This window comes from Rhinoraja longicauda, chromosome 3 (assembly GCF_053455715.1).
Source record: "Rhinoraja longicauda isolate Sanriku21f chromosome 3, sRhiLon1.1, whole genome shotgun sequence".
NCBI classification, from domain to species: Eukaryota; Metazoa; Chordata; class Chondrichthyes; order Rajiformes; family Arhynchobatidae; genus Rhinoraja; species Rhinoraja longicauda.
Window position 1 is genome coordinate 47,771,606 of NC_135955.1, and position 288,358 is coordinate 48,059,963.

At 41.5% G+C, this 288,358-nt stretch overlaps 4 protein-coding genes across 6 annotated transcripts; 2 read left to right on the top strand and 2 right to left on the bottom strand.

Moving 5' to 3' along the window:
- Positions 1 to 2,523: 2,523 nt before the first annotated feature.
- dock8 (dedicator of cytokinesis 8) lies at positions 2,524 to 183,869 on the bottom strand. 2 transcript variants are annotated; one of them, XM_078396081.1, is made up of 48 exons: positions 183,802 to 183,869; positions 157,031 to 157,136; positions 120,064 to 120,239; positions 118,225 to 118,296; positions 116,788 to 116,914; positions 114,313 to 114,525; positions 113,978 to 114,063; positions 113,356 to 113,422; positions 111,670 to 111,816; positions 110,094 to 110,174; positions 107,541 to 107,697; positions 107,292 to 107,428; positions 105,220 to 105,313; positions 99,131 to 99,293; positions 79,026 to 79,143; positions 75,812 to 75,882; positions 71,978 to 72,122; positions 69,707 to 69,808; positions 67,772 to 67,867; positions 64,340 to 64,574; positions 57,738 to 57,902; positions 55,752 to 55,927; positions 51,704 to 51,799; positions 48,241 to 48,336; positions 46,146 to 46,295; positions 44,706 to 44,819; positions 43,117 to 43,272; positions 41,659 to 41,798; positions 38,895 to 39,064; positions 37,875 to 38,017; positions 35,769 to 35,951; positions 33,576 to 33,708; positions 31,241 to 31,328; positions 30,072 to 30,168; positions 28,020 to 28,154; positions 27,083 to 27,235; positions 25,151 to 25,309; positions 22,630 to 22,730; positions 19,910 to 20,102; positions 19,669 to 19,812; positions 17,991 to 18,122; positions 17,313 to 17,447; positions 15,543 to 15,632; positions 13,753 to 13,989; positions 11,117 to 11,260; positions 9,026 to 9,132; positions 7,250 to 7,420; positions 2,524 to 3,875 (listed from the first exon to the last, which is right to left on the bottom strand). In XM_078396081.1, the coding sequence occupies exons 1-48, from the start codon at positions 183,849 to 183,851 to the stop codon at positions 3,809 to 3,811; spliced, it is 6,318 nt and encodes a 2,105-aa protein (XP_078252207.1). In that variant the 5' UTR covers positions 183,852 to 183,869; the 3' UTR covers positions 2,524 to 3,808. The 2 variants fall into 2 exon arrangements, with proteins under 2 accessions (XP_078252207.1, XP_078252208.1); XM_078396082.1 differs by lacking the exon at positions 51,704 to 51,799.
- On the top strand, positions 85,849 to 96,839 carry LOC144611286 (angiopoietin-related protein 3-like). Its single transcript, XM_078430328.1, has 7 exons — positions 85,849 to 86,337; positions 88,821 to 88,931; positions 90,772 to 90,877; positions 92,577 to 92,681; positions 92,862 to 92,957; positions 93,959 to 94,234; positions 96,673 to 96,839. The coding sequence occupies exons 1-7, from the start codon at positions 85,849 to 85,851 to the stop codon at positions 96,837 to 96,839; spliced, it is 1,350 nt and encodes a 449-aa protein (XP_078286454.1).
- Positions 183,870 to 201,966: 18,097 nt separating the features above from the next.
- cbwd (COBW domain containing) lies at positions 201,967 to 253,979 on the top strand. Of its 2 annotated transcripts, none has more exons than XM_078396083.1 (16): positions 201,967 to 202,052; positions 208,456 to 208,578; positions 208,830 to 208,916; positions 209,333 to 209,429; positions 211,825 to 211,916; positions 217,263 to 217,322; positions 219,770 to 219,807; positions 226,097 to 226,143; positions 226,430 to 226,516; positions 228,567 to 228,611; positions 240,544 to 240,600; positions 241,697 to 241,748; positions 243,574 to 243,642; positions 245,178 to 245,243; positions 247,009 to 247,138; positions 250,886 to 253,979. In XM_078396083.1, exons 2-16 carry the CDS (start codon positions 208,461 to 208,463, stop codon positions 250,984 to 250,986), a joined length of 1,146 nt encoding a protein of 381 aa, XP_078252209.1. In that variant the 5' UTR covers positions 201,967 to 202,052; positions 208,456 to 208,460; the 3' UTR covers positions 250,987 to 253,979. The 2 variants fall into 2 exon arrangements, with proteins under 2 accessions (XP_078252209.1, XP_078252211.1); XM_078396085.1 differs by having other exon boundaries at positions 251,054 to 253,979.
- Positions 253,980 to 258,783: 4,804 nt separating this feature from the next.
- Positions 258,784 to 259,878, bottom strand: LOC144592251 (forkhead box protein D3-like). Its single transcript, XM_078396783.1, has one exon. It carries the CDS (start codon positions 259,876 to 259,878, stop codon positions 258,784 to 258,786), a length of 1,095 nt encoding a protein of 364 aa, XP_078252909.1.
- Between the last annotated feature and the right edge of the window lie 28,480 nt (positions 259,879 to 288,358).

Below are 288,358 nucleotides of genomic sequence, written 5' to 3' on the forward strand. Positions count from 1 at the left end.
TGCACTAATGTACTCAGCAATCATGACTGGTGGTGAAGTGAGGATCCAATGACATTTCACTCATCAATGAACTCAGATCTATTCTGATTCAGTTATATGTTAATTTGACTGTTATCTACTGTTTGCCTAAGTATGGTCCTTCGACCACATGGAGTCATAAATCACAGTGATTCTCATTTGGTGAAAGAATTCCAGAGTCGCCTCTACAGCTGTGTATATCCGTTCACAGGAGATGATTCCTGAGCTCCAGAATTGAGATTGACTGTTGTACTCTTCCGGCAGTGCAAGACAATTTAAATCCTTCTCTACATACTCTGGCCTATGATCCATTTTGTCAAGCAGTCAATACTGGAAATAAACCAATATATTTAATCCTTTGACCACCCAGAAAGTGTATGCAATTGGAATAAACAGAATCACAGAATAACCTGGAATTGCATTCCCCGATCTCCTATTATAGTTCCTGTCTTCACCATGATTGAAAAATATGCATGCCAAGGGAACAGTGGTGTGACCATAATTTTGGTTTGATTTAAGGCTAGTATTATTAGGTGGCATTCTGTCTCCCATGTGTGTTCAAAAGATCGAAATTAGAAACTTAAACAGAGAAAGGGGAAATGCAGAGTTGATCCATCCACTTCTGCAAGAAACAAACAAAATAGCATTTGTCAAGTCACTGATGAACACATGAAATGCTAATGTATATTTTCTGAGATTCCAGATACTTGTGTTTTAATTTAATTTTCACTGTGTTTTCTCAGCTGTGGTTTGAATCAGAATTCTCAGACTGTCATTTTCAACAGAAGCAGCATTTTGTGGAATGCAATCCTGAGGTCTTTTTTTCCGGCATCGGTATGACTGAGGTTAGTCTATAGCTAATACATTTCATGCTGTATTATATTAATGTGAAGATGCCAGTCACCTCCATGGCTGGTCTTTGCACTCTGACTAGACAGTCATTTTACTGATAAATGTTTGCCCACCCAGTTAAAATGATGCCTATTTGTTTCAACTCAACAATTACTTACTGGCAGTCCCCAGGCTACAACAGTGTTCTGGTCCTGAGAACTGTCATCAATCGGAAAGGATTATAAACAAAGTGTGTGGGAGGATCATAGAAACAGCTGTGATGGGAGGACAAGCAGGGACGGGAAAAGTGACCACCAGCCAGACTCATTGACTCAGTGAATGAGTGAGTGAATCTGCTGAATGTTCCCAGCTCTGCTTGGCTCGATCCAGCCGTGATTGTTGTGGCTTGGTGGTGGGGGCATGTGGAGGGAGCATGCGGAAATGTCCTGTTACCGTGTGTCAGGAGTTGCCTGTGTCTCTGCAGCAGCCAGCAATGTCATCCCCATTCATCCTGTTGGCCTCCCAAATACTCATTCATATGTAGGAGTTGTCCATTGGATGGGCAGTTGTAACTCGGGGAGGACCCATAGCCCTTTCTTCATTTCAGTTGGGGAGGGTGTTTGCCAACAGTGTTTCCATTGTATAATACATTGTACAGAAGATGAGGTCCATGTAATACTCCTTGAGGTGTAAATGTTTGGACTTTAAGTATGAAGTTGTTGGATGTAATGTACCAAATTCTGGCAGGGTAGATGTAACATTGATGTTTCTCCTGTCCAGGTGATGGAATCACAAAATAATGGGTTGCCATTCAGGATAGAGGCACAAGGAGCTTCTACACCTGGGGTTGATATTCACTACCCAAGAGAGCTGTGGAGGCTAGTTCACTAAGTATATTCAAGATAGAGACCAATATATTTTTAGGGAATCAAAGGAAATAAGATTAAATCAGGAAAATGGAACAGAGGCAAGCAACTATCAACCATGATCTCACTGAATGGAGGAACAGACATGTAGCCCACTCCTGTATCTCATGTTCTTATGTTGAGTGGAGCACAGACTGGAACTTGATTGTTACATTCTATCTCTAGGTTAGAAATATTAACGCTCTGAATGCCGAGCGTCATGGAAAGCATGTAGACCCATTAATTTGTTTTTATATTTACGATTCAGCTTCAGGATTTTCGTGTTTGTCATTGTTCGCCAATAAAAAAAAAGGTCAATGCATCACCTTTGGCTTTCCATAATAAATTGTAACTAAATTGGTCATGATGATAGCAGCATTTAAGAGGCTTTTAGATATTATAATGTTTGAGGATTTTAGATAGGTCCATGAATATGCAGGGAATGGAGGTGTATGGATCACATGCAGGCAGAGGAGACTAGTTTAATTTGGCATCATGTTCTAGAATGTCCACCAATGTACTGACCACTGGGTCGGGAGTGGTCCTGAATCATCCTGGGACCAGATGCACTCCAAATAAAGGCATGTTTTTCCTCCAGTTAGAGGTTATTGGATGAGAACAAAAGGCAATTTCAATATTGACAAGTTCCAGACATCTCTTTTATTTGATTAGCAATTTAGTCTGAATGTTGGGGAAATTTAGCTCTATGACTGGGAGAATGAAAGGGGAAATTCAATATGTGAATATGTATTGAGCAGTGTAATAGAATGTGGAAATCAAATAAAAACATTGCAGATGGTGGAAACCTGAAATTAAAAAGAGAAAATGATGGAAAAGCTCAGCAGGTCAGGCAGAATCTCTGGAAAGAGAAACAGTTAATGTTTTGAGTTCGGGACCCTTTATCAGAACTGGGAACAATAGAAACAATTTTTATGTCCCAGTAATCATTCAGCTAGGAACTGCAACATTGAATGAATCAAACCGATGTCAGCAATAATATGAAAAGAAAGGGGAAAAAGACAGGGAAAAGGGCTGAGAACTAAATAGCTCCACTTCTATCTGCTTTGATTTTCAAAGATTCTAGAATGTCAAGAGCAAGTAATTCAATGATACATTTACATCAATATTTCAATTTTTTTAGAAAAGCATTTTACTTTTACAAAGAAATCTCATCTATACATACAATATACATTATTTAGAATCCTAATAAAAAACAAAAGGAATGCTTAATATAGAAGAATATTTGAAGCATTAGCATTAGGTAGCGCCACCTTCACTTGGCAGATACTGAGTTGCATGATTGAAAGTTTCTGTACATTAGATACAGTAATTTACAATCAATGAGGAATTAAGGCAGTCTGCAATGTTGCCTCCATTTCTAGTTCGATTCTGGTGATACTGTGTTGCAAATATGCTTAATACGTAGGTCCTATCGATAAAATAGCTGAACTTCAATTAATTTAACAATGGAGGTATACGAGTTGCAGAACACATTATTGACATCTGACGGTACTAAAGGAACCTGATTGATTCAATGCAAATGTTACACTTATAAAACAGGATTACATCAATAACAATAAAGAGCCTATCTTTAAAAAAATTAATGACAATGAAAGATAACGATCCATATACAGCACCAGCGGAGAGCATATGTAATTTGACATATTTGCTGTACTTTAAATTAGAAGATGCAACAGGAGTTTATGTAAACGTCATGGCACACATATTGATGAGTTGGGAAACAAAGTAAATACAAACCATGTATGTATTACTATTGTTAGGAAAAGGTGCAAAATAACAAGTCATCAGTGCCCCATTGGCAAGTTGGATTAACTAACAGCCAGTTGAGACAGCTTCATCTATCCATGGAGTAAATTATATCAGTGTCCATCCATGAGTTATTTCTGAAGTGTTTCTTAATTGAAGAAGCTAACTGATTGTAGTTTTCAGATTTCTTATACAGTTGTTTTGATGGATGTTAAAACATGATGAATTGCCCTTAGTTGAAATGAACGTGAGAAAATTGGATCCTGGGGTCTCTTTGACAGATTCCATCAGCTGCTCTGCGAGTTGGATAGTGACGATTCATATTTCTTAAAACTTGATCGTTTGAAGGATTCCCTTATAGTAGAAAAAAAATAAGTTACCAATAATGATTGGATATAGCATTAAACTCAAATATATTTGTCACATCAGATATTCTTGCGTTTGAAATAATGCTAATAAGTCATCCAGAACCCTTCCCTTTCCTGTTTTGGAAGCACTGGCTCTGTCTGCACAGGTTCTACCCTCCATTAATTTATCCATGTGCCTGTACAGATCCAGAGGTTGATAGGATACTTAACAGCAAAGTGGAAAATTGTGGCTTTGTTAATGGTACTCTCGGACATGTTAGAAGCTGGTGAATTCAAGACTCACCTCAGCCACTTAACACAGAGCATTGAACAGTACAGCATGGGAACAAGCCCTTTGGCCCACAATGTCTGTGCCAAATGTGATACCAAATTAAACTAATCTCAACTGCCTGCACATGATCCTTATCCAGTCTGAAGAAAGGTCTCGACCTGAAACATCACCTATCCATGTTCGAGAGAGAGAGAGAGAGAGAGATGCTGCCTGACCTGCTGAGTTAGTCTACCACTTTGTGTCCTTTTGTGTATTAACCAGCATCTGCAGTTGTTTGTTTCTACATCCAGTCCCTGCAAATGTATGTACCTATCTAAAAGCCTCTTAAATGCAATTATCATATCTGCTTCAACCCCTGGCAGACCATTTTGGCTAACATTCTAGTGCCACCATGACAGTGCTGCAAAGGATGTGCAGTCTTCTGCACGAGGAATTAAATTGAAGTCTTGCCTGCTCTTGATTTAGAAATACAGCGCGGAAACAGGCCCTTTCGACCCACCGGGTCTGCGCTGACCAGCGATCCCCACACATTAACACTATCTTATAGCCACAATTTTTACATTTTACCAAGCCAATTAACACACAAACCTGTGGATTGTGCTAAAAACTACAAAACAGAATAGATTTTTTTAAAAAGACACAACACAAAAAAATAAATTAATACAGTAAATTAGTCCCTGGTGATATAAAAGTTAACAGTCCTGATGGCCTGTGGGAAGAAACTCCGTCTCATCCTCTCTGTTTTCACAGCGTGACAGCGGAGGCGTTTGCCTGACCGTAGCAGCTGGAACAGTCGGTTGCTGGGGTGATAGGGGTCCCCCATAATGTTGCTGGCTCTGGATCTGCACCTCCTGATGTATAGGTTCTGCAGGGGGGCGAGTGTAGTTCCCATAGTGCGTTCAGCTGAACGCACTACTCTCCGCAGAGCCTTCCTGTCCTGGGCAGAGCTGTTCCCAAACCAGATTGAGATGTTGCCGGACAAGATGCTTTCTACAACCCCAGAGTAGAAGCACTGAAGGATCCTCAGAGAGACTATGAATTTCCTCAGCTGCCTGAGGTGGCAAAGGCGCTGCCTTGCCTTACTCACCAGTGCGGCAATGTGTGTTGTCCATGTCAGATCCTCTGTGATATGGACTCCCAGGTATTTAAAGCTGCTCACCCTATCCACAGTAATCCCATTTATGTCCAGTGGCGTGTACGTCCTCGGATGTTGAGCCCTTCTAAAGTCCACAATCAGCTCCTTAGTTTTTGTGACATTCAAGAGGAGGCTGCTGTCCTGACACCAGAATGCCAGATCAGCCACCTCCTCCCGGTAGGCCTTCTCATCGTTACCGGAGATCAGGCCCACCACCACAGTGTCATCAACAAACTTGATGATGGAGTTGGAGCTGAACCTAGCCACACAGTCATGTGTGTATAGGGAGTACAGTAGGGGGCTAAGGACACAACTCTGGGGGGGATCCTGTGTTCAGGGTGAGGGGGTTAGATGTATGTATCCACATCTTGACCACTTGGGGCCTGGCGGTGAGAAAGTCCAGGACCCAGGCACACAGGGGAGTGTTAAGCCCCAGTTTCAGCAGCTTCTCAGCAAGTATTGTATTGAAAGCTGAACTAAAATCAATGAACAGCATCCTCACATAGCCCCCCTTCTGGCTGTCAAGATGAGAGAGAACGGTGTGCAGAACCTGGGAGACTGCATCATCCGTGGATCTTTTCGGATGGTATGCGAACTGCAGCGGGTCCATATTTCGAGGGAGGAAGGCACAGATGTATGTCTTTGGATTTCAAGGAAATCAGTGGATTTTATTATCCTTACTTTCCAGGTGTACACTCATCTCTCAAACAGCAACAGAGGAAGAAAAATGCTTGAGATAGACACAAAAAGCTGGAGTAATGCAGTGTGTCGGACAGCATCTCTGGAGAAAAGGAATAGGTGACTTTTGGATCAAGACCCTTCGTCAGACTGAGAGTCAGGGGAAAATTGCCTGATTGGGCCATTATCATGTTGCTGTTCGTGGGAATCAACCTTTGGATGTGCATGGTATTTACGTCCAACAATTACATCATACATTGCACTTCATTATTCAATTACTTGGGAGTTCGAAACTTAAGTTTACAGATAACAGAAGCCCCTATCATAATCTTCTTGTGACAGGATTCATGCAGGAGAACAGCTTGCACCTTTGTCGCCGAACCCAATGCCATCCCATGAATGCACCCATTTAAGGTCTGCACCCCAACAGGACTCGGGGTCAATGAACTGTGCAATTACCCAGTATGTCCCCTTCAGCAATTATGAACTGTGCAATTACCCAGTATGCCCCCTTCAGCAATTCTTGCACTTGCTGGCATGTATTTTGATCAACTGATCAGGTATGCAGCAGGGTGGCAGGTACTGCAAGCAAACAAGTGAGTCAGGCAAACCCTTATCCCAATGCATGTCCAAGTACAGAATTAATATCTACATTTCTTTCCCTTCAAACAGTGACTATGGCCTTTTTGCTATGAACTTATCTCGCCAGGGTGATGTAAGTTACATATCAGTATCTCATCTGTCTGTTTAAACAAAATTAATTAAACTACTGCATGCCCTGAATGTGCTAATGCTCTAAACAAAATACATTAAAAAATGTATTTGCAGAAACTCTATCAATATACTGACTGCTCTCCCACAATTTGCACAGCATTATGAATGAACTTTGAGGCTTACACTTCTTTAAATAGTTCTCAGCGTGTCAGCATTATTATATTCCACCAATCATTGTAGCGTCATAGCGATTTTTTTTTTGTTGCCCAATTCTTCCGTCTCCCTTCTGTGACAGAATAATTTTTTGCATGCCCCATAAAATGAAAGTAGGCTCATGATATGTTCTAGTCAACTTTGGGTTGGAAAAGCAATCAATCTAATCCCCACTAAAATAAATATCAATTATAAAAAACTTGCAAATTCCAGAAAAAAAACCTAACAGGTTGTTCAATATGGTAAAGTTCTATGTGTAATCCAAACTGAGATATAATGTTAATATATTTCTCCCTTTGCGACGCTAAGCAACAAAAGAGTTAATAATTTTGGACTTGTGGCATCTTACTTGGATGCGCGTTGAATTTTTATTACTGGTTTGTACAGGTCTGGGATCTTTCTCCCAATCATCGGTCTCAGATTCTCTTTTAATTTGTTGTAATTCTTTTTCAGCTCTTGTTGATATTCTTTTTGGTCAGGAGTAATCAGGTGCTTATTTTTCTCTACAGCATCTCCACATCTGCAAGGGAAGCATGCATGAGTAAAGACTTGGTTAGTAAAAAACAATAAAGCATCACTGGAATAAGAAGGATTATTTAAATTCCTTTTAAAGTTTGTCCATTTAATATTGCTGTGGAATATACTGATATTGTACAATATCTCCATTTATGTAGATAAAATATGGTCTGCTAGGAATGCACTCCCCCCTATATTGGACTGAAAAAGTTGTACAGAGCCCGAGTGAGACCGCATCTGGAGTACTGGTCTCCAAATTTGAGGAAGGATATTCTTGCTATTGAGGGCGTGCGGCGTTGGTTTACTAGGTTAATTCCCGGAATGGCGGGACTGTCATATGTTGAAAGACTGGAGCGAATAGGCTTGTATATGCTGGGATTTAGAAGGATGAGAGGGGGTCTTATCGAAACGTATAAGATTATTAAGGGATTGGACACGTCAGAGGCAGGAAACATATTCCCAATGTTGGGGGAGTCCAGAACAAGGGGCCACAGTTTAAGAATAAGGGGTAGGCCATTTAGAACGGAGATGAGGAAAAACTTTTTCAGTCAGAGAGTTGTGAATCTGTGGAATTCTCTGCCTCAGAAGGCAGTGGAGGCCAATTCTCTGAATGCTTTCAAGAAAGAGCTAGATAGAGCTCTTAAGGATAGCGGAGTCAGGGGGTATGGGGAGAAGGCAAGAACGGGGTACTGATTGAGAATGATCAGCCATGATCACATTGAATGGTGGTGCTGGCTCAAAGGGCTGAATGGCCTCCTCCTGCACTATTGTCTATTGTCTATAAACTGCAAACCCGCATATCTTTGGGATCTGGGAGGAAATTGGAGAACCCACAGGAAACCCACGTGGTTACAGGGAGAATGTGCAAACTCCACATGGTCCGCACCCAAGATCAGGATCAAACCAGGGTCTCTGGCATTGTGAACAGCAACTCTACCAGCAGCACCATTATGCCACTCTAATTTTTCATTCTAAATTAGCACACTGTTAATATATTCCCAACAAATAAAGGCTTGTTCAAATCTTCATTTGTGCTCATCCATTTGTTTTAAATTGTTTATTTTGAACTTTTACCCAAAGAGAGATGCAGTGATCGATGCACTAATGCAGAAGAAATTAATTCTGAAGTTGTGACCATACGGTTTTCGAAGACAAGTTTTGATCATAGGGCATTGCCAAAGAAAACTGTCATCTTTTGCTTATATTTTATTCATTGTTCTGATCAAAGATTCCCCTCACCTTTTTCCCAGAACTTCTTGCAAGGATAATGGTTAGAAAGGCACCGGTTATTTTTATGAACCTTATCCATTATTGGCAGACTAACTCATAAACTTACTCATCACGTTTGTCAATGTCAGACTCTTCTCTGCCTGAGATGAGCATTTCCAGCACAAGTTACTAGACAGCAATTATTAATGGGGATCCAATCTTCCTTCAGTCATTTAAGGTTATTGTTATTCTTCACCCCATCTAAATTGAATGAACCCGATTATGTAATGACATCTTCTCATCTACACCACTCAGTTACTAGCTGAAAAAATCTGTGGTGCCACTGACCTTATGCACATTCCATTTGGAGTTTCAACATCTAGCACAAGATTCAACTCACCGCATAATAAATTCTTTGAAACATAATCTCAGTTTATTGTGATGTCGGAAGAGGTTTGAATTCTCTGGAATTTCAGCCAGAAACACTTGAGCTACTTCTAATGGACCCTGTTACAAGCAGAACAAGGTGGTGTGAGAAACATTTAGAAATAAGGCTGTTGCTTTGTTTTTTTTTGTAGAGAACAAAACCATAAACAATACAAGTTAGAGAAATTAAAACAAAATGAGAGACTGGTCTTAATGCACACAGTTGCTAAATATTAAAACATTATTAGAACATTATGAGAAGATGAGTTATTTTGGTGTTATTTTATGAAGTAGAGATTGCACAAGTGAACTCGATTTGACTATGAGATTGCTGTTAACTGATTAAGAGATTGCTTGGCTCTTGGAAACCTCTTATGAATTATCAGTGAGAAGTTTAAATTTGTCAATCTGCATTTGGATCAGAATAATCAATATCCAAACCAAATTCCAGGACTGCTTCATACCCACTACAATTCTAAATCCCACAATTTAGGTTGTTGTCTAGTTGTTGTTTAACGCTGACAAAGGAGCCAGAGCTGCCTGACCCAATTACTTTCTGGAAAAAGTAAACTACTCCAATAAAGGGAGGCAGGAGCTCATAATAACGTATACTAAGGTATTCCAAATTGCTTATTTTTTACTAGTGAACCACAAAGGCATTAAAAAGTTAATTAGTTTAGTTGAGAGACACAGGCTCTTCGCCCACCGAGTGCTTGCCGACCAACGACCGCGGCATATTAACACGACACTACACACACACAAGGGACAATTTACAATTTTACCAAAGCCAATTAACCTACAAACCCCAGTCTTTGGAGTGTGGGAGGAAACTGGAGCAAACCCACACAGGTCACGGGGAGAACGTACAGACTCCGTACAGTTAATACCCTCTATAATCTATGATCTTTCCAACTTTCTGACATTATCTGTTCCAGCTTCCACAAGGCAAGAAATATTGTCTGAAATTCATTGATCTCAGAAGTTCCCCGAAAGTCTAAACGGTCTCGGAAGGAGTGTTCTAATGAATTTTCCCGTCTCTCTTCAGCAAATAGGACATCTGAGATTCTAGCCACATGTTGCACAGAGCAGGGGATGCAAGTGAATCCAGCCTCTGACATCCTGATCAAATGTAATCTTCGTTTCTCCCATTCAAGAAAACTTACAGCCTTTTGTGCAGCTTAACCCAAAAGAAATAAAGCAAGGCCTACTCAGGCAGACTGGAGTCACATATTCATGCCATGGAATAATTGCACATGTGAAATATGATGGCTGGATTAATTCTTTTCAATTTTTTTAATATAGAATAAATTGCTTATCTATTTCTAAAATTGTTTTATTATGCTATCCAAATACAAACCAAAGAAAATATATTTAAATGAATTTTCACAGTGCGTTGAACACTGTTCCATAAAATTCGATAAATCTTTGTTGGATTGATTTTTAATGGAGTTTACATTTTTGATAAATTCTCGACATCTTAATTAGAAATATTGAAGAATGCTTTCCATGCATTACACTTCAGTGACTGGGCTTGTATTCTCTGGAATTTAGAAGGATGAGAGGGGATCGTATAGAAACATAAAAATCCTTAAAGGATTGGACAGGCTAGGTGCAGGGAAAATGTTCACGATGTTGGGGGAGTCCAGAACCAGGGGTCACAGTTTAAGAATGTGGGATAGGCCATTTAGGACTGAGATGAGGAAAAAACTCCACCCAGAGAGCTGTGAATCTGTGGAATTCTTTGCCACAGAAGGCAGTGGAGGCCAATGAACGGGATGTTTTCAAGAGAGAGTTAGATTTAGCTCTTAGGGCTAAAGGAATCAAGGGATATGGGGAAAAAGCAGGATCGGGGTACTGATTTTGGATGATCAGCCATGATTATATTGAATGGCGGTGCTGGCTCGAAGGGCTGAATGGCCTACTCCTGCACCTATATTTCTATCAAATGGAGACCCTTTCATATAGTAAATGCAAGTGCAGTTATTAAAGGCTTTTCGGTACAAAGCCATCCGGGATAAAACATGCAACTTAACAGAAAGATGACACAGAATAGTTGGTGTGCTACCTGGTTTACAGTAGTTCCCACAGAGCCCTGCAGAACCATCTGAAGCATCTTGGCATCTGGAGGTTCCTGGTGAGTTGCAACTGCCAATTCAAGCGTTTTCTTCTGCATGTCCTCAATAGCTACCTCAATAGGCGTGAGGATAAACTGCACAACAAAATAAACACATTATTCCCTTCCCACCTGCTATAATTGAAAACAGATTTGAAATCTATTCCCACAAGAAATACTCTTGTTCTGTATTTATGACATTGGGTGGCATCAGATATCAGCAATTAAAATCCAAAAGATACTGAAACTTTCTATTCATTGATCCTGCTGTTTGTGCACAGTGAAAAGCTTTCAGCTATACCCAGTGAAACCAAACCTAGTAATATCACACCTATCTTAATTGTAAAACAGCTCTTGGGACCAGATCTTCCAGGTTTTGTGTGCATTTCAATGAGAGTCACAATTCAGTGTCTAACTCACAACCCGAAACTAAATGGACTAGGAAGAGATATGAGCTAAGGCCACTGCATTAAAATAGAGATAGTAAACAGAGAGCTGGGAAAGAGGGGAATTTGGCAGAACAATTTGTAATTTAACTCGCTTCAATTATGACATCTCTCTGTGCTGCTTATCAGGTTTTATCTTCTGTCTTTCTGATGCAGCCATCCTTTCAGATTATGAAAGCCTTGGAGAACCAGCCATTTAAATTCAACCAGTAAAAGATACTGCGTGGCTCATACATAATTTACAGTCGATATTTGCATTTCAAGGACAATGGTTGCTACTCTGATTGCTGTTTTTCATTCCATACCAAAGTACTTCCCAAGTTACCATTGTGAAACCTTGTTTTTACTCACATATACAACAGTCAAATTGGCTTCTGTAAATGAACGGAAAAACATTTTGGGATAAAGTTTGAGCCTCAATGGGGCGTCGAGTATGGGAGTCAGGAAGTCAAGATGCAGCTCCGCAAGACTTTGGTTAGGCCACATTTGGAGTATTTTGTGCAGTTCTGGTCACGACATTGTAGGAAGGGTGTTGAGGCTTTCGAAAGGGAGCTGATGATTTTATCAGAATGTTGCCTGGTTTAGCGGCTACAAGGAGAGGTTGGACAAACTTTTCTTTAGAATGGCAGAGGCTGGGGGGAGACCAGATAGAAGCATAACATTATGAGAGGCATACATTGGGTAGATGGTGAGAACATTTTTCATAGGGTGGAAATGTCAAAGACTAGAGTGCATAGCTTGAAGGTAAGATGGGCAAGAGAGGTAAGTTTAAAGGTGATGCGCGTGGCAAATTCTTTGACACAGAGGGTGGTGGATATCTGAAACGAGCTGCCAGGTTGGTGGCAGAGGCAGGTAAGATTGTGGCGTTTAAGAGGCTTATGGATAGGCAAGGCATAAAGGAATATGGAATTTGTGTTGGCAAATGAGATTATTTTAACTTGACATTATGTTTGGCACAGACATTGTGGATCAAAGAACCTATTCATGTGCTGTACCTTTCTATGTTCTAGGTTTACCCATTCTCTTGAGCTTGTTTTTATTCTTTCATTATTTCCTCTCATTAAAGTATGTTTTAATGAGCAGCCCAATTAGAAACTGAAATACTTTCTGACAGTCGTACAATTTTGTTAAGTGGATGCCACGAAGATCCTGAATTTCTTAAGAACAGATTGCTTAAGAATGGGGTAGTTGCATCTTTTTTCTGTAACGAGAAGATTTCACGGATAATGAAGATGGTTGTGAAAAATTGCAGCAGGATCTTGATCAATTGGCCAATTGAGCTGAGGAATAGTTGATGGAATTTAATGCAGAAAAATATGAGATGTCACATTTTGGGACGTTTGCAAGGACATCCTTGGGCAGAATCTACACAGAGAATGGTAGTTGTAGAGCAGAGGGATCAAGGAGTGCAGGTGCAAAGTTCCCTGAAGGTGGAGTCGCAGGTAGATCGGATGGTCATAAAGGGTTTTGGCACTTTGGCCTTCATCAGCCAGAGTATTGAGTATAGGAGTTGGGAGGTCATGTGGCAGTTATATAAGACGTTGATGAGGCCGCATTTAGAGTATTGTGTTCAATTTTGGGTACCGTGTTATAGGAAAGATGGAGTCAAGCTGGAAAGGGTACAGAGAACATATACGAGGATGTTGGCAGGACTAGAGGTTGAGTAAGCTGGGACTCCATTCCTTGGGGCACAGGAGGATGAGGGGTGATCTTATAGAGGTGTATAAAATCATGAGAAGAATAGATCGGATAGATGCACAAAGTCTCTTGCCCAGAGTAGGTGAATCGAGGACCAGAGGACATACTGTAGATTTAAGGTGAAGGGGAAAAGATTTACTAGGAATCTGAGCGATAACGTTTTCACACAAAGGATGGTGGTTGCATGGAACAAGCTGCCAGAGGAGGTAGTTGAGGCAGGGACTATCCCAACATTTAAGAAACAGTTAGACAGGTACATGTATAGGACAGGTATGGAGGGATATGGACCAAATGCTGGCAGTTAGGACTAGTGAGCCGGGACATGTTTCCCAGTGTGGGCAAGTTGGGCCGAAGGGCCTGTTTCCCCACTGCATCACTCTTTGACTCTGTGATTCCCATGCATCTTTCAATTAGCTGTCACGCCATTTAATTAACTTTTTTTACCTCTTCTTTTTGAATGACATTAATCCTAGTTTTAACATAAGGGAACGCATGTAGAGTTGTCAGGATGGTTTTTCTCTTGTACTGCTCGCTGAGGTCCCCGCGGGGGCGTCCATCCTTGGTAAACGGAGTGGTGTACATGAAGCGCCGAAGGTTGAAATTCTTTTCAAAGTAGGTGATTCTGTCTTTCATTTCATAATCGTCAAAGAACGGCTCAACAAAGGTTATTTGTATGTAGGCCTGGAAACATAAATGTGAGGGATCTTATTCAAAAGTGCTAGAGACACTCAGTGAGATAGACAGCATCAACAGAAGGAATGGACCGACATCGTTTCGTGTAGGGACCATTTGTCAGACTGATTTATGAGAGGGATTTTATTTTTTGCTGTTTAAATTTCCTACAGTGCAGATATGCTGTATCTCTCTCACACCGTACTGTGTGAAAACCTGCATCCAAAGCAGCAAGTTTGGTCATAGAATTTGAGGCAGTCACCAGTGTTACTCCACAGCAACAGCAAGGATGCATCCAATAATGTTGCTATAGACAGTACCCAAAAGACTTTCACTCTGCCTTGGAGGAAAATACCAGTCTGTCATTCAGAAGCTCTGCTATGTTGGACCTTCATTACCAAGATGTTTACAAGTTTCTGGGCACTCACATTTCAGAGGACCTAACATGGTCCAATAACACTGCTGCGCTGGTCAAGAAGGCACGGCAATGACTGTTCTACCTAAGAACACTGAAGAAGTCTGGTCTACCCCAACAACTGCTGATGACATTCTACCGCTGCACCACAGAGAGCATCCTAACACATGGCATCCCTGTGTGGTACCTCAGCTGCACGGAGGCAGAGAGGAAAGCTCTTCAGCGGGTAGTCCATAGAGCTCAGAGGACCATCGGAACACAGCTACCAGCCTTGTAGGGCATCTACAACGCACGATTCCTCAGAAAAGCCACCAGCATCCACATAGACTCTTCACACCCCCGCAACAGTCTGTTCGAACTCCTTCCATCGGGCAGACGATACAAGGCCTTCTACGCCCGCACCTCCAGACTCAGGAACAGCTTCATCCCCAGGGCCAAAGCTGCTATGAACCGGTCCTGCTGAGCCGGATGGTCACATCGCACAGTGATCCGGCACAGATCTACTTGCACTTTATTCTGTTTTAAAACTGTTACAATTTGTTTCATTGGGTTGTTTAAATTAATACTGACTAGCTAATTAAATTATTGCATCATATGGGAGGCGCATTCCCAATCTCGTTGTACCCCTGCACAATGACAATAAAGATGTATTGTATTGTATTGTATTGTATTATTGTATTATATTATTGTATTGTATACTTTTATCATTACTCGTTCATGGGAAGTGCTGGCCCGTCCACCCACAATTGTCCGAAATAATAGCTAACTACAATCTGAGCCAACTACAATGATGGGCCTAGAGTCAGTTATATAGTTGGCAGAGTAGATATGATAGATTAATCATCCAGGTGGGTTTTTGAAGGTCTAGTAGTTTCAAGGTTACTGTTAATATTATATTCCAAATTTGTTTAATTTCTTGAATTTGAATTCTCCAACTACTCTTTTGGTCTCAAGTTCATTAATCCAGGTATTTAGATACTAGTCCAGAAACGTAACCGTTATCCGACCTTATCCATTTATGCTAGTGTGTTGCAGAAGACAAAATTCAAAACAGGATATAGGGGCAAAATGATTGTTACAAAGGTTTCAAAATTAAAAAAAACAAACATTGATGAGGAATGGGTCCTCACTGTAATTTTCAACTGACCTTGTTGGGATCCAGCTTTGCCTTCTCCACAGGACTGGAGTCTTTAATTACTTCCATCTTACCTTCACCAAAACACTGGCTGTAAAATGCCTGTTTGGAAAATAACGTAGGATCCCAAGTTTCAACTGAATTTGATAAGTAGACAGACTTTTCAAAATGGACAGAGTTTGGTAAATTGCTAAGCAGATTTTAATTGTTGGTCTCACTTTTGAAATACAAGTCCACTACTGATTTTCCGGCAACTGGTGATCACCCCGAAAATGTGGCGCTTAAACCAGGTGAGACAGTGGATCTCAACCCCATCGGGACTTCCGCGCCCATCGATGGGTCGAATTTGCTCCCTGGGCCACGGTTTGGAACTCCAACCTGGCTGGAGCCGGCAGATCCGTTCCTATAACCGATTTCCGCGGCCGATCGGTGAGTCAATTTTGCCACCGGCCGGGGCTCTGGAACTCTGGATGCATTCCCATAGCCGACCTCCGAGACTGACTTTGTGGGCCCATATCTCGGCTCCTGGGTAGCCTAGGCTATGACCGAGACTGTTCTGGTGCCATTGAACTCTTAGAGGCGTGACCTCTGTTGGTCCAGCAAAAAAGATAATCCGGAAAGGCTCTGGAACCAAGGGTGCCAGAAAATCAGTGGTGGACATGTATATAAAAACCTTAGGTTTAAATACACTTCAATTGCTTTTCAGTGTCATCAGCAGGAACCACACTTTGGTTGAGAATCTTCTTCCCAGGGCAGTATCTTTTGGAATTCAAGGCTGCCGAAATGGTGAAATGTAATTTTCATAAAGAAACATGGCATGATAAAACAGCAAATGCAGAGAAAGGCTTGCTCAAAACGATCTACTGTTGCTTTTATGTTTAACATATTATGTTTTTGCTTTTAAAACTGTACAATGAGAATTACCAGAGACAATTGCAAGGGAAGAGAGAAGGCAGGACCAAGCAGTTAGAAGCCATGTATTAATGTCATTCCAACTTCAAAAGTACAAGGTACATCAACTGGAACACTCACATGCAAAATATTACAGTCCAACAGCCACACAGAATTAGTACAGCCTGGAACAAAAACAACCATCTCCAAACTTACTCAGCTACTGCAATTCTATCCGTTGTATCAGTGGATAGAGTAAACATTTGGGAAGAATAGCACCAAGCTATCTCCCACAAAAGCAAGAGAAAGAGGTCAGGACGATGTGACAGATTAATTTTTAAACAGACCATCCAGAATGTTGCTCATTGGCAAATTCCCCTATGCTGACAAACCCACAACGTTTATGTAGTCTTTCAAGTGCAGTAGGACTGACAGTGCAGTGAAGATGCTAAGAGTCTCAGTTCAATGCCGCATCTGAAAAAAACATCAGCTCTAATTGTGAAGCCCCTCCTCAACTACGTGTGGGATTATAAGGCTAGTTTATGTGCTCATGGCTGTTGTAATTGCTGGATTTTGTTTACAAAATGCAAACACCTCTCAGGTGTATGATGCAAAAAGCAAACTGCTGAAGGAACTCAGTGGGTCGAGCAGCTAGTGGAGGGGAATGAAATTGTTGATGTTTCAGGTTAAGACCCTGCTTCAGGACTGAGAATGGAGAAGGAGGATAGTCTATGTAAGAAAGAGAGGGGAGGATGAACCAGAGCCGAGGAGGGGTGAAGGATGACTGACAGATACTCTGAGGTATGATGTTTTCTAGATACCAACTTTAATGATAATTAAAAGAATTGACCAATGCTGCCAGCTGACTACATCAATGATAGATTGGTTTACCTCCAGTCGATGAGAAATTTCTGGCAGCTTCGTGATGGCAGGCTCTTTGTAAATAAATTCTTGTTCATCCAAATCACCAAATTTAGCTCCATAGAATGCCACACGGAAGTATGTTCCAAACATTCGTTTAGCACCCTTGAAAAATAAAAACATTTTTAATGTTTATAATAACAAGTGTGGTGTTAAAATGTTGCTGCAGAGGTTTAGTACATTTACCCTTTACATAATGTGGATATATTATAATGATAGGCATATTAACATGAGGCTGTTATGTAGCATGATGGTTTATAAGAATATTTTGAATATGTTACAAATCATTAGAAAGTGTTGCCATGGTAACAAAGGAGAAAAGATTTTGATTAATTAAATTCATTTAAAGGACAGGGTGTCAATTTTTTTCTGTATGGCATTTGTATAAAGAGGACTTTGTGTTAGACGGAAACACAGAAATTAATTGACTTTTTTCCATCAATTGCTGGATATCTTATTACTTCAGTATGTGCGTGAAAGGAAAGGAAAAAAATTGACTTTACGGCACCACCAACAAAGGTGACATCACTTCCATCCGTACACATCACTTCCATCCGTACGCATCACTTCCATCCGTATCCATAGACTAACGCTGAAGAAAATGCACAATTGTAGAAAGTTATGTTGACAGTAATAATGATAACTTACCTTTAGGGTAATGCTGTCAAATGCTTTTTTCAGCTTCTCGTGTATATAAGCCAGTTTGTTCACATCTCTGTGGGCTTCTTGGATTGGAATAACAACTTTGTAAACTTCGTTCACAGTTTCAAACATTGAACCCTAAAGAAAGAAAGATTAAATCAACAGAGTAATGATTTGTCAGAAAATAATTAACTGTTTCATCTGATTAATTGTTTATTAATTTATTATTATCAGATATTTCTTTCTTCCATTTTGTAAATTGTTAAGATTACTTCGTTCTATAGACTAGTTATTCATTTGTTCAAGTTCCTTGCAATTGCTTATTTGCATCTTTCTTAAAATTTGGTCTTCTGTGGAGGAACAATACAAATCTCACTCTGTAAATTCCATTTGGTGATAGATCACATGTATTTTGATTGTGAAATTGTTAAATTGGGCAAAAATTAGTTGAAACTCAATAGTAAAATGAACTGGTAGTAAGTGGAAAAATGCCAGAAAGAGGGTTGATTTGATATTGCTGCTCCTCCTGCCTAACAGATACAGCTTCCCAACAATCCCCACCTCCTCGATAGGCAGTTTAAAATGGAAGAAAATGTGATGTTTGTAGCCTTATTTTATTATATAATCAACCTGGTTTATGAAAATCCATTTGCCAACTGGGCGGCACGGTGGCGCAGCGGTAGAGTTGCTGCCTTACAGCGAATGCGGCGCCGGAGACTCAGGTTCGATCCTGACTACAGGCGCCGTCTGTACGGTTTTTTGTACATTCTCCCCGTGACCTGTGTGGGTTTTCTCCGAGATCTTCGGTTTCCTCCCATACTCCAAAGACGTACAGGTATGTAGGTTAATTGACTGGGCAAATGTAAAAATTGTCCCTATGGTGTAGGATAGTGTTAATGTGCGGGGATCGCTGGGCGGCGCGGACCCGGTGGGCCGAAGGGCCTGTTTCCGCGCTGTATCACTAAATCTAAATCTGTTGCTGATCGACTTCTGTTGAAACTTGAAGGGACCGGGTTTGACATGTGTTAGGTTCAGCTGCATGAATTTTAACATTTTAGCATCCCTCCTGATCCAAACATATGTAATCTTTGGTAGTTATTTTTGCTTCCCCCCCCCCCCCCCCCCCCCATTATTTTGTCATTATTATATGTAATTATTTTGACATACTTTATTATATTTTATCATTATTTTGTAGGATTTAAATGAACCAACCATTGTCCTTAGAAATGTGATTTCTTCATTTCCAATGCAAAAGGACATATTTTAAATTGTTGGTGGTGAAATTATTTGAAAAACATGTCAAGATGAATATCAGTGATTTGTTTTTTAATTTGTTCATGGATTGTGGCATCAGTTGCAAGACCACTATGTAATGACCGTGATAACGTTAGTTGCCTATGTAGTGATGGAGCTGTATCCATGAAGCACTATAGTCCTTGCGGTGAAGGTAGATTTGCACAATCTGATAGACAGGCAATGCAGGATTTTGCATTGGAGGAGGTCTAATCTTTGCCAAACGCAACCTGCTTGTGCCAAGGACAAAATCTACTGTGAGCGAGTCCTTTAGATCTCCAGTATGGTGTACTGATGAGATGCCGCTGATAGTCACATCATCTGCCTTCACATGGTACACGGTGAAGGAGAACTGAAAAAAAATAAAGGTGAGTACCAAAAGTCCACCTACTGTGTTGAAGAGCTCAGCAGTTTGTTCAAGTAAACCCACAAGACCATTTTCGCTGAAATATCTTCCACTACAGATCCCATCTTCATCAGGGGACAAAATATCATCTGAAACAGCAGATTCTTCCAGCACATTGGGTGATATATTCTGGAAATGAGGACAGAAGAATGATATGGGTTTACAGATGCCTATTACGTACAGTGATATCTGCTTGGACAAAAGCATGTTGAGTGAACGTACAAACCTGAAAGCTAACACAGCCTACTGGAAGGTACTTGTGGTCCTCTAACATGCTGAGGTACTCCGCTACAAGTGCCGCTGCATGGACCAAGCACATGGCGGCCTCCGTGTAGCACTTGCGTTTAGTGTGCTTTTCTGCCATGTTTTGAAGCCAGGTCAACCTGAGGTCGGGCGAAGTCTGATATCCTTTTGCTAGTCTGAAATATTTCATAATACAAGCAATGTACAAAAATTAAATGGTAAAATGAATATCCAATATTTGTTCTTCACTGACTGAACCAAGATAACTGCCTCTTGTTGAGATATCAAACATGCTGACTTAGCCATATCTTCAATGGTCACTTTAAAAGGGAACCATTTGTATCTGAAAAAGGCAGCTCAATAAGCGTTCTGAAGAACTTTTCGACGTCTCGACCTGAAACGTCAGTCTGAAGAAGGGCCACGACCCTAAATGACACCCATTCCTTCTCTCCAGAGCTGCTGCCTGTCCCACTGAGTACTCCAGTGTTTTGTGTCTCTCTTTGGTGTAAACCAATATCCTTCCTATACAGCTCAATAATATGTTCATTAAATACTGAAACCAGGACTCATGGGCTCCCTCTCTCTTATCCAATCTCTTCTCTTTTCAAATGTTGAGCAATTTCCTGTGCATGCCTAATTTATTTTAGTAAAACACAAAGTGCTGGAGTAACTCAGCAGATCAGACAGTATCTGTGGAAGGAATAGGCAGGCAACATCTCAAGTTGGAACCCTTCTTCAAACTCCAGTCTGAAGACCTTAAACATCATCTGTCCATTCCCTCCACGGATGCTGCCTGACACACTGAGTTCCTCCAGCCCTGTGTATTTTGCTGAATATTCCAGCATCTGCAGTCTCTTGGGCCTTGATTACTTTTCCAATAAACCAATCGTTTCCTTTTATCCTAAACTGGTTAGAATTTGTTGAGATTTAATTGCAGTTTTAAAATAAAACTTTCTTTGTGATCGATCAGATACCCTTTCTCATTATTTTTCATGGCATTTGGAGAAATCTGAAGGCTCATTTGGAGAAATCTGAAGGCTCATTTGGAGAAATGCATTTAGTACCTTCGCAACCAAACAATTTTTCAGCAGACAATTCTGACAGTTATTATGATGGTTAATGGCTTTTCTAGGAATATTGACCAATTTTGTAGTCAGATTTGTAAACAAATGTAATTGCCACATTTGCAAACATGTCACAGATGGTAATTGCCACATTTGCAAACATTTTGCCTACAAATATCTCAGTTGCGTGAAGTTTACCTTTCCTACATTGGTTGCTGTTAGGTGTCAGTTTAATGGGATCTCCAGCATTCAAGTACAAAGCTGTCATCAAGTGGCCAAACACTAAAGAATTCTTACAGATAGCAGCGCAGGGAGTTCAGTGTTTCCAGCAGTAAATTCTGCAGAGCAGAAGGCAGATTTTGCAACCTTGAGCTAGTGCAGCTGGTAATGGCGAGCTGGCTGAAAGGCTGACCATCTGCAGTTTTCAGGGTCAATTTATTTGTACAGTTAACATGAGCTCTCAGCACAGCTTTTGGCCTTGTGCTGAAAGGTTAAAAAGATGGAGGATATGTAAAATCTGTTTGGGAGCATAAATCTAAATGGCATTCACCTAATTTGGACGTAAATGTGGGATACAGAGTTAAATTTGGCATCATGATTGTCATAGATATTGTGGGGTGAAGGGCCCTGTGCTGTGCTAAGTTCTAAATACTACTTTCGCCCTTACGAAGACCCAAGGGCCAGTTCAACGGTTGCTGAAGTGGATATAAAGAGAGCTAAACTGTGTGGTTGTTAGAGCACCCACCTCAGTGGACAGCAGTGCACCGTGCCTGTTAGAGGTAGCTGCCATGTTCTATTTTCTGAGTCAAAGCTAATACTCGTTTGTTACTCACAAAATGCTGGAGTAACTCAGCAGGTCAGGCAGCATCTCGGGAGAGAAGGAATGGGTGACATTTCGGGTCGAGACCCTTCTTCAGACTGATGGTCTGAACATGAGCCCTTAGACTCATTTGTTACTGCTGGTTTAGTGCTACAATTGGGGACCAGGATTTTAATCTTGACCCTTTTTCTGAACCTGTAAACCCAGCACAGCAACCCACAAGTGACTCAGGGAAAGGTAGTAACGCAAAATATCCTACACAATTCTCACTGAAGCCCAGCACAGTGGCACTAATACAGGAAGAAACAGGGATGATCATTGTGAGTTAATTGTAGGCCTTCACTTACCTATCTGAAACAAGATTAGCAGTTGTGAGATTGAGAGATTGAAATAGAAAATGCTGGAAACACTCAGGCAGCATTTGTAGGATGAGGGAAAAAAGGTAATAATTTCAGGTTGAAGACCCCTCCTCAGAACTGGAAGGAGAGAAAACAAGTTTGTTTCAAGTTGCAGAGGGATGGATGGGGTAAAAGGAACATCTATGATAGGGGTGAGGCCTGGGTTCTCTTTGTTCTCTCTGTCCCATCCCGATCCTCTCTGCAAAACTTTTATCTTCATTTTTTTTCCAGTTCTGACAAAAGGGTTTAAATCTGAGACATTAATTATTTTTCTCATCCACAGATGCTGCCTGACCTGCTGAATATTTCTAGCATCTTCTGTTTTTGTTTCAGATCCGCATTTTTAAAAAAATTCATTACCAGTGGAGAGACATTTAGAAAAAAAACGAATGTGATTATATTTTTGCATGTGTTTAGATACCTGTACATCAGGTCCATAAGCATCTCAGGATCCTTTTGGAACTCTCTCATTTTTACTGTGTCAGACAATATACTGTTGAGGTTTGACAACAGTTCCTCCACCTGAAAAGCAATAAAATACTCATACAATTTGTTAACTAGAAAGGCTAATGTATCCAATCATCAATGCATTACAGTGCATTGCAATGTTTACAGAGGTTTTCAGATCATGATATGAAGTTAGGGAATATCATTTTAAATAAATTCTCTCACCAATTTTCTCCTTACTTTGATAACATAGTTTCATGGGAGATGGAGGAGGTGTTAAGTGAATATTTCACATCTATATTTACCATGGATATGGATGCTAGGGAACTCGGGGATGTTAATAGTGAATAGTAGAACTACTTGGCTTAAAGAGAGTCCACATTACAGAAGAGGAAGTGCCTGCCACTAGTTTTAAAATGCACAAGGATGGTTAAATCACCAGGACCTGATCAAGTGTGTCCTGGGACATTGTGGGAAGCAGAGGGGGTCCCTGGCAAAGATATTTGCTTCACAGATCGCCACAGGTCCCAAAAGACCGGAGAGCGGCTAATGTGCTGCTCTTTGAGAAAGACTGCAACATAAAGCTTGGAAACTTCAGGCTGGTGAGCCTAATATCAGTGGTAGGTAAGTTATTGGAGGAAATTTTGAGCCTCCGAATCTACACACATTTGGAAAGGCAAAGCCTGATTATGGATGGTCAACGTGGCTTTATGCGCGGGAAACTGGGTCTTACAAATTTGATTGAGCTTTCTGAAGTGAAGAAGATTGATGTTGGCAAGGCGGTAAGCATTGTCTAGTAGATTTTGATAAGGCTTTTGACAAGGTACCACATGGTATGCTAGTGTGGAAGTTTTGATCACATGGAATCCAGGATGAGTGAGCCAACAGGATACAAAATTGGCTTGAAGGTAGAAGACAGAGGGTGGTGGTAGAAGGTTGTTTATCAGACCAAAGACGTGTAGCAAGTGGCGTGCCTCAGATCTCACTGCTGGGCCACTGCCGCTGTAATTTATATTACGATTTGGATATGAATATATGTAATAGAAACATAGAAAATAGGTGCAGGAGACCATTCGGCCCCATTTGAGTCAGCACCGCCATTCATTGTGATCATGGCTGATCATCCACAATCAGTAACCCATGCCTGCCTTCTCCCCATATCCCTTGATTCCACTAGCCCCTAGAATATCTAATAAAGTTAGTAAGTTTGCAGATGACATTAAAATTAGTGGTACATTACAATGGTATCTCGATGGACTGGGCCAATGGCAGATGGAGTTTAATTCCGTTAAATATGAAATGATACATTTTGGTAAGACAAAGCAGGGCAGGACTTCCACAGTAAATGGTAGGGCACTACGGAGTGTTATAAAGATCTAAGGTGCTTAGTTCCGTGAAAGTGATGAGGCAGGTAGACACGACGATGAAGAAAGCATTCGGCATGCTTCATCAGTCAGTATAATCAGTATAGAACCTGGGATATCACATTACAGCCCTACAAGACATTGGTAAGGCCATATTTGGAGTACTTTGTACAGTTTGGTTGTCTTGCAATAGGAATAATGTTATTAAGCTGGAAAAGATTACCAGGGACAGGTTACTGGGTCTGGATGGTTTGAGTTACAAGGAGAGACTGGATAGGGGGATCTCTTTTCGCTAGAGTATAGGTGGTTGAGGGGAATCTGGGTGCAAGTTGGTAAGATCATGAGGAGCACAGATAAAGTGAAATGATACAATCTTTTTCCCAAGGAAGGAGAATCTAAAATGAAAGAGCAAAGGTGAGAGGGGAAAAAGATTTAAAAGGGACCTGAGAGGCAACTTTATCACGCAGACTGCGATACCTGTATGAGGTGGGTATAATTAGGCTTTGAAAAGACACTTGGACAGGTACATGGATAGGAAGGATTTGGAACAATATGTGCCAGGGGCAGGCAAGTTGGAATAGCTCGGTTGGGCAACTTGTTTGGCATGTAGGAGTGGGGCCAAAGGGTCTCTTTCCATGCTGTACAGCTCTATGACATAGGCCCATCTTACCACCACTCACATGTAAACTTCTAAATGGGCTGATGGCAGATTATAAAAAACAACAAACTCTGTTTGGAGCTCAGCTTCTGGACATTTCCTGGAGGTAATTTCCTGGAGGTCATTTTACATACAAACAAGATTTAATCAAGCCTCTCAGTCTGAAGAAGGGTCTCGACCCGAAAGGTCATCTATTCCTTTTCTCCAGAGATGCTGTCTGACCCACTGAGTTACTCCAGCATATTGTGTTTATCTTCGCTTTAACCAGCATCTGCAGTTTCTTCCTACACCCTAATATTTATTTCTGGATAGACAAGGAATAACATTAATGAGGGGGTGACATTTATGAAGGTTATTAGAATGGAATATGTACTTGAAGATGCTAGCGGCATGTGGAATCAAGCAAAGTTACACACATTACAAAAATGTACAAAAGCTAATTATTACATCTACTTATTGCAAGGATGCTCTACCTGAATTGGAAACATTGTTGGCTGCATTTCCTCATCTTCCTCTGCATAAGCCAAAACACTTCGCAAAGATCGCCTCAAGTATTCTTCATTAAAATCGGACGACTTACCAACTAGAGACGCTAAAGACATGGTGACCTGCATTTTAACTCTGGCAAAATTCTGTAAGTGTAAAATATCAAATCTGTGTATTAGCAATACTACAGCACACTTTTTAATAATTTTGTTAATGGACAATGAACATTATATTACGTGCATGTGGTATAATTCAACATTGCTAGTAAATTAGCCGATTCATTGTTTTGTGTATTGACCTGGTAAACCTTTGGAATTATTTTGCCATTGTGAATAAACTGCGCAATTGGATCAAATGACAACTTACTGCATTTATAGTTTAAATACCACACCTTGTGAAGACAATGGCCATTTGATAACCAGGAGGTGTCACATCTGTGTGAAAAACTTCTCTGTGAAGTTAAACAGTGAAGCCAAACTCTTCTCTGAACAGCTGTCACATAGAGGACAGCTCTGAGTCAGTAATGCACATTGTCTGATGTAACACCTTGCTTGGAATGGGAATTTATTGAATGTTTCCACTGAAAGTGGTAGATCACTTTCTGAGGGAATAATATATTTTAATTAACATTAAATGTGAATTGGATTGATTAGTTAAGCTAAATAACTAAATACCGCAGTGGAGTATTTAAATAAATCTTGGAACAGCAGTTGCTCTTCTGTTTATTAAAATGTGAATTAGATGAATCGGTGACAGTAAAAAGTTAGATATTTGAATGGAATATTTTGCGTGAAATTTTTTTTTGTTGTGAATATCTGAGCAGGCTAGGAATATTAGCAGAGAATTGTAATATCTATGCTCTGACGATTGAAATAGTGAGATCATTTTGCAGATGGACTGTCAAATGAGAAAATTCAGGCGATTAATTTAATGCTTGATGAGTGTATAGAATAGCTACCAGCAAAGATATTGCATTTAAAAATGCCGGCCTATGTTGTACAGAGCACGATTCAGAGGTTCAAGTAGGGATCAAGCTCACAGAATGATAATGTTAGTGGGGTTCCTTCTTCACAACCCGGTCATGCAGACACCGCCAGTGGTTTAGGAGGGAAGACTGTCAGTTACATGAATGCCAATAGTGGGGAAGGTTGCATGTTATAGGCTACAGAAAACAGGTGGTCTTGTCTTGAATGCAGCAGAGGGCACTCAGCCTCAGCATGCCTGATCAAGATACCTGGTTCTATAATTGTCAGGGCATGTACAAGAGGGTGCAAGCCCTGAAGAAAGACACAGCTTATAAATACAGTGGATCCCATTTTCCTGGGACCTATTATAGACCCAAATGATTAACTTACATTGCTTTCCTGACCCGTGATGACTATGTGGAAGTGTAGTTTTAAGAACTGTGTGCAGCATTATGCATGCCTTTTAAGGCAATGTACCACCAAATTTCTATTCATCAAGAGTTTGCTGCTTTCAAAGGATGTTCTATTGATAGCTCGACATCAATTGCTTTGCTTTGTAAGCCACAACAAAAAGTTGATCCTACATGACCCATGCCCAAAATAAACATTGGGAACAAAGATTGGTCTCTGACACCACAATTTACATCTGCAATACACAGGGGAAGTACCTGAGGTAGAAGAAAACGAGCCATAATCTTGCATTTACCTGTTGCCAGCATTCTTTTGCAGGTGCCAGTACTGTAAAATAAATGTGACCGGTGTTTCAACCTGGGGAGGCCTATTTACCTATCAGTCCTGAGACAGTGGTTAGTCCTAATGGAAATGGCAATAGTTTGTGATAGTACCAACACAGAATGGCAGTGAATTTCCACACCAGGACGTGATTTTTATTTATGGCTTACAATCACTCCACAGATGGTATTATATTTACTCGATTGGAATAAAGAAGCTTACACTGATTATGTTGAAGCTTTGCCTCATAAGGAGATAGAGTGTGGCACAGGCATGAGTACGGGTGCTGTCAATACTGCTGCTGCAGTGGTGTAAGATTCTTTGACACATGTCGGAACACTGCTCTGCCTCCTCCTCAAACAGCAGATCCGCATACTGATGGAACAAGGAAACAAGTGAAAGAGTCAATATTACCATTGAATCGTAGATGTACACAGCATGGAAAGAGATCCTTTGCCAACTCAGCCCATACCAACAATATGATTATATTCTTTCCATATTCTAATCAACTCCCCCAGCTTCTTCCACACAATTAATTCCTTGGCCCCTCCTCAGACAATTAATGATCTCTCTCATGACTACAGGTAATCCAGAGGTTAGTATGACATATCTTATTTGATACGACAGACATCTGATATTTGAAAGTTCCGTGGGAACCTAAACATTTATGCACAGTGTCGGCAGTGTGTACCATCTACTGCAGTTACATGCCTGGGCTACTACGATGCGATGTAACTTTATTTATCCCAGGAGGGAAATTGGTCTGCCAACAGTTATAAAACCCATGATTTCTAACAAAGACAGAAGATGCTTAGGAATACGGCACCTGCTAGTTTCCTGTAAGTGTAAATATAATAAAAACCACAAAGGATTTTAATGTAAAAATATATATTCAATCCCTGAATGATATTGCCATTTGTTGTTGGGTTAGGCCAATTTCCCCCCACATTGTGGCTAAACTGAAGTTGTCTGTGATTATCTCAGAGAATTCTTCAGATCTCAGCTTCAGGTGGAGATGTAGCAATGAACTAATGAATTAAAAAAAAATTGACCTCTAAAACCAGAGATGATGGATCGACCCATTAAAACATCAAAGATTATTCTTAGCAAAATATTTGCATGCTGTGATTAGAGAAGATTTAAAACAGTTTTGGTTTACCTTGGTTATGAGAGCTCTCAGTGTGCTGAAGCAATGTGTTAGGTAGTAAGAACTTTGATTACAACCCAGACTATGAAGGAGAACTCTGAGAACACTTCCCAATACATTGTCCTTGCAGTCGGACATTGAAATTGCCTGCAGAATGGAAAAAAATAAGATTTCTAGATAATTTTAGATTACGCAAATCCATTGAATATCATTCACAACAATATATTACAAATTAGCACCTTCAATGTCAAGACCAGGAACTGGTCCAAGAATAATTTCCTCAGCTGTTTTGTTAACAAGCCCACCAAGAACTAAACCAGAGAAATAGACTATTTCATTCCTTTCAGAAAAGATGTTTAAAATATTCATCTGCTACATTGCAAACATAGCAGAACATCTGAATTGTATTAGAATTTTACACATGGAGTTTCAATTAAGATTAGTAGCCAGTATTCTCAAGGTATAAAGAAAATGTGAGCAATGTAGATAATGAATATTTTGAGAAATAAAACAAAAATTGGCATTGCTTTATCATTGTCATATGTGCCAAGAAACAGTGAAAAACTTTATTTGTGTGGTATCTCGCCAAATCATACTATACACAAAAACAATTAGGTCATATCCAAGTACACCGGTAGTGCACAGAGAAGTGTTACAGCATTGCAGATACAGAGAAAGTGTGGATAAAAAAATGCAAGGGCTGCAATGAGGTAGGTTGGGAGATTAAGTCTACATCTTTAGTTTATGAGAGGCCCGTTCAGTCGTCTGAAAACAGTGGGGAAGGATCTGTTCTTGATTCTGGTGGCACATACTTTCAACCTTTTGTTGGAAATGGTCAGGCAGCAATTGTAGAGTGAAAAAATACTGAATGATTTGGATTGATGGCCTTTCATCACACGTTTTGAATATCATTAGAAGTCAGACAAGAAAGATTTATGTTTTTATGATCACTACACCTCAAATCAAGTTAGTTTGGAAGCAATTCACCATCAATGCTTTTCTGTAACCACAATGGGAGAAAGTGACTCGCAGAAGCTCTCTTACTAACTTTCCCACCGCAACAAAATATCTAGCAATGAAAAAGGAACCAGTACTTTCAAAGAATATGTAAGGCTGGTAATAAATGGAACTAGCCTGAGACCTTTTCTGGGCAGTACAGCATTCTTTGTTTTTGAAGTGGACAATTCTAAATACATACATATATAGGGCAGCACAGTGGCGCAGAAGTAGAGCTGCTGCCTCAGAGCGCCAGAGGCCTGGGTTCGATCCTGATTATGGGTGATGGCATAGAGTTTGTATGTTCTCTCTGTGACTATGTGGGTTTTCCCCACATGCTCCAGTTTCCTCCCACATTCCAAAGACCTACATGTTTACAGGTTAATTGGCTTCTACAAATTCCCCCTAATGTGCAGGATGGAAAAGTGGGATAACATAGAACAAGTGTACAGGTGATCGATGGTCGGCATGGACTAGGTGGACTGAAGGGCCTTTTTTTCCACGCTGTATCACTAAACTAAACATGTTATGTTGGTACATTTACTTTATTTGCCTCAACACTAAAGAATAGCACAACAGACGGTACGGTGGTGCAGCGGTAGAGTTTCTGCCTTACAGCGCTTGCAGTGCCAGAGACCCGGGTTCGATCCTGACCACGGTTGCTTGACTGTACATAGTTTGTACGTTCTCCCCGTGACCTGCCTGGGTTTTCTCTGAGAATGGTTTCCTCACACGTTCCAAAGACGTACAGGTCTGTAGGTTAATTGGTTTGGTATAAATGTAAAACAAAGTGTCCCCATTGTAGGATTGTGTTAATGTGCGGGGATTGCTGGTCGGTGTGGACTCGATGGGCTGAAGGGCCTATTTCTGCGCTGTATCTCAAACAAAACTAAACAGAGTTATTCTTAAATCCTGGTGAAGGATATAGCCAGACTTACTTGAAGCAGTCAGGTGCAAATTTATAAAAAATATTTATCTTTCAGGATGAAAGTTAAATAATAAAATAACATTATTTATTTATGGATGCATCTATAATGGAGGATAGTAATGTCCAGATACTAATGTTACCTGTATAATTATTTCCAAGGTATCTAAAATAATCAGATTAGCCTCAGTAACAAGATTCCCTGAGATCAGAGCTTCCTGATCCAGGTCTGCTTTGGTCCTGTGTAAAAGAAAACAAATGAATTAGTTATGACTTCATTATACATGCCATAAATGATACTAACTTTATAGCTAGTTAAAATATTTGTGACAAAAAGATGGGATATTAAAAAAATATTATTATTACTCATAACTGCAATCTTTTCTATTGACATATTGCTTTTGATATACAAGAAAGATGGATGAAACATGAGAAGCCTGATCCTAAAGATAGTTCATGTGTAATTATTTAGCAGGTGGGGAGAAATATAGGGGCAGAGGCTTTGGGGAAAAAACTGCACAGTGTAAGGTCTTGGCAGCTCATAAGCTTTGACACTATTAGTGAGGCAAAGGTGTTGGGAGATACATGTACAGGAAAGGTTTTGAGGGATATCGGCCAAATGCGGGCAAATGGGACTCGCTTAGCTGGGGCATCTTGGTCAGCATGGACAAGTTGGTTCTGTATGACTCACATCCCTTGCCTGTAATTCCTGTCGCTCATGTCAACCCCAGCACAAAGTGTAGACTGGATAATCACGTGTGCAGGAAGTACCTTTATTTACTAAAAATCAAGTTCAGACACTGAGTTTGTGTTCCATTCTGGGGCCTGCACTCTGAAATGATAGAGACTTTGGAAAAGGTGCAGAATATATTTCTGAGAATGGTTGAGGATGAGTGACTTCATTTATGAGAATGGAATGGTGAACTCAACTCATCCCCTGAGATGAAAGAAGATAAGGAGGAGAGATGTTCAAAGCCGTTAATTGTTTGTTAAAGGTAAGGACTGTTTCCAGTGCAGAAGTGCAAATTAAGCTAATTGCCAATGGAACAGCTATAACACAAGAATATTTTTTACCCAGTGACTTGTTATATGTAATGTGATAAAAGGACATTGAAAATAGATTCAATTGGAAAATTCACCAGGCAATTGGGAAAAAAAACATTTGAAGGAATAGAACTTTGAGGGTTATCTAAAAAGAGAAAGGCTAAATAACTAATTCCGTCAGACCAGTGATTATGAACCAACTGGAATCCTTCTTCTCTGTGTTATTGCATGATTCTACATTGAAAAGTTATTAATTTTGTCGACATACTTTTCATGCCTCTCATTGCCTTGTCGCCATTGTGTTTGATCTTTTCTCCATCGCAGGTTTTCATTTACTCCAAAGTTTCTTTCGTTTCCTGAAACAAGTATTTGGAAGATTTGGAAACATATCTCTGCTAATTTTTTCAAAGGCTGCATGGTGCATCATTCACGAATCATGATAAAATTGAACTCAAATTCAAATTTTATTTTAAGCTTTGAATAAAAGGTGCAAATTCTGTGGTCTTGTACTGCTAATGCTCAACTCCCGATCTTTGAATTGCCTATCAGTATATATGTTATAAATGACATTAAATTTATGGCCATTTGAATTCCTGATCTTGCTATTTATGTCGTGACCTTTGAACTTTTTTAAACATGCATTTCCCTGCAGCTTTAATACTAAATTCTGATGCCATTCCTTATTCTCATAGTCTCTGTTTCTGCTGTCTCTGCCCCTAAGATGAAACATCCAAAATGTCTTCTTTTGCTTTAGTAAATGTGGCTTCCCCTCTGTTGTTGTGGATAGAGCCCTTACACATATCTCCTCTGTATCTTGAAGTTCTGCTTTCGCTCGCCTTTCCCCCAAATGGAACAAGTCTAGAGTTCCCCTGGTGCTCACATTTCACCACCAGCCTACGCATACAACACAGCATTCGCCAATGATTCTGCCACCTTCAACGTGATTCCACCACCAGAAACATCTTCCCATCCTCACCTCATTCTGCTTTCTGCAGAGGCCACTCCCTCAACTCCTTGGTTCACTCTTCCATCCCACCCAACCTGCCATTCGCGACGCTGTGGTAGTGTTGTTGCCTTATCGTGCCTGAGACCTGGGTTCAATCCTGACCACAGGTGCTGTCTGTACGGAGTTTGTACGTTCTCCCTGTGACAGTGTGTGTTTGCTTCATGTGCTCCAGTTTCCTCCCACATTCCAAAGACGCGCAGGAATATAGATTAATTGGCTTCTGTAAATTGTTCCTAGCATGTAAGATAGAACTAGTATATGGATGATCGTTGGTTGATGTGGATAGTGGGCTGAAGAGCCTGTTTCCACGCTGTATCTCCAAACTAAACTAAAACGAAATTGTCTCCTACCCGGGTACTGTACCCTACAACCACAGGAGATATAACACCTATCTCTACACCTCCTCTCTCACAACCAACCACGGACTTCAGCAGTCCTTCCAGATGAGACAAAGGTTCAGATGTACTTCTTCCAACCTCATCTACTGCAACCTGTGCTTCCTATGTGGTCATTATATCAGTAAAAATAAGTATAGACTAAGTGACCAATTCGCTAAACACTTGCACTCTGTCTGCAAGGTCTGCTGGATCTACTGGTTATTAACCATTTTAACTCCCCTTCCCATTCCCACACTGACATTTCTGTCCATGATCTCCTCCATTGCCCGAATGAGGCCACACACAAGCTGGAGGAATAGCACCTCTTATTCTGCTTGGAAAGTTTACAACCTAATGGTACAAACACTGAATTCTCCAATTTCAAATAATACCATCGCACTGCCCCCATTTTTTTCCTTTCCCCCAGTGCGCATACATTTCTCTCATTTCCAATAAGACTAACCACCCTGCTCCTTTCCCCTCTCTCTCATCTCCCATCCATGAGTCCCACATTTCCTCTTTATCCCCCCGATTTTCCCCTCACCCCTATCTCCCTCCACCCATATCCCTCCCTCCAGCTTTACATTTCACTCCTCCATTCCGTTCCATATCTGTCACCCTTTTGTCTCCTTTTTACCATTAGGCTTCGTCACTTACTTTACCCATCTGCCAATTAACCCCTCCCTCACCTGTATCCACACACCCTTTGTCCCGAGCATTGTCCCACTCCACCTCCATTTTCCACCGTTCTCTCCCCTGCTCTCCGCTCCAATTAGTCTGAAGATCCAAAATGCTGTCTGTTCATTCCATCCACAGTTCCTGCCTGACCCGCTGGGATCCCCCTGCACTTTCTTGTGCTCACGACTCCAGCACTTTCTTTTGCACTACCTGATGTGCTCATGTATTGTCTGATTTCCCTGGATAGCACATGAAAGAATGTTTTTCACCATTTCTCCGTAAACCGGTACCAATTCCATATTTAGAGACTGTGTTAGAGAGAAGTGGGGTATAATATTATAGTGCTGTGGCCCTTGCTAAGCGTATAAAATTAACCCTTTTGTTTTAGGGATTAGATAACTGTTATTACACTCATCATTATTGGTTGTTCTCATGAATCCTGTTCCCCACTTATTGTCATTGTCATTATTCTCATTGTGACAGTGAATATCTGAAATTAAGGCAATTGGTTTACTTATGCGTATCAAGAATAAGTATCCTACCTGGTCCACGGCATCGCTTCATCATTTCTCCACGGGCTCCTGCATTTCCCAGAAGCACTTCTTCCAGACGTGCTTTGGTATGTTTGCTCTTTTGCAGAGCTTGTGTACTTACTTTATCTGAAGTTGCTTTGCCCTGAAACAAAGTGATACAGATTACTGCTTTCTCCCAGTGATTGATTGAAAAACGCAGCATGGAAACAGGTCCTACAGTCCACACCATCCATTCATACTAGTTCTACAGTGCCCTCCATAATGTTTGGGACAAAGACTCATCATTTATTTATTTGCCTCTGTACTCCACAATTTGAGATTTGTAATAGAAAAAATCAAATGTGGTTAAAGTGCACATTGTCAGATTTTATTAAAGGGTATTTTTATACATTTTGATTTCACCATGTAGAAATTACAGCTGTGTGTATACATGGTCCCCCCGTTTCAGGTTTGGGACAAGTGGCTTCACAGACGTTTGTAATTGCTCAGGTGTGTTTAATTGCCCCCTTAATGCAGGTATAAGAGAGCTCTCAGCACCTAGTCTTTCCTCCAGTCTTTCTATCACCTTTGGAAACTTTTATTGGTGTTTATTAACATGAGGACCAAAGTTGTGCCAATGAAAGTCAAAGAAGCAATTATGAGACTGAGGAACAAGAATAAAACTATTAGAGATATCAGCCAAACCTTAGGCTTACCAAAATCAACTGTTTGGAACATCATTAAGAAGAAAGAGAGCACTGATGAGCTTACTAATCACAAAGGGACTGGCAGGCCAAGGAAGACCTCCACAGCTGATGATAGAAGAATTCTCTCTATAATAAAGAAAAATCCCCAAACACCTGTCCGACAGATTAGAAACACTCTTCAGGAGTCAGGTATGGATTTGTCAATGACCACTGTCCGCAGAAGACCATGAACAGAAATACAGAGGCTACACTGCAAGATGCAAACCACTGGTTAGCCGCAAAAATAGGATGGCCAGGTTGCAGTTTGCCAAGAAGTACTTAAAAGAGCAACCACAAGTTCTGGAAAAAAGGTCTTGTGGACAGATGAGACAAAGATTAATTTATATCAAAGTGATGGCAAGAGCAAAGTAGGGAGGAGAGAAGGAACTGCCCAAGATCCAAAGCATACCACCACATCTGTGAAACACAGTGGTGGGGGTTTTATGGCGTGGGTATGTATGGCTGCTGATGGTAGTAGCATAATGAATTCTGAAGTGTATAGACACATCCTATCTGCTCAAGTTCAAACAAATGCCTCAAAACTCATTGGGCGGCGGTTCATTCTACAAGAAGACAATGATCCTAAACATACTGCTAAAGCAACAAAGGAGTTTTTCAAAGCTAAAAAATGGTTAATTCTTGAGTGGCTAAGTTAATCACCCGATCTGAACCCAATTGAGCATGCCTTTTCTATGCTGAAGAAAAACATGAAGGGGACTAGCCCCCAAAACAAGCATAAGCTAAAGATGGCTGCAATACAGGCTTGGCAGAGCATCACCAGAGAAGACTGGTGATGTCCATGAATCGCAGCAACTGGTGATGTCCATGAATCGCAGACTTCAAGCAGACATTGGAATTTCTTTCCTGTAAGCCTTTCCACTCCATAAAATTCTAATGACAAAATATTATCAAGTTATCAAGTCAAGTTATAAAAATATTAGTTTGGAATACTCACAACTTTTCCAGAGGTTTAAAAGATAATATGCTGGAAATCTGAATTCATATTAAAAATTGCAACAGATGCACAACTGTCAACATGGGCGGCACGGTAGCGCAGCGGTAGAGTTGCTGCTTTACAGCGAATGCAGCGCCGGAGACTCAGGTTCGATCCTGACTACAGGTGCTGCACTGTAAGGAGTTTGTACGTTCTCCCCGTGACCTGCGTGGGTTTACTCCGAGATCTTCGGTTTCTTCCCACACTCCAAAGACGTACAGGTATGTAGGTTAATTGGCTGGGTAAATGTAAAATATGTCCCTAGTGGGTGTAGGATGGTGTTGGTGTGCGGGGATCACTGGGCGGCACGGACTTGGAGGGCCGAAAAGGCCTGTTTCCGGCTGTATATATATGATATGATATGATATGATAATGAAGCTGAAATTACTGACAAAATTCTGTACTTTCTGAAATTCAGTAATTTCAGGTTGGTACTCTGGAAATCTTTGAGCTTTCATCTACATCTAGATGCAGTGTACTTACCCTATACTCAAAGCAGGAAACACAAAGGTAGAGCAGGTCTAAGATCTTGTTGAGTTGTGATACAGGAAGATCTGAAGCCCAGTTTGTCAGTAGAGTTTGATCAGCATTCTTCAAAATCCATAAGAAAGAAATCAGCAATGTCCGGCTTGCATCAGCAGCCAGTGGGTTAGCTTGTTTGCTTTGCTGCAGAGAAATGAAATGAAACACTTATTGAGCATGCAAAATCCTAATTTCATACCACTGAAGCCAAATTGCTTTAAAATGGGTGAAGTTTATTTTTCTGATGCTTCAACTGAGTGTATGCTGTTAATTTAAATTAAGTGGACATGATGTATCCACTCGATGCTATGACAAATGAATCGAGTGTACCGAGCATAGCACACGATGGTTCAATCATGTGTACTTGAGATTCTCAGACAAACATCAAGGACAAAAAAAACTGGAAACATTAGGATGAAGAAATTCTTCCAGTCCTTCCGTTTGCCTGGTATAACATTGGAATTTGCGAGAGGCTCAGAAGCAATGGTGGGGATGTGCACATTTACACTATGTACATGGGATGGATCAGGAAATGAAATTGCACGTGAGTGATTTATCTTTCACTGCTGGTGACTGACTGAACCGTTGCAAGACTTTATGCTTCAAATATATTCTGGCTATCCGGGCATTACCATAATTTTTCAAGTACAGGTAGTTATTCTATAAGGTGTGTTTCCACAACACAAAGTGGATGTAATGTGATTGATGATGTACATTTCTACCACATCATAATAGAACTGTATGTACAGAACTTTTTAGTTTACTTGCAATATTCTGCTGCATTTGTTACAAAGTGGGGAAAAGAATTAGAACTGCTGGAATGGGATGATTTTCTGTGCATATCTAACATTTTGTCATAGAGCAAATTTCATTGCAGTCCTGTGGTTGACTGCTGAACAGAACTGCAGTTGGAACAGAGACAAACTAAATTCAGACTACATCGTCTTTGCACCAGGGCAGGAACCATGAAGCTCATCGCTGGTGCATTCCACAAAGAGATACGAGTTTGTCAAAATTCCTCTATGTACTATTTTTATCACACTAGTTAAAATGTAGTAAGTGCTGGCAGCTCTTATTTTAACGCAGTTAATCAGTGCCTAAAAATAGGGTGGAAGGATACCAAACTAATTTGGAATTTAAAAAGTCACATTAGTTCCCATCAATAAAACTATAACAGATTAAAAAGAAAACCACAGTAGAATGGTGAGGTGCATGCTCTGCCTTGAGTTTCCATACTTCAAGAGAAGTTGTCAAGCAAAGATATGATAAAACATTGGGAAATTTAACTTGTAAAAATCATTCTTGGGGTATGGATGTTGATTGGAAGGCCAACATTTTATTCCTAACTGTAAATTGTAAATGATTTAATTGCAGACAAATTACCCTGGAGAAAGATGCTGTAGAAGAAATGAGAAATGACAGAAAAAAACATGCAATGAAATGAACAAACATATATGGAGTTATAACATCATCGATATTCTCTTCCCATTTGCTTCCATGATTATAGGAGGCACAGGATTATGTAGACAACAAACATCTCACCAGATTAGACAATTACAGGAGAACACATGAAGAATGGCTACTAATTTGTTCCTGCCTGTTGTCGTACAGTTGAGTCCTATTCATGTTGATGGGGATGAATATTGGAAGCTGGGCACAACGTGCAGCTCCTATCTTACTGCACATTCACCACATTTGCTGAGGTTGAACATCATCTCTTTGAATCATATAATAATGGTATTTCAAACTGATGGATCGATAATCACAGTGCAGCGATTACCATATGACCAGTCCTTGATAAATCTTTTGGATATGACCAGGTAAAATCATATGATATTAGCACACAACATTTATATTTTAAAATATATATAAAATTGATATTGATCTAAAAAAACGAGTTCACTCCATGCGACATGTTTTGCAATAAGATGTACTGGAGAATCACATAAAGGCCATTGTGTTGCTTGTGACACTCATCATTGTGATGAAGTTACCACCTGGCTAATCAAATGTTTTCTTTTAGGATCTAAATCATAAACAAATGCTTCGGAAGGACTCTCAGCATACCAGTGATGAATATGATATTCCAGTATTTCTCAGCATTGTGTTTACAGGATTTCCAGCTATCATCAAAGCAACTGAATGATTGATGGGGTTCACATTTATGTCACCATCTGAACCACCTGGGCGAGCCTTCTTGGAGTGAGCATCTGAAAGACAAATATATTGATTAACGTGCTTTGATGGTGAAGTTTAACCTATTGGTACCAGTGACGACAATCATTTCCCAAAGTTAAGTTGTAAAGAAAACATTCATGTGAAAATACAAAACAGCAGCAAATATTTTTCCTCCCATTTCTTTCTTCAGATCATTACCACAATGTCTTGTCCTGGAGCCAAGTCCAAATTTCTCTTTTGGGTGGAGTTCAGCAGAAATTATAATATATATTAAAGAGCTGTATCGGTCAGAATTTGTTTTGTAATAGTTACAGTTTATCTGCACAGTGGTGCAGATTTAAAACAATTAATAAGTAAGCATTAACAAGATTTACACTGGTGCTTAATTCTGCTGGACCTATTTTAACATTATACAGGAGGGAAGTTGAAGGTGGTCTGGATTTGATTTTGATGGTTTTCATTATCAGGCAACCTTTTATTGCCAGATTGTACCTGTGAAGGGCAAGTGCTTATCTGAAGTACTGGGGAGCAGCTATAAAATCTGATCTCAGTATGAATCTCTGCTTGTGGGAAGGGAGATAATTTGCAGGAACTAATTTTCAGGTTTTCTCACCTATGGAATCCAATTCCTGAATTTCTGCAGAGTCAACATGCTTTTCTTTGTTACTGGACAGAATGACATTTCTTGAAATACAAGATTAAAATAACCAACTCTGAACACCACTGGGAGATTGGGCTCAGAAGCATCATAGGTCAGAGACAGGGTGGTGAAAAGCAGCCACATTTCCATGTACGCATTTCCTCCTTTGAATTTCCAGTAATCCATGAATACATAAAATGTTACCATAGCTACTCATGGCATATTATACTCTCACTCTAACAGATTTTAATCAGAAGGAAGTCTTGTACCTGTGAAGTCATAGATCTGTGGCAGTGCATCCATGATGATCCCAATCAGAGGAAGGTATAAGGCAGCTATTTTAGTTTTAATCTTTGGTTTTGAATAGCGGGAGTCTAGATCATGTGAACACAGGAGATTGAGTACTGCATTGACAGCCTTCTTCTGTACTTTAGTGATCCTGCAGGAATAAGCAGATGTCATTTAGTTAATCATTTTTGTTCCATGCTGCTTCTCCATTTGTCATCAATAAAGAACAACTAGACAACTCCCTTTCTTTCTTTACTATTTTTTTGGGCATTAACTAAAAATACTAATTATGATCAGATATTACATGTATTATGACTGACACTTATTAAGAAGACTGAGCTCCAAGCACATATTAAAGCAAATTAATTGTGCTGGGTCAGGAATTCATTATATGGGGCTGCACAACGTAAGGTAGATCAGAGTTGAATAGTTGGAACAATGGGTCTTCCCACTGTAGAAAAAACTTAGCATGGGTGAGGTGCCGGAAGACTGGAGGGTGACCAGTGTTATGTCTCTATTTAAGAAAAACCTGTGAACTGTAAACCAAACCTCCATGGTAGGGATGTTGCTGGAGAGGACTTCTGAGGGATAAGATTTACATGGATTTGAAAGTCAGGGGTTGATTAGGGATGGTCAGCATGGTTTTGTGCATGTCAGATTGTGTTTCATGAATTTGATTGCGATTTTGAGGAAGTAACCAAGAAGGTTGATGACATAACCTCTATGGACTTCAGCAAAGCGTTTGATAAGGATCCCTATCATCGGCTGCTCTGGAGGATGATAGGATCTGGGGAGAGCTAGCTATCTGGATACACAGTTGGCTTCATGGTAGCAAGTAGAGTGGAGGTGGAAGGTTGTTTTCTGACTTGAGGCCTGTGACGAGTGGAATGCCTCAGGGATTGCTGCTGAGCCCATTGTTCTTTATCATCTTTATCAATGATTTTGATGAGAATGCATAAGGCATGATAAAGTAAATATGCAGATGACACTTAAATAGGTTGTAGCATTGCCCGTGAAGATGGTTATCAAAAATTACAGTGGGATATTGATCAGCTAGGCAGGTGTGCTAAAAAATGGCATCTAATTCAGATAGGCATAAGTTAGAGTTTAATTCATATAATGAGCTTAAATCGGTTATGTGTGAAATGCTGTGTTTTGGGAAGTCAAACTACGCTGGACTTTCACAGTGAATGTAGGATAGGGGAGTGCTGTACAACAGAGAGATCAAAAGTGGCATCACATGTGAATAGGGTGAAGAAGGCTTTTGGCATTTTGGCCTTCATCATTCAGGGAACTAACTATAGAAGTAGAGATGTCATGTGTAGGAAGGAACTGCAGATGCTGGTTTAGACCGAAGATAGACAAAAGAAGCTGGAGTAACTCAGTGGGTCAGCCAGCATCTCTGGAGAAAAGGCCAATTACCTTTCTCCAGAGATTCTATCTGACCTGCTGAGTTACTTCAGCTTTTTGTGTCTACCTAGAGATGTCATGTTATAGTTGTACAATACACTGGAGAGGCTGCACTTGGAGTATTGGGTTCAGTTTTGGTCACTGTGCTATAGGAAAGATTCAATTCAGCTGGAAGGAGTGCAGAGTAGATTTACAAAGATTTTGCCAGGACTCAAAGGCTTGAGCTATCGGGAGCAATTGGGCAGGGTAGGACTATTCCTTGTAGTGCAGGAGGCTGAGCGGTGATCATGTAGCGGTGTATAAAATCAAGAGCAGAACAGGGTGAATCCCAGGGTAGAGGAATCAGGAACTCATGGGCATTGTTTTAAGGTGAGAGGAAAAGGATTTCACAGGAATTGAGGGCCGATTTTCATACAAAGGATGGGAGGTATATAGAACGAGTTGCTTAGAAAAGATCAAAGGTTTAGAGAGATATGGGCCAAATGTAGGCAAATGGGAGTAGTTTAGATGGGGCATCGGTCATCACGGACAAGTAAGGCCAAATGGCCCGTTTCCAAGCTAATTTATTCTCCGAAAACCAGCAACACTTTTCCGATCACAGAATATTTTCATCTCCATAGTTGATTTTTCGTCTCTTTTCTTAGTCTCCCTTTGGTGCTCACTAATCTCCACTGCTCCAGGACCTCTGCCAAGATTAAACCGCACTAGATCACCTGAGAGACACAGAACTATCAGCGGGACTCCTTACATTCCTTTCTCCTGTTGCATCTAGCCTTGACTCCACACATGGTATTAACTGTAAGGAGACATTGGATAAACGTGGAATGTTTTCTCTGAAAGGTCGGTGGCTGAGGGGAGATTTGGTAGAAGCATACAAAATTATGAGAGGTATAGACAGGGTAGACAGTCAGAATCTTTTGCCCAGGCTGGAAATGTCAGACTAGAGGGCAAAAGGGGCAAAAAGGGTCCAAAGTTTAAAGGAGAAATGCCAGGCAATTATTTTTGTTTTACACTGGAGGGTGCCTTGATCCCACTGCCAGGGGCGGTGGTGAGGCAGATATGAGAGTGGTATTTTAAATTGGCATAGGGATTTGCAGGGAATAGAGGGATAAAGAAGATGTGCTGACAGAGGAGATAATTTTAACTTGGCATCATGTTCGGAATGAACATCTAGTGCTGTACTGTTCTATGTTCTATTACACTATCCCAACTTGGAACTCACTGCAGGACTGAAGTCAGATTTTGATTTTTCCATGATACATTCCAACCATCGCATAAAGTTATTTTGTTCCAGAGATTCCTGCCACAAAATCCAAACAGAGGTGCAAGACATACCCTTCTGTTTCAGCATCCAGGGCTGCAGCAAGCTCAGTGAACAGAAGCCCAATCAGAAAATGTTGCTGACGATAATCAGCTGAGAGCTCAAACATGTTGGCAATTTTTTGGTCTTGAACACTTGAACATGAACTAGAATTCTGTTGATTTAAAAGTAATCAAAAGTAATTAAATATTAATGTACGTATTGAGGGGAAATGCTCATCTAACATCAAAGTTTTAAAAATTTATTTGAATGGAATTATTCATCATAAGAAATCACTTAAGATCACATAAAGAAAAAAATCTGCAAACTGCACATCAACATGTATGTCGCATATTAAGGTCGCATAATGAAAGGGAAGTATTTTCAGTCAGATTTTTCCAATAATATAGTCAAAAGACGATAATATAAATTCATCAACATCAGTGGGTTAAATTTTAATTTTAGACAGTAAAATCTTTTTCCCATGATAGGGGTATTAAAAAAACAAGATTTAAGGTGACAGGATGGAGTTGTAAAGGAGATTTGAAGAGAACGTTTTTTTTTTACACAGAGTGTGGTTGATACCTGGAATGTACTACCAGAGAAAGTGGTGGAATCATTCACAATTACATTTAAGAGGCCCTTTTAGACAGATATTTAAATAGGCAAGGCATGGGAAGATACAATTCTAATGTGGGCAAATGGGATTAGTGCAGATGGGCAAAAAAGGTCAGTATAAGACCATAACCATAAGACATGGGAGCAGAATTAAGCCATTCAGTCCATCGAGTCTCCTCTGCCATTTGATCACGGTTGATCTATTTTTCCATCTCAATCCCATTCTCGCATAACCTTTGATAAGCCAAGGGGCCCATTTCTGTACTGTTCAGGTTTCTGAGGTAGAGGTACAGCGTGGAAACAGGCACTTTGGCCTGCCAACCATCAATCACCCAAACACTAGGTCTATTCTATCCCATCCTACACACTAGGGGCAATTTACAGCAGACCATTAACCTACAAACCTGCATGTCTCTGGAACGTGGCGGAAACCAGAGCACCTAGAGAAAACCCATGCAGTCACAGGGAGAACATACAAACTCTGCACAGTCAGCACCTGTAGTCAGTATTGAACCCGTTCTCTGGTGCTGTGAGGTAGCAGGTCGGCCATTATGCCACTGTGCACTTGGAGTTGAGTTTATGGTTCTGAAGGATCAGAATAGTCCCAGGGACAAGTTGGGCAGGCATCACATTAAAGATGTTTAACTTCCAATGTTGGAAAAACAAGAAGTAACACTTCGGGTAAATTAAGAGAAAATTAAGAGCCATATCTTGACCTTCAAAGCAACTACAACTAGCTGTCTGTCCATTTGCTATGTATAGTGAAACATGTTGCACAGAGGTGCATAAGAAACTTAACATGCACATGTAGTCTAAGCAAATACATAATATTTATAGCACTAACATGATTGGAGTTGCTGCATCAAACTCTTTACCTGTGAAGATATTGAGGGACACGGAGACGCAGGTGCAGATAGGTTAGTGATGAAGAAAAGGTTCAGGCTGAGGAAGTGTTCATGGCTGCAGAGAATCCTCAGGGACTCCAGGCGCATGGAGATGAGGGTGGGCATTGACTGCAGTTTGGTGGAGAGCTGCAATGGAATGGGTTAGAAAGAACACTCATGACACAATTTAATTACCATAATGTTCCAACACTACAGTTGGTTGTATTTTGTGTCTTCCCACCTGAAGCTGCTATCTCTCTTTTAGCAGTCATTCAGCCTTTCATCTGTAACCATTCATGTCCAATGCTAGACCGTGATATTATGTGATTCATCTCCAGGGACATCACAGTCAAGGTGCTCCTGCCCCTTACTGCATACACACAGTCATGCATGCATGCACACAGTCATGCATGCATGCACACATGCACGCATAGCGGCATAGATGAACCATGGCAGAGATGAACAGGTTCAACATCATTAAGAATCAAACTCTGACAACCTCCTGATCCTTATGTTTCAGGAGCAAAACAAAGCAAATTAAATGGGGAGGCTGCCTGCACTGACCCCATTGGAAGCAGAGCAATCTTCCTTCCCCTGACTGCCTCATGATTGTTATGTGCTGAGGCAGGCAAGTGGTACATAAGGTTGATAATCTGATCCATCTCCCACTACTACGCTGGTTAATTTCTCTGGCCAGCAAGAGCAGGTGCCAACAAAGGATCTTTCTTGCAGAACAAATTAACTCTATCCTGGGAGAGCAGTTTGTGGTAAGGGCGAGGTCAACAGGATGGGGAAGATACTTATTTTCACCCAGAATAAACAGCTCGTGTTGAAAATCCATCCTCGGGTGTACACCCTAAACAGGCAGCAAATTTTCATTTGGATTCACTCAAAAGAATGCAACTATGCTTTCTTAACTTGCCACATGTTAACTTCCTCAGCCCTATCCAGGTCAGCCAGGGTAGGGTCTCAGTAGAATTGGGAAGAAACTAGAGTATTCTGGTGCACTGCTCAACTGAGCGAGTTTAGGTAGGTACACCAGAAGTAGGATCCCATCAGCTCCCTTAATTGGAAGTGTTGGCCTCATGATAAACATTGTATATATATATATCTAATACATATTAGGTTTTAAGCTGAACACATGTAATCATAAGCTAAAAATATAATATGTGTAAGACCAAAATCATCAGCAGACAAGAACAAAGGTCTAAAGTTATATCATGGAATACTGATGAAACTCTTTTTTCCATTGTTTTAGCAGAATCATTCCCATTTAAAATATATTGCCAAATGCACCACTAAACTAGTCAAGAAGGAAATTTAAATACACCATTGAACTAGCAGAGAGTTCAGATCAAATATTTAGCATATTTAGATAAATATTTATCGATATTCCATGATTTCAAGATATATGGAATGTTAATGAATAATTTAATCATTTTCAACCCACTTTCCCAAACTATCCTTTGTAAAAAATGTAATATGATGCTTGAATAATTGCTGAATGAATGATATACTCGGTTTGCTCAGTGGCTCTGGAATTCTATATCAGAAATGCAACATGAAAACTTGTACTTTACCTGGCAACAATAATTTCTAATCAGATTGAACACAAAGCCACGGTCCATGAGGGAAAGTAGATCATACAGGAAGAATGCCAAGCTTACGTTGATTTTTTCAGCCTGTTCAACTTCCTATAATTAAGAAAATGCAAAATCAATGCATCACCAACAGAGAAAATTGCTCCAAGGATGTGGAAAGTTTTAGTAATTTATTGGTATGAATTATTATGGATTTAGACCTCAATTATAAGAAACTATCAAGGAGATTACTGGGGAATCCAATCGCAGATGGGGAATTTGGAAGGGCTTGGACGTCTGACTAAGTTATTAGGAAAGCCTCATTTGAATTACTTGGGATAAACTCGTGCCACTTCTTCGGGGACTCGCCCGCCGCGGGCAGAAGACTCACCCGTTAGGCCCGACTCGCCCGCTGCTGACAGAGGACCCGCGCCGAAGACCATAACCCGCTGGAAGGCCCGGCTCACCCGCCTAGAGTGGAAGGAGTCGGACGGAGGGCCGGCAAGCGGACCGGCCGCGGGAGGGAGTGAACTGACTCAACAGTGGAGTGGGCCGCAGGAGGCCCCGGAAAAGCCTGGGGCTTGTCTGGACCGGGCACCACTCTAAGAAGCTGAGTGCATGGACTGGATGCGGCCTACAGCGGTGGGGCAGCAGTGGAGGACACCATGGCTATGCTTGACCAGGCCAACCCTGCAACACCACCAGGACAACGGGCCTTCATGGTCAAGCCAGGAACCCTGCACTCACAACAACAGGGACATGAAAATGGCACCAAACTGGCGACTCTGTATACTGTCTCAGTGTACCACTGCTATACACTTGTACTGTATCTGAGATGCTTATTTAAGATGTATTTAAGTGCCTATGTATAACGATACTTGTACTGAACTGTATACAAAAATAAATTTCACTGTACTTCGGTACATGTGGCAAATAAAGTACCATTTAGGCAGGAAGACACAGGCAGGTTCTCCGGCTGACTGAAGGGTGGGAAAGCTTGGACAATCATCAGCTCTGGGATGGACAGAAGCTCCCTTATGTGGCCTGGCGAGAGCACTTCTGTTCCTCCTGGCCCACTGCTGAATTTCAGTGCTTGGTTGAGGTTGTCAGCTCAGTGCTACTGGCAGGCAGGCAACTGCTCAGTCCTTCCTCATGATGTAATCTGGTCTTAACTACTGAAGGCTATATAGGGCACCACTTGGCTTCTGGAAAAGTTTCGTCATTGGCCTGATGTAAATGTGTAAGCATTTATTTATTTTCTTTTTTTGAGATACAGCATGGGATCAGGCCCTTCGGCCCACCGAGTCCGTGCCAACCAGTGATCACCCCATACACTAGCACTATCCTGCACATTAGGAACATTTTTTTTTTACAAAAGCCAATTAACCTACAAACCTGGAGTGTGGGAGGAAACCTGAGCACGCAGAGTAAAGTACCTACCTTCTGCTGCTTCACGAGAATTGTGGCAATCTCAGACGTCACAACATTGACAATAGTGGAAACATCGTCCTTGAAGCGATCAGAGAAGCGTAGTTTTCGAGAAGAATCCTGATTGTCTATCTGGCAGATGTACTGGGCCATGCTTTTAATCTTTCAAGTGTGATAAAAATATTTATGAAATTAGATCCAAAGAGGCCACAAAGAAAGAACAAATTCACTTGCATTGATACATCACATATTAAACCTCAGGACATCACATAGCAATGAGATAATGACCAGATATAACCTTTATAACACTCCCTTTCTTCTTTTAAATAATGACACAGGATCTCTGATCTTTGCCAAGAAGGTTTTGAATTTTGAATTCTTGACTCATCTAAAAGGCAGAGTCTTCTATAGTGCAGCATTCCCTCAGTATTTACCAGCCCTGATTCTGCACAGTAAACCCTCGTTATAATGGAACATGTCTGTTATTGCCGTTGCCCGCCATAATCAAGTCAGGTATGATCATTCTCTAAGTAGTAGAAGCAAACAACTGCAGTTGCTGGTTCATACACAAAAGAACACAAAGTGCTGGAGTAACTCAGCAGGTCAGGCAGGATCTCTGGAGAACATGGATAGGTAACATTGGGGACCCTTTTACAGGTTGACTCGGTCTGCTGAGTTACTCCAGCACTTTGTGTTGTTAACCTTAAAACTGGGTGTCAATGCTGCTGGTCTGCACCAGTGAGCCCTTCTTCATCAGCTACCACATGGTCCGGTTGACGCAGCTGTGGACGCGGTTCACATTGTAGCTGCTGGCTGTCAGATCGTTCTTCAGGCCGCTCCAACGACAAAACATGCTCGGTCACCGTGAGGCTCCCTCCCCTCACAACAGCTGCCATTTCTTCCTGCCAGTCGTCCTGTCTTCTTCCGTTGCTTTGTCTACTCCCCGCTCCACTGCCACCTCCTCCTCCATTCCCCCCGGAGTCGCTGACACCTTCCAAGGTGGAGTATGTCGGTGACTCCATGGGAGTAGGAGCAGGATGCAATGGTGTAGAGGGGGAGGGGGAAAGGCCAAGTAGAGAGCGATGGGAGAAGGAGACAGCAGTAATGGGGGGAGCGGACAAAGCGATGGCCAACAGGAAGATGTGACAGCTGGTGAGAGGGGAGGAAGTCCCATGGTGACCAAGTTTGCCTGTCGGTGGCGCAGCGGCCTGAAGAGTGCGCTGTTCCCAGGGGCTACAACATGACCCGCAACAATAGCCACATCAAACAGACCACGAGGTGGGTGAAGAATCTGGGCATTGCTCGCAAAGAGAACGACATGTTTTAAAAAGGGAAGGAGTCTGGTAAACTAGACTGTGACGCAGTCCAGCAGCTTCAAGTTACACCCGTGTGAAATGTTATACAGTGATACAAGTTCGTTTCTACAGGAAAACAAACTGCACATTTGGTAATTTAAAAGTTACCTCGCAAAATCTCAAAGAAGAATGGGCATACTTGAAGACATTTTCTCTCACTGTGGCCTATCCTAGTCTGCGACTTTTAATTAGCTTGCAGAGCCATTTAACAGTCAACCCTATTCGCCAGTCTGGCATCACATAAAACCAAACTGATTAAGGATCTGCTTAGTCTGAAGAAGGGTCTCGACCCGAAACATCACCCATTCCCTCTCTCCTAGATGCTGTCTGATCTGCTGAGTTACTCCAGCATTTTGTGATACCTTCGATTTGTACCAGCATCTGCCCACACAAGGATCTGCTTAAGGACTCGCATGTTTTTTTTACAATAATCCTGTAGTTTCGTTATATTTCTTAAAACTGCAGATCGTGAAATCAATTTAAATTTCACAGATTCCATGATGGGATATGAACTTTGGTCTCACAATTGTTGGTTTAGGTCTCTCGATTACCATTACCAGTATCATACGCAACTGGGAATCCCACAAAAGACAAAAAAGATAAGTACATGTTTAGAAAGAGGATAGACCTCAGTAAAGTAGTCTATGGTACATCTCAGCAGGTTCAATTACATCTGTGTGAAAGGAGTTATAGTGATACTAAATGATTTCTGCAAATAAGCTATGTGCACTTGGTATGTTAAAGGTACCTACCAAAAGCTCGAAGAAGAACCAGGCATACTTGAAGACATTTTCTCTCACCATGCCAGTGCTCACCACCATTTGCAGTGCCAGTTCTTCATGAAATTGCTGAATAATAATTGGACAAAACACATTTTAAGAATCTTTCTTAGATTTGCCATTTCTCAATCCTTCTCGTACTTGAATGGTGCAAAAGTAAAAGAATGCTATTGAACATTATGAATAGTGTAGGATTTGTATTAGTTTATACAACAACGTGATAGATATGTGAAGAAGTTGATTTTGCGATTCATTTCCTAATCCAATTTGTCCTTAGCCTGGAAGAGTGATTGACAAATAATGTTATGTAATCTTAAAGTATTCTTACATTTCCCACAGCCCTCAGAACATTGTTCAACCTGATCTATGAAACAGAAATAAAAACAGAAAATGCTTGAAACACTCCGGTCAGGCAGCATCTGTGGAGCATTTTCCATTTTTATTTCAGATTTCCAGCATTTGATTTGATGATTGCCATTTCCTAATGCAAACAATTTAATCCAAACCAGAGTAAAGTTCTAGGTCACTTGCTGAAACCCGATTCAAGGAATCGTTACATAATTGTTTTTTTTCCAACCAAATAAACCGAAAACAAGTACAGTACAAACTGGAATAAAACTTACATTGTTCAGTAATGCCTGAGGTTCTAATTTGAAGGTCTGGCCAGAAAATCAGTACAGAATCAGTGAGCCTCACCTGACAACTAATCTAATGACAGAGCAAAACACCACATGCTGGAGGAACTCGGCGGATCAGGCAGCATCTGGGGAGGGGTCGGGAATTCAACATGAAACATCGCTGTCTGAAGAAGAGTCCCGACCCAAAACATCTTCTGTCCATTGCCTCCCCTGATATTGCATGACCCCTCTAACAGAGTTCCTCCGACATTTTGTGTTTTGCTCAAGATTCCTGCATTTGCAGTTCCTTGTATCTCTAATCTAATGATAGAGTTCTGGACCCCACAAGTTTTTTTTGTAGGAATCTTTAGAATAACTCTTTGCAGTTTAACCACTCCACATGAGAGACCAATAACCATATCTGTTAATATTTACACTAAAATAGGAACACCAAATCTAAAATAATACATGAGTCATGTATCCTCTATGAATTTGGATCAGCCATCAAATGCAAGTGACAGATACTTACCGTACAAAATAAGACGGGACATATCCAAACTAACATGTAGGAACTTTATGGATGGATAGCTGTTTTGATAATTAAGACGGTGTGATAATGTGTGGCAACTTGGCCTTAACTGGACACTTGGCCGTTTCTCTTTGGTATTCCAGAATAAATTAACTAATGCATAAGTCACATCTTAAACCATACATTTCAGTCCACAAACAACAGGTGGTAATGATTAATATTTAACACATGCCTTCAGCAGAGGGTGTACATACAGAGGAGAAAACATATCTGCTCTGGGGAAAGAGAACATTATTAAAGCAAAAAAACCCAATTTAGAATCCATAAAAAAGGAAGACTGCCACACAAACAACAATTACTGAATTACCAGTACCAGTCATTATTGAATTAGTGATTTTAATGCATGTGCACAGACAGGACTGCAGCAAACATTAGTTCCCTCCACAGAATACAAAGCTGTTAAAGTCAGGAAGCATTGTTAAAAATGCACCCTCTCATCTTCTGTTGGACTGTGAGCGTAAGGAGCAATTAAACCTTTGAGTACTGAATGGGGAGCTCAGTCACTATCCAGCCAAAGGTCACTGCATCATGAAGTGGAAAATCAATTTAAAATCAAGCCATTCCCTCAGATGATTTCAGGAAGAGGTTTGTTCAAGTACAGCAATCTTTAACAATGCTGAAACCAAGAGGACTAAACATTCTTCATTCATCCCTGAACTCTTGTCATTTCATAGAACAAGTCTTCATTTAATAACATTTGCTCGACGGGGCATCAAACCAAGTTTGTGAAAAAGGTCACTAGAAAGTGACATTGAGTAACCACCACAAGAACAACTTGAATTTAGAACTGCCGGTATCATAGATTTTCCATTCTTTCTTCATAGATCTGCAGATGATTCTGTCCTGTGCCTATCTGATTCTTTATCAAAGCTGTTGATATGTTAATTTCCACCACTCTAAGAGGCAATTAATTCTAAATCCTTGGCGCAGAGTAGATGGAATGTGGTTTATCAGCAAACACTGGTTGCAGGGAAATTAGTTGGGGGGATTGATTTGATGGATCAAATGGCCTTCATCCATGTTGTAAAGAATTTTTATTCTACACATAGAAAAGAAAATGTGCACCATAGGGAGTTTTAAAAATTAGTATAAATAAACCAAAACAATTAATTTTAGTCTGTTAAATACAAACTATTTTGAGGAAACATTCAATTAAAATCTGATAACAGGACCTACTGAAGAAGTGTTACTTATTTTAGGTATTTATTCACAAAATGCTGGAGTAACTCAGCAGGTCAGGCAGCATCTCAGGAGAGAAGGAATGGGTGACCCGAAACGTCACCCATTCCTTCTCTCCTGAGATGCTGCCTGACCTGCTGAGTTACTCCAGTATTTTGTGAATAAATACCTTTGATTTGTACCAGCATCTGCAGTTATTTTCTTACGTTACTTATTTTAGGGATGCGTGTGCACATGTTGGCAACAAAACAAACTGGATTTGCTGTAGAAACCATTGTAAAGGTTGGAATACAGAATCTGTATGCTATGGGATAGCTGCAGGGGTTTGGTGCTTTCTGAACTCCTTGGTGTTGGGTTGCAATCTGAAGCACAAGGCCACATGGAACGTCAGGCAATGCCTTCACATGGATGAAGAGCCAGCTCAATGATGGAGGTTTTTTGCTGGTTACTATTGAGTATCCTCACATGGCTGTCTCAGAACAAAGTCAAATTTCCTCCATTCTAATCTGCAAATGATTATTGTTGAAATGGGGAAATAAATTAAAAATTGTGCTCTATATACCCTAAATAAAAACTGATTACATTTTGGCCATGCACAATTTTATCCCAAAATCTTAAAGGGATTATTTGGTAGAATAAAATCCTGGAGTCAATGCAAGTATTCCATCAATAATGCTTATATTTATATTATTTTGAGCTATTATTATTTGTATGATTTTACAGTTTCTCTGGTTCATTTCTTTTTGAGAATGAAATAAGATCTGCTTAATTGTAGATCATTAAAAGTGAAACAAAATGCTAAGACTATTCATTTAACATGAATCATGATGTTACACTCACTAAGTGCTTAGAACCAAAGCCCAACAAAAGATGCAAGAGGTCTAAACAAAAGAAATATAATGTTCACAGAAGTCTGAATGTGCAGAATGTGTTGATATTGCACACAGTTTGTGAGTAAATGGAGCAGGACATTCACAAGACTTGCATTTGGTTTGAACAAGCAATGTTGTCAGGTACAACGCCCATCTCTTTGTGCTATGTGGCAGTCTACCTTTCTGTTTGAAGATCGTCCAACAGAACCAGCGTTGTTGAAGTAGCTGCTTACTTCTACATAGGAAGACATCCGAACACCACTTCGATCCATTCCCTGGAGTAAAGGTCCAGGAAGAAGCAATTGAGCAGGTAAGACGAAGGTAACAAGGTCAATACATGGTGTAGCTATTGACTTTGAATTCCAAATAATAGTTCCAGGCATGGGATTAACTTCATTGTCATAAACAACTCATTTATGTAGCACCACAAATCTGGAAAAAAATCCCTTCAAGTTCCCATATCATTGAAAAATAAAAAAGCAAACCCAGACAAAGAGGGAAATGCTTGGAAGGATGTTGTTAAAAGTTCTAATGGAAACGAGGGAGGAGGAGAGAGGCAAAGGTTAAGAAAGGGAATCGCTATGTGCAACGCTCACCAGCAAAAGGGGGAAAATGCACAAGAGCCAAGCCGTTGGGTGTCTGGGTAGGCATGAAGATATGGAGCCATGGGCAAGAAGTTTGAATTTTAGCAACTATGTAGTTGAGCCACAGAAAGTCCAAAGACAGAGCTGAGTGTCACCAGGCTCTGATACCCACTCATCTGTTAGGTTTTGTCCTGGGGCTTGGTTCATTCAGCCTTCCCAGATTGACCTGTTTATTGGAAGCACAGATTGTCGATCTTAGTCAAATTACAAACTTCCCTCATACAGGTCTGTCAATTAAGGTATTTTTGCCAGAATCTGATCTACCTAGAAAAAGCAGTCAGTGAAAAATATGGTTGTCTGTCCCCCAAATAGTTTAGAAGTATGTTCTTCATGTATTGTTCCTATAATATAATTTCATTCCTACAATGTAAGTTTTGAATTATTAAGCAGAGTTGTGGTTTAATTTAAGACATGTTCACATTCCATTGTAAATATATATATGTAACTTAATCCAACAACCAAGGTTTCAAGGTCAGTTTATTGTCACATGTACCAATTAAGGTACAGTGAAATTCAAATTACCATGATCTAAGTACAGAGACCTTATGCAATGCAAAAGATTGTAATTTATTTTTCTGCCTTGAAGCAGTAGGTTTAGAAGTGAAGTACTATTTAGGCTTGTTCTCCAGTTTCACACTGTTTCTTTTATATTGCCTGTACTGTAAATTTAACTGTTGGGTGAGGATTAGTTCAGACTGTGTCGAAATGTGTTCACAGAAAATTAGCCTCTGACACAATGTCCTGCTTCATAGCCAGAAAGGAAATATCTCAAACAAATACCATAAGGACGTTTAAAACCATAATTTGGAGGGATAAAGGAAGACAAGGGGGCAAGACACAACTGGGACAGAAAGAACAGCAGGGTAGAGGGCAGGTACTGAATCGGTGAATAAAGAGCAACGAAACATCTCAAGTCAGAGATTTCTTAAACATGCAACAAAGAATCTCCCGCTTGATGAAGTGGATAACTGGAGGTTCTGTGACATATCGCTGAGGAGAAACGATCATTTTATTAACCATGATCTCTAAGGCCCAGTCAGATAATAATCATCAGCTTATGTATATGTACCTCCTGAGATTCAGTGAATCATTTACAGCTGTTTGTTCTGTTATTTCAAATAAGGTCGATCTCACAAGGTTTTAAGTCACTTGGGGACAATCAGTACTGTTTCATATCCCAAATCAGACATGTAAATTGCGAAGGCAGGCCATTTAGCTTTCGGGCCTTCTCCACCATTCAGTACAATCATGGCTGATCATCTAGCTCGTTACCAATTTCCTGCTCTCTCACTGCGTCCATTGATGCCTTTTACATCTATCTCCTTAACTACATTCAGTGAAGTGGTTGTGAATTTCATAAGTTCATCTTCCTCTGAGTGATGACATTTCTAGTCATCTTAGTTTTAAATCGCTTGCTCTTTAACCTGAAACGGTGGACCCTCGCTTTCAACACCACAGCCAGGGAAATACAATATGCTGAACAGGCAGATCTGTGTAAGTTTTAATTAAATTACTGTTCATTCTTTGAATCACTTAATGAATACAATATGTAATTGCTCTAATCCCTCCTTATACGACAGTACCACCATCCCAGGAATAAGTCTCCAGGTGTACTTCCTCCATGCCACAGCTAAGGAGACCAAAACTACATGCAATTCTCCAAATGTGTTTCATCAACATCCTGTTTAATTGTAACAAGACATTAAATGTGAAAATACCTAACTATGACAGAAAATGTACTACTTCCTTTTTAAAAACTTTTTGCTGCATCTTACAGTTTCCTTTCAACTACTGGTGTGCAAGAAGTCCCCAAGGTGATGTTAGCATGAACGGAATGGCAGGTGGGAGAATGGAAGCTTGGATGACAAATTAAATTGAGGCTATGGTCGGGAAAAAAGAATCATGAACCAGAAGACATAGGTTTAAGGTGAGAGAGGAAAGATTTAATAGGATAATGATGGACAACTTTTTCACAGTTGGTGGGTGGGGGTACGTGGAATGAGCTGCAAGAAGAGGTAGTTGAGACAGGTGCTATAACAACATTTAAAATACATTTAGACAGGTATATGGATAGGAAAGGCTTAGAGGGATGTGGACCAAATGCAGGCAGGTGAGACTAGCGTAGATTGGGCATCTTGGTCGTCATGAGGCAAATTGAGCCGAAGGGCCTATTTCTGTGCCACACGGCTCTACAACTCAATGGCACGATTGTCCTTGCACTTATTCACATTATATTGCAACTGTCAAGGTGTTGTCTACTTGCTCAATTTACTGAAGATACCTTGGAAACATTGCATCCTCCCCAGAATTCCTCATCCCACTCAGAATATTGTAAGAGGCAAAGTTTGAAATTATGTTCCTTCAGTCAGATCATTGTGAGCTGCTGAGATGCAAGCATCAATCCTTGTAATATCCCACCAGTTGCTGCCTGCCACACAAAAAAGACACCTTCATTCACGTTTTCTGTATCCTGATTCAAATCTATTTATCAATTTATTCTGATATTATAATTGGAAAACCATATGCTTTAATATTATACACCAGCCAAATATGCAGGTGCTAATCAAAGGTTACCTAAACACCACATCCTTTTGTTTTCCCATATTGACTCTACCAATCTTTAAAAATTCCAGTAGTTTTGTTGAATGCAATTTCCAGAAATCCTTGTTGCTTTTAATCCACTGATATTCTCCAAGTGTTTAGCTATCTCTTCCTTTATAGTAGTCACTTGCATTTCCAGGGACCCCAACAGTCCTTTCAGGTTAGGGAGAGGTTCACTTGCACCTCCTCCAACCTCAACTACTGTATCTGTTGTTCAAGATGTGGACTCTCATACATCGGCGAGACCAAACGCAGACTGGGCGATCGTTTCGCGGAACACCTTCGCTCAGCCCGTGTAAACCAACCTGATCTCCCGGTTGCTGGACACTTTAATTCTCCTTCCCATTTCTACACAGACCTTTCTGTCCTCAGTCTCCTCCGTTGTCAGAGTGAAGCTAAATGCAAATTGGAGGCACAGCAGCTCATATTTCGCTTGGGCACCTTACAGCCCAGTGGTATGAATATTGATTTCTCTCACTTCAGGTAGCCCCTCTCTCTTTATCCCTCCCCCACCCAAGTCGCACTAGCTTTACATTCTCACCCTACAAATGGCTTCCTTTATCATCGTTATATTTTTGCATATCTTTAATTTTTCCTTATCTGTTCTTTATATCTCTTGTTTCCCTTATCCCTAACCAGTCTGAAGAAGGATCTCAACCCAAAACATCACCCATTCCTTCTCTCCAGAGATGCTACCTGTCCCGCTGAGTTACTCCACCTTTTTATGTTCCCTCTGCTGAAGTTCAGCTAACTTGGTCTGTAGTTCCTTATTTTCACTTTCTCTCCTGAAATAGAATTGTAAAACAGTGTGCAAATCACAAGGCGATAGAAGTGAATGGTCAGGTTGACCTAGAGTTGCACGCGAACACGATTTAATGGTCTGAAATAATAATGATCAGATTAGTTTGTCACCATTTCTCTTATAGCATTTGGCAAAGCAAAATATTTAGATAAAAGTGCATTTCTAATGTTAGCACCATACCTTGGAAGAGGTAATATTCTTTGCATCTTCCTCTGCTAAAGCCTGTGTGCCTGCAATGTCAGGATTACTGCTGCTCAGCATACGAGACTGCATGAGTCTGGATCCAACAAAGGCAGCGCTGGATCGCCCCACGGTATAGTAACGACTCTCTGGAAACACGGGAAGTGTTGCTGAGCCTAAAGAATGCAGTATGTATGAGTATAAAGGTCAAATACTGGTCAATCATAGCTGAGTGAAGAGAAAGAGCTGAAATAGGTTTAGATATTCCACACACATTTTCCTAAGGAGTTTGAAAATAATAAAAGGTTCTTCATTAGATATTATGAGGAATGTGTTATCAAATCAAGCAATCCTTTCAAAACATAATTTCAGGACCAATTGGTATACCTTACACCTGCCAGCAGAAAGAGAATTTTTGCTCACTACTTTGTTAATCCTATTTAAAACCCTTACCTGTATAAACAAAGTGATGTGGAGTGAATAGAAACTGTTGATAGAGCATTATTTATTAATTGTGTTAAAAAAACATCAAATGTGAAAATCTGCTTTAAACTATATTTTTTAGCCTTTTCTTGCAGGCACAATATAGAATGAAACGCACCAATGATAGACTTTCAATTCTTATACTGTTTTAACAGAGCAGCAAAAGAAACAGCACTGAACACATGTGAGGCAGCCTGTTTTCTTTTCTTTTCTGTATAAATTTTAATTTATATGCTGTAATTGTAATTTTTTCTGCACAATCCGCAGGCATTGCCACTTTCATTTCACTGCACATCGCGTATGTGTATGTGACAAATAAACTTGACTTGACTCCGTACTATTCATCTTCTTCCCTCCAAGTTAGCCTCGACCAGCTTTCACCCTGCAGCATGACATAGTTGCAGAATGAAATGAGTTGATAAACCTGAGCACCTCCTAGTGGTGGTTATGCTGATTCCAGCTGGAATTTATCAGCTTCAGCCTGGGAAGCTCAGAATCAACATTAACAATTCCAGTTAAGATAGTTCACATTTCTGAAGTGATGTGGGAAAAATAGCTGAAACATGTTAAGCATCAACAAAATGAAAAATAATTATCTGATAATACTGGATCCATATCTAATAAGCAAGCTGATAGTCTCATACTTCCACTGGTTTTTGAGCAAGTTGGCTACCAGATGGTGAAGTTGCCGAGGTTATTTATATGAAGCAATTTAATTCCAAAGGCTGTGATATAGGAGGATGGAGGGGATGAATGGGAAGGGTGGAGTGGGGTGAGAATTTATGAATGCAAATAGGCGAACTTAAAAATGAATACTTTCAGTGTCAGGTAAAGCAGGAGCCAATGCAGACATGTGAGGACAAGAGCAATGGCACAAAGGCCTGGGCATAGGAAAGGGTATAGATGGCAGAGTTTTAAAATAACAATGTCAGGGTAGCCAGCCAGCCAGCAGGCTGATAATACAACCAAGTCATTTCAAACCTTGGGCATCAGTGGCAGTTGGATTAGAGTGGATCTAGGCAATAGAAAAGAGGGAGAAGTAGGTGAAGGGGTTGTATCAGGATTTAAACATGGTCACAAGGTTGCACAAATTACTGGTAAGGGAACTCTGTTTGTGCAAAGGCTGGTCTTCCCAAAATACAACTGAAATCATGGTTCCATGATTCCAAATGTTGGATAAACAATAATGCTCCTTCTGACCAAAATTATTTAAAACTATATTTGAGCAGTCCAGAGGAATAGATGGCTTAGGCCACATAGAAATGAAAAGAGCAATGTGCGCATCCACTGAAAATTCAAAGTTGTTTCATGGCCCTGCTGATGCCATTGAACATGATTTTCATGGCTGATGGGGCAGCCTGGTGGGACTGGCTAGAGCCTGGGCATCTTGTTTGTGAGTCTTCTCCTGAATGGCAGATACCAGACATCAGTGGTGGTTTCGATTTTAATACATTGTAACCTGTTTACTGACTGCTCGTGTTGGAGTAATGAATCAACACTTACCACCTTTGGCCATCTCTTTCAGAGAATCCGGCAGGCGAAACACGTAGTACACATAAGACATCAGTAAGCAATTGCGTCCGTGTTGATCCTTGCTGAGGTCGGGGCTGTTGTGAAGGCTGTTCACGATCGACACGACCGACTCAAACGTGAACTGTGCAAGATTGGCTACAAATGAACAGTGAAGATTGTTTGAATGAAAAGGATAATAATATAATATAAAAGGATTGCACCAAATATGAATGCAATAATCTCCCGTTCTTACAGAACAAGGTACAAGATCAAATATGGAATATTGTGAATCGAGTCATAAACATGTACAGAACGATAACAGGCCCTTCGGCCCACCTTTACCATACCGACCAAGATGACATATTAGGCTAATCCCATTTGTGTGTATTTAATCGAACACCCTCTAAACCCTTTCCATCCATATATCAGACCAATAGTCTTTTAAAACTCATAATAGTATCCACTTCTATAGCTTCCTCAGGCAGCTCATTCCAGATTTGGACTGTGCTCTGAATTAAAAGGTTGCCCTTGAGATCCCTCTTAAATTTCTCCCCGCTCGCGTTAAGCCTATGCCTTCTGTTTTAGAATTCTATGCCATGCTAATAGAAGACATTATTTCAGGAGAGGACAGAGCCTTAGGCTCAGGCCGCGTGGATGCCGACATCGGGAGCTCCGGCAGCGGCAGCGTGTTCGCCCGCCCCGGAGCGCGGGGCTTGGGTCGCGGACATTTCACCGTCCGGCGCGGCCTAAAATAGGCCGTGGGATTTTTCTCTGCTGGGCAGGGGCTTCAATGTCGGGAGCCACGACCGCCCCGACGTGCAGAAGGACTTGGACAGGTTGGAAGAGTGGGGCAAAGAAGTGGCAAATGGAATACACCATAGCAAAGTGTATGGTCCTGCACTTTGGTAGAAGGAATTAAAGTGTACACTACTTTCTAAATGAGGAGAAGATTCAAAATTCAGTGGTTCAAACAGACCCGGGAGTGCTGGTGCAGGATTCTCAAAAGGTTAATTTACAGATTGAGTTGTTGGTAAGGGAGGCAAATGCAATGTTAGCATTCATTTCAAGGGGACTAGAATATAAAAGTAAGAATGTAATGCAGCGGCTTTATAAGGCACCGGTGAAGCCACATTTGGAATATTGTGAGCAGTTTTGGGCCCCATAATCTGTGAAAATTGTGGCATTGGAGGCATTGCTGACATTGGAGAGGGTCCAGAGGAGGTTTATATGAATGAGTCCAGTTGATTGGGTTATTGTATGAAGAGCGTTTGATGGATCTGGGCCCGTACTCACTGGAGTTTAGAAGCATGATGGGGGATCTTATTGAAATCCAGCAAATAATGAAAGGATTAGATAATGGATGTTGAAAGGATGTTTCTAGTAATGGGAGAGTCTCAAACCAAAGTGCACAGCTTCAAAATGGAAATGAGGAGGAGTTTCTTTAGCCAGAGGTGGGTGAATCTGTGGAATTCATTGCCAAAGATAGCTGAGGAGGCTAAGTAACTGGGTATTTTCAAAGCGGAGATTGATAGGTTCTTGATTAGTAAGGACATCAAAGATTGGGGAGAAGGCAGGAGAATCGGGTTGAGCGAAAAATAGATCAGCCATATTCGAATGGCAGAGTAGACTCGATGGGCCATGTTCGAATGGCAGAGTAGACTCGATGATCATCTACCACAGGCAATGATGGTTCAGTTTTATACTGCCATCATAGAGTCGGTCCTCGCCTTCCCCATCATGGTCTGGTTTGGCTCAGCCACCAAGCATCACATCCAGAGGCTGCTCAACAACAACCAAAAGTCTGTAGCCTCCTTTTGCACTGGTATTTTATTCCATTCTTCACATGTTTAAATTATAATGTTTTATTCTTAATTGTTTACTGTAGGTCGTGTTGTTACTTGCGAGCAAAGCACCAAGGCAAATTTCTTGTATGTATAATAAAATTTATTCAATTCAATTCAATTCAATTGGCCGAATGGCCTAATTCCGCTCCTATGTGTGATGGTCTTATTATGGTTAAGAGGAGTTTTCAAGGAAACAAAATCTTGGTGAACAATTTGAACTGATGTATTCTGATATGATTTAAATATTTAAAGAAACGCTGTGTTAGCCCCTACGTACAGACATTTCCAACAATATCTGACTAACATAACAGATATTGGCTCCTGGATAAATTTAAAGGGAACACGAAAATGTCTATGAAAATAAAAGCAATGTTAAATGGAAAATCTGACTGCATAATTCCTTCATTTGTGACAAATGTACCCGATGTCATTCGTCAATGCCACTGGACTCAATTTCGATAAATCTTTACTCTCTCTTCTTTGTACTAAAGGCGAGAAGTCAGCTTTTTCATATGCTAACCATTAGCAAACACAACATTAATAAATCATCTTTACATACTGCCTTTAATGTATCAACATTGAAGACATATTTGGGATAGAGAACTAAAAGATCAGGAAGCATTTCAGAGGGAAATCTTTAAAAGTAGAAAATAATTTCAAAAACTGGAAAGCCTTATGGAAGTAATTCCAGAGGTGTGGGTGTTGACGGCTGGAAGTATGGGCACCCATGGAGAAGCCATAGAATTTGGTGAGATATTAAAGATCCGGATTGCAGAAGCACAGGAACTACGTTCGTGGCTGGAGATCTTACACAAATATCAATGAGTAGGACCATGTTCATTAAAAACAAAGATTAGAGTCATAGAGTTATATTGCATGGAAATGGGCCCATCAGTCCAATTTGACCATGCCGACCAAAATGCCAAATCCAAACTAGTCACATTTGCCCCATTTGGTCCATATGTCTCTAAAACCTGTACCTGTCCAATTGCCTTTTAAATATTGTTATTGTACCTGTCACAACAACTTCTTCTGGCAGCTCGTTCCATATACCCACCCCTGTGTGTGTGAAATGTTTGCCCTTCAGGTTCCTTTTAAATCTTTTCCCTCTCATCCTAAACCTATGCCCTCTAGTTTGATTCCCCGATCCTGGGGAAAAGACTGTACATTCACCCTACGTCATCCCCTCAGCGGGATGATTTTATACACTTCTACAAGTTCACCTCTCAGCCTCCTGCGTTCTAAGGAATAAAGTCCTAGCCTGCCCAATCTCTTGCTATAGCTCAGGGACTCGAGTCCTGACAATATCCTCAGCAATCTTCTCTGCGCCCTTTACGGCTAAATGGCATCATTACTGTAGCAGGGTTACCAAAACTGAACGCAATACTTCAAGTACGGCCTCACCAATGTCTTGTATGACTGCAACATAACGCACAAACTTCCATACTCAATTCCATGACTGATGAAGGCCAGTATACCAAGAGCCTTCTTCACCACTCTATTTATCTTCAACATCACTTTTAGATACAGTATCTTCACTGTTCACAATACCACCTATTTTAGTGTCATCTGCAGACTTACTAGTCATACAATGTACATTCACATCCAAACTATTGACAAACAGCAATGGGCCCAGCACCCTGAGGCACACCACCAGTCAGCCACAGGCTTTCAGTCCGAGAAACAACCTTTCACCATACCTTCTGCTTCCTTCCTTGAAAATAAATATGTATCCAGTCAGCTAGCTCTCCCTGGATCTCATGTGATTTAACCTTCTAGTAACCAATCATGCAGAATCTTATCAAAGGTCCTGCTGTAGTCCCTGCAGACTATGCCTAGAGCCTTGCCCCCATCAACCTTCTTACCTACTTCTTCAAAAAACGCAATCAAATTTGTGAGCTCTCCCACACATAAAAACATGCCTAATCGACCCCAGGTCCAATTACATGTATATTATATCCCACAGAATCATCTCCAGTAACTTTCCTATCACAAATGTTCAGTTTTTCGGTCCTGTATTCCCAGGTTTTATCTTTGTAGCCCTTCTTAAATAGAAGCAAAACATTAGTCACCCTCCAGTCTTCTGGCACATCACTGTGTCCAACAATAACAGTTTCCTTGGATATATTTGTTATGGCTTGGGAGATTTATCTAACTTCATATTTGTGTGGACGTCCAGTAACTCCTCGTCTTTAATACAGATTGTCCTCAAGACATCTCCACTAACTTTCCCAAGTTCCCTAGTCTTCCTGTCTTTCTTTGTGGTAAAAGCAGTAGAGAAATATACATTGAGGACCCTGCCCATCTCCTGCTGTTCCATACATAGATGACCACTTTGATTTCTGAGGGCCCCCATTCTCTTTCTAGTTATCATTTTTCCATTCCAATATTTATTAAATATTTTTGGATTCTCCTTATCCTTATCTTGTAGCGCGTCGAGAGAGGCCCGAAATAAAGGCAAGGAGCCGGGTATTTTGGGACGTTTGATTTATTACTCAGTTATCAGACGGGTCGAGTCTGCTGGGATGGCTTTGCGCCCAAAACCTTGTCCTTATATACCTAGTACCGGACCGCCCCCCTGGACTGGTCCATTCCCGTGCCGAGGGGTTGGTAGTGGTATGGCCCGACCCTTGGGAGCCGCCACAGGACCCCCCCCCAGAACCGGAGACACGAACCGCACTGGTAGTCGTACGACCCGACCGGACCGCGTACGGAAATCGGTCGACAGAGGGGCCGGCGGAGGCACAGTTGGAGGGACAGGTGGTGGGACCCGCAAAGGGGGGCGACCTCGTGGCCGAGGCTGGGCAACCCGCACCGGTTGGTCAATGTCTAAGTGGGCCGGCTTCAGGCGGTCAATTGACACGGCCTCCGGCCGGCCCCCCATGTCCAAGACAAAGGTTGTCTGTCCGTGCTCCAGCACCCGGTACGGGCCCTCATACGGCCTCTGGAGTGGCGTCCGTTGGGCGTCACGGCGCAGGAACACAAAGGCGCAGTCCCAGAGGGCCGATGGCACGTAAGGGCGGAATGGCCCATGGCGGGACATCGGCACCGGTGCGAGCTTGCCAACTCGCTCTCGAAGGCGCTGTAGGGTGGATGAGGGCGGTTCCTCTCGCCCCGTCAACGAGGGAACGAACTCCACGGGCACCGTGAGCGGGGACCCGTATACGAGCTCCGTTGATGATGAAGCCAGGTCCTCCTTGGGCGCAGTCCGGATGCCCAGCAAGACCCATGGTAGCTCGTCCATCCAGTCGGGGCCGCGCCTTCAGCGCTGTCTTCAGCTGCCGGTGGAACCTCTCCACCAAGCCGTTTGCCTGCGGGTGATAGGCCGTGGTGTGGTGCAGCCACATGCCCAACAGGTGGGCCATGGCCGCCCACAGCTCAGAGGTGAACTGTGGCCCCCGGTCCGATGAGATGACCACCGGCACCCCAAAGCGAGCAATCCAGTGCGCGGCCAACGCACGAGCGCATGTGGCTGTGGCTGTGTCGGCCAGCGGTATGGCCTCCGGCCACCGTGTGAAGCGGTCCACCACCGTGAGGAGGTGTGTGATGCCCTGGGACGGCGGGAGAGGGCCCACAATGTCCACGTGCAGGTGGTCGAAACGCCGGCAGGGTAGACCGATCTCCTGGAGTGGCGCCCGGATGTGGCGCTGAATCTTCGCCGTCTGGCACGGAATGCAGGTGCGGGCCCAATGGCCAACCTGCTTGCGCAGACCGTGCCACATGAACCGCGCAGCTACCAGTGCGGTCGTGTTGGGCATCCGGACTGCGCCCAAGGAGGATCTGGCTTCATCATCAGCGGAGCTCGTATATGGGTCCCCGATCACGGTGCCCGGGGAGTTCGTGCCCTCGTTGCCGGGGCGAGAGGAACCGCCCTCATCCACCCTACAGCGCCTTCGAGAGCGAGTTGGGAAGCTCGCACCGGTGCCGACGTCCCGCCATGGGACATTCCGCCCTTACGTGCCATCGGCCCTCCGGGACTGCGCCTTTGTGTTCCTGCGCCGTGACGCCCACCGGACGCCACTCCAGAGGCCACTCCAGACGCCACTCCAGCGCCACAATCTCATTAATCCCCTATACACCGCCAGCGATACACTGCATTCAATTGCCTCGGTCTGTCCCACATCCCCTTCCTTTGCTGATCAGAGCTTCAATTTCTCTTGACATCCAGGTTCCTTACTCCTACCTGTCTTGCTCTTTACTCTAACAGGAACATGCATACCTTGACTCTCAGTATCCCACCCTCCAGATGTCCATTTGCCTTGCAAACACCCTACTCATATCAACTTTTAAAAGAATAGTCTAATAACATCAAGCTTGGCCTTACTCCAAATTAGAACTTTAGTTTGTGAACCAACATTGTTCTCATCCATAACTATTTTAAAGCTAAAAAAACTGTGGATGCTGGTCCCATAAAGGCTCGCCCACTGACAGATCCATGACTTTCCCTCCCCAGTTCTCTTGGAGTAGGTAAAGCTTTGCTCTCTCCCCTGTAAGGCCCTCTTGGAACCTCTCCTGAACACACTGGCTAAATTACAAACCATCTAAGCCCTTGGCAATCCTAGTCTATATTGGGAAAGTTAAAATAAAAAATAAAGATCAAATCCTGGTAAAAGCAATACAAATACTTGTTATCATGGTGTTAACGACGTCTACCTTTGTAACACAAAACAAATTTCAAACAATCAGATAAGAAATGGTTGCTTCAGCAGTACTTCACTTAACATTAGTGAATCAAATCGATGTGCATACCTGTCTGGCCTGCAACGACCATTGGCTGTATCATCAATTGGAAAAGCTTATCCAGGACCTGGTGCAGAAACAGTACCAGCGGTTCAAGCCGAGCTGAAGGCAGTGAGATTATGCTCAACTTCAACTCGTGCTCCAGGTCATGTTCCATTATCTTCTGGTCGAGAATCCGAATTGGGAATGTCACCCGGCCTTCCAGGGCATGACACAAGGCAAAGAACTTATCCAGGTGGTTGTCCTGTTGCAAGGAAATAGAAGTTCAACTGATACGATCGATCATGGCACATCTTTGATCTCACACTGTTTAATTCAAAGCTATTTAGATCAAAATTGTCTTGATTTTTGTTACTTTCAATTCTATGGGTAAAAAAATACTTGGGTGTGATGATAGGCCATCTGCTATCCTGGAAAGACCACATTGAATCTGTCTGCAAAAGGACAAAAAACAAAGAATTTGTTTTCTCCACCACCTTAGGTCCTTTGGTGCGAGTAGACAAATTCTTCTTTTGTTCCTTACTTCTATGATTTTGTGTTCTTCAGTATTGTAATACTACATGGTACAAGTGTTTGTCCACCACTTTAAAGTCAAAACTGCTCCACCAAATGAAAATCTGCTCAAAGATCATCGGTCAACCCCTTGAGAAACTCTATGAATCAGCCTACCACAATAACATGCTAAGGTTGGCCAACAACATTGTCTCTGACCCTGACCATGTCCTGAACAGTGAATACGGATTGTTACCATCAAATCGGTGGTACTGGGTACCAAGATTTAATAAGGTTAGACCTAAGCACTCTTTTGTGCACCAGTCAATCCTGAAACTAAACATTGAACGTAATCCCAGATCAAATGTACGTTGAAGGCTCTTGAATGTGTCATCATTTGTGATTGTAATGTTATGGTGAATATATGTATCCTCATTTCTTGTCTTACATTCTTTGTCATTGTGATGTTGCAAGTGGAGCTGCTGAGAGGCAAGAAAAATTTTAGACTTGATCTGACAATAAAGTATTATCGTATCGTATACAACAGCAGCATGTCATTTATTTGTAGGCAACGATTTAAGATCAGGCAATGATTAATTCTGCAAACTTGACTCCAAGTTGTTAACTGAAGAACAACAGGCATATTACAAAATGGGAACCTTGAAATGAGCCTCTCGACATCCACCTCTCATGACCCTCAGGCAATTTCAGGGATCAGTGTTAAACCATCATATGACTGAAACTTGAGCCCAATACTTTATGGGTAAGCAAATTGCTGATTTATGGAAGCAGCCACTATTTCATGAGTGTCTGTCATGCAAAGGATGAACATATTGTTAACAAATTTAAATCGGTCTCCCTCATTTCAGCTTGGAGCCTGATTGAAGATTGATCCGTGCTGTGCGGGCTTACCAGGTGTCAGTGAGTGTAAAGCTGCTAACTCCATCAGCTGGCAGTTTCTCCATCAGCACTCCTCTGGGCCGGTGGAGTAGGACTTCTGCCCTCAACCTTTCAGCCTCTTCCCTGGTGATGGCCTTTGTTTTCTTCTTTCTGATCATTAACCTTACCCTTCACCTCACATTGCCCCCATTGCCTGCCAACATGAGATCCTTTTTTACCTTTGCAGCAGATATGTTTAGTTTAGTTTAGAGATACAGAGCGAAAACAGGTCCTTCAGCCAACCAAGTCTACGCCGACCAGCGATCCCCGCACATTAACACTATACTACACGCACTAGGGACAATTTACAATTTTACCAAGCAGATTAACCTACCACCTTGTACATCTTTGAAGTGTGGACAGAAACCAGAGCACCCGGGGAAAACCCTCGCAGGTCATCGGGAGAACGAACATTTCCGTACACATAAGCACCCAGAGTCAAGATCGAACCTGGGTCTCTGGTGCTGCAAGGCAACTCTACCACTGCGCCACCCGATGGTTATATCAATTACTCCCAATGGTGGCAATGTCAAACTCTTTCCCCTCCCAATAGTTCCATGTGTGCTTAGTGGGTTTCCATTTCAGATGTTGGACAGCCTAAACAGTTGGCCAGCCACTGCACAGGAAATGGGTCCAACACTGTTCATCTTGGCACGACCTTAACATCCCTGGCTGAAAGAGTCCTCATCTGGATCTCATGTTGACTGTCCATTCCCCCCCACAGATGCTGCCTGACCAACTCAGTTCCACCAGTAACTTTTTTTTTTGCTCAGGGAAGACTTAGCAGGAATCTCACACAGCAGAATCAATACTGCTAATTTTCTATTGAAATATTGGCAGAAAGTTGATTGGAAACAAAACTGAAATGCTGTACATCACCATTGTTGGTGTGCCAGTTATTGATACGAGTAACACTGCAACAAGGCTTTGAATTATTTATGGACAATAGGTTACTTTGTTAAAATAGTTTTAATGCTGCTTCCATATTTACATATATTTAAATCTATGAGGTATACTCCTGTTTATTGTAGAGCCGCAAAGAATGTTTATGTATTTTTGTCATGATTATGAAAATTTCATTTCATGTACATGTGAAAACAAATATTTTAAAGGCACAATGACGTCAAGAAGAAGTATGGGCCACGAACAAGTCAACAAAAATAAATGAAGACAAACTTTTGATGTTTGATTAAGCAACACTGCATGGGCAAAAAGTGAAGATGGACACGTTGGTCATTATCTGGGATTTGTGCATAGTCCTGTTGCTCTAATGTATTCACTATGCAGCTGATAAAACAATACATGAGTGAACATAGAACACTGAACAGTATAACACAGCAACAGTCCCTTCAGCTCACAATGTCCGTGTTGAACATGATATCAGGTTAAACTCATCTCCTCTGCCTGCACGTGGTCCATATCCCTCCATTCCTTGCATATCAATGTGCCTATCTAAAAGCCTCTTAAATGCCCTGAGCGCATTGCCTCCACCACCACCCCCAGCAGTGCATTCCAGGCATCCAGAGCTCATTATGTAAAAAACTTGCCCCGCGCATCTCCTTGAAACTCTGCTCCTCTCACTTAAAATGCTGCCATTTCATCTTTGACATATCCACCCTGGGAAAAAGGTTCTGACTGTCTACACTATCAATGCCTCTTATAATTTTATATACTTCTGCCAGGGATCTAATTAACTTATATCAATGACTTTACAGTAACAAACAGAAATCTTTATTTTTAAATGGAGTGATCATAAATCTTCTCTATTCTCTTGCATAAGCTGCATAGTTAATCCTGAAATGAAAGGCTAAATAAAAGGCATTACTCAAAGGATTACGTTCACACTGACAAGATTCTGAGGTTTCCTTTAACCGCGTGTGACCCTGAGGTCAATGTCACTGTTAAGGGTTGCATCAAGGGTGAAAGAGAAGTTCTTCCAGCCCAAATCATTTCAAAGCCCATCTGTAAATTAGAAAATAATAATGCAGCCCAGCTTTACAGGAAACTTACCTGGGTATGCACCGAGGAAACAGCTTGTATCTCCACATTGAATGCACCCTTGTGGCCATCTACCCATTTGATTGGTGGAGACTGGTTTGGAATTTTCTGTATTGAACAAAAATGGACATTTATATTACTTGGATCTCTCCAGCATAATGCAGGAGACTCGTAAAACAGGATCACAGCAGTTTGGCAAACACATGATAACAATGACAGCAGTACAGGAACTGTTACAGAGTAAAGAGCTCAGCAGAGATTTCAGTATTCTAGGCAAGGCCTCAAAAATGATTTATGGATGTTCCTTAATGATGATTTAAGGAAGCTTTCAATAGTTGCCAATAATCTATGCTGTAAATTCATAAGTTCATGTCATAGGAGCAGATGTAGGCCATTTGGCCCATCGTCTACTCCGCCATCTATCTTTCCCTCACAACACCATTCTCCTGCCTTCTCCCCATAACCCCGACACCTTTACTAATCACGTATCTGTCAATCTAATTGTCAATTTAAAAATACCCAATGACTTGGCCTCCACAGCCTTCTGTTGCAATGAATTTCACAGATCCACCACCCTGACTAAAGAAATTCCTCCTCATCTCCTTTCTCAAGGTACGTCCTTTTATTCTGAGGCTATGCCCTCTGGTTCTAGACTCTCCCACTAGTGGAAACATCCTCTGCACATTCACTCTATTCAGGCTACACCTGACGCTGTTTCCTTTATATCCTTGGGAGTTTTGTCCTACTTAAACAAACTGCTCCTTCTCCACCCCAGAGCAAAATGAATAGACACCTCTTGTGCCAAGTATTCTTGAGGCCCTGGTGAAAGACTGAATTATATAATTTTGCTATTAACACGGCATTGCACAAGTTGTGTAAAATAGCAGAAAGATTGTCAGTCAGTAAACAGTCTTGGAAATCTGGGAAGTGACAAAGATAGCAGGGAAGGGCAGTGGTACAACTCCCAAAAATATTTCTATTTCCATCAGCAGGAAAGAGGCAATGCATTCTGAGCAGTACACCAGTATCATGTGGACCTCTGCTGATAAAAAAAAAACTGATATTGTTCTCTGTATGATGTCGGTACAGATTCAGAGCTCTGTGCAAGTTGTACCTGCACTTTGCAGACTGGTTAGTCACTCGGTTATAGTTGGATCAACGATTGTAGGTTAACGACTGGATGCTGAGCCTCAAGAATTCAAAGCCTCGAACTCTTTATCACAACCAGTAACCTCAGCTGCAAATGGATGTTAGAGACTAGTGCACAGGGATAATATTGACAGACTAGACTTGTGCACTATGGCCTGTCAACACTCACCATCAAGGCACAAATAAAAAGAACCGGCAACAGTGGAGCTCAGACCCTCACTACATCTTCCAGCAGAGGGGAGGAGATTAAAGAAAATTCAGATTATAATCTAAAAAAAGGAAATGCTTTTAAAATTGACTTGTGTGGAGATACACAGGGCAGAAAACACACCTTCCTCAAATCATCCCAAAAATAAAAGCTGTGAGAATGTGACATTAACTTGGAGAGTGGTTTAAACAAGGAGTGGTTGAAGCAAGTAAAGTTTTTTTTTTAATTGGCAAACCAAATAACTGTGTCAGGGAGATAAAAATAGACAACCTTGTTACGAGGATTACACCAAGGAAGACTAGTAGGCTGCCCAGTATAGCACAATTACTGGGCAAAAGGACAGTTTCTGTGCTACATAATTCTATGCATGCATTATGCAGGGCTTCTTTCACGTGCCCTTCTTTGGCATGGGACATAAATACTTTGGTATTCTGCAGCACCTGAGATTTCAACTCTCCACATGAAGAGGAGACTAGTCAAACAGCTAGTCAGAATTTTATAACATCTTCACCCATAACATGGTCCTGATAAGGGCAGATCGTCCACTGTGAAACTCAATCACAAGAGCACTGTACAAATAAAACTCTTACCTCTGGAGAGTGCATTGAGTATTTGTTGGGAAGTTTGTCCAAAGCAACTGGCAGACAGTAATGACCAGTCTGAAGACGTTCATTCATAAGAATCGGCAGCCACTAGAGATTAAAGATGGAACATGTTAAATATTTATTGAACCTGGTAGTTGGAATAACGCCATTTCCCTTCCTTCTTTCTCAGGCAGTCCCCCGGGATCAAGAATGATTCATTTCTACTTTGTTTCTGTGGGTTCTGAGGTGTGAACCAGTGAGCGGGAACTGCAGACCTGTCCACAGGAGGTGGCTGATGGGATGGCAAGTGGATAGATTGTGAGGTGCTGGAGTTCTTGTGCACACAAGAGCTTTGTGTGCTCTCACTGGTTGACTTGCAGTTATCAGTGACATCCCAAATTGTCCTTCCCCACTTTGGGTAATCATGGGGCAGAAACTTCTACGAATCAGTGGGGTTGTTGCATTGGTCCACGGAGATTTTGCCAACATCCTTAAAACCTTTCCTCTGTCCTTCTGATAATCTCTTCTTGTGACTGAACTTGGAACAGACTATCTATTTTGAGAAGGTAGACACAAAATGTTGGAGTAACTCAGTGGGACAGACAGCATCTCTGGAGAGAAGGAATGGGTGACGTTTCAGGTCAAGACCCTTTTTCAGACTGAGAGACGTCACCTATACTTTTTCTCCAGAGACGCTGCCTGACCCGCTGAGTTACTCCAGCATTTTGTGTTGATCCGGTGTCTACCAGCATCTGCAGTTCCTTCCTACACATATCTATTTTGACAGTCTGGTGCTGGAAGGGTAAACCAGGCATTCTGCCAAATGTAATGGACTATGTAAATTTGACCCTCTGTGCTAGGGGCAATTGCCTGGGAAAGGACACTGCCATTAGTTAACTTATCTAATCAATGAATTTGGAGGGTTGCAGAAATAGTGCACTGGTATCTTTCCAGTATCTTGAGGTCTTGCTGCAGATAGTCCGGGTCTCAGAAGCATACAGGTGTTAAACACAACTTTTCTTGCTGCAACATGGCCCTGCACCTCACCTCCAACAAATTTCCCACAGGAGTGGAGCTAATGGGAAGCAATTCAACCTAGTGCACCTACTGTCCAGCACCAAGATCACCTGAACCTCAGCAGTCGAGATTGTGATTGTGCATGCCCACAGGCTGAGCTACAAGCCATCAGTACTTTCACATAAGCAAGTGAGAGGATGGCTCTTGCCTCCAATTTCTGCAAGTCAAAAGTCATTGGCCAACTTATCCTCCCTGCACCACATCCCCTCCAATATTTGAAGACTTTCGGACCTCAGTGACCAAGCGCCAAAACATACATCTTTCCATTCCTTCTCCTTGTCATGCTTCACCAAGCATATGACTTTGTCCTACCATTTACCTTACCTGGCACAGTGTCAATTATTGCTTGTTAATACTGTAAAATACCTCATGATTCTTTTTGTTGCAATAGAGATGGTAAATAAATGGAAATGTTATTTATGCTGATTATTGGCATTTATTTATTATTGGCACCAGTATCTTGACTGATAGTGACCCTGCCTATTCACTTGTGATTTGTTCGCATCTAAGGAACATGGGACACGAGCTGGTGTTAAATAGAAAACTGCGCATTAATGTGAATAATATTCCCACGTTCTCTTAACACTTTTCTTTCCAGGATTCTGTTTGAGAGCCATTAGCTGGTTCTGATTATCAAGTGAAAGGACGGGTTTCGAGTGATATTGGCCAAAACCAGGCAGGTGGGACTAGTGTAGATGGGCATGTTGGTCAGCGTGGGCAAGGTGGGCCGATGGACCTGTTTCCACACTATGGTATGACTCTATGACCATTTTTCATGTGGGAGCAAAGGAAGCAAGTGCTAGACATTATTTTATCAAAGGGAATATTATAGCTGAGCGTGACCTTGTTTTTACCTTATGTCTACAAATATAAATTGTACTTTAAGAGTCATTGGCTGATGAAAGTCACAGATCTGAAAATATATTTCTATTAACAAATGCTGCCTGACTTGCTGAGTACTTCTATCATTTTTGGTTTTCGTGTCATTGCCTGTAAAATTAATTTTTTGAATTTCCCCTTTATTTGCCAAGAGTTGCCAACGTTACTTCCTCAAGTCATTACTACAACAAGGAGATCACATTATATAGAACAAACATGAGATTGAAACTGGAACCTTAACCAAAGACAAACAAGTGGAAATCACCATTGGAACCTCTGGGCTGTACATATTCAGTACAGACAGGACCTGGCACAGCTTACCGAATACCCAATTAGAGTCTCTGGTGATCCTCCTTGATTCTGTTTCTGCTGGCAGCTGATATGGTAGAATGTAAACAGCAGGTGGTGCCTTTCTGTAATTTTAGCAGGAAGTTTAAGTTTTACTTCCTCGTAGAAATCCGGAGACCTGCAATTCAAGAAAACGTTAATAATCAATTCTTCTTTTGATTTGCACATAAGGAGGTTGCAACCTTAAACCATAGTGCAGATTTTGTTGAGGTATGACAATTCCTGTCAACACATTTGGTGATAAGTTTTAGGATACCCACCTATGACTGTTCAGCTGTGTTGTGATTCACCAACTATTTCACTGGGAACTCTGCTCTCTGACCCAATTGCAAATGAAACTTTCAGCAGCAACCGTGAGCCCATTCATTAGAAAGAGGATGGTAGAGGAGCTTGATATAAATCAGTCATCAATATCAGTCTTTGATATTGAATAAGTCAAAACTTTTAAAATATTATCTGTTTTGCCCAATGTATTCAGGATCAAAGCCGGGACTCTAGCGCTGTAAGGGAGCAAGTCCACCACTGCGCCACAGTGGGGGAAATTAATGAGAACATTTTTGCCAAGTTAATGCAGTGCTTTGGAAGGATTGACTGAACACTGACCAGAGCGAGAGTTATTCCTCCATTATTTTAGCTCTGCTAAAGATTATATTTATATTAGAACAGCATGAACCTAAAGATCATCCATATTTGTAAATTAACTGGTTTAGCAAAGACCATGTTTCAACAAGGTGATTGATTAATTGATTTAAAGATACAGCATAGAAACAGGCCCTTTCTCCCAACGAGGCCACACTGACTATCGATCACCTGTTTACATTAGTTCTATGTTATCCCACTTCCCCATCCACTCCCTACACAACTGCTTCAGGAGTGAACTGGGTTGGCTCCTGACCCAATGTAAATATTGCCTTACACAGTGGGTGAAATACTGGAGGAGTTCTACCACTGTAATTCTGGTAAGAGATCAGTCAATCCCACCAAAGAATAACAGCAAGGCAGCTGTGACAAAATTGCTCTCATTGGTTTTCCTTACTATTCAAATGGCAAGGAATGGAGACTCCCTAAGTAAGGATTTCCCATTGCTAGACAGGGAGTGGATCAGACGCAATGCCAGTGGTTACAGGTGGTGATTAAAGGCTGAATTCCTGGGAGTGCTTCAACTAATCTGCCAGACCATTAACAGCGAGGTTTGGGTTTTACTTGTGATGAAGCTGGTGTTGGTGATGAAGCTGGTGATTATTAAGGGATTGGACACATTAGAAGCAGGAAACATGTTCCCAATGTTGGGGGAGTCCAGAACAAGGGGCCATAGTTTAAGAATAAGGCCATTTAGAACGGAGATGAGGAAAAACTTTTTCAGTCAGAGAGTTGTAAATTTGTGGAATTCTCTGCCTCAGAAGGCAGTGGAGGCCAATTCTCTGGAAGCTAGATAGAGCTCTTAAAGATAGCGGAGTCAGGAGGTATGGGGAGATGGCAGGAATGGGGTTACTGATTGTGAATGATCAGCCATGATCACATTGAATGGCGGTGCTGGCTCGAAGGGCCGAATGGCCAACTCCTGCACCTATTGTCTATTGCCAGAGATTGCATCAAATAGAAAGTATCACTTTGTCTTAAGATCTCGTGAGGTTTGGTCACTAGTGGGGCCAGAGGGGAATTTTAAAAACAATTTCCTTTCACTTTTTTGACCCTTTAAAAAAAATTCTGTTGCTTCTAAGAGATGACAGAAGAGATGAGATGCAAGGGGAGGTGTGAGGAGTGGAGTGGGTAGGGGCTGGAATGAGGGAAGGTGTACATTGTTATATTTGTTGAATAATTATGGTATGTTGCAGGCTTCACCAAATGCTTGCCCTTTCCTGCCCCTCAGTTTTGTTAATGTGTGGTCTTTACAAACATACTGCAATAACAGATATTTTATATAATTTTGACCCTCGTTAATTTTTTCTCTCTCTTTTCTCTTCTATTTTTTTCTCCCATTGAAGTAAATGAGCAGGAATTTCTGCTAAATTCCTTTGGTTATTTTTATTACAAAATATTGTATCAGAAATCAGCCAAACAAAGGAAAATTGTTTTAAAAATTCCCTCTCTGCCCCCACTAGTGATCAAGCCTTACATGGAATCAGCCAAACAAGCGAAAAGATTACAGAATTTAGATGCAAGTAATAATTCATTAAGTTTCCGCAGTGTATTGAACTCAATTACAATTATATCGCACTAGACATATACTGGCCTGAAAATGTCTAGCCTCCTTCCTCTCCACCCCCTATTTTCACTAATTGTGTATGTTTGAAGATGTCACAAATTAAAGTTTATTTTGGAGCAAGGACACAAATAGACACATTTTAATATCTTTGAACAGATATTTTAATTCAGTGAGGCAAAGACCACTGTGCACCAACGTAACTTGCAAGTAATTCCAGATTGTTTTCTTTCATGGTCATTTTGAATTATTTGAGTTTATTCTCCTCACAGACACAGATTAATGATACTAAACAATGTTTTTTTTACGTCAAGCCATTTCCAGATAAAAAAGCTGCACATCCCAAAGATATGCGGGTTTGGTAGGCTAATTGGCCTCTGTGTCTGTGCCCTTAATGTGTAGGGAATAGATGGGGAAAATGGGATAACATGGAAATAACGTGAATAGATGATCAATGGTTGGCATGGACTCAATGGGCCGATGGGCCTATTTCCATTCTGTATGTCCAAACTAAGCTAAATCAGGTTGTCATTTTTTAATAAACCAAGGAAGAATTTTTAATCCAAAAGTTTCAATGCTGTTCTGCGAGATGCCGTCTTTGGCAACATGCTCACGAGTTTGAGCATACACTTTAGCAAAACTAATGCAATTTGCATTGGATCACTGATTGTATGGATCATGATACCCACCTCAAAAAAAAAAATGAGACCAGACCAAAATCCAAATCTACCACGAAAACAGCGGTTAATGATCCTCTTTTTAACGACCAATTATATCAATATTATTCAGATTGCAAACTCTTGAACTCATAATGACAATAATGTTGGCTGATAGTACTACTGAATTACAGTTTCTGTGTCTAGAAGATTGCTGCCCCTTGGTATGTCTGGTCTATTTAGGAAATGTAAGATTATGGTGCGAAGGATAGCCTGTCCCATTTGTTATATACTTATCTCTCACATGTCTTTGTTGTTTCAAAAAGTTAATTTAAAGTGATGCCACTTATACCCCTTGCTATTTCTATCTTTCTAATTTGGCGGTGTGTAAACAGTTAATATTAGAGCACCAGCCAATTCTTGCATTTAGTTTTATTTTCGTTAAAAGATGCTAACTGCAATTCCGACTGGCTGCCCGCAATTTAAGGGCGGTCACAGTGGCGTGGCGGTGGAGTTGGTGCCTTACAGCAAATGCAGCGCCAGAGACCCGGGTTCGATCCCGACTACGGGTGCTGTCTATACGGAGTTTGTACTTTCTCCCCGTGACCTGCGTGGATTTTCTCAGAGATCTTCGGTTTCCTCCCACACTCCAAAGATGTACAGGTTTGTAGGTTAATTGGCTTGGTAAATGTAAAAATTGTCCCGTGTGTGTGTGGAATAGTGTTGATGTACGGGGAACGCAGGTCGGCGCGGTCCCGGTGGGCCGAAGGGCCTGTTTCCGCGCTGTATCTCTAAACTAAAGTAAACAAGCAAAGAATATGGAAGCGGAGATCTCCCAAAACCACACGCATCTGCAGGAATGTTAATGGAACAATAATAATCAAGTATAATTGTTTGTGTGCACTATTTACATAACTTGTTCCATGATTCCAGCTACATGTTACTTACTTATTATGGTAAGTTACTGCAGAATATGTCTCTGAGACAAATTCTGCGGTGCTTGATTTTCCAAAAAGAACCTGAAACATAAACCAAAAATTATTTAAGAATCATAGCAATTAATATTCTGACCAAAACACTTCATCTATATACTAAAACTCCCGTTTGTTTGTTTGTTCCTGAACTACAGCCAAAACGGTACACTATACCGCAACAATTTTAGGCCCACCTTACTCACCGTCGTCCCTCTGGTGCTAATGGAAGAAGTTTCATTGAAATCGGTGTTATATCTTTAAAGTTATTCACATTTAAAATCTATCTCCTAGGGAGGGAGGGGGGGAGGATGAGAGGGGGAGGGAGGGAGGGGGGAGGGAGGATGAGAGGGGTTGAGGGGGATGAGAGAGGTTGAGGGGGATAGAGTGAGGAGGGGGGAGCAGGGTGGAGGGGGGGAGCGGGGTGGAGGGGGGGAGCGGGGTGGAGGGGGGGAGCGGGGTGGAGGGGGGGGAGGAGAGGGTGCTGCACCAATGCAGGAGAGGTTTGGGCCCAATGGGTCCACTTGGTCTAGTTATTCATTATTACTTTTCAATGATATAGTCTAAATAGTTTTTACATAACTCTTCACATTTTAATTGCATTCTATGTATATAACTAAATACTTCTTTCATCGCTTTCTGTAAAAAGTTGTTTCCATACAACGGTGAGATCCACTCAAAAACAAAGGAGGGAATCTGTGCCTGGAATCAGAGGAGCTGGGCAAGGTCCTAAATAAATACTTCACATGGATATTCCCCAAGAAGGAGGACATTGACAATGCAAATTAGGGAATGGTATGTTGATGTTCTGAGGCATGTATTATTATGGTGGTGGTATTGGGTCTCTTGAAAAACAGTGAGTTGAATACGTCCTCAGGGCTTGGTGAAGTCTGTCAAAAGGTTACTGAGGGAAGCAAAGGGGGAGATTGCTGGGCTTGACTGAGATCTTTACATCCACTTTTACCAGAGGAATGTTCCCAGATGATGAAAGAATAGCCTTTTTTTTAGTTTTGTTTAATAAGAGCAACAGGGACAAACCAGGAACTCATAGGTCAATGAGCCTTTCATCAGTGGTAGAGAAATTACAGGAGAAGATTCTTAGGGACATGATTTACTCGCATTTGGGAAAAGCATGGACTTATTGGAGAAAGTTAACTTAGCTTTGTGCAAATGAAGTCCTATCTCACAAATTTGATTGAAATGTTTCACGAAGTGAAGAAGATGATTGCCAAATGGATGTTGTCTACATGGACCAGTAAAGCATTTGACAAGGTCCTTTATAGTACAGTGGTCAAGAAAATTAATTCACACGGGGTCTTTGGTGAGTTGATAAGTTGGATACAAATTTGGTTTGGCCATAGAAGACAGAGAGTAATGGTGGAGGGTCTTTCTCTGGTCTATGTGACCGGTGGCATTCGGCAAGAGTCAATGCTAGACATGATATTTGTGATATATAGAAGTCATCTGGATCTAAATGAAGATGGTTTGTATTGGAAATTTAGGATTCGAAAAAAAATGATGGAGTGGTGGAAAGCGAGGATGGTCAAGAGAAATGGCAGATGGATTTTAACACAGACAAATGTGTGTTTATGCACTTTGGAAGATCAAATGCAAGAGCAAAGTATACAGTGGATGACTGGACTCTTGGGAGCATTGATACAGTGGGATTTTGAGTTGCAAGTCTATAGCTCCCTGAGAGTGGCTACACAAGTGGATGGGATGATAAAGAAGACAAACAGCATTGTTGCCTTCATTGGTCAGGCATTGAGTATAAAAGATAGGAGATCATGTTGCAGCTGTAGAAAGGTTTAGTTCGGTCTTATTTCAAGTATTGCATGCCGTTCTTGTCACCACATTTTTCGGAGGTTTGTGGAGACTTTGGAAAGGGTGTTGTCTGGATTCGAGAGTATTAACTTTGGGAGTGTTGGTGCAGGATTCCTAAAAAGTTAATTTGCAAGTCAAATTGGTAGTCAGGAAGGCAAATTCAATGCTAGCATTTATATCAAGAGGACTGGAATACAAAAATAGAGATGTAATGCTGAGGCTCTATAAGGTGCTGGTCAGGCCACATTTGGAGTATTGTGAGCAAATTACGCCCCATACCTGAGGAAGGATGTGTTGGTTCTGGAGAGGGTTCAGAGGAGGTTTACTGGAATGATTCCAGGAATGAGTGGGTTAGCATATGATGAGTGTTTGACAACACTGGGCCTCTACTCGCTGGAGTTTAGAAAGTTGAGGGGGGACCTCATTGAAACTTACAGAATAATGAAAGGCAAAGATAGAGTGGATGTGGAAAGGATGTTTCCACTGGTGGGCGAGTCTAGGATCAGAGGTCATAGCCTCAGAATTAAAGGGCGCTCTTTTCGAAAGGATGTGAGGAGGAACTTCTTTAATCAGAGGGTAGTTAATCTGTGGAACTCATTGCCACAGAGGGCAGTGAAGGCCAAGTCAACAGATATTTTTAAAGCAGAGATACACAAATTCTTGTTTAGAACGGATGTCAAGGGTTGTGGGGAGAAGGCAGGAAAATGGGATTTGGAGGCACAAATCTGCCATGATTGAATGGCAGAGTAGACTCGATGGGCTGAATGGCCTAATTCTACTTCTATAACTTGTGAACTGGAAGGAGAAGCTGTTCAAACTGGTATTGTTTTGCTGGAGCATTGGAGGCTGAGGGAGTGACCTGATAGAAGAATATGCAATTATGAGATGGTGTAGATGGTCAGAATCTTTTTTCTAGGATGGAAATATCAAACACAAGAGTCCATAAACTTAAGATGGTAAAGGGAAAGTTCAAAGGAGATGTATGAGGCAAAGCATTTACTGGGAACACTGCCAGGGGATATGGTATAAGCAACTATGACAGCAATGTTTAAGAAACAGTTAGGTAGGCAGGGGATAGAAGGATGCAGATCATGTGCAGGCAAGTGGGAGTGGTTATGTTAACATCATGGTCAGTGCAGGCATGGTGGGCCCAAGGGCCTGCTCCTGTGGTGTTTTATGTTTTTTATGTATCAGGAATTGCAAGCTACACTAAAATAAAATTGCTGTTTCCAGGATATTACGTCTCCAGTAAGTGAAATGTTTCAAAATTGTTCTTGGATTGTAATTGGAGTCCCAATTCCAAGTTGCAACAGGAGGAATGTTTCTAAAAAAATTTGCAAATGAGATTGATTATTTCACTGATTTACCTGCATGGCATTGCTCAGGTCCTCCCCCGACATGAACTGGATTTTGATCGTAATATTTCGAGCAGAAGCTAACCGATTGGCAAAATTAAGTCGTTGTGGGTAGACATAGAGCAGATTCCTGGAAATAGAGGAGAAAAAATAACAAATTGGTCACCAAATAACAAATGTATTCAGCAAAGATCAAAACACAAAGAAATAAATATTGCATTTTTGTGTAAAGTTTAGAACCAGTTAACCCAAAACTGGACAGCGGGCTGGATGAGCAGATGAAGAAATGAATGGTCCAAAAACCATTGGTGATGTTTGATTGGGAGGTACATCACCTTTACCACTTCGGTTAAATAGTACACTTGTACTGTGTGTTCACCACCTTCACTTGATTACACAGTCGGATCATTGTGGATTCACACCAGCACCAGTCCTGCAGCAAAGGAATAATTTGAGTAGCTGATGTGCACCGATCAGCCAAAACATTATGACCACCTGCCTAATATGCTGTTGGTCCTCCGTGTGCCGCTTAAACAGCGCCGACCCACCGAGGTATGGGCTCTACAAGACCCCTGAAGGTGTCCTGTGATATCTGGCACTACAACATTAGCAGCGGATCCTTCAAGTCCTATAAGTTGCGAGGTGGAGCCACCGTGGATCGGACTTGTCGATCCAGCACATCCCACAGATGCTCAATCGGATTGAGATCTGGAAAATTTGGAGGCCAGGGCAACACCGTGAACCACTTCATTGTGTTCCTCAAAACATTCCGGAACAATGTGTGCAGTGTGGCAGGGCGCATTATCCTGCTGAAAGAGGCCACTGCCATCAGGGAATACCATTGCCATGAAGGGGTGTACCTGGTCTGTAACGATGTTTAGGTAGGTGACACGTGTCAAATTGACGTCCACATGAATGGCCGGACCCACGGTTTCCCAGCAGAACATTGCCCAGAGCATCACACTCCCTCCACCGGCTCAGTTCGGACCAGACAGGATAGCCTTCATTGCCCTCGTGCATTGATGAGCCTTGGTTTGTGGTTTGTCCCTCCTCGGACCACTGTCGGTAGGTACTCACCACTGCTGACCGGAGCACCCCACAAGCCTTGCCGTTTCAGAGTTGCTCTGACCCAGTCGTCTGGCCATAACAATTTGGCCCTTGTCAAAGTCGCTCAGGTCTTTACTCCTGCCCATTTCTCCTGCATCGAACACATCAACTTCAAGAACTGACTGTTCACTTACTGCCTCATATATCCCACCCCTTGACAGGTGCCATTGTAACAAGGTAACCAATGTTATTCACTTCACCTGTCAGTGGTCATAATGTTTTGGCTGATCGGTGTATAACTTACCTTGTTGGCAGTCACTTAGTATGTAGATAAATGGAGAGAATGACATAATTTAGAACAAAGAATGGTATTTTAATGGAAAGGAAAGGTAACAACTGACTTATGCTTTTATTAAAGTCAGTGTTCTACTATTTTATGTTAAACAATTGAGTCTTATTGCATCAGGTGATTTGTTCAGATGCCAAGTGCATTCTTTGCATGGCCCAGAATATCCAAATTAGTTGTGTTGTGGCTCTGCAGAACAGAATTAGCTGAAAAAATTGTTTTAAAAATGAATAGTTCATTTACACAGAGCATTGCAGTTTGTTCAGTGAATTTGAACAGATCAGACAAACTGGTTGTTGAAGGCATTTAGAAACATAGACAATAGGTGCAGTAGTAGCCCAGCCGACCCATTCTTTCATCACACGTCAGTCCCGCCATCCCGGGAATTAATCTGGTGAGCCTACGGTGCACTCCCTCAATAGCAATAATGTCCTTCCTCAAATTAGACCAAAAATTACACACAATACTCCAAGTGCAGTCTCACCAGGGCCTTGTACAACTGCAATAGGACCTCCTTGCTCCTAAACTCAAATCCTCTCCCAACGAAGGCCAACATGCCATTGGCTTTCTTCACTGCCTGCTGTACCTGCATGCTTACTTTCAGTGACTGATGTACAAGCACACCCAGGTCTCGTTGCACCTCCCCTTCTCCTAATCCCATACCATTCAGATAATAATCTGCCTTTCTGTTCTTGCCACCAAAGTGGATAACCTCACATTTATCCACATTGTACTGCATCTGCCATGCTTCTGCCCACTCACCTAACCTATCCAAGTCTCACAGCATCCCCCCCGCAGCTCACACTGCCACCCAGCTTTGTGTCATCCACAAATTTGGAGATGTTACATTTAATTCCCTCGTCTTAATCGTTAATATATATTGTAAACAACTGGGGTCCCAGCACCGAGCCTTGCGGCACCCCACTAGTCACTGCCTGCCATTCTGAAAAGGACCCTTCCCTTTGGACCCTTTTCTTTGTTTCCTGTCTGCCAACCAGTTCTCTATCCATGTCAATGCCCTACCCCCAATACCATGTGCTCTAATTTTGCACACTAATCTCTTCTGTGGGACTTTGTCAAAGGCTTTTTGAAAGTCCAGATACACCATATCCACTGGCTCTCCCTTATCCATTCTACTTGTTACATCCTCAAAAATGTTCATAAGATTAGTCAAGCATGATTTCTCCTTCATAAATTCATGCTGACTTTGACAGATCTCGTCACTGCTTTCCAAATGCACTACTATAACATCTTTAATAATCGACTCCAGCATCTCCCCACTGCCGATGTAAGGCTAACTGGTCTATAATTCCCTGTTTTCTCTCTCCCTCCTTTCTTAAAAAGTGGAGTTACATTGGCTACCTTTCAGTCCACAGGAACTGATCCAGAGTCGAGAGAACATTGGAAAATGATCACCATTGCATCCACGATTTCTAGGGCCACCTCCTTGAGTACTCTGGGATGCAGACCATCTGGCCCAGGGGATTTATCTGCCTTCAGTCCCAATGGTTTACCTAACACCATTTTCTGACTAATGTGCATTCCCTTCAGTTCCTCCCCCCCACTCGATTCTCGGTCCCTAGTATTTCCGGGAGTTTGTTTGTGTCTTCCTTAGTGAAGACAGAACCAAAGTACTAATTTAACTGTTCTGCCATTTCCTTGTTTCCCATTATAAATTCACCTGTCTCTGATTGTAAGGGACCTACTTTCGTCTTCACTAATATTTTCATTTTTACATATCTATAGAAACCTTTACAGTCAGTTTTATATTTCCCGCAAGCTTCCTTTCGTGCTCTTTTTTCCCCCTCTTAATTTATCCCTTTGTCCTCATGTTGAGTTCTAAATTTCTCCCGGTCCTCTGGTTTGCCAATTCTTCTGGCCAATTTATATGCCTCTTCCTTGGCTTTAACAATTAGTGGACATTAGCCATTTCATTCTTTCATGTGTTTGTTTACAGGTGCTCCTCAACATACAATGGGGTTACGTTCCAATAAACCCATCGCAAACCCAAAATATCGGGCGTCGAAATACATTTAATACACCTGGTCACATGGCCGGAAGCGAGCTACCGGTCGCTGCCGTTGCCCAGTGTTTGCACCATTGTAAAGTCAAAATATCGTAAGTCAAAGCATCGTTAGTCGGGGAGCATCTGTATTGGGAGGAGGCTAATAGCAACAGAAATTTGCATTGAAAAGGCATGTTTTAAAATAGAATAAATCATTGCCAGATGTTAGGTTGCAGAGGATGCAGGTATGTGGGGTGTAGAGATGAAAGTGGGGGTGGGAGGGAGGGGGGAGGGGGAGGGCGGAAGGTTGGTTGGAGATTGAGGGAGAATTGTAAATGGCCCAGCAGGCTTTTATAAATGGAAAATACTCAGTAACAGGAAAAATGTTCCCAATGTTGGGGGAATTCGAGAACCAGGGATCACAGTTTAAGAATAAGGGGTAGGCCATTTAGGACTGAGATGAGAAAAAACATATTCACCCAGAGAGTTGTGAATCTGGGGAATTCTCTGCTACAGAAAGCAATGGAGGCCAATTCACTGGGTGTTTTCAAGAGAGAGTTAGATTTAGCTCTTAGGACTAAAAAGAATCAAGGGATATGGGGAAAAAGCAGGAACGGGGTACTGATTTTAGATGATCAGCCATGATCATATTGAATGGTAGTGCTGTCTTGAAGGGCCGAATGGCTTACGCCTGCACCTATTTTTTATGCTTTACATGTTTTATGTTTCTATATCATACATTTGTTAAATGCAGACTATTTCTCATAGCTGGACTCATAACCTCTATGCTCTCAGTTTACCCAGACAGATATTGGCATTAGAAGAAATGCTAAAATGAGGAACTGCAGACACTGGTGTACAACAAAAGACAACAAAGTGATCCATGTCCTCCAGCGATGCTGCCTGAACCACTGACGTACTCCAGCAGTTTGTGTCTTTATTTATTGACATTAGTTGAGTTTAGTGCGATATAGAACATTCTACGTTTTCTTACTCGGAAGGAATATAGAAACAGATCAATTTTTAAGTTAATGTGGAAAATGACTGAAACTCTGAGTTGCACCTTGGTCCAAATTGCGTGTTCATCCTTCCATAATTTCCTCTTCCTGGTAATTCACTACAATGTATTACAATGCAGTTGAGACCGAGAAATGATGAGGAACCCATCTTGTGAAATACTGAAAGCAATCTTTCCTTTCAAATGACTCAACAGCTCATTGCACAAGTGAGGTCCCAGTTTTAGAGTTTCCACCCATCCCCCATTTGTCACAAGAAGAGGACCGCAACAATGTCTTTCTTTAATTGGGTCTTGAGGTTGGATAGCATTACAGAAAGGACTGCCTAACTGGTTTAATCTCCAGGATTTATATTCTTAGATATAGTGTAACTTTACTGATTAAAAAAACCCAACTTCTGGCATCACTTTACATGTAATGGATTTTTGAAATTGTAAAAAAAATGTAAGGGAAGATGCAGGTCACTGAAACAGAACCATGACTTTAGTTGGCATTCTGGACTCTAGCCTTCCAAGAAACATGGCCACTTATGAAGCTTTGCCTCTGTTTATATCATCACTTACTTAGATTGTGTTGACTGCCTATATCATTTTTGGAATGCTAAGGTGTTGTGAAAAGCACACGAATGGAAATTAATATTCCAAGAGAAATACAACCAACAGAAGAAAATCCAGATATAAAACAAAAAATAAGGAAGTGTTTGTAGTTTAGCCTTTAAGCTTTGATAACTGAAATCCTGATAGGCACCTCTGCTGGCTGCTGGCTAACAAGTATTCTGCAATAATAGCTGAAGGGCTTGTCACTACTATATAAAGAAGGTGAAGGGCACTGAGTAAGAAGTTTAAAAAATGTTTAGATTTATTGATTTAAAATAGTATTTTTACAAAGTATATCTAAAATATTTTTAATATACAATTGTTTATTAGTGTGGGAATACTAACTTAAACTCTGAAGTGTCCATGTATGATATTAGCTTTATCATTAGCATTTTCCAACTCAACCAGCATCCCTGGCATATGTTATGCTGGTATTGAGTTGTCTCAGGCCTTTGATTCAGACTTAGTACTAAAGGGAGTGTGGTGAAATGGTGCAGTCTTTTTTTCATCTAAACAGAAATGTAACATACATAAATGAAAAAAACAACTCAATTTGTAATACCTTGCAAGCACCAAAATAAATGTGGATTTACTACAAAACAGACATAAAAAATAAAAGTTGAGAGTATTTTTAAAGTGCATATGGTATCCTTCTACAAACTTTATTCAAAGTAGATTAATTTGAAGGAACCTGTTTCACTTGCATTGCTTATATAAACTGAAGGAAAATCTTTCACTCAGGTTGAATGTAGGTGGATCCCTTTAAAACTGTTCATTATATATTGTCTACATGCAATTTGTTGTGGACAGAACCATACTTAACAATCTGAAGCACCTTTGAGGGCCACTTGCCTTAATGGGCAAATCTCAAACTTTCCAGGAGATGTCGGTCTAACTGCACTCTGTTAATCAATTCCTTATTGGAGTTCAATGGCAGAATACTAAAATCCTATCATCTGTTTTTATCATCTGTTAAACTAGGAAACCTGGATGATGAATGTGTGCTAGTTATGTCCTCTCACTTGGCAAAGCAAGAACACCCTTCCTTGGATCAGGAGACACCCAAAACCACAAATGGCTCTCATTGTGGATTGTGCAACAAGACCCCCTTGTCCTTTGATCAAATCGTCTTACAATGAAAACCACTGGGCCACAAATCATTTGCTGCACTGAACTCTTGCTTTCAGTAACTGGTGTACAAGGACATCCAAGTCTCATTGTACACTTCACTTTCTCAGTCTATCACCATTCAGGTTGAACTGATAACAAACTAAAGGGGAGCATAGTGGAAGAACCAGTAGAGCTGCCGCCTCACTGTTCCAGCGACCCAAATTCAATCCTGACCTCGAGTGCTGTCTGAGTGGCATTTACATGTTCTCCCTGTGACTTTGTAAATGTTCCTCATGCTCCGGTTTCCTTCTACATCCCAAAGATGTGCTGGTCGGTAGATTAATTGTCCATTGTAAATGCCCCTAGTGCATAGGTGAGTGATATAACCCTGGAGGGTGTTGTGAGAAATGTAGAGTAAAATGGGATTAGTATAAATTGGTCAGAATGGACTGGATGGGCTGAAAGGCCTGCTCCCATGCTATTGACTTTAAATGCAGATGCATTTTTGGAGATAGTCCCTAAAGAGTAGCCTACGTTGAATTGCGGTTTTAATTATGGTTCTCTCGTTTCCACTGAGTTTAATTATTTATTATTTAAATGACTGGGAGGACTCTAACTGAAAGCAGAGGAGTGTAGGGTCTGCATTCTGGTTCATGTGAATTGACAGTTTCTGCACCAACAGTAAGCAAAATACTAAGGAAAATACTAATAGAAAATGAACTGCCTGCATTTTGTAACAAAGGCACTTTGTTTCTCTGTGCTCATTTGTTTTCCTTGTTCCACGTCGTGTCTGCAAAGGAACATTCAGAAAGGACAAAATGCTCAGTTTGCCTCGACGGATGATATCAAGATCCTCACATATGGGCTTCTCCAGCTCGGACAAGGGCTGAAGCAGCACATGGACAGAACAAGGGAAGAAATGAAGGCCGTCTTAGAGCAGCTGAACGCTTACAATATTTCCATCCACAACCTGAGAGGAATAGCAAAAAATGATGAAAAGACTCTGAAAGAGACAACTATGAAGCTGGAAATTCAGAATGAGGAGCTTCACAAGAGATCTGTGGAGCTTGGAACTGAGCTAATGAAGGCACTGCAGGAACGACAATTAGTCGTCAGCAAGGTCGATTCCCTGGAAAGGAAGCTGGAGAACATTCTGGTGAATGATACAGGGAAGAACAGGTCTGTCAACCTCCCCTCTTGCAGGGTAAGCAGAGATTCACCTGGAAGTATGAGTAAACATAGAAAGATTTGGATGTTCTTAACACTGTTAAATGTGATATAGTTATAGATTTACAACAAGAATTTGTATTCATATATTTCAAAACCCCTCTCTCATTTTATAATTAGTTGCTGGAAAATTCACAGAAGACTCCTCTCCCAAAGCTATCTGGATTTGCAAATGGCCATCTCAGGCTTGTCCAGGAAAAATAACCCGGAATGGATTGAAATTTGTAGTTTTCAAGTAAATATAGTCAAATGGTTTTTTTATGGCTTAAAATGATTTCTAAACATTTGCTATATTTATTATTCCAAAAGGATCTGCATCCAGGATTATTAGAATGGTGCAACACAGATAATTGAGTAGACTTGAGCCTTGTCTATATTGTCTATAAGGGAATCATTGTTATGGAAGGATATTTTTAAGTGTTCATTTTCAGGCACATACTGAAACTTTGCTAGTTTTCTGACCTACAGTATCTTCAGAGATTGTAACACACCTGAGCACAGATCTAAAAAATGGCACTATTTATTTCTCAGTCTCTGAAGCATTCAGAATTTAGCCTGCCTATTTAAACTATCAAAATTCACAATTTATGGAAGTGGTCCAGTGGCGCTGAGGTACAGTTGCTGCCTTACAGTGCCTGAGACCCGGGTTCAATCCTGACCACGAGTGCTGTCTGTACAGAGTTTGTACTTTTTCCACGTGGGTTTTCTCCGAGTGCTACGGTTTCCTCCCGCATTCCAAAGACATGCAGGTTTGTCGGTTAATTGGCTTTGGTAAACTGTTCTTACTGTGTAAGATAGAACTAGTGTATGAGTGATTGATGGTTGGCACGGACTCGAGTGGGTCCAAAAGGCCTGTTCCTCAAATTATTCCCTAAACAAGACTGCCATCTAAAAAAGTCACTTTACTATAACTACCAACGATCTGTCAATGGGAAGTAATTAACTCACTCCTCTTGTCAATGCTGAAGTATCCTGACTTTTCAGTTGTTTGTATCCCTTTCAGCAATAATCCATTTATAAATCACCACCTGCAGTTCCTTGTGTCTATATCATTTTCATTCTTGGCTGTCCTCTCGACACACCTTTCATGATCCAACACAGAATCACACCTTTGGCCTTTCCTTTGCTACTTCATCCTTCATCATCAATTGGCACCATTCCAATATTTAACAGTTCGGGAGATCTCTTGTCTCCCCACACTCCCTTTTTTAGATACAGAGCGGAAACAGGCCCTTCGGCCCACCGAATTCGCGCCGACCAGCGATCCCTGTACACATTATCTCTATCCAACACACACTAGGGACAATTTGCACACACACACCAAGCCAATTAACCTACAAACCTATATGTCTTTGGAGTGTGGGAGGAAACCGGAGATCTCGGAGAAAACCCACGTAGGTTATGAACAAACTCCGTATAGCTGGTGGTCAGGATAGAATCCGGGTCTCCGGCCTGCAAGCGCTGTAAGGCAGCAACTCTACTGCTGCGCCAATGTGAGAGGAAGAATGACCCACAGGTTCATAGTAGGCATTTATTTAGGTAACCGTTTGCCAAATCAAGGACATTAAGAATGCCAAGGCTGAAAATGTATGCAGATATTCTACAAGGGCACAGGATTTTCCTAGAAGTCTAGAATGGTGTATTGTTATGATTATGAATCTAACAATAGATTACAAGGGATTTTTCCTTGGTTCCCATTCCAGCCAGTATGCCTCCCACAGGACATACCCCATCACTGCATCTTCCGAATTAAATATGTGTTGGTTTTCATAAAACACGGATCTACCAAACCTGCCTTGAAAGGTTTTATGAAAATGTGCCTAAATAAAGTTGATATAATCTGAAAAAACCTTGGTGAGAGATCTGCAGGGGAACACAAGGTCAGGAATCAGTGAAACTGCGTACAGGTCTTGTGGCAGATTTCACGCTCTCTTACAACATAAAAGGAGCCATTTGGCTCGTCGAGCCAGCACTATTCTCAGAGCATTCCCATCAATCTCATTACCCCACTTATTTTTCTGCAATCTATTCTCTCTCACATAACCATTAACTCCCCCCGATTCACCACCTCCCACCTACATTAAGGGTTATATACAGAAGCCGGTTAATCTACTACTGATAAATCTGCAGGCCTGGTTTAGCCAGCTATCAAAGATTTTTCAGCTGTTTCAAGGGCTGGGCTTGTTGTGGCTTCTCATCCCTCCAAAGTGACAGCTTTATGTAGCGCAAGCCTCTCCCATGATGGTGGGCCCCGACCTTTAGCATTGGGACAGCATTTACCAGCCGGTCAACGTCAGCGTGATTTGTCCCCATCTATCCTTATGTCATGCTCTGGGTTTAAAACTGATTAGAATTATCCTGAAAATGTGAGCTGCTTCTGAACTTGCCAAACATTACCAAGAGTGAACGTGGTGTCAAGTTATATTACAGTTACTTAAACAGGCCAATTTCTCTCCTCAGTCTGTAGCAGAGGTCCAAAACCAGCTTGCCAATGAAGTATTGGTGCTGATAAAAGCTCAGCAACTGCAGATCAATGAACAGAACCATCAGATTCAACTGCTGGAGGACAAGGTCTGTGAAATATCTGACTATACTTGTGGTCCCTCATGAGTAGTAATTATGACTACTGTACCTCATACAATAAATAATTTCCACTAAAGCACTGTGCAAAGTCATAATTATAAAGTCTAAAGAAGGGTCCCAACACAAAATGCCACCTATCCATTCTCTCTTTTGTTGCTGCTTGATCACTTGTATTTTGCTCATAACTGTCAAGACTTGTATTATGTAAAAGAAAATGTAACTTGAGACATGTTTTGAACTTATTTGTTTATATTACTATAAATTGAGAAATAAATTCTGGTCTTTTAAAATTTAGTTGTTTCCAACCCTAAAGTTCAGCCATTTTTAAATGGTTATTAATTGGTCCCGGGCAAGGACTAAAGATAGAAGTTAAAAAATGCAGAAAAATACTCTTCCAACCCATCAGCCTCTTCACAGTGATGAATCTTTGCAATTCTCTGTCCCAGAGTTGCGAGGATAAGTTCACTGGAAGCATTTGACGTGAAGTGAAAGATTATAGATGATGTTGAGGCCTGGGGTAGATCATATTGAATGGCAAGGCGGACTTGAAGGGCTCGATAACCAACTCCTGCTCCTATTTGTGTTCTAGGAAGATAATATAAGTTTGAAGTATATAATATTATGAGAGGCATGGATAAGATAGACAGTCAGAACCTTTTTTTCCAGGGTGGAAATGTCACAAGATTAGAAGGCATTCATTTAAGGTGAGAGGGGCAACACTTATAGGAGATATGTGGGACGTCTTTTTTATGCAGAGTGGTGGGTGTCTGGAACATGCTGCCAGGGGATAGAGGAAGATACAATAGTGACATTCAATAGGTTTTTAGATAGGCACATCGATATGCAGGGAATGGAATGGAAGAACATGGATCATGTTTCTGCAGAAGAGATTAATTTAACTTGGCATCATGTTCAGCATGGACATTGTGAGTCAAAGCTCCTGTTCCTGTGCTGTACTGTTCTATGTTTTATGTACATGAGACTCTGGACCAGCTAAGATATTTGACTCCCCTTTGAAATGGCTTTGCAAGCCACTTAGTTGAAGAATGGGATGGTAATAAATGGTAATAATCAATTCCTGCAAAAATAATTTAAATAAAAAACATTTGTGGCCACAATGTTCTTTAAAGTGATAATAAAACATTTTAAAAACATTTTGATAAGCTCAGTCCTCAATTTGTACAATTATACTTTCTTCAGATTAGTTTTGAAAACAAAACTCAGCACCAACTCGTTAGTTTGGAGGTCAGCTGATATCTATTATGTTCAGAAAGGAATCTTAAAAAGACAGCATGTATTTGAAATATTCACTGTTATTTATTGAGGAACTTTACATCACCAGGACAGCTGGACAATCTATTTAGGTAATATTCTTCGGTTATGTTAATGATGACAGTTTTACAACTGAGGTATAGGAGTTCCTAACAAATCATTGAAATATTACAATTGTAAATGTATCGGACAGAAAAGATCAATGATAATCAAAAAATAACACTCCTAAGATACCACAATTCACTTTTAATTGCACTTTTAATTGCATCTGTGATTCTTTTAAACAATTATATTTAATTAATCTAAACCAATTTGTTTTTTTGTAAACCGGCATTTGCAGTTCCTTTGTCCTCTGTAGCTTTAGACAGTGACTTGAACATAATGTCAGTTCTTGTGATAAAGAAACCCTTATCCTATGCCAACTACCACTAACAACACACTAATCAGGAAAATTCACAAAAGTACAGGCAAATTGTATAATGATGGATTGTCAGGTTAAATGTTTTTTAAGAAAATGTTTCATTATTTCTAACCCCCACCCTCTGCCAATATGAAGGTGCTGAATAGAGGCTTTGAATCCAAGGAGTATTACAACTTCAGGAAAAGGATAGGAAACAACTCTGCCAATGAACAGAATGGCCACGTGTCAGTCTCACCTAACAGTGAGTATATCCTCACAACATTACTCTGCAAGAAACTTCTGAAACATGAATAGTCCCAAAAAACAGAGGATAGTGTTTGGGATGTTGACATAACTCTTTGCTGCTCTAACATGGGCTGACCACAGTTTTAGATCACAGATGATTGGTTCTAAGTTGTATTCTACCTTGGTACCCGAGATCTCAGACTAATAAAGAATGTCCTCTGCTGCGGCATTCTGAACTGGTGCCAATTGGGAGGCATGGGTGAAGCTTAGGTATTGACTCATGTATCAAACAAAGTCATTAACAAAGAATGTGCAGGAAAGAACTGCAAATGCTGGTTTAATCGAAGGTAGCCACAAAATGCTGGAGTAACTCAGCGGGACAGGCAGCATCTCTGGAGAGAATGAATGGGTGACGTTTCAGGTTGGGACCCTTCAAGGGTCTCAACCCAAAACGCCATCCATTCCTATTCTCCAGAGATGCTACCTGTCCCGCTGAGTTACTCCAGCTTTCTGTGTCTACCTTCAGTTTAAACCAGCATTTGCAGTTCCTTCTTACTCATTAACAAAGAAGTTCATCACCGGATACCTACATTGGCTTGAAAAATATAGAAACCAGCTCAGCATCCTAATTCAATTTGTGTTTGGAGAATATTCTGTTTCAACCAACAAAGTCCTGACTAATTCAGTGTTTTCAGAACTGAGTAATGCTCTTCAGTGTGGTTACCTTATGCAGTTAGCTTAGAATCAGGTCATCACAAGCAAGGCAATGGAATATAACTAAAAGCGTTTTCAGATGATAGTGAAACTCCTATAATCTCATGTACTGCATCCGGTGTTCACGATATGGCCTCACATAAATCAGCGAGACCAAGTGTAGATTTGGCGACCACTTCGCTGAACACGTGCTCGGTTCGTCAAGGGCTACTGGATCTCCTGGTTCCTAGCCATTTTAATTCCCCTTCCCACTCCCATTCTGATCTTTCTCATACTCATCACCTCATACTTTGCAGCCCAATCGTTTGAACATTGATTTCTCCAATTTTAGGTCACCTCGAACACCAGCCCCATCAACTTTTAAATCCTTTTGACTCACACCCGTGTTTTTTTTAATCTCTGGCCTTTGCCCAACCATCTGCCTACCAGCGGTGCTGCCTCGAAGAGCCGAATGGCCTACTCCTGCACCTATTTTTCTATTTTTTCTATGTTTATAACCCTCCCCACCTGTATCAACCTATTACTGCCATGATTTGTCCTGCCCTCCACTCCTCCATCTCCCCCACCCTCCCCCCCATTCAATTAAGTCTGAAGAAGCAACTCAACCCCAAATGTCACATCCATGTTCTCCAGAGATGCTGCCTGGCCCACTGAGTTACCCCAGCACTTTTGTGGGCTTTTTTTGTCAAGCAGTGCCTTGTTTCTAGATGCTGAAAGTCATGTGTGCTAGATGGTAATTTCTTTCTTGTTTCTGTCACTATTTGAACTTTATAATTAAACAGTAACCTCTCGTCACAAACATTCCATCCCTTTAATGGTCACAGTCTATCTCACTGCAATGTAACTCTGTTCACAAATCTTAATGCAGTGAAGTATTGGCTTCATTCGCAGGATACAGGCAGTATGGAATTTCTTGATACTGTGTAAAGAATGATGCATGTAAAGTATATCTTATTTCCTGATGTCATAGTGATTCAGCCCTTTCATTTCTTATCTTCCAGGTGATTGTTATCAAATTTTCAAGAGGGGTGAGCGAACTAGTGGCGTTTATAGAATCCAGCCAGAAGGATCTCAGCCATTTCAAACATACTGTCAAATGACTGCAGGTCAGTACTCAAAACCTCTGAACTTCATTGTGTTTTATGATTTGCAAACAAAAAAAAAGATTTCAATGTAAGTATGCAGAATATTTACTTTTTTTTTCAAAGTCTATACTGTATTAACAAGCATTATCTTCAAAGAGCTGCTGTAAACTATTAACTGGTCTCGCCTGTCCTCTCAAACAGAATCTGGTTGGACAGTGATTCAGCAGCGATTTAATGGCTCTGTGAACTTTGATCACCTGTGGGTGGATTATAAAACTGGATTTGGGGAACCTCAGGGTAAGAATTTATCACTATTTACTTGTTATTTCATCTGCATCAATTGGATTATTAATGAACAGGCAGAGGAAAAACATTTTTAACATCCTTCTATTCTTTTTAAAATGCTGTAAAACAAGCATTTGTAAATCAAATGTAAATTTGACTCTCACTTAACCAACTATATTGTTTGTGATGTTGCTTGCTTCTGACATTCTTTATCATTAATGAATGTAATAAAAGATTCATCTGTCTTGCAGATTTTTAGCTTTAGGTGTCCACAGAACCAAATTCTGAATATTGACTTGATAGAAATTTGTGAATTGCAAAACATCAGGAGATACAAATAACTTGTGGCATTGAAGGAAAATATTGTCATAGAGAGAAGATTGACCTAAAAAAGGTTGGAATGAATGGGTTATTTTCAGATTATGTCCCAGTAGAAGCATCTAAACCCAGAGAATAATGGTCCATTTAATAGAGAGACAAGGAGGAATATCTTCTCTCTGAGGGTTACAAATCTTGGGAACCATGTCAGGCATGATTTTATTGAATGATAGACCCAGCTCAAAGTGCCAAATAACCTCGTCCAGATTCTTACATTCTTGTTCAAAACCATTTGCAGCAAATTAACAATTTTTGAATTGTTGTGATATAGGAAACATTGCAACCAATTTATGCAGGTTTCCACAACCGTATACTGATAAAGAACAGATAAATTCTTTATCCGTGATTTTGAATGTCAAGCAGCAGAGATAACTCCCAATCTTTTCTTAAAATAGCATCATATGATCTTTCACATTCATACGAGACAAGCAGCACCTATGTTTAACTTTGTAAATGAGAAGAAAATCTGACAGAATGGCACTCCCTTAGTATAGCACTGTGTCACCAACTTGAATTTTAGTGTTCAAGATTTGAACTTAAAACCTATGGCAAGAAGGCAACATTAAAACCATGAAAAACATAAAAGCCTGCATATTAGCAAGGTTTTTCTAAAAAACTGATTTATTTCTATTCAGGTGAATTCTGGTTGGGCTTGGAAAACTTCTATCAAATTACTCGTCAGGCCGAATATGTTTTGAGAATCGAACTGGAGGACTGGAAGAAAAAGTCACGACACATTGATTATGCATTTAGGCTCGGCAACGAGAACAACAGCTACAGCTTGCAAATCAGTCAAGTTTTGTCTGGAGATCTCTCTTCAACCATGAGTGCCTGTAAAGCAATTCCATTCTCAACCAGTGATCGAGACAGTGACCTTCACTCCATGATAAACTGTGCTGAGCAACATTCAGGTATGATGCTGTTAATTATCAAGAGCAGCAACATTGTCTTGTAATCCAGAAAAATACAGGATAGCAGGGACCACAACAATACAATTTCCATTATAACAGTGACTACAATTCAAAAAGCCTTTAACTTAGTCTATCCTAGCATTTAACTTAGCTTACTTAGCCTTTAACAAGCATGATGGAGCACCATGAAGTCACGTGTTCAATGATCTTTATCTTAGTCATAGGCAGATGCTTCAATTAATTTCAAGACTCCAAAATGAAAAGAGAAATTAATGCAGGTTAATGTGTCTCAAAATCTATCTAGTTCCTTCTTAACGTTTTCATTAACTTGGGCTCCGTAGCCTTCCATGGTAAAGAATTCCACAGGTTAACTAGCCTCTGAGTGAAGAAACTTCTCCTCACCTAATTCCTATTTTTTTTTCTTCCTGAAACAATGCAACTTTATTACAGATCTGCAAACCCAGCTGGCAGTCTCTCATTGTATGAGTCCCGCCATTCTAGGAATCAGTCTGTTGACATTCTCTGTGAAATAGGAACATCTCTTATATTTACCTATTTAAAATTTAGAGATGCAGGGTACGCGCCAACCAGTCATCCCCCCATATTAACACTTTCCTACACACACTAGGGACAATTTTTACGTCTATACCAAACCAATTTACCGCTGCGCCACCGTGCCACCCTTAGACAAGGAGCCCAAGACTGCACATATACTCAAGAAGGGATCTCAGCAAGGTCCTGAATAATTATAACAAGACATCCAAGTTCCAAAACACAGAACCTCTTGCAACAAAGGCCAACATACTATTTGTTTTCTCATCGGCTTGCTGCAAATTCATGTTTATTTTCTGTGACTGGTATTCATGGACTCCCAGGTCCTTTAATATGTCAGAATCTCCCTTCTATCACTGCTTTTTGTTTTTTCCAACCAAAATTGATAACTTCACATTTATCCGTGTTATAATGTCATATATTTGCACATTCATTCAACTTTGCATCTTTTAACTAAATTACCTCATATTTCAACATATTAAAATGTAATTATGTGTTGTTATAATGAGGCCCAATGCAAGGTTGTGGGACAACACTTCATCTTCTATTTGGGCACAGAGCAATACAGTGTGGAAACAGGCCCTTCGGCCCAACTTGCCCACACCGACCAACATGTCCCAGTTACACTAGTCCCACCTGCCCACGTTTGGTCCATATCCCTCCAAACCTGTCCTATCCATGTACCTGTCCAACTGTTTCTTAAATGTTGGGATAGTCCCTGCCTCAACTACCTCCTCTGGCAGCTTGTTCCATACACCAATCACCCTTTGTGTAACTAAGTTACGCCTCAGATTCCAATTAAATCTTTTCCCCTTCACCTTAAACCTATGCCCTCTGGTCCTCAATTCACCTAGTCTGGGCAAGAGACTATGTGCATCTACACGATCTATTCCTCATATTCCACATGGCAGATTTCTAGACTCAATCTTGAATTCACCCAAATTTAGATAACACACATTTCCTTTAAAAAAAAAAAAGGTTAAATTATTATGTCTGCCTCTTGTCATTTTAACTAGGCTTCTTGTTAATATAGTCTAGCCTACTGGGCACATTGCACAGCCATGTTATTACAATACATTACATTGAATAATTGCTATTTCAAGAGCCCCTATCAATCCATTTGGTGTCATCCTGAGAGAAATGCCCTTGGTTCTACCCATTCCTTCCCTTCCCTTTCTCCCACTGAAAACTAACTCATTTTTTCTTTCTTTCCCAATTCTGACGAAAGGTCTCGTTAACTCTGCTGCTCTATCCATAGATGCATCTTGGCCTATTGAGTGTTTCCAACATTTTCAGTTTTTATTTAAAATGCTATATTTATGCTGATTCAATTTCATTATTCCCTTGCTTTCCAACGATTAAATAAAATCCGTAAGATTAGCCACAGTGATAAGCAGCGAGAGATTAAGTGAGAGTCAAATTTACCCTTTGTTTGGCAGATGACTGGACAAAGGCCAGTGATGAAAAGACAAAAAGTATGAGATAAGGAGGTAATGAGGAGAGGTATAGAGAGGTGTGAAGCCAGAGGAAGTAATATGGATAAGGGGGGGGGGGGGGGGGGGGGGAGGTGCGCATCTAGGTGTGGCACAGGGAAGAGAGGAGGAAAAAGTTGGAGAGAAGGGGGAGGGTATTTGTAGGTTAGTTACCTAAAATAGTATCATTCGATGTTCATAGCACTAGGCTGTAAGCTGCCCAAGTGGAATATGAGGCGCTGTTGCATTGTTACATTGTGTCACCTGTTCACATTGCTTGTGGGATACATACATTGCTCAAAACTGGGGATTATGCCTACATTGTTTGATTTGCAGGAAATGATATTTGTACAATGATGATCTCACAGAGTTTGTTACAAGCTTGAAATCACAACAGAATTTTTCTGCTCACAGGTGGTTGGTGGTTCAGTGGATGTGGAGAATCAAATCTGAATGGGAAATACTTAAGAAGCAGAATCAACAGACGACCAGATCGGAAGAAAGGAATTTTCTGGAAGTCCTGGAAAGGCAATTATTACTCATTTAAATCCACACGACTGATGATCCGGCCATTGGGATAATAAACTAATAAAATACTCTTCACTTTTACAAATTTGAGACCAACGAGCACAAGGAGTGGCATTAAAATTTATATTTCCATGTTTATTTATAGACCTCAGTATGATAAATTATGTCACATGCTTTAACAACAATATAATGGCAACACCCAGCAGGTCAAACAATATCTGCAGCAAGGGAGACTTAACGTTTCAGGTCAATGTTCTTTCGTCAGAACTAAAAAGGAAATAATTGTGCTTGAAGTTGCAGAGAGGGTGGGGTGAAGAGCAGAGGGAATTTCTGCAATAAATTCTGTGAAGACCAAGGTGACACAATTACTTTTGATATTAACAATGGGAAATGAATACTTCTCCTAAAATCAATGGTGATGTGTCCAGAAGAATGCATACAGAGAAAGTGATCGAGGAAAAGTGGAAACCAAAATAATGCAAGTGACACTAAGCTCCTAGTGCCATGGGTGGACAGTTGTGGTCCCTTTATTCTATTCACAATTTCCTTTTCACCTTTTTAGTCAGGACTAGTGAGTTCTGATGTAATATTGACACAGTTTTACTTATCTACATTGGTTACCAGATTTACTAAATATTCCTCTTTTACTTCAGATTTCTGCATCTCACAGCCAGCAGAGTTATTTTTTTCAGAAATGGGAGCTTTCACCTATATATATATATTCTATATATATTCTCAATAGATACCGCCTGGCCCACCGATTTACACCTGCACGTTTCTTTGTTTTTTTTCTCTCTAACTGGTTTGATTCACTTTCCCCTATTTACATTCCTTTACTGATCAGCTTTGATTAAAATGCATTCATTTCTTTCATGCATTCATTTCACTTTATTCTTATCAAAAACATCAGCATTATCAGGGAGACGCTTGTGAGTAGCAAATCCCAGACTTTCCCTCTGTTCTCTCCCTGCATAGTTCCTTTTCACAACTTAAACTAGAGAGGCTCCTCACTTTCTTTCACTTTCAACGATAGACCGATGGCCTTTGTTTCTGTTCACAGTTGCTGCTTGATTTGTTTTCCCCAGCGTTTTCTATTTTTACTTTAGATTCCCTGCAACTGCAGTCCATTGGATCGAGAGTATGCAATGTTAACTCCAACAAATTCCATCCTGTTCTGGGACTCAGAACCCTAAGTAGATCCAGGGGGTGAGAGCCAGAGCTGATTGCTGATTCATCTGGCCAATGGTAAACCGCTACTGAATATAGGTGTGGGCAGATCACATGCCGTGAAGCCACTACTATCAAGTTCAGCAACCCCCATATTATTCGAATATTCAAAGGGCATATTTGACAAAAACCTTACGTTGCACAAGCTTGAAAACCAAATTTTCAATTGACTTGAAAAGCCTAGTTTGAACTTAATTCACATAAAGGAACACCCTTCACGGAACTGTCAAATCTTAGCTTCACACATCAAAGGTAAGATCAAGCAGTAGGGAAATTCTAATGGCTTTAGGGTTCCTTGGTGGAAGGAGCAGCATAGGATTCAGGGATAAGTGAACTGAAGAGGAAGTAACTCATCAACAATCACAAAAGCCGCCGAAGAAGAAATCAATTGCAAGGTCGCCCAGAAAAATTCAGCTTGTTAAAATGGTCGCGATTATAACCATAAAATACACAATAATAACTCTGAAAATAATAACCTGCATTATAAAACAAAGCTATAAATTCACTTTTGTAATAAATATAAATGAAGTACATGTAGCTAAAGCCATTATTTATTCCTCTATATAATATTCTGATGGATTTTATTGGTGTGGCTGAATAAGAACATGGAGAGATATTTCATTCTTGTCAGGCTTATTCAATGGCCGAGGTCAGTTAAATGAATCACTTTTCTGGATTAATGGTTTCTCAAGTTTGTTTGTGTTTTATAAACGACTTCTTACTACAATGAAATCATGGATCAAGATTCTGCAAAATAAAACCAAACACTCCAACCCTGGGACAAGCTTTCAAAGTGCAAATACCAAACAGATCTGAAATTGAAGGACACTGGTGCTAAAATGTTCCTATATTCATATTCAAACAGATTTAGATTTTAAATTTATGTGCAACACGGTAAAGGTTCATAACGCTATTCCTGTACATCTCTGCTCTATAGTGCATTCTAATTAATGGCTTCTCTGAATTCTCACACCAATACCTTCATCCTCAGATAAGAGAAAATGGGTGACAGAAAATTCAGAGCAGAAATTTTTGGAAGTAATTTGAAAATCACAATATCTTTGCAAGAGGTTTGGCGATTTACATTTTACATAGGCATTTCACAGTGGTCCCCTACCTGTAAGTGGTATGCGGAACATAGACTTCACGAGATGGGAATTCTAGAATTTCTTTGATTGGTCGACCACGGTTTTCAGGATATGGCTTCACTGGCAACAGCTCAGGAGTAATGCAGAACGTAGGGCTCTCTCCGACAGCCAAGATCTCTGTTTTGATTTGACCTGAAACATCAACAAATATGCATTGGATCAAATTTAAAGCACTCCACAACTACATTAAAAAATATCTCCAAGCACTTCCCAGGTGGGTGGCTTTGATGGCACGTTTTGGTGTCAATTTTATAACATAAATTGATCCTACGAACAGTTGTTGTTCAATTGTTCCATATTTGTTAATATTGGTTGAGGAAATAATGTTGATCTTATCAAATGATAAATGTTTTTCTGTGCTGCTCATTGATGAGCAAACCACATGATCAATATGCAGTGAGCAAACTGACAGGGTCTCTGTTCAACTTTACATCTGGAAGAAATGATTTTGAGCAATGCAGGATTGATTTAGCGTTGCATTGCACAATTCTTAATTGTCAATTATCCAAACCAACTATTGTATTCTCCCAACCTTTAGATGTGATACTTTTTACAATAGCACCAACTGTATCAGATTGAACTTAGTCTTTGTAAATCTTAATATACATGCAGAGAAATGATAATGAATTGATATTATTTTAATTTCACATTTGTTTTAGGCTATTGTATTTATATATTAGCTTTGATCAGTTATATTAAAATACATATTTAATGAATAGCTTTCTATACCACTTTTCTGAGCTGAATGTCATCTACATTCTAGATCCTATTCTATAGCACCTGTTGGGGAATATTTGCCATTAGCAAGGAGGGAAATGGTTCCCAATATTCTGTTTCTGATATTCCGATAGTGCTGGCCCCAATGCGGTGAGTCCATCAGAATGAGTGATTGAAATTAGTAAGTTAATAGCACCATCAAAGGCTTGAACCTGGAGCATGGTATGTCAGGGCCTGATGGGATCTAACTAATATTATTGAGAAGGGCAAGAGAGAAGATTGCGCAAACCTTGACAAAAAAAGGTGTCTTCTGAATGAATGAATGTTTATTGGCCAAGTATGCATATACAAGGAATGTGCCTTGGTGCTCCGCTCACAAATGACAACACAAACATACAGTTAACAATTAAGAATAAAGCATAAACACATCAAAACAATAAGGATACACCATTATGGTCTAAACATGTCGGTGAAAATAAACCAGAGCAAAAAAGAGACTACAGACTTTGGTTATTGAGTAGAACTATCACTCGTGGAAAAAAGTTGTTTTTATGTCTGGCTGTGGCTGCTTTGACAGTCCGGAGTCGCCTTCCAGAGGGAAGTGCTTCGAAGAGTTGGTGGCCACGGTGAGAGGGGTCAGAGATGATCTTGGCCGCTCGCTTCCTGGCCCTTGCAGTGTACAGTTCATCAATGGGGGGAAGGTTGCAGCCAACAACCTTCTCAGCTGGGCGAACGATCCGTTGCAGCCTCCGGATGTCGTGCTTGGTGGCTGAGCCAAACCAGACCATGATGGAGAAGGTGAGGATGGACTCAATGATAGCAGTATAGAATTGGACCATCATTGCCTGTGGCAGATTGTGTTTCTGCAGTTGCCGCAGGAAGTACATCCTCTGTTGGGCCTTTTTGACTGTGGAGTCGATGGTGGCCCCCCATTTAAAGTCCCTGAAGATGATGGTTCCAAGGAACTTAAATGACTCCACAGATGTGACTATGGTGTTGTTGATGGTGAGTGGGGGGAGGGGGATCTCTTCAAAAGTCTACAATTAGTTCCACTGTCTTGAGAGCATTGAGCTCCAGGTTGTTGCAATGGCACCAGGACGCCAGCTGTGTCACTTCCCCTCCGTAGGCAGATTCCTCCCCATCCTGGATCAGTCCAATCAGGGTAGTGTCATCCGCAAACTTGAGGAGCTTGACAGAGGAGTCTGTGGAGGTACAGTCGTTGGTGTCGAGAGAGTGAAGGAGAGGGGAGAGTACGCAGCCTTGCGGAGCTCCTATGCTGAGGGTCCGTGGGTCCGAGATGTGCTTTCCCAACCTCACAAGCTGCTTCCTGTCCGTCAGGAAGTTGATGATCCACTGACAGAGGGGTTCAGGCACAGTCAGTTGGGAGAGTTTGTAGTGTAGTAGCTCTGGCACAATGGTGTTAAAAGCAGAGCTAAAATCCACAAACAGAATCGTGGCATAGGTCCCCTTGTGGTCTAGGTGCTGGAGGATGAAGTGCAGGCCGAGATTGACTGCTTCGTCCACCGATCTATTGGCCCTATATGCAAACTGCAGGGGGTCCAGCAGGGGGTTTGTGATGTTTTTCAGCTGGGCCAGCACGTCTTTCAAAGGACTTCATGACGACAGAGGTAAGTGCGACAGGCCTGTAGTCATTAAAACCAGTGATCCTTGTCTTTTTGGGTACAGGGACAATAGTGGAGACCTTGAATCAGGCAGGGACAGTGCAGGTTTGCAGGGACTGGTTGAAAATGTCTGTGTAGATCGGTGCCAGTTGTTCGGCACAGAGCTTGAGGGTAGAGGGGGAAACATTGACCGGTTCTGGAGATTTCCGGCTTTTCTGTTTTCTGAACAGTCTCCCCGCCTCTGCAATTTCTATTGTTAAACTGGAGTCATTCTGTGAGGATGTGCAAATTGGTGATTGCAGAGGGGTGGTGGTGGTGGTGGGGTGGGGTTGGGGGGAAAGGGCCAATCTTTGCAAACTCCAGCCAGTCTCCGAGTAGGTGTGAATTGCTGCTTGGGGAGGAGTGGGTGGGGACGGATCCAGTCTTTGCAAACTGGAGTCAGTCTTTGAGTACGTGTGAAGTGGTGAGTGGGGGTGTGGGGAGGGGGTCCCAGGGTTATGTTTCTGTTTCTCGAACCTGCAGTAAAACTCGTTCAGGTCGTTGGTCAGCTGACGATTGTCCAAGGAGCGTGGGGTTTTCCTCTTGTTCCTCAAGTCAAGTCAAGTTTATTTGTCTCAAACACATACACGATGTGCAGTGAAATGAAAGTGGCAATGCCTGCGGATTGTGCAAAAAAAAGTTACAATTACAGCATATAAATTAAAATTAATACCTCAAAGAAAATTTAGTCCCTGGAGTTATAATAGTTAACAGTCCTGATGGCCTGTGGGAAGAAACTCCGTCTCATCCTTTCTGTTTTCACAGCGTGACAGCGGAGGCGTTTGCCTGATCGTAGCAGCTGGAACAGTCTGTTGCTGGGGTGGCAGGGGTCCCTCATGATCTTGCTTGCTCTTGATCTGCACCTCCTGATGTATAGGTCCTGCAGGGGGGCGAGTGTAGTTCCCATTGTGCGTTCTGCCGAACACACTACTCTCTGCAGGGCCTTCCTGTCCTGGGCAGAGCTGTTCCCAAACCAGACTGTGATGTTGCCGGACAGGATGCTCTCTACAGCCCCAGAGTAGAAGCAATGAAGGATCCTCAGAGACACTCTGAATTTCCTCAGCTGTCTAAGGTGGTAAAGGCGCTGCTTTGCCTTACCCATCAGTGCGGCAATGTGTGTTGTCCATGTCAGATCCTCTTTGATGTGGACTCCCAGGTGTTTAAAACTGCTCACCCTATCCACAGTAGACCCATTTACTTCCAGTGGCGTGTACGTCCTTGGATGTTGAGCCCTTCTAAAGCCCACAATCAGCTTCTCAGTTTTTTTGACATTCAAGAGGAGGCTGCTGTCCCGACACCAGAGTGCCAGATCAGGCACCTCCTCCCGGTAGGCCTTCTCATCGTTGTTGGAGATCCGGCCCACCACCAGTGTCATCAGCAAACTTGATGATGGAGTTTGAGCTGAACCTGGCCACACAGTCATGTGTGTACAGAGAGTACAGTAGGGGGCTAAGGACGCAACCCTGGGGGAATCCTATGTTCAGGGTGAGGGGGCTAGATGTGTGTTCCCCCATCCTGACCACTTTGGGCCTGGCGGTGAGAAAGTCCAGGACCCAGGCACACAGGGGAGTGTTAAGCTCCAGTTCCAGCAGCTTCTCAACCAGTCTGGTGGGGACTATGGTATTGAAAGCTGAACTAAAGTCAATGAACAGCATCCTCACATAGCCCCCCTTCTGGCTGTCTAGATGAGAGAGAGCGGTGTGCAGAACCTGGGAGACCGCATCATCCATGGACCTGTTCAGACGGTATGCGAACTGTAGTGGGTCCATGTTGCGAGGAAGGAGGGCACAGATGTGGTTCTTGATTAGTCTCTCGAAGCATTTCATGACAACCGAGGTGATGGCCACCGGTCGTTAGTCATTCAAACAAGCTGGAGAGGCATTCTTTGGCACCGGTACAATAATGGATCTTTTGAAGCATGCAGGGACCACGGACTCGGCCAAGGAGAGGTTAAATATTGTGGTGAGCACTGGAGCAAGCTGAGTAGCACAAGACTTTAGTACTCGCCCAGATATAGCATCTGGGCCTCCAGCTTTCCTCGTGTTCACAAGCGTCAGAGTCCTCCTCACGTCTTGTTCGGACACCAACAATGTGTGCACATCCCCAGCGGTGGATCCCCCTCCAGCATCGCTAGCCAGCGCGCCCGTCGGTGTTGTTTTTAGACGGCGAGCTAGGGCTGATGTTACCTGTCTCGAATCGTGTGTAAAAAGAGTTCAGGTCATCAGCTAAGGAGGTGCCGGCACTTCCGGTTGAGGGGGGGGGCTGCTCCGGTAGTTAGTTATAGTCCGTAGCCCCTGCCAAAGGCGCCTGGTGTCCTGCTGTTCCATCTGCGACTCCACCCTGTCCCTGTACCTCCTGTTTGCATCCTTCACCACCCTTCGCAGTCGGTAAGACTCTACCTTGTAGTCGTCCATATTGCCGGATACCAGGCCGGAGTTGTAAGCAGCGGTCGGTGCGAGCATTCAAGGCAGCGCGAATAGACCTGTCCACCCAGGGGTTTTGATTAGGAACGATACTAACCCTTACCCTGGTGATTTGTCTAACCACAAGCGAGGTCCTGGAGGACTGGAGGGCAGCTAACACTGTTCCTTTATTTAAGAAGGAGAGTACAGAGAATTCAGGGAATTATAAACCGGGTGTGCCTCATCTCAGAGGTAGGGAACCTATCGAAGACGATTCTTTGGGATAAGATATAATCCCATTTGGAAGATAATTGGTCAATTGGGGACAGTCAGCATGACTTTGTTCTTGGCAGGTTCCATCTTATTAATTTAATTGAGTTTTTTGTAAAGATGACAAAGGTGATTGATGAGGGGAGGGCATGGGATGTTGTCTATGTGGATTTTAATAAGACATTTGATAATGTCCCCCATGGTAGACTGATCCAGAAGATTAAGGTGGAAGGGATTAACAGTGATTTGGTTGTACGGGTTCAGAACTGGCTTACTGATAGCAGAAGGTTGTAATGGAACAACAATATTTAGGCTGGATGTCTGTGACCAGTGGTGTTCCATAGGGATCTGTGCTAGGATCTCTCCTGTGTGCAATATATATAAATGACTTGGATGTAGGTGCATGGGATTAACAGTGATTTGGCCATATAGATTCAGAACTGGTTTGCTGAGAGAAGACAGAGGGTTGTAGTGGAAGGACTAGATTTGTGGCCGGCCTTGTTTAAAGGGAGAGGGTCAACATTTTCACACTGAAAGTGGTGCATATATAGAATGAGCTACGAGAAGAAGTGGTTGGGGCAGGCACAATAACATCATATTAAAGACATTTGGACAGGTATATGGATAGGAAAGATTTACAAGGACACAGAGACATAGAAAATAAGTACGCCATTCGACCCTTTGACCCAGCACTGCCATTCAATATGATCATGGCTGATCATCCAAAAGCAGTACCCCATTCCTGCTTCCCCCCCCCATAATCCTTCATTCTGTTAGCCCGAAGAGCTATATCTAACTCTCTCTTGAATACATCCAGTGAATTGGCCTCCACTGTCTTCTGTGGCAGAGAATTCCACAGATTCACATCTCTCTGGGTGAAAAAGTTTTCCTCATCTCAATCCTGGGTATAACATGGGCAAATAAGCCTAGCTTAGATGGACATCTTGTTTGCGATGGACGTGGGCCTATTTCCGTAGTGTAAGACTCTATATAACATTGAATCACTACCTGTTATGGACCGCAGTCTTCTCAGGGGTGCCGATGACCTTTTTATCTCAGCCAAAAACTTCAGCAAATCTTCATCACTTAGCTTATCACCTTCCTATTAATGACACAACACAAAAAAAACTCAGCATTTAAAGATTTTCATATGATGGAGCAAAAAAAGGTGGTAATCCCCTGATTTCAAAATCAAAATGAATAATATTGACCTAGTTTTACCTGCAGGTTGGCCCCCAATGTTTCTTGTGTTTGTTTCATATGAAAATTGAACAAAGATGAAGATTTAAAGGTCTGACTGAGGACACTTAAAAGAATGTGAAGAGATTCATTTCATCCTTGAAATTTGGAGAAATGTTTCATCTTTCAGAGGCATGCTGGTACTGATTCAGTTTTCAAGATTTAGATTTTACTTGAAAATGCTTTGTTTTTAAAGCCACATTACAAGAAAATGTGAAATAGATATATCCAAGAAACTCTCACAACAAACTAGTCAGAGGTAATATTATGAATGACCAACTGGATGATTTCAGGTAGTTTACTGATGAATATGAAACCAAATACTTGCACATGTCAGTGGATTCGAAAAGGACGAGCAAAAGAAACAAATACATTTCTGTTCAGTTCTGATTTGGTCACTATCTCTTAATCTATCCCTAATCAGTCCATGCCGATCCAAATGATGGATCTGTCCCTAAGAATCCCCTCCAACAACTTTCCCACCACTGGTGTCAGACTCATCAGTCTGCAGTTCCCTGACTTGTCCTTGTTGCACTTCTTACATAACAGTACATTAGCCACCCTCCAGTCTTCCAGAACAGTGGCCAAAGATGTCAACATCTCTGCGGGCACCTCTGCTATTTCCCCCCTAGCTTCTTCCAAGGATTTCCTTTAAACTTCCCCCCAATCATCTTAAACCTACTATTTGACATTTCCATCACGTGAAAACGACTCCAACTATTTATCTACATCTTTCATAATTTTATACACTTCTATCAGGTTATTCCCTCAGCCTCCAATGCTGCAGAGAAAACAACCCAAGTTTGTTCAACTTCTTGTAGCTAATACACTCCAATCTAGGCAACACCGATGAAGTCCTCTTTTGAAGCCTCTCCGATCCCTCCACATCCTTCCTATAATGTGGTGACCAGAACTGCATTCAATACTTTAAATGTGGCCTAACTAAGGTTTCATAAGGTTGCAGCAAGATGTCCCAATTTTTATACTCAATGCCCTGACCGATGAACGCAAGCATGCCATATACCTTCTACACCACCCTATCCACTTGTGTTGCCACTTTCAGGGAGCTATGGACTAGCACTCCGAGATCCCTCTGTACATCAATGTTCCTTTAGGTTCTGTCATTTATTATATACTTCCTTCTAGCACTTGACCTCCCAAAATTCATCCCCTTATACTTGTCTGGATTAAACTCCATCTGCCATTTCTCTGCTCAAATTTCCAACTGACCTATTCCTGTTGCATCCTTTGGCAACCCTCCTCACTATCCGCAACTCTACCAATGGTGCATCTGATGAGTTGGACAAACTTATATTGTTTCCTTTCCAGCATGAGAGGTTGAGGTACAACCAGATAGTAGAATATAAAATTACAAGAGGCATAAACGGTATTTTTCCTAGAATGGAAATGTCAAATATTAGAGGGCCTAAGTTTAACATTAATCAGATAATTATTTCAACGACTGCACTGGAATCTTTAGGCCCCATAGAACATATCTAACAACTAAAAATAACCACTCGACAAGGTTTATTATTCAATTTGCAGGTGTGTTAACAAAGGATTGGCAAGCTGCTAGGCAAAGTTAGACAAGGCTGGAAATCCAAGAACACCAACCCTCACATGTCCTTCCTTTGATTTGTGCTTTTATTTTGCTTGTTTGTTGGCTTAAAAGTATTTGAGTTCTGTTGTCCTGGTAATTGCTTTAAAGCACTGTGGTCTCTTTGGTCTATACATACATGGCAATTACCCCACAAAGAAAACTAGTTTCAACAACACTGCTCCAAATGTAACAAGGATCTCAACTACTGAAAGACCACAAAATAAGAAAGACAATAAAGTACCTGTTTAAAGAAGCTGGAGACTGTAACTGAGGCAGTTTTGAAATTGGTTAAATTGCACTGTTCCTCCAAAAGAGCCGACTTTTCGGAAAGTCTTCTTTGATGTGTGTAAACCTTTTTGTCTCCACTGTTCACCTTAGCTTTATTAGAGCACATCGGAAAAATAAAGTTAATTTATTGTATTTTGAAGCACATCTAGAATAGATTATAATAATGATCGATCAGAGTGAGCATTTATTTTTGCTATATTACCACTGGTGTTTTCAACCTCCATTGGATCTTTCTCAGCGAGAGTGGAGACTATATTCATGATATTCACATAAGCCCAGGCAAAAGGCATTCGGTATTTTCCCAGCCGCTGGCAAAAGGACTCTGCTTGAGTTTTCAACTTTTCTATTTTATCTTTATTCTGGAGAAAAGAAAACTTAATTCAGTTGCCTGAAAGATGCACAGGTTATATTCATGATTATATTCACGATGAATTGGAAAAACAGGAGAACTAGAGGGATATGGGCCATTAAGGCTGGCATTAATAGACATTGTGGTCCACATGGATCAGGTGGGCTGAAAGGACCCATTTCCGTGCTTTATGACTCTTTCCCCTTAAAATAGGCCACTCATCTCCTGAAGTGGTACACCCCTTAGTTTTCTACAATAGAACAATAATAATCCATTGGCTGTAAAGCACTCTGAGATCCCAGAGTTCATGCAAAATAGTTAATAAGTTACATTTTGACTGATTTGCATTACATAATTTATCCATCCTTTTTCTCTTTGAACATGGTCTGGGCATGAAAGTGACATAACACATGAAGTACAGTGCCTTCCATAATGTTTGGGACAAAGACCCATCATTTATTTATTTGCCTTTCTACTCCACAATTTGAGATTTGTAATAGAACAAATCATGTGGTTAAAGTGCACTTTGTCAGATAAAGGCCATTTTTATACATTTTGGTTTCACCATGTAGAAATTACAGCAGTGTTTATACATAGTCCCCCCATTTCAGGGCACCATAATGTTTGGGACACAGCAATGTCATGTAAATGAAAGTAGTCATGTTTAGTATTTTGTTGCATATCCTTTGCATGCGATGACTGTTTGAAGTCTGCGATTCATAGACATCACCAGTTGCTGGGTATCTTCTCTGGTGATACTCTGCCAGGCCTGTATTGCAGCCATCTATGGCTTATGCTTGTTTTGAGGGCTAGTCCCCATCAGTTTTCTCTTCAGCATCTAAAAGGCATGCTCAATTGGGTTCAGATCGGGTGATTGACTTGGCCAGTCAAGAATTGACCATTTTTTAGCTTTGAAAAACTCCTTTGTTGCTTTAGCAGTATGTTTGGGATCATTGTCCTGCTGTAGAATGAACAGCAATGGCCAACTCATTTGGCCAATGAGTTTTGAGGCATTTGTTTGAACTTGAGCAGATAGGATGTGTCTATACACTTCAAATTCATTATGCTATTACCATCAGCAGTTGTGTCATCAATGAAGATAAGTGAGCCAGTACCTTCAGCAGCCATACATGCCCAGGCCATAACACCCCCACCACCGTGTTTCACAGATGAGGTGGTATGCTTTGGATCTTGGGGAGTTCCTTCTCTCCTCCATACTTTGCTCTTGCCATCACTCTGATATAGGTTAATCTTCATCTCATCTGTCCACAAGACCTTTTTCCAGAACTGTGGTTGCTCTTTTAAGTACTTCTTGGCAAACTGTAAACTGGCCGTCCTATTTTTGCGACTAACCAATGGTTTGCATCTTGCAGTGTAGCCTCTGTATTTCTGTTCATGAGGTCTTCTGTGGACAGTGGTCATTGACAAATCCACACCTGACTCCTGAAGAGTGTTTCTGATCTGTTGGACTGGTGTTTTGGGGATTTTTCTTTATTACAGAGAGAATTCTTCAGTCATCAGCTGTGGAGGTCTTCCTTGGGCTGCCAGTCCCTTTGCGATTAGTAAGCTCACCAGTGCTCTCTTTATTCTTAATGATGTTCCAAACAGTCGATTTTGGTAAGCCTAAGGTTTGGCTGATGTTTCTACAGTTTTATTCGTGTTTCTCAGTCTCATAATGGCTTCTTTGACTTTCATTGGCACAACTTTGGTCCTCATATTGATAAACAGCAATAAAAGTTTCCAAAGGTGATGGAAAGACTGGAGGAAAGACTGGGTGCTGAGAGCTCTCTTATACCTGCATTAAGGAGGCAATTAAACACACCTGAGCAATTACAAACACCTGTGAAGCCATGTGTCCCAAACATTATGGTGCACTGAAATGGGGGGGGGGGGGACGGGGGACGGGGGGGGGACGGGGACGGGACTATGTATAAACACTGCAGTAATTTCTACATGGTGAAACCAAAATGTATAAAAATACCCTTTTAATAAAATCTGACAATGTGCACTTTAACCACGTCATTTTTTTCTATCACAAATCTCAAATTGTGGAGTATAGAGGCAAATAAATAAATGATGGGTCTTTGTCCCAAACGGTATGTCGGTGCAGGAAATGGGTGTTGGGGTGAGGAAGGGCAGCAAAGCTGGTCTGTATAGCCTCACAGCAAGATCAAAGGATAGCACATGTTCTTGGTTGCCAGCAACATATTGCATTGGCATCTTGCTGAGAGGAGTGAGGTGATCTATTTGTCCACTTCCTCCCGAGTAGAAGGTAACAGTGAGATCATTCTCTGCTCCTCTGCCTTGTAACAAGGAGAGTTGCCACAAGACACCCGAAGAGAGATCAGAACTTAAATTGTGGAGATGAATAAAATATTTGCAAATATTTGAAAAAACATCAAGTACCTTTGCTGAGTCAATCTCTTTCATGACAAGGTATGGTTCAGCACATTCGGCAATATCTCCTTGCTGAAGAACTTTTTCAATCTAAAAACGGCAAAGGAATTTTGATAAGTGATCTCTGAATGCACAGTAATTTGGATTGATACAAATGTAAGGTTTTAGGCAACAGGGTCCTTCTTGGGACCATATCTTTATCCTATTTAATTAATGTGATTGTTTTCTCCAAGTATTATTCTAAAGAACAAAGTCAAGGTACTGGGTTCTGATGAAGTGCAACAATGGACAATAGCTGCATCCATTACCTAGTCATTTCTTTCACTTTCACTACACAATCTAATGCACTTGAGTTGGGTAGTGAGATCTGAGCATTCCAGAGTTATCGGAGTTCTAGCAGACGCCCCTGTTTCAGTACGGCTGCGACTGCTTTGACAGAAGGCGAAGCTGCCTTGGAATTGCATATTATTTGGCAATGAAGGTTAATAAAAGACACATAAATGTAAATAAAAATCATTAAAAACATTAAATGAAAGAAAAACAATTTAAACGGCTCTTCCTCCATTTTGTCATTTACAAGCTGATAATTCCCATTAAAGTGGATGACAACTCAGATTCTGTGCCACATTTCATCTGGCGTGGTAATGGACAGATGATTCTCATTGCAGAGGAAACCTAGAAGAGCAGAGTCTAATGAAAGGGACGATGTGGAGTCCGGAACATTGGAGTGAGACAAGGGGCAGAAGTGCTCCCCCATTAAGTTGCAGACTGTCAGCACATGCACTCACTTCCCTCTTGACAAATGGCCTAATACTCGTGGTTACATTTAAAGTGGATCACCATAACCAGAAAGAATTAGCTCAATCCTCAAATGCTTCCGTTCCAACATATTTTGGTTCATATGTCAACCAATTGCTTCGATTTTAAACTTGACCTCAACATTGATACATTGAAATGAATTTGGTCATGTTTGACCTGCACCTCCCACCCCCTACTTGCCCATCAATCCTTTAACTATTTTATTACTTTTCAAACTTTTATGCTGAGTAAGACCAAGCTTAGTATTCAATGAGACACTGGGATCCTTTGTAGCGACTTTGGGGCCACAAGATATCCATTTTGTTTCCAATCACAAAACCTCATTGATTTCACATTACCTGCCAAAAAGTAATTGCACAACTGTGTTGTTCATTGTATTTTGAAAATAAAGTTTATCGGGGTTTTGAGAATTAATACAAAACAAAATAATAAAGTCAATAAAGATTGTGATAGGCTTTTGCTATTGATTACTTAGCAATTAATTCCTGGCACCAAAGTTGGTCTGTGGAGTTTATTTTTTAAGTTTACCTCCCACCTCATACTAAACTTTGAAAATCGTCAACACAACTTACATGACAGACAAAGCACACCCTTGTCAGGATAAACATAATGCATGTGCCCTTTCCCTTTTGGTGGGAAATCCCAGGAGCTGTTGGATTTGAAAATGTGGCTTCTGCTGCACTCTGCTGGGAAATGCCAGTCTACTTTCCACGGCAGACAAGTAATTGCTTTGCACAGAATTCTAGGATCAATGGAAACACCTCACCTTGATAACCAGGTAGATGTCTGGAGAAGGGTACGTAATGGAGAAGATTGCCGCGCGACTCAGGCTGGAGGGAGCTATTTGATTTGGATTACGAAGAAAAGCCTTTATTTGATCGCTGTTCAAGTCACAGTAAAAGTTCTCTGAAATCTGTAACAGTAAATTATATTCAGCTATCGATGAAATACATCAAGATCATTATTCATAATTCAGAAAACATTCAAACACATTACAGTAAGGCAAATGGGTTAAAATACAGGGCAGCCATGACACAAGTGAATGGCGGAAAAGGTGTTTTGTGGCCTTAATTCCACTAATATTTCAGTCAAATCCATTTTCTCCAACTGGATATGTTTTCTGGGATAATGTTATAGGCCTGCCCTAATTTTGTTTTGCCCTCCTAAAAGCATGCTGACTTTTTTGTTCAATGGCCATCAGAGGCCCTCTCGTATATTGGCCATGCCAATCCCTAGGACAAGTCTAGACATTGCTTATTTATAAGATATTCAACTGCATGAAAGCACCGTAGCGCAGCTCAATTCCTTGAACATCTGAAGACTGGCATGGAGACGCACTACTGAAGCTCTACTCCAGGAGATATTGCTGCAAGATGTAATAATAATTCCAAGATGGAATAGGTTATTATCTGATCAACATTCTTACTTTGTCTGGGTATTATTGATGGAGTGGCACAAAAAAACAGAAATGACAAGAGGAATTTGTTTTTTGCTATTTGGAAAATTCAACCTGAAGCAGAGGTGAACAGGTTCAATAGCATTGTTCAAAAGAGAGATGAATAAATAATTAAGGGGAAAAAATTATAGGGTTTTGGGAAATAAAACTGGGATGAATTGTTTCACAACACAATGGGGTGATTGTAATCTCCTTTACTATATTGTTCTCTGATAATATAACCCAGCATCACCATGAAAAATCAATCGTCTCTAGTTTGTGGGCCTTGCGACAAACAAATTAGCTTCTTAGTTTAGAATAGATTAATGACAGAAAATGGACTGCAGAATGCATAAGAATTTGAACAATTTCATGAGGATGTATAAAATTCAATTTCTTTCATTACACAGAGACAGTTGCCATTATTTGGCAACTGGAAGATAGAACCTTGACTAATGTTTTCTTCCCCTAACCATGGTTTCACTCCCTAACCCACCCAATTCCAAAACTCCAAGTACTTCCCTGTTTGAAACATGATCAATATTGCTGAATCTTGGATCTTGCTGATTTTGTCCAGCCTGTTCTTTCGATACTTCTGCTTAAGCTTCCCTTCACTGAAAGCTATTCATTTAGTTTAGGAAAATAACTGCAGATGCTGGTACAAATTGAAGGTATCACAAAATGCTGGAGTAACTCAGCAGGTCAGGCAGCATCTAGGAGAGAGGGAATGGGTGACGTTTCGGGTCGAGACCCTTCTTCAGACTGATGTCAGGGGGGCGGGACAAAGCATTTAGTTTAGGAAATCAATTCATACATTAAAAGATTTTGTGGCAAATGAATATGCAATATATTTAATGCCAATTTTTAATCATTTTTTGAAGTGGACAGAGAACTGAAGGAAATTAGATTATTTTTTATCATAATAAGGTCAATTTATGTAATAGACTACAGCTGCATAGTAATTTGTTCAGATAGATTACATAGCTATTTGGAGAAGTAGATATATATCGTATTTACCTTTTTCTTCTCTTTTAAGTCGTACAAGGCTAAACTGGCAAACATTGGCTCTACTTCAATTTCAAACCTGTAAAGGAATGAATAGGAACATGCATGAAGAATTTGGACTCAATGTACAACCGTATCACGAGTTTCAAAGCTACTTCCTTCGAAAAGCATTTATTTGACCTGTTAAGACAAAATCTGACTACAACAACTTATATTAAACCAATAACACACCATTGTGGGTTTTAAGATAAATGAATCTATTGACATCTAGCAATATTGCTAGAACCACAAGACAAGCTCATTATTTATCAAAAATGAAAATGACAAATACATAATAGTGAACATCACAAAAAACTGAAAGGGAAAGTATTTTGATGGACAAGATAGATCTGAATAATTAACATAATAACATCAGCAATGAAAAGGTTTCGTAACAAGGCGATTGAGATTTTACTCAAGCACCCTAAAATACTGAATAATTCACTGGTATGTACTCTTTGTAAAATAACGAATGATCATTCTGAACAATCTTAGAATGCTATTAACTGAAGCATGTTGCAATATGATATTTATACTTCACATCAATACATCAGATAAGTTAAGGTGTAAAATGTGAATATAATATAAAAATTACTTTAAGATTTGGCATTTTATTAGGATTCTGTGGCCTGTATGTTCTTTTGGACAATCAGGAGCTGGACGAATTTCGATGGCATCCTCCTGTCAACAAAAGGGAAAATGTTTATCAAATGTTTTGTAATGAATTGAGATTCATTTCAACAACCAACTTTCAATTCAATTAAAAGGAAAACATCTATTAGTGATAAATCCAAATTTATCCCATTGACCGATACATGTTGATTATTTTCTTGAAAGATAATTATATATTTTAAATAATATCATCTTCTATGTGCAAGCAATGTATTCAGATAAAGAATTTCTATTTCATTAAAAAAAAAGAATTGTCACCTCATCTGCTGGTGGACAGAGAGCAAACAGATCTGCTGGTCTGCTGGCTCTTCTCGTTTCTTCATTATGTCTATCAAGCTCCTCTGGTGTGATGGGCTGAAGTATACTTTCTAAACGGGTGTCTGGCTGCAGGCTTCGAAGGTCAAAGTCACATGATGTCAAAGTTGCCGCCTCAGGTACTGTACACAGAGTTGGTTGAGGCCTTGATTCATCCTGTAGAGAAAGGCATTGCTGATTTATATGACTGGACAAAGGCAAGCTGCATGCAACCATAATGTTGACCAGATCAGCTTAGACCTATTCTACTTCAACACCATAAACCATTAACTTTGTTATCAACTAACATCAGTTTGCAAGCTTGGCAGGGCTTGAGGAGGGATTAGTAATCCAACTCCAAAAAGAGAAGTTCTGAAAATTCATGTTCTGAAAAAGGGGGACAAACAGATTGATGGTCCTTCATGCATTCAGAAATAACTATTAGATAAACATTTTGTCCGAAGAGACATCAGCAACATAAATCTAGCTTGAGTTTATAATAGGTACTCACTGGTCATCATTTTGAGGGATTTACAAATATCGCATTTCAGACAACACGCAAAAAAGTTCCCAAATTAAAACAGGATGATGCATTAGAGAGAAAGACATTACAGATTCAGAGGATAATGTGAAAAATGGTTCTAATTAACACATTATTCCTTCACACATTATTTCCTCCCATTTTGAATGATACAGTTTTCAGAAGTAGTTTTATTGGTTAAATTAACATTAGGCATCTGCCCTGATATATAGTTTGAAGTAATAAAAACATAGTGGGCAAATTGTTATTTGCCACATAACTATGGAAATGGCTGGTCCATTTTAAAACAGAGAAAAATACACAAGGCTGCATCGAAAGAATCAGTGATCTCTTTAGATGGTGAATTTCTACATTACCACGAGTACCAGACTCACCACCAGTGCGCTCACTACGTATATTTATTTAGCATTGTACAAACGTACTGCTATGGCAATATCAAACAAAATTTGATAACAAGCCATGTAAGGTTTAGGTTTAATTTATTATAGTCACGTGTTCCTAGGAAAAGGTGAAATGCTTTTGTTTGCTTGCTATCCAATCAAATCTAATAATATTATACATGAATACAATCAACCCAAACATAAGTACAAAAGGTTGAGTGATTAAAAAAAAGATACAAGAGTGCAGAAAACAGCTGGAAATAGTAATATATGTACAAGATGAAAAGAGTGGGGCGATTGTTTCAGATGATAGTAGATCTTCCTCTTGAACCAGCAAGTGAAGGGCCACCACGCTCAGTGCCATTTTGCCTGAGTAAGGGATATTAGTGCAGAATACCAGAAAACACAGTCAAAGAGGTGTATCTTATCAAGCATTTTTAAAGAGTAATGGGAAATAGACAACTGGAGAGGTCTATAGAGGAGATAGACACAAAAAGCTTGGAATAACTCAGTGGGACAAAGGAGATTGATTCAGTGTTATGGAGATACAGGTGATAGCATAGTCGCAAATGTGGTTTTCATTAAGGATTACTGGTCCCTGTTCAGGCTATTTCTTTTAATCTCAAAATGTATAAAGGCTAGAGAACAAGCAACATATATTAAATATCTAGACAATTTGAACATTCTTGTTTTCAGTGGCAACAATACTTTCGAATGAATGAAGAGCAGTAAAGTAAGGAAAGAAAAATAAATTTAAAAAGAAAATATTGAAAACACTCAATAGGTCAGGCAGCATCTGTGAAAAAGAAACAGCAGGAATGTTTTAGTCTCGATTGGAATTGGGAAAGAGAGAAATCGATTTAGTTTTTAGTTACAGAAGGAGCAGGTACGGAATGGTTCAGGCAAAACGAGTGTTTCTGATATGGTGAGAGCAGGTTGACATGGAAATAAGTCTTTTCTGAAGTAAGTTAGTTGCTTAATTAATGAGGACCAGGGTCTCATCTTCAGTTGGAATATATTTCATCTTTTCAGACTCGATAGCTTCAGGTAACTTGCATTCCTTATTATAGCGATCATTTTTGCTCGGTCACTTTTCTGTAACATTACTCCATTTTTCTCTCTCTGTTCACATGGCCTGACCTGCTGGGCATTCCCTTTAATTCTACATCGTACCGTTTTTACATTCCTTTGTCTGTGTCATCCAACTACCTTTATTTCTCAGCTTTTAAGTTTCTTTGTGCATATTATCACTGTGCATCAGCCCTCATTAATCCACAACCAGGTTCTTCAATCAACAGTTTATTCCCATGCCAACCCTGTCCTTCCTCTATCCGACATATTCCCCTTTCCCCATCGATACCTTTCTCATCCTTTCTGCAACTTAAAATTAACTTGTTCCCCATTCTGACAAAAGGTCTTTAATCTGAAACATTAATTCTGCTTCCTTTTCCATAGATGGTGCGAGATCTTCTGTGTGCCATAGAGGAGATAGTTGCAGTGAAACAGGTGAAGAGATACCTGGAATTCTTGGCTGGACGAGTCACAATTTTCTTCTGATTCAAATATCTGCTTTGAAAGAGCCTTGCACAGATCACGCTTTGATCCGAGTGCACTTGATCCAAAGGCCCCAGAGTCTCCTTGGTTCCTAAAAGCACATATTAAAATGAACACAAGTTATTAGATTTATAGGACTAAGCCAAGGAGAGTGTTAATGCCCTACAGACACCTTGGTTGGCATGGATAAGTGAGGCCGAAGAGCCTGTTTCCATGTTGCATAACTTTATAACTTCATAAAAATCATTTCACTAAATCACAAAAAAGTGCTAGATACTGATAGCTAGTTAACAGGGCTAGTTAATATTAACTAGTTAATATGAAAAACTGTCCTCATACTAATGCTTCTTGTTTTAATAATGAAATGGGGATGATTGGTGGACCATTGGAGAAAATGGCTTTCTCCACTCCAAGTGCCATTTTATTTTGCTGGAGGTCAAATTTATTTAATTTCCTCAGTGGTCTGAAAGGATCCTTATTGCTACTGGCCTGGAATATTGCACACCGAGGTACTTCCATTTCTTGTGTTTTGGAGCAATATATTTCAGATAGATTCATAAGCTCAAGCAGATAAAATTGGCCCATGAATGGTCAGATCTCCACTTCATTACCATTGATATCTGTTGATTTAGTTTAGTTTAGAGATACAGCGCGGAAACAGGCTCTTCGGCCCAGCGAGTACGCATTGACCAGCGATCCCCGCACATTAACACTATCCTACACAATTTGCAGTTATACCAAGCCAATTAACCTACAAATCTGTATGTCTTTGGCCTGTGGGAGGAAAACAAAAATCTTGGAACAAACCCACGCGGTCACGGGAAGAACGTACAAACTCCGCACATACAGCACCTGTAGTCGGGATTGAACCCGGGCCTCCGGCGCTGCAAGTGCTTTATGACAGCAACTCTGTTACGCCACCGTGCCGCCCTTGCTACCCGTCTATTGTAGGTTAACAGCTTTGATTCATTCCCAGCACTGCAAGAACATAGTTTGTGAAGTGACTTCCCAAAGCCACCATGAACATTGGTGATGAAATCTGTGGAAGTCCTGGATGGGCACGTCATTGAACTTATCCCAGGATGCAAATAATTCTGGCCACCATCGTGATTGTTTCAGTACCAATATGTCTAGTGGGCTTATCTTATTATTCCTTTTTTTTTTCTACATCTTATGTACACAGAGTAAAGGGTTGAAGTCGTAATTGTAAAATAAACATACTGGAAAGTCTCAGACAGTTACACACATGAATAATGCAGTCTGACTCACAGTACAATACAATGTCAAAATTCCAAGTAGTGAATTAGAGCAGCTGTAAAAATTCCATGAGTTGTGCATATGTTTTAACTTGTTAAACCTTCAAATCATCGGGTATGCTTCCTCTTGCTGTAATCAACTTACCTTTTGTTGACAATAAGCCAATCTTGAGTATAGGTCTGGACACAGTCACGCACGTGTGGATCTAAATCAACCCTTAAAAAATAATTAAAATATCGTTAGTTCCATCAAACATATTGAGTTGCAAACAGTTTCTCATAATAAAACAGATGAGTAAATTATACTCAAAATGCATAAATGCAGAAGCTTCATTTTGTACTTAAACAAAAAAAAAGGTTTCTTTTATATATTAGAACTGCAGTAGCAATTGCAGTTGTATCTTGGCACATTTTTGTTTTCCCTGGATTACATTGTTTTGGATTTAATTTATATTGCAGGCCTTCAGCACCTGATCGGGGATTGCAATATAGTGCAATAATAAGGGAGCACCGTACTCTCTCAACTCAAATTGTCAAAGATAACAGTTCATCACTTGGCATCTGAATAATAGTCAGAGAGTTGAGGAAATTGAGGGGCACTAATTTTTCAGAACAAAAGCACCCTAAATTAATAACATAACACCTTCTTCAGCAGCACCAACAGCTCTTAAACTACTGAAAATTTCTGCAAAACTCTGGCCTATCTATACATTTATTGATTAACCATAGGGTGAACTGCATGCCTTCCCTAGTTAGGTTTTTTTCTTGAGTGCAGTGCAAGTTTCAATCAATAAAACATCTTATCTCTTTTCCAGCCTCTGCTGCTTAATGAGGAAAGCTCAGTATTGTGGTGCTTTAATTGGAAGTGATATAGTATTTAAACTACTGCCGTCACTTTCTACCAAATCCCCCAACTATTGTTCATAACTTCATACATCGTAGGAGCAAATTTTGGCCATTGGGCCCAGTGAGTCTACTCTGTCATTCAATCATGGCTGGTCTATCTTTCCGTCTCAACCCCATTCTCTTGCCTTTCCCCCCATAACCTCTGACAACCTTACTAATTAGGAATCTGTCAATCTCCGCCTTAAAATGCCCATATTCCTGAAATCTCTTAGCTCGGGGTTTTCTCAGAGTTGATAGGGCTTTTCAATGGCAATTCTTGAATTTGTTTTTGCCTCACTTCTCAAGCTGCAGCCATAATCAAGTAAGAGCAGCAAGGAAACTTTTCATGGCTAAGGTAATTTTTAAATAAGGTAATTTCAGCTCCTTGTCTTTGGTACAATAATACATGCTATGTTGATTTTAGAGTGCCATGTTTTTCTTTGAACAAAAATTCTTAAATTGGATATAAACACAAAAGTGCTGGAGGAACTCAACGGGTCAGAAGCATCTGTGAAAGGAGCGGACAGGCAACCTTTTGGGTGGGAACCCATCGTCTGAAGAAAGGCCCCAACCCAAAACGTTAGTTCCCACCACAAATGCTGCCTGACGCACTGAATTCCTCCAGCACTTTGTGTTTTGGTCAAGATTTCAGCTTCTGCAGTTCCTTGCATCTCCTCTTTATTAAATTGGAATTTATTGCGGCTGTTTCAATGTCGGAGTCCAGGATGAAGAAAATACTTCAAACTATTTCACCCTCTCGAAGCTACAATTAAGACTTTAAAAAGTACAATTGTCCACTTGCATCTTTATTGCGATGATGACAAATGTTTCTTTATGAAATTAAAACACATTATAAAGGAGAACAATCCAGTGTTACTTTTTTTTCTAATCTAACCACAGAAACGGATTTCCACAGCCATATTTACATTGTTGTAAATCTCCCAGGTGGCCTCTTTGAGTTTTTGACATCCTCATACCATTGAAGCTTCTGGGCAGAAAGAAAATTGCCTGATACATTATCAATGTGGCATTTTTATTTTTTATGGTTTATAAATATACAGAGTAAAACTAGATCAAAACCAGAATAAAGATGTTTTACCCATCTTCAGGAACAGAAGGCTGAATGGTCCTACACTCTCTTGGAACAAAAGTAATGTCCAGGTCATCATCAGGGAAGTCGCCCAGGTCCTGCTGAAGATCGGAATCTGCAATGTTGAATTGCGACATCAGGAACTCTTCAAAATCCACGGGCACCACAGGGTTATAGTATGGAGGCTAAATGGAAGCAAGCCAAACATGGAAATTAACAATGGAGATGACAAAAAAGTACCATCTCAAGTTCAATAACTTGCTTGAAATTAAACAAAATAGTTTGGATAACACAAACCAAACTCAGTAATTATAAAGATACTTTGGATATATTTTTTCACTTGCATACTTTCCGTGATGCAGAAGGAGGCCATTCAACTTGTCAAGTCTATGACAGCTTTAATTTCAATTTAGAGATACAACATTTGGCTCACCGAGTCCATGCTGACCATTGATCTCCCGTTCATACTATTTCTTTATTATCCCATTTTTGCATTCATTCCTACATACGAGGGGCAATTTTATGGAGGACAATTAAACTACAAACCCGCAAGTCATTAGAATGTGGGAGGAAACCAGAGCATCTGAAGGAAGCCCACGCGGTCACAAGGAGAATGTGCAAACACTACACAGCCAGCCCTAGGGTCAGGACTGAACCGGGGTGTCTGGCGCTGTGAGGCAGCAGCTCCACAAGCTGCACCACTCTGACGCCCTTTTCAGAGCAAACTCAATTCATCATCTATTCCCCTGTTATCTATACTTTCGCTTATCAAGCTGATTCCCCTGCAATCTACCCACACCATGGGTAACACAGCAACCAATTAACCTACAAGCACACCCGTGGAATATGCAAGGAAACTGGAGCACTTGGGAGAAGTCCACAGGAAGGAATACCTCCCAGACAGCACCAAAGGGCTAGATTGAGCCCCAGGATTACAATTGAAATCCTTCTCACTCTATAGAAAATAAAATTACATAGGGACGAGAAATCTAAAGGACAGAAAGAGGCTGTTTGATTTTCTGAGCCCATACTAAAGTTGATTGTTGGGTTATTGGTGGGAAACCTGATTTTTCCCCAGAGTGATGTCAAGAATTAGAAGGCATTGCTTAAAATTGAGAGGAGAAAAGATTAAAGGAGATGTACCATGCAAGTTTTTTTAAAAACAGAAAGTGGTAGGTGCCTAGAACTCGCTGCAGAAATGTTACTTTGTAGTAAAGTGAAGAGAAATTTCTTCATGCAGAGTGTGATGATTCTTTGGGATTCTTCACCCTGGTGGTCATGAGAAGCCAAGTCATTCATTTCATTCAAAACAGACTGATAGATTTACAGCCATTGAGGGAAGTGAATGATATAGTTTAGTTTAGAGATACAACGTGGAAACAGGCCCATCAAATCCTCACTGACCAAAGATCCCTGCACACGAACACTATTCTACCCACACTAGGGACAAGTTACAATTTTACCAAGCCACTTAGCCTACAAACCTGTACGTCATTGGAGTGTTGGAGGAAACCGGAGAAAACCCATGCAGGTCACGGGGAGAATGTACAAACTGTGTACAGATCACACCTGTAATCCGGATCGAACCTGCATCTCTAGTGCTGTAAGGCAGCAACTCTACCACTGCACCACAATGCCGAATGCCCCCTCGATTCCATCCAAGGACCCAAACAGTTTTTCAAGGTGAGACAGAGGTTCACCTGCACCTCCTCCAACCTCATCTATTATATCCGCTGTTCCAGATGTCAACGTCTCTACATCGGCGAGACCAAACGCAGGGTCGACGATCGTTTCGCTCAACACCTTCGCTCAGTCCGTCTTAACCAACCTGATCTCCCAGTGGCTGAGCACTTCAACTCCCCCTCCCACTCCCAGTCTGACCTCTCTATCATGGGCCTCCTCCAATGCCATGGTGAGGCCCACCGGAAATTGGAGGAACAGCACCTCATATTTCGCTCGGGCAGCTTACAGCCCAGTGGTATGAACATTGACTTCTCTAACTTTAGATAGTTCCTCTGTCCCTCTCTTCCCCGCCCCCTTCCCAGTTCTCCCACTGTCTTCCTGTCTCCACCTATATCCTTTCTCTGTCCCGCCCTCTCCCCTGACATCAGTCTGAAAAAGGGTCTCGACCCGAAACGTCACCCATTCCCTCTCTCCTAGATGCTGCCTGACCTGCTGAGTTACTCCAGCATTTTGTGATGCCGAATGATGCGATAGACAAGGAAAATAATCTTCGAGGCAAAATATTATTTATGGTTTATGTTGAAGGAAGCAGCAGGCTTGAAGGTCTGAAAGGCATAATCGTGCTCTATTTCTTACACTCTTATCAATGCCAACAGCATAATACCTGTAAATTGACTACAGTGCAGGAAAAATATATAATGATCAAACCAGAATTAACAACACAAGATCATCGCATCGCCCCCTACTCTATTCAGCAAAACGGCAGATTAATTAAGAACAATTGGAAACCTTCTATATTCATTCACAAATTTCTCCTTCCACGACAAAGCACAGTATAATATTCCTATCTGTCTAACCGACATAATTAATAACATTTGTATTTACTTGAAGGTCTAGCAAATGCTTGGTGGTCTGATGCAAAAGATTTTTAATGAACTCATAAGCTAAATCACGAAAGTTATCTAGGTTGATTGACTGAAATTCATCAGTTTTCCTTATAAAGATAAATAGGTGGGAGATGGAGAGAGTAGCCTGAGCACAGTAAAGGGAAATGAAGGATGGGAAATCAACCATAAGAACAAATATGTAAACCACGGCATGGTGGTGCAGCGGTAGAGTTGCTGTCTCACAGCGTTTACAGTGTTGGAGATTCGGTTCGATCCCGACTAGGGGTGCTTTCTGTACGGTTTTTACGTTCTCCCCATGATCGTGTGGGGTTTCTCTGATCTTCGGTTTCCTCCCACACTCCAAAGACAAACAGGTATGTAGGTTAATTGGATTGGTATAATTGTAAATTGTCCCTAGTTTGTGTAGGATAATGTTAATGTGTGGGGATCGCTGGTCGGCGCGGATTCGGTGGGCCAAAGGGCCTGTTTCCGCACTGTATCTCTAAACTAAACTAAACTAAACTAATTCATAAGTAAATATTACAGGTACATTTGAGCTTACTATTAAGTGTTTTGGAAAAAGGACTGTGGAAATGTACAGAACATGATAAAATTACACAAGCTTTTTATTCAAAAAATTAGAGGCTGATATTGTTGGATTTTTAAAGAGTTCACATCAGCACCAAAAATATAAAGAGATTTCTACGTTCCAAATTAGCCATTAGATAAATGGCAAACAAAATTTTGGTTGTGAAGAATGGTTAAATTATTTTGCTTTCAGCACAATAAAATGTCTTGCAGAAATTCCTCTATAACAAATTGATATGTTTAATAACTAACGTCAAGCAAGGAACAGGCAGTAACAGAATTTTAGATTGAATGAAATTAAACTTAAAAATGTAGACTGCACTCCCCTGCATCTTTCATTAAAGTAAGAGACCTCTGAAACTTCAGACAACATTGAGCTTCCAAAGCATGTAGCAGCAAGTCCATGCTTCTCTGAGCATAAACAAACAACAAGCTCATTCATGCCCAAATAATATTGCTTCGGTACCTCAGGCAATAACAAATATATGAAGAATTCCTACAAGTCCTAACAGCAAACTATTAAATATCATTCAGGGAGCTGGTTACAAATACTAAAATAGATTACCCAATTGAACATGATGCTCCTCAAAGCCTCATTTCTGACCAGGCTCAGAGTTAATAAATTATCTAGACTGTAATTTTCTCACAAACAGAATTTCATAAAATCTCAATTCAAGTTTGCAGTTATCTGGAGAGTTTTAATTTTAATCCAGTACTCCTGAGTTCATACCAGTGTTGTCATGACTGACCCGCTTTGCTCTGTGAACATCTCAGTTTCCAGCGCTAATGACTTCTTCTTAAGCCATCCTTCAAGATTGAGTATGATTTGCTTCCACTTTAATTTTGTGAGCAGTGTGATGGCTGATGAGACCAGTTTGAAGTCTGTTGAAGCTGCTACAGGCAGGGTAGAAGGTGCTGAACGAGGTGGATGGGGAGGCTATGTGGTAACTTTTGCACTTCCACCTGTTTTACTGGACCTCTGTATTCCCAAAGACATCCAATGTTGCCAGTACCAGTCTTGTTGCTCTTTTTTTCATTCTGAATGGTCATGGACCAAGGATTCATGAGTCAATGAGAAGGCTATATTGTTTCTTGGAGGTTTTGAGATTACCCTTGAATTCTGTGCTCTGCTCACCAGATATTGTCTGGTCTTATCAGCCATCACACTGCTCACAAAATTAAAGTGGAAGCAAATCATACTCAATCTTAGTGTGCGGGGATCGCTGGACGGCGCGGACCCGGTGGGCCGAAGGGCCTGTTTCTGAGCTGTATCTCTAAATCTAAAATCTAAATCTTGCCATGGCAGAGTTCAGAGTAGTGAACCTGATGTCAGCAAAGCAAATGAGGTGACTCACTGTCGGAACTGCACAATTGCAATTGGAGCTACGTTACAAGAATGTTGGTCTGGGTGAACATGCTACTATTCTTCTGAAGAAGAGTCCCAACCCGAAATGTCACTTATCGTTATTTTGTTTTTAGTTTAGAGATGCAGCGCGGAAACAGGCCCTTTGGCCCACCGAGTCCATACCAACCAGCGGTCCCCGCACATTAACACCATCCTACACACACTAGGGACAATTTACACATACACCAAGCCAATTAACCTCTATACCTGTACTTCTTTTGGAGTGTGGGAGGAAACCAAAGATCTCGGAGAAAGCCCACGCTCTCATGGGGAGAATGTACAAACTCCGTAAGGACAGCACCCGCAGTCAGGATCGAACCCAGTTCTCCGGCACTGCAAGCACTGTAAGGCAGCAACTCTACTGCTGCGCCACCGTGGTATATTCTTCAGGAATGTTGCCTGGCCCGCTGAGTTACTCCAGCACTTTGTGTCTATCTTTGTGTTTCAACCAGGATCTGCAGTTCTTTGTTTCTAGTATTCTTCTGCTTATCTGGTTGATTTGTAAGATTTTGTGGATAGTGTTAATGGTATCTCTTCAATGCCGCAGTTCCACACTGATCATAGCAACCATCTCAGTATCTACAAATCGGAGGGGAAGCCTCATCCTTGATCACACAGGACTGCACAAGGGAAAAATACTTTAAGGAATAGTTGTAGGTTTATTACTGTCACATGTACCGAAGTACAGTTTTTGTGTGCTATCTAAACAGATCAGACATACCATATGTAGATACAATCAAGTCAAACTCAAGTATAAAGAATACAAGTACAGAAGGGAAGATACAGAGTGCAGAACATGGTTCTCAGCATTGCAGCACATTTTAGCGCATCAGTTCCATAGACAAAGTCCAATGTCCTCAATGAGGTAGAGGTGAATCAGATTACACCCCAGCTTACGGAAGGACCATTCAGAAGCCTGATAACAGAGGGGAAGAAGCTGAGTCTGTTGGTGCATGCTTCTCCCTGCTCCCATCCAATACCTTCTGCCGGACGGGAGCAGGGGGAAAAAAGACCGAGCGGGGTGGGACAAATCTGATTAAGTTGGCTGCTTTTCTCAAGGCAGTCTGAAATGTAGATGGAGTCCATGGTGGAAAGTCTGGCTTTTGCGATGGACTGGGCTACATCTACAATTCTCTGTAATTTCTTGCAGTCTTGGCAGAGCTTGGCCCAAATCAAGCTGTGATACTTTCCATGGTGCACCTGTAGAAGTTTATAGTCATGATGTTGCAGAAAATCTCTCCTGAGCAGAAGAAACAATGATATGGACCCTGGGTGCAATTTAGTAAAGATTGCAAATTAGAGAAAACAATCGAAATAAGCTGTAGAGGAGAAAATGGTAATGAAGTAAACCAAATGATCAATGAGGCCAGTTCAACAACTTTTGTGGCCAGTCATAATTATTTGCAAGAACAAGTTTTATTGTTACTAAAAATAAAAATCATGACTTTGCAATTGTGATTCTTTCTGTTTTGAGCATCACTAATGTCTTTCAAGCCATTTCTCAGAAAGTAATAGGCACTCAAATTTATTGACCACTGGTGCTAATTGTCTAGAGTTTGCATATTTTTCCTGAGACGTGTGGGTTTTCCCCAGGTCTCTTGTTTCCACCCATGCCCCAAAGATGTGCAGTTTGGGAGGTTATATGGTCATTGTAAATTGCCCTGAAATGAGTAGACGTGTTATAGAATCTTGGGGTGGTGAAGAGAATTTGCGCAGAAAAAATTGGCAGAGACATGACAAGCTAAAATGTCCTCCATCTACGATGCAAGGTAATATGCAGGTCTCCCTCATTCAATTTTGGATTCAATTAGATATTTTTCCCTGTTCTGCTGTTTCATGGATTGATTCTGTTTCTTCTATTAGCAGACGTGAGAGCTTAATCTAAGCAACCTTTCGCAATAATTATGCCTTTTAATCATGTTTCTCTTTAATCTATTCCTCAACCCCAAGGAACAGGAAAAGAAAGGAATTTATTCACAAAATACTGGAGTAACTCAGCAGGTCAGGCAGCATCTCAGGAGAGAAGGAATGGGTGACGATTCGGGTCGAGACCCTTCTTCAGACTGAAGAAGGGTCTCGACCCGAAATGTCACCCATTCCTTCTCTCCTGAGATGCTGCCTGACCTGCTGAGTTACTCCAGCATTTTGTGAATAAATACCTTCGATTTGTACCAGCATCTACAGTTATTTTCTTACACGGAAAATAAAGGAAGATCTCTAATCCGTGTAGTAAAAGACTGAATTGACATGAAATCACTATTATGGTAAATCATTTTAAGCAACTTCAACTGAATTGTGCAAACCTCGACCGTAGAGCATGATGAATGAAGCCATGAACTCAAAGGATACGAATTTAAAGGAAAAGGTATTGCCTAACCAGAAAATAATTGATGTGGAGTTTGCATATTCTCCCTGTGGTGGTATAGGTTTCTTCCGAGTGCTCATTTTCTCCCATATCCCAATGATGTGGGAGAAGTTGCTAGATTAAGCTGCCAGTGTAAGTTGTCTCTAGTATGTGGGCAAGCGGTAGAATTTAGGAGATGTTAATGGGAATATGGGGCAAATATAATCAGATTCGTACCATATTGGTGTGAAGACATGCTCGGTGGCTGGTGTGAACATGATAGGCTACAGGATATACTTCCGTGCTGTATATCTGGGACTCATTGCAGAGCAGCAAGTACAGTATCGATGGAAGTGCAGGAATGGGTGCTGGTTAGAATGCAGAACAGCAGTTGCTTGGGTAGGCTTGGGTCTATGTACAGTGGAAGGTGAAAGATTGACAGAACGTCCCTGTGGCTATAAGACTGTACAACTCCTCCCCCTTCTGTCATGGGGTATACTGAGACTGAGACTGATACTGACTCCCCCCCGCCTTCCCACCCCTCCTCTTCCCCCCTTCCCCCCCCCCCGCCATACTTTGCACATCCCCAAGCCTTTCCACTCATCACTTTAATTTCATTTATTTTGTGTTTTTATGACTGTTGGCATATCTATTTCCCTCCTGGGATAAATAAAGTTCTGTCGTATCGTATCATAGGAGAGCTCTAGATTTGACAATCGTACATGTCATAAGGCACATGTAAACATTTTGGCTACAGATGAGCAGAGACAAGAGAGTAGGCAGGTAAACTATGAAGATGTGTCTAAGTGCTGGAAAGATCAAGGGGCTAGAAACCAAGCTTCATGGTGGCAAACTATTTGTTCCCCAAGGAAAGCAATGGAGTCAGCGGATTTTATGGCAGATATTGAATTGCTTTAGTCTTCTCAAATATACCTTGGAGGAACTTTTTGCACTTTAATGGATGTCAAGAAGAGCAAAGATGCAGTGGAAAGTTCTGAAAGGCCAGTCCTGATGTGGAATTGGGTGGCCTTGGTATGCTTGACTTCAGACTTTAGAGATACAGCGTGGAACAGGCCCTTTAGCCCACCGAATGTGCGCTCACCAGCGATCACCCCGTACATTAGCACTATCCCACACACCAGGGACAATTTACAATTTGCAGAAGCCAATTAATCTACAAACCTGTATTTCTTCGGAGTGTGGGATGAAACCAGAGCAACCGGAGAAACTCTACACAATCACAGGGAGAACGTACAAACTCCATACAGACAGCACCTGTACTCAGGATCGAACCCAGGTCTCTGGCACTGTAAGGTAGCAACTCAAAGCTGTGCCACTGTGCGGCCCGTGAAACCGGTGTACAAGTGAAATCTGATGTGCTTTTGTTTGGATGACTGTATTGCGTTATAACTGAGAAGCACAAGGATACAGTATAACTCTGGATTCTTCAGGAGATGGAAACAAATGGAAAAAAAAGACAAAGAATGCATATGGTATGCTTGCCTTCATTGGTTGGAGCATTGAGTATAATAGTCAGGAAGTCATGATGTAGCTCTACGAGAGTTTGGTTAGACCGCATTTAAAGTATTGCGTGCAGTTCTGGTCGCCCCATTACACGAAGGATGTGGAGGCTTTGGAGGGGACGCAGAAGAGGCTTACTGGAATGCTGCCTGGATTAGAGGATATTAGCTCTTAGGAAATGTTGGACAAAGTTGGACTGTTTTCTCTGGAGTGTCAGAGGCTGAAGGGAGACCTGATAACAGAACTTTATTGTCATTCGGTATAAATACCGAACAAAATTTCAGCAGTCACAAGACACAGCAAAAAAGAAAAGAACACAGGACACACGACCCCAACACAAACATCCATCACAGTGACTCCAAACACCCCCTCACTGATTGCAGTATATAAAATTCTGAGATGTCTAGATAAGCAGATTGTCAGAACCTTTTATCCAGGGTTGATTTAAGGCTGGAGGGCAAGCATTAAGATAAGAGGAGCAAAGTTTAAAGTGCGGGACATTTTGTTTTACAGAGGGTGGCGGATGGCTGACACACATCGCCTGGGGTAGTGATGGAATCAGAAACTATAGTGGCATTTAAGAGGCTTTTAAATACGAACATGGATATGCAGGGAATGGAGGAATATGAATCATGTGCAGAAAGATGAGATTAGTTTATCTCGCATCATGCTTAGTGCAGACACTGCGGGCCGAAAAGCCTGCTCCTGTGCCGTACTATTCTAAGTTCTATGTTCTATATTCTCTTTAACAGGCTGTTAGATAGGCACATGCAGGGATATGGATCACACACTGGCAGAGGAAATTAATTTAACCCAACATCATGTTTGGCACGGGCATTGTGGGCCGAAGGGCCTACTACTGTGCTGTACTGTTTTATGTTCCAAGTTCTTAAGTGTACAACAGCAGAAATTGAATCACCACCTTAAGCTTAATGAATACTGCCCTCACAGGTGCCAATTCAAACTGGATTAGTACCATCCAGTTCTTTTTTGTAAACAAAAAGGTGTTGGGTCGCATATCATCCCTTTTTGTTGGTGTCTACGGTGGATTGCCATCCCATAAGTGCTTAAGCTCCTGACAACTTATTTTAATAAATACATTTTAATTTTTAACAGCGTATCGCCATGTATTATCACACACAAAAAACACTGGTGCTATCATTCATCTGCACCTATTCCAATAAATTCTATTTGGAACAAGGAATCTTTGTTGCAACTGTTAAATACATCATGAATGCCTTCATAAGTGGTAAGTAACATTCATGCTAAAAAAGTGCCAGGCAACAAGTAGGTTGAACAAGAGAGAGTCTAGCCACCTACTCTTGACATTTATTGGGCATCATCATCACTGAGTTACTCACTATCAACATTCTGGAGGCACACTGACTCGAAGTTCAAATGAACCGGCCATTGCTTCGATTGCAACATCTGCACCCCTTTCTGCCTCTCTCATCCTTCTAAATTTCAGTGAATACAAGCCCAGTTGACCCATTCTTTCATCATATGTCAGTCCTGCCATCCCGGGAATTAACCTGGTGAACCTATGCTGCATTCCCTCAACAGCAGTAATGTCCTTCCTCAAATTAGGAGACCGAAACTGCACACAATACTCTAGGTGAGGTCTCACCAGGGCCCTGTACATCTGCAGTAGGACCTCCTTGCTCCTAAACTCAAATCCTCTCGCAATGAAGGCCAACATGCCATTAGCTTTTTTCACTGCCTGCTGGACCTGCATGCTTACTTTCAGTAGGAAAGAACTGCAGATGCTGATTTAAATCAAAGGTAGACATAAAATGCTGGAGTAACTAGTGGGACAGGTAGCATCTCTGGAGAGAAGGAATGGGTGACGTTTCAGTCTGAAGAAGGGTCTTGACCCGAAACATCACCCATTCCTTCTCTCCAGAGTTGCTGCCTGTCCCGCTGAGTTACTCCGGCATTTTGTGTGCTTACTTTCAGTGACTGATGTACAAGGGCACCCAGGTCTCGTTGAACCTCCTCTTTTCCTAATCTGACCACAGATAATAATCTGCCTTCCTGTTCTTGATACCAAAGTGGATAACCTCACATTTATCCATATTATATACTGCATCTGCCATGCATCTGCCTACTCACCCAACCTATACAAGCCACCCTGCAGCCTCATAGCTTCCTCCTCGCAGCTCACTCTGTCACCCAGCTTTGTGTCATACGTAAACTTGGAGATGTTACATTTAATTCCCTATATATTTGACTATAATATATAATAATTTATATATTGTAAATAATTGGGGTCCCAGCACTGAGCCTTGAGGCACCCCACTAGTCGCTGCTAGGTCCAACTCCTGGAATTCCTTACCCAACAGAATAGTGGGAAGGACATTAAGGTTTCTAAAAGATAGTTACTTAAACTGCACAGAAAAAAATACCATCAAACTAGGTTGCTTATGGTAAGCACGTTGAGAGATTTTAAGATTAAATCTTATGAAGAATTGGCCCCTAAATATGTGCAATTTTCTTCTTGCAGCAAAGTTATCCAATGAAGTGTGATCTGGAAAGCTGATTCATTTGTATTTCGTGGTTTGACAGAACCACATCGAGACTGAAACCTCCTGCAGGACAGGGTCGGCCTCAACATGTTATCAAAACCCGAGCGCCACCCATGCAGCGTGCATCTGGTGGCAACTGGATCGCAGGTTTCAGTGTACATTACCATATAACCATATAACCATATAACAACTACAGCACGGAAACAGGCCCGTTCGGCCCTACCAGTCCACGCCGACCACTCTCCCTGACCTAGTCTCATCTACCTGCACTCAGACCATAACCCTCTAATCCCCTCTTATCCATATACCTATCCAATTTACTCTTAAATAATAAAATCGAGCCAGCCTCCACCACTTCCACCGGAAGCCCATTCCATACAGCCACCACCCTCTGAGTAAAGAAGTTACCCCTCATGTTACCCCTAAACTTTTGTCCCTCAATTCTGAAGCTATGTCCCCTTGTTGGAATCTTCCCCAGCAATGCATGACATGATCTTCCCCAACAATGCATGACATGATGCCTGATGCATTGCAGTGCATGTGGGAATGTTTCACAGATTCAGTTTTTTATTTCAGTTCTATTCATTGTACCGAGATTTGGACCAAAGATTTGTTTCACCCATATCAGTGATTTAAAATAAATGGCACTGGCCTTTTTTTTGGAGTACTCCTATTTTACCTTGTTTAGTTCAGTTTAGAGATACAACATTGAAACAGCCCTTTCAGCCATGTTGACCACCTGTTCATACTAGTTCAATATTATCCCACTTTCTTATCCACTTTCTACATATTAGGGACAATGTTTACAGAGGCCATTTGACCTGCAAACCTGCACATCTTTGGGATGTGTGAGGAAACTAGAACACCTGGAGTAAACCCACACAGTCACAGTGCAAACTCCACACAGACAGAACCCAAGGTCAGAATCGAACCCCAGATCTCTGGCACTGTGAGGCAGCGACTCAACCAGCTATGTCACTGTGCTGCCGTCTTCATTTGAAGTAGCAGCACCTTTTATTCACTGTTTTATCTACTAAACCAGTGCCCAAATGTGAAGCCAGAACCTTCATCACATTTGAAATTAGCTCAAATGTATATAAAGTCATGGAGACATACTGCGTGGAAACAGATCCTTCGGTCCAACTTGTCCACACTGACCAACAGGTCCCTTTACACGAGTCCCACTTGCCTGCATGTGGCCCATATTCCTCTAAACCTGTCATATCCATGTACTTGTCAAAATATTTCTTAAACGTTTCTTAAACCTGCCTCAACTACCTCCTCTGGCAGCTCGTTCCACACACCCACCAACCTTTGTGCTAAAAAAGTTACCCCTCCGGTTCCTATTTAATCTTTCCCCACTCATTTTAAACCTATGTCCTCTAATTCACGAATCCCCTACTCTGGGCAAGAGACTCTGTGCGTTTACCCAATCTAGTCCTCTCATGATTTTGTATACCTCTCCAAGATTACCCCACATCCTCCTGCACTCCAAGGAGTAGAGTCCTAGCCTGCTTAACCTCTACCTATAGCTCAGGCCCTAGAGTCCTGGCAACATTCATGTAAATCTTCTCTGCACCCTTTCCAGCATGACAACATCTTTCCTATAAAATGGAGCCCCAAAACTGAACACAATACTCCAAATGTGGCCTCGCCAACATCTTACATAACTGCAACATGACCTCCCAACTTCTATGCTCAATACTCTGAGTGATGAAGCCGAATGTGCAAAAAACCTTTTAGACTACCCTATCTACCCGTGGACCCACTTTCAAGGATCTATGTTCTGCAGTCCTCGATCCCTCTGCTCTGCAACACTTCTCAGAGCCTTCCCATTCACTGTGTAGATCCTGCCCATGTTAGACCTCCAAAAATGCAGCACCTCTCATTTCTCGGCTTTAAATTCCAGCAACCATTCCTCAGCTCACCTGCCCAACCGATCAAGATCCTGCTACAATTTTTGACAACCATCTTCACCAATGACAATACACCCACTTTAGACCTGCAAACTTGCTAAACATGCCATGTATGTTCTCAACAAAAGCTGCATGTTGTTAAGCATCTACATTCAGCTTGGTGTAATGTAAATGCTTAAAAGCATGCAGCTTTAGTTGAGAAGTCTTTTAGGACCGAGATGAGAAAACATTTCTTCACACAGAGAGTGGTGAGTCTGTGGAATTCTCTGCCATATAAGGTAGTTGAGGCCAGTTCATTGGCTATATTTAAGAGGGAGTTAGATGTGGCCCTTGTGGCTAAAGGGATCGGGGGTATGGAGAGAAGGCAGGTACAGGTTACTGAGCTGGATGATCAGCCATGATCATATTGAATGGCGGTGCAGGCTCGAAGGGCCGAATGGCCTACTCCTGCACCTATTTTCTATGTTTCTATGTTTCTATGAGAACTAGGGTAGGTCAGTCCCCAAGGGAAATATAGATTATACAACTGTATTAATAAAGTACTATGCACATTACATCATGGTAGATTTAAGGTTATCTGATTTTTGTTTACCTTGCACAGATACCGCTGCACTAATTATCTTGAGGGTCCCAATGTGATAAATTGATTGTGACCTCATCATGGCAGTGCTTTTGTTTTAATTGTATTATAATATTTTAATTTAATTTTGAGTGAGTGTGTGGTCAGCCTCATACTAGGTGATCATTTCTGGTACTGATGCCAGAGCAGCTTGACTTTGAAGAGCGTCTGAAACTATTATAATTTTGACACAAGGTAAATATTCTCAGTGTGCACCAATGATATGTCGTGTCACCAGGCAAATCAGAAATAATTAACCTAATTCTTTAAAATATTGTTTTACTTATTTTCTTTCAAAGCTGACATATCTCTCCTGGACAACAGTTTCCAAATAGTGACCACAGAATATTATCTAATATTGCTTAGAATTTCTTCAATCTGCCACAGGCGCCTGGTTCAAATATGCAAACATCTTGCTCAAATGAAAAAAAGTACAGCAAACTGCCTCAGTTACAAAAATAAATAATTATAAAAATACTCAGGAGATCAGGCTGCATCTGCACAGAGAGAAATTGCATTAAAATTACAAGAAAATGTTATCAAACCTCTCATCTATTTCTCTTCCCACAGCTGCTGCCTGCTTTGCCGAGTACTTCTACTGTTTTCTGTTTTTACTTCAGATATCTAGCATCTGGAATATTTTGCAATAAAAGTGATCAAATGTTAATCTCTGTATCCAGGTCTGTTGCTTGGTCTAAGCCAGTGGCAGCTTCTTTGAGCCTGCAGCTATTGGCTGCATTTGCTCTGGAACTCCTTAAGGGGCAGCAGAGTCTTCCACAATCTTCCCAGCTCTCAGGCCAGCAACTTGCCCACTGTGCCCATGCCCAATCTTGGTGCAAATGTGACAGTCCCTAATCAATCATGGGAGAAATCAGCTACTGGAAAAAGTCACTTTCAAGGAAGATCTGCCCCAGGTCACCAAGCTGAATGTAAATGCTTAAAAGCATACAGTTTTAGCAATTTTATGCTTATACTGAGAGAAGAACTGTCAGTGTCATACCTCTAAGCACACCCCATCTCTGTCAGACTATAACAGCAACAATTGTTGATCTGCCATTAAGTATAATCTATCTAACAGCCATTGAGTCACAGAGAAATAGGCCTTTCTGCCCATCATGTCAATGCAGACCATCAAGCACTCATCTAAACTAATCCATTGACCAGTAATAAATCCATAATCTTCTACGCCTCGGTGTTTCAAGTGTTAGACCATATACTTCTTAAAAGCTCTGAGAGTTTCAGCCTCCACCACTCTCTTCAGTTCAGTTTATTGTCACATATACCGAGGTACAGTGAAAAGCTTTTGTTGTGTGCTAACCAGCCAGCGGAAAGACAATACATAATTACAATCAAGCCATTCGTAGTGTACAGATACACGATAAGGGAATAACGTTTAGTGCAAAGTAAAGCCAGTAAAGTCCAATCAAAGATAGTCCGAGGGTCACCAATGAGGTAGATAGTAGTTCAGGACGGTTCTCTGGTTGTGGTACGATGATTCAGTTGCCTGATAACTGCTGGGAAGAAACAGTCACTGAATCAGGAGTTGTGCATTTACACACTTCTATACTTTTTGCCCAATGGGAGAAGAGGGAGTGGCTAGGGTGTGAAGTCCTTGATTATGCTGCTGTCCATGGCCAGGCAGCGCGAGGTATAAATGGAGCCAATGGAGTCTTAAGGGCCTGTCCCACTTTGGTGATTTTTAAGGCGACTGTCAAAGTCGTAGCAGATCGCCGAGAAACCTTCGATTTTTTTAACCCTACGACAATGTCTACGACAATGCCTACGACAAGCTACAACAACCTATCACCTAGGCGACGGCAAGCTACCGACAACCGGTGACCCAGTCATCGCGACCTAGGACGTCCACCTACGACAGCGACTGCGACAAGCTACAACAACTGAAGTCAACCTACCTCCACCCTCAACAAGCTACGACCATGTCAGGTCACAACTGATGACAACGGGGGTAGCCATTTCACATATTTTTGGCGCCAAAATCGGTTTGGGTCGGGTCTCCAATCATTCAGCAACATGACTGCCAGGAAGCAATATATGATGGCATTGCTCTTACATCAAATGCAAGCCCTGCTGCTTGCAGCTGCCCTCATGCTTAAAATTCTGCAAGATAGAAGCACAAGAATGGGGAAGCAGAAGCCCAAGAAGAGGTCTGTGTGGTTGATGCCCTGAAGAGACCCAACGCAGTGCAATGTCAAAATAAATGAAAAGAGTTCGCTTTTCAATGCAGTGCAATGCTTGGGTTTGTGTTTGTTTTACTGGTCAAAATAAATGAAATTAAAATATTTGAAAGAGATGCCATGCGAAACTACTCTGAAATACAATAACTTCAAACATCAATCTTTGGTCAAAATGTCCAAAATTTACTTTATTCAAACAAACAAAATTCTCATAAAAGGTGGATCAGCACCGGCAACAACCAAAGTCACCTGGCGACAACCTTGCCCTTCGACAGCGCCCAGACAGGATACGACAAGCTACGATCATTGGCGTCAAGCCAGCAGTTGCCGAAAATTTTCAAGCAGGGAGAAAATTCCGCGGCGACCCGAAAAAAGCTACGACTCATTGGAGACTACTCATGACCATGCCTGCGACATCCCACGACACACCAGCGACCGTGCGATGACAGCCTAGTCACCAGCAGTCACCTTAAAAATCGCCAAAGTGGGACAGGCCCTTTAGGCACTATGTTCCAAACTCCAACCATCCTTTGCATGAAAGTCTTCCTTACATCCCTTCTAAATCTCTTACTCTTCATCTTAATCCTGTGTGAAAAAGTTACCCCTCAGATTCCTATTAAATCTTTCCCCCTTCACCTTAAACCTATGTCCGCTGGTCCTCAGTTCACCTACTTTGGGCAAGAGACTCTATGCATCTATCCCATCTATTCCTCTCATGATTTTATACACCTCTATAACATCACCCCTCATCCTCCTTCACTCCAAGGAACAGAGTCCCAGCTCCTAGACTGTGGAACATCATCCCTCTCCCCATCAGAACTGCCCCCTCCATCGACTCCTTTAAGTCCAGGCTCAAAACCTATTTCTACTCCCTAGCATTTGAGGCCCTCTGAGGGGGCACTGTGAACTGTTTATGTATGTGCTGTTATGTTTGTGTGCCATTGTATGTTCGTTCTTAGGACCTGAACTGATGTACAGCACTTTGGTCAACGTGGGTTGTTTTTAAATGTGCTATACATATAAAATTGATTTGACTTGATTTGACTTACTCATCATCTAGTGTGACCCTCTAGTCCTGGTAGCATCCTCGTAAATTTTCTCTGTACCATTTCCAGCTTGACAACATCTTTCCTATAACATGGTGCCCAGAACTGAACACACTACTCTAAATGCAGTCTCACCAATGTTTTATCCAACTGCAACATGACCTCCCAACTTCTATACTCAATACTCTGAATGATGAAGGTGAATGTGCCAAAAGCCTTTTTGACCACCCTATCTACCTACCTGTGACTCCACCTTCAAGGAACTATGCACCTGCACTCCTAGAACCCTCTGCTCTATAACACTCCCCAGAGCCCCACCATTCACTGTGTAGGTCCTGCTCATGTTAGACTTCCCAAAATGCAACACCGCACATTTCTCTGTACTAAATTCCATCAACCATTCCTCAGCCCACCTGGCAAATCGATCCAGATCCTGCTGCAATTTTTCAGAACCATCTTCACTATCTGAAAAACCACCCACTTTTGTATCATCAACAAACTTGCTAATCTTGCCCTGTATGTTCTCATCCATGTCATTGATGTAGATGACAAACAGTAACGGGTCCAGCACTGAACCCTGAGGCACACCACGAGTCACAGGCCTCCAGTCCGAGAAGCAAACTTCCACCTTCATATTGCTTCCTTCCATTCAGCTATCTCTCCTTGCAACCCATGCAATCTAACCTGCCAGAGCAGCCTACCATGTGGAACCTTGTCGAACACTTTGCTGAAGTCCAGATATACAACATCTACAGCTCTGCCCTCATCAACTTTCTTAGTCTTGTCTTCAAAAATCTCAATAGATTTGTGAGACACAACCTCCTACATACAAAACCATGCTGACTATCCCTAATCAGCCCTTGTCCATCTAAATGCATATCCTATCCCACAGAACACTCTCTAGTAATGTTCCGACTACAGATGTTAAGCTCACTGGCCTATGGTTCCCAGCATTTTCCCTGCAGCCCTTCTTGAATAGAGGCACAATATTTGCACCCTGCAGTCTTCTAGCACCTTTCCTGTATTTAAAGACGACTGAATGGCAAATCAAAGTTCTCGTATGTTGCAAAACATACCTGGCTAAAGTATGATTATGATTATGAAATTTCAACCAGGGCAGCCACAATTTCCTCTCTAGTTTCCCACAATGTCCTTGGAAATATCTGATCAGGCCCTGGAGATTTGTCTACCTTCATAGATGATAATACCTTCAGCACCTCTTTGATGGTAACACTGACTGCCCTCCTGACACTTCTATTGATTGCCCCAAGTTCCTCCGTCCTATTGTCTGGAAGTTGGATGTTGCCAAACCAACATAAATGAATTCAGAATTTACAACATAAATTGCATCCTGTGCAAATTATTTAACCCACCTTTAGTCACAGTCATAAAGCTGCACAGCACAGAAACAAGCTGAAAAAGGGTCTCGACCTGAAACGTCACCCATTCCTTCTCTCCAGGGATGCTGCCTGTCCCGCTGAGTTACTCCAGCTTTTTGTGTCTATCTTCGGTTTAAACCTGCATTGCAGTTCCCTCCTACACAGAAACAAGCTCTTCGGCCCAACCTGCTATCCAACCAGGTTACCTACCTGAGCTAGTCCCATTTGCCTGCATTCGACATAAAGCCCTCTAAACCTTTTCTATCCTATAACTGTCGAATTGTTTTTTAAATGTCGTAATTGCACAGTTGCACAAACTGACAGTTTGTCCCACATATTCACCACCCTCTTTGGGAAAAAATCCCCCTCACATCCTTTTAAAATCTTTTCCCTCACCTTAAAACTATGCCCTCTACTCAGCATCCTATGCTCCAGGGAAAACTATCCCCAGCCTGTCCAGTCGGTCCTTATATTCAAACTGTTCAGTCCCAGCATCTTCCTAGTGAATCTTGGGGTTTTTTCAGATCAATAACATCCTTCCCATAACCAAGGGATCAGAACTATATACAATACTGCAAGTGTGTAAGAAGGAACTGCAGATGCTGGTTTAAACCAAAGATAGACACAAAAAGCTGGAGTAACTCAGCGGGACAGGCAGCATTTCTGGAGAGAAGGAATGGGTGACATTTCGGGTCGAGACCCTTCTTCAGACTCTGAAGTCTCGACCTGAAGAGTCACACATTCCATCTCTCCAGAGATGCTGCCTCTCCCGCTGAGTTACTCCAGCTTTTTGTGTCTATCTACAAGACTGCAAGGATGGTTTCACCAATGTCTTGCACAGTTGTAACGTGATAACCCAACTCTTATACATTGCCTGACCAATGAAAGCAAGCATATCAAACATCTTTTTCACCATTCTGTGTCATCATTCTCATGTAACTATGTACTTGTATACTTGACTGCACTACTATGCACAGTCCCTCTTTTCTACAGCATTCCCTAGGGTCCTGTCATTTACTGGGTTTAACTTACCAAATGCAGTTGTCCACTATGGCATAAATTCTGGTGTCATTCCGCAAACTTACTAATCATGCCACCAACATTTTCATTCAACTCATTAAACAGAATGCAAACAATAATGGAATCAGCACTGATCTCTGTAGCATACTGCTGGTCACAGGCCTCCAATCTGTAAAGTAACCCACCACTACCGCCAAGTCAATTTTGTACTCCATTTGCTAGCTCACGTTGGATCCCTTGTGATGTAACCTTCTGGAGCAGCTTACAATGCAAGACCATGTTGAAGGCCTTGGTAAATTCCACCATGCTGCTCTCGTCAGACCAATAATTATTAAATGAAATCAAACAGAACACCACATAACAGATATCCAGTGAGAAGCTGAATTGAATTGCATTGAATTAAATTGAATTGAATAAATTTTATTAGCCAAGTATGTATACATACAAGGAATTTGCCTTGGCGCTTTGCTTGCAAGCAACAACACGATATCCAGTAAACAGTTAAGAATAAAACATTATAATTTAAACATGTGAATAATGAAATAAAATACCAGAGCAAAAGGAGGCGACGGACTTTTGGTTGTTGAGTAGAGCTACTGCTCGTGGAAAAAGCTGTTTTTATGTCTGGCTGTGGCGGCTTTGACAGTCCGGAGTCACCTTCCAGAGGGAAGTGCTTCAAAGAGTTTATGGCCGGGGTGAGAGGGGTCAGGGGTGAATACAACTATACCCTCATTTACTGTGAAAAATCATTGATTCAAAATGTAATTTTGTTTTTTTCTCCACATATATGCTGCTTAACCTGCTGAGTATTTCCAGCATTTTCTGTTTTAATTTCAGATTTCCAGCATCCGCTGCTAATTTTGCCATCTTGTTTACCATTGTCTTTTAATGCATAGTCCTAGATTATCAATGGCATCAGTCACTCGCTCAAGTAATACAAGTCTTTCTACCTTTGAAGTTGGCTCAGACAATGCTGCATGGTAGCTTAAACTATGAATACAACAAATGCTCTCCCTTGTAATTTAGCTTGAACATCTAAAATGTAGCTTGAGTTGCAAATTTTTCATTTTACATTTAATGGAGACATACAGTCAGTCAATAAGGCATGGAATCAGGCCATTGAGCTCACCACATACATACTGACCCGTGGGCTCTTCTCCATATTAATCCCATCATCCAGTACCTGGCAATTCAAATGCTCATGTCAATATCTCTTAAATGCCATTAATGACTCTGCCTCCACCACTTTCTCTCGTGATCAATGCCAGGTTCACACCACTCTCTGGGTGAAGGAGATAGACAATAGACAATAGGAGCAGGAGGAGGCCATTCGGCCCTTCGAGCCAGCACCGCCATTCAATGCGATCATGGCTGATCATTCTCAATCAGTACCCCGTTCCTGCTTTCTCCCCATATCCCCTGACTCCGCTATCCTTAAGAGCTCTATCCAGCTCTCTCTTGAATGTATTCAGAGAATTGGCCTCCACTGCCCTCTGAGGCAGAGAATTCCACAGATTCACAACTCTCTGACTAAAAAAGTTTTTCCTCATCTCTGTTCTAAATGGCCTACCCCTTATTCTTAAACTGTGGCCCCTGGTTCTGGACTCTCCCAACATTGGGAACATGTTTCCTGCCTCTAACATGTCCAACCCCTTAATAATCTTATATGTTTCGATAAGATCCCCTCTCATCCTTCTAAATTCCAGTGTATACAAACCTAGTCGCTCCAGTCTTTCAACATATGACAGTCCCGCCATTCCGGGAATTAACCTAGTAAACCTACGCTGCACGCCCTCAATGGCAAGAATATCCTTCCTCAAATTTGGAGACCAAAACTGCACACAGTACTCCAGGTGCGGTCTCACTAGGGCCCTGTACAACTGCAGAAGGACCTCTTTGCTCCTATACACAACTCCTCTTGTTATGAAGGCCAACATTCCATTGGCTTTCTTCACTGCCTGCTGTACCTGCATGCTTCCTTTCAGTGACTGATGCACTAGGACACCCAGATCACGTTGTAAGTCCCCTTTTCCTAACTTGACATCCTCTTCAAATCCCCACAAAATCTCATATCCTTTACCCTGAATCCATGTCGTCTCTTTTCTTTCGCCTCTGATAAGGGAAAAGGTTCCTGCAGTCAATCTACACCCATATAATGTGAAATGTAAAATACGAGATATAATCACAGATGTTTTATATAATTACTTAAATGTATATATTTGTAATAAAAGCAAAACAGCAACATACAATATTAGCTTCAATTCAGCCAGTCATATAACAGGATAATCTTTCCCCAAACTTTTCATCTTCTAAATCAAACTGACAAGTCCTGTCCCATCTCATCCCTCTCACCCCTGCCCCCCACCCTCCTCCCAAGAATGCACTTCCAGACTAACTTGGCAAAACTCTGTTCAAATTAAAGATTTAAATAATAATTTAGCTTATTTAGCTTTCTCTCTCTCTCTCTCTCTCTCTTTCGTACGTTTCCACCAACTATTCAACAATGGTGATTAATAAATTAAACCATAGTGGGTGGAGGAGGGATAACTCTGATATAATTTCCAAAATGAACTGAGGGATAGAGTGAGGTTGATGTTTGGGGACACTGTTTCTCCCTTCTTTAGATCTTTGCTTCCATCAACTCTTCCTTTGATCATTAACAAGTTGCATCCATTCTAAAGCTGGAGCAGCAACATGCACGTTGTGTTGGCACATACCAACAGGATATATTCTCAACATCTTGATAAATCTTGTTTACAGACATTTAATTCTGCTCAAATAATTCAGAATTATTAGATAGATCATGGGATTCAAATTGTTTTAAAAATAAATTTATCTCAAGCGATGGAAAAAGTAACCAATTTAATATTGGGACTTTTATTACAATAATATCTAAAATACCTATGCAGTTTGAATTTCAAGGACTACAATTTTAACCATAATCTGGAAGCAGCATCTAAATTGGTGATCTTAAAAAGAAATGTGCCTGTAAGGCTGCAGCAAATAAGAATTTCACTGTTCCGGTTCATATTTGGTGCATATACCAAATAAACACCCTTGACTCTTGAAACCGCAAACATCCATATATCACGAGCAAATCAATTGATTTCTAACTGTGAATGGTCATTTTATTCAGCCCAAACCGTGAAGCACATAACAATGTAACTTGCCTCAACACAGTTAATAAGCTCAAAGAATGATGAGAGATCAAGTCCTATGGTAACCCTTTCTGCAACACCGGTTTCATAATGCAAAGGAAGAATACATTTTAGACCATCATTGGGATATAGTTTAGTTTATTATCATTGTCACGTGTACCGACGTACAATGAAAAGGTTTTGTTTGCCTGCTATACAGTTAAAAAGACAAAACACGAATTACAATCTAGCTGTCCACCGATAAAGGGTATAAAACCAATGCAGAAGGTAGTTTGCATATAGTGTCAAAGCATTCAAGCACCTCTGCCCACTACATCTGAAATACTGCTTAAATTTTTTATAACATTAATTGTCTAGTATTGGCAGAATATTTCATACCTGATATGTGAGTGGAAATGTCAACCTTCATAAAATGGCGTCTTCCAGCTAATAAATGAAACCTACGTAGTGAAGTCTCCTCAAGAAGAAGTGGTGGTTACAAAACCATTCTTCCTGCCTCATGCAAAACCACACACACTTCTGCAAGTAAATCAACATGTATCTGAGATAAGCAGCTGCAAACTCAGGAAGTGATGTCACCAATAGTTGTACTAAATGTAGGAAGTCAGTCTTATTTCACCTTAAATATTCCGGTCCTAGACATTGCAACAACACTGTAGATCGTGGTTTGATTGAATGCTACAAGACTATGTTAATGTCGTGCCTACGTTATATCATAACCAAGTGGCAGCTAATGGGTATTGGAAAAGAAGAATACTGTCCCACAATGTGCTATCGGGCCACCTTAAATCCACTTCAAGGCAGAAAACTGAAAACTGGAATCAAGTCTCGTGTTTTGCAAGTGATAATGTTGCGTACTCTTGAGTCTTGTGATTATATCTGCATGTCTGAAGGGTTTGGTTAGCAAAGCTTTTGCTTTCTTCACTGCCTTGCAGGCCACTGCCTCATGTGGATATCATTCAATGCACAGTTGATAAACACATGCTAAACTGGCATGCACACAACCAAGATGATGGGCTGGTTTGGTTCATCCTAGCAACTTATGCACATCCCTTATATTGCTTAATTAGTATACAGTAAGAACAGCTAAATCCTTCATTGAAGTTGCTTGCAGACAACATTTTACCATTGTTGAAGACGTGGTATTCAAGTTATTCAAGAAAAACAAAGCATAAAGATTACATTATATTGTATTGTAAAAATAAGGGTTAAGAGACTACTGATGAAAGTTAGTTCTTACTTTTTCCTCCAAATAATGGCATGGATCCAAGTCAACTTCAAACCTCATTTATAAGCTCTTTGCCACCTGACACATCAAGTGCCTCTTCAATACTCAGTGCAACCATTGGTGACTCTAGCTCTGATATATATATTTTTTTAAGCCCAGTACAAAGTTCTGGAACAATCATCCAACAATTCTCTGTGGAATTTGTAGCCTTAGGATTCAAACCTTTATTTTAATTGGTATCTCCTTATTTGCTTAACTTTTTCACACATTCATATTGTGCTTGATTGTGTTCCATTTCATTGCTGATCAAAGCAGGTTTGGCTTTTTTGATTCTTCACATGCTGAATTAAATTTTTCATATTAATGTCTTCCTGCTTTTTAAAACTGTCACCAGTTTAAAAAAAACTTTCAGTATATTTTAGTAATTATAAGTATTTCTACATCCTTGTAGCTGTACTTCCTGTTCTCTTTTTCACTTTATTTTGGTCCAATGTTGAGTTTTTCTACTTTGCTTCATGTTTGCAACTCAAAACACTACCTATCTTTACTAGTTATAGATGCTGCCAGCCCTGGTCCACTTTCTGCTGTATTTGGGATTTTCACCATCTACAGTTTTATCTCCACAGCAATTCTATTCACTTTGATATTTATTGCAACAAATGTGAGGAACTGATAGCTCTTGAAAATGTCATGGAAGTGACCGCAGAAAGCAAACAGAAATGAAAGAAACATTCTGGGGAGCAACAGTTTGTTAAGGGGGCTAAATGACAGCCAGAGTTGGAGAGGGCATCGTCAAATTTGCAAAAGAGGGTGGGCCTGAAGGAGGAGCGAAAGCTAAAAAGAGAAACAAAGAGAGACGATGCATGAGGCTGACAAGGAGAGGAAGAAGGCCATTCAGGCATCGTCAGCAACACCATTCAAATGTGATTGAGGCGAGGAAGAAGAGGGAAATAGAAAGCAAAGGAAAGAGGGAGAGGCAGAGGAAGAATAATAAAGATGGAATGACAGGGATAAAGGGTGGAAGAGAGATAGGGTGTGGAAAAAATAAAAGAATTGGTCTCTGACTTTAGAGTAGGGTGTCAGACAAGTGGGCAAGCAATGTAGACATAGGGAAATCCAGATGCTGGTTTACACAAAAGGACACAAAATGCTGGAGTAACACAGCAGGTCAGGCAAGCTCATTGGTGGAAAGAGTGGACGTTTCCATAGGCCTTGAAAGCTGGCATCATTAGTTTCAGACTATTTCAAAGAGCTAGGGGCGCGGCACGGTGGCGTAGTGGCGGAGCCACTGCCTTACAGTGTCAGAGACCCGGGTTCGATCCTGACTACGGGTGCTGTCTGTACGGAGTTTGAACATTCTCCCCGTGACCTGCGTGGGTTTTCTCCAAGATCTTCGGTTTCCTCTCACACTCCAAAGATGTACAGGTTTGCAGGTTAATTGGCTTGGTATAAATGTAAAATTGTCCCTACTGTGTGTAGGATAGTGTTAATGTTGGGGAATCTCCGATCGGTGCGGACTCGGTGGGCAGAAGGGCAGTTTCCGCGTTCTATCTCTAAACTAAACTAAACCTTGTCTGGAAGGCCACAGAATGACAAATGCTATGTTTAATGTGATCAACCAGTCAGAGGTCCGGGCTGGAATAAAGATTTTCTAACAAATTCCTTTTGTGAGCACTTCTCTCTGCTTGTGGGTTATTTTTGCTCCTAGGTGTTTTGCAAACTTTCCAGTCTCACAAGAGGGGAAACACTGTGGGCATCTCCAACCTATGAAAGTCATACAGGGCAGCACCTCATTCTGTGTCAGTGAATGTGGGTATGGATTCAGCCACAGGGGGGCGGCCACAGACAAACATCAGTCTTCAGCTAGAGACCTCACAGTGAGAGCAAGAGCAAGTAGCCAAGATGATCATTAAGGAGACAACAGCTGAGCAACAGTTAGGAGTCAGCCCATGACAAAACTTAATGCAAACGTAAAGTGTCATGGCAGCTTGCATTTCAGCAGCATTTTATTTCAATGAATAGAGAGCACAAAAAAAAAGCTTTGAGCAAACCAATTCAATGTTTGGAGATGATGAGACAATAGATGCGAGAATCTAGAGCAAAAAGCAAACTGCTGATGGATCGGTGGGCCGAGCAATATTTCTGGGGGAGTGGAATCATTAATATTTCGGGTTGAGACTTTGCATCGGTCTGAAGATAGGTTAAGGGACTTTTGTAAAATTTAAATCAATGGCCAGGTTACAGGTAGATTTGTAAACAAGGATCAGATGGAATGGTCCATAAAATAGCAGAGTGAAGCGGCAACTGGAGTTTTAAGTCTTGCACTAACTGGGCCTATAAAATGTAGCAACTTTGTTAAGTTTTACAGTCCCCTGTCAAGAACCACAGAATCAGCTGTGTCTGAGCCAGCTCTTTGAACGATCCATAAATTTAGTCACAGGTTCCCACTCTTCTCCCAGATACCTAATGTCTCCCCTCTCAAGTGCCCTTTTGAAAGTTCCCATGAAATCTACTTCTCCCACCTCTTTCACCAGCACAGCCAGACAATATCAGCAAAGGGTAGTTTCACCAGCACCAGACAACACACCACATTTGGAAAATCAAAAACAAATTGCAGATGATCGGAAGCCAAAATTTTAAAAAAATTGACAATGTTTAAGAAGCATTTAGACAGGTTTGCTGGGAGGACTTTGAGACTAAAGAGAACTTTGCTGGGAGGGGTGGGGCATAGCCTGCTGGGTGGTGAGACAACACTTGGAGCATTGTGTGCAGCTCTGGTCACCATGGTTTAAGAAGGATGTGATTAAGCTGGAGAAGGTACAGAAAAGATGCACGAGTATGTTGCCGAGACGGGAGGACTTGAATAACATGAAGAGGTTGCAACTGTTTTCCCTAAGTGAGGGAGGCTGAGGGGTGACCATGAGAGATATAAATAAGATGGATGGTCACATTCTTTTTTCCCAGGGGAGGGAAGTCTAAAACTATGTGGCATAGATTTAAAGTGAGAGGAAAAAGATTTAAAAGTAATCTGAGGGGCAAGATTTTTTTTTTAACCAGAGTCTCAGATACATGGAATGAGCCGCCAGAGGAGCTGACAGAGACATACAATTACAACGTTTAAACAAGGTTAATGTATAGAAACATGACAGGTTCACATATAGAAAAGGTTTAGAGGGATGTGGGCGACAAGCAGGCAAGTGGGACTAGCCCCAAAAGACAGCATGGTTGACATGGGCTAAAGGCCCTGTTTCTGTGCCTTAACTCTATGACCAAATCTCTATTTTTACCTGGCACATTAATGGAAAGCATTGCCAATTGTTCCCCCAAGCAGTTAAATTTATTGGAGGAACAGCTCCTCATATTTCGCTTGGGCAACTTACCAGTGATATGAATATTGATTTCTGTAACCTGAAGTAACCCCTGCACTCCGACTCCCTCGCCCTCCGTCCCCTACCCCTCCCCACCCCAGTTCTCAGGCTAGTTTCACTGTCCTCCTGCTTAATTTTACTGATTGAATGCCTCATTGTCACCTTCCCCTCAGCTAACGATGAACCATTCTACTTTTCCTTGATCACCATCTGCTTTGATCTGTCGTTTTCACACCTTACCCTTCCATATCTCCAATCTCCCTCTCCCCTGACTTTCAGTCTGAAGAAAGGTCTCGACCCGAAATGTCACCCATTCTTTTTCTCCAGAGATGAGTTAGTCCAGCATTTTGTGTCTATTTCTGTGGATTTTGCTCACGGCTAAAAGCCTTTGCTTAGCACATTGAAATTTGATTCCAGCTGCCAAATGCTGTCCAAATTGTCAAACTGTAGTGTTAAGAATTTGTTTGCAGCTCACTCTAATTTACATTTTCTAGTGGATGCCAAACTCTATAAATTATGAATTTTCCAATATCAAGTAACTCACACTTCTAAGGTGTTCTTTCCCACTCCTACTGGTCCACTTGGCCACTCTCAATCTTTGTTCACTTTCACCATTACCCGGCCTCCCTCTCCCCACCCATTACCCTCCCAAACCTGGTTCCATCTGGCTGTCATCAACACCCACACCTATTCATGTGGGTTTCTCCCTTGTCTATCCTCTCCCCCATCTGGTTCCATCTGCACATTACCGTCGGAAGATCACGTGCTAGTTTTCATTGGTAGGTCAATAATCAAGAGAGTTGGCAGCTTCAAATTCCTGGACGTTAACACCGCGGGTGACCTGTCCTGGGTCCAGCGCAGAGATATAATCACAAAGAAAGCATGCCAGCACCAATATTTCCTTAGAAATTTTAAAAGATTCAGCATGTCACCAAATATTCTAACAAAACTGATGTACTTAGTGTACAGAGTACCCTGACGAGTTGCAACTGAAGGTCACCGTACCTGTGCATAAGACAATAAACTTAAATCGACTTGATCTTCCAGGCTCTATCTCTACTTTCCCCTATCCCTCCTCATCTGGTTCCAAATCACCATTTTTTTCCTTATCGGTTTTCACCTATCCCTTAGCAGCCTATCTCATAGCTTACCCTCCCTCGCCCCTACCTGGCTCCATCTGCTTCTCAATCCCCACCTCGCCTGGCTCCACCTTTCGGGCTATCAGGCTCTGTCTCACCTCTCCCTCTCACCTCTTTACACTGGCTATCTTCCCTCTACACTCTCAGTCCTGATGCAGGGTCATGACCCGAAGCCTCAACCATCCCTTTACCTTCATAAATGCTGCTCAGCCTGTTGTGTTCCTCCAGCAGTTTGTTATTTGCTCTGGATTCCATCTTCCACAATCTCTTATGTCTCTATACCTAACCGCTTTACAATTGCCATATGATAGAGAGACAATGACTGGATCATGCTTCACAAGACCGACTGACCCCTTGCCCCACTTATGTGGGCAACTCTGTGGCATTTAGCTTTGGCAATGGCAAAAGGGATCCTGATGCTTTTTACTAAAACGTCACAGATTTTCTGTGGAACCAAATATATTTTGGAGTGCAGCCCATTGTGAGAGACTGTTGGACCTGCAAGGCCTCATAGAGGAGACTCGGGTATATTTAAAAAAAGGTAGTATGGGAAGTCTGACGAAGGGTCTTGACCCGAAATGTCACCCATTCCTTCTCTCCAGAGATGCTGCCTGTCCCGCTGAGTTACTCCAGTTTTTTATGTCTATCTTTCATTTCTATACAATGCTCACTTTTCTTCCAAGTACTCAGCACAATGTTATTTTCATTCTCATGCACAAAAGAGGCAAGCCAAGTCCTCTTTCATGTATGCCACCTGCTGTACTGCACTAAAGAAACGGTGCCAAAGGTGATATTTATTTTCCTACCTAATCAACCTTGCTCTAGTTGAGCAAAATCCTATTGCATTGATAAGCTAACAACACCCGAACAACACCCCTGAATAATCTTTGTTTATTTAAATACCCAAGGCTTACAATGACTCTCTAATGATGCAGTGGTGATCCATAATAGGCTCATTGTGCTCCAGCATGCTAGGTTGCTAAATGAATATTTTGAAGAGTTTTCACTCTGTTCACCTGCTGATAGTGAAAAGCATTATTTAAACAGCCAGTGTCCTTCAAAACAAAAAGGAGGACTAACTTAGGTAATTAATTTAAAATAAATTAAGACACAAACGGCTGGAGTAATTCAGTGGGTCAGGCAATATCTCTAGAGAACACGGATAAGGGATGTTTTGGGGTCAGGACCCTTCTTCAGACTTAATTATAAAAATAAATTATTTTTCCCTCTAGGATGCTGCTTTGTGGAATTATTTCTGTTTGAAGTGAATCCAGAAATAATCACAGGTAAAGTCAAAGAGCCAATTCCATCCTCCCCTTTTCCCTTCCTCCCCCCAACCTCTCCCCTGCCCGCCACCCCTCCAGTCATTGCATTTCCCTCACTCGGGCAATCTACTAATCTTTTTTCTGTACCTTTGCAGAATATGTATGCATGTTGTGTACTTGTGAGTATGTATGTATATACACACTGAACTTTTTTTTTCTCTCTCACGTTTATTATATTATTTACAGTGTACTATGTTTACATATTCTGTTGTGCTGCAGCAAGTAAGAATTTCATTGTTCTATCTGGGACACAGCACAATAAAACACTCCTGACTCCTTGATATTATAGAGTACTAGACCAAGTGGACCTGTTGGGCCCATTCCTCATAGGGTTTCCATTGTGACTTGGGAAAATCACGTTTTTTCTTTAAAATAAATTGTTAAAAATAAATAAATAAATCTCAGCCAGAGCGAGCCGTGGAGCCCAAGCCTCTCCTGCATCGTAGCACCCTCCCCTCCCCCACTCCCCCCACATCCCCCTCCACTCCCCTACCCCCCATCCATCCCCCTCCACTACCACCCACCCCCCCCTCCCACCCTCCTCCCCTCCCCCACTCACTCTCTCCCCCCACCCCACATGCCCCCCTCCCCCCCGCACTACCCCTTCCCCCCTCCCCTCCCCGTCCCCCCTCACCCCCCTCTCCTTCCCCCCCACCCCCTCCCCTTCCCCCCCACCCCCTCCCCTCCCTTCTCCCCCACCCCCTCCCATCCCTTCTCCCCACCCCCTCCCCTCCCTTCTCCCCACCCCCTCCCCTCCCCCTCCCCCCTATCCTGTCCAACGTCTTTCTGTATCTCGGGCCTGAGGTACAGAGTAAATCTTTTCTGCACCCTTTCTAGTTAAATTGCAGGATGACCAAAACTGAACCCAATGTTCCAAGGGCAGCCTCAGCGACGTTGTTTATAACTAGGCCCTGCAACAGTCTGGGGTTCGGCTGGTCCGGGCGCCGATCTGAGAGGCCAAGCGTGTGGACCAGACACGGCCTGCAGCGGCAGAAAACACCGAGGCTACGCTTGGCCAGGCCAATCCTGCAATGCCGCAAGGACAATGGGCCTTCATGGTCAGATCATTGAAAGTGGCAACAAAAACTGGCGATTCTGTATACTGTCTCAATGTATTACTGCTCTACACTTGTACTGTATCTGACATGTTTATCTTAGTGTCTAAGTGTTTATGTACAGTGATACATATCGAACTTTAAACCAAAATTAATTTCATTGTACCTCAGTACATGTGACAAAGTACCACTGAACCATTGAAATGTAACATCCCAACATCTACATTGTATAAATATGGGACATCATGATGCAGATGTACACATTGTTGGTGAGACCACACTTGAAATACTGTGCACAGTTTTAGTAGCACATTTACAGGAAGGAACTTATTAAGTTGGAAAGGTTTTAAAGGATCCGGTAAAACAGTCAGCACCTTTTTCCCAGGATGGAAGTTTCAAATATTAGCAGGCATAGCTTTGAGATGAGAGGGGCAAAGTTTAAAGGAGATGTGTGGGGCAAGTTTGTTGTTTTTACACAATGGGTGGAGAGTGCCTGAAATGCACTACTGGGGTTGGTAGTTGAGGCAGATACGATAGCGGCATTTAAGAGGCTTTGCACATGGAGATGCAGGGAATGGAGGGGAATATTCCATATCTGAAATAAGATGCCAGAGGAAGCAATTGAGGCAGGTCCAACAAGAACATTATTTTAAAATAGAGAAATATATGGGCTGGAAGGGCTTGGAGAGCAATGGGCCAAATGCAGGGATATGGGACTAGCCCAGTATGCCAACTTAGTCTGCATGGACAAGGTGGGCCAAAGGGTCTGTTTTTGGGTGCTGCAGAGCTCTGTGACTCTATAGTGTATCCTCTGAATTCTCTCCAGTAACTTACCTACCATAGACATTAGGCTTACTGAGTTTTCAGAGTTTCCAGAGTTTTCTTTGCAGTCCCTCTTAAATCAAGGCACAACATTATCCACCCCCCACCTCACCCGTGCCTAATTCATGCATCTCAGCCATGGCTACTGCAATTTCTTCTCTTATATATACCTGATCAGGTTCGGAACATTTATCCATCTCCACACTTTTTAACAAGTACAGCATCTCCTATGCTGTAATGCGACATCCCCATGAACTTTCCCAAGTTCTTTGGACAATATGTCTCTCTCAGCATTAAAAACAGAGGAGAAACATTCATTGAGGACCTTGCCACTCCACACATAAATGTTAACTTTGGTTTCTGAGGTTCCAATTCTCTCTCTGGTTACCCTTGTTCCCTTTATATACTTAGACAATCGATTTGGATCCTGCTTAATCTTATCTGTCAGAGCTATCTCCTGCCCCTTTTTCCCCTCCTGATTTCTTTCTTACGCATGTCCCTCAATCCTCTATTCTCCTGCATGGATGTCTTTGATTCCAGCTGCCTATACCTGACCAATGCTCCTTCTTTTTCCTGACCAAAGCCTTAATATCTCTCTTTATCCAGGGTGCCTTCCTCCTACCTACCCTGCCCTTCACTCAAACAGGAACAGGCATGCTTTGGACTACCACTGTCGCACTTTCAAATATCTTGACTCAGATTGCAACAGAGCATGTATCTCACCCAGGTGAACACAGTAAAAGTGTAAATCTGTATGATGAATGTCTGCATAATTGTTATCATGGGCTAAGTCACATTCACACCTGATTTCCATCCACACTAATTTTCCCACAGGTTCACTCAAATGTCATCCCATTCATTTTCCTTTTCTTCAGATAGGGGTATCGTCAACATTTATAGTTACCGCATTGCCTGTTGCTTTGAAGCAGCTAACGACAATCAGGGTGCCTTTATTTAAAGTTAATTTATCTACATTTATTAATCAGATATGCACACGGTTATCATATGTATCAAGGACAAATGGAACAACTGTCTACACCTCCTCCAGAACCAGCATAAAGCTAAATTCATTAGTTGTTAAACTGATATTGAGGAGAAACAAGAATTTACCCTTGATTGCTCGTGGACATGGTCTGAAGCAGGGTCCCAACCCAAAACAGATTTGTCCATTCCTTCAACAGATGCTGCCTAATTCGCTAAGTTCCTCCAGCACATCATTTTATGTCCATGGGCATGTCCAGTTTACCCTAGTACATGCAATATGTAATTGATGGTAAATAGAAATAGAGGCAGAGAGAATCAAAAGACAAAAGAAACAGAATGAAAGAAAGATGGAGAGCAAGGTAGAAGGTATTCCAGGCAGAGACAGAAAGTAAGATTGATGCAAAGAATATTGATTTAAAGAAAACATTAAGCTGTGGACAACATTTGAAAGGCTTCTCTTAATCCTGAGGTGTGGTTTAGAATGTGTTAGACTTTTTTCATTGTTGAATGTCTTAACATGGTAGGGAGGCTTGTGTTGCACAATGAATCGGAGTGCAATGCTGCCCAGAGTCATTCATCAGGTCAGTAAGTCAAAAGGGAGTACTGGACCGACTGGAATAATGAAGGGGGTAGATGAAGAGGGTCCATGTTTCAGTGGCTCTGAAAATGATAAAGGTTGCAGTAGGGTGACCAATCAACAATTGGCAAAGGCAGACCGTTGCCATCAGATTCAGATTCATTTTCTACCAATAGCTCTCCCAAGCAGAAAAAAAGTCACTGAGGCCAGTTCATTGGCTATATTTAAGAGGGAGTTAGATGTGGCCCTTGTGGCTAAATGAATCAGGGGTATGGAGAGAAGGCAGGTATGGGATACTGAGTTGGATGATCAACCATGATCATATTGAATGGCGGTGCAGGCTTGAAGGGCCGAATGGCCTACTCCTGCATCTATTTTCTATGTTTCTATTCTGTCTGCCCAGTGTGCATTTCCAGGATTTTGATTAAATAAAAAAGAAAGAACAGTGATCAATGCCCAAGTCAGGATAATGAGTTGTGAAGTCTGGAATTTGGAGATAATGACAACCTTGTTTTAATGGCCATGAAAATGCTCCAGAAATACAGCCAGATCAACGAGTTACTACAGTGTACCTTGGACTACAGTGAAGGGGTTGTTGCCAAGAACATCTGCTCCCTCAGCTTCTCAATAATATCTGTGTTCCACCACTGGTTTCACTGCTGAGCACAGCAGCAGAGGGGAGCTTAGACACATTGATATCAGACTCTCAGCTCATGTTCATGCTGTCTCAATGCACAAATGTGGAGCTTGGACCTAAGCTGACCTACAGGAGGAATATAACCAACATTTACATCCAAAGCCCCTAGCCTGAAGTGAGCACCAGCCATGAATTGTATTCTTGACTTGAACATAAAAGTTGACATAAATGTTTTGAGAGGACAGAGGACAGACAAGGCTCTGACAGGCTCTGTGGCAGTTCTGGTTGATGGACCAAAATAGCTAGTTCAATATATCCTCTGGTCAAAGGACACCCACCTGCCCCTGCCTAACTGTATCTCTTCCCCGCAATAATATGGTGATTGCAGATAAGGTGGCTGGACCTTTTCATGAGATGACCATTCCTTGGTTTAAAATGATATCAGTTTTACATGCAATACATTAATCTATCTTTTCTGAATCATGGTGGGGGTACCACAGCACCCGAAGTCAGGATAGAAACAGAGTCTCTGACATTGTGAGGCAGCAGCTCTACCAGCTGCGTACCTTGCTGCCCATTGGCTGCTGCTAACTCAGTGCTAAACCAAAAGAAAGTGATTTTGTGTCTACATGCTCTGGTTAAATTACATGGAGTAAAATTTAATATATCATCCAATGAACAATAAACCTCAACCAACCCTACCATTCATTCCATTCCACTCATTGCATTTGTATAATACCATTACATAACTAAGGCTCCCCGCGTCCTTTCACCGCAACGAAGATCAAACAAAATCTAACAGCAGGTCAGATGAAGGAACAATATGAAAAGCAATATGAAAAGGTGAGGAAAAACTTTTTCACTCAGAGTTGTAAATCTGTGGAATTCTCTGCCTCGGAAGGCAGTGGAGGCCAATTCTCTGGATGCTTTCAAGAGAGTTAGATAGAGCTCTTAATGATTGCGGAGTTAGGGGTATGGGGAGAGGGCAGGAACGGAGTACTGATTGTGAATGATCAGCCATGATCACATTGAATGGCGGTGCTGGCTCAAAGGGCCGAATAGCCTACTCCTGCACCTATTGTCTGTTGTCCATTGTCTATTAACACATTCTCCCTGTGGCCATGTTGGTTTCCTCTGGGTGCTTCGGTTTCCTCCCACATCCCAAAAACCTGCAGGTTTGTAAGTTTTAAGCAGTGCCTCAAATGGAGATGCATAGAGAAGCAGAATTATTTTGGGAGGGACTTGCAGAGCAGGGATATACAAGAGGCCAGAATTAGAGAAACAAAGATCTGGAGATAGGAGACGGAGAGAGAAGTCAGAAATGAAAATAAGTAACAAAGGTCTTCAATAGTTTAAAGTAATGATGAGATCTGTTAAGTGTCCCTTGCATTATCTACATTTGAAATTCTCCATCAAATCTTCCCAGAGATTGCAAACGCTCTACTTTTCTCTCCTCCTTAAAACCTACATTATTGCCCAAACTTTTGGTCAGCTGTGCTTTAAATCTTATATCACATTTTGTTTAATAACACATTAGTTTAGTTTAGTTTAGGGATACAGCACAGAAACAGGCCCTTCAGCCCATCGAGTCCGCGCCGACCAGCGATTCCTGCACACTAACTAACATGCCAGGTTAAGCAGCATTTACTCAAATTATCGTAATGCTCTGGTGTCCCAAGTACATGTTCATTTGCTTCATCAATGACTTTCCTTTCATGGGCTCAGAAATGGGAATGTTTGCTGATAATTGTACAATGTCCAAATCTATCCAGAACTCATCAGATAAAATAAGATGCTCGTACTTGTTTGTTGTAAGATCTATATTACATTCAGGCTGAGAAGTGCCAAGAAACATTCATATGTAAATGTCAGGCAATGATCATCTTCAACAGAAAATGTCTTAACAATTTATCCTTGATATTCAATCATGTTACCATTGCCAACTCCCCCATTATTTAGATCCCGGAGGACATCATTGCACAGAACTAAATGCAACCATGTACGAAGTATCCAAAGACCTCCAGCAATAAGGGTTGGAATAGGAGGCAAAACCTCATTTGATGGATTTGCTCATCTCCAAACACACACAAAAATCTTATCATGGCCGTTCAGGTAATGGAAATTAGCCCTTACAAAATTCACAAAACACTACCCAAACATTTGAGTACCAAACTAAATTTGTAATACAGATTGTTTTCTTGGATGGGTTCTTGATTAGTAACGGTGTCAAAGGTTACAGGGAGAAGGCAGGAGAATGGGATTGAGAGGGAAAAATAGATGAACAATGATCGAATGGCGGAGCGGACTCGGTAGGCTGAATGGTCCTATTTTGCTCTGTCCTATGGTCTTATAACTCTGCCTCCACTATATCCCAGCAGGGCATCCCACATCACAGCACAGACGTTTCTGCTCATGTCAACTTTGCTTCTTCTAACAGTCAATCACCTCCTCTGGTTGTGAAACAATTGAGAAGAGGTTCTCTCCATGTTATCTGTACCGCCCTTTCAGAATTTTAGAAACCCAAGTCAGTTCCTCTTTCAACATTCTCAGTTTAGTTTCATCTATTGTCACGTGTACAGTGAAAAGCTTTTTGTTGCGTGCTATCCAGTCAATAGAAAGACGATACGTGATTAATACATTCTCTGCACCCTGTACTTCAGAATCGTTTGGGAATCCTCTGCACCCTCTCAAAGCCTTCACATGTTCCTAATATTGGTGCCCACAAGTTGGCATGATACTCCTGTTTTGGTCAATGTCTTGGAAAATCTTCATGATTTCCTTACTCCCATTCTATTTGCCTCTATTTATAAAGTCCTGGATCCCATTTACTTTTTCGTATCATATTAGGTCATAAGGAATAGGAGTAGAATTAGGCCATTTGGTCCATCAAGTCTACTACACCATTCAATCATGGCTGATCCATCTCTTCCTCCTAACCACATTCTCCTGCCTTCTCCCCATAACCTCAGTTTGGCCTGTCACTTTCAATGACTTGTGCATAAATACCCCTGGATCATTCTATTATTTTTAATCCTTTTAGAATTGTGGCCTCTATTATATATTGCTGCTCCACATTCTGCCCCCGGAAATGTCACACTTTACAGTTTTCTGCTTTAAATTAAATTTGACAATTGTCTGTCCACTTCCCTCAGCCTGTCTATTTACTATTTTCTTCACAGATCAATATACAAAAAGAGTTTTGTTTTACAAATGACCTTTAAAATTTTCATTTCAAAGGTTCGGATGATTTTTTATTCTTTGAAATTTTTGTTGACATTAGCCTGGCAAAATGATAAAATGGTGAGCTTCCACAATTGTAATTCAGCTATACGCTGGGCCGAATGTGTACAGAAGAGGGATAGGTTGCTTCCATTTTTCAAATCTACGGAAGAAATTAGAATTCCACATTTTCTTCGGGTTTTGAACACTGGTGTTGCTTTCAGTTTCTGACTTTTCCATTGTTGAGTATACTAATTAGATTGGCAATAATTGTCTACGTAAACAGCTGTACACAATGCAAAAATAGATAATGGTAGAGGAAAATCCTGTACTTACTATCTGAAATGAGAGAGAGCCACAGTTACTTGTATGGCGTTGATAATTTGAGGCTGGCTGGTGTGTCTGCTGGAAACATTGCCTCCTAATTTCAGATGAAGAACACCTACAATAGAAATTTGACTATATTAAAATTTAGAAGTAGAGTAGAGTACCATGCCATTAGCATTATTGTTTTACATGACAGTTCATCAGAGCATCATCAGAAACCCACAACACCCTGGCTGCATACTCATTTCACCCCTGCCATCGGGAAGAAGGTACAGGAACCTGAAAACTGTAACCTCCAGGTTCAGCTGCTTCCCTACAGCCATCAAGCTATTAAACACAACAACCTCCATTAAGCTCCAAACTACATAGACTATTATTGTTATTGTTGCATTGTTATAGTTGGGTTTTTTTTATGTGTAGGTGTGTGTGTGTGTGTGCGCGCGTGTGCGTGCGTGCGTCTGTGTGTGTGTCTGTGTCTGTATGTGTGTGTGTGTGTGTGTGTGTGTGTGTGTGTATGTGTCTGTGTCTATGTGTGTATATTTGATCAATTTCACTCCTGGGATAAAGTTCTCTCATATCGTACCATATACATACGCATTGAACCTTTTTTCTCGTTTATTATATTGTTTACAGTGTACTGTGTTTACATATTCTGTTATGCTGCTGCAAGCAAGAATTTCATTGTTTTATCAATGACATATGATAATAAAACACACTTGACTCTTGACAGATGCACACCAGATTCAGCAAGATTTACATGGAATTAAGACCAAGGTCTGATGAAGGGTCCTGACCCGAAACATCACCTATTCCCTTTTCTCCAGACATGCTGCCTGACCTGCTGAGTTACTCCAGCTTTTTTTTGTCTGTCTTAGATGTAGAATGAGACTTGTTACATCATGGCCTGATATGGAAATTCCAATGTTTGAGAATGCATGAAACTGCAGAGAGAAATAGACTCAGCCTGCATTATATTGGGCACAATCCTCCCCTCCATCGAAAGCATTGCTGCTTCAAGAAGGTGGCATTGATCATCAAGGATTTCCACCATCCAGACTATGCCCACTTCTCATTGATACCAGCAGGCAGAAGGTATAGAAAGAAGCCTGAAGTCACTCACAATCAGGTTAAGAATAGCTAATTTCTTAAAACAGGTTCATGAACCAACCTGCACAATTTTAATCTTACCTCGATATTAGAACACTACTAGACCAAGTGGACTTGTTGGGCCCAAACCTCTTCTGCATTGTTGCAGCACCCTCTCCTCCCTCCCCTCCCCCTCCCCCCCTCCCTCCTCCCCCCTTCCCTCCCTCATCCCCTCCCTCCTCCTCCTCCCTTCTCCTCTCTCCCACTTATCCTCCTTCCTCCCCCTCCCTCCCTCCCTCCCTCCCTCCCTCCCTCCCTCCCTCCCTCCCTCCCTCCCTCCCTCCCTCCCTCCCTCCCTCCCTCCCTCCCTCCCTCCCTCCCTCCCTCCCTCGGAGATAGATTTAAACTTTAAAGTGTGAATAACTTGAAAAATATAACACCGATTTCAATGAAACTTCTTCCATTAGCACCAAAGGGACGACAATGAGTAAGGTGGGCCTAAAAATGTCGCACTAACGTGTACCGTTTTGGTTGTAGTTCAGGAACAAACAAACAAACAAACAAACGAGAGTTTTAGTATATAGATGGTCCATCTCTTGCACTTCATTTTTTCTAATTATGTTTGGCACAAATGTCTTTGTTTTTTGGAAATGTTATGCCTTATTTATGTATAATTTGTTTTCCGAGTCTATGTGACTTTAATCTGCTGCAAGCAAGATTTTTTCATTGTACCTGTACTTCACTGTACTTGTTCAAATGACAATAAACTCGACTTGAGGGTACAAAGTTTAAAAAACATGCAAATGGTACAATTTTAAATTACACTTTGATGGAGCTGGTCGTACATAGTTCCAAATTTGGTAGTACTTGGAAGATGGTTAAGGAAGTATTTGGCTTTATATGGAGGACCACGGATGAAGAGAATGTTACTTTACACCTAACCTTTACACAAATCATTGGCTGTGCCTCAGCTCAAATCTCACTTATGATTTTCTCACCACATATTCCATAAAATTCAAGATTTTGGAGAGAATACAAAGAAGGATTACTAAGGTAGCAAAACAGAGGTGGAAAAAGAAACATTTCGATTATTTTTGACCAGACGGTTAATTGTGTATTTATTGCTCAAATCAGTCATTTTAACATTATTAACATTCAGCTTTATTTCCATAATAGTATCACAAAGTATAGATGCTGATATACTGTGCAGTGTAAAGCCGATCCAAATAAACAACCCTCATCGGGAACTCAAAACTACTAAGAAAATTAAATAATTCTGTGAACAATTTGATTAAGTCCATCCATGATCAGAAGAGACATCCATATTCAGTCATGTTCAGGGTCCCGCCATGAAAAGTTGTCTAGAAAGGAACGGCAGGTGGTGGTATGAACAGAAGATAGACACAAAGTGGTGGAGTAACTCAGCGGGTCAGGCAGCATCTCTGGAGAAAAAGGATGGGTGATGTTTCGGGTTGGGACCTTCTTCAGACTGCCCAGTCTGAAGGATCCCAACCCAAAACCTCACCCATCCTTTTTCTCCAGAAATGCTACCAGACCTGCTGAGTTACTCCAGCACTTTGTGTCTATCGTCTGAAACACTGTCTGTTCATTTCCCTCCATGAAAGTTGCCTAGCCTCAAGTTCCTCCAGCACCTTGTTTTTAGGCAAAATACTTAGACAAGGAAGGTAAGAAAAATATTCAAGCAATTACGTGCCTGGAGGTTCCTCCCAGTGGCAAGTAAAAGAGTCTGATTATCACAAATGATGGATTCAGTGGCTGCTGAACATCTGTGCAGAAACTAATAACTAATAACTAATAACTTCTTACTCTTCAATTTTTTGCTCAGGAAGTTATCATTCTCAGATGATTAACCATAGAGTTGTTGATGAAGCAATTCTGGGTGTGCTGCTACTAAGAGGGAACATGATGTTCTCTTATACAATGTCACTGAATGGATGACCATATGGATGAAAAACCTGGTGAGCCCATGATGGGATGGGTCAGCAGAGGTAACGATGAGTGAATAGGGATAAAAGTGAGCATTTGAGGGAAGATGTGAGGTCAGAAGTTGAACTTTGGGGAATACCAAGGCTCCGGTCTTCCTGTTATTTAATGAATGAATGAATGAATGAATGAATGGCCAAGTATGTGCATATACAAGGAATGTGCCTTGGTGCTCCACTCACAGATGACAACACAAACATATAGTTAACAATTAAGAATAAAGCATAAACACATCAAAACAATAAGGATACAACATTACGGTCTAAACATGTGGGTGAAAATAAACCAGAGCAAAGAAGAGACTACAGACTTTGGTTATTGAGTAGAACTACCACTCGTGGAAAAAAGCTGTTTTTATGTCTAGCTGTGGCTGCTTTGACATCTTAATCGGAGGACACTTCTTGTCATACAAGACAAAATGTTTAACGACTCAAGGAGTTACAAACAGTAAGGGGCAAACAGTGGAGAAATTCTAACACAAAATCAAGTGAATGTACCCAAAAATTATGTGGTGAATCATAAATGATCAGCAATTTTTTTAACAAGCCCAGGGAAGAAAACACAAAAATAAAAGCAGCAAATTGACGGTTTTATATTTAAGCTGTTCCAAAAACGTCTGTAGTTCTACACCTAGAGTCATAGAGTGATACAATGTGAAAATGGACCCTTCAGCCCAATGCCCACACTGGCCAACACATCCCTGCTACACTAGTCCCTCCTGCCAGCATTTGATCCATATCCCTCCAAACCTGTCCTGTCCATGTACCTGTCTAACTGTTTCTATCTGTGGGCTTTCTGTTGGTTAATTAGATATTGTATAAGATATTGAACTTTTTGTGGCAAAATTCAGGGACTGTCTCTGAAATAAAATTTCAAGGGCGGCACGGTGGCGCAGCGGTAGAGTTGCTGCCTTACAGCGAATGCAGCGCCGGAGACTCAGGTTCGATCCTGACTATGGGTGCTGTACTGTACGGAGTTTGTACGTTCTCCCCGTAATCTGGTGGGTTTTCTCCGAGATCTTCGGTTTCCTCCCACACTCCAAAGACGTATAGGTTTGTAGGTTAATTGGCTGGGCAAATGTAAAAATTGTCCCTAGTGGGTGTAGGATAGTGTTAGTGTGCGGGGATCGCTGGGCGGCGCGGACCCGGTGGGATGAAGGGCCTGTTTCTGCGCTGTATCTCTAAATAAATCTAAAAAAATACCTCTCTTCATCTATCTGATACAAAACATGACATTAAAAGGTACAAGATCCTGTTTACAACCAAGACCCTTTTCAAGTCCCTCATGCAAGGTGCTTGGTGCATGTTGTGAAACATTATTCTTTTGTTAGCAGACACCACAATTTTGTATAAATGGCATCATAATTTGTCTAAAGCTAATTATTACATGCAGAATTAATTTTGCAAGAATCCTGCCAAGCGCATGTCTGAGCCAGTATCACATTACATTCTCAAAATAGATAACATAACATTGTACAGATGACAGAACCAAAAAGCTGGAGTAACTCAGCGGGTCATCAGACAGCATCTCGGGAGCAAAGGAATAGGTGACGTTTCGGGTCAAGACCTGTTTTCAGACTGAAAAACAGGGGAACGGGAAACGAGAGATATCGATGGTGATATAGAAAGATCTAGAACAAATGAATGCAAGTCTGGGTTAAAACGTGGTTATAGAGTAGGAGGATTTACAGAGGGGGTGCAGCGAGAGAACTCTCATCGCAGAGGGGAGGAGAGCGTTTTAACCCAGACACATTCATTTGTTCTATATCTCTCTATATCACCGTCTATATCTCTTGTTTCTCTTTCCCCTAATTTTCAGTCTGAGGAAGGGTCTCGACCCTTCTACAGTTGTACCGGGCCCTGGTGAGACCGCACCTGGAGTACTGTGTGCAGTTTTGGTCTCCAAATTTGAGGAAGGATATTCTTGCTATTGAGGGCGTGCAGCGTAGGTTCACTAGGTTAATTCCCGGAATGGCGGGACTGTCGTATGTTGAAAGGCTGGAGCAATTAGGCTTGTATACACTGGAATTTAGAAGGATGGGGGGGGATCTTATTGAAACATATAAGATAATTAGGGGATTGGACACATTAGAGGCAGGAAACATGTTCCCAATGTTGGGGGAGTCCAGAACAAGGGGCCACAGTTTAAGAATAAGGGGTAGGCCATTTAGAACGGAGATGAGGAGGAACTTTTTCAGTCAGAGAGTGGTGAAGGTGTGGAATTCTCTGCCTCAGAGGGCAGTGGAGGCCAGTTCGTTGGATGCTTTCAAGAGAGAGCTGGATAGAGCTCTTAAGGATAGCGGAGTGAGGGGGTATGGGGAGAAGGCAGGAACGGGGTACTGATTGAGAATGATCAGCCATGATCGCATTGAATGGCGGTGCTGGCTCAAAGGACCGAATGGCCTCCTCCTGCACCTATTGTCTATTGTCTATTGTCATACAACTGCAACATGACCTCCAAACTTCGATTCTCAATACTCTGACTGATGAAGGCCAAAGTGCCAAAAGCCTTTTTGACCACCTTCCACCGTATGTTTCTTTTTTTTCCTAATCAGATGTGCAGCACTTTGGTCAACATGGGTTGTTTTTAAATGTGCTATACAAATAAAATTGACTTGACTTGACTTGACCTTCTCTATCCGACTCGACCTTCAAGGAACCATGCACCTGCACTCCTAGATCCCTCTGTTGTACAACACTACTCAGAGGCCTACCATTTACTGTGTAGGTCCTGCCCTTGTTCGACATCCCAAAATGCAAAACCACATATATTCAATTATTATCAATTGCGCCTTTAGCTCTTTCCTCTTTAAATCACAGAGCTGGCTACTGATGTGTTACTGAGGCAAAGACAGTGCACCACCAGTTCTGATTGTAGGATAACTAATGTGAGGCCTGTTTAATCGAATGGAGTGAATACTCAATTGTACCTTCACTTACTGAGCCTCAAGAACACACCTCCCTCCTTTTCTTCCTCCTCCAACATTACAAAACCGAAGGCCATAACCCATTAGAGACAAAACAATAACTTGAAACTCAGTTTGCACTCAAAAAAGGTCGGAGAACAAATACCAACCATCATAATGATCCCAAAATGTCACCTTTCATGTTCTCCAGAATAATGCCTGGCCTGCTGAGTTACTCTAATACTTTGTGTCCTTTGTGTTTTGACCAACATGTACAGTTGTTTGTTTCTACATCGTAATGTATTTAATCCCATTACCTTTCCAATATAGCTACACCATTTGCAGACACATACCTTGACAAAACTATTGCTGGACACTGTAACAAGCCTGAGACCACATTCTCTACGGTGCCCTCACCCCATAAAGACTTCATTAGTTCTGAGCAAAGGTACAGCTTTCTTCAGGCACAATGAGAATATGGGAGCATTACTCACATGTTTAAACATAATCCTTTTCACTACTTTGGTAATTTGCGTGATCAGATTTGCAGAAGCCATAAACCATCTTATTTTCATTCAAAGACATGCTCTCAAGGAAATAAGGGACACTTCTTGTTATTGTTTCAAGGAAAAACCAAAACATGACGTTGACTCCAATGTTGTGAATTGAATTGAATAAATTTTATTGGCCAAATATGTATACATACAAGGAACTTGCCTTGATGCTTTGCCTGCAAGTAACAACACGATATACAGCAGACAACCAAAAACAAAATATTATAATCCAAACATGTGAAGAATGAAACAAACTACCAGAGCAAAAGGAGGCCACAGACCCCTGGCTGTTGAGTAGAGCTACTGTTTGGGGGGGGAAAGCTATCCCCATATCTGGCTGTGGAGGCTTTGACAGTCTGGAGTCACCTTCCAGAGGGAAGTGACCGAAAGCGTTTGTGGCCAGGGTGAGAGGGGTCAGAGACGATCCCACTCGCTCTCTTCCTGGCCTTTGCAGTGTACAGTTCGTTGATGGGGGGAGGAAAGGCTGCAGCCAAAAACCCTCTTAGCCATCATCTGCCTATGTTTTAACTGATCAAAAATGGGAAAAGTAGCAGCAATGTTGACCTCAGGCATTTTCCTGTAGATTTCACTCACTAGAATGCCATAACAGCAATTAACAAGCAACAAATTAAAGAAGAGATTACCATTAACTGGTAAACACATGAAAAATCTTCGCCCAGTTTTAAATTTCAATAAAGTTATGTTTGAAAAATGTGGGCAATTTACGGTCATGCTTTAATCATGCTAGTATGAGTCAGCCTCCAAGGCATTTACCACCAGTGATTGCTTCTGTTAAGTTATTTCCTCTACCCATTTGCACGTCCCTATATTTAAGTTTCAACACGATACTCGTCTGAATGAATGTTTGCACATTTCAAGTTCAAACAAGATTCATTTCACCAGAGTGATATTTGCTAAATGAATACCAACTTTGACAACTTAAGAAGAAATTCAGCAAATACCATAAAATGAGTCATCCGTACTGAACAAACATGAACAAAAAAAGAACTACGGTATCCAAGAATTTGCACATTAAGAGTCAAGATTGTATTATTGTCGTATGTACTGAAACAATGAAATTCTTACTTGCAGCAACAGCACAACAGGTTTGTAATAGCACTCAATAGATAATAGATAATATAATAAGCAAACAAGAAATAGTTCAATAAATAAAACCCCCAATGTACAGTAAACCCTCGTTATAATAAATCATGGTGGGGGGGGTTGACCGTTATTGCCGATTGTCCACTATAACTGAGTAAGGGATTGCCGAGCAATATAGTATCATTGTTATCAGGTAACAACCATCCTACTAACAAATAGAGTAGTCCTGAGCTACAGTCTATCTCATTGGAGACCCTCCGACTATCTTTGATCGGACTTTACTGGACTTATCTTGCACTAAACGTTATTCACTTTAATCTCTTTATCATGTATCTGTAATGTGTGGATGGCTCAATTGTAATCATGTATTGAGTTTCCGCTGACTGGTTAGCATCCAACAAAAGCTTTTCACTATACCTCGGTATACGTGACAATAAACTAAACACAAACTCAAGTAGTAGAAACAAAGAGCTGCAGATCCTGGTTAATATACAACAGAGTGCAAAGTGCTGGAATAACTCAGCACATCGGGCAGCATCTCTGGAGAACAGGGATAAGTGAAGTTTTGGGTCGAGACCCTTCTTTAGACACCCGGTCTGGAACTAGGCTTGGAATCTAGGTGAGTTGATGGCCCCAGTCTGGGGAGAAGCGAGGATTGGTGGAGTCATTGGTCACAGCCTGCAGGCAGCCAGTGTGCAGGTAAGGGTCGGTGCTGATGGTGACAGGCGGAGGAGGCGAGGCCTGGAAGCAGCGGAGAAAACCATGTGGGCCAGCAGTGGCGGCTGTAGGCCTGGCGTGGAAACAGCTGGGGAGGCAGTGCAGGCCGGTGCCGGCAGCCTTACCTGGTGGTGAAGGTCGGTATCTCTGCCATAAACAAAATCTGTTCTAAAGAGGTTCGTAATAATGAGGTTTACGATAGTGCAAAAAACACAAAGCCGAAAGTTCCGAGTGCAACCTAGGCAGTTTGTAGTTTAGTAGGAGATCGCAATGTTCAATAGCCTAATGGCCTGAAGAAGCTGCTTCTGAACCAGGACGTTACAGTTTTCAGACCTTCTTCCTAATGGCACGAGTGAATTGAAAGCATGGCCAGGGTGGTGTGGGTCCTTCATGCTGCTGGATGCCTTTGTGAGACAGCACCTTTTATAGATCCCTTCGATGGTGGGGGGGTCAGTACCCATGATGGACTGGGCCATGTTCACCAAACATGGATGATGGACACGAAAGAAGAAGAAGACCACTTTTTTTGTAATTTCTTTCGTTCCTGGACTTTCGGTATGCCAAACCAGGCTATGATGCAACCAGTCAATATGCTCTCTACACCTGCAGAAGTACAAGAGAGTATATGTCGACATACCAAATCTTCTCAATCTTCTAAAGATTCAGAGGCGTCAAAGGGCTTTCTTTAAGCTTGCATCAATGTGCTGGGATGACAGATCTTCAAAGGAACTTGAAGTTGTTGACTCTCTCCACCACTGAACTGATGATGAAGACAGGTGTATGGGTACTTGGCCTTCCTCTTCTAAAGTCAACAATCAGCTCCTTGGTTTTACTGATGTTGAGAACAACGGTGATGTCATCGGCGAATTTAAAGATGAAGCTTGAATTGTGTCTGGCCACGCAGTCATCGGATATAGAGTGAGTAGAGCAGGGGGCTGAGCACGCAGCCTTGAGGTGCCCTTTTGCTGACGATTAGAGGAGGAAGTGTCATTGCCAATCTGTAGCGATTGTGTTCTGTTGATGAGGAAATCGAGCATCCAATTAGAAATGGATTGGCAGAGACAAAGCTCCCTGAGCTTAGCAATAGGGAATGTTGGTGTTGAACATTGAGCTGTAGTCTATGAACAACAGCCTGACATGTATTTTTATTGGCCAATGGTTCAATGCAGAGTTGAGAGCCAGTGGGAACGTATCCCCTGTTGATCTATTGTGGCGATAGGAAAACTGTTCAGGTTCTTGCTGATAGGAGTTGATGTGCACTATAACCAATCTTTCAAAGCACTTAATTACCATTGAAATTAGTGCCACCGGTTGGTAGTCATTGAGGCAAGTAACCCTACTCTTTTCGTGTGCACCAATATTATTGATGTCCTTTTAAAGTAGGTGGGAACCTCAGACCTCAGTAATGAATGGTGTATGATGTCCACAAAAACTCTCACCAGTTGGTCCTGCACTGTATTACTCTATTTGGGTCATCTACAAAGCTGCTAAAAGATCATGATTTTTTTGTGAAATGGGTAATCTAAATCTAAATTTAATATTCAATTCACATTGGTACACTTATATCTAAGAGAAGATACGAAAACATGTTTCCTGTCCAAACTCAGCTATTTTTGCTCGTGCCTTTTCTGTGCACAAGATGCTGTAGCACTTCCATACCTTTGTGCGAATTAGAAAATACTCAATGATTAGTAACATGGATGATAAAATAATCCATGAGATCCATAATCTGAAGAAGGGTCTTGATCCGAAACGTCACCTATTCCTTCTCTCCAGAGATGCTGCCTGTCCCACTGAGTTACTCCAAATTTTGTGTCTATCTTTGATAAAATAATAAATCACATCTGGAGAGGTGTTCTCTAAATTTATGGTTTAAATTAATGAATACTCTACCGTTATGCAGGAATGCATTGGAACAGAGGGATCTGGGAATAACTGTGCATTGTTCCCTGAAGGTGGAATCTCATGTGGATAGGGTGGTGAAGAAGGCGTTTGGTATGCTTGCCTTTATAAATCAGAGCATCGAGTATAGAAGTTGGGATGTAATGTTGAAATTGTACAGGGCATTGGTGAGGCCGAATCTGGAGTATGGTGTGCAGTTCTGGTCGCCAAATTATAGGAAGGATGTCGACAAAATGGAGAGGGTACAGAGGAGATTTACTAGAATGTTGCCTGGGTTTCAGCACTTAGGCTACAGAGAGAGGTTGAATAGGTTGGGTCTTTATTCTTTGGAGCGTAGAAGGTTGAGGGGGGACTTGATAGAGGTTTTTAAAATTTTGAGAGGGACGGACAGAGTTGACGTGGGTAGGCTTTTCCCTTTGAGAGTGGGGAAGATTCCAACAAGGGGACATAGCTTCTGAATTGAGGGACAAAGGTTTAGGGGTAACATGAGGGGGAACTTCTTTACTCAGAGGGTTGTGGCTGTATGGAATGGGCTTCCGGTGGAAGTGGTGGAGGCTGGCTCGATTTTATTATTTAAGAGTAAATTGGATAGGTATATGGATAGGAGGGGATTGGAGGGTTATGGTCTGAGTGCAGGTAGATGAGACTAGGTCAGGGAGAATGGTCGGCGTGGACTGGTAGGGCCGGACAGGCCTGTTTCCATGCTGTAGTTGTTATATGTTATATGTTATCCCTCCAACCTTAAAAGATATTTTGTTCTTAAATAGTATTGTGCTTGTCCAGATACTCTGGTTTGCCTTCAGATAAACTGAACAACAAACTGCAATTATCAAAGCTAACAGTAACACAGGTCTGCTTGGATATAAAAATAAAACTCAAACCAAACCTTCCTGACCTGACCAAAGGCAATCTAACCTGAGCCAGAGCATTTATTATCCTTCCCCATCCAACCAGTGCTCCATAGTTATCAAACCTCAAACATGCATTTGATTCATTTGTGGAATTAATCAAAAATGGAGGATACATGCAGTAATGTTAAACAAATCACCCGGACCAGGAGAAAGTATTACCAGCACAGTGCTACTCAAGTCAAACCTACATGTTTTATCAGAATATACACCTGACCTGCACTTAGTAGAGCACCAGTAGTCGAAGCCTTTAGGACCAGATCTTTACATGTAGCCACCATAATCAATGGAGCTAATTTCTGATATGGCAATTTTTTTTCTTTAATGTGAAGGGATCGACTATTGCAAACATAAAAAATGTTCTTTCTATCTTTTCATTATTTACAGTTATTTATTTACAGAGAACAGGATTTATTAAATCACATTCTGAACATATTACAATGCCCTTTTTGTTTGCCTATTCCAACTCTAATCTAAAACCGGTACGTATTAACTAAAATAGTTACCCAACCACAAATTAAAGTTCTGTGAATACTGATATAAAACATTTCTTTGCATTAATATACTATATGAAACAATTTAACAATAAAATATAACACGTTGACCCACCTAAAATGCTGGTTTCAGGAGATTTCGGAACAGGGCAAGTAGCATGTCGTATAATTAAGGTTACAGCTTTGTATGAAAGCAGAAGAGCTGGCAAAAAAATTATGGACTGACCATTTGATATGAAATGAAATTCAGACAGAATGCCTTCTGGAAAGAATAAAATGTCAGCAGCCATGATTTTCAATATGACATGATTAATTGAGACATTCTCTTTTCATTTGGGGAATAAGAGATAGGTTTCAACTATTAAAGTTTCTGATACATTTAGATAAAGGTAGGACTTTAAGTCTGTCCCATTATGTTTTTCTGTAATACATTTTAAAAATTAGAAAAATGAAAACATTTTTCTTTCAAGAGAAGTTTGTCGCAATTCTTCAAGTTGAAAAATATTTATGTTATAGGAAAATAAAGTTAACATTTATGAAGGCCATATCAGCCATTCACCTAATTTCACCAGAAATCAGTCAGTATCCATTGTTTTTATTTATTTTTAATCTATTACATTGTACCTGTGTGTATCAACAACCTTCTGCGATAGATTCTAACTTTTAATACTAATTTCAGTCACTATTTCCTTCTGCTGTTTCGACTACAAGAACAACACCAAACATTTCCAGCTCATTAACCTTCCCAGTAACTTCCATTACAAGACACAGATATTAATTTTCACATTTTCCCACAGAAACAACTGCTTTCTACATAAAACTAAAGAAAAGCCACCTGAATGCTAAATTAAGGCTTTTGATGGGAAGTCGTATCAGGGTATCCCTAACAGCCACACACATTTTTAACCCTATTTGTTGGGTTGTGTGTGCTTACTACAAGCAAAATAAAAGCAAGTGCAAAGAAAATATGCTTCCAGGTAAAACCTATCTTGTCTTTTCTTAAGTAACGATTCTCCATTTTTAGTGGTGAGGAAGAGCAGGTGGTTTATGGAGCCAAAGACAACTTCATCGAGTGACTTTTAGTCCCATTTGTAAACATCTTCAATAAAAAAAATAACATTAAAATTTTTGATGACTGTCAAATATAAGTAGAATCAAATGTGAGCATAAATCATCTAATTAAAATACAATAAATGGGATTTTATTTAGTTTGATACTGCATGCACTTGGACTTAAAGGCATTAACGTAAATTAAATGGATTGCTTGGTAATTGCTTTGAAACACAGCAACAAGAATCTTGATATCTTGGTAGAAATCAAGGTCCCCGAGGGTGAGCAAATGACTTCATCTAACAAAAAGGCTGCCTCGTTCAATTAACAGGATGATTTATTTAAATCATGGAAAAGTGTCATAAAGTATCAGCAGAGCACATTTTTTTATTTTATAATAAATTACTTAAACTGTTAAAAAAAACAAAGCGTTGAAACAAACAGCTGGATAGTTTACAGGAAACAACTTTAAGAGGAAAATAGCCCCATCAACCCACACATTAAAAAGTCATTAAGATAACTAATTGCTTCAATCATTGTAAGTTCCTTAACAATTTCTGCATTCTTGCCTTTTGGATTACATTTTGCATTTTTGTTTCCTTTTGTGGATACATGTATGTATTCTGAGTGGATAACATTATTTTATTTGGGTTAAACATTCATTTAAAATCAACCAGTAAATTACATGAAATGCATGTTTTTGGCTTGCCTATCATATAGGTAAATATGATAAATATTAACACTATACTCCTGCATAACCTGATTTCCCACATAACAATTTACTTTTAATGCTCAAGGACAAGACTGAAATATCAAGCCATTTTCCAGGCTGGAATTTTTTTCCAACAGAAGCAACACGTTGGACTTGGAGAGTTAACGTGAATCCAAGTCCTATTTGCGGAGACTCCAGAGATGCTGCCTGACTCGCTGAGTTACTCCAGCATTTTGTGTCTATCCTATTTGCAATGCTGCTTTCCAATTGAAGGATGAAACATAACATCATCATCTATTTAACCAATTTACCTTTTTCATGTTATCCAGTTTCAATCACTTCTCAGTTTGAAAATTTGTGTGTATCAAACTCTAATTTGGGTAGAACATATGCTCCAATACAGACACTTTAGTGTGGTACCAGGAGAAAAATGAAACCAAAATTGAGCTGCATATGTCAAAGAAATTTGAACTAAGTGGGAATTAAGTGCATCCAAACCAGTGTTCAATCAGCATGTTTTAAATTAAGCAAACGGTGCATTTAATCAATGATGGTTATTTGTAACCTCTGATGGGCTTCCATTGCCTGTAAGTTCCTGGTAATAGTGTTCCCCCAACTCATGTGCTTCAAAAGTGGAGCAGCTCCTAAATAAATCCTCTGCCCCAGGATCTTAATCATTTGAATTAGAAGTGTTCACCTGAAGGAAAACAAGGCAAGCGCAAAGTAGTTTCAATGGAAGCCAGAACGTAACTGGAGGAGTGCTGTGTGGCATTCCAAGAATAGCCTTGGCACTTCCCCAAATAATTCTTTTGAAGATAGGTCTCAACCTGAAACGTCACCCATTCCTTCTCTCCAGAGATGCTACCTGTCCCACTGAGTTACTTCAGCAATTTGTGTCTCTCTTTACAACGAGTTAGGTAGGTGGAAAATCTATCATCAGACCAACGTTCCCAAATTTTTCCACAGCACAAAATCTGGAAGGAACAGAATTCTGCCCCATTTTCTGGCTGCCTTTGTTTGTGAGGTTACACTTTAGATCAGGGGTGTCAAACTACCGGCCCGCGGGCCAAAAATAAGTTTGACACCCCTGCTTTAAATACATAGAGCCAGGATGGAATTTAACCTGTTTTGTATATGGACAAATATATTTGAACAGGTTTCCATCTATCTGGGCTTCCAGGAAGGTCTGAAGAAGGGACCCAGCCCAAAATGTCATCTGGCCCTTCCCTCCCTGGATCTGCCTGACAGAATTCCTCCTTTACTTTGTGTTTTGCTCAAAAATCCAACATCTGCAGTTTCTCGTGTTTCCATCTGTCTGCTTACATTAATGTTAAAAAAAAATCCCACGGCAATATTTGAGTAAAACTGCAAATTCCCCTGGTGCCTTTGTTAAATTCCACATGCAGACAACCTCATTAAAACTAAAAGATTATTTGGTTACTAATTCAACGTAATGCTGGTTTTCCTCAGGGCCAGGCCTGCAGTGAACCAAAAAAGGGGGATTGGCCAACCACAGAAAAAAATTCTCAGAAATAAAATGCATGATAACAATTTTTTTTAAATCTCCAGTGATGGAAATCTGAAAGAAAAACAGAAAATGTTAGATATTCTCAGTGGATCAAGCAGTATCTACAGAACATAGACCAAAATGATGCAATGGTAGAGTTGCTGCCTTACAGCTCCAGAGACCCGGGATCAATCTTGACTACGTGTGCTTCTTGTGTGGAATTTGTATGTTCTCTCTGTGACCTAGTGAGCTTTCTCCAGGTGCTCACGTTTCCTCCCACATTCCAAAGATATGCAGGTTTGTAGGTTAATTGGCTTCTGTAAATTATCCCTGGAGTGTAGGATAGAATTAGTATCCAGGTGATAGTTGGTCAGCACGCACTTGGTGGGCCAAAGGGCCTGTTTCCACACTGTATCTCTAAAATAAAATAAACAAAACAGTACAACACAGGAACAGTCCTGCCTTGGTTGTCCTACCAAAGTACAACATCTCTCATTTATCTGATTTAAACTCCATTTCCCATTGCTCGGCCTTTGGCCTGGTTGTGGTGGCATTCAGGTCATACAGCTTACAGCAGATGAACACAATGTGTCACCAGCTCTGGTGAGTATTACTGGGGTCTATCACAATAATCCCAGCAGAGGAAACTGCACCTCAGCATGCCAATGGTCCATATACTGTCACACTTCACATATAATCTAACATTACCTATATGCATACTGCTGCCTTTGATAACACATCATTTGCATGTTTCTGGGGCTGGGATTCCTTATAGCACTGCGATAGGATAGGGAATCTATAAGCATGCAGTCAATGTCACTTGAAACACAGGTAAGTCTGAATCCTTTGAAAATCACCTACTTGTTCCACCTACTGATCTTTGGCCTCTTTAGAAAATGCTCCACGCCCTTTTAAAATAATTATTCTAAAGAATCGTGTATATCAATCTAACAAATGGCTATCTTTAAACAGAGACAGTGAACGACCATTCTTATGCAGTAGAAGAGGCAAATTACAATATGTTTCAATTAGCTGCAGTCTTGGACGAGCAAAGGCTTGTCAAATTACAACAATAGAAAATAAATTGTTCACAATCCACTTAAGTAGCGATTGGGGCAAGAGATGTAGAGCCTCCAGTGTGTTTAAGGAAGAGCCATCAGCTGGGCTACAGACGTCCAAAATGGGAATGTCCAAGTCCAAGTACAGAATCAGGTCATAAACAGCCCTCTTTGCAACTTTATCCCAAGGAGGGCAATTCATTAAAGGTCTGCCACAAACGTTTATCTTATTGGAATCACATATCTGCTTCATGAGGTAATGTGCAAATGGCAATTTTCTTGAAATTACTGGAAGCTCAGGATCTAAAGAATTTTTTAATGGAGATGAAAAAAATGTAGTACACTCACTTTCATACAGAGTGGAATTTATATGTACCTTATCTATGCTCCCCACCCTCATAATTTAAAAACCTCTAGAAAATCAGCACCATAGCCCCCTGCGCTCCACTGAGGCAAATCCTGCCAATTCAAATCATCCTTGCAACTAAAGCACTTTATTCCAGGCAACATCCTGGCAAACCTCCTCCACACTCCTTCTCGCACTGCCACTTCCTTTCTATTGTACAGTGACCAGAAATGCATGGTTTTCTAATTGTGGCCTAATCAATACATGAATTTATGCTACCTCGATTCTTCAAGTATGAAAGCAGCCCTTCAGCTCATGAAGTCTACACCATCCATTAAGCACCCATTCACACTCATCTCATTTTTTATTCTCTCTACACTCTCATCAACTTCCCCCAGATTCTACCACTCACCTGCACACTGTAGGCAATTTACAGTGACCAATTAATCCACCAACCCGTATGTCTTTAAAAACCAGAGAACTTTTTGTTTAGGGGGGGACGGGGGAAGAGGGGAAGAGGGGGACGAAGGGAGAACAAATAAATTCCACAGAGGCAGCACCGGAAGTCTGGACTGAAGCTGGGTAGTTGGAGCTGTGAGGCAGCAGCTCCATTAGCTCTGCCACTATTCTGCCCTAGCTTTGATTATATTGCTTTGTACCTCTTGATGCTGAGATGTAATGCCATTTCTGATGGTAAGGGAGTCTAAAAGTAAAGACAAGAGAGAAAATATTTAAAGACAATCTGAGGGGCAGGATTTTCACATAAGAATGGGGGGTGAAAGCTGCAATGGGAGGTGGTAGAATCGATTACAAAACATTGGACATGTGCATGGATAGGAAAGGAATTGGGGAAAATGGGCCAAATACAGGAAAAAGGATTTGATGTAGATAGGCATCTTAGTGCGGCCTGTTTCTGTGCTGTGTGATTAGGATTTAAACAAAGTTCTTATGACATTTAAAGATCTTCCACATGATTTAAGGGCCTGGTCCAGTTAGTCGATTTTTAAGGCGACTGCTGGCGACTGTCAAAGTTGTAGCAGATTGCTGAAAATTTCTTTTACCCTACGACAATGACCACGACAATGCCGAGTCAGGTCGATACAAGTTGTGAAACTAGCACCTGGCTGAGAGGTTACACAGTCTTCGGAAACATTGTGAAATTCCCACGCTTACCTGACCGTCAAACTGTCGCCTCCAATCTACCTGTCAAATGTCCTCACGGTAAATAAATTGGTTAAACAAAACTATCTTCTGGTATCTTCAAATGCCTTTTCTTAATTTAATATTACGTGCTTCTAAATGCATCTGCGACAACTTAGCAAACCTGGGGACAGCATGCGACAGCGCCCGCAATAAGCTTCGATACCTGGTGACAAGCCAGCTGTCGGCGAGAAATTTCCATCTGGATTTTTTTTCCGTGACGCGCCGAGATCCACTACGATTCATTGAAGACTCCTCACGATCATGCCCGCGACACCCCGGCGAACGTTCGGCAACAGCCTAGTCGCCAGCAGTCGCCTTAAAATCGTCTAAGTGGGACAGGCCCTTTACTTCAATTCAAAACTAAACATCAGAGCAAATAAAAGTATGGTAGAGGTGAAGGAATCAACTCGAGCTGGTTACTTCTTCCTTTTTTGGTGCCATTTCCTTTAAATCCACAGCCACAACGGATGTTGAGCATCATGTCCTGCACATTATGTATAAAATTAGTGAAGCGCCAATCCCTTCAAAATAAATGTTGCTTCAACCTGATAAAGTCTTGATAATTCTATTATCAAAAGGAAATCATGACTGAGCCCTTTAAATTGGTGCTAAATTGGCAAAAAACTGCCTGATTCATATCTCAATATTATTTGCTCTGTACCCCTCATTATATCCAACCTTGGCTAAACAATCAAATGCTTTATTTCTATTTCTAAAAAAATAATGATTATGAATTATAAACCAAATGTAATGTCCATTGATGCATTAATTAGATTAACACTTGGTGGTTGCTGAATTGTTGTTCTCTTGCTTGCCTGAAACATTGAGCCTTTGAAGATTTTTGTACAGCTGTAAGGTTCAGTGGTTGGAGCTTTCAGTCAGAATTAATATGCCACTATGTTCTATGCCAGCAATTATGTGGTTGGAGGAAGAAAAACTGCAGTTCTGAGATTTATTCCAATATGCATTTTCTTTTGTGATCAAATGGAAAGAAGCATAGATGGGCCATTCTTAGTCACATGTGTGACCAAAAATGTGAAAAATTGTGGAATACATCTCTTCCAATTCTGAAAGCATTACAGATATATTGTTTTGTACTGTATATATGGCATCTATGTCGAAGTTTATCAAGTGAAATTTTTATGTTATGTTTGTTTAGGGTCAGAGGTCAAATATGATTGGCTGGTCTGGCTGGTCATGTGTGTGACCATGTGAGGCCATATACATGACCAGTCATATTTGACCTCTGACCCTAAACAAAAATTGTTTGTCCAGATGAGATAAATGCCCAGATGAGATAAATGTTAATAAGCATTGTTAAAGACAGCAGAGGCTCAAATGGTGTATAAGCACCAGCATGAATTGGGTTGACATTGAATTTTACAGCATAGAAACAGGACAATGTATCTCATGTAATATTATTAATATATACATTCAATATAATTTGAGAGTAACAGTGGTACACAAGTCACATTGGTCTCCAAGCTCTCAAGCCAAGCTAACTTGTGAGATAAGGAAGCCATGTTTTGCAATCCTTTTCTCAAAATTAAATTAAATGTATTGACAAAATTCTGAAGATCACATTACTCTTCTTGTGGCCATACATATCACTGATGCCAGTATGACTCACAGCATTTTACAGTTTGCCCACAAAAGGTAGTTTGAATTAACTGCCCCCTTGTCATTACCTTAAATAAAATTCCCTTACGTATGCAACAAATAAAGCAAAATGTACGAAAATTAACAGCAAACTTGACCTAATCTGTAAATGTTCCTCCATCTGTTACCAATAATCGAGCCTCAGCTTAATGCAAGACCAAATGTTAAATAGTTTGTCCATAGATTTTAGTGAACTTTAGTTTGTGAAGTGTAACAATAACATTTGTTTATATAATGCTTTTTATACCTGAAGGCACATTATTGTTGTTGGAAAGATAATACAAAAAATTAGCGTTAAGCCATAAGGCAATTTATGTCAGGAGAGCAAAGGTTTGTTTAAAGAGGAGGGTTTTGAACAGCATCTAGAAAGAGGGGTTGAGAAACAATAAAGTGCACAAAACAAGTTGTAAATGGAAATGTAGAATCATACAGCTAAGCCAAAAGGCTGGCAGCCAATAAACCGAGTGCCATCTCTTTGAAAGAGATATACAATTTAGTCTTGTAACTTGGGCTTTTCCTCCTCTCCGCAATTAGTCATCTCCAAGTTAGCGTATAATTACCTTCTTAAATGTGCCAATAGAATCAGATTTCATCAGTTTGCCACTTAGTGCGAATACATTATTAACAATTCAGAGTGAAAAATAAACGTATTTCTTCTCCACTTCCTTGGCCAATTATTTATAATGTATGGCACAAAATGCTGGAGTAACCCTGCGGGTCAGGCAGTATCTCTGGAGGAAAAGTATAGATGACGTTTTGGGTTGGGAAGCTTCTTCAGATGGCTCTACGATCATGTGTTAACCCGAATCCCAACCTGAAACATTACCCATCCTTTTTCTCCAGAGATGCTGCCTGACCCGCTGAGCTATTATTGGTGTTATCAGCATCTACAGTTCCTTCCCATCATATTTATAATGTAAGACCAAGTGGACCCGTTGGGTCCAAACCTCTCCTGCATTGGTGCAGCACCCTCTCACCTCCTTCCCCCCTTTCCTCTCCTCCCTCCACCCCTCCCCTACCCCTCCCCCTCCCCCACCATCCCCCTCAATCCCCTTTATCCTCTCTCCTCCCCTTCCCCCCCCCCCCCCTCCCTAGGAGATAGATTTAAACTTTAAAATGTGAATAACTTTAAAAATATAACACCAATTGCAATGAAACTTCTTCCATTAGCACCAAAAGGATGACGGTGAGTAAGGTGGGCCTAAAATTGTCACGCTATCGTGTACCATTTTGGCTGTAGTTCAGGAACAAACAAATAAACAAATGAGAGTTTTAGTATATAGATGTTAGACGTCTAGTTAGACATCTACATGTCAAACAAAATTCCCTATTTGTTCCCTCAAGATTAATCAGTTTTGACAACTCAATTTGGTCTTCTTCACTTTTTCTTGTTGTAAGTAGGAAGGAGAGGTGTATTTATGCCATGCTTCTCAGTGCAATCCATACACTTCAGAAATCTCTTGCCCCTTGCATGATCCTTGTGTAAATCCTCTGAACCCTATCCAAGACCTGATGAAATCTTTCCTCAAATATGCGTTGCCCATAATCCGACACAGCTGACGAAGGGTCTTTCATCCAAATGTTAACTCTGTTTCTCTTTCCACAGGTGATGCTTGATCTGATGAGTGCTTCTGCTATATTTTGTTTTTACTTTAATTCCACCCAAGGCATAATTAGCAATTTGTTCATATTTATACATTCAATCCCCTTATTTACAAAGCTAAGATTCCTTATGCAAAAAAACAAAACAAATTTCTGGAGGAATTCAGTGGGTTCAGCAGTTTAAAAGGAGGCAAGGAGATGGTCAGCATTTTAGGTAGAGATGCCGCTTGCCCAGCTGTGTTCCTTCTGCATATTTAAAACATTTTGTTTCAGATCCTATTGTCTGTCGTCAATAGACAATAGACAATAGGTGCAGGAGTAGGCCATTCGGCCCTTCGAGCCAGCACCGCCATTCAATGTGATCATGGCTGATCATTCTCAATCAGTACCCCGTTCCTGCCTTCTCCCCATACCCCCTGACTCCGCTATCCTTAAGAGCTCTATCTAGCTCTCTCTTGAATGTATTCAGAGAATTGGCCTCCACTGCCCTCTGAGGCAGTCACTTGTGCTTCCAACATTCCCTTACTTGCTTTATGAAATTTGCCTGCTTTCTTTCAATACCTAAGAGTATCCAAATCTTTCCACTCTAGCATCCCATACCAAGTAGTGGCATTTAGATGCCTCTTGTTTCAAAATGTGTCACACATGATCCACATTTAATTACATCTGTTGTGTGTCCATTTACCCATTTTATGTTTTCTTGAAGCTTAATACAAGCCAATTCATTATTTATTATGCTGCTAAGTTTGATATCATATCCTGACTCTGCAATTATACTCCGTCTATCCAGGATTAGTTTAGCTTCATTCGGATAGATATCCAGAATGGATAGAAAACTTGTCTCAAAATGAGTTGGACACAGATCCAATGTACATTAAAATAATTTCCAGCCAAAACCAAAATTGGTTAACACGGAAAAGGACTGTGACAAACTAAATTTTAATAAACTTGCAGAATAAAATATGGAATTGGCAAATGTATTTTGATATTTTTGAGTTGAGGAGATGCATTTTGTAGGAAAAATACGGAAACCATAGTGCTCAGAGGAAAGAGGATCAATACATATTCACAGGAAGGCCATAAAATGCAGAGTATTGGAGTTAATTTCTAACAAAAAGATTTGAAAAGTAGAAGTTATATTACCTTAGTTTGACCAACACAGAGTATTGCCGACAATTTTGATGGTGAAGATAGATTTACTTGAACCATACTAGAACTTCGAGTTTTCAACCTCAGATAAAAATTGGCAGCCTGAGGCAAGTCTCCAAAAAATGTAAGGGGTGAACTGATTGAGTTATGCAAGATTGTAAAAGGATATATAGGGTAGATATTTGTTATTCTAGGTGGTGAAAGCCGAATAACAAAGCATAATACAAGATAGTAATAAACCCAACAAGTTGAGGGAGAACCTTTTTACTGGGAGAGTATAGATAGGGAGGTGATATTTGCTATCTTGAGGGATAAATTTGGAGAGTAAAACAAAAGCAGCCAAAGAGATATGAATATCCAAAAAAGTCATAGAGCTGAAGGTTATAATTGTTATGACTTCACTGTGTTCCACAATATGTTAATATGTAATTAAGTTTTCTTAAGGGTTTTCTTAAAGTGCTAAATCTGTTCACTAATGATATTAGTATCTCACCAAGTTGGTATATTTTTCATGAATTCTGATCCTGGACAATATGTTGAGAGAAAATCTACTCAGTGCTTCATGGCCTTTTGAGCTGTAATGATCAACAGTACTATGCTATTACTGAAGCCCATTCATTTTTGATAAGAACTGCTGGCTTTTCCAGGTTCTTAATTTTGTACAAGGACAGTGTTAAATCCAAGGAAGAGGCATATAAATTGGCCAGAAGAAACGGCAAACCAGAAGACTGGGAGAAATTTAGATCTCAACAGAGGAGGAGAAAGAGGTTAATTAAGAGGGGGAAAAAAGAGCATGAAAGAAAGCTTGTGGGGAATATAAAAACTGACTGTAAAAATGTCTTTAGGTATTAAAAAGGCAAAGATTAGTGAAGACGAATGTAGGTCCCTTATAGTCATAGACAGGTGAATTGATAATGGGAAACAAGGAAATGGCAGAACAGTTAAATGAGTACTTTGGTTCTGTCTTCACTAAAGAAGACACAATCTCCCAGAAATACTAGGGGACCGAGAATCTATTGGGAGGGAGGATTTGAAGAAAATCCACATTAGTCAGAAAATGGTGTTAGGTAAACAGCTGGGACTGAAGGCAGATAAATCCCCAGGGCCTGATAGTCTGCATCCCAGAGTACTCAAGGAAGTATCGCTAGAAATCATGGATGCATTGGTGCTCATTTTCCAAAGTTCTCTTGACTCTGGATTAGTTCCTGTGAATTGGAGGGTAGCCAATGTAAATCACTTTTTAAGAAAGGAGGCAGAGAGAAAATGGGGAATTATAGACTAGTTAGCCTTACATCGGTAGTGGGGAAGATGCTGTAGTCAACAGACAATAGGTGCAGGAGTAGGCCATTCGGCCCTTCAAGCCAGCACCGCCATTCACCATGATCATGGCTGATCATGCACAATCAGTACCCTGTTCCTGCCTTCTCCCCATATCCCCATATAGTTAATTATTAAAGATGTTATAGTAGCACATTTGGAATGCAGTGACGGGATCGCTCAAAGTCAGCATGGATTTATGAAGGGGAAATCATGCTTGACTAATCTTTTGGAATTTTTTGAGGATGTAACAAGTAGAATGGATAAGGGAGAGCCAGTGGATGTGGTGTATCTGAACTTTCAAAAAGCCTTTGATAAGGTCCCACTCAAGAGCTTAGTGTGCAAAATTAGAGCACATGGTATTGGGGGTAGGGTATTGACATGGATAGATAACTGGTTGGCAGACAGGAAGCAAAGAGTAGGAATTAACCGGTCCTTTTCAAGATAGCAGGCAGTGACTAATGGGATGCCGTAAGGCTCGGTGTTGGGACCCCAGTTGTTTACAATATATATTAACGATTTACACAATGGAATTAAATGTAACATCTCTAAGTTTGCAGATGACACAAAGCTGATTGGTAATGTGAGCTGTGAGGGGGATGCTATGAGGCTGCAGGGTGACTTGGATAGGTTGGGTGAGTGGGCAGAAGCATGGCAGGTGCAGTATAACGTGGAAAATGTGAAGTTATCCACTTTGGTGGCAAGAACAGGAGGTAGATTATTATCTGAATGGTGTCAGATTAGGAGAATGGGAGGTGCAATGAGACCAGGGTGTGCTTGTACATCAGTCACTGAAAGTAAGCACGCAGGTTCAGCAGGCAGTGAAGAAAGACAATGGCATGTTGGCCTTCATTGGGAGAGGAATTGAGTTTAGGAGCAAGGAGGTCCTATTGCAGTTGTACGAGGCCATGGTGAGACCACACCTGGAGTATTGTGTGCAATTTTGGTCTCCTAATTTGAGGAAGGACAATATTGCTATTGGGGGAGTGCAGCTTAGGCTCACCAGGTTAATTCCCAGGATGGCGGGACTGACATATGATGAAAGAATGGGTCGACTGGGCTTGTATTCGCTAGAATTTAGAAAGATGAGAGGGGATCTTATAGAAACATATAGAATTCTTGGAGCATTGGACAGGGGAGATGCAGGAAAATTGTTCCTGATGTTGGGGGAGTCCAGAACCAGGGGTCACAGTTTAAGAATAAGGGGTAGGCCATTTAGGACTGAGATGAGGTTTTTTTTTTACACCCAGAAAGTTGTGGATCTGAGGAATTATCTGCCACAGAAGGCAGTGGAGACCAATTAACTGGATGGTTTCAAGAGAGAGTTAGATTTAGCTCTTAGGGCTAAGGGAATCAAGGGATATGGGGAAAAAGCCGTAACGGGGTACTGATTTTGGATGATCAGCCGTGGTCATATTGAATTGGCTCAAAGGGCCGAATGCCCTACTCCTGCACCTATTTTCTATGTTTCTATAGTCTGATTGTAAACAGAGTTCTGCATTGCAGTCTACCTGCAATAACATTCCACTCCTTGTTGTATATCTCTGCTTAAAATCCTTCAAATACCTTGCTTCCGTAAACCAATGAAAGACTCAACCTTCTGAGTAAAAACAATAACAAAATATCACCTCATCTCCAACTCACATGAGTGACTCTGTATTTTTAAACGATTCTCCCACAAAGAGCACCAACCTCTCCACATGCACCATGGCCAGACGGTAATCAGGCAGAACAGGCTGTAGTTGAACTTTAAAAAAACCCAGAATATGCTGGAAACGCACAGATCAGCCAGCACACATGGAAAGAGAAACTGGTTTTTTTTCAAGAGTTCCGCATAGATACACTTTCTGATTTTATTTCAGACTAGACCAAGTGGACCCATTGGGCCCAAACCTCTCCTGCATTGGTGCAGCACCCTCTCCTCCCCCATTTCCTCTCCCCTCTCCCCCCCCCCCCCCACTCCTCCTTCCCCTCTCCCCCTCCCCCTCCCTTATCCCCCCTCCCTCCCTCCCTCTCCCCCTTTCCTCTGTCCCTCCCCTCCCTTCCCCCCACCATCCCCCTTATCCTCCTCCCACCTCCCTCCCCCCTCCCTCCCAAGGATAGATTTACCCCACTCCTCCTCCTTTTAAACTTTAAAATGTGAATAACTTTAAATATATAAGACCGATTTCAATAAAACTACTTGCATTATCACTAAAGTGACAATGGTGAGTAAGGTGGGCCTAAAATTGTCACGCTATCGTGTACCGTTTTGGCTGAAGTTCTGTCACAAACAAGATAACAAACGAGAGTTTTAGTATATAGATGTCTTGCAGCTGCAGTGTTTTTGATCTTCATTTGACTATGGTTTAACTGGCTGTAAAATGCAGGGACAATTCCAGCAAGACTCTCTGGAATGTAGAAGGTTTTGAATTGATTTGAATGGAATAAATTTCATTAGCCAATTATGTATACATACAAGGAATTTGCCTTGGTGCTTTGCTCGTAAGTAACAACACAATATACAGTTGACAATTAAAAATAAAACATTATAATTTAAGCATGTGAAGAATGAAATAAAATACCCGAGCAAAAGGAGGTTGAGGGGAGTATATAAAATTATGAGGCACACCGATAGGGTAGACAGTCAGAACCTTTTTCTCCAGAGTGGAAATGTCCGACACTTGAGGGCATAAGGTGAGAGGGGGAATGTTTAATGGAGATGTGCAGGGCATTGCTTTTTACACAGACTAGAACGCATTGCCAGTCCTGGTGGAGGAGGCAGATACCAAAGTGTCATTTAAGAGACTTTTACTTAGGCACGAGGAAGTGCAGGGAATGGAGGGGTGTGGGTCATGGGCAGGCAGATGAAATCAGTTTAAGTTGGCATCATGTTTGGCACAAATATTATGGGTCAAATACTGTGCTGTACAGCACAGTATGTTCTAATACAGCAACCCAGCGCCGCACTGAATGTCAAAGACTAATTTATGTTTACGATTGGCACTTGAATTTGAAAACTGACCAAAAGTGAGAATGCTCGCAAACGCCAAATGTTCCTAACTGCATGTACACCAAGACCCATTAAATGTCATTAATCCTCCGATTAAATTGTGCTTTATGGGTGTATTTCCATTTCGCACTTGCTCCTTCAGTCTTCGTTGAAGGAGCTTGAGACTCACTGTTGTAGAGGAATCAATGGTCTATGCTTTCCCGTGAAGTTACGGTTTTACACGTTAAGTGCAATCTGAAGGAACGCTTGGCTCACATGGTCGGAAAACACAATATCAACAGAAAGATCGATTTTGAAAACAGACTCGTTTATTTTAAAAAAACTAAACCCTTTAAAGTCATGGCATGTTTTAACGGGAAAAATACAGTACATATCGTGAATAACGCAGCGCCGGTGTAAATGGCTTTGCAGCATGAAATCCCTGGCTGTTCGCAGCCACTCTGCTGCATGTTGTGCAGTCAACCTTCACGCACTCACTGCCCAAATCTGGAGGCATTTACAAACCGCTCACCTGTTGATCTTCTGCACGAAAGCTCTCCGCTCCGAATTTAAAGTCGCCATCGGTGTTGAGTTTGTGTCCCCGGAAATCCAGCTGGAGACCAATGTTAAGGCTGTGATCTAAATATGAAAATACCCATCTCGGGTGGAAACTTCCGCATTTTCACCTTTCGCTCCAGGGACAGAGCCAATTGTACACGAGGGGGGTGGTTCGTGAACTGGCCAAGTCAGCTGGTCGAGATGAAAGAGACCAGTTACTTCACAGGGAACATGTTGAATTTGCATTCTGCTGTGTGAAATTCAGATATGCTTTCAGCTCTTTCAGATAAATCTCTATCTCTCTTACACACATGCAGACAAGCTGACACTAACAGAATAAAGTGCTTGTCAAGGTCAACCCAACCTTAGTCATTAAACCGCAGTATGCAGAAAACATTTGCTTATGTGTGCATTTAGGGACTGAGTTCCAAGTCATGATCAACCTGTTCACTGAAGCATAGGGGAGAACGAGTCTTAAGCATAACCTCCACAAAACAACATGCCCTTGCTGTGCAAAACTGCTCTGGAAAATAAAAGTCCACAGTGAGACCTTGACTACATTCCATTTCAGAGGAGCCATTTCTCAAAGGTGAAATTCACTGCTCCGTCCAAATCCTTCTGCAGACTCCATACAGAGTACAAGTCCATATACAAGTCCAAAAGCGTGCCTAACATCACCCTCATCCTAATAGACACTTACATGTGTGGCATTATCAGGCTGTGCGTAGAGTCAAAGCATGTCGGAGCTTCGGATGATATGAAAATAGATGAAAGGTCAGGTAGTGTAGAGAAAGCAGGGACTCTGCAGAAGGACAGGTTAGGAGAGTGGGCAGAGAAGTGGCAGATGGAATACAGTGTAGCAAAGTGTGGAGTCATGCATTTTGGTAGTAGGAATAAAGGCATAGACTATTTTCTAAAAAGGGAGAGAATCCAGAAAACGGAGATGCAAAGGGACTTGGGAGTGCTGATGCAGGATTCCCAAAATGTTAATCTGCAAGTCGAATTGGTAGTAAAGAAAACAAACTTAATGCTAGCATTTATTTCAAGAGGTTTTGTATACAAAAACAGAGATGTAATGCTGAGGCTCTCTCTATAAGGCGCTGGTAATGCCACATTTGGAATATTGTGAGCAATTTTGGGCACCATATCTGAGGAAGGATGTGCTGACGTGCTGACACTCCCTAAACACTGGGATCAGCCAATCTTCCCTGTCCCGCCTGCAACTGGTCCAAAACGCCGCAGCGAGACTCCTGACGGGTACCCGTAAAAGGGACCACATCACCCCGATTCTGGCCTCTCTCCACTGGCTCCCTGTACGGTACAGAATCAACTTCAAGCTCCTCCTATTCACGTATAAAGCCCTAAATGGACACTCCCCCCCCTACATCAAAAATCTTCTAACCCCCCTCTCTAACTCCAGGTCCCTCAGATCGGCCGACTTGGTGCTATTCACTATCCCGCGGTCTAGGCTTAAACTCAGGGGTGACCGCGCTTTTGCAGTTGCAGCTCCTAGACTGTGGAACAGCATCCCTCTCCCCATCAGAACTGCCCCCTCCATCGACTCCTTTAATTCCAGGCTCAAAACATATTTCTACTCCCTAGCGTTTGAGGCTCATTGAGGAGGCGCTGTGAACTGTTTGCGTGCTACTGTATGTTTTCTTTTTTTTTCTATTGGAACCTAATCAAATGTACAGCACTTTGGTCAACGTGGGTTGTTTTTAAATGTGCTTTCCAAATAAAATTGACTTGACTTGACTTGACTTGACGCTCGAGAGGGTCCAGAGGAGGTTTATAAGAATGATCCCAGCAATTTAGAGATACAGATACAGCGTGGAAACAGGCCCTTCGGCCCACCGAGTCCTTACCGCCCAGCGATCCCCGCACATTAACACTAGCCTACACACACACGGGACAATTTTTTATATTTTTTACATTTACCCAGTCAATTAACCTACATACCTGTACGTCTTTGGAGTGTGGGAGGAAACCGAAGATCTCGGAGAAAACCCACACAGGTCATGGGGAGAACGTACAAACTCCGTATAGACGGCGCCCGTAGTCAGGATCGAACCTGAGTCTCCGGCGCTGCATTCGCTGTAAGGCAGCAACTCTACCGCTGCACCATCGTGCCGCCCGAATGAGTAGGTTAACATATGATGAGCATTTGTCGGCACTGGACTGTACTCGCTGGAGCTTAGAAGAATGAAGGGGGACCTCATTGAAACATATAGAATAGTGAAAGGCTTGAATAGAGTGGATGTGGAGAGGATGTTTCCACTAGTGGGGGAGTCTAGAACAAGAGGTCATAGCCTCAAAATTAAAGGATGTTCTTTTAGGAATGAGATGAGGAGACATTTCTTTAGTCAGAGGGTGGTGAATGTATTGAATTATTTGCCACAGAAGGCTGTAGAGGCCGTCAGTGGATGTTTTGAAGGCTGAGATCGAACAATTCTTGATTAGTACTGGTGTCAGAGGTAATGGGGAGAAGGTAGGAGTATGAAGGTAGGAGGGAGAGATAGGTCAGCCATGATTGAATGGCAGAGTAGACTTGATGGGCTGAATGGCCTAATTCTACTCCTATTCCTTATGACCTTCTAGGGGAATTGAGGTTGGGGAGTCATGTTGCAGTTGTATAAGACATAGGTTTACATTGAAGGGGAAAAGATTTAATAGGAATCTGATGCATAACTTTTTCACATAAAGGGTGGAGGGCATATGGAACAAGCTGCCTGAGGAGGTAGTTGAGGCAAGGACTATCTCAACATTTAAGAAACAGTTAGACAGGTACATAGATAGGACAGGTTTGGACCAAACGCAGGCAGGTGGGACTAGCGTAGCTGGGATATGTTGGCCAGTGTGGGCAAGTTGGGCCAAAGGGTCTGTTTCCACGCTGTATCACTCTATTATGACTCCAATCAAGTGTCATTATGTCCTGAGGTTCGACCTGTCCAGTGTTGCAGAGGATGGGCCTGGCACCAATGCCATACAACGTGCCAGTCATCTGGACGTTGCTGACAGAGTCCAGTGGGGACATCCTCAAGCAAAGGAAGGGATATAACCCCAGGGGGCCACATGGGTGGCAAAGATGTTTCATTAAAAGATAGGTGCAATCACCACTAAGTATGACACTAATGAATGTATAGACACTGAGAATGTCTGAAGAGTATATATTTTTATTCTGAATAAAGTTTATTTTTGGGGGAAAAATCTACCCCATCAGTGTGTCAGCAAAACTATTGGCCCTCTGAGATAAAGAATGAAGTGCGAGGTGTTGCTTTTTGGGAAGTCAAAACAGGACAGGACCTTTACAATGAATAGTAGGGCCCTGTAGAGTGTTGTAGAGCAGAGGGATCTAGGAGTGCAGGTACATAGTTCCTTGAAAATGGCATCACAGATGGTTAGAGTGGTCAAGAAGGCTTTTGGTACATTGGCCTTCTTCAGTCAGGATATTGAGTACAGAAGTTGGGATCTTATGTTGCAGTTGTACAAGACATTGGTGAGACCACATTTGTGGCATTGTGTTCAGCTTTGGTCACCCTGCTTTAGGAAGGAGGTTGTTAAGCTGGAGAGTGCAGAGAAGATTTAAGAGTCCTGTTGCCAGGACTTGAGAAAGATGTTGGGCAAGCTAGAACTTTATTCCTTGGAGTGCAGATGGCTGAGGGATGAACTTATGGAGGTGTATTAGATCATAAGGGGACTAGATAGCATGAATGCACAAGAGTCTTTTACGCAGAGTAAGGAAATCATGAATCAGAGGATGTAGGTTTAAGGTGGGAAGGGAAACATTTAATAGGAACCTGAGGGTCTTTCACACAGAGGGTGGTGGGCATATGGAAGAGGTAGTTGAGGCAGGTACTATAACAACAATTTTAAAGACATTTAGACAGGTACATTGTAAGATTTGAGAAGTTTTCCCTCATTCTGAAAGCAACACCAAACCAAAGAGCTGCAGTTTGGACATTTTAAATGGGAGACTGGGGCTGATAGCGGAGAAAGGCTGCGGTCAGTTTACCAAGGGATGTCACAATCTGTGGGTCCTAAGATGGCTGCAGGACCTCGTGACCAGCCACAAAAGTAAAAACCTTACAGCCCAGTCTCTAGGTTTCTGCAAAGCCACGGCCAGAACAATGGATGGGTATTGGCCATGCAGAAACCTGCGAAACCAGGTCGAAGTCCAGACACTGGGGCGCTGACATCAGCATACTCACAATGCCCCAAGCCGACCTACACTGTTAATCTCGTTAAGGGGGCACAATAGCCCATAGAAAACTACCTGGTAGGTGATGGGAAACCAGTTAAACCCATCACCTCGCAACGAAATACCAATTAACACCGTCTGGCCATCCCCGGTACCCCCGGACATAAGCGCAGATCAGAGAGAGAACTCATACATATCTTTTTGAACAAAGAGATCCCAAGATCTGGCGGGAGATAGGACGGGTCAGAATATTATAACTGGCCACGACCTTTGGGTTTTAAAGTCAAGCACAAGCTAGAAGAAACCTGCAACTCACGCAAGAAGGAAGTCAAACGGATGCAGGAGGAAGAAAAGACAGGCAAGAAGAACGGATGCAAGAGAGAGGAACAGGCACGCAACTCGAGAAGAAATACTGAAAACCGAACAGCCAGTAACCCCAGTAATAGCCCCATGGTGAGCATGTACCCCGATCTTACATATCCTGGACATAGTTTAGTGTAGAGGGGAGGGTGGTTTGAATAAACGTGGGTGTGTTAAAGGAATATGTGTTGGTCAATTTTGCGATGTGTCGTACGTTCCCCATCTTACAGTCGTGTATATGTCTTGTAGAACTGTGCGTTTTTAGAATTCAGAGAAAAAGGTATTCGTGTATATGTCTTGTAGAACTGTGCGTTTTATGATTCATAGACAAAAGTATTCATGTGATTCGATATGTGTTTTATAGATATGTCTTATAGAACTGTATAAGTATTCATGGACAATAGTCTCAAGCGCTAAATAAAAGCCTTTTCCATTTAAACCCTGGTTTTCAAATCTGGTCTGGTTGAATTTTCTGCACTATAACCGCTCCTGCATCTAAGTCCAGTGTCTAGAACCGTAAGGGGTGAGTGGGTCGAACCATTCACGGGGAACCAGTGTGCGCGGCCTGGTCAAGGGATCAGAGCAAGGCACGGGGACCTTAGGTCGGGCGAAAGCTCGGCGCAGAAACCCCTTACAACATGGATAGGAAAGGTTTAGAGAGATATAATGGGCCAAATGTGGGCAGGTGGGAAGTGCTTAGATGGGGCATTTTGCACGGACAAGTTGGGCTGACGGACCTGTTTCTGTGCTGTACAACTCTGTGACTATGATTTCAAACTCTTCACAGAGCTCATTATCTCTATCTTCCAGTATGCTTCCAAGTCATGGATTACCAACTACCAATACATCAAAGAACTGGAGAGACACCACCACCACAGTCCCCAGAGAAAATGCAAATCCACTAGTAGTAGCATGAAGAAAGAAGCTAACACAGCCAAAAATATTATTACTAAATAGATCATTGTGCTTAGTTTACTGTGAGCATAAACCCTAGGGTTCAGTTAAACAGTCATCAGCTCTTATTACAATATTTGAACTCTTTAGAACGCAGCCTAGGTTGAAAAAAACAGGTTATAAATCATGGTCAAAATCACTACCAGACCCATTCCTGAATCAAGTGTTGTTAACATGCACACAGCTTCTGTCAGGAATCAGCGGATGCCTATAATGCATTGATAAACACTATAAGAGAATGTACCTGTCCCAAAATTTGATTCCTCTAACTGTATATTTATTTACATTTAACATAATTGTGTTATTTTTTTACATTGTGCAAAACACAAATTGCTGGAGGAACTCAGCGTGTCAGACAGCATTTGGGGACGGAAAAGATAGATGATATTTCTGGTCGGGAAGCTTTTTTCGGAGGGGAGAAAGTTGGAAAAGAGTGATTGGGGCAGAACAAAGCCTGGCAAATGATAGGTGGATACAGGTGTGTGGCAGATGATTCACACGTAGGTGGAGTAAGTGACAAAGATAACTGGTGAAAAGGAGGCAAAAAGTGTATCAGATATAAAGAGAAGAGAGGAGGAATGCAAAGCCAGAGGGGGTGGATATGCGTGTAAGGAGACAGGTGAGAGGAGAAAGAATGAGGATAAAAGGGAAATGGGGGACTGAGGATGAGACTAAAGGATGAGTGAACCAAGGAGTTGCAAAGAGAGTGGTCTAGAGGGAAAGTAGAAGGCAGTGGAGACAAGAAGATGTGGGAGATTTGTTTTCTTTACAATTTCAATTTCATGTAGTAACTGGTTAAATATTTATCCTCAAATAATTAAATGCCCCAAGCAATGACAGAATTGTTTAAAATTTTTACTGAAATTTTATATAAAATTAATGTTGAATGTTAAATTAATCTTAAAATGAATGTGAGGATTAATCCATATCCTGGATGATTTATCAAGATAATCCTTTTTTTTTGGTCATATGTATGGTTATCACCAGATGGCGCTAGAACCTTGGAAACAGAATGTCTTAAATTGCATTGCTGCTTTTCGACAACAGAGTTGTATACGTAATTTCTCAGGAAATCTGCATGTGACTTTCATTTGATTCCAGAATTTTTAAATGCATAAATTTCCTCAATCATTTAAATCACATCCTGTAAAATTCTCTCAGCATGGAAAAGATCAAATAATATCAGTTCCTGTTATCCCAACTAAATTTATGTCCCTATTTCATTGCTATCAGTTTCTAATTCTTCCAATCATGGACTCACCCAGCCACAGTTCTTAAATATTTGGAAAGCGTGTGTGTGGATGGACAGAAAAAACATTATTTTTACATTTCTGGCATTATTTAGATCGAGAGGGATGGAACCGAGTATATTCACAGGCATGGACAACAATGGAGAGGTCCTTTGGAACCTCTACAAAGTCAGCACATCCCTCCTCAGAAAAAGAGCCCAAAACAGCTGACAGTACTCCAAATGCAGTCTGACCAGTGCCTTGCAAAGCCTCAGCATTACATCACTATTTTTATATTGTGGTCCTCTCAAAATAAATGCTAACATTGCATTTGCCTTCCTTGCTACCGATTCAACCTGCATATTAACCTTTAGGGAATTCTGCACCAAGAGTCAAGAGAGAGTCAAGAGTGTTTTATAGTCCTATGTCCCAGATAGAACAATGAAATTCTTACTGGCAGCAGCACAACAGAATATGTAAACATAGTACACTATAAACAATATAATAAACGAGAGAAAAATTCAGTGTGTGTACACAAATACACACACATGTGTGTGTGTATTTGTGTACACACACTGAATTTTTCTCTCGTTTATTATATTGTTTATAGTGTACTATGTTTACATATTCTGTTGTTATTCTGTTGTGCTGCTGCCATTAAGAATTTCATAGATATATATATATATATATATATATATATATATATATATATATATATATATATATACACAGGTACTCCCCAAGTTACGATGGTTCGACTTCGATAGTTCGACTTTGCAATGGTGCAAACGGCAGGGACCCGTAGCGAGCCGCTTCTCGCTTCTGGATTGCGTGTTTTCAATACATTTCGACTTACGATACTTTCAGTTTCCGATGGGATTCTTGGAACAGAACCCCTTCGGAAGCTGAGGAGTACCTATATATATATATACACACACCAAAAAACAGACAATTATCGTGCAATAAAAGTCTATGTACTTCACAGCTTATTTGAGGTTGTAGTGCTTAATAACCGAATGGCTGTAGGGAAGAAGCTGTTCCTGATCCTGGAAGTTACAGTTTTCAGTCTCCTGTATCTTCCTCCCCATTAGCAGGGTGAAATGAATGTGGCCAGCGTAGCGTGGGTCTCTGATGATGCTGGCCGCCTTTTTGAGGCAGCAACTCCGGTAAATCCCTTCGATGATGGGGAGGTCAGAACCGGTGATGGACTGGGCAGTGTTCACAACTTTTTGCAGTCTTCTTTGCTCCTGGGCATTCAAGTTGCCGAACCAGTCCATGATGCAACCAGTCAATATGCTCTCTTCTGTACACCTGTAGAAGTTCAGAAGAATCCTCTCTGACATACCAAATCTCTGTAATCTTCTCAGGAAGTAGAAGCATTGATGTGCTTTCTTTATAATTGGATCAGTATGCAGGGTCCCGGAAAGATATTCGGAAATATGCACGCCCAGGAATTTGAAGTTTTTGACTCTCTTCACCATTGTCCCGTTGATATAAACAGGGTTGTGGGTCCTCATCCTTCCTCTTCCAACCTCCACAATCAGATCATTGGTCTTACTTACATTGAGAGCCAGGTTGTTGTGCTGGCACCATTTGGTCAATCGATCCATCTCCCTTCTGTACTCTGACTCATCACCATCTGTAATTTGTCCAACGACAGCAGTGTCATCGGCGAACTTGAAGATGGAATTCGCACTGTGACCCGTTATGCAGTCCTGAGTATAGAATGGGTGGGGCAGGGGGCTGAGCACGCAGCCTTGAGGTGCTCCCGTACTGATTGTTAATGAGGAAGAAGTGTTTCTGCCAATTCGAACAGACTGTGGTCTGTTGATGAGGAAGTCGAGGATCCAGTTGCAGAGAGATGCGCAGAGACCTAGTTCAGTGAGCTTGGTAACCAGCTTTTTTTTTTTAATTATCAAAAAAATTATTCAATTATTAAAAATAATATTTACAATACAATAAAACAAAACAGAACCCACCACCATAGTACAAGACAAACAAATGAACTACAATACAACTATGTTACAATCCTCGTCCAGGATACATTCAACCCCCCGCGGTGCCCAACGGTCTCGGAAATCCCCCAGGGTGCCCATGGACAGCGCATAGTCCCTCTCCAACACCAGCCGGGCGCGGACATAACCCCGGAAAAGGGGCCGGCAGCTGGCTCGGGCAGAACCCTTTTCCGCCTGACGATGTGACTCGCGGATGGCCAGCTTGGCTAAGCCCAGGAGCAACCCAACCAGGACATCTTCGGCCCTACCCGACACAGGGTGTCCAAAGATGAAGATGGTGGATGAGAAGTGCAGCCAGAAGGCAAGGAGCAGCCCCTTTAGATATTGGAACAGGGGTTGCAGCCTCACACTCTCCTTGTAGACATGGTACACAGACTCTTCCAGCCCGCATGAGTGGCAGGCGGCTGGCCAGTCCGTGAACCACAAGAGAAACAGGTTGCAGGGGACTCCTCGGTGCAATACCCTCCTCCCCAGGTTCTCCATGGAGAGGGGCAGAATCCCTACATAGGGGGACCCCCACTGAGAGGGGGGTAACCAGCTTGGAGGGGATGATGGTATTGAACGCTGAGCTGTAGTCTATTTTCAGGGAATTTACTTGAAGAAACACTGCCGGAATCAGACCGAGGTTGTGAGGTTTTATTAACGTGATATCACGGAGAGCCTGTCTGCTGGAGCCAGACTCTGCTCCAAGTAGTTAGCGCTGTCTTATATCATACAAGTCTATGTGATTAAAGTCACGCTTTGGTTTACAATAGAATACAAAAGTAAGAAAAAACAAGAGCAGCGGGATAACCTTTAAATCTGCTATTTCCTTTAGTTCATTAGTTTTTTTATATACAGGGGACTGTTATCTGCAGCTGCTGATAAGTACATTCAGAAGCAGTAGGGGAACATACAGGCCAGCACAATGGAGACATTACAAGTGGGTACCAAGTTTTAACTCTTGATTTGCCAAACGTTATATCGATGCTGGTGTCTTCCCTCTAATACCATGGGCTCTCATCTTGTTTAGCAGCCTTGCGTGTGGTATGGGAGAATATTATTTTATGCATGATATTATTTGCTAGTATTTTATACATTAGACATTGTTACGGCATTATTTTATACATTGTTGTTTAAGGTTTGTAACTGCTTAGGCATTAGGCGCCTGTCTGTAACTAATTAAGGCGCTCTAGACATTCCGTACCCTTGACACGTCTCTGTAACATAACACTCCTTTGTATAACACTCCTTTGCTTTAGCTTGTACCTTTGCTTTAGCCTTGATGATAAGGGTAGCAGAATCCGAAGGGATGCGGACATTCATCAATGAGCAGGATTTAATGGTGGCAAGAGAAGAGATAAGGAAAAACATAGGCCTTGGGGGGATGGATGGATGTGAGGGATGAACTAGCAGGAAATAAGGGAGGCGAAATATGAAGGGATGTGAGCATTGAGATAAGGATATATTACTAAATGGGATTTAATGGTGGCGGGACAAACAGGTACTACAAAGCAATGAAGGACTGAAGAAAGGGAGTGTGGGAGAAAGGGAGTGTGGGTATGAGGTAATGCAAAGGAGATAAGGTTTAGAATAACCCTATAAAAATAGGCTGCCCGATGTACTAAGTGGGCAGTCAGATGGTTGACATCCTGATTGTTCCAGCCGTTGTTTGCAAATAAAGGCTTTTAACTTCTTGAAGAATTCTCCGTGTCATCTGCTTCATTTCCACGACAAAATTGGTGTAGTCGGCAGGATCGGAAAGAGGCCCGTTCGATAACGGACGACAAGCTAAAGGCGCTTCCAAGCCCGTCAGGGGCTCCCCGGTTCAACAGGTAAAGGGTGGCCACCCGCAAAAAGTTAGGCGGTTTTCCGCTTTATTTGGACTAATGACCTGTTGAAAACGGGGGACCACTGGTGGCACAGGAGCGCCCAGGCGGTCCAAGGGCCTCTCCGATCCAAAGAATCTGTCTAAACTATTCTGAAAAGAGACCCGGAGGATTGCTCAGGAAGGCTGCGCAGTGGGGTAAGTAGAAAATAGATAAGTTAAGAAAGTAGATTTAGTTGAGTAAGAGTTTGTGACGTCACGAAGACCTCGTGGATACCGCCCTAAGAGGATAGGGGACTGAATAGACGAGGCGTCCTGTGGATACCGCTCTGGTTGGCTAGGGGTCTGTACGGGCAGGATAAAGCGTCCTGTGGATACCGCTCTAGTTAGCTAGGGATCTCTGGTTGGCTAGGGGTCTGTACGGGCAGGATAAAGCGTCCTGTGGATACCGCTCTGGTTGGCTAGGGATCTCTGGTTGGCTAGGGGTTTGTACGGGCAGGATAAAGTGTCCTGTGGATACCGCTCTGGTTAGCTAGGGGTCTGTACAGGCAGGATAAAGCGTCCTGTGGATACCGCTCTAGTTAGCTAGGGATCTCTGGTTGGCTAGGGGTCTGTACGGGCAGGATAAAGCGTCCTGTGGATACCGCTCTAGTTGGCTAGGGATCTCTGGTTAGCTGGGGGTCTGTACGGGCAGGATTTTTTTTTTTAATTTTTTTTTAAATTGGAATAATTGGATAACATAAAAAATAAAAATTGCAAAATATTAAAGGAATATAGTAGAACTGTAGAAAATAGAAATAGCGTAATAGGTACCATAGTGACTATAGAGACGGAACGGAGTGAAAACAAGGACTGCATTTAAACTGACTGACCAAGTGCACTAACATAACATAAGACCAGTACAATGAATAAAATAACTGCAGTTGAAATACTAAGTAAGAAATTCCCCGTATCCAAAGAGGATATTAAAAAACACTCTTGAGAAATGGGAAAAAAGGACGAAAAAATTGGTTACGAAATGGCCCACGGAATGATATAAATATGATATAAATTTTGATATGTATTTTGATATAAATATGTGTGATGAAATGGAAGTGTTAATTAAGAACTATAAGTCAGAGAGTGGTGAAGGTGTGGAATTCTCTGCCTCAGAAGGCAGTGGAGGCCAGTTCGTTGGATGCTTTCAAGAGAGAGCTGGATAGATCTCTTAAGGATAGCGGAGTGAGGGGGTATGGCGAGAAGGCAGGAACGGGGTACTGATTGAGAGTGATCAGCCATGATCGCATTGAATGGCGGTGCTGGCTCGAAAGGCTGAATGGCCTACTCCTGCACCTATTGTCTATTGTCTATTGTCTAAGCCTAAGGATAAATCAGAAACCCGAGTAACGAAAAAAGGAAAAATAACTAGATGCTTAAATTGTTTAGAATAGAAGGAGAAAGGCTGAGGAAAGCATACCAGGAAAAGAATACCACCCCAAACAAGAGTGAAAAAACCCGAAAAACAGCATGAAAGTCAGGAGCTTCAGGAGAAAAAATCAACTCTGTAACCCAGCCTATGGGACCCTGGGTATCCCCCTCCCTATTCCGGCCAGGACGGAACAAAGCAGTGCCCTTTGGTGGAAGGGATAGTGGAGATAGAGGGAGAAGTCGAAGTTTGGAGGAATGGGCAAGACATAAAGGAATATAGACAGAGAAGGGGGCAGCGAGAAAAGGAAAGGATGAAGCAAGAAGCACGGGAACTAGAAGCAGACATCAAAAGGCTGCAGGACCTCAGGGACAGAAAGATTTGTGAGATCCGTCAGGCAGCAAATAAGGAGTATGAGGGAGACTGCAACGCAGAAACACAGGCAAGTAATCAACAGGCATCAGAGAGAGGGCAAAACTGGGAGAATGAAGCAGAATTAGAAAGTGATGGGGAAAGAACAAGGGAGCGTAGAAGGGAAATGGAGGCATCCATAAAGCACTTAGAGAGGGAGATGAGGGAGTTGGAAAAAACTATAGAAAGAGAAAGAAAGGAAAGCCAGGGGTATGCCGAGGAAGGAATGAGGTGGGAAAGCATACAGGTAGAACTACAACAAGAGATGGCAAACGAGAGACAGGAGCTGAAGGGTGGAATGATGCCATTACTTGTGAAAAAGGCAGGACAAACCCAGTATATTCCTTGGGTGACCCGAGACCTAGAGGGGCTGAAAAACACCTTGCCCGACATATATAACGGGGCAGGAAAATGGATTAGGGCCTTTGAGGAGGAGACTACAGGATGATTATTGGCTATGGGAGATTTGAAGGCACTACGGGGCGGCACGGTAGCGCAGCAGTAGAGTTGCTGCTTTACAGCGAATGCAGCGCCGGAGACTCAGGTTCGATCCTGACTACGGGTGCTGCACTGTAAGGAGTTTGTACGTTCTCCCCGTGACCTGCGTGGGTTTTCTCCGAGATCTTCGGTTTCCTCCCACACTCCAAAGACGTACAGGTATGTAGGTTAATTGGCTGGGTAAATGTAAAAATTGTCCCTAGTGGGTGTAGGATAGTGTTAATGTACGGGGATCGCTGGGCGGCACGGATTTGGAGGGCCGAAAAGGCCTGTTTCCGGCTGTATATATATGATATGATATGATACTGGTGAAGGTAATAGGAACCACAAAATTAGCAGAACTATTTGAAATGGCTGGGATAAAAAACGCAGCAAATAACCCGATGATTGATGGCACGCTATTTAATCGAGTCAGGCAGAGGGTATGGCAGGCCCTCAGAGACTGTTACCCACTCAAAGTGGACCTAAAGACATTGAAAGGAGACCCGCAGGGGGACACGGAGAACCCAGCAGTTTATCTGGAGGATCAACTGAAAAAGTGGAGACTTGAAACCGAACAAAACATAGACGGTAACGAGTTAATGACCGCTTTGTTTCGGACCGCTATAGTGGACGCAATGTCTCCTCGAGTTAAGTCCAGACTGGAGGAGGTTCAGGGACCACCTGGTTCATGCAGTCGACAAATGTCGTAAGGAGAGACAAAAAAATGGTAAACCAACAAGAAGAGGTGCAGAGAAAGTTGATGCAAATGCAACTAGAAGAACTAAAAAAGAAAGAGCAAGAAAAAGGAAAGAAAATGCTGGCAGTAACAGCAGACCTGGCTGAAACAGCAGAAGTGAACGATACACTGATGCAGAGTGAGTCCTATGACAGAGCCAGGCAGAGGCCAGAGAATCCCATGCCAATAATAAATGCCTTTGGGGGAGCTTCTCCTCAAATGTCCTATCAGGGGCAAATCAGATCAGGGAATCAGCCCCGACAGGATTGGGGCCCTCAAGGGGGAGCACAAGGAAGGGGAAGAGGAAGGCCAGTAGGCAGACAGGTAGTTGATAGAATATGTTGGGGATGCACCGGAGGCGGCGTGCTTTTCAGTGATTGGTCTCTGCTCAGCATTCTTTAGCGTGCCGTTAGCACGTGCTGTACCTGCTCAGCATTCTTTAGCGTGCCGTTAGCACGTGCTGTACCTGCTCAGCATTCTTTAGCGTGCCGTTAGTTTTTGTTTGCATTTACTTACAGGGGCATTCAATATACTTATACTAGGATGCCGCAGGGATTTAAACACTCGCCTCATGTTTTCAATCAGGTACTGAAGGCAGATTTGGAAGGTATATCCCTACGTAGTACGTTAATACAGTATGTGGATGATTTGTTGGTCTGCTCTGAAAGTGAGGAGCAATGTGAGCAAGACACCCTGACTCTTTTAGAAAGGCTGGCAGACGGAGGCCATAAAGTGTCCAGGAAGAAGTTGCAGTTTTGTAAGCAACGGATGGAATATTTAGGACGGTTGATCGCCAAGGGAGTAAAAGCTATAGCACCAGATCAAATTGGGGCAATAATTAAAGCTCCCAAGCCTCGGACAGTAAAGCAAATGATGACATTTTTGGGAATGTCTGGATATAGCTCAGACTGGATTGGAGAATATGCTGAAATTGTGATGCCATTGAGAAAAATACTGAAGGAAGCAGGACACACAAATTTGAGAAATGTTTTACAATGGCATGAGGAGGCGGAGACAGCTTTTAACACCATTAAGCGAGAGTTACAGTCAGCCCCAGCCCTGGCCCTGCCAAATTATGAGAGAATCTTTCACTTGTACGTTTCCAACAGGCAGGAGGGCTACGCTGCAGCAGTACTGATGCAGGAAACAGGCATAGGTAAAGCTAAGCAGCCTGTAGCATACTACAGTACAAAATTAGACGAGGTGGCGCAGGGTTACCCACCCTGCTATCAGGGACTGGCTGCATTGCACTATGCGTACAACAAAGCCTCATCTATAACCATGGGCTATCCTGTAACTATATATACACACCATAAAGTAGTAGAGCTGTTGGAGAAGGGGAAGTTTGTGTTAACACCGGCTAGAATAATAGCATTTCAAATGCTGTTGACATTCCCAGACATTACAATACAAAGATGCACCACAAGTAACATAGCTGATTATGTTCCGCTTGACTATGAGGGGGAACCCCATGATTGTGTTGGGGAAACGATTTTTTCTTTCTAAATTAAGGACAGACTTACAATCAGAACCACTGAATGATGAGGACAAGAAAGTTTTGTTTGTGGATGGTTCATGCTATAGGGATTATGATGGCAATCATGCAGGATTTGCAGTAGTACAGCAGGACCAATCAGGTTATCAAACGATCAGATTAGAAGCTTGCCCACAACCTTGCTCAGCCCAGTTAGCAGAGATTAAGGCTTTAACAACAGCGTGTGAAATGATGGAGGGTGAGAAAGCTGACATTTACACAGATTCAGCAAGGGGGGAAGTGTTAAGGAAGATAAAGAGAGATGGATTTTGGTCACCCTATCTACAGGCTTCAGTAGATTACATTTTGTCACAATGTGAGATATGTGTTCAAAACAATGTTAGAAAGGGAATAGCAACACCTATAGGACATATACCTGTGCCCGAAGGACCATTTAGACACCTGGTTATTGACTATGTGGACATGTTGAAAAAAGTAAGAGGGAAAAGGTATATGCTGGTAATAATTGATAGATTTAGCAGATGGGTGGAGGCAGTACCATCTAAGGATTTAGGTGCAGGAACTGTAGTCAAGTTTCTGACAAATGAGGTCATCCCACGATTTGGCATACCAACCGAAATCAGTTCCGACAATGGAGCGGCTTTTATTAAAAAACAGTTAAGTTGGTGCTGCAAGCCCTGAGAGTGAAACAAAGATTTGGGTGTGTATACCACCCTCAATCTCAGGGCATGGTAGAAAGAGTTAATGGAACATTGAAGGCTAAATTGAACAAGATTTGCGCAACTACAAAGTTAAATTGGATTGATGCCCTGCCATTGGCATTAATGAGCTGTTGCATGCAAACTAATCGAATAACTCATTTAACACCACATGAGATGCTCACTGGCAGACCCATGCCAATGCCCAAATGGAGAGGTCCTTACAAGGGACCAAGTTTGGAGCAATTAGAGGTAGAACTTAAATAATACATGCAACAGTTAACTATGATACACAAGTCTATTTACACACAGGAAAAGCAAAAGGAGCCAGAGGCGGACCAGGGAGAAGGACCTATTAAACCCGGAGATCAGGTTTATGTGCGAGCCTTTCGACGAAGGTGGAATGAGCCGAGAAGGGAAGGACCGTTCACAGTAATCAAGGCTTCACCGACTGCTGTTCAGATAGAGGGCCGGTCCACGTGGTACCATCTCAATCATTGTACAAGGACTGTCCCACAGGCACAACCTGTGAATGACCTCGAGGTAAGCGAGCGTGAGAACGAAAACGCAGGAGAAGAGGTAAGCGAGCGTGAGAACGAAAACGCAGGGGAAGGATCAAGCATTGACCAGATCATAAAGGAAGTCTTTGGGGGCATTAGTGACTGAGGTTGTTGAAGATGAGGTTATGGGCGTCTGTCCTCCTCGCGACGGGGTGGGGGACAATAGTGCTTCTCCCAAATCAGACCGTGCCTCTCCCGAATCAGATCTGGGAGCCCTCGATTTCACAGCTTTGGACTGGGTGGAACCAGACTGGTCCTAATACTACCCTGTTAGAGTTAGGGGAACAGAGGCGAGTTCGAAGGAACGTTGAGGATAGGGATGGCGATGACTCACATAACTTAGTCGCATGGCGCACAGTAACCACTAATGATTGGTATAAGTGGGCACAGTATACGGCACACACTATGCAACGATCACAATGTATCGTATGGGCCAAAGCCAAGGAACAAATACTGGCTATACCAGACCCTCACAATTATACGCATTGTTCAAGATTAGACTCTTCAGAGGTTAAACAGAATGCAGGTTACGGACACCAACTCTTTGGCTGGCTAGAAAAGATTCTAGGCGGATGGGGGTCGTGGTTGGTTGCAGTCGGGGTGACTATCGGAATCACCCTGCTTATAATTGCTATTGTGCTGTGTTGTGTTTTTCCATGTATTAAATCTCTTCTAGTGAAAGCTACTGCGAATCAGCTGCCGTTGCTCCAGGATACGGGCAAATTTGAGAAACAGATCTCTCCGATAGAATACTATACTGATGAGCAAGTTACTCTGGAAGATTACTAAGAACGTAGTTGGAAGGGAAGCTGGGTCTTTTTTTCCTACCCTAGACATATGGGGGTAGGTTTTTGGCCGAGTGACCCAGGATGTTAGCATGTTGGAAGAAGAACACTGACAAACTGCACGTTCTTTATAAAATCCTAAGTTGGGGGGCTAATGGTTGAAAGTGGATTTATGATTTGAGTTAACAGCATGTGCGTTTTTTGGTTTTCTTTTTCTGTGAGACCATGTAGGTCTCAAAGGGGGGAATATGGGAGAATATTATTTTATGCATGATATTATTTGCTAGTATTTTATACATTAGACATTGTTACGGCATTATTTTATACATTGTTGTTTAAGGTTTGTAACTGCTTAGGCATTAGGCGCCTGTCTGTAACTAATTAAGGCGCTCTAGACATTCCGTACCCTTGACACGTCTCTGTAACATAACACTCCTTTGTATAACACTCCTTTGCTTTAGCTTGTACCTTTGCTTTAGCCTTGATGATAAGGGTAGCAGAATCCGAAGGGATGGGGAGAATCCGAAGGGACGCATCTCTGTAACACTCCTTTGTATAACACTCCTTTGCTTTAGCTTGTACCTCCTCCAGCAGCTCCTCCCATACATCCACCACCCTTTGTGTGGAAAAAGTTACCCCTCTGGTTCCTATTAAATGTTGTCCAGAGATGCTGCCTGACCCGCAGTTACTCCAACACTATGTGTCTTTTTTGTTGTTGTTGTAAACCAGCATCTGCAGTTCCTTGATTCTAAGAATATAAGGAAACGTGAGCAATTAAATAAAATGCAGGAGAGATGAACAGCAAAAGGTGAAGCTTGCAACAGCTCATTTTAATAAACAAACCTCTGACAGAGGCTCAAACCTCTGTCAGAGCCGCAACTGTGCGACACATGCAACATGTGTGGGGAGCGGTCTCGGGTAGAGACAAGTAGGAGGAATGGAACGCCGACCCGAGCGGGCCCGTGCACGGCTGACGCAAGGTTCCACGCATGGAACGTTCGGCGCGGCTCGTTGTGCGCGCGAGCTCGGTCCATGTGACACCGGAAGCGGCTGCAGAGGGAGGCGAGTCCCACTCAAACAGTGTGCAGAGAGGTGAGCATTTCCAGCACGGCTTCCTTCATGCCCATAATTTCTTTCAAAAGAGAAGTGAACAGACATTTTATTTCTGTTCACAGGATAGTTATGGTGTAATAGTTGGGGTTTTGATGAGGACGAATACTGCCAGATGCTGATGGCCTTACAATTCGTTATTAATGTAAAATGTTAACATGTTGATCGAGGCGAATAAAATCCTGAGATCCTTCATATCGTGGTGCATTGATAACTATGCGGTAGTATAAGTATACGGTAGTGCAAACGCGATGTTCTTGTAATGAAGGTCTACTATTCTTTTCAATGTATTATTGTTAACGACTTCATGCATTCCTGAAACAATTGTTCGGTTTTAAGAAAGTTGGTCAGTACGTATTTATGGCGTAGCGTGTTTAAACAGCAGACAGAAACATTTTTCTGATATGTCTCGTCCATAATATTGATGCATTTGTTACTGCGTCTATGAGTAGAAGTCACTATTGTTATGATAACAGCTTGCATTCACGCAGTGTTTTCAATGTAAACATTTTACTGGACTGTTATCAAATCTGAACTTCATTAGTAGATCGTAACAATGATGTAAAAAATTGTGATTGGAAAGATGGTAAGTAGTGGCCAATATGGTGAGTCATCATTTAGGAGAAAAGTGTCATCATCTGTCAGCCAGGTTTCGGACAAGACCATGTGATCGATATAACATTAACATTCAACTTGTAGATGCCAAAGGCCTTATTGTTTGAGAGGCAGTAAGGGACAGTAATAGATGACTCGTTGGTAGGATTAACATGATCAGCATTAAGTCAAGGTGAATTGGATAGGAAAGAGGATGATTAGTCCCGCGCATATCCTTAAGTAAGCAGGATGGATTATCTAGGGTGACTGTTCATGAAGAATTACCAAGATGCAATGCCCTCGACCCTCTCTCGGATGCCCAGAGAGGAGCAGAGATTCACCTAACGGAGAGTCGAGCCTTGGCAAAATTGCAGGAAAGCTGAGGACACCAAATGTTGGTGGAAAATTATGTTGTAGTTGGATTGTAGCTGTCATTTAAGATGGCAGGATACATGAGAAAGGTGCAAGGTAGATAAGCATAGCAATTGTCTGAACCTTGGGCGAAATAACTGCTGTAAATTGGAGTAAGGCAGATGACAGCTTTATTAGGTAGGACCTGGGATGAGTAAATTGGGAGCAGTTATTACTGGGGTTCAGGATCAGCATGTTCCAGTAAGGAGGAGGAATAAGGATAACAAGATAAGGGAATCTTAGATGACCAACGATGTACATTTGTCAGAAGGAAAAAGGAAACTTTTGTAAGGTTTAGAAAATTAAAATCAGACAAGTCTTTTGAGGATTATAAAGCTTGCAGGAAAGAACTCGAATGGGAAATTAGAAGAACCAAAAGGGGCCAAGAAATGTAATTGGTGAATATAATTAAAACTAATCCCAAGGCTTTTTATACCTACATTAAAAACCAGAGGGTAGGACAATTCAAGGATAAAGGAAGGAATTTATGTTTGGAATCCGGGGTTGAAGTCCAGGTACTCAACGAGTACTTTGCATCTGTTGTCACAGAGGAAATGGAGGATAGTGAGATCAGTGTGGAGAATAAGAAAATAACTGCAGATGCTGGTACAAATCGAAGGTATTTATTCACAAAATGCTGGAGTAACTCAGCCGGTCAGGCAGCATCTCAGGAGGGAAGGAATGGGTGACGTTTTGGGTCAAGACCGTCTGAAGAAGGGTCTGACCTGCTGAGTTATTCCAGCATTTTGTGAATAAATACCTTCGATTTGTACCAAGTCTGAAGAAGGGTCTCGACCCGAAACGGCACCCATTCCTTCTCTCCTGAGATGCTGCCTGACCTGCTGAGTTACTCCAGCATTTTGTGAATAAATACCTTCAGTGTGGAGAATAGTCTGAGTTCAAGGAGGAAGGTGGTTTTGTGGCTCTTGAAGAGCATTAAGAGCAAACAAAACCAAGGGCCAGATGGGATCTAACCCAGGTTACTGACAGAGACAAAATAGGAGATTCCAGGGGCTGTGACAAAGATAATTGTGTTCTTTCCAGCACGGGCAAGATCCTGGAGGATTGGAGTGCAGCCAATGTTGTTCCTTTGTTTAAGAAGGGAAGCAAAGGCAATTAAGGAGATGATAGGCTGGTGAGCCTATAATTAGTGGTAGAGAAGCTATTGGAGAGCAGTCTTGTGAACTGGATTGTGTTTTGAGGAGGTGACAGAGGTGATTGATGAGGTTACGGTGATGGATGTTGTCTACATGGATTTCAGTAAGACACTTAAAGTCTATCATGGTAGGCTGATCCAGAAGATTAAGAAACGTGGGATCCATGGTGACTTTGTCATTTGTATTGAGAAACTGCCTTACTAGAAGACATAGTTGAAATAGGTGGAAAGGTATTATTCTGGCTGAAGGTCTGTGAACAGTGGAGTTTTGTCCTGGGATTTCTGCTGTCGATGTTACATTATAAATGACTTGGATATAAATGTTGGTTAGTAGGTTTGCAGATGATGCCAAAATAGGTGGATGTAGATGAGTTACAGAAATGGGTGGAGAAATGGCAGATGGAGTTTAATCCGAACATGTGTGAAGTGTTGCAATTTGGGAGGTTGAAGGTCAGGGGAAGGAACACAGTTCATGGCAAGACCCTTAACAGCATTATAGGACTTTGGTAATGAGTACTTTATGCAGTACTTTGTGCAATGGATCATGTCTAGGCGGAGGAGATTAGTTTAACGCTGTCATTTTTAGCACAGATATTGTGGGCTGAAGGGTCTGTTCCTGTGCTATACTGTTCTATGTTCTCTCTCAATCGGAGAGATGTGCCCAGGAAGTGTCAATGGAGAAATAGTGAAAAGAGAGAGTGGTCTTTGAAGGAAGAAGCTTGGGTCTGGAGTGCCTGCAAAAGAACATGTAAGTGGACATGGGGAATGCTGCAATTACATATGCCAAGTCATGCAAGAATTGTTCACGGATAGGTCCAGGAGTCAAGAATGTTTTATTGCTATAATGATAAAAACAAACACACAATAATCATGCAAAGACAAAAACAATGCCCCCAAGTTCATGCAGTTTGGAGCTTCTTTGGAGGTTGCAGTATTTAATAGCCTGATGGTTGTTGAGATGAAGCTGATCCTGGACTTGGACATTACAGTTTTTAGGCTCCTGTACCTCCTTCCCAATGGCAGGAGTGAAATGAGAGTGTGGATAGTGTGTTGTGGGTCTCTGATGCTGGTTGCCTTTTTGAGGCAGCAACTCCTATAGATCCCTTAGATGGTGGGGAGGTCAGTATACACAAGGAACTGCAGATGCTGGAACTCAAAAAAAGACGCAATATGAGAGTATCTTGGCAGGTCAGGCAGCATCTCTGGAGGACATGGATACATGACATTTCAGGTGGGGAGCCTTCGTCAGTGGATGTTAGATCTCAAAGTGATGGAGAAATGTATTTGAGCCCAGAAGATCATGAAAGGCTATAGTGGGAGTTGAACAACCAGCCAAAATAAACAGAAACGTAGAAGGGTCTCAATCTGAAACGTCACCCATTCCTCTCCAGAGATGCTGCCTTACTCCAGCTTTTTGTGATAATCTTCGGTTTAAACCAGCATCTGCAGATCCTGCTTACACATAGAAACATAGAAAATAGGAGTAGCCCATTCGGCCCTTTGAGCCAGCACCGCCATTCAATATGGTCATGGCTGATCATCCAAAATCAGTACCCTGTTCCTCCTTTTTCCCCATATCCCTTGATTCTGTTAGCCCTAAGAGCTAAATCTAACACTCTTTTGAAAACATCCAGTGTATTGGCCTCCACTGTCTTCTGTGACAGAGAATTCCACAGATTCACAACTCCATGGGTGAAAAAGCTTGTCCTCATCTCAGTCCTAAATTGCCTACCCCTTATTCTTAAACTGTGACCCCCGGTTCTGGACTCCCCCAACATCGGGAACATTTTTCCTGCATCTAGCCTGTCCAATCCCTTAAGAATTTTATATGTTTCTATGAGATTCCCTCTCATCCTTCTAAATTCCAGTGAATACAAGCCCGGTCGACCCATTCTTTCATCATATGTCAGTCCCGCCATCCTGGGAATTAACCTGGTGGACTTCCGCTGCACTCCCTCAATAGCAAGAATGTCCTTCCTCAAATCAGGAGACCAAAATTGCACACAATACTCCAGGTGCGGTCTCACTGTGGCCCTGTACAACTGCAGTAAGACCTCCTTGCTCCTAAACTTAAATCCTGTTGCAATGAACGCCAACATGCCATTAGCTTTCTGCACTGCGTGCTGTATCTGATTGCTTACTTTCAGTGACTGATGGACAAGGACACCTAGATCTCGTTGCACCTCCCCTTTTCCTAATCTGACACCATTTAGATAATAATCTGCCTTCCTGTTCTTGCCACCAAAGTGGATAACCTCACATTTATCCATATTATACTGCATCTGCCATGCATCTGCCCACTCACCCAACCTATCCCTGCAACCTCATAGCATCCTCCTCGCAGCTCACCCAGCTTTGTGTCACGTGCAAACTTGGAGATGTTACATTTAAATGAAGGGCTTCAGGCTAACAAAAATTACTTTAAAGATTAAGCAATCAAACAGGAGAATGGGAGCACATATGCCATCAGCATGGTGTAGTTTGAGAAATCCACATTGTACATTTTCTACTACATTCTATTTTGTCAATACATTTGACTAATATTTGTGCTAGCGACTGTTATTGCTGTGGTCTTTTGTGCCCCGCCCATTATTATGTGTACATCAGCAGGTGTATCATCTTTCACCTTAATGTATTTGTGCACTCTCTGCACACAGGACATTCCTATAACAGATAACATTTGATGAATATATCATATAGTGCAAGATTCATAGACAGTATTACATAGAACAGTACAGCACAGGGGAACAGACACATTGGCCCACAATGTTTGTGCCAAGCACGACACCAAGTTAAAATGATCTAATCTGCCTGTACATGATCCATATCCTTCTAGTCATTGCACTTCCATGTGCCTATCACAAAGCCTCTTGAAAGCCACTATCGTATCTGCCTCCACCTCCACCCCTGGCAATGTGTTCCCAGCCCCCACCAATCTCTATGCAAAAAAAAAACTTGCCCAGTACCTTTCCATTAAACTTTCCCCCATTTCACCTAATAAACAATGCCCTCTAGTGTTGGACATTTCCACTCTGGGGGAAAAAAGGGTTCTGACTGCCTGATTGACAGATTAGTGGACAAAGACCAGAGATAAAAAGAGGACAAAGGAGATAAGGAGAGAAGAATACTGAAATGTGAAGCGAGAGGCAGAATTATAGATGGAATGAGATAGGGGGAAGGAAAAGTGGGGCAAGATAGTGGGACAAATGGGAGAAATGTGAGCGGATCCAAGTGGGACACAAGGAAGGGGGGGGGGGTTGGAGGAAGGAAGTGGGGGCTGAGTTGTTACCTAAAATTGAAGAATTCAATGTTCAGACGTTGGGCTCAGGCTGAGGTGCTGTCTTTCAGTTTACCTGTGGCCTCATTCTGGCAATGGAGGAATTTCTTATGCGACTGATCATCCTTTATATTTTTATCATTTATTAAAACTAATGAGCTTTTTCAAATATCTTGCCACATATAACCCATGTTTCATTTGCAAGGTAAAGTTGAGAAGGCTGTCTTATGCAGATTTGTCCATGTGCTTTTCTGCGGTCACAAATATAGATAGTTACAATTGTAAACCTTGAACTTTTGGGTTTAGATAAGGTATTGCAGGTACAACTAGAATGGAACACTTCCCAACAATTAATGACATCCCTCTAAAGTTGCCTTCTTACTTTTCATCCTGGCAGGTGTAAAAATTATATTCCAGGAAATAGGTTGGCAGATTGCATTAGTAAACAGGTTCCACAGATTAATGTTGGACAGCTTCAGGGAGTTTATGCTTTAACTGCAGATTCATTGGAGAGTCCAGGTGTGGATATTAGCTACAGATTTGCTTGCAATTTATGTGAAGAAATAATTGCTCTACAGCATTGAAAAGAAAATAAGATTAGATTTGTTTTTTTTCTTTTCAGTGCTCTTAGCGTTTAATAAGTTGAATCCATTGAATAAAAACAATTGGTGCTACTTGGCTAGGATTTAGAAATGGTCTACTGTGTCTTTTGCATTCCGATTAATTGGTTTATTCCTATTAAAGTTTGTACTTTTCTTCTCACAAGGGTGAAGCCTGGTCCCTTTTTTTTGGAATGTAGTGGCTTGATTCCAACTGATTTGACCAAAGGTGCCACTGTGTCTCTTTGCCACCACTTGGATTTGATGTCTTTAGTGTGCGATGGCTTGTTCATATTTAACTACTGTGTTGAAGTGACTCAGTAACTTTTAGCTGATTCTTAACCATAGGAGACATGGCTGATGACCTTTTGGATGAGGATGAAGAAGAATGTCCCAAGCTGGTTCCAATTGAAATAAATCCTAATGCAGGCAGTGCACGGATTCCAGTGACAATCATAACTGGATACTTAGGCAAGTATTAAGAAGGTAAATTAACACATTAGCTCAATTGCATAACTACTCCAATGTCAAACTATGTAAAAATATGTGGAAATTAAAATATTAGAAGTGTTAAATAACAGGAAAGTATCTGAAATGCTAATCATGAGAACATAATAATACAATATTTCTTTGCTGAATACTCATTGGTAGGAAAGGAATGCCAAAAATGTAACAGTTTTAGAATTATCACGCCTTAAACTTTTACTATTGTATTTTGACAGGTGCTGGTAAAACAACACTTCTGAATTACATTCTAACAGAACAGCATAATAAGAGAATTGCAGTAATCCTTAATGAGTTTGGTGAAGGTAAGCAATCTCCTAAATAAGTGAACAAGATAGCAACTGAGCCAGTTTATGCATGAATTCAGACATGGGTAAATGTAAAAAGAACATTTACACCATAACTTATTAATAAGTTATTGCACTTGACAATCATGAGGAATAATTGTAATTATTGGTGGTTAATGAATAATCTTTTTTTAGGAAGCAGCCAAATAGAGTTGGAGACAATAAGACCAATAGTCAAAGGGCTTTACAGCATCCCTTGATTGTCAGTAAGCAAACCAACATTCATAATTCCTAACACAGAGGCAAAATATTACCATTCTTTGTCATTCAATCAAATGTGATTTCTTTAAATAACTTGCATTGACTTTGCAAATTGATTAATCATTGTCCGCTTTGTAACACTTTGTAACAAGATTTCAAATCTGGTGTTTCAGGGAGTGCAGTAGAGAAATCTTTGGCAGTAAGCCATGCAGGAGAACTTTATGAGGAGTGGTTGGAACTACGGAATGGATGCCTTTGCTGTTCTGTGAAGTAAGCATATGTTTTACTTTCTTTGACATTTGTATACATTTTAATCATCACAGGAAAAAAATAATTTTAGGAATTATTAGCTATTTTGGTAGAGTAAGATGCAATAAACAAATAGCCAGCAACATTTTCAAATCTATATTTAAGAGGATTGATAAATTTCAAGGAATGGATCAATTGAATATTTGCATATTACATGGGCCATTTTTCATAGATATGCATGTTTTTGGTATTGAAGATATGAGAGGTGATTGAATGTGTCTGGTTCTGATGCAGTCTGCGTGTTGACTAAATAATTGCTTCCAAAAAGAAATCTAAATATGAAGGAAGTAGAAAGAACTTGCATCTATCTGGTGATATTCTTTTCACATTGTTAAGACCTTCCAGGATGCTTCTCAGTCAGTTTTCTTCAAGTAATTATTAAATTATATGGCTAGATAAAATCGGTGATTTTTAGTGCAGAGAGCACTATGTTTGAGCAGGTCTTTGATCATAGCAGCTCTACCAGCTGCACCACTGTGCCTCCCTTACTATGCTTAGTAAGTTTGGGGATGACACTAGAATTGTTGTTATAGTAGATAATGAAGAAAGTTATGTAAGATAATGGGATCTTGATTAACTGGGCCGATGGGCCGAGGAACGGCATATGAAGTTTAATTCGAATAATTGCAAGGTGTTGCATTTTGGTACCTGCGTGGGTTTTCTCCGAGATCTTCGGTTTCCTCCCACACTCCAAAGACGTACAGGTATGTTGGTTAATTGGCTGGGTAAATGTAAAAATTGTCCCTAGTGGGTGTAGGATAGTGTTAATGTACGGGGATTGCTGGGCGGCACGGACTTGGAGGGCAGAAAAGGCCTGTTTCCGGCTGTATATATATGATATGATATGATAGGACTTACACCGTAACGATAGGGTCATAGGGAGTTTTGTAGAACAAGAGAAGTAGGGTGCAGGTACATATTTCCATGAAAGTAGCGACACGGGTAAACAGAAAAGGGGGAACACAGCAGGTCAGGCAGCATCTGTGGGGCAAAGTGTACCGACAACCTTTTGTGTCGGGAGCCTTCTTCAGTCTACAGATTTCTTTGAGATACAGGTTAAAAAAGAGTGAAAAGGGTGCTTTGCAGTGTCAGTGTCTTGAGTAAATGATTTGGGACATCATGTTAGAGTTGTAAAAGACATTTGTTAGGCCACATTTGGAGCGCCTTAGATATTTGTTGTAGGTTCATGTTACCTGTTTCTATCACATCTCCAACCTGTCACTAACTTGCACCCATGTGATTTACAGTAACCAATTATCCTACCATATCATGTAAGAAGGAACTGCAAATGCTGGTTTACACTGAAGATAGACACCAAAGGCTGGAGTAACTCAACGGACAGGCAGCATCTCTGGAGAGAAGGAATGGGTGACGTTTCGGGTCGAGGTCTGAAGAAGGGTCTCGACCTGAAACATCACCCATTCCTTCTCTCCAGAGATGCTGCCTGTCCCACTGAGTTACTCCAGCTTTTTGTGTCTATCCCACCATATGATGTGGGAGGAATCCTGAGCACCATAGGGAAAATCTATGTTCAGAGGGAGAATGGATAATATAACGCCACATGCCGGGGTTAAATGTGGATAAACAGAGCTGTAAGGCAGCAACCCCACCTAATGTAGATACAAGGAACTGCAGATGTGGGTTTACAAAAATAGACACAAAATGCTAGAGTAGCTCATTAGGTCAAGCAGCATCTTCGGAGAACATGGATATGTGATGCTTCGGGTCGGGACCCTTCTTCATACCGAACCGTGCCTATTGTGTGGCTCCCTGTACTCAGGGATCCAGCAAAGGCAGTCTGGTGGCAAACCAACCCCAACAATCCATTAAGGAGGTAAAGGACAACTGCACAGTTCAGCTTGTTAGAATTGGCTGTACTTTTTTGTGGTTTTGTAATAATTTTGTAATAATTCTGTTTCTTCACTTCCATTGTATGCATTGTTTGAAGACACACCATAAAGCAAGCGATAGGGTGGCGCCATGGCGCAGCGGTATAGTTGCTGCCTTATAGCATCAGTGACCTGGGTTCGATCCTGACTACGGGCTTGTCTGTATGGACTTTGTACGTTCTCCCTGTGACCTGCTTCACCTCCCACACTCCAAAGACGTACATTTGTAGGTTAATTAGCTTGGTATAAATGTAAATTATCCCTGGTGTGTGTAGGATACTGTTAATGTGCGGGGATCACTGGTCGGCACGGACTCGGTGGGCCGAAGAGCCTGTTTCCACACTGTATCTCTAAACTAAACTATATGAATGTGTGCAATTAATTCTACTGTGCTTAAAAGAAAAAGGGCATTTTTTCCAAAGAGCCCTGGGATGCTAAGATCTTTTAAATATAATTATTCCATGCAGGGACAACGGTTTGAAGGCTATTGAAAACCTCATGCAGAAAAAGGGCAAGTTTGACTACATTCTGCTGGAAACCACGGGATTGGCTGATCCAGGTAATGGCATGTGAAAGGAAGGATATAAAAGACAAATTCTTATGTAGTTATCAAAACTTTTGTTTCACCTGCAACTATTGAGATTTATTTCTACATTTGCTCACTATCAGAATCTGACACCATGCCAGGAGGGTTACTGTTTTGTGCTTTGTGCATTGCTTGTGTGAGTGACAGCAGCATGAGGCTCAGTGAGCCAGAGATCACAAATTCAATGGTCCTTGGATCTGCAGCACCACTGGATACAGCTATCAGAACAGTCAATGACTGATCTGGAAACCATAATCAAACAATCTACACTTCTTAAAAGTCATCTCTGTTTGGCGTGGTTCTAAGTAGAAATTGAGAGAGTCAAACTTTTACAATTATGATATTACCAACATAATGTTACTATTGAAATACAGAATACCATCCTGAATAATGGCTGCAAACTTGAAGCTTGAATCTTTTACACTGGAAGGAACAGAAAATAAGAATTATATTATTCATCGATAAAGCAGTGAAATTGATGCAGAATAATTTTTTCAAACTTTTTAGGTGGAAAAATATATATTTATTCCAATTAAATCATAAATAAAGGTATCTTTTGAAACAAATAAATTTAGAGATTTTATTGCCATCCAAGTTATTCCTCATGTATAACCTGGCAAGCGGAGATTCAGTGAGTAATTGTCATGCTGCAGTGAGTTCCTTTAAAATAAAACACATTGATTTCAAACACACAGCTTGCAAATCCCATTTCACAAAATAGGGAAACCATTAAGGTTTTGGAAAAAAAAAATCAATACAGATCAGGCAGTCATTAGAGTCTTTGGGCTGAGTACTATTTCGGATGAGCAAGCATTGTAATGAACTGACGGATCTTTTTGTTGTCAACGGGGAATGACATGCCAGGTCAGTATCTTGTCAGTTCTGGTAGAAAGGTTTGGACATTAACAAAATGAGTTCAGTTGTCATTGTTTTATTTCCCCAAAGTATTTCATTCTGTCAGATGGACGTGTCATAATTCTTCTCAAAATAAAAATACTTTTCATTTATCATTTGCACTTTATCAACAGCTGTCATCTCGGGACTTGTCAAAAATGTGGTTCTAATCATTGATGCTTTAGTTTTAAAAACAAAGCTCCATAATTCTTTAAGTCTACATTTATCTAAAATGTTTAACGTTGTATATTATAGATACTTTAGTTACACATTGTACCATTTATCCTTTTTATTTGAGAAAATTGTGTTTTGCTTTTTGTTTTTGAATATGTCTATTTGTCTTTGAATTATTTGTAGTATCATCCAGCTATTTGATGTGAAAGAATATTAACGGTCAAATTTAAGATGAATCCATACCCAACCATTTTTTATACCGATATGAATATAAACTTTCACGTAGAAACAATCAAGCCAGAATAAATAAAATTATCAGTGAATTTAAAGAAAGACCATTGAAAATGAATAAATAATTAAACTGCTATTCTTTTATTGTAGAAAATTGTTCCGAATTGTTCAGAAATTCTAGTGGTATGCAGAATTTATTTAGAATTCCCATTTTTGAAGAGAGAGCCTTTTGCTTTAGTTAGAATCCATGTGATAAGTTTGACTCTAGTCTCGAATGTATCTGACATTTCAAAGTTTAAGTCAAATCCTGAGCAGTGTCATTGGACCTCAACTGTGTCGCTCACTGAAGCAACTGTTGTGTGAGAGTTAAGTCAAGTCAAGTCAAGTCAAGTCAATTTTATTTGTATAGCACATTTAAAAACAACCCACGTTGACCAAAGTGCTGTACATCTGATTAGGTTCCAATGGAAAAAAAGAAAAAGAAACATACAGTAGCACGCAAAAAGTTCACAGCGCCTCCTCAATGAGCCTCAAACGCTAGGGAGTTAAGATTTAGGGAAGCCTCTGGTGTCAAAAGGATCCTTTTGTATGCAGCATGGGGCAGCTGCCTCAGCATAAACTGGAAAAAGATGTGGGTTTGGAATAGTTTTTGTTAAACTATGTTAAAAATGTACAGAATTCCTTGGCTTGTTTCATTTTTAAGGTCTGAGAATTTTTTTTGTTAAAATCAGGAAAGAATTTTGTTTTAGAGAAACCACGTGGAAATAGGCCCTTTAGCCCACTGAGTCTGCGCTGACCAATGGTCACCCATACACTAGTTCTATCCTCTGCACGAGGGACAGTTTACAGAAGCCAATTAAGCTACAAACCTACACATCTTTGGAAGATGGGAGGAACCTGGGTGTAAACCCACGCGGTCACGGGGAGAACATACAAACTCCGTAATGACAGCACCCATAGTCATGATCAAACCCAGGTCTGATGCTGTAAGGCAGCAACTCTACCATTGTGTCACTGTGCCAACAGTGGAATTTATTGATAAGCATTAAAAGAGATTTAGGTTTTATTTCTGTGGGGATCAAATTATGACACAGTTGAGGTCCAATGACACTGCTCAGGATTTGACTTAAACTTTGAAATGTCAGATATTATAAATTATGTTGAATTATTTTGTTAAACTGCTTTGGGAATACTGTGTAAAGCAAATTAGTGCATTATGAAAGGAATGACCAAGTTGACATAGTGGAATAGTCCAATTTGTCTGCATTTGACCCTCTTAAACCCTTCTTATCCATATTTCTGTCCAAATATCTTTAAAAAGTCATAATTGTATCCTCTGGAGAGAAGGAATGGGTGACGTTGAATGGACCCTGAAAAAGTGGTCCCCCACTGACACTTCCGTCGTTTGCCCTACGTCGTACCCCAAGAGGAGGTCCAGTGATGCCTCCTCTTGACTAGGGCCTTCTATATATTAAGGAAGCTTTCTTAGTAATGTTTAACAAATTCCACCCCATCCGAGTCCTTTACATCGTAGGTGATCCAGTCAATATAAGGAAAGTTGAAATCTCCCACTAGTACGACCCTGTCATTTTTTGCAGCTATCTGCATTCTCCCAATGCATCTACTCCTCTAATTCACACTGACTATTGGGACACCTCATACAGCCCATTAATGCAATAATTTCCCTCCTGTTTCTAAATTTTGCCTCAATGGATGATCATCCAAGAATATCCCCTTTCAGCACCGTGGTTATGTCCTCTCCGATCAAAAATGGAACACCTCTCCTATCGTACCTGCATCTCCATCACAGCTGTAAAATCTATACCCTGGAACATTGAGTTGCCAGTCCTGTCCCTCTCTCAGCCATGCTTCTGTTAAGGCTATAAAATCACAATTGCCCAAGCCAATCCATATGCTGAATTCATCCGCCTTAGCTGTTAGTAACGGTGACTCCAAATAAAATTACTTTAATTAAAATATACAGGTTTACAAAAGAGAAAGACAGGGTCATTTTGATGGCATGAGATGAAAAGAGGCTTTAGTGGAATATAAATATTTACATGGACTAATGAGACCAAATGGTTTTACATTCTTGGTAAATTTACTGACAGACTTTTTTGAGTCAAGTATTACAAAGGATTTACAGGAGCTTAAAATCATTGTTTACAGGAGGCATATTTTAAATATTTAGAAAACAGCTGTATTAATCTTTTTTGCAACTTCTTGCAGGTCAAACCAGGGCAGTGCCTTCACAGTAAACAATAGGGCCCTGGGGCATATTATACAGCAGAGGGATCTAGGAGTACAAGTACATTGAACATGGCATCGCAGGTAGATAGGGTGGCGAGGAAGGCTTTTAGCATGCTGGCATTCATCAGTCAGGGAATTGAGTGTGGAAATCGGGACGTTATGTTATAGTTGCACAAGACATTGGTGGGGCCGCATTTAGAATATTGTGTTCGGTTTGTTCACCTTGCTATAGGAAAGATGCCATTAATCTGGAAAGTGTGCAGAGAAGATTTATGAAGATGTTGCCAGGACTCAAGGGCCTGAGATATAAGGACAGGTTTGGCAAATTAGGACTTTATTCCTTGGAGTGTAGGATGCTGAGGTTTATATACACCTTACAGAGGTGTATAAAATCATGAGGGGAATAGATAACATGAATGCACTGAGATTTTTTTCCAGTGTAGTGGAATTAAGAACTAGAGGGCATAGGTTCAGTGTGAGAGGGGAAAATTTAGTAGGAACCTAGGGACAAAAGGTGGTGGGTGTATTGAACGAAAAGCTGCCAGAGGAAGTAGATGAGGCAGGTACAATAACAACATTTAAAAGACTTTTGACAATCTTGGAGGCATTCCTGCCAATGTGGAGTAAAATAGAAACTGTTGGAGGAACTCAGCAGGTCAGGCAGCATCTATGGAGAGAAATGGATCGATGACATTTTGGTTTGGGACTCTTCTTCAGATACTGTCCATTTTCCTCCACACTTGCTGCCTGACCTGCTGAGTGCCATCAGCATTTTGTATTTTTTCTACTCAAGTCTCCAACAATTGCAATCTCTTGTGTCTGCCAATGTTGACCCTTGCTTAGAACCAGCAAGGGTTTGCAGAATCTGAGTGTTTCTGTTACAACTCTTGGTATGTTTGAATTGATCAAATCCTCATGCTGACAGAAGGGACTTGTGAAATAATCTCAACTGTGTAAAGTGATGATGTCTTTATGGCGAAGTAAAAATTTAAAGTTGGTTAAATAATGCCATTTGTGGGCCTCTGGAGCTGCATTGTTTTTTAAAGAACATAGAATAGTAGGGACAGGCCCTTCTTGCCTGTTCATAGTCCAAATGCTTCTTCAACATTGGTATTGTATCTGCTTCCACCAATTTTACCTGGTAATGTACCCCATGCAATTACGGTTCTCTATCTAAATAAAACGTCTCATTAATCTGCTTCAAACTTTCTCCCTCTTCCCTTAAAGCTGCACTTTAATATTTGACATTATCACCCTGGGAAATCGACTCTGACTGTCTATCCTATCTATACCTCTCATAATTTTATATACCTCTATTAGGTTTATCCTATGTCTCCAATGCTGCATCAAAACAATCTATTTGTCCAATCTCTCCGTCTTCTGCAGTCACTCCAAAGCCTCGCATTCTTCCTGTAAAACGGCAATCAGAACTGCACACAATACTCCAAATGCTCTAACCCAAGTTTTATTCAACTGCCACATGACTTCCCAATTATTTTTATACTCAACACCCTGACCGATGAAGGCAAGCATGCCATACACCTTCTTTACCACCCTACCTACTTGTGTTGCCACATTTTCTTGCAACCCAAGATCCCTCTATATATCATATGAAACAGAAGTAGAAAAGGTCATGTTAAATTATAATGTCCAAAATGAGATATCGATGTTGAAATTGTAATTAATTGAATTTCATATTTTGTTACAATGAAACTGTATGTAATTTTAAAAACTGTTCTGTTTTAGCTAACTTCCTCCTTCTTCCCACAGGTGCCGTATCCACCATGTTTTGGGTTGATGCAGAATTAGGAAGTGATGTTTACCTTGATGGTAGGACTTTAAATAGGTTTTGTGAATGAAACTAAAATGCTGCTAACCTTTAGCCAGATCAATGAAAGATGCAAAAATTCCTTGACAATTGAGGAATGAATTATCCTTTCACAAATGGCCTTTCACGAGGAATAATCCTTTCACAATTGTCACCAACCCAACAAGATGGATGGTGGGGGGTAGTGGAGGAGTGGAGATGCAGGTAATGCATAATGTAATAGGGTCAAGATTGCTGGTATCAGCTGGGGCTCATCTGATGCTGTAAGAAGGCAGATACATGAGAAATCAAGACCATAATCTTCCCCAAAATATTGTGAGGGAACCTTCTGTTGAAGACCAAAGGAAACCCAAGTGACAATGCAATTGGATGCAAAATTTGAAGCTTATTCCTTTATTAGTTTCGTACTTTAGTTAACAATGGACAATCAGTTTTGAATTCTGATTAGCTCAATACGGAAGTCATGAACAGTGGGATCATAATATTTTCTATATCATATTTAAAATTTTATTGTACATAATGTATAAAATAAATGTTGTTTCTTTATTTGTGGAAGTAATCGTGAAAACAAGAAAAAAAATAAGATTAATTGAATCAAACATTGTTGGAAACCTGTTGTCATTATCTGTGCTGCAAAGTACAAAAGCCATCTCGGCACTCCCGGGCAAGCTCTTTGGAATTGTTAACTGCCTAGTTTCATTAGGCAGTATCAGATAGAAAATCAGGCAGTCACCAATTATGAGCAGGATAGAAACAAAGGTTGGGCTTATCAGTATCATTTGACAAGTTATGTTCTAAAAGGTGTCATAGAAACACAGAAAATAGGTGCAGGAGTAGGCCATTCGGTCCTGCGAGCCAGCACCGCTATTCAATATGATAAAGGCTAATCATCCGAAACCAGTACCCGTTCCTGCTTTCTCCACATATCCCTTGATTCCATTAGCCCTAAGAGTGAAATCTAACTCTCTCTCGAAAACATCCAGTGAATTGGCTTCCACTGCCTTCTCAGACTCACAACTCTTAGGGTGAAAAAGGTTTTTCCTCATCTCAGTTCTAAATGGCCAACCCCATAATTCTTAAACTGTGACCCCTGGTTCTGGACTCACCCAACATCGGGAAACATTTCCTGCATCTAGCCTGTCCAATCCCTTAAGAATTTTATATGTTTCTCTAAGATCCCTTCTCATCCTTCTAAATTCCAGTGAAAATAAACCTAGCCGATCCATTCTTTCATCATATGTCAGTCCCGCCATCCTGGGAATTAACCTGGTGAACTCTCTCAATAACAAGAATGCCCTTCCTTAAATTAGGAGACCAAAACTACACACAATACTCCAGGTGAGGTCTCACCAGGGCCCTGTACAACTGCAGTAGGACCTCCTTGCTCCTAAACTCAAATCCTCTTGCAATGAAGGCCAACATGCCATTTGCTTTCTTCACTGCCTGCTGTATCTGCATGCTTACTTTCAGTGACTGATGTAAAAGGACACCCAGGTCTCGTTGCACCTCCCCTTTTCCTAATCTGACACCATTCAGGTAATAATCTGCTGCCTTGTTCTTGCCACATAAGTGGATAACGTCACATATATCCACATTATACTGCATCTGCCATGCATCTGCCCACTCGCCCAGCCTCATAGCATCCTCGCAGCTCACACGGCCACCCAGCTTTGTGTCATCTGCAAACTTGGAGATGTTACATTTAATTCCTTTGTCTAAATCATTAATATTTATTGTGAATAACTGAGGTCCCAACACTGAACTCTGCAGCACCCTACTAGTCACTACCTGCCATTCTGAAAAGGACCCGTTAATTCCTACTCTTTGCTTCCTGTCTGTCAACCAGTTCTATATCCATGTCAATACCCTACCCCAATTTTGCACACTAATCTCTTATGTGGGACCTTGTTAAAGGCTTTTTGAAAGTCCAGATACATCGCAACTGGCTCTCCCTTATCCATTCTACTTGTTACATCCTCAAAAAATTCCAGAAGATTAGTCAAGCATGATTTCCCCTTCATAAATCCATGCTGACTTTGACCGATCCTGTCACTGCTTTCCAAATGCGCTGCTATTACATCTTTAATAATCGACTCAAGCATCTTCCCCACTACCGTGTCTTTAAAGATGTACTTATTTCCAACAGTCGGGTTGTGTATTATGGCAGGCTTATAGCCACTGTGGCTCTTGCAGGGATTTGAATCGGTGTTTGCTTCACCCCGACCAGAACAATTCTGGTCACATTCACACAACGGTATCAGCTCAACATCTCCTCCACCTGATGTGGAAAAGAAGAAATATGGGCATCAGATAATAATATAATTCTCCATGTTCAAAATTTCTGTTAGTAATCCTTGTGCAGTAATGTATCTATGTTTTGAAATAAATTTTGTAAGTTGTTATATAAATTAATCATCAAAAGAATTCAGGCTATTCTTTTCCACTCCAGGTATTATTTCTGTTGTTGATGCAAAGTATGGAATGCAGGTAACCTTTCTTATTTTTAAACTGGGTTTTTAAACTTTCTGGGTCATGTGAAGTTCATACTTGTTCGCAAGCATATTTTTTAAATTATTGATTTACAAGTGTAGATCTTAGTACATCCAAAATATCATTAAGGTGGTGAACTCGACGAGTAATTGAGATTGACCCAACAAGATAAGGAAGGTCTAATATTTAATTGACATCAGTCATGTTGAGTTAGATAGTATCAGCAAAAGTAATATATGTAATGCCCCTGAAAGAAGGCTACGAGATCTATTATATATAGAGTGTCCATTTCCTATTTCCTTTTTGGTGCTTGTTCAAGCTGAAATTGATGGTCAGACAATCTGAACCCAATGAATGTTAAATATAGATTTCTTACATGTTCATACCATGGGCCACACATGTCAGTATTTTACTATTGATATAGAAACCCACGTACATGTCCTCATCTCAAGGATTTACTCGTTCAGTTCATTTTTGTGGCTTTCCGGCTTCGTCAAATGTAACATCCAAACTCATCCTTAACTACTTTGGCTTTAAATGTCTACTACCAAAAGCAATTTTTTTTAGTACACTTCCACATGCCCAGTTCTCTCCCTTCTATTCTTGCCCTTTTCCCTTTCCTTTCACTGATATTTGTTTGCCTTCTCTCTCCTGATTCCCCACCAACAACCCCTTGCAGCTCAACCCGCCTCTGCCTCTTTCACCAACCTGCCTTCTCCTTGCCGCTTGCCTCTCTCCTCATATTTCCCCTCCCGTTTCATGTATTCTCCCAACATCAACCACTCCCAGCACACGTTCCTTTATTGTCCCCAATCTTATCTGCTCTCCCCAAAATCAAAATAATCTAAATTGGAAATTAACCATTCAACCATTATGTTCAGTAAGAGAGACAGTTAAGTTTTAAGGTTGAAGACCCTCATTCTGAATTTTGTGCACCACCCTTGACATGGCTATCCCTTCCTCCTTGTCCTTCCCCTCCTTCCCATGTGCATATTACTTAATCGTCTCCTTGTCTGTATTATTCACCCTCGTGCTGCCCCCACCATCCCCCTAATTCCCTTGGGTCTTTCTCATCTTTATACTTTACTTTAGATCTTAGTAGACTTTCGAGATACTGTGTGGAAAACAGGCCCTTTGAACCACCGAGTTCGCGCCAACCAGAGATCACCCCGTACACTTGCACTATCTTACACACTCGGGACAATTTACAATTTACAGAAGCCAATTTACCGACAAACCTGTATGTCTTTGGTGTGTGGTAGGAAACCGGAGCACCTGGAAAAAACCCACGTAGTCACAGAGAGAATGCATACAAACTCCGTACAGACAGCACCCTTAGTCAGGATCGAACCTGGGTCTCTGGTGCTGCAAGGCAGCAACTTTGGCACTGCAAGACAGCAACTCTGGAGCTGCAAGGCAACAACTCTACTACCATTCCACTGCGCCCTAAATGAACTCCTTCATTCATTAACCATTGTGCTAGGTAGTAGTTCCTTGCTGGTTTCCTTCATCTCCTTCATTTGCTGATCTTATGTGGCAGATAAGTGAGGATTGAGAAAATAAACGTCGTTTACATTTCTGATTTCTTTTTGGGAGGCGAGTGTCTCTGTGCAGCAAGTTATTAGAGCAGTAAGCATAAACAATCGGCCAAGGTGAAGCTGACAGTACTTGTGGAATGGTTGGAGACAATACTTTTGGAAAGATGAGCATTGATTGGGAAATGAAAGAGGAGAAAGAAATTACAGTTCCATTAGAGACCTGCCTTGTTGGGATGTGGATTAAATGTTGCATCGTGCAAGGCGTAGTTCTTTCTTTCTAAAAGCATGCGCAGGATTGATTTTTTACTTAATAATACAAATGTGGACTCATTGTAAATAAATATTTTTAAAGTGTGCTTGGCAGTTCCTTTGTTTGAAAAGCAATTGTTAAATACACATGTAGATCAGATTGTTATTTCATGGAATGCACAGATCAGATTGAAAGAATGACAGATTGACAGAATTACAGAAAGCTGCTGGATTTCAATTATGGCCTGAAATATCAAAGCTTTTTTTTCTCAGTTGGGGATGAATATTTGGCAACCTGTCCACCTAGGCAACTCTTAATGCTTGACCTCTGCCAGTTATCTAGCTTTTAAATAGTTTTGATGTCACCACAAGTGATGACACTCTGGTAATAGGCAGCAATTGGAATGTGTCATGCTTCACGGACTGGGCCCATCACAGCTGAAGCTGGGGGAGCTGCAGTGTGGTCAGCCAGTTAAATTGAAACTGAAATAGTAATTGAAATCAGGACCGATCACAATAATGGGATTGTCATGTTGTGGTCTAAAATATTAATTTCTTAATCATGGGCAAATGATTGGACATGTGCAGATGGCAGCATTTAGACCGGAGCCACATTTCTTTTATGATTTGACATTAAAAGGTTGGCAACATTCAATTGAAAAAAACTAATGAACAGGGAATTATAAAAAGGTCAGGGAAAGGCATTTTTATTATTTTCTGTGTTGATATTGCACAAGTTGTTTTTGATTATTGACAATGGGGAACGGCATGACTCAAATTACCACTTCAATTGCCACATAATAGAAAGTCAGTGAGGGGATATTTGAGGGTCAAATTGGCAGGCAAAAGTTTCTGCCGTATAGTTTGCTAACCTACAATAAAAAAATCAGCATTAAACTTGGGCTAATCTTACATTTTGCTTAATTTCCGGTTAGACAATTTTAAAATAAAATTATTTTTGCTGCATTATAAAAGACCATTATAAAAATGTATTTTTCCTCTGTTTTGTTACGAAATTAGGTGTCGCCTTCTTGCTGCGGCACTGCTCTTGTGTGGGATCTTTGTCACAATTCTTTGAGTGCTCGTTGCATTGTTTGCAGAATTCTTTTCAATGCCGTGTTGATTTTTATTATATCATAACATTTTTAGAAAATGGTCTTTTTCTCATTTCTCAGTAATATTCATGTGATTTTTAGATTGTGTTCATTGCAGTTCATTGACATTAATTCAAACAGGATATATTTTTTACCATTCTCATCACAATAATCGTAATTTTTGCAACATACAAGGAATTTGATTTGTCATGCAACCATTATTATCTGAATGGTGTCAAGTTAGGAGGAGGGGGAGTTCAACGAGATCTGGGTGTCCTAGTGCATCAGTCAATGAAAGGAAGCATGCAGGTACAGCAGGCAGTGAAGAAAGCCAATGGAGTGTTGGCCTTCGTAACAAGAGGAGTTGAGTATAGGAGCAAAGAGGTCCTTCTACAGTTGTACCGGGCCCTGGTGAGACCGCACCTGGAGTACTGTGTGCAGTTTTGGTCTCCAAATTTGAGGAAGGATATTCTTGCTATGGAGGGCGTGCAGCGTAGGTTCACTAGGTTAATTCCCGGAATGGCGGGACTGTCGTATGTTGAAAGGCTGGAGCGATTGGGCTTGTATACACTGGAATTTAGAAGGATGAGGGGGGATCTTATTGAAACATATAAGATAATTAGGGGATTGGACACATTAGAGGCAGGAAACATGTTCCCAATGTTGGGGGAGTCCAGAACAAGGGGCCACAGTTTAAGAATAAGAGGTAGGCCATTTAGAACGGAGATCAGTCAGAGAGTGGTGAAGGTGTGGAATTCTCTGCCTTAGAAGGCAGTGGAGGCCAGTTCGTTGGATGCTTTCAAGAGAGAGCTGGATAGAGCTCTTAAGGATAGCGGAGTGAGGGGGTATGGGGAGAAGGCAGGAACGGGGTACTGATTGAGAGTGATCAGCCATGATCGCATTGAATGGCGGTGCTGGCTCGAAGGGCTGAATGGCCTACTCCTGCACCTATTGTCTATTGTCTATTGTCTATACCAAAAAAGCAACAAGACACACAACTACATAAAAATTTGACATAAACATCCACCACAGCGGCTCCTCCACATTCCCCACTGTGATGGAAGGCAATAAAGTCATCTTCTTTCCTCCTTTTCTCCCGCGGTCAAGGAAGTCGAACTTTCCACAGTCGGGGTGATCGAAGCTCCCGCGTCAGGGTGATCGAAGCTCCTGCAATCGGGGTGGTCAAAGCTCCTGCAACTTGGAGCTCCCGAAGTCGGTCCCCAACCAGGGACCGTGAGCACCACGATGTTAAGTCCACAGGCTCCCGCGGTTGGAGCTCCCGAAGTCGATCCCCAGCAAGAGGCTACCAGCTCCTCGATGTTAGGCCACAGTGCAGACGGAGATACAACACGGAAAAAGTCGCATCTCTGTCGAGGAAAGAGATTTTAAAAGTTTCCCCCACCCCCGCACCATCCCCACATAATACAAAATTAAAGGTACACTAAAACATACATTTCACCACAAACCGTAACCAATAAAGAAGGAAAAAGACGAGACAGACCGTTGGCGAGGCAGCTATCGTTCTACGCCATCAGTAATGAAGTTATGACTGAATTACATTTGGCATCCTCGCTCTTCTGTATTGTGTGCAACCTTTCATAAAGATGCCTTATTTTGTTTACAATCGGGATTATAAAATCGGGAAAGAATATAATTTGTAGTATGTTTTTATCCTTGTTTTTCTGTGGTGACCTATTGTTAAAAGTGCCGTATTTAGTCAGGAGTTCAAAGATTATATCAGATATATTTTTGAAATTATTCTGAATATATACCCAAGGAACACAAATTCCTGTAGGTTTGCATTGTAATTATCAGTTAAGTGCAGTAATTGTTAATTGTCAATTAAGGTTCTCAGCATGGTGATATCATTGTGATTGTTACGTAGAGGTCCAGATCAGGGTGGAACCTCTGTGTTGGAATGTGTGATTATTCTACAGGTAACAGGCAGCAATTGGAATGCATCGTGTGTATGATCTTATTAATTTTACTTGAATGGGAATCACAAGAAAGGCTAAGACTGGTTTCATTTTCCTTAATGCTTTAAACTTTGTTTGTTTCTCCCCTTAAAAGTTCTTGATGCGATGATTGATTTTTTTTTGTGTAATGTTGTATATTTACTCCATTCCATAAGAGCATGTTATCTGAAAGTAGGATTGGTTTAGAGATTCTGTGTGGAAACGTGCCCTGTGGCCCACTGAGTCTACGCCATCCATCGATCTCCCGTTCACTTGTTCTATGTTATCCCTGTTTCACATCCTACACCCAGGGACAATTTACAGAAGCCAATTAACCCACAAACCTGCACGTTTTTGGAAGAAGTGTGGGAGGAAACCAGAGCACCCTGAGAATACCCACACGATCACAGGGAGAATGTACAAACTCCGCACAGACAGCACCATAGTCATGATTGAACCAGAGTCTCTAGCACTGTAAGGTAGCAGTTCTACTGCTGTGCCACTGTGCCGCCCATATGTTCTAGGCCTATGCTCACACCGTAACTTGCAGGGAGTAATATTTAAAGGTGCTTTACTTTGTTGTGCACCATCTCTCATTAGAAAAGATAAACCCCTGCCTGCTTCTCCTTGTAGCTGTATGACTGAAATCAGAAACATAAGATTTTAAAAAAAAGAGAAATCAGAATTTTGAGTTGGAGAGAAACAGATGATGGTTGAAATAGACAGTAGTTAATCAAAAAGAGACAATAGTTTTGAAGAAGACCCTTTTCAGAGTTCTAGGAGTAACACAGCGGGACAGGCAGCATCTCTGGGGAGAAGGAATGGGTTACGTTTCGGGTTGAGACCCTTCTTCAGACTGGTTAGGGATAAGGGAAACGAGAGATATGGACGGAAATGTGGAGAGATCAAGAACAATGAATGAAAGATATGCAAAAAAGTAACGATGACAAAGGAAACAGGCCATTGTAAGCTGTTTGTAGGGTGAAAATGACAAGCTAGTGTGACTTGGGCGGGGGAGCGATAGAGATATATAGTTGGAGATTCTTCCTCTGAAATGACAAGTTATAATGGAGCACACTCAAAATATTTATTAATTTCTCTCTCTTTTCAGTTTGATACAATATACACTTCAGTTTGTGGAGAATTGAGAGTGTTGTTCTGCCTTCTATCCTTCCTCACTCCTCCATTATATTTTACATGTTTCCTTGCACTACTGTCCAGCTGAGATGTAGTTAGACAGCCTGGTTCTAGATATTAGTCAGAGCACAGTTCGAAATGATGTGTGCTGAAGCGACATGCTCTTTTAATATAAAAGCTTAATGAAATATGTGGTTGCTGAGGAAAAATATTGGGGTTTGTTGAATAGAACTGCTAACACCACCTTTTAATGCAGGAATAGTTATTGCTGTTTTATGTGTTGAGTTGATAAATCGCATTGTGTTTTCTACAGCACCTGACTGAAGAGAAACCAGAAGGCCTGATTAATGAAGCAGCCAGGTATTCTGTTAATTTCTAAGGAGAAATATTTATACTAAATGTATAAACAGCTTTAAATTGCCAATCATTCTAAAGTGGGATCACATTTAATACCAATTTGTTTAAAGATTATTTTTGTGTCATTTCTGATCTAAGTATTTTAGTTCACAGTCTAGCTTCTTGTTGATCCATCTTCTCCAATATTAAATTTATAAGTGAAATATCTTGAACTGGTGGGGTTTTCATAAAGGTAATCATTTCCTAACAGCTTTGTATTTGATCAATCCTACTGTTTTATTGTGTTTAGGCAGATAGCCCTTGGAGACCTCATTATCATTAATAAAACTGACCTGGTTCAGCAAGAGGAGCTGATTAACCTGAAAACAGCTATAAGGTAAGGAGGCTGATGTTTAATATGTAGCACAGCATGCCTTGATGTGTAATATTGGATTGAATGATGCAGTCTGTAAGCAAGTGTTTCTGAGAGGAATATTTGGCTATGATTGTTTGTGCTTTAGAATCCCTTGCACCACTGCATGTAGGTAAAAGTGGATGTATGAGCAATGACTAAGTTAGATGGCATCTGACCTGCTGCTACATTGTTGTGTCCTTTTTTAAACTCGGTAGCAAACCAGTGACTGACTGGGAAAGTGACGAGGTGCTTTTCACATCGCCCCATTGGATGTTGGTTCAGTTTGTCTAGCCCTCTGCATTTGGAAGAAATAATTGTGTGCGGAAGGAAACCGTAGATGGTGATTCCTGGTGAAAGGCCAAAGCTAGGACCATCCAGACCTTTATTTTTAAACATTTGGAGAAAAAAGTGAAAAATTCTGTCCTTAAATTTTTTTTCAAGAAGTTTGATCTCAACAAAATTTATTTTGTGACCTAATTGTTTAAATAACTGAAGATAAAGTAAGATGCAATTAGATGTAGCACATATTTTTTTAATTTCTGCAATTTCACTTGTGTCTGGTCGTTGAACTGCTTCTCCAATCCGTATAATGAGAGCTAAATGTCAACTTCTTAATCACTGTGGATAAATGCTTACCGTATATTGGTCAGTAAGTTTCGTTGTGTAACACATAATTTTCATGTGTTACACAATTAAATAAAAGTGAAAAATTAATTCGGCATTTTTTGGAACAACACAAACTCAATGAATAAACGTTGGGTTTATCCGCAGTGGCCCCAGAGTTAGAGTCATTGAAATGATACATGGTGGTAACATGGCTGTCCTCAGGAAGGTAGCCAGGAACAATCCGGCCATTTAGTCAGCCTTGGGCTAAAATGATCTGGTGTTATGCTGGCAGTGGCAAGCTAAGAAATGGCTGTGGTAATATGCGTCCTTACTCCATGACAAACCATGCAGTTGGAAACCAGGATTAGAGCACATGAGAGATCGGGAAAGAATGGCAAATGGTAGAGCAGCATCTGAGAGTAGGGTGAGGGAGAGGAATGTTTCAAGGTCAGTTTATTGTCACATGAACCAATTAAGGTAAAGTGATATTCAAATTACCATACAGCCATACTAAAAAAAAACAAGACACACAACTACATGAAAGTTAATATTCCCCACGTTCCTCACTGTGATGGAAGGCAATAAAGCCCAATCTGCTTCCTCTTTTATTCTCCCGTGGTCGGGGCAGTCGAACCCTCCTTAGTTGGGCCGATCGAAGCTTCCGCAGCCGGCGGTCGAAGCCCCCACGTCGGGGCGATCAAAGCTCCTGCTTCGGGGCGATCAAAGCTCCCGCATCAGGGCGATCGAAGCTCCTGCGTCAGGGAGGTCGTAGCTCCTGTGGCTTGGAGTTCCCGATGTCGGTCTCTATCCAGATACCATGAGCTCCGTGATGCTAAAGTCCGCAGGCTCCCGCGGTTGGAGCCCCAAAGTTGATCCCGACAGGGATCGTGAGCTCCATGATGTTAGGTTTGCAGGCTCCTGCGGTAGAGTTCTCAAAGTCGGTCTCCACCAAAGGCCGCCAACTCCTCAATGTTAGGCTGCAGTGCGGACAGAGATACGATACGGAAAAAAATCGCATCTCCGTCGAGGTAAGAGATTAGAAAAAGTTTCCCCCAACTCCCCTCCCCCCCTACTAATTATGGATGTTGCCCAAACTTTCTTTTCAGAATGTCATTTCAAGGTTCAAAAGCATTTTATACTTTTACATTTAGATTCCTCTATCAACAGTCCAAAATTTAATAGCACTCTAGATGGTTTGCAATTTGCAAAGAAAACCTTCACTAATTTAACACCTTTAATATTTTTCACAATTTCAAGTACTCTGCGAGTGAAATGCTTTTGAAATGTAATCTGTGCATATAGTGGGGAAAGGTATGCATGTAATACCAAATTAAGGGCAGCATGGTTTTAAATTCATATTTTGTTCCTGTTGAATAGCTTCTGATTTGTTTGACAAAGCTTGATAATCGGAGTATGTATATTTCAGGTCAATCAATGGACTTGCAAAATTAATTGAAACACAAAGATCAAGGTTAGTAAATTTTTCCCAAATTTGAATTGATATGTATTTACCCTCCACTTCTGATTTTGATAAGAAATTTAATTTTAATTTAATTTTGTTGGAAATCCACTTTGTCAGGTTTCAGAATTTTTTGAAATGCTTTGAAAATGTTTTGGTATAATTTGTTTAAATGTTGCTTAGGTTAAATTTTGTCCCTGAGGGTTCATTCTTCAAAAAGCAATGCTATGAAATATATTAGAATTTTAATTAAGCTTTTATCCAGAAAAATGCTATTTGCATTCCAAACTTACTGGAGACAGTGGGACGTACAGCATTTACGCACAATCATACATTTCAATTAGAATGATCCGTGTCTTTGAGCTCAACAGAGATGGGTTTTCTCAAACGCACTTCTAATAGAATGATAATCAATATTCTAAGCTATGCGGAAACAAATAGACATTGCGCTATATAACAAGTTGAAATGAACGTGTATGGAGGACACTTAATGGGCAGTACATATTAAGTTAAAGTTGGTTAAAACCAGAAGAAATGATGATTTATAAGGTTGCACAATTAATTTTATTTCCAATTTGAGGAGGTTTTCTGCTATATATTAAAGGTATATTTCATTAGATATATGCATCTAATTTTGTAAAAACAAATCCATTTATTACCTTAAATTGGATAGTTAGTTATACAGCATGGAAACAGGGTCAACATGTCAAGCAAGATGCCCATTTATACTTGTCCCACTTGCATGCGTTTTATCCATATTCCTCTAAATTGTTTCTATTCATGTACCTCTCCAAACGTTCTTTAAATGTTTTTATTGTACCAACTGCAAACACTTCCTCTGGCAGCTCATTCCATATAAAAACCCAACCCTCTGTCAGGAAAAACATTCCTCTCAGATTCCTATTAAATCTATCCCTTCTCCATTTAAAGTTAAACCCTCTAGTTTTTGATTCTGCAACCCTCAAGAAAAAAAACTGTGTGTGTACAATCACCCTATCTATGCCCGTCGTGATTGTATACACTTCTATGAGATCACCTCTCAGTCTCCAATGCACCAACAAACAAAGTCATAGCCTGCCCAGCCTCTCCCTACAGCTTAGTTCCTTGTGTTCCCTCTCCTTATAACTCAAACCTACCAGACCAGGTAACATCTTCGTAAATCTTTTCTGCACTCTTTCTGGCTTTATGACATAGAGTCATAGGGTGATACAGTGTGTAAATAGGCCCTTCAGCCCAACTTGCCCACACCAGCCAATAATGTCCCAGTTGCACTTGTCCCACCTGCCTGCGCTTGGTCCATATCTCTCCAAACCTGTCTGTGTTTCTTAAACGTTGGGATAGTCCCAGCCTCAACTACCTCCTCTGGCAGCTTGTTCCATACACCCACGTGTGAAAAGGTTACCCCTCAGATTCCTATTAAATCTTTTCCCCTTCACCTTGAACCTATGTCCTCTGGTCCTTGATTCCCCTACCCTGGGCAAGAGATTCTGTGCATCTACCTGATCTATTCCTCTCATGATTTTATTCGCATCTATAAGATCACCCCTCATCCTCCTGCGCTCCAAGGAATAGAGACCCAGCCTACTCAAACTCTCCCTGTAGCTCACACCCTCTAGTTCTCTCAACATCCTCGTAAATCTTCTCTGAACTCTTTCAAACTTGACATTATCTTTCCTATAACATGGTGCCCAGAACTGAATTCAATATTCTCAATGCTGCCTCACCAACGTCACCTCCCAACTTCTATGCTCATCTTTCCTATTCCCTCAAAAAGGTCTGGTACATCTGCAACATAACACTCCAACTCCTATAAGAAAGAGTTGCGGAGGGTGTGAACTTAACCCTATCCACATCAGTGGTGCCGCTACAGAGATGGTCGACAGCTTCAAGTTCCTTGGCATCCATATCGCCAATATCTTGGTCCCTTCACACTGATCGTGATTAGGAAAACGCATCAACATATCTATCTTCTTGGCTGTCTGAGAAGATACAGCATGTCCTTGAGGATTCTCTTGAATTTCTACCGATGTGCGATAGAAAGTATTCTGACGGGATGCATCTCAACCTGTTATGGTGCTGCTCTGCTCTTGACCTCCTGAACTTGCAGAGACTAATGAATACTGCCCAGTCTATAACATGCTTGTCACTTCCATCCAGTCCATCTTCATGGTGCTTTGCATTCGGAAGGCTGGGAATATCATTAAGGATGCCTGTCACTCTAGTCATTCCCCTTTCTCTCGTGTATGTCTGGGCAAAGATACAGGAGCTTGAAAGTCTAGACGTCCAGACTTGGGATATTTTTCCCCCACAGCTAACAAACTCCTGAACCAGTCGCCTCATTTACTGCCTTCCACACACTCTTGCTCTTAACTTAACTCCTTTCTTCCAATATTCATTTCATTTTCTTCTTCACATTTAATCGTGAAGTAGGAGTCCATCAAATCTTTGCCAGGTCTCAAAGCATTTCCATTCTTACCAATCCCTTACATTTCACACTCGGGCGTTCATCCACTCTTTCCCCTCGCCCTCGCCATCTCTTTTGCCACCCGCCCGCACAAGGGCAACCAACAGCAGCCAGTTTGTGTATCGACTTGCCTTTCGGATGTGGGAGGACAAGGGAGCACTGATAGAAAATCCACATACCCGCGGGATGGCAGTATCTAAAGTCATGTATAGGAAAATAACTGCAGATGCTGGTTTAAATCGAAGGTAGACACGAAATGCTGGAGTAACTCAGCGGGTCAGGCAGCATCTCGGGAGAGAAGGAATGGGTGACGTTTCGGGTCGAGACCCTTCTTCAGACTGATGTCAGGGGAAGGGCGGGACAAAGATAGGATGTAGTAGAAGACAGGAAGGCAGTGGGAGAACTGGGAAGGGGGAGGGGAAAGAGAGGGGCAAAGGAACTATCTGAAGTTAGATAGTTCAGTCAACTTCAGATAGTTCCTCTGTCCCTCTCTTTCCCCTTCCCCTTCCCAGTTCTCCCACTGTCTTTCTGTCTCCTACTACATCCTATCTTTGTCCCGCCCCCTCCCCTGACATCAGTCTGCAGAAGGGCCTCGAACCGAAACGTCACCCATTCCTTCTCTCCTGAGAGGCTACCTGACCCGCTGAGTTATTCCAGCATTTCGTGTCTACCTTTGCATCTAAAGTCATGATTAAATCCAGGCTGCTGGAGCTGTGCAAGGTTAACAATATATGTAGTATCGTCTGGGTGCAGATGCTCATCTTTCACTTAGAGAGTTGTAAATCTGTGGAAATCTGTGGAAGGCAGTGGAGACCAATTCTCTGGATGCTTTCAAGAGAAAGTTAGATAGAGCTCTTAATGATAGCGGAGTCAGGGGGTATGGGGAGAGGGCAGGAATGGGGTACTGATTGTGAATGATCAGCCATGATCACATTAAATGGCGGTGCTGGCTCGAATGACCTGCTCCTGCACATCAAAGCCAGCCTCCCACCCACCTTCGACCCACACCAGTTTGCCTACAGAGCAAATAGGTCTACAGGGGATGCCATCGACACTGCTCTTCACACTGCACTGACCCACCTTGAACACCAGGGGAGCTATGTGAGGATGCTCTTCCTCGACTTCAGCTCTGCCTTTAACACGGTCATCCCGAGCAGACTGGTCACCAAACTTTCCGACCTTGGATTTTCCCAAACCATCTGCAAATGGATCAAGGACTTTCTGACCAACCGCCCCCAGACAGTCAAAATAGGCCCTCACCTCTCCTCCACCATTACACTGAGCACCGGCTCACCACGGGGCTGTGTGTTGAGCCCCATCCTTTACTCCCTCTACACTCACGACTGCGCCCCCACCCATCCCACCAACACCATCATCAAGTTCGCGGATGACACGACTGTGGTTGGACTCATCTCAGAAGGAGATGAGACAGCCTATAGGGATGAAATCCAAAGGCTGGCAGCATGGTGTTCAGTGAACAATCTGGTCCTGAACTCCTCCAAAACAAAGGAACTTATAATTGACTTTAGGAAAACCAGTGGAGATTACGACCCACTCTACATCAATGGGGTCTGTGTGGAAAGGGTACCAGCTTTCAGGTTCCTGGGTACGCACATCGCAGAGGATCTCACCTGGTCTACCAACACCATCACCACAGTAAAGAAGGCACAGCAGAGACTCCACTTCCTGAGGATCCTCAGGAAAACCAACCTGCAGGAGAAGCTCATGTTGTCCTTCTATCGCTGCTCCATCGAGAGTGTGCTGGCATACTGTATAACCACATGGTATGCCAGCTGCTCAGAAAAGGACAGGAAGGCCCTTCAGAGGGTCATCACGACGGCCCAGAAAATCATCGGCTGCTCACTGCCCTCCCAGGAGCACCTGTTCAGCCTACGCTGCCTCAGTAGAGCAGGCAAAATAATAAAAGATCCATCCCACCCCGGCCACCGTCTGTTTGTTCATCTGCCCTCTGGTCGACGTTTCAGGTCGATAAAATCCCGAACAAACAGACTTAAGAACAGTTTTTACCCCAGGGCCATACGAGAACTGAACACTACCTTTGCACTAGGCAACACTAAAAAATCTTTGTACTTAACATAATTGTATTTAATTGTATTTATGTATTTATTTGTTTTTGCATTTATTGCATATATGTTTGTACGCACCGTCAGGATTGGCTATTTTTTTAATTTCGTTGTACTCGTTGCAATGACAATAAATGAATATTATTATTATTGTCTATTGTCAAAGAGTGAACTTAAGGCTGTCATAGGAATTCAAATTTATTCTCCTAAATAGTTTTACCCTTTAGATGCATTATTTGCTTGAACAAGGTGATGCCGGGTTTTGAGTTCTGCATGTGGTATGGTGCTCCATCTAGAGGTGCTAAATAGAATAAGGATCTCTGGGGATGAACTATTACAGCCCTGTTGTGGGCAAAAGCCTTATCGGTACTGATTACACTTTTTGCTGGTAAGTGGAGGGCTGTCTGCAGTTGCGATTTCTTCACTGCAGGCTGTATTGAAGATAATGAAAAGCAGCTGAATCCAGTTGTGAAAATCAATAGTTTCCTTTCCCTGAACCGTGACGAATATCACCAGCAATGGACCAAAACACCAGTGACAGCTGCAGTAAAATATAATTTCTGATATATTTGAATTTCTGTCGAATACACTGTACACTTTACATACAAAATATTTCTTATAGAGATGTCTTAATTCAATAAATATTTGGGAATGTTTGTGATTGTATATTTACAAGTTAATTTTTTGAAGGTATCACAAAATGCTGGAGTAACTCAGCAGGTCAGGCAGCATCTAGGAGAGAGGAAATGGGTGACGTTTCGGGTCGAGACCCTTCACTAAAAGTAATTAACTATGTGAAGCATGCAGCTATATTGGAGTGATTTACACTGGACCAAAGAATGGTTTTGCAAATAGTTTTGTAGTTCTTTATGCTAATATACAATTTCACTTCATCATTTTTTGCAGGGTGAGCATGAGAAAACTATGCTGATTTTAAGCACAGTGCCTCATAATGTAATGAGAGATGTTTGGTGGGAAAATGTTAATCCTGAAAATGGAAAAACTCAATATTTATCAAACTTTTACTATTTGATTCTTGAAAAAATATGTTTAATATTGCGAAAGATTGACTAATTTCATTCACCCTCCTCCTTTGCTGAAATTTTCTAGTTCCTTAAAGTGAATGAATTCCCCGGTGATGAGCCTCCGAAGTGGTTAATGCCGTATCAACCTTTAAGGATTACTATCATGTTTATTTTCTTTCATCGTGTGGGGCATGCTTTGTAGATTTAAGAACAAAGATGATGAAAATCTGTTATTTGAAAAGTTCATAGTGTGCAAATTTGATGAGAAGGGTAAATAAACTATTTTCATCCAGTTGACAATGATCTTGACCACACCGTGATGTGTAGATTGTGTGGTATAAATTCTGTTGATCAGAGTTCATTGGGTTGCTGCTCACATCTTTTCTCAAGTTTCCTTTATCAGTTTTGTTGCTTTTCCCCAGTCTGACTTGAACGTTTTAACTTGCCTGGGCTCCAGAGCTCTTGGAAACCAAGAAGTACACAAAGCACTGGAGTAACTCAGCAGGTCCAACAACATACCTGGAGAACATGGATAGGTGACGTTTCGGATCAGGACCCTTTTTGTAAGAGTATGGAGTAGGGGAGAGAAAGCTGGAGAGATGAGCGTGAGCCAAAGTCTGGGTCCCAAACCAAAACATCACCTATCTAGAGATGCGGCCTGACCCGATGAGGTAGTCCAGCACGTTTGTTTTGTACACCAGCATCTGTAATTCCAATGATCTGTAAATCATTGCATATAGGCTGCTTCAATGGTAGAGGAGGTGTGAAAGGAACTAAACATTTTATAATCTTTAGTGAATCCACTCACGCCTGACCTTGTGGTGGAGAAGGAAAATCAATAACAATTCAGCTGAAGAAGGAAAGGCCTAGGACGCTTCTCCAAAACATCTGCAAAGATATCCTGACTGGGATGATTGAGCTCCAACAATCACAACCGTCTTCCTTTGTGTTGCATTACTCCCAGCTTTGGAGTATATACTCCAATTATTCTCCTTGATGGCCATTGACTTCGATGTTACCAGGACTCCCTAATGTCACACTTGGTCAAATGCTGCCTTGATGTCAAAGGCGGTCAATCTTACTTGACTACAATTCATCCATTTGGTCCGTGTTCAGCAAAATGATGGAAAGTCACATTCACATTGCCCGTTGAAGTTAGTGGCAATGGTGCCTTCTGTCATTTTGCTGATAATTGAGAGTGGATCATTTTGGCTAGTGTCAACTTGGATACTGTTTGGCACCATGGGTTTTGCTGTATCCAGTGGTCTCTGCCCTTTTTTGATATCATGTGAATTAAATCAAATTGGCTGGCGTATGATTTCTGTGATAAAGGGGGTCACAGCAGGAAGCTGAGAAATCCATCATCTATTCAGCATCTCTGATTCAAGTACTTGTATGCTGGTTCCAGCCATCATTGTGGTAGGAGATATTCTTGGCACATCTGGCTTCCAGTGGGTATTTATATGCCTAGTTGTGATAGAACTGCAGGGTTTAGATCACATCCGTTGGTTATTAGAGCCAGGATGTTTAGGCGCTAAAAATCTCTGAAATAGGCAGGCAAATAGGCATAATAAAATTACAAAAAAGGCACGAAAAATGCATTTATCGACAAAAAAGGCATAAAAAGCATGTATTTCTACCACTAAAATATGGTTAAAAATGATAATATAAAGATATACTACATTAAATGACCAAAGTAGCCTGGTTGCACATAATTACTAGCATTTCTTTCAAATTATCTGGTGTTAAATTATGCCGTCTGTCAGACAGAATATGCTTCAATTGTGAAAAACTTCTTTCTACCCCAGCTGAGGTCACTGGTGCATCCCCCGAAACAAGCTACAGACTCTATATTCATGTTGATATCTTGTGCATAACAACTACCTTTGAAAACTTTAGGTATGTTTTGTATTTCTTCAAGATATTTGTTACCTAAAATCACTCTCTCACATTTTCCTTGTATGTCTTTACCTACATCGCCAGGAACTTTTCGAATATCGTCAGTTACTTTGTTGAAAACCTGCAAGTTATTCACTAATGTTTCGCCACATTTCTCAAGGGAAGTGATAGCTTGTGGGAAGTTTGCAAAATTGGAAGCAATAAACACAAGATCTCGGTGGAGGGACTTTTTCTGCATGATTTCACTGACGATCCTGACCGCAGTAGATTCTTCTCCTTCAAAACAGTTGATGATTTATTTTATCTTTTTAAAATTTGCAGCATAGTAGAGTACAGCAGAGAGCCATGTACCCCACCTAGTCAAAACAGGCTGAGGAGGTAGCGGAATCTCGGGTGCCATTTCCTTGAACAACGGCACACATGCTTTGAGGAAGATTTTCTTGACATTGGAAACTAGGCGATCAACATTTGGAAACAAGCTATGTTTGTGCTCGGCAATTCTATGGAGTCCGTGAGCTAAGAATGTCAAATGCAACATTTTGGGGAATAAAACTTTAAGAGCACGAGCAGCTTTTTTCATGTATGGAGCTGCATCAGTCACAAACAGAACATTCTCGTGTTTTATACCTTCTGGCCAAAGTACAGCAAGTGAAGATGTAAACAACTGAGCAATAGTTGAGCTGTTTGACTTCTCCAATACTTCCGATGTCAACACTCAAAAGACGTACAGGTATGTAGGTTAATTGGCTGGGCAAATGTAAAAATTGTCCCTAGTGGGTGTAGGATAGTGTTAGTGTGCGGGGATCGCTGGGCGGCGCGGACCCGGTGGGCCGAAGGGCCTGTTTCTGCACTGTATCTCTAAATCTAAATCTAAAATACTTCTTTGATGGTTGACCTGCCTCCAATGTGCCGATGACCACATTGGCAACATATCCCCACAGCATCGGTGGTCTCGACTATTGAGATCCATATTTTGTTGCATGCAACTTCATCTCTAATTTTCTGCAAAACAATGTCTAAGTTGCTGTCAACATAATTTTTCCGTAATGATGACTCGCTCAGTATATGTTCCTCTGTGTATTTCTCTAAAAAACCTCAGAGATTTGTTTTCTAATTTCCACAGTGGAATTCCAGCATCAATGAATGCCTTGCACAGATCACTCGAAAACTCAGATTTGCGACTGGAGCCAACACTAAATGTAGTGAGGAGACAAGCTTGAGTATTTCCCACCTTCAGTTTCTCTACCACCTATTTGTGTTTAGCTGTCTGTACATGCTGGGAAACAAAATATTTCTTCTCGTGATTCACTGCTTTCTCACATGCTTTGCAAAACAGCACACAGTTGGCTATAGAGAATATATAACTCACGTACACTCTCACCAAATCGTTCAGTTTTTTACAAGGCGTTGACTTGACTAGGTATTTTGACGCTTGTTGGGGTAGATCCTACAGGGGCAGGGATGCAGACCTCTACAGGCAGGCCAAGTACAAGCTGAGAAGAGGATTCAGAGCTGCCATGGAAAGATACTCTGAGAAGTTGAGGAGCAAGTTTTCAGCTAATGACCCCAGTTTGGAAGGGCTTGCAAGAAATCACCAGCCACAAGAGGAAAACCCCCCACTCCTTGGACAATCATCAGCTGACCATCGACCCAAACGAGTTCTCGACCCGAAACGTCACCCATTCCTTCTCTCCTGAGATGCTGCCTGACCTGCTGAGTTACTCCAGCATTTTGTGAATAAATACCTCTGATTTGTACCAGCATCTGCAGTTATTATCTTACACTGCTGCAGGTTTGATAAACAGAAACTTAACCCTGGTACCCCCTCCCCTACCAACACTTCACACCTACTCACAGCCGAACTTCAGTTTGAAAAGACTGGATCCTTCCCCACCCACCTCTCTCCAATCACCACTTAACACCCACTTACAGCCTGACTGCAAAAGACTGGGGCCTCGTCCACTACCCACAAATGAATGACCGACGGTGCTGCCCCCGGTTTCGCCCCGGTGGTGGAAATTTTCTTGTAAGTTATGTTAACACGGCAAAAATGGGCTGATTTAGGCACTCGATCATGAAAAAGGCATTATCTTGCTGAAATCATCAAAAAAGGCAGGAAAAGGCACTTATGGCATTTATGGCAAAATCCTGGCTCTAGTTATGAGATTGTTTCGCTCTGATCATTACTTTCTGTTTATTACACATTTGTTGCAGCTTTATTAAGCTAACACTTTTTTAGGTATGTTTGGTGCTGTTCCTGACACGCCCCTCAACATTGTTCATTGATCGTCATTCTTTAATCGAACTTTATTGGATTTTATCTTGCACTAAAAATTGTTCCCAGTATCCTGTATCTGTACATCGGACAGCTTGATTGTAATCATGTATAGTCTTTCCGCAGACTGGGTAGCGAGCAACAAAAAAGTTTTTCACTCAGTACACTTTACAATAAATTAAACTAAACTGAAGCACAGTTGGTAGTAATGGCTGTTATGGATTGTGCTGGCATGTATTTCTGCTGCAGGTCCATGGATGCCCAGTTTTGGAACTATTAACCATGTTGTGAATCTGTCGTTAAAGTGACTGGAGTTCCACACAATGCATGAGTATGTCCTCAGTGTGTGGATGGAACTTTATCTTGATGTGGACTGTGTGATGGTCACTTCTGAAAAATTTATCATGGACAGATGTACGAGTAGTTTAACAAGGATGAGGTCTACTAAATTTGTGCCTTATTTTGATTCATTCAATGCCTGTTGAAATCTCAGTCTGGTAGCTACGTCCTTCAGTGATGGTGCTCTCAAGCCACTTTTGTCAAAATACACCACCCTGGAGTATATTCTGTGTCCTTCCTATTTTTAATGCTTTTGCTGATTTATTGGATGGGCCCGTTGGTTTTGCTTGGTAACTATAAACTAACATATAAGTATTCTTCAGCCTGTCTTCTGCCACTGGTACAGTTGGCAACCACGAGGCTTCAAGTCTAAAACAATAAATGTAACAATAACTTTTTTTGATGAATGGAACTTGTCTTTTTCTATCTTTTCTATTTTCCCCTTTAAAATTGTTATTAATTTAATGTGGATGCTACTCAAAAACAGTTTAGATATAAAAAACAGACATGTATAATCTCTAATGGTGTGCCTCCTATTTAATGTTTCATTATAACCAATGGGTCATAAGGTCACGTGATAGGAGTAGAAATAGGCCATTTGGTCCATTGTCTACTCCGCCATTCAGTCATGGCTGATCTATCTCTTCCTATATATCTCTCAATCTTTATATGTCTGCCTTAAAAGTATCCATTGACTTGGCCTCCACAGTCTTCTGTGGCAAACAATTCCACAGATTCACCACCCTCTGACTAAATAAATTTCTCTTCATCTCCTTCCTAAAAGAACGTCCTTTAATTCTGAGGCTATAACCTCAGTTGTAGACTCTCCCACTAGTGAAAACATGCTCTCCATATCCACTCCATCCAAGCCTTTTACTATTCTGTGTGTTTCAATGAGGTTCCCCTTCATTCTTCTAAACTCCAGCGAGTACAGGCTCAGTGCCGACAAACACTCATCATTGGTTAACCTACTCATTCCTGGGATCATTCTTGTAAACCTCCTCTGGACTCTCTCCAGAGCCAGCACATCCTACCTCAGATACAGTGCCCAAAATTGCTCACAAGGTTAAACCCCCACTTATTATTTGGAGAAGGACTTGCAGTAAAGGTCCATAGTAATTTTTCCCTGGGCAAAGGAACTGAAACTCACTGCTTCCATAAGCTGATAAATTATCATCATTAGAAAATGTGGTTCATATCCACAGAAAGAGTCCACATGTTAAAAGCAAGATTGAAAATATGGAGCAAACAGAAGAGTATATATATTTTTTTAATAGTTCATGTTATAGGGTGTACATGTTTATACTGACAAATGTGTTGAAATGCAAAAGGAACATAAGCATTGGTATTGGCAGCATTTATGATTTAGTTTCTTTATCTATTAAGATGAATAGACATATTTCTGTGTAGCAGCTAATTTTAAACTAGTACATTTTGATTTTGGAGAAATGAAAGTAATTTTCTCTATAATTCTGTTATTTGATTAAAATAGCATTAAATCACACTAGTTTTTTGATTATTGATCCCAAATGAAAGAAATGTGTTGTTGCCTCAAAGTCCTGTTGATGACATTCTCTGCCTCAGAGTTCGTTGGATGCTTTCAAGAGAGAGCTGGATAGAGCTCTTAAGGATAGCGGAGTGAGGGGGTATGGGGAGAAGGCAGGAACGGGGTACTGATTGAGAGTGATCAGCCATGATCGCATTGAATGGCGGTGCTGGCTCGAAGGGCTGAATGGCCTACTCCTGCACCTATTGTCTATTGTCTATTGAAATCTAAAATATTACTTTTTAATATGTATTGTGAATATTATTCTCTATTTAGGAATAAAAACGTATTGTTTTATTAATTGTCTTTCAGAGTTGAACTTTTGGAGGTTCTTGATTTGCATGCTTTTGATAGCCTAGCCGGTGAAAGGTAAGTTTGTGTCAATTAGCACCATGTGGACTACAATTGCCATTATTTCCTTTATGGTTAATTTACCCAATGTGAACCAAAGTATTGGTAACGGGAGTTATCAGAAAGAGAAACAAAGCGCTGGAAGTAGTCAGCAATTCAGCCAGAATTTGTGTATAAGCGAAAGATCTTTTTAACAATTAACAGATTATTGACCTGAAATGTTAGCTCTTTCTGTCTCTCCAGATGCTGTCTGACCCAGCATTTTCTGTTTTTATTTCTGGTTTTCAATGTCTGCAGTATTTTATTTTTGGTGATTCTTCTGATCCTCTTCAAACATACTAAAAATATGATTGGCTGAAGACAGCAAGAGTTTGATTGTAAATCCAGATGAATTCTGGAATGGGGAACATGTCAATAAAAAGATTAGTGCCCATTTAAAGTATGAAAGATCCACTCTTTTTGAGAACTGAAGAAATTACATGGATAATCTAATATTATTAAATAAACATTTAAATATTCAAAATATAAATTCTATTTTGATATTGGTTAATAAGTCGAGAGCAAATCTGGATTGGCGTCTTCGAAAATGAAATTTAGGAACTTCTAATGTAGGAAAAAGAAAGTGTCTTCCTATCTTTTAGTTTAGTTTAGGATGCAGCATGGAAACAGGCCCTTTGACCCACCAAGTCCACGGCGACCATCGGTCATCCGTTCTTGCTAGTTCTATGTTATCCCACTTTTGCATCCACACACTACACACTAGGGGTAATTTACAGAGGCCCATTAATCTGCAAACCTGCATGTCTTTGGGATGTGGGAGGAAACTGGAGCACCCAGAGGAAACACACGCGGTCACAAGGAGAACATGTAGGCTCCACAGACAGCACCTGAGGTCAGGATTAAACCCGGGTCTCTGGCACTGTGAGGCAGCAGTTTTACTAGCTGTGCCATTGTGCCACTTTTTTTCTGTGTCCATTCTGAACAGTGCAGCATTAATGTAGCCTTGTCGGCCTATTTCTCTTTTTTAATGAATCTGTGCTTTTATCATAAGCATGATTAAATGCATCCATGAGACAAATAATTCAATAAATGTATGTTGTCTATTTTTATTTAGTTTGCAGGAAAGATTATCCCTTGCACAGATGTCTGAGCCTCACCTCGATAAGGTACCCTGTTTTTATGGCCATATTTGAATTTTGCTGTTATATATGATTAATGTTTTGATTCATACTTTAACTTCAAATTTCCGTACATTATGTTATTTGTCAGTTCTTTGAACACTCACAAAGCCTATGGCAATCTTCACAACTTGCATTCTGTCCTACTTTGGCTACACTCTGCCTCCACATATGCTGCTTTGACTTGCTGAGATCTAGCAATTTGTTCTTTGCTCCAGATTCCAGCATCTGCAGTTTCTTGTGCCTCCACCTCACAATCTTGCCTTTCTTTGTGTCACCAGCATTCAACCATACCTTTGGGGCCTTCACTCCAGTCATTCCTATCATTTGTAATATCTTTAGTCCCCGGCACCCAATCCCTGGTTATTTGGGCCAACCAGGTAAAGATCCATTTCTATCTTCTCTTTGCTTCTCATTACCCAATCAATCTTCTATCCATGCCAAAATATTACCTCCTGTTTCATGAGCTTTATTTTCTGTGATGTGATGTGGCACCTTATCAAATGTTTTCTGGAAATATTAATGCATTCACCGGTTCCTTTTTTATCTACAGCACATGTGACATCTTCAAAGAAACATAGAAACATAGAAAACAGGTGCAGGAGTAGGCCATTCGGCCCTTCGAGCCTGCACCGCCATTCAATATGATCATGGCTGATCATCCAGCTCAGTAGCCTGTACCTGCCTTCTCTCCATACCCCCTGATCCCTTTAGCAAAAAGGGCCACATCTAACTCCCTCTTAAATATAGCCAATTAACTGGCCTCAACTACCTTCTGTGGCAGAGAATTCCACAGACTCACCACTCTCTGTGTGAAGAAATGTTTTCTCATCTCGGTCCTAAAAGACTTCCCCTTCCCCTCGGTCCTCAAAGAACTCCAATAAATCAATGAAACAATATTTTCCATTCACAAAATCACACTCGCTCAGCCTGATTATCTTTTTTTTTTCCAAATGTGCTGCTACAAGGACTTTGCTAACAGCTTCTAACGTTTCCCAGTGACAGGTGCTTAGTTAATTGAATTGTAGTTCCTGCTCTATGTCTTCCTTCAGCATAACTTTTTATAAAGAAGTTACTTTTTCTATTTCCCAATGAAATGATCCTCGCCAAATCTCGAGTTTTAATTACGAAAATGAAAAGCAAAGGATCAGCTAAATGAAAGTATTCTTGGAAAATAGTTTCATCATTAGATCAATAAGGAAAGGGGGAAAAAAAGAATACGAGATACATTAATTAACAAAAAAAGTGTTTGCTGAAAAGGAAGCGAGTGCAGGGATTTAATAATGGAAAATGAGAATCTGGCAGACAAACTGATCAAGTACCGAGAATCTTCACCATAGAAGATGCATAACATTCCACATAGCTTGAAATCAGGAATTATGGAGAGGGTGAAACTTGGGTAATTTCTAATCACCCGGGACGTAGAATTGTGTAAATTGTTGGAACAAAACCCTGGTATCTGATGGACTTCTTCCTGAAGTCTTAAAAAAAAGTGATCTGTAAAAATATTCACGTGCCATTAAAGTAATTTTTTCCCCCAGAAAATAATGTGTTGTATACATTGTAGTGAATACAAATTTATTATTTTTTCTATGTTATGGAACTGCACTGTATTTTGGAGCTTGCTTAATGAAAATATTGATCTGGTATAGTTCTTTCATATACAGAAGATGAAACTATTCCCACAATATGTAATTTAACATGACAATAATTTGCTGAAGATTTATAAAAAGATCAGAATCCAGATATTTGTCAAACTTCTGTATCTTATTTTAACCATAGTACAAAGCTTTATGGATTTGTTTTATTACAGAGTATCATTACTGTTACATTTGAAATACCTGGCACAATTTTTGAAGAGGATTTAAACATATATCTTCAGGTAGGCTTTTAAATACTTTGTGTTTATCTATGTTTTTCCTTTCAAACTTGAAATTGTTTCACACAAAGAATATATATGAATCACTTGTAAATCTAACTCAATCATGTTGGGGAAATGTTTTTTTAAAAAATTCTATCTTTGTTTTCCTCATTGTGGATTATGGCATTGTAAGTATTTTGAAAGTTAATTTTAAAGTCCAAAGGATAACAGATCGAAAAGTCTATTTCACCAACAGGTGTTCATACCACTCCTAATGATTTTGTGGTACCAGGTTTGGATATATTGGTACCTTTGACCCTTTTGTGGACTTTTAGAAGAAATAATACATAGTGGGATTTAATTTGAATCAACATTGCATCAATTTTTCTCAATGTCAGTTTATTTTTCATTTGGGTATGATTAAAGCAATTTATTGCAGTAAATGTGAACCTCAGCTTAAGGAAACGGGTAGAAGTGTTTCAGATAGCATTGGTTGGGAAATGTAACCAAGCTTTCACTGGAGCTGTGCCAATTTCTCTAACGAGCCATTGATATATAACAATATGGTTAGAGTTTTATCCATTTATGAAGGAGGAAGAATAGCAGTGAGAATGCATGATTGATTCTCACTAGAATCAGAATGCACCTACACAGCAAAGTTCATCTTCTGATCAGTGGCATTCAAAATGATTTTTAAATTTTGGCCAGGTCATTGTCAATAAATCTATTAAATATGGTGATATGGAAAAGAAACGTCTGAATTTCTTAGTGAGAAATCATTTGCTTTTTTTGTTGTGACTATGCAGGAAGTGGCCAACTAATATCGTTTAAATTATTAGCGGAATTCTTTGTGCAGAAGGAGGAATAATTGCCAACAATTCGCTGAATTAAGATGCTGCAGTTTCACGTCTCCTTCATGTTCGTGGAATAGTTGATTCCAAAGGCTGTGTGCATTCTGGTCTTGGAAATAGTTAAAGTGATAAATTGTCGCTCTTATGATTCTGATCCAATGATCTGAACTGACATTGAAGATCCCATGCCATTATTCAGTGAAGAATAAGGTGTCTCCAATATCTTCATCCCTCAACCATTACCATGGGGAAGAGATTAGCTGATTATTTATCCTTAACTTTTCTTCGGATTTTGTGTGAGAAAAGGTTACTGAGTTTATCTATATAATTATAGAACAACGGGGGACCCGGTGTGGTGGGGGGGGGGGAGGGGGGCACTCTCGGTTTAGAATCCTCAGCCCAGGGGATAAGCCTGCGTTTGATGTTTATTTGTTCATTCATTCCGGTGAAGGCGCTGTGCACATGGCAGCCAGCCAACAGTCACTTGCCTTTTTCTTTTTTTCTTCTTCTCTTCTCTCTTTTTCACTTTTAATTTAATTTAATTTCAAGTTTTTGTGTACCTTGATGTGTGTTATGACTGTTGGCAGACCAATTTCACTCCGGGGATGAATAAAGTTCTATCGTATCGTAAATAATAGTTTTTATTGATAGTGGTTTCAAATGCAAAAAGGCACATTGTAAATTCTCTTGACTCATTCGTTTCAGAATCTGTTATGGGAAAAACTTTTGAAGAATAAGTCGGGCGACACAATGGAAATAATACGATTAAAGGTAATTATTTGGTTGTTCAAAAAGCAATTGCCTTTTAGAAAAAGGCACAGAAAAGTGCAATTGACAGAACAAAGGGGAGATCCTTTAACTGTTTATCAACAAATTTTGTGAAATGTTATGATAAGTTCATAAATTATAGGAGCAGAATTAGGCCTTTCGGCCCATCCAGTCTACGCCATTCAATAATGGTTTATCTATCTTTCCTTCTCAACATTTGCCTGCCTTCTCCCCATAACCCCTGACACACTTACTAATTAAGAATCTATCAATCTTCCCCTTAAAAATATCCATTGACTTGGCCTCCACAGACTACTGTGGCAATGAATTCTACAGATTCACCACCTTCTGCCTAAAGAAATTCCTCATTTCCTTTCCAAAAGTATGTCCTTTAATTCTGAGGCTATGACCTCTGGTCCTAGACTCTCCCACTAGTGGAAACATCCTCTCCACATCTATTCTATACAGGCCTTTCACTATTTGGTGAGTTTTAATGAGGTTCCCCACATTCTTCTAAACTCCAGTGAGTACAGGCCCAGTGCTGTCAAACACTTAGCTGATTAGCTGTACAAGTGATTTGTTCCAGAGCTGTTGCAGATTTCATCCTTGGTCTGAGCTCAATTAGATGTTGGCAGCTGTAGTTTCCGTTGGGCTGCCTGATGTATAATGCAGATAGGTTGTTTGGGATTCCTGGCCTCAATTTCTTTCCATCAAGTGACTCGTGTTAGAAAGTAAATACATGGAAATCGTGCTCAACTTTGGTGTGGTGTCCCTTGGTTTGAGCATGCTGCTGCCAACTCTTTAAACTGTATGCCTTTGGTGAAATATCCGAGGATCTTAGAAACATAGAAACATAGAAAATAGGTGCAGGAGTAGGCCATTCAATATGATCATGACTGATCATCCAACTCAGAAACCTGTACCTGCCTTTTCTCCATACCCTCTGATCCCTTTAGCCACAAGGGCCACATCTAACTCCCTCTTAAATATAGCCAATGAACTGGCCTCAACTACCTTCTGTGGCAGAGAATTCCACAGACTCACCACTCTCTGTGTGAAGAAATGTTTTCTCATCTTGGTGTGCAAGGAGCATGCAGTCAAGAACTGAGACATCTCTGTGACTGTGACTTCCACTGTTGATACCAGTAGGAAATCCAGGATCAAGGATGGATTAACTAAGCCCAAATAAGAACAGATGTAACTTGATGACATACTTGAAGATTGGGGTAATATGCGATGTTGTATGAAATGTGATCAACTTGACGCTGAGGGTTTTCCAGCATATTTTATCCCACCTGCTGCCTCTTACCCCTCACACTAGATCTCCATACTGCTGGATTTGTTTCCATCCAGCATCCAGGTTTCTGGGGATTGTAGCGATGGGAATGACTGCAGAATGGGTTGGATATCTCTCTGCTGCATGACTCCATTTAATAGTTTCATATCGCATTTGATTTTCTCTCATCTTCACTCGGTTCCTGGTTCAGTTCCCCAGAAAATGCAGGATCTATGTTTTTTCATTTGTCTCTTTAATAGAATTTTGGAGAAGGAATTAAACTTGATTGCAAAATAACAGTTTTGGTGCTGAAAGGTAACTAATAATTCCATGCTTTGAATTATTTGAACCATTTGAATTATTTGCAGAATTAATTAATTGATACGAAAGGATTTTGTCTGTCGCAATAGAATGTAGTTCTACAAAGGGATTCATTTTGAGTTTTGGCCTCTGGGAAGCAAACTCATTGTTGTCAAATGTATTGTTTGGCAGGGTATTGTGTCCATAAAGGAAAAGCCACAGCAGATGATTGTCCAAGGTGTTCATGAACTTTACGACATAGAAGAAACTTCTGTTAATTGGACATCAGAAAATGAAAGAATCAACAGATTTGTATTAATAGGTAACCAATTAGAAGTGGCATTTATTTTTCTTGTTTTCAGTAGATTTAACTTCAAATGCATGTGACAAAGTATTGCAAGTTACAAAGATGAATCAGATTTTTCTATTGGAGGAAACCTAGTTCTTGCATAGAAACATAGAAAATAGGTACAGGAAGAGACCATTCGGCCCTTCGAGCCAGCACCGCCATTCATTGTGATCATGGCTGATCATCCACATCAGTAACCTGTGCCTGTCTTCTCCCTATATCCCTTGATTCCACTAGCCCCTAGAGCTCCATCTAAATCTCTCTTAAATTCATCCAGTGATTTGGCCTCCACTGCCCTCTGTGGCAGAGAATTCCACAAATTCACAACTCTCTGGGTGAAAAAATTCCTTCTTACCTCAGCTTTAAATGGGTGAGAAGGAACTTTATTCTAAGACTATGGCCCCTCGTTCTGGACTCCCCCAACATTGGGAACATTTTTCCTGCATCTAGTTTGTCCAGTCCTTTTATAATTTTATATGTCTCTATAAGATAGACTATTGTCAACAGGTGCAGGAGTAGGACATTCGGCCCTTCGAGCCAACACCACCATTCAATGTGATCATGGCTGATCATTCTCAATCAGTACCCCGTTCCTGCCTTCTCCCCATACCCCCTGACTCCGCTATCCTTAAGAGCTCTATCTAGCACTCTCTTGAAAGCATTCAGAGAACTGGCCTCCACTGCCTTCTGAGGCAGAGAATTCCACGGATTTACAACTCTCTGACTGAAAAAGTTTTTCCTCATCTCTGTTCTAAATTGCCTACCCCTTATTCTTAAATTGTGGCCCCTGGTTCTGGACTCCCCCAACATTGGGAACATGCTTCCTGCCTCTAACGTGTCCAATCACTTAATAATCTTATATGTTTCAATAAGATCCCCTCTCATCCTTCTAAATTCCAGTGTATATAAGCATAATCGCTCCAGTCTTTCAACATACAACAGTCCCGCCATTCCGGGAATTTACCTAATAAACCTATGCTGCACGCCCTCAATAGCAAGAATATCCTTTATCAATTTGGAGACCAAAACGGCACATTGTACTCCAGGTGCGGTCTCACTAGGGCCCTGTACAACTGTAGAAGGACCTCTTTGCTCCCATACTCAACTCCTCTTGTTATGAAGGCCAACATTCCATTGGCTTTCTTCACTGCCTGCTGTACCTGCATGCTTCCTTTCAGTGACTGATGCACTAGGACACCCAAATCCCGTTGTACGTCCTCTTTTCCTAACTTGACACCATTCAGATCCCCTCTCATCCTTCTAAACTCCAATGAACACAAGCCTAGTCTTTTCAATCTTTCCTCATATGACAGTCCCCCCACCCCAGGGATCAATCTTGTGAACCTACGCTACACTGCCTCAATTACAAGGATGTCCTTCCTCAAATTAGGAGACCAAAACTGTACACAATACTCTCACTAGGGCCCTATAGAACTGCAGAAGAACCTCTTTACTCCTATACTGAAATCCTCTCATTATGAAGGCCAACATGCCATTAGCTTTCTTCACTGCCTGCTGTACCTGCACGCCAACTTTCAATGGCTGGTGTACAAGAACACCCAGGTCTCGTTGCACTTCCCCCTTACCGAACCCAACATCATTGAGATAATAATCTGCCTCCTTGTTTTTGCTGCCAAAGTGGATAACCTCATATTTATCTACATTAACTACATCTGCCATGCATCTGCCCACTCACTCAGTCCAGGTCACCCCTGCAACCTCCTAATATCCTCTTCGCAGTTCGCACTGCCACCCAGCATTGTGTCATCTGCAAACTTGCTAGTGTTACTTCTAATTCCCTCATCCAAATCATTAATATATATGGTAAATAGTTGCAGCCCCAACACCGAGCCTTGTGGCACTCCACTCTCCACTGCCTGCCATTCTGAAAAGGACCCGTTTACTCCTACTCTTTGCTTCCTGTCCGCCAATCAATTCTCTATCCATGTCAACACTCTACCCCAATACGATGTGCTCTAATTTTGCTCACCAATCTCCCGTGTGGGACCTTATCAAAGGCTTTCTGAAAGTCTAGATACACTACATCCACTGACTCCCCTTCATCCATTTTACTTGTCACATCCTCAAAAAATTCCAGATTTGTCTAGCATGATTTCTCTTTCATAAATCCATGCTGACTTGGACTTATCCTTTTACTGCTATCCAAATGCACCATTATTACCTCTTTAATAATTGACTCCAGCATCTTCCCCACCACCGATGTCAGGCTAACTGGTCTGTAATTCCCCGTTTTCTCTCTCGCTCCTTTCTTGAAAAATGGGATAACATTAGCTATCCTCCAATCCACAGGAACTGATCCTGAATCTATTGAACATTGGAAAATGATCACCAATGCGTCCACTATTTCTAGAGCCACCTCCCTGAGTACCCTGGGATGCAGACCATCTGGCCCTGGGGATTTATCAACCTTCAGTCCATTCAGTCTACCCAATACTTTTTCTCTCCTAATGCAAATTTCTTTCAGTTCCTCTATCCCCCTAGATCCTCTGTCCTCTAGTACATCTGGGAGATTGTTTGTGTCTTCCTTAGTGAAGACAGATCCCAAGTACCTGTTCAACTCTTCTGCCATTTCCTTGTTACCTATAATAATTTCACCCGTGTCTGCCTTCAAGGGACCCACATTTGTCTTTGCTAATCTTTTTCTCTTAACATATCTAAAGAAGCTTTTACTGTCCTTTATATTCTTGGCTAGCTTCCCCTCGTACTTCATCTTTTCAGCCTGTATTGCCCGTTTTGTTACCTTCTGTTGTCCTTTGAAAGTTTCCCAATCCTCTGAATTCCTGCTACTCTTTGCTGTGTTGTACATCTTTTCTTTTAGTTTTATTCCATCCCTAACTTCCCTTGTCAGCCATGGTTGCCTCCTACTCCCCTTAGAATCTTTCTTCCGCATTGGAATGAAATGATCCTGCATCTTCCGAATAATGCCCAGAAATTGCAATTGATATTAAATCACAGAATAATTAAAATTTATGGTGGAGATGAGGCTCTTTGACCCATCATGGCTCTGCTAGCCAAGACTTTGTCAGACTAATTCCACTTCCTGCTTCTCTACCTCCAGCCATTTATTTTGCAAAATATTGAGTGGTCATTCAAGTACCTTTAAAAAATATGTATAAAAAGTGAAGATCAAATTTTATTTTGTGATTTAAATTTAATTTTAATTTTAATTAAATTGCCTTTCTTCTTGACTGAATTTTGTTTTATTTTTAATTCTTCCACTTATCCCTACTTCAAACAAAATCTCCCTTCCAATCATATAACCCTTCCAGCCATGCATTGTTGGTTTCTGTTCCCTAAGTAACTCAGATTTTGAATTTTCGTATGTTTAAGCCTCCATATCCCTACCCCACTCGACTTCCTATGTTGCTACCATTCTCCCTTTCAAGAACTTTTTATCTCTATTACTCCCGGCTCTGTGGCAGATGATTTGTACCCTGTTTTTGACCACCATCCCTTCAGTTATCATAGCCCAAACCTCAGAAAATTCCTAAATAAACCCATATTCCCTTGATCACCCCTCCTAATATTTCTGTTGTGATGTGATTGTGTCTTATTTTACGTGGAACGTTTTTTCTAAATTAGTGGTGCCATAAAATTCTCAATTGCTATTTCCCAATATAATATCCCACAACAATCAGATTTATGAGTATTAATAGATATTTGATTTAATTACACTCTGGATTTCACTTTTTCCTACAGGAAGAAACTTGGATAAAGAAATCCTTGAGGAAGTGTTTACTGCGACTGTATTGAAGGAAGAATGTCCAGCTGAAATTTTGAAAGTTGAAAGACTGATGTAATTTATCTGAAGATCAGTGTTTTCTTCATGGAGATTAAATTTTATTTCCCTTCTCTCCTTGTACACAGTTTATTAGTACCAACCTGAGGGGAAAGATCTAAGTTGAATTTAGACTTCATTAATCTCCAGCTGAAGAGATGCGGTTCATACTACTGACTAATTTCCACAGCATCCCTGGCAGAAAGGAGGGAACGTGTGCTCTTTTATTGTAATCTGTTTGGAAACTGATGTTGTTACCAGAGAAACAAGTGAACTTCAGTCATCACTGAACGCCTTTGATGCAGAGCTTTTTCCACCTGGTTGAGTTATGTATACTGTATTCTTATGGCATTCATTCTCAAACTGTGTTTGGTGATGATTCTTGTATGAGAGGTTAGCAAAGGGGATTGAAACATACTCTTGTTTTGATTGGAAGTTGTTGATATCCCCCCCCCCCGCCCTCCTCTCCCCTCTCCCAGGTCAGATGTAGCACATCTCAACACAGATAGTTTTTCCACCAGTGCACATGGAGATGCTGGGCCCAATCATAACACCACAGAGAAGAGCCATGTGAGCTGGATTTCAGTCCCTGGTTCCAAACCCCCAGCAGTGTGCACCTGTCTTCAGTCTTGCATCTTGTAGTGCATAGTTGAGAGATCTTTCCATTTGTCATCAGCCATCATGCAGGTTTTCACTGAAGTTGCAAAAATGATCCATCTGTACATTCGTAGCATGACCACTAGGAATCACAATGTGAAAATTTGAGTTTATTTTGCAGAAGTTTATTTCAAACATTACTCCGAAGCAAAAGGACAGAAAACAATGAAATAATTCAGCAGGTCAGGCAGCATCTCTGGAGAATATGGAAAGATGACGTTCTGGATCAGGTCCCTTTGGAGAGGTCATACGTGATAGGAGTAGAATTAGGCCATTCAGCCCATCATGTCTACACCGCCATTCAATCAGAGGAGTAAATCTTCAAAGCAGGCATACCATGAGGGTTTTTTTACAGCAGATCAGTAAAATGGAGTAATAAGGAACCACAGATGGTTTACAAAAAAAGTCAAAATGTTGGAGTAACTCAGAGGAATCTCAAGATATGCCTACTTTGAAGTTATCCTCCTCTGAAGAAAAATCCTGACCAGAAACACCACCTAACAGTGTTTTCCAGAGATGCCTCCTGACCCACTGTTACTCCAGCACTTTCTCTTTTTTTGTAAACCAGCATCTGCAATTTTGTGATTAGAAGAAATGTTCGTGCTCTCGCTCTAAGTTGTCTGATTTTCTTGCCATCTCTTTTGTGTCCCAGATCACTGAAGGTCACATGATTGCTGAAGTACAGCGGGTGGCTGCTGTTTATTTTCATTTCTTCCATTGGAAGGTCCTTGTATAAAGCACAATGCTACTTGATCACTGTAAGCATACCATTATGCTTTGTCCTTTCCCAACATCTATAACTTGCCTTGTTCTAACAGGTTATTAAATAGCTGTAGGAACAGAAAAACAGCAAATGTTCTGTTCCTGAGTTCAGACCAATCCTAACACTTTCCAACTGACTGTTCCCAAATGTCTATTTTTATTCGTCTTTCAGAATTGAAAGACTGATGTCTGACATGTCTGTGAAGTCATAAGAAAAGATATTATGCATTACTTTATCAGGATCCTTGACTAAATTCAACAATTAAATGCATGATACATGTCCAATCTGCTGAAGTCTTGAGATTTCAGTAGGTTATGCCTCAAAGCTCGAACATGAAACTTTTTGAAATTTAATGCGAGATACTTGGCTCTATTTATGTGATGCTTCAGGTTCTCAACTGATCTATTGTATGGGTGAGCAACTGTTGTGCAAGGTTCTGCAGGGCTGGATGCAATTTGCCTTTGTGATAAAGTGACAGATTTTACTCCCAGTGCCTGTTGCAGGAACACTACCTGTCATTTATTTAATTCTCTTGCAAAGCCATAATTCCTGAACAAATTTGCTAGCTTGAGGACTGTATGAAGGCATATTTTTGAGAAAGGCACTTGTGAATGGATGTGTTCAAGATTATCTTCCCACTACATTTTTTTTGCAACAGATAATGTGTTGTCAGTGATTTCTCAATATTTCAATAATTCTCTATGGGAAGGTACTGCTAATATATCAGCAAATTGCAAACTCATTGTTTGTAATACTCTGTACGTACTTGGAAGCGAGGTACAAGAAGTTTATTTTAGCCTTTTACTAAAAGAAAAATCCCATCTGGGTGTTGAATTGTAAATGACAGAGAATGAAAATTAAATTTTAGGATTATTCATTATTAATTGCAGAGGCTCTTGTGTGTTTTCAAAATGCCTGTTATAACCAGAATTGGGAATTACTCAATTCAACACAATAATTGTATTTTTTCATCATTCTATTCCATGCATTATCTTAGTAACCACCAATCACTAAAACGAGCTAGTAATCAAACAGCGATCCACTTGTGATGATGCATAAATTACTAACGTTGTAACTTGTGGAGCATGGAGCAATTTCGTAACAACTCAACCTCAACACACCTAATAAAAAAACTTGCATGTGCACACACAAAGATTTTGTACAAACTATTTTTCCAATTTTCCAGGAGAACGAAGCTGAAAAAATAGCACCCTTGACGTTTCCAGCTGGGCGTAGCCTTGCTGGTTACATGGGCTCAATATCATAATGGGTAATGTGCCGCATGGTGCAGAACTGGTATCTCCTATAAGGTATGAATTTTTGGTTTAAATAAAACACACTGCATTATCTTTGTTGTACTATTTGGTCCTAACTCTTGGTTTCGTTTTATCCTCACTCTCCATGTTATTCAATCCTGTTTACTGTTACTATTTAATCCTTGCTCTCTTGGGTGTTTACTTTCACCTCATATAGAATGGAAACATAATGTTAAAAGACAAAGACATTTAACGCGGAGTTAATTTCTTCGTTACCACAGGAAGTACATCAATGGGAATGTTCGGTGGGTAGGAAAGTCAGAAAAAATGATGTGAAAAGACACCATTATGTAATCAAAATAATCAGTTAATTTCGCTTCAAAAATAAACTTAAGTTTTCATATTGTTTCATTATTGGAACCATTGTCCAAGTGTTAAAATATTGATAACAAAACTAAGCAGGTGATGTTCATGAAAGGACACAAAGTGCTGGAGTACCTCATTGGGCGTGGCAGCATCTCTGGAGAACATGGCTAGGTGAAGTTTCAGGTCGACACCTTCAGCATCTGCAGTTCTTTGTTTCTACTAGGCGAGGTTCATGGTTTTGTGGCAAAACCAGTTTATGGTTAGTAGAGATGCATTAAAATGTTCTTTGTTCCTTTGGAAATAGCTGAGAATTTTCAAGTAAACTCTGTTAATGAATTCTGTTACCCAATGTTCAATAAACCTCTAAACAATAACCCTGGAGTGAGGTGTAAAGAAGAATTGTGCAATTTGACCATTTAAAACTGATTCACACTGACTGGAAACAACTGTAAAATTGTTTTTTTTAATATAGCTGTTGGTAAACTAGCCTGATACAGTATTGTTGAGACCTAATAAGTTCACTGGAATCAATCATTTAAGAACATATCTAACAGCCACAATCTTAGTTCATTCTCATTTATGTTGTGCCACTGCACCAAATTAAGATACACTAACATTGGTAACTCCCGTTAACTCATCCAGTTGGGTGTATTATGACTCATGGGTATTAATCCAGTGGAATTTCATCAAGTTATTAAGGACGTGTCCATATTAATGTGATGTTGATTTTTAGTGTGTACTAGACCACGTATGACCCCGTTGGGCCCAAACCTCTCCTGCATTGGTGCAGCACCCTCTCCCCCCCCCCCTATTTCCCCCCTTCCCCTCCCTCCCCCCCTTCCCCTCCCCACTCCATCCCCCTCAACCCCCCCCCCCCCGCCCCTCCCTCCCTAGGAGATAGATTTAAACTTTTAAATGTGAATAACTTTAAAAATATAACACCGATTTCAATGAAACTTCCATTAGCACCAAAGGGACGACGGTGAGTAAGGTGGGCCTAAAATTGTCGTGCTATCGTGTACCGTTTTGGCTGTCGTTCAGGAACAAACAAACAAACAAACGAGAGTTTTAGTATATAGATATGTATCGGCTACAATGCAACCAGCTTGATGGTGCGCCACTGTCAAGTACTCGGGAAACAATCTCGTATTTATAAAGATATGATGCAGACAAAAACGCTCAATAATGGCGACACAGGATACGGCAGATGCTGGAATCTTGAGCAAAAAATATAGTGCTGGAACTCAGGGGGTCACACATCTTCTCGTGAGGGCATGAACCCCAGCAAGGGACCCTTATTCAGACTGGGGGGGGGGGGAGATAAAGGGCGAGATGGGGTCTCTAACTTTACCCTTAAACTAGATACCCTTTGGTCTCCTTTTCACCGCTAGCGATTTGTGGTAATCTCCAACTGTCAATCACCCTTTCACTGGTATGTTGGTATCTAGGCTTTGCCCCACTCCCACTTCTATTTTCCAGCTTCCTTCCCTAGTCTAAAGAAAAGTCCCGACGCGAAACCTTATCTATTTCCCTCCGCAGATTCTGCCTGGCCCGTTGGTTTCCTCTAGCGTTTTGTTCTTAACACTTAATACATGATCGGCGTGTACAAACTTATATGTGTTTTCATTATAATCCAAATATATTCAACTCGTTTTAACAGTCATTTAAGAAACCAGTTTAATTGATATTTCAGTGTAAAATAAGTTCACACCAGCTATCACGCAATTCTCTGTAATCTTAGCTCTGGGTTAATCAGTTATGTGCCTATTGTAATACAATCCATTGACACGATTTACTTCAAAATACTAGGTTATTTTCAAGGGAACAAACAAAAACGTAATAATCTGTTTACCCCATAAATGTTGTTTCGCACCCAAGCACTGACAATTGACAATACTTAAGAACATCGATATAATTATCTCCAAGTTTCCAGCCCCAGTTTCTCTCCAAGTTAACCTTTTTTATACTTTAAATTATTTTGCTTTTAGTTTTTATACTTTAAATGATTATACTTTTTATCTCATTCAATTTGCATAATTTGTATACACCATCTAAACAAATTCTCACTTAGCTCAAACTACCCATAACCCCACGTTCAGATTCTCACTTCAAACCTTTGGAATTGTTTCAGTTTTATGAAGTTCAAAAGCCAACTGTTTATTTCTGTAGGCCAATCCTTGAACGTTTGTCTTTATTAACTGGCTAAGGCTAGATTTAAATTCAAGTTGAGTCCGTGTTTTTATTTACCGTGCGCGGTCTGTATTGGCTACATCTTGAAGTTCGCTCGTAGAGATACAAATTGACCGACTCGATCTCATAATCACTCAGGGAACCTGGAGTGTACGGTTACACATCCGGTAATTTTATCCTATATATAAAAATGGAAATATCTAATACTTGTATGTTGCTGCAATTGAAGAAAGTCAAAGACTACAGAATACAAAGATGTACAGGTTTATAGGTTAATTGGCTTGGTATAAATGTAAACTGACCCTGCTTGTGTGTGGGGTAGTGTGAATGTGCGGGGATCGCTGGTCGGTGCGGACTCTGGGCCGAAGGGCCTGTTTCCGCGCTGTATCTCTAAGTATTCAGCAGAAAAAATATTAATCGTATCGTTGTAGGGTAAAAATATCAAATTTCGTTACTCTGATGGTAGTTCAATTAAATAATAACAATGCCATGATAAAAAACACTGACAAAGTAAATGTATGTTACTTAATGTAAAACTTGATTTCGCATCACGCTCTTGTTCTCCACGCACATACCTCATTCATCATTATAGATTGCAACGGTGAATTCACAACCTCTGTGGTGTAGACTCACAAGCCTGGTACCGCAGAAATTGCCCCAAAACTAAGAAAAACTATCATTCGAAGATGCAAAATTGGCGTTGTTCTCAAAATTGTATCAAAATCTGCTGTTGAGAAGTAATTGAACCTTGGAGTTGGAATTAGTTATATGACGTGATGACTTAACCTTCGTGACAATCACGCAAACTTCGATTACGGAGTACAAGGATTGAAATTGTCTTTCCATTCTGAAACGCCGCAGCTAGAATAAGTATATTCGCAAGATGCGTGGTTCTTTTTTCTGTTTCAAATTCATTTATTTGAGAAGTGTCGCCCGTTTACTTATGTAGGAAATAGTGAGACTAATTACGATGAACCGATTAGCGATGTTTACCTTAATCCTTACAGAAACTTAAACGTGAGTGTTATCCTTTATATGTAGCATGCTATTATATAATAGCTATCGTTATAGTTATTGTTCTCCACCGTTATCTTTAATATACAGACCAATGTTCGATAGTTCACTAACAGTTGAGTAATTCCCGAGCTCTAAGAATTCTATAATTACATTGTGCATCGATTATACTTTAAATATTGTCGATGCGACATTTGAATAAAACCAAACAATAATTATCACGTAATATATTCATTAGAGGTCTCGCTATGGGCTTTACAAAACCAGTGAAGTACATTTCAAATATATTGTGTTTTATTGTGGAGAAAAGCAACAACCATTTTTCGTGTAAAATGGCGAAATCCAACAGCAATCTGATAATATCGTGATAATATCTGATAACAGCTATCTGTTAGTCATACCGAAGGCGGCACTTGTATCACGCTTTGTTTCGTTCACCAAAATGTCAACATATTTTTTGTATTCGGATCTCCAGATCAGGGTTTGAACCCACCAACTTCTAACTCAGCGAAAATATCCAAGAAAAAAAAACTCAGCTGATACTTTCATGCAGAAATAGTCTTTCCTTTATTTACTTAAGCACACGAGTGACAAGGATACAAGGAACATCGGAACTTCAATTCTTTTGATTAATATGCAGTAGAATTATTCGATACTGCGATATCAGACATTGTTTTTCACAATGAAATAAATGTGCGATAAAATCAAATGATTTCACAAAAGATGTCAAAACACCAAGTTTCTTGGAGAATACGACTTGAAGCGGCAACACAATTATTTCCACCTTAAGGTTAGAAAGGTTATTGCTTCTGAGTCAATTGATAACTCCCGAGGTTCAGCACACAAAGTCGCGATTTTGTTTCAAGTTCTTCTGTACATAAACATGCATAATTCACAATATTTTATCACGCAGTTGCCGTTTAGTATCTGAAGAATTAACCCTTTCCGACTGAAGAATATCCCACGACTTCGACACGTAGATCAGCGAAGTGACAAAATATAATCTGGCTGGTAACTTCAAACAAAAAATGACGGAGTCTATTTTCAACACTGGTAGGGACTAGCTGCCGCAGAGGGGTTGTGGATTACTGAGGTACTGATTCATATTTTAAATAATTAAATGCTCGTCAATTCCTATATTAAATACATCGATAATATATTTCAACTCTATTTCTTCAACCCTACCTCCGCCACTTTCAAACACGGAAAGTGAAATAAAAACAGAAATGCTTTAAGTACCCGGTATTTATCTGTCAAAATAGAAACCAAGTAAAAAGTCCTAACGAGAGATCCGGTCGTTATTTCTGCCGGATCTGCAACTTTTCCCCCATTTGTTCAGCATCCCTGTGCTGTATTTTGTTAATGATTTGGGAAGGGCATTGTCTCGTGCTCGATTTAAGCATCTCAAATGTTTTATTTCTCATCCGCCAAGATTTCAGTTTAAATATAAGACAACGAACCCCGGAGCCTCCTCGGATTGATAACGCTGGAATTCACAAGGTGCTTCCTTGAGCGAGTTGCCTCCTGATCTGGCCAGTTAACGCTGAACTGTCCGACACTCGGGCGGCACAGACTAGACTGCTGGTGGGTGCAATTTCAGAGCGGGTGCTGTTTCGTGGTTGAGAGCGTGGCGACGAGGTCTGTTCAAGTGGCCATAGGCTGTCCTTGTGGACATGTTTAAAACCGTAGACAGCAGGCAAGGGACGGATTGAATAAGGCTGCAATAGTCAGGCCGGGTCTGAGAATTTGAGTAAGGATGCAGCGTGCGCGGCTGGACATTTGAACTTCCAATGATGTCTTCGATGTTGAAGGAAGGGCGGCTGGAGATGGCGGAGCCGGGCTTTGAACCCGTGAGTTGAAGGTGTGCCTGGCGGCCTGCGCTGCTGGGCTGGGCTTGCTGAAGCTTCCTGCTGAGGCGAGAGTCGGATAGGCTCTGAGCGGGGCTGGAGAGGGCTGCAACCTCGGGGGTGAAGCCGAAGGGCGAGTGGTGAAAGACTGCCTGGGGCTGCAGAAGGTAGGGGATGGGGCGGCCGTAACAGGTGACATTGTGATAGAGGACCAGTGCTCCACCCTCCCTCGCCAGCTCGGCCTCTCGGTGCTGGTACCTCTTGAAACGTTTCCTCCTGCGGAGGAAGCTGCCGTTGTCGAACATGTCCTCAGACGCCGGATCCAAAGTCCAGTAGCTGCCCTTGCCCGGGTTGCCCGGCTCCCGGGGTATTTTGATGAAACAGTCATTGAGGGACAGGTTGTGCCGGATGGAGTTCTGCCAGGCGGGGAACTTCTCCCTGTAGTAAGGGAAGCGGCTGCTGATGAACTCGCAGATGCCGCTCAGGGTGAGCTTCTTCTGGGGGCTTTGCAGGATGGCCATGGTGATGAGCGCGATGTAGGAGTAGGGGGGTTTGGCCAGGTTCACCTTGGGCTTGGCGCTCATGCCGGGACATATCTCGCAGCTCTCCGTGTCTGTCTGGCAGTGTCCAGTCTCTCCTGGCCTCGCCTTGTCTCTGCCCTGTCTCCCGCTGAGAAAGTACAGACCCCGCCGCCTTTGGCCACCGGACTCCTCCTCCACTCCTTCCCCTTCTTCGTTATCCACAAGGATGTCAATCTCCGCTTCCTCCTGCTCCACCACCTTGCGGTGGCCCGCGACCCGGAGATCTCCACGAAGTGTCATGTCATGGGCTCCAATGAAGAGGGTAGAATTGCCCTGGCTGTTTTCCTCCAACGCAGAGGGGCACAAGCAGCCTCGCCTTTTGTTTTCAGGTGCACCTAACCCCCGAAGTTGGGCTCAGATCATCTGCCGCTCGCTTGAAACCAAGGCACGTCCGCGACTCTACGGGTCTTGCCTTTTGCTGTTGCTGGCAAAGAGAGTTTGGCAAAACTTTATAGGGCGGGCAGCGCAAGCGCGCCAGAATGATGTGGCTTCATGTACCTGCATTCATCTGGGAAGGAGGGATATGGGACAAGGCAGTCAGGAGCTCAGGAGAGTCACGTAAGGACAATGGGCTGGTGAATGGGTGTGTTTACCGAAGACGTCTAAACAATGCATGAATAATAATAGCCGTCGAGCTTTGCGACGAGGCACCATTAGTATTCATAGAAACTTGCCGACAGTAAACGAACCAACGAACATATTTGACATTTGTAAACTTTCTCGTGACTTCGAAAGAGGTCACTTAGACCAACAAGCTTATGCCAGCTTCTATAACAATTATTTCTCTTCATTTATTTCAATGCACCCTAATCTCTTCCACATTTCCCGTAATTCTTCACCCACTCACCTACCCTCAGGGCAATATTACAGTAGCCAAAAAAACTACCAACACGTCTGTGGAACTTTACAGCTCCCCATCTACAGACCTGCCGTATTTATCTTTTGTTTTTTAGGTCAGTGCAGTGATCTACACAGACGATTACTTGGTGCCACTAACAGTGCCGCGAAAGCCACGATCGGTTATCGGACTGTCAGACGGAGACAGACAATAAATACATGCCAGCATCTGCTCGCGTTTGGTGCCATTTTCTCGCAAGATGCGCGTTCTGTCTGTGAATGAAATGTCAATTTACACCGGCATCTTTTTCGTGCCAACAGAATTGAAATCCGAACGGTATTAGCGTTCATCCTGTGAACCTCGGGAAACCCGAACCCTCCCAGCCACGAAAGGAAAGAGAACCGAGGATGTTCTTCAAAACAAAATCAAGGATGACTTTCAAATCAACGGCGCACATGCTGAAATGGAAAACATTCAGCTGGGAAGGGCTCGAAAACAATATCATTATAAAATATAGACACAAAGAACTGCAGATGCTGGAATCTTGAGTCAAACACAAAGTGCTGGCGTAACTTAGTGGGTCAGGCATGACCAAAACGTCGCCCATCCATGTCCTCCAGATATGCTGTCTGACAGGCTGAGATACTCCAGCAGTCTGTGTTTTAAACAATTATAAAATGTATTGGGCATAAAAGGTATGGGAAGGGCATAAAGTATGCAAGGGAAGGAACACTGCAGGTGCTGGTTTAAACCGAAGACAGAGACGAAAACCTGGAGTAACTCAGCGGGTCAGACAACATCTCTGGAGAAAAGAAATAAGCGACTCTCCCGAAACGTCACCTATTCCTTTTCTCCAGAGATGCTGTCTGACCCACCGAGTTGCTCCAGGTTTTTGTATCTATCTTTGGGCATAAAGGGGTGTGGTATGTCTGAATAATAAATTCTAACTTTGGGATAGCATTGCGCAGCTAGTGCGGGCGAGTGAATGTTAGTTTTGCTACTAACTGACGTAATTTGTGATATAGACTATCGACAGAACAATAATTAAAGATTATTAAAATTCCTATATATGCAGTTCCTTGTATCTCCGACCAATACATAAATGAATGTATGAATTAATGTAAGTGACTGAAATTAACCCAACTCCAATGATTTGGTGAAATGTAAGACTCATTTCTGTTAAACAGCCAACCTGACGTTGGTGTGTTTTGGCAGGAGACATAAACGAAAGGAGATAAAGTCATGGCTTGAAACTTATTGTTGCGTCTCCGTGCAAGGGCTCAGCATGGCACGCTTAGCCGAGATTAAACCCGTAATTAAAGACATGCATATTTGGGGTAGAACTTCGACGATTCGATGTTAAAATCATTGTTAAGGTTTTGTTTCGATAAAGGGCCCGGGGCCGTCTGGTAGCTGCTTCTCCGAGACTTCCCGCCTCGTTGAACAGAGGTGTTAAAACGGAGCTAATCCCACCGTTCCGCATATGAATCGCATGTAGGAAGTGACACTGTTGCAATCACCTCAAAGAATGAGGTGCAACATTTTGGAAAAGAAAGACAGTCCTTAAATTGCTGGGGCGGCTTTATTTAAACACCACCACGCTTGAATCTGCGAAAAAAAACAACCTTCAATGATGGTCATGCATTTATACCAAACATTTAAAATGAAAACGTCCAAACTCGGGCCATTTAATCTTCCGAAGATCGACACAAAATAGGTGACGTTTCTTCAGACGTTAAACCCTTTCGTTGTTTCTTAATTCTTTGACTTCATTTATTTGAGTACAAGCCACATACGCATATAGCCCCCGAAATAGTATCGGTACATATAAATGCAGCAAGATAAAGTAATTATAGAATAAATTCAAAATTATAAAATAAATTGCTGAATTGATGTATATCGTGTACCCCACGCTATTCCGTAAAACCGCGAATAAACGCTATTGGGTTGTCCGAGGCTGCTAGCCGTAGATTTTCTATAAATGCCCTTATTAGAACTCTTTAATTGACCCGCAATTCCGCGGAAAACGAACACTGGCGAATTCTGAACATGGGCAACGCAAGATGCCGAATATCTAACGACTGCAAAACACATTTCCGAATCACAACTATAATGCCAGGTTAAACTAGAGCTTATATTATTATACGACAAAGTGATTGGTTCTGCCTTTACAGATTTACAAATAAGTTCAATATAAAACAATTCTGGATTTTATTTCGAACTACAGTGAAATTCGATGCAACTGAATTTAATGTAAATTGTGTTTTCACACCTTCTTGCCATTCGTTGATCTTTAGGTATAACGGGGCAATAAAACACGTTCAGAGTGATCAGACTTGCATGGCTTTTGACTAACCCCATCTGGATAAATGCACAGGAATGGCGCGGTGGCAATTTGATGTTTGAAGTGGAGACTTTAAAAAAATGTTTAGGGCAGCTCTTCAATGAACACTTAGAGAAATATAAGGAAAGTATAATGAATAATGCCCACAATAATTGTTAACCGCCTGATTTATTTTTATTGCTGTCACAGAATGTTATTTAAAGCCAAGCGTTTACAAAGACCTAATCTTTTGATGGGACATTAAGCAACATTGATTATCCAACCTAGTTTGACCAATAGCACTTGACACGTCTCCGGATTAAATGTTGGATTTCAAGTTGGTCCCACATTATCCATTGTCTTCTGGTGTGGGTGTCCGGCCGGCCGTACGGACTCATGTTCCGCGTGGCTTGATTCAGAGATTCATGTGATTGGGGAAGTACTAGGCCATTCGGTCCATCATATCTATTCCGCCATTTAATCATGACTGATCTATCTTTTCCTCTCAACCCCATTCTCCTGGCTTCTCCCCATAACCTCCGACACCCTTTCTAATCAAGAATCTGTCAATCTCCGACTTAAAAACATCCATTGACTTGGCCTCCACAGCCGACTGTGGTAATGAATTCCATAGATTCGCCACCCTCCGACTAAAGAAATCCCTCCTCCTTTCTAAATGTACGTCATTTTATTCTCTTTGACTCTCCCACCAGTGGAAGAATCCTCTCCACATTCACTCTATCCAGATCTTTCACCATTCGCTATGCTCCCTTCTCCATTTCTTTATTCTGGCCCTTATAAAATACCTTTGCTTCTAACGAAGAGATCGAATCTGTAAATTAGCTGTCCTCTTCACAAGTTTCACCTGAGAATATGAGTGTTTCCTCCATTCTCCATTTCATATGTCCATGCCCCTGTGCTCGGGCTATTAAAGTGTTTAATTCGGATGGTTGGGTGATTGACCTCATCATTGACCTTTCCATTTTTCCACTGTGATATTTAGTGCCACCTTGCCCCACAAGTGCCTAAAATGCCATTGTTTGCCTTCATATTTGCTATTTTATATGATGGACGAGAAACATCAGCTAATTAATTCATATCATGCCCTTCCTATCCGATTTTCGAATCAGCACAAGGGACAATCCCCCGGCTCGTGTTTATTGTCGGTAGACACGGTGTGCACGGTGGCGCAGCGGTAGAATTGCTACCTTACAGCGCCAGAGACCCGGGTTCGATCCTGACTACGGGTGCTTGTCTGGACGGAGTTTTTATGTTACCTGTACTGGTTTTCTCCGGGAAGCTCCGGTTTCCCCCTACACTCCAAAGACGGTTTGTAGTTTCATTGACTTGGGAGAAATGAAAATTGCCCCCAGTGTGTGTGGGATAGTGTGCTGGATTAGTGTGTGGAGATCGCTAGTCGGCGCGGTCTCGGTAGGCTAAACCAAACTACCGCCCCATTCAAATGCACGTCCCCCCCCCCCCCCCCCCCCAAAGTCATGCAAAGATTTATCTTACAAATATTTATCTAATTTGTTTTCTGAGAGATGCTTCGACCATTCTATCGGGCAGTACATCGCGATCACATCAGCCCGCTGTGTAAATAAAAACGTCCTCAGGACGATAAAACTTCCACACGTCTCATTAAATCTGTGGTTGTTTCTAAATTGTTTGCTTTCATGTATTCGAGTCAGTGTTATGTACAAATGTATATCCCGGTACATATAAATGCTGCAAGATTTTCCACTAAAATAATTGCTGGCTTTTGTCATAGTGGGTCATGCCTCACAGCGCCAGAGACCCAGGTTCGGTTCTGACCTCAGCTGCTGTCTGTACGGAGTTTGTGCGTTCTCCCTGTGACCGGGTGTGCTCAGGATTCCTTTCACATTCCCAAGACGTGCACGTTTGCAGGTTCATTGGCTTCTGTAAAACTGTGCCTAGTGTGTAGGTTAGAACTAGTGTACGTGGTAATGGTTGGTTGGCGCGGACTCGGTTGGCTGGAGGACCTGTTTCCATGCTGTATATCTAAAGAAAAGAAAACGAAACTACATACGCGACCTCTATTTCTGATCCCTTTATCACTGAGAGCAGTTTTTCTCTCCTCATATTTCTTCTATCAACGGTTCATGATTTCGACCAACTCTATCAAAGCCCCTCTTAACCATATCCACTCGAAGGACCAACCCCAGTTTCTCCTGAAAGCACCAGCCTTTGGCGAAAGTTGAACAAATCTCTCCGGTCCCTCTCTCTCTCTTCCAAGGTTTTTGACATTTAAAAGTGCGGTGTCAAATTTGAACAAGTTCTACCTCACGGCAATAATATTGCAGCTGGGAGGTGGAACTTGTATTTCACAAAGATCCCTTATAATTTTTACTTTGTGAATAAAGCTAAGGATTTCGTGTATTTTTTACCTTGTCCTGCAACCTTCAAATGTTTCCCATCCCGCAGTACGTCTCTTTGGTTCCACAGCACTTTAAGATTAAGGCCATTTTGTTTTTATCACTCGGAATCATGGAGTAGTACAGCACGGAAACAGGCCCTTCGGCCCAATTAGTCCATGCCGACTAAGATGTCCCATCTAAGCTAATCATATTTGCTTGCTTTCACGCATATCCCTCTAAACCATTCCTATCCATGTACCTATCTCTCCAAGAAAAAAAGTTGTGAGTTAAGGTTCATAAACGATCTTGCCCCTCTCCGCTTAAACATTTGTCCTCAGGTTCTTGATTGCCCTACGCTGGGTACCAGACTCCATGCATTTGGCCTATCTATTCCCCTCAGGAGTTATACACCTTTGTAACATCACCCCTCAGCCTCTTGCACAAGGAATATAGTCTTAGCTTGCCCAACCTTTCCCTACAGCTCAGGCCCTTGAAACCTGACAACATCCTTCTAAAGTAGAAATAAGAAACTGCTGATGCTGGTTTACACAAAGGGACACAAAGTGCTGGAGTAACTCAGCCGGTCAAGTAACATCTCTGGAGAACATGGATAGGTCACATTTTGGGTCAGGACTCTTCTTCAGACGTAAATCTTGTAACCCTCATAAATCTCTGCGTTCTTTTCAGCTTATTGTTATCTTTCCTACAGCAGGGTGATCAAAACTGAACACTGAAGGGAAACACAAATAGCTGGAGTAACTCAACGGGTCAGGCAGCATCTCAGGAGAGAAGGAATGGGTGATGATTCGGGTCGAGACCCTTCCTCAGATTGAGCTACTCCAGCATTTTGTGTCTACCTTCAATTTGAACCAGCATCTGCAGTTATTTTCCTACAAAACTGAACACTGTCCAAATATGGCCTCACCAACGTCCTGTACAACTGTAACATAATGTCCCAACTTCTATTCTTAGTACACAGACCAATGAAGCCAAATGTATCAAAAGCCTTCTTGACCACCCTATCTACCTGTGATGTTAATTTCAAAGAACGATGTACCTGTACTCTTAGATCCCTCTGCTCTACAATACTCTGCAGGGCGTTACCATTCACTGTGAAGGCCATGCTCTGGTCAGAGTACAGGAAGGAGAAAAATAACTTGGTGACCTGCTATCCGGATAATAACCCCTACCTCTGTGTCAGCAAGGCAGATTAGCTAGTTATCAATTTTAGGAAGCATGGTGTATATACCCCAACCAGCATCAATGGTGCCAAAAAGGAAATGGTGGAGAGCTTCAAGTTCCTTGGTGTTAAAATTACCAATGATCTGTCAAGGACTAAGCACATTGATGTGACAGCCAAGAAGACACACCAATGCCTCTACTTTGTGAGGAGACTGAGGAAATTTGGCATATCTCTAGTGAGCCTTACAAACCTTTACCATAGAAAGCATACTGTTGCGTTGCATCACAGCTTGATTTGGGGACAGTTCTGCCCAAGACCGCAAAAATTGCAGTGCAGAGTTGTAGATGTAGCCCAGTCCATCACACATATTAGACTCCCTACCTTTGATTGCATCTACATTTCTCGTTGCCTCAGAAAAGCAGCCAATATAATTGAAGACTTGTACCACCCAAGTCATTCCTTAGAAATGCAGCCAACATAATGAAAGACTTGTCCTACCCCAGTCATTTCTTCTTCTCCCTGCTTCCATCCAACAGAAGGTACAGAGGATTGAAAGCAGCACCACCAGATTGTGGAACAGCTTTTTCCCCTCTGTTATCAGGCTTTTGAGTGATTCTTCTATTACCGCACTACCATATTCACCAATACCCTATTGTGGAGATTGGATTTTGTCTATGGAACTGATGTGCTACAATGCTGAGAACTATATTCTGCACTCTGTATCTTCCCATTTGCTCCATCTATTGTACTTGAAATTGACTTGATTGGATTTATGTATGGTATATCTGTTCTGTTTGGTTAGCATGCGAAACAAAACTTTTCACTGTACTTTTACATGTGACAATAACAAACCTAAACATGAACTTCCCAAATGTAACAACTCGTACTTACCTGCATTAAACACCATTAGACATTTCTCAGCCCACTTGCCCAGCTGAAATGCAAAATTCTGCTAAAATTTAGTTTGCTCTCCTCGGATCCCATGTCATCTAATCTTCCAGAGCAGCCTACCACGTGGAACCTGATGAAATGCCTTGCTGAAGTCCATATAGACAGTGTCAACGGCCTTGCCCTCATCAAAGTTTTGGTTACTTCTTCAAAAATCTCATTCCAATTCCTAAGACATGATCTCCCATGTACAAAACCTTGCTGTCTATCCCTAACCAGTCTCTGTCTATCCAGAACCATACGAATTCCCATGTTTAACAAACCCGTACTTCACTAATTTTTGTCCTTTCCAAATGTATTACCACCTTGCTGTCCACTTCAACAGTCCGCCCACACCCTATTATTAAAATATTGTCAAATTTTATATGTTGCAAACTTTTAAATTAGATCTTGCAGTCCCGATAATAATTACAATACAGCATTGGCTCCATGGGAAAACACTGGTATTGCTTTGTTCACAAGTTATAGGAATAGAATTAAGCCATTCAGCCCATCGGGTCTACTCCGCCATTCAATCATGGTTGATCTCTGCCTCCTAATCTAATTTTCCTGCCTTCTCCCCATAACCCTTGACACCCGTTCTAATCAAGAATTTGTCTATCTCTGCCTTAAAAATATCCACTGACTTGGCCTCCACAGCCCAGTTGTGGCAATGAGTTCCACAGTTTAACTACCCTCTGACTAAAGAAGTTCCTCCTCACCTCCTTTCTAAAAGAGCACCTCTGGTCCTCGACTCTCCCACCAGTGGAAATATCCTTTCCACATCCACTCTATCAATGCCTTTCATTATTCTGTAAGTTGTTATTGTTATTGTTACTGTTACATGTACCGAGATAAGGTAAAAAACGTTGTTTTGCGTGCTATGAGTGGTGCTTTATTATGTTGGCTGCTTTCCCGAAGCAGTGAGAAGTGTAGATGGAGTTGATGAGGGGGGGTCAGGCTAGTTTGTGTGATGGATTGGGCTGCAACCATATCTCTCCACAATTCCCTATGGTCTTTGGCAGAGCAGAGTTACAACACCAAGCTGTCATGCATCTGGAAATGGTGCATCTGTAGAAATTGGTGAGGGTCATTAGAGTCATGCTGATTTTCTTTAGTTTTTTAAAGGAAATTGAGGAGTTGGTGTGCTTTCTTGGCTATAGTATCAATATGGTTCAAGCAGGACAAATTGTTGGTGATATTTACACCTTAGAACTTGAAGCTCTTGACCATCTCCACTTCAGCACCACGGCCGTAGACGGGACAGTGGTCCATCTCCATTTCCTGGTCAATGACCAGCTCTTGCATTTTACTGACATTGAGGGAAATGTTGTTAAGCTCTCTATCTCCTGCCCGTACTCTGTCTTGTCAATGTTCGAGATCTGGCTCACTGCAATGGCGTCACCTGCAAACCTGTAAATGGAGTTAGAGCAGAATTTGGCCACACGGTTGTTATGGTATGGGGAGTATAGTAAGGAGCTGAAAATACAGCCTTCTCAGGCATTGGTGTTGAGAATTATCATGAAGGATATTTGTCGCCTATCCATACCGATTGTGGTTTATGGATCAGGAAGTCAAAGACCCAATTGTAGACGGGAGGTGCTGAGACCTAAGCAAATAATTTTGGAGATGATTAGACAAAATTAGAGAGTAGAGAGTTTGGTGGTAATTATAATGTTGAAGATGGGGCGATAGTCAATATAAAGGAGTCTTCCATAGATGTATTTGTTATTTTGATGTTCCAGGGATGAGTGTAGGACCAGGGAGAAAGCATCTGCATGGAATTGAAGTGAATCTCGTACATAATGTCATCTGTATGGAAAGCTACTTTTTGTACCAAGATAATTTTACATCCAAATTTTCATGCCGTGGGTTTAAGGGAGTTAGTTCCATGCACTAATTTAGAAAGTGTTTGGAATTTTAAAAAACAGTTCTGGCATTTTCTGTTTACTCTCACATAGCTCCACCTTCAACTACAAACTTTATACCCGACTGGAAGGATATATCACATGGGATCCTATCTGGACTCAGAATGGGCTTCAGAATGGAAACAGAGAGCGGTAGCTGGAAGTTTGTTTTTCAAACTGGAGGCCTGTGACTGGTGGGCCTCAAGGATCTGTGCTGTTTGTGGTTTATATCAACCATCTGGATGAAAATGTACAAGGCATGATTAGTAAGTTTGCAGATGATACTAAAGTGGTATCGTAGATAGTGAAGACGGTTATCAAAAATCATAGCAGGATCAGCTGGAAAGAGTGCAGAGAAGATTTTCCTGGATTTTCCCAGGATTTGAGGGTCTGAGCTATAGGGAGAAGTTGAGCAGCCAAGAACTTTATTCCTTGGAGCGCAGGAGGCTAAGGAATGATCCTTCAGAGGCGTATAAAATATTGAGGGACAAAGATAGGGTGAATGCACAGTCTTTTACCCACGGAAGGTGAATCAAGAACCAGAGGACATAGGTTTAAGGTGAGAGAGGCAAGATTTAATAGGAACCTGAGGGGGAACCTTTTTCGAGGGTGGTGGCTATAAGGGGCTAACTGACAAAGGAGGTAGTTGAGGCATTTAAAATAAACTTGGAACGGAACATGGAAAAAAAAGGTTTAGAGGGATATGGCATAGACTAGCTTAGATGTGGTATCTTGGTTGGCTTGGAATGATCAGCCATGATCACATTGAATGGTGGTGCTGGCTCGAAGGGCCGAATGGCCTACTCCTGCACCTATTGTCTATTGACTCTATGACTCCACATCTTTTCACAGTATTTTACATAGGCTTTTGAAAACGGTAAAATCATCTAAAGGCTGAAAGTTTCGAAATATCATGTTTTCCACCCAGCCCAGCCCAGCCATCCGCACCCTCTGCCTTCACCCCGCCGCTATCTTTAGCATACATTTCCCAAACATCCCACGATTGCAATATTGATTTAAAGCTGTGCTCAGATGTGCCATCTGGTGGAGGAAGATCGCGAATTCTCAATCGTCAAATAATTGAATATGCCTGACATTGAAAGACAAAGCCGATGTAAACTCATTGTTAGTGGTGTTATTGAAACCTACATTTTTGGCGTCAGTATTCTGAGAATAAGTGGCCATGGTTATTGTTGCATGCTAAACTAAATGGTCATCTTTTTTAATCCTTGTAAACTACCTGCAACTCTGAATTAGAAATTAGCTAAATACATTTTCTCCGTATTTGCCACTATATTGCAATCCGTGAACGCGTTAATGGTACAAGCCTGCAAGGTGCGAAATAATTTATTCACAAAATGCTGGAGTAACTCAGCAGGTCAGGCAGCATCTCGGGAGAGAAGGTGCGAAATAACATCGTTGCTAATGTTACAGGTTGAAGTAATTCTGGTGAATGGTTCCAAATAGAAAAACAACAAATAAATCATTATGTTCAAAAAACGCACAAATAATGATTAATTAACGAAAGCATTGTGTTCCATTTGTTTGAAAGTTTGTACATTTGAAAGTTTAATTTATGACAACTCCGAGTTTACTCTATGCTGTTGTCCACGCCAAGCTATTTGCTATAAAATGTAATTTCGTCACACCTTTTTTTCGAAGAATAATGCCTCTATTCAAACAAAAGTGATCTGCATAACCATTCACGTTTCTTCATTTGGGTTTAAATATGTTATCAACCTATTTGGGGCATTCATTAACATCTCTATTAGGAATGCTAAACTCTCCATTCGAGCTCTTCCGGAACTGCCTGAAAGAGAATGCAAACCGATGCAAATCCATCTGTTTTAGCTATCGTCAACAGGTTAGCAGCGTTTTGCATTTTATAGCCCACTGCGACAGCAGAGTAAATTTGTGGCCACGAAAAAAACTCTGGACTGTCTGACAAAATACATTTCCAGATATTAAAGTTTTTTAAAACTTTCAATTTTAATTTTTTAAGTTTTGTAAACCCAAGAAGATAAGTACATCAACCAGGTTGAGTAGGCTGAGTCTCTATTCCATGGAGCGCAGGAGGATGAGGGGAGATCTTATAGAGGTATACAAAATCATGAGAGGAATAGATCCAGTAGATGCACAGAGTCTTTTGCCCAGAGTAGAGGAATCGAGGACCAGAGGACATAGGTTCAAGGTGAAGGGGAAAAGATTTAATAGGAATCCGAGGGGTAACTTTTTCACCTAAAGGGTGGTGAGTGTATGGAAAAAACTGCCATAGAAGGTAGTTGAGGCTGGGACTATCCCATTATTTAAGAAACAGTTAGACAGGTACATAGATCAGACAGGTTTGGAGGGATATGGACCAAGCACAGGCAAGTGCGTCTAGTGTAGCTGGGACATTGTTGGTCGGTGTGGACGAGTTGGGCTGAAGGGCCTGTATCACTCTATGAATCTATGAAATGTCAGAATGGCCTGTCTTTTTTAATTAGTTATAGTTTACCTGAAAGAGATAAAACAGCAGTATTAACATTGGAGGTCATTTTCCAACTCTGAAGAAGGGTCTCGACCCGCAACGTCACCCATTCCTTCTCTCCAGAGATGCTGCCTGTGCTGCTGAGTTACTCCAGCTTTTTGTGTCTACCTACGGGGAATTACAGACCAGTTAGCCTTACATCGGTAGTGGGGAAGATGCTTGCCTCAATTGTTAAAGATGTTTTTGCAGCGCATTTGGAAACCTGTGACAGGATCGGTCAAAGTCAGCATGGATTTATGAAGATGAAATCATGCTTGACTAATCTTCTGGAATTTTTTTGAGGATGTAACAAGTAGAATGGATAAGGGAGAGCCAGTGGATATGGTGTATCTGGACTTTCAAAAAGCCTTTGTTAAGGTCCCACACAAGAGAATAGTGTGCAAAATTAGAGCACATGGTATTGGGGGTAGGGTATTGATATGGATAGAGAACTGGTTGGCAGACAGGAAGCAAAATGTAGGAATTAACGGGTCCTTTTCAGAATGGCATCCAGTGACTGGTGGGGTGCCGCAAGGCCCGGTGCTGGGACCCCAGTTATTTACAATTTATATTAACAATTTAGATGAGGGAATTAAAGGTGACTTCTCCAAGTTTAGGGATGATACAAAGCTGGGTGGCAGTGTGAGCTGCAATGAGGATGCTATGAGGCTGCAGGGTGACTTGGATAGGTTGGGTGAGTGGGCAGATGCATGACAGATGCTGTATAATGTGGATAAATGTGAGGTTATCCATTTTGGTGGCAAGAACAGGAAGGCAGATTATTATCTGAATGGTGTCAGATTAGGAAAAGGGGAGGTGCAATGAGACCTGGGTGTGCTTGTACATCAGTCACTGAAAGTAAGTATGCAGGTACAGCAGACAGTGAAGAAAGCCAATGGCATGTTGGCCTTCATTGCGAGAGGATTTGAGTTTAGGGGCAAGGAGGTCCTACTGCAGTTGTAAAGGGCACTGGTGAGACCACACTTGTAGTATTGTGCACAATTTTGGTCTCCTAATTTGAGGATGGACTTTATTGCTATTGAGGGAGTGCAGCATAGGTTCACCAGGTTAATTCCTGGGATGGCGGGACTGACATATGATGAAAGAATGGGTCGACTGGGCTTGTATTCACTGGAATTTAGGATGAGAGGGGATCTTATAGAAACATATAAAATTCTTAAAGGATTGGACAGGCTCGATGCAGGAAAAATGTTCCTGATGTTGGGGGAGTCCAGAATCAGGAGTCACAGTTTAAGCATACGGGGTAGGCCATTTAGGACTAAGATGATGAAAAACTTCTTCACCCAGAGAGTTGTGAATCTGTGGAATTCTCTGCCACAGAAGGCAGTGGAGGCCAACTCACTGGATGTTTTCAAGAGAGAGTTAGATTTAGCTCTTAGGGCTAATCAAGGGATATGGGGAAAAAGCAGGAAGGGGGTACTTATTTTAGATGATCAGCCATGAGGCGCTACAAGGCCTTCTACGCCCGCACCTCCAGACTCAGGAAAAGCTTAATCCCCAGGGCCATAGCTGCTATGAACTGGTCCTGCTGAGCCGGATGGTCACATCGCACAGTGAACCGGCACAGACCTACTTGAACTTTATTCTGTTTTAAAACTGTTTCTAATTTTGTTTCACTGGGTTGTCTAAATTTATACTGATTAGCTAATTAATTTATTGCATCGTATGGAAGGCGCATTCCCAATCTCGTTGTATCCCTGTACAATGACAATAAAGATATATTGTATATTGTGATCACATTGAATGGCGATACTGGCTCAAAGAGCCGAAATGCCTACTCCTGCATCTATTTTTCTATGTTCCTATGTTTCTGTTAATAACTAGACATTTGACCATACATGATTCTACCCAAAATTTATGTTTTATAGACTTAAGTTACGTAACCAACTTTACTTCAAGATGTTCAAGGACTGCATTAACTGTAACAGAAGACACAAAATGCTGGAGTAACTCAGTTGGACAGGCAGCATCCTTGGAGAACATGGGTAGCCAATGTTTTCAGTGGGGACCTTTCCTCAGAAACTTTCAGTATTATAGAGAACCAGCAAACAAGGATTCATTATGCCAGTATTCTGAAGAAGGGTCCCTTCTTCACCTGTCCATGTTTTCCAGGGCTGCTGCCTGACCCACTGAGTAACTCCGGCACTTTGTATTCTTTTTTGTTGTTGTAAACCAGCACCTGCAGTTCCTTGTTCCTAGACAACCTAATCTTTCTTCTTTGTAAAAAATTCAGGTGTGCCTACCTTGACGAAGTTCACTTAATCAGCATCAGTTCATTGTTTCCACATTTTAACTGCAAATGATTTTGTTTCAAACATCACATTGTGAGGAATTGAGAACACAAAGTGCTTGAACTGGCTGTGTGCTTCACACATCTGCTCTCTGGTGTTCAGCACAGCCAAGTATTGTGGAACATAATGCAAAATGGATTGGAAGTCAGATATGTGGCCTGAGGCAATCCCTCAGGATAGAGGATGCCCTCCTTCCTCACTGGCCATGTGGACTCTGAGGTGACTAGGGTGGGGACTGGAGAGTCTTCCATGGATGGGGCAGCTAGTGGGATGATGGACAATTAGTGAGATGGAGAGATGCTTCTAACATTTACACTGGCCTTCTGTGCGCCTCCGATGCATGGACTCAATCTGCTTTATGTTTAGGGATACAGCATGGAAACAGGCCCTTCTGCCCACCAGGTTCATGCCCATTGAACACCCGTTCACTCTAGTTCTATATTATCACACTTTCTCATCTACTCTTTACACACTAGGGATAATTTGCAGAGGGCAATTAACCTACAAATCCACACGTCTTTGGGATGCGGGAGCACCGGAGGATACCCTTGCAGTCACACCAAAAATCCAAAATCCAAAATAGCTTTATTTGTCATTCGTTCCGAACGAGATTACTTAGCCAGCAGTACAAAAAATATAAGACACAACCCCAACACAAACATCCATCACAGTGACTCCAAACACCCCCTCACTGTGATGGAGGCCAAAAACTTCCCCTCTCTCTTCCCCCATGCCCCTCCCACGTACAGACAACTCGACCCCTACCGAGGCGACCGACCCGCACAGCCCCCGCAAGGAGATGGAAAGTCTACGCGGCAGAGCCGTGCACAGTGCAAACTCCATAAAGATTGCTTCTGAAGTCAGGTTTGAACCTGGGTCTCTGGCACTGTAAGGTAGCAGCTCTGTCAGCTACACCACTGTGTCTCCATTCGTGGGGCTAAGGTTCCTGGGAGTCAGTGAGAACATTGCATTCTTTTTAAGAGGTTTTGTGAATATCTTTGAGAAGGATATTTGCTGGAATTTTTCGGTTATGAGGAGAGACTGGATAGGTTAGGTTTATTTTCTGTGGCACAGGAAAGTGCATCTGTTGGAAGAATATACAAAATTATGAAAAACACAGACAGGGTGAATAGTAAGAAACTGTTCCCAAAGTGGCATAGGTGTCGATGCCAAGGGGGCATGGGTTTATGATGAGAAATAATAGGATTAGAAGGAATCTGAGGCAGAACCTCTTTCGCCCAGAGGATGGAGCACTTGAATCATCGAGGCACAGTCGGTTACAGACTAAGTGCTGGTAAGTGGAATTAGTGTCAGTAGTCTTGATGGTCAGAGTGGATATGATGAGGCGATAAATTTGCATATGTGCTGTATGATTCCAGGACTCTAAAAGTCTAAAATCAGAGGCCATAGTTTAAAATGAGTTCATAGCTCACTGAAGGTAGCAGCACCAGAAGATCGGGAGGTAATGAATATACATGCTATGCTTGCCTTCATTGTTAGGGACATTGAATATAAGAGTCAGGAAGTCATGATGCAGCTCTATGGGACTTTGGTTAGGTTGCATTGTTGCAAGCAGTTCTGGTTGCCTCATTACAGGAAAGATAAGCAAGCTTTGCAGAGGGTGCAGAGGAGATTCACCAGAATGCTACCTGGATTAGAGGGTGTCAGTTACATGGAGGGGTTGGATAGACTTGGATTGTTTTCTCTGGAAGGTTGGAGGTGGAGGTGGAGGGGAGATTTGATAGGGGTGGCACAGAGGTACAGCAGTAGAGTTGCTGCCTTACAGCGATTGCAGGGCAGGAGACTTGGGTTCGATCCTGACTACAGGTGCTGTCTGTAAAGGAGTTTGTATGTTCTCCCCGTGATCACGTGGGATTTCTCCAAGATCTTTGGTTTCCTCCCGCACTCCAAAGCCATAAAGGTTTGTAGGCTAATTGGCTTGGTTTAAATGTAAACTTCCCTAGTGTGTGTAGGATAGTGTTAACGTGCGGGGATCGCTGGTCGGCGTGGACTCAGTGGGCCGAAAGGCCTGTTTCCATGCTGTATCTCTAAACTAAACTAAACTAAAAGTATATCAAATTATGAGAGGCATAGATAGGGTAGACAGTCAGAACTTTTTTCCCAGGGTGGAAATGTCCAAGGCATAGCTATAAGGCAAGAGGGAAAAGGTTTAATGGGGATTTGTGGGATGTTTTTTACACAGAGTGGAGCCCATTGCGAGAGGTAGTGGTGGATAGTTACGATAGTTGGGTTTGAGGCTTTTAGAGAGGCAGATGGAAGGGCAGGGAATAGAGGCTATGGATCATGTGCAGGCAGCTGAGATCAGCTTAACTTGACATCATATTCGCCATGAACAGTGTGGGCCGAAGGGCCTGTTCCTGTGCTGTACTGGTATATGTTCTTTGTTTTATGAGAGGTAGCGGGATTAGAGCAGGGCTAAGAGGAAATGAATCACCCAGAAGAACGAACTGCCTTTGAACCATTTTAACTCTCCTTCCCATTCCCATACTGACCTTTCCGCCCTGGGCTTCCTCTATTGCCAGAGTAAGGCCACACGCTAAATGGAGAAACAGCACCTCGTATTCCACTTGGGTAGCTTAAGATCCAACGGTGCGAACATTGAATTCTTCAACTGAAGGTATCTACAAAACCCTTGCCCTCTCCTTTCTTTCCCCCCTAAATCCCTCCCTTCCCCCTCCCCCATCTGCTGTGACCCACCTGGACTAGTACCCATTTCCCCCTCTCCCTCTCCTTCCACTTACATGCTTTCCTTTAATTTCACAATTCTCAACTCTTCAATTATTTAGTTTCATAACTTCTGTCTTGTCATCTCTGGCTTTGTCAACCATCTGCCTATCAAATCCCCTCCTCATCTGTATAAACATAATATCTGCCAGGATTTGTCATGTACTTCCTTTCTTCCAGACGACAATCAGTCCGAAGTATATATATATATATATATATATATTCTTTAACTTGACATCATATTCGTCATGAACAGTGTGGGCTGAAAGGCCTGTTCCTGTGCTGTACTGTTATATGTTCCTTGTTTTCTGAGAGGTAGTGAGATAAGGGCAGGGCTAAGAGGAAATTAATCACCCAGAAGAAAGCAGAAGATCGGATCGGGTCCTGATCCGAAAGGTCACCTATTTATTTTCCAAAGATGCTTATCACCAGAGATTATTATCTGAATAGTATCAGATTAGGAAAAGGGGAGATGCCACAAGACCTGGGTGCCCTTGTACATCAGTCACTGAAAGTAAACATGCAGGTACAGCAAGCAGTGAAGAAAACTAATGGCATGTTAGCATTCATAGAGAAAGGATTTGAGTATAGGGGCAGAGGTCCTACTGCAGTTGTATAGGACCCTGGTGAGACCACACATGGAGTATTGTGTGCAGTTTTAGTCTCCTAGCTTGTGGAAGGACATTCTTGCTATTAATGGAATGCAGCGTAGCTTCACCAGATTAATTCCCGGAATGGCGGGACTGACATATGATGAAAGAATGGGTCGACGGGCCTCATATTTGCTGGAATTTAGAAGGATGAGAGGGGATCTTATAGGAACATATAAAATTCTTAAGGGATTGGACAGGCTAGATGCAGGAAACATGTTCCCGATGTTGGGGCAGTCCAGAACCAGGGCTCACAGAGCAGAGTTGCAACACCAAGCTGTCATGCATCTGGAAATGGTGCATCCGTAGAAATTGGTGAGGGTCATTAGTCATGCTGATTTTCTTTAATCTTTTAAGGAAATTGAGGCGTTGGTGTGCTTTCTTGGCTGTAGTATCATTATGGTTCAAGCAGGACAAATTGTTGGTGATATTTATACCTTAGAACTTGAAGCTCTTGACCATCTCCACTTCATCACCACTGAGGTAGACGGGACAGTGGTCCATCTCCATTTCCTGGTCAATGACCAGCTCTTGCATTTTACTGACATTGAAGGAAATGTTGCTGTCTTGATACTATGTTGCTAAGCTCTCTATCTTCTGCCCGTACTCTGTCTTGTCAATGTTTGAGATCCAGCTCACTGCAATGGCGTAACCTGCAAACCTGTAAATGGAGTTAGAGCAGAATTTGGCCACACGGTTGTTATGGTATGGGGAGTATAGTAAGGAGCTGAAAATACAGCCTTCTCAGGCATTGATGCTGAGAATTATCACAGAGGATATTTGTCGCCTATCCATACCGATTGTGGTTTATGGATCAGGAAGTCAAAGACCCAATTGTAGACGGGAGGTGCTGACAGTTTAGAACCAGGGCTCACAGTTTGAGAATAAGGGGTAGGCCATTTAGGACTGGGATGAGGAAAAACCTAGTGTTGCAGGTGAAGAGAATGCAGATTTTTTTTTAATGATAAATCCGCAGTGAGGTAGATTGGGAGATCAGGACTGCATCCTTTTCTTGTGAGTGGTCCTTTCAAATCAAATCAAATCAAATAGCTTTTAGTGTCATTTAAAATGAATTGAACGAAATTGTCATTACCATGCAGTCACAAACAATAAAGAGCACAAGACACACAATTACAGTTTAACACAGACAACCATCACAGTGATTCCTCCAGGCACACCCACACTGTGATGGAAGATAAAGTCTTATCTCCTCCTCCATTCCTCTCAATAGTACGAATAAATAATTCCTGGATCTGGTGTTGAGTTGAGTGCTTCAATCTTTTGTGCCTTCTGCCCAAAGGGAAATGGGAGAAGTAGAAATGGCTGGGGTGTGTGAACCTTGATAATATTGGCTGCTTTCCTGAGGCAACAGATGTAGATGGAATCGATGGGGTGGTGGAGGGGAGGGGGCGGGGGGGTGTTGGTGGGTTGGGATCAAGACTGGGTTTGTGTGGTGGACTGGGCTGCATCCATAATTCTCTGCAATTTCTTGTGGTTTCGGGCAGAGCAGTTGTCAATCCAAATTATGATGCAGCTTAATCGGAAACTCTCTATGGTGCATCTGCAGAATTGCTCATAGTTGTGCCGAAGTTTATTTTTTTTATTTTTTAATCTGTTTATTAGTTTTTACAATTATTTCAACAATGAACAAACAATACGCGTAAAGATACACCCCCACCCCCATCCCCACCCTCCGCCCCATCCCAGACGCAGAGATAAACATTGACATTAGTAAAACAAATACAAAGTTAAAAAAAATATATATAATAAAAAAAATCAAAATTTTGATTACAGACAAGGGAGGAAGAGTGTAGGCAGACATATAAGCAGTCAACACTTTGGTTTATCCCCATTCTCTAAAACAATCATTAAAGTTTTTGCATAATTTAGAAACGGTAACCATGTTTCTTTAAAGCTTTCCTGTGAACCTTTAAGAGAGAATCTAATCTTCTCTAGCTTTAAGTGATATAACACATCCTTGATCCATCTATTATGAGTGGGTGGCAATACATGCTTCCAATTAAGAAGTATAAGACGTCTAGCCAAAAGAGAAGTAAAATACATAATTACTTTTAGATATCGGGGGGTATTAGTTCCGGAAGGGACACCAAAAAGAGCTGTAAGAGGATTAGGTAGAATATCTATACCGGATATATCCCTAAAGGATTTAAAAATCCCCGTCCAAAATTTAGACAGCCGGGGGCACGTCCAAAACATGTGAATCAAGTCGGCAGGTGTTTGTCGACAACGGTTACATGCGTCACTCGTGCCGGGAAATATTCTTGCTAGTCTAGCGTTAGTGTAATACGTGCGATGCAAAATGTTACATTGTATAAGACTATGTCTAGCACAAATTGAGGAAGTGTGAACAAGTCCCAGCACAGTTTCCCATGTCCGATCCGTCATGCCAAACCCCAAATCCTGTTCCCAAGCTACCTTAAGATTATGGAGAGATTCAGGCTTAATGGAGTCTATTTCAGTGTGTATAATTGAAATCAGCCTCTGCGCATTGGGATTCAAAAGAAGAATAGAATCAATTTCAGAGTAAGTGGGCTGACTTGGAAATTCTGGAAATTGCCTTTGTAAGAAGTGCCTGACCTGAAAATAGCGAAATAGATGTGATCGGGGCAAGTTGAACCGTTCAAACAGCTCTGGAAATGACAAGAAGGTCCCATCACCATACAGATCATTAACAGTTCTGATACCCTTATCAAACCAGGTTTGAAAAGTAAAATCAGTACATGATAGTTTAAACAAATAATTGCGATGTATTGGAGAATACAGGGATGGCCTTGTAAGACCAAAGTGTCTCCTGAATTGCATCCAGATCTTTAAAGTGTGCGTAACGGTGGGCATAGAACAGGCAATAGAGGTAAGCGGTAAACCTGAACAAACTAAAGAGCAAAGAGAGTACTGGCACGAGGACAGCTCCATTTGTGCCCAAAGAGGAGTGTTTTCCAGATTAGACCAGTAGAGAAGCTTCTGAATATTACATGCCCAATAATACTTAAGGAAATTTGGAAGGCCCATCCCCCCCATTGACTTGGACCGCTGGAGATACTCTTTCCTGATGCGCCGTGGTTTGTTTCCCCATAAAAAGGAAGCTATGGTCTGGTCCAATTTTACAAAAAAGCTTCCCCTAATAAATATTGGTATATGTTGAAAAAGGTATAAAAATTTTGGTAAAGTAACCATTTTAATTAGGTTAATGCGACCGGCCAGTGATAAGGGCAGAGTAGACCAACGGTTAAAATCTTGTTTACAACGTTCTAGTAAGGGGAGAAAATTTGCATTAAAAATATGGGAGAAGGATTTAGTGATGACAATGCCAAGCTATTTAAACCCACTATCCATGCGCTTAAAAGGGAAAAGTGAATGAGGCATTCTTGTGGCTGCGGGGTTTATCGGAAAAAGCTCACTTTTCTGAATGTTCAGTTTGTACCCGGAGAATCTACCAAACTGCTCAAGGATAGATATAATAACTGAAACGGAAGAGTTGGGGTTAGATATAAATAAAAGTAGATCATCCGCGTACAAAGACACTTTGTGGGTGACCCCCCCCCCCCCTCTGACAATGCCTTCGAACCTAACCTCGCTACGGAGCCAGATAGCCAGAGGTTCTATGGCGATTGCGAATAACAACGGTGGTAGAGGACAACCTTGTTTAGTACCTCGTTTGAGGGGAAAGGAAGGTGAGTGTACGTCATTAGTGATAACGGAAGTTACAGGGGCTGAATATAAAAGTTTCATCCATGAAATAAAATCTTCATTAATCCCCATTTTCTGAAGAACAAAAAAAAGATAGGTCCACTCTACCCTGTCGAAGGCCTTCTCAGCGTCCAACGAGAGGACAATTTCAGGGAGTTCAGAAATTGGAGCATGAACTATGTCCAACAGGTGCCTTGTATTAAAAAAGGAGTGCCTCCCCTGGATAAAGCCTGTTTGGTCCGTTGATATTAAATCTGGGACCACGTGTCGAAGACGGTTATAAAGGACTTTGGCCAAGATCTTTTGGTCCACATTGAGAAGAGAAATTGGTCTTCTGCTACTACACAGAAGCGGGTCCTTATCTTTCTTAAGCAACAAGAAAATAGAGGCTTGAGGCAATGTTTCTGGCAACTGGCCTTTCTGGAACGACTCATTGTACATAATTTGTAGTTCGGGGCCTAGAAGATGAAAAAATGTCTTGTAAAACTCCACTGTATATCCGTCAGGCCCTGGGGATTTACCATTTTGCATGGCTTTAATGGCTTCTTGGATTTCAAGAAGTGAAATCGGTCTTCCGAGGTTGCTGGAAACCATTTCATCAAGTACAGGATAGCGTATACTGTTAAGAGGGTGATCCTGGTCCCAGATATCTGGGGGGCTTTCAGATGAGTAAAGATCGGAATAATAGTTTGCAAAGGCTTTGTTTATATCTCTTGTATCAGACAGAATAGCACCAGTGGGTGATTTAATTTTAGTAATCAGCCTGGAGGCAGCAACTGAACGAGCTTGATCGGCTAGAAGTTTACTTGCTTTGTCCCCCATCTCAAAAACACGTTGCCTAGACTTAAGCAAAAGTGTTTCAGCATTGGTTGTTGATAACATGTCAAACTCAGTCTGGAGGTGCAGGCGCCTATTGTACAGAGCAGGAGATGGGGATATCGCATACTGATTGTCTAATTTTAAAATTTCCTCAGAGATTTGAGACAGTTTCTTTGCCTCTGACTTTTTGGCATATGAAACAAAAGATATTATCTGACCTCTTAAATAAGCCTTAAAAGCTTCCCATAGAATTGATTGGGAGACATCAGGAGTTTTGTTAATTTCAAAATAAAATCCAATTTGAGAGGTAAGATAGTCCTTGAATATCTTATCAGACAGCATTGGGGAATTAAAGCGCCACTGCCTCGATGGAACATAGCTTTTTAATAAATTGATCTCCATAGAAGTGCGGGCGTGGTCGGATATAACAATGCTGTGGTACTCAGATGACTTAAGGTTTGATAAAAGTCTGTCATCCACAAGAAAGAAATCTATCCGAGAGTATGTATGGTGGGGATGAGAAAAAAAAGAATATGCTTTGGCTGATGGAAAGAAGAACCTCCAGGGGTCGGTTAGGCCGAGCTGTTCAGCATGAGAGGCCAAAACCCTGGCAGAGTTGGAAGGAACATAGTCCTTGGTGGATGATCTATCAAGAGCTGTATCTTGAACCATATTAAAGTCCCCCCCTATAATTAAAAAACTGTTGTCAAGAACGGGTAATGTAGAAAATGACAGAGATAAACTGACTATCATCCCAATTTGGTGCGTATACGCAAGCAAGGACTACGGGAGTGTTTTGGATGACACCTGATACAATAACATAACGTCCATTGGGATCAGTAATAGAGCTCAATAGTTCAAAAGGAATATTTTTATTAATTAAAATTGCAGTGCCCCTAGCTTTGTAATTAAACTTAGAATGAAATAAATGTCCAACCCATCCCCTTTTGAGTCTTGAGACATCTGAGGCACATAAGTGTGTCTCTTGTAGAAAACATATATCTACTTTTAAATGTTGCACGTGAGACATTATTCGGTTTAGTTTAGTAACCTTGTTTAAACCTTTGACGTTCCAGGAAACAAAATGAACACTATTCTGAGTCGTAGTTAAGTCAGCCATTTGAAATATAGGAGAGACAATACTTAACCGTGTCCGCCACCATAAAGTAGCCTAGGTATACACACACACGTGGGGGGAGGGACAAAAAAAAAAAAAAAAGAGGGAGAAAAAAACCCCAAAAAAAACAAAACACCCCCCACAAAACAAAAAGAAAAAAGAAAAACCATATCTCTGCTCCCAGTCTACCCCCCCCCCCCCACCCCATCCACCCCCTACGTCCCACCTATCCCCACCCCTTGGCACCTTCCCAACTAAGGCACCTTGAACCCAAACCCCTGTCACAACAAACGCTTGTGTAAAGAAACACAGACGTTCTCTGTCATAAAACTAACAGAGTAACTCCACTGAACCATTAACAAAAATAAACTTAACATCTAGCCATAACTCTAATAGACAGTAAACATAGTCAGGTACAACATTTATTCACAAAATGCTGGAGTAACTCAGCAGGTCAGGCAGCATCTCGGGAGAGAAGGAATGGGTGACGTTTCGGGTCGAGACCCTTCTTCAGACTGATGTCGGGGGTGGGGCAAAGGAAGGATATAGGTGGAGACAGGAAGATAGAGGGAGATCTGGGAAGGAGGAGGGGAAGGGAGGGACAGAGGAGCTATCTGAAGTTGGAGAAGTCGACGTTCATACCACCGGGCCGCAAACTGCCCAGGCGAAATATGAGGTGCTGCTCCTCCAATTTCCGGCGGGCCTCACTATGGCACTGGAGGAGGCCCATGACAGAGAGGTCAGACTGGGAATGGGAGGGGGAGTTGAAGTGCTGGGCCACCGGGAGATCAGTGGCGTTAATGCGGACCGAGCGCAGGTGTTCAGCGAAGCGATCGCCGAGCCTGCGCTTGGTTTCGCCGATATAGATGAGTTGACATCTAGAGCAGCGGATGCAATAGATGAGGTTGGAGGAGGTGCAGGTGAACCTCTGTCTCACCTGGAAAGAATGTTTGGGTCCTTTGATGGAGTTGAGGGGGGAGGTAAAGGGACAGGTGTTGCATCTCGTGCGGTTGCAAGGGAAAGTGCCCGGGGTTAGGGTGGTTTGGGTAGGAAGGGACGAGTGGACCAGGGAGTTGCGGAGGGAACGGTCTCTGCGGAATGCAGAGAGGGGAGGGGATGGGAAGATATGGCCAGTGGTGGGGTCCTGTTGTAGGTGACGGAAATGTTGGTGGATGATATGTTGGATCCGCTGGCTGGTGGGGTGGAAGGTGAGAACGAGGGGGATCCTGTCCTTGTTGCGAGTGGGGGGATGGGGAGCAAGAGCGGAGCTGCGGGATGTAGAAGAGACCCTAGTGAGAGCCTCATCTATAATGGAGGAGGGGAAGCCCCGTTTTCTGAAAAACGAGGACATCTCGGAAGCCCTAGTCTGAAACACCTCATCCCGGGCACAGATGCGGCGTAGACGGAGGAATTGGGAGTAGGGGATAGACTTTTTGCAGGGGACCGGGTGGGAAGAAGTGTAGTCCAGATTACTCCAGCATTTTGTGAATAAATCGATTTGTACCAGCATCTGCAGTTATTTTCTTATAGTCAGGTACAACAGTTGGTCAGAGGTAAATCACAAACATGTCACTGAGTCTGAGTAAAATAGAGACAAAATAGAAACAACCAACTGAGCTGTTTGCAACAAATTACTGCAGAACTTAAAAAATTATCTAGCCCTGAGAGTCAGTAAAGAAAAAGCTTCTCTTAGAGTTCTGTTTCCCTGAAATTAAACAGTCCAGATACATTGATCAGTGTTTGAAAAGGATACTACATTCTCTGTCGCCCGGTCGCTCCGTCGCAGGTTGTATAGAAGTCCGGCAGAAGAGGAGCGCATCCTCGGGACTGTCGAACGTGTGGGTGGACCCCTGGAAAGTTAGCCGTAACTTAGCAGGATAAATCAGACCGAACTTCACACCCGCCTGGTGGAGTTGTGCTTTCACGACCTTAAACTCCGCTCTGCGTCGGGCAAGTGCGGCAGAATAGTCCAGAAATATGTGGATCCTTTTCCCATGATAGGACAGCTGACTACATTCACGCAATGCGCGGAGAATCCTCTCCTTCGTCTGGTAGAAGTGCAACCGCACCAGCATCGCTCTCGGAGGCTGGCCCGGAGGTGGCTTGCCCACGAAGGTGCGGTGCGCTCTATCAACAACCGGTGTGGTGGTCAAAGCTCCCTCACCCAGGAGTTTCCTCAGAAAAGGACCCATGAATGCTGTAGGGTTGTTGCCCTCCTCGCCCTCGGGTAGGCCTACAATGCGTAAGTTCTGACGACGGGAGCGATTTTCTTGGTTATCCACCGCAGCCTTGAGCTTAATGTTATCTGACGCTAGGGAAGCGCACCGGGTCTCAAGCTCCGCTAGCCTATCCGTAACATCGTTCTGTGAGTCTTCCAGTGCAGAGATTTTGTTAGCATGGTCGGCTATTGTTGTTTGTAGTGAGGTCAATGTGGAGCGAAGTTCTTTAACCACTTCTTCCCGCATAGTTAGAGCTGTTGCACGAAACTCAGCCATTATCTCCGCTTGTAGGGCTTTCACTTCGGTGCGGATAGTGTTAATCATTTCGTCCCCAGTACTTAGCTCCGCACCCTCCGCCATCTTATCTGCTGTTTGGCTGGCGGCCAACAGATACTTGTCGATCTGTTTAGTTAATTTACTGCTCTCCCCGCGTGTCTTAATCCTTCTGGGCATCGAGAATGAGTTGCTTGTAGTTTACCATGACACTGTGTTCTTTTTTTAGAGTCAAATGGCTATATTTGTAGATAAATATGTGAAGGTTCAGTGGAGAAGCTCGGAGCACGTCCTCACCCGGCCATGTCAAAACCCGAACTCGTGCCGAAGTTTCTTATTCTTCTGAGCAACTGGAATTGTTGGTGTGCTTACTTGTCCTTCGCATAAATGTAGACGGACCAGGGCAAAATACTTGTGATTTCTATGCCTTGAAACTTGGAGCTCCCAAACATTTCCACTTCTGCATTCAAGAAAGAGCTAGATAGAGCTCTTAAGGATAGCGGAGTCAGGGGGTATGGGGAGAAGGCAGGAACGGGGTACTGATTGAGAATGATCAGCCATGATCACATTGAATGGCGGTGCTGGCTCGAAGGGCCGAATGGCCTCCTCCTGCACCTATTGTCTATTGTCTATTGTCTATTGCATCGTTGATGCAGACTGGGGCATGTAAACCATCTCAATTTCTGAAAATGATGACAAGCTCTTTTTTGTGACATTATGAGAGAGGTTGCTAAGTTGTCAGCATGTTTTGAAGCCTGTAAAGACTGTTTTCTTCAGTAATGCATGATGCTGCTGGATGATGGTGACTCTTTGTGTGTTGAACCCATAAGAGGATCTGCCATCATCCATTACAATCGTTCCATTCATTTAAATCTCTATTCCAATTACAAATTTATCAGGATTTCTAGCAATGCTATCTTTATTCTCTTTAATCTTCTTTCAGGTCTGGAGATCTTATGAGCTCCAGGATCAAAGGACATACCATACCGACTGTTGGATTAGAATGGACCTGACCAGAGAGGCTACCATGAGACCTGTGGTCTACTGGTCTTCTGAAGCCTGCACCAGACACAACTGATGTCCTTCTGGAGTTGCTGACCCCATGGTTGGACCAATGGGCCAGACTGAGATCAGGTCTCGATCTCACGGATTGCCTAACACCTACACCCGGCATTGAGGACCGACCAGGTACAGTATGGAACACAACCTTCGGCCGATCAAGTCCACGGCGACCATGGATCATCTGTTCACACTAGTTCTAAGTTATTGCATTTTTGCATCCACCCCTTACACACTAGGGCGGAGGCCAATTAACCAACAAACTTGCATGTCGACTGTCTATGTTCAATAGATCCTGCCTGACCTGCTGAGTTCCTCCAGCAGTTATTTTGTGGTGGCTGAGTATTTTTAAGACAAGAAATATAAATTTCTATGTTCAAAAAGTATTAAGGGGTATGAGGAGAAAACAAACATGTATGGAGATTGAAAAACATTACATTGAATGGTAAAGGGATCTCAAAGGGCAGATTGCACCTAGTTTCTATATTTCCGTGTTTTCAAGCTCAATATTTTTCATCAGGTAATAAATCAGTTTCCCAATGACAAGACAATGTATTATACATTGTATAAAGCATTGCTAAAACAATGGGTATTCAGGCATGGCACAATGGTGCAGCTTACAGTACTGTTGGCTCAGGGCTCCTGTGACCCAGGTTAAATGCTGATCCCTAACCATCACTACCTGTGTGGAGCTTGCACAATCTCCCTGTGACTACCAGTACGTTATTCCCTTCACAGATGGGCGGCAATATAATTAGGGGGAGTTGATGGGTATGTGCGAGAATAGGTTATTGGGCAATAAAAGGGGACAAACGGACAGGATTGCACTTGGAGCTGGCATCGTCCCATCAGGCTGAATGGCTTTCTCCTAGCTCATAAGGCAAGACAAGAAGTATTTACATGAGAAAACTAAAATACAAATAGTTTGCATCATTGGAGCTCAACTTTAATGATTCTTTTATTTGACAGAATGCTTTTTGAGTCTTGTGGGATACCAAGAAATGAAAAGTATTTGGTGAATAGAAATACCAGAAGAACCTGAATAACTTTAGTGGACATTTTGATGAAGGATTGGCCTTAAGAACTATATGTTCATCCTCCATTTGTTTGGATCAGTAGAAAAGTTTGGTTTTTGTGATTCTCTATATAACATATAATTATTGGGCATTTGTCCACCTAAAAAACCTTTAAAAATATCAAAAATGTGTTTTAATATTATATCAATTTCAGTGTTCAATTCAGAGTATGAAAATACCCATGTGCAATGAGGCTTGGATGATACTTCGTCTTGAGATGATAAGGGGCAAGAAGATTTGAGCCGCATGGCACGGTGGCGCAGTGGTAGAGTTGCTGCCTTACAGCACCAGAGACCCGGATTCGATCCTGACTATGGGTGCTGTCTGTATGGAGTTTGTACATTCTCTCCGTGACCTGCTTGTGTTTTCTCTGCGATCTTCATTTTCCTCTCACACTCCAAAGGTCTGGAGGTTAATTGGCTTGGTATGAAATGTAAATTGTCCCTAGTCTAGGATGGTGTTAATGTGCGGGGATCACTGGTTGGCACGGACTCGGTGGCACTGTATCTCGCACTGTATCTCTAAACTAAAAAATAGATTGCACCATACATGCAATGAATGCACAAGATAACCACTTCTGAAGTGTTTGCGCAGTAATCAACCAGAACCAAAATGTCTCCTTTTGAAATTCAACAGTGATACTCATACAAAATCAGTAACATTCCTCTTGACCATTT

Bases quoted from the DNA above. Each gene is read 5' to 3' on its own strand.
- LOC144592251 (XM_078396783.1), bottom strand. From the start codon at position 259,878: ATGACACTTCGTGGAGATCTCCGGGTCGCGGGCCACCGCAAGGTGGTG.
- cbwd (XM_078396083.1), top strand. From the start codon at position 208,461: ATGGCTGATGACCTTTTGGATGAGGATGAAGAAGAATGTCCCAAGCTG. The intron at 208,917-209,332 runs GTAAGCAATCTC...CTGGTGTTTCAG, and splicing joins CCTTAATGAGTTTGGTGAAG to GGAGTGCAGTAGAGAAATCT. The intron at 228,612-240,543 runs GTTAGTAAATTT...ATTGTCTTTCAG, and splicing joins ATTGAAACACAAAGATCAAG to AGTTGAACTTTTGGAGGTTC.
- dock8 (XM_078396081.1), bottom strand. From the start codon at position 183,851: ATGGCGACTTTAAATTCGGAGCGGAGAGCTTTCGTGCAGAAGATCAAC. The intron at 157,137-183,801 runs GTGAGCGGTTTG...TTTCTATTGTAG, and splicing joins TTCGTGCAGAAGATCAACAG to GTGTTCTTCATCTGAAATTA. The intron at 44,820-46,145 runs GTAGGTACTTTA...TCTTAATTATAG, and splicing joins TTCTCGTGAAGCAGCAGAAG to GAAGTTGAACAGGCTGAAAA.
- LOC144611286 (XM_078430328.1), top strand. From the start codon at position 85,849: ATGAACTGCCTGCATTTTGTAACAAAGGCACTTTGTTTCTCTGTGCTC. The intron at 86,338-88,820 runs GTAAGCAGAGAT...TTCTCTCCTCAG, and splicing joins TCAACCTCCCCTCTTGCAGG to TCTGTAGCAGAGGTCCAAAA. The intron at 92,682-92,861 runs GTCAGTACTCAA...CCTCTCAAACAG, and splicing joins ATACTGTCAAATGACTGCAG to AATCTGGTTGGACAGTGATT.